Source organism: Scyliorhinus canicula, chromosome 19 (assembly GCF_902713615.1).
Source record: "Scyliorhinus canicula chromosome 19, sScyCan1.1, whole genome shotgun sequence".
Lineage (NCBI taxonomy): Eukaryota > Metazoa > Chordata > Chondrichthyes > Carcharhiniformes > Scyliorhinidae > Scyliorhinus > Scyliorhinus canicula.
The window spans coordinates 21121316-21380686 of record NC_052164.1 but is presented as its reverse complement, the minus strand read 5'-3'; the positions used below and the strand labels follow the sequence as shown (position 1 = coordinate 21380686).

The window sequence follows — 259371 nt, the reverse complement described above, 5'->3', positions numbered from 1 at the left end:
AGGAAGCCCATGCAGACACAGGTAGAATGTGCAGACACCGCACAGACAGTGACCCAAGCCAGGAATCAAACCCGGGACCCTGGAGCTTGTGAAGCAACAGTGCTAACCACTGCGCTGCAGTGCCGTCCTGAAAGTTATCAATGAGTTCCTGTGGCTTGCTGTCCCTTTTCGCCACCTTCACCACTTTTCACATCCATGGTCAATCCCTATTGGTATTACTGCATTCCCATCTTCATTTTTAAAATACAGTCATCTAATCTCCATATATTTAAATTACCCCAACCAAGGAAATCATGTAGGGCCAGGCACTAGGCATGGAGTAGAGGTAAGTACCATCCCTTTAAAGTTCTGACAGCCCCCATTGTACTCAACCCTTATTAAGTTAACTGAACTTCAAAATCAGATGCCAATGCAAATTAATTACTTACTGATAAAACAAGCACTTCCTTTGAGAAGGAGTTTCTATGGGGCATTAGGCCTATTTCCTGTCTGTCACCTTGTGTTCATATCAAGGCCACACATTACTCAGGCTGCAAATTTAATTAGTACTGAATAGCTGGTTTAATAAATAGTGTTTGTCGCATTGATAGTCGTAAACTAAAATGCAGAAAAAAAGCTGAGATAGAGACATCAGAAGTCTTCACTGGGTGAAAAGGCATCTAAGAATTAGAATCAGAATCATAGGATCCTACAGTGCAGAAGGAGGCCATTCGGCCCATTGAGACTGTACCAGCCCTCCAAAAGAGCCCTCTACCCAGGTCCACTCCACTACCCCATCCCCAACTTATCCTCGTTTCCTAACCTGCACATCCCTGGAAACTAAGGGGGAATTTAGCATGACCAATCAACCCAACCTGCATATCGTTGGTCTGTGGGAGGAAACCGGAGGAAACCTATGCAGTCACAGGGAGAAAGTGCAAACTCCACACAGACAGTCACCCAAGGCCGGAATCAAAGCCGGGTCCCTGGCGCTGTGAAGACAGCAGTGTTAATCACTGTGTCACCCATGCATGCAAGAAACTACAAGGAGTTCAGATTAAGAGAAATCATCACAGCAGTTAGACCTGAGAGAATGCTATTCCGACCCTGACAAAAGATATACTCGAAACATCTTCTAGGTATATCCATAAACTACAATTTTATTTGTAAATTGTATTATGAGGAATTGGAAAAAAAACATCCAGATCACCATTCAAGGTCATTGCTTACTACAACTCTGAAGTATCCACAATAAACCCCAATGTGGGAAAATTCTAGGATTCATCCACTCCATTGTCCAATATGGAGAAAGTAAATGTAAATATTATACATAGAAACATACATAGAAAATAAGAGCAGGTGGGCAGCATGTGGCGCAGTGGTTAGCACTGGGACTGCATTGCTGAGGACCCATGTTCGAATCCTGGCCCTGGGTCACTGTCTTTTTGAAGTTTGCACATCCTCCCCATGTCTGCGTGGGTTTCACCCCCACAACCCAAAGATGTGCAAGTTAGGTGGATTTGCCACACTAAATTGCCCCTTAATTGGAAAAAAAAATAATTGGGTACTCTAAAATTTAAGAAAAAGAAAACAGGAGCAGGAGTAGGTCATTTGGCTCTTCGAGCCTGCTCTGCCATTCTATCATGGCTGATCATCAAATTCAATACCCTGATCCCGCCTTCCCCCATATCACTTTAGGCCCAAGAGCTAAATCTAATTCCTTCTTAAAATTACACAATTATGCACAATAATGTCTGAGTGACATTTCCACCCATCACTAGTTAAGACAGTAAATGTGTATAATTGTTTAAAATTGCAAATAACTAATTTCTGTGCATCTATTGCAAAATTACTTTTCAAATGAGACGTAGCAATAATATAAGACAAAGACTTTCATTTTAGCCTAGCAGATGATGGATTGCATCAAATTAATATGCATTATTACACGCAATTCAAAACAAATATAGCTTCAACATTATTAACTTTACTGAAATTACATCCAAGCTTATTCAAGAACTTACCAGTTCTCATCAGGACATTGCTCATCGCTCAATCATCTGTAAAGACACAATATTTTTCCTCAAAAAAAAAACTCTGGAAATATTTTTGAAACATAATTCGAGGTAATAAGAATGCCACATTTCATGATGAGGGTGATTTTTTTTTTGTTAGGTCAAGGATGTAGGATAAAGTTTTGTATAAATTAAGCCAAGGTACAAATCAGCCATGATCTAACAGAATGACAGAACATGCTGAAAGTACCTTGGTCCACAATGCCACGTTTGAAACTTCCTTTTGAAGAATATGGATAACCTAAACAATAAGGAAATCACCTTATTTCGCATTACGATCATGTTTATTATTACCACAGCAGTAATACAGAACATGAAAAGTAAAGTTGCCCTCATCCCAGATGACCACGGGCCTGGTGGTCATCTGGTGGTGATTTAACCTGAGGATCACCACACCTCAGGTGAGGGGAAGGTTGAGAAGGTGGGGCTTTCATGAATAACCTCAGCCAGTACGGGAATTGAATTCGCGCTGTTGGCCTCGCTCTGCATCACGAACCAGCTATCCAGCCAACTGAGTCAAATATATCTTTAAACAAAGTACTTACCCTACTACACCACATGGAAATAATAAATTTGTTGTTATTTACATCATGCAACAGGGAAAATTAGACATATGGGCCGGGATTCTCCCCTACCCGGCAGGGTGGGGGATCCTGGCGTAGCGAAGTGGCGCCAACCACTCCGGCGATGGGCCTCCCCAAAAGTGCGGAATCCTCCGCACCTTTAGGGGCTAGGCCCGTGTCGTTATTTGGCTAGGCCAAAACCGGCACCAATGGCGCACTGCCCGGCGTCAGGGCTGGTTGAAAGGCCTTCGCCGGTCGCGTATGTGCCGCTGCGTCAGCGGTCGCTGCCGTCACCACTGGCGCATACGCGGTAGGGGGTTGTCTCCTCCGCCTCCGCCATGGTGGAGGCCATGGCGGCGGCGGAAGAAAAAGAGTGCCCCCATGGCACTGGCCCGCCCACTGATCGGTGGGCCCCCATCGTGGGCCAGGCCACCGTGGGGGCACCCCCCCGGGGTCTGATCGCCCTGCGCCCCCCCCCCCAGGACCCCGGGGACCCACTCGCGCCACCAATCCCGCCGGCAGCAGAGGTGGTTTAAACCACGTCGGTGGGATTGGCCTGTCAGCGGCAGGACTTCGGCCCATCGCGGGCCGAAGAATCGCCGCGGGGGGCACGCCGATCGGCGGGACGTGATTACCGCTCCCGCCGATTCCGGGGTGACGGAGAATTTCGGCCACGGTGGGGGCGGGATTTACGCCGGCCCCGGGCGATTCCCTGACCCTGCGGGGGTCGGAGAATTCCATCCATGATTTGTGTGTTTTTCTATAAACTCAGATTCTGCCCTCTGTCACTGTAATGACCTCCAATTAGCATTATTGGTTGGCCAATTGGAGTATGAGCTCCCTCAATGATAGCTCATTGAGGGGGCCCATATAAGCACCTGTGTAGGCTTTGTGAGCAGTCATAAGTTGACTGGATTGCTAGCAGCACTGTTTGGAGCTGCTCTTGTATCTAGTGATTGGAAATAAATATTGGTGTGGTGACAGGACTCCTGCCTCCTGTGGATTATTACAGTGGCGACGAGGTAAACAAAGAACTTTGCGGATACCAGCTGCCGCACTCGGAGGGTAAGCCTTGCTATTTCAAAAATGCCGTTATTTGGGAGGTTGGATGCATTCGACCCGACTATTGAGGACTGGTCCCAGTATGTGGAGAGAATGTGTTACTTCTTCCGGGTCAATGATATAATTACGGACGAAAGGAGACGGGTTATCCTGCTGTTGGCGTGCGGACCCTCAGCTTTCGCCATTATACGTAGTCTAACTTATCCCGATGCGCCGGACACGAATTCTTTCCAAGAATTAACGGAATTGGTGAAAGAGCACTACGACCCAAAACCACCCCCCATTTTGTGTAGGTACAGATTCTACACAGCGAAGCGGGAAGACAGGGAGACAGTCACAAATTTCTTGACCCGCCTGAGAAGGCTGGCGGAAAAATGTGAGTTCGGCCCGACGCTAAATGAAATGCTTCGGTACCGGTTAGTGTGTGGCATAAACAACCTCACAATACAGAAGCGCCTGTTGGCGGAAACGCAGCCAGACTGCAGGCAGGTGTTACAGCTCGCACTGGCCCTAGAAAAGGCAGCTAGTGGGGCACAGGAACTACAGGGCACGCCAGTGGAGGTAGATACCTGTGAGAGGGACTACCACAATGGGTCCAGCTACCAGATAGCCGCTCTCAGGAAAAGCCTGAGGAATAGAGGGCCAAAAGAAAACCCCAGAACTGCCCCCAAGTCTGCTAGGACTAACTGGAGACAGAGGGAAGTACCGGCTGAGGCTCCCCCAACAAAGAAGAACCGTTTTTGGCACCAGACAGAGTGGGGTACAGCGACAGAAACCCTAGAAGGAGATGGCAAAAGAGGAATAGCAGGTGGGGACGTAGGGAAGTATACAACCTAGATGCCCCATCCTCCTCTGAAGGGGAACAATTATATAATATTGCGATGAAGAAAGCAGAACCTATTAAGATTACCCCACGGGTGAACGGTCGGCCGACAATAATGGAAATAGACACTGGGGCGGCCGTATCAGTAATGGGAGTGGCAGCATTTTAGAAAATCAAAGATGGACTCCAGCCACTAACCCTAACAAAAACATAGACGAAACTTAAAACTTACACGGGGCAACCCCTGGAAGTTCTAGGCACGACTCATGTACCCGTGGAATATGAGAAACAATTGCTCAGATTACCGTTGACGATAGTAGAGGGCTCCGGACTGAGCTTAATTGGACGGAACTGGCTGAAAGACCTAAAATTAGATTGGATGAAAATTTTCCAGAGTGGAAGCGGTCAGTTGAGTGGAGTACTCCAAAAATACCCGGAGGTCTTCCAAGAAGGTTTGGAGGAAATCATAGGCGCCAAAGCAACTTTGCACGTGGACCCAGAAGCCCTTCCCGAAACTTTGTAAGGCCAGGCCGGTACCTTTCGCGTTAAGGGCTTAATGACCATAAGCCGTTAAGTAGAGGTCAAAATAGAAAGGTTACGGTGCGACGGCATTATCAGACCAGTACAGTTCTCGTAATGGGCAGCGCCGGTGGTACCAATTTTGAAGCTAGACAGCTCGATACGTCTCTGTGGAGATTTCAAACAGACAGTAAACAAATACGCACTACTGGACAAATACCCGATCCTGAAAAGACGACCTATATGCCAATTTGGCAGGTGGGCTTTTGTTCACGAAACTGGACATGAGCCACGCCTACCTGCAGTTAAAACTGGACAAAGACCCCCAGAAGTTCGCTACGATCAACACCCTGAAGAGCCTTTTTCGTTATACTAGGCTACCTTTCGGAGTGTCATCAGCCTGCACTATATTCCAGCGTACGATGGAAAATATTCTGCATGGACTATCGCAGGTGGCAATTTATTTGGACGATGTCTTAATCACGAGTAGGACGAACAGGGAGCACTTAAGGAACCTGGAGGAAGTGCTCAGGCATTTCGCAAAGGCAGGCGTACGGCTTAAAAGAGAAAAATGTGATTTTCTGGCCCCACTCGTGACGTACCTGGGATATAAAGTAGACGAGTTGGGCTTACACCCATTGGAAGACAGAGTAAGGGCAATAAAAGAAGCCCCAGCTCCCGCCACGGTCCAGGAGCTACGATAATTTCTAGGGTTGGTAACCTATTATGGCAAATTTATTGAAAATAGGGCGTCCATCCTAGAACCCCTCCACCAGCTACTAAAAAAGGGGCAAGAATGGAAATAGTCCGCCCACCAAAACCAAGCATTTAGGGACATTAAGGAACAGCTGTCATCCGAAAATGTCCTAGAGCATTATGGCCCAAGGAGGGAGTTGGTGGTCACTTGTGACGCATCCCCTTACGGGGTAGGAGCCATCTTAGCCCATAGAGGAAGGAATGGGGAAGAACGGCCAATAGCCTATGCTTCGAGGACCTTGGCGATGGCTGAGAGGAAGTACGCCCAAGTCGAGAAGGAAGGACTGGCGGTGATATTTGGAGTAAAAAAATGTCACCAGTATCTGTACGGGCAGAAATTCACCATAGTGACGGACCATAAGTCGTTATTAGGGTTGTTAAAAGAAGACAAGTCAATACCCCCGATCGCATCAGCTAGAATCCAACGCTGGGCGTTGCTACTGGAGCACAGACCGGGAACGCGAGTAGCAAATGCAGATGCTTTGAGCAGACCTCCCCTCCCAGACACCCCGCCGCTAATATCTAAAGTAGAGGAGACAGTAATGACTCTAAATATTTTGGACACCCTACCAGTGGACGCACAACATATTCGGTTGTGGACGCAAAAAGATCCAGTTTTAGCCAAGATGAAGCATTTACTGCTAACAGGGGAACTGGAAAGACCAGTGGAGCCCCAGATGCACCCATACTGGAGCAGAAGGGACCAAATAACCGTAGAAGACGGTATCCTATTATGGGGAGCCCGGGTAATCGTCCCAGCTCAGGGCCGTCGGGCAATCTTAACCGAGTTACATCACGGACACCAGGGGTGTCTAAAATTAAGATGCTAGCTCAAAGCTACGTTTGGTGGCCAGGATTGGATACAGACATAGCAGCCTTGGTACGTCGGTGCCAGGAGTGCCAACAGGGGCAAAGAGTGCCACCAGCTGTGCCATTGCACCCGTGGGAATGGCCAGGCAGACCGTGGACTCGCCTGCATATTGACCACGCCAGCCCTTTCATGGGCTCAATGTTTTTGGTGATAGTGGACGCCCACTCCAAATGGTTGGACGTCCACCGGGTAAACACGGCAAGCAGAGCATCGACAATCGAAATGCTCAGTGCCTCGTTTGCAACACATGGACTTCCGGAGGTATTGGTGTCGGACAACGGAACGGCATTCAGAAGTGGGGAATTTGGAAAATTCCTGAAAGAAAACGGAGTCCGCCACATCAGCACGGCCCCTTACCATCCAGCGTCCAACGGCCTGGCAGAGAGAATGGTCCAGACACTAAAAGAGGGACTCAAGAAGCAGCCGGCAGTGTCAATGGACACAAAGCTCTCCCGCTGGCTGTTTGATTACAGGACCACACCGCATTCCACAACGGGCATACCGCCAGCTGAACTCTTAATGGGAAGGCAGCTGTGAACGTGGCTGAGTCTCCTTTTCCCAAATTTAACGGGGAAAATGGAAAAATGACAGGAGGCCCAACGCAGGGGGCATGATAATAGTCGGCAGCAGAGACATTTCCAGGTGGGGGCACCGGTTTGGGTCAAGAATTATGGGAATGGACTAACGTGGGTCAAAGGCACGGTAGAGTCCCAAACAGGGCCCATATCCTACGAAGTTTCGGTAGGAGGTAAGGTGCTGAAGAAACACCTAGACCAAATAAGGGCAGCGGAACCACACCTGGAGGCAGGCGAAGCAGGACCGCCTCAAGCTGGGATAGCCCAGATGGAAAGGATACCCACACCCCAGCCCCGAGCAATTTCTCCAGACTCCGTCATCCAGTCGTCAGAGTCGGAGATGGACACGTTCGACGAGGCCGCTGCGACACCTCTCCCCGAGGAGGGGAAAGAACAACTTCCAAGGAGGTCGTCAAAAAATAGACGGGCACCTATAAGGTACACCCCGCCCACTTCGGAGAACGACCCAGTGGACGACACAGAGGTGACAGACCCGGACATGAGGAGCAGCAAGAAGCTCAGAGGAATGCCAGCTGGCAGGAATTCCTCAGACCTTGGGGGGGGGGGGGGGGAGGGGTGTAATGACCTCCAATTAGAATTATTGGTTGGCCAATTAGAGTATGAGCTCCCTCAATGATAGCTCATTGAGGGGGCCCATGTAAGCACCTGTGTAGGCTTTGTGCCCCGGTCTTAAGTTGACTGGAATGCTCGCAGCACTGTCTGGAGCTGCTCTTGTATCTAGTGATTGGAAATAAATATTGGTGTGGTGACAGGACTCCTGCCTCCTGTGGATTATTACAGTCGCAAACAAAATACTTCTGCTGTTCTCCTCACTAACACCTGCCCACAGGTGTTTTACAGGTTGATCGGCAGATATTTTCACTAATCCAGGGTCATTTCCACCATGGGATCGACAGGATCTGTGAAAAAGCCTCTTAAACTCCCACCCTGAATATCTCAGTGAAGATCCTTCAGCCTGTTTGGTTAAGTCATTCAAACCCACCTTCTTGCACAAAGTTAAAATCATACCCACAGAATACAAACAAGGAGCTATATGCAAGGAATATAAATTATATTTAAATGAAAGCAAAATTTAAAACAAAAATATGAAATAGTGATAGGACTAAGGCGGGAGATAAAAGAGATCAACAGAAAGTTAAAACAACTTTATTTGTTTTCTAATGTCACACTTTAATTTTCTTAAGAGGGAATGAGCTTCCATGCTCCTTAAAAATAAATTCCGTGTCAAAGAGGTCATTATCGTTTATTACTTTGTTAAAAACTCTATATACATAGCAAATCTAATTTTTTTGAGTTGCCTTTAAGTATGAATATAATTGGTAAATACTTCAAGTTCACAGCATTGCAGTAATTTCCCTGCCAAGTCTATCAGTGAGGACTGTAGCAGACTGTGAGGAGGAGCAACAGGAAATTACAGATTCCTGTATTTAACAGTGCTTGTGTGGATGCCAGACAGTGCTATCACATTTACCGTGTAATGTTAGTGCAATCGCTGGTTGCCTCAGCATTATTTTAATACAGTAAAATCCACATTTTAAAATCCAGGTTCCTTGTCTCAAGATTGCCCTTTGAGTTTGTGATGCAATTCAGTTCAGTCAACTGAACACTGTTCAGCGCTCCTATGCATTTTTCTTGTTAGATTCTAACTTGCCGAAGATCTTTCTACCCTGTCACTCTGCCCCGGTTTTAAAATATTTATATAATTCCTATAATTTGTATAATCAGGTGACTAGTTATGCAGCACAGATGGCTGCATATATTCCATGGTTCAACCATCCTGCTACTTCAAGCATATCACGCTTTTTACTCTCAGAGCTCAAACTGCTTGAAGCAATAATTTTCACATACAGCTTGTTAACTGTTCTGATTTTTGAGAGGGGATCCTTTGTGCAAATTTCTCCGCAAATGCGGAGAATCGTAAAGGCTGCCGTGGTTCAGGCCGTGACCCACGGCAGCCTTCACACCAACTTCTGGGGTCGAAGCTCCCCCCCCCCCCCCCCCCCCCCCCCGGGCGGGGCTACGAGCGCGGCCCCATGCGTTACGGCCGCACATCAAGCGTCACGCCGGCTGACGCGGCCGATGACATCGGCCGTGCATGCGAAGTTGGCGTCTTTTCCCTCAGCCATCCCACAAGACGTGGCGGCTTGATCTTGCAGGGCGGCGGAGGGAAAAGAGTGCTTCCGTTATGGACGTACGGCCCGTGATCGGTGCCCTCTATGCCCCACTTGGCACGGCCGTGGTACTGCCATGCCAATCGGGCCCCCAGATGCCCCAAACAGGCATCTGGCTCCCATTTCACGACGGCAGCGAGCAGGTGTGTTTGCTGCCGTGGTGAAACGGGCGTGAAGGCCCAGCCGCTCGGCCCATCGGCCCCGGAGAATCGTGGTGTGGGTTGGGCGTGGGGGGGGGGAGAATAGCGGGAGGGCGTGAAAAATGTCGGGAGGCCTTCCCGCTATTCTCCCACCCGGCGTGGGGGACGGGGAATCGTGCCTTTAAGTCATTTAAAATATGTGAGTAAAATAATTAATACACACAGCCTAACAATGTTTTCAGTGGCACAAGACATTACCTTTTGTGTCACAAGATCAAAGTAGTATCTTCCTGGTTCCTTTGCAATGGTTTGCAGCCGTTTTGCAAAGCCCAAGTTTTCTAATACAATTTCTTTCAGCTTGAAGGCTCTTTCTTTCCTAGTTAAACTGTAAGAAGATATTTCATCAGCTTTGCAGGCTCTGAAGTACAAGCAAAATATGTTTCTGCGTCCTTATTCAAGATATATGTTCACCAACTGATTGTAGATGCTGGTTTGATGGAACCCATCAGCACTCCTCATATTAAGTCCATTGTTTGAATGCCAGTTGAAACAAGTTGGTAAGGTGAAAGTACTTTACCTGTTTGCAAACTCAAGTAAAAGTTATCCACAATTTTCCGTCCATTAAATATAAAACAAAAATTGGCTCTTAAGTACTGCACTGTATTATTCTGTGATTCTGCTTAAATTTACAATAAGTGTTTCTAGCCTGTCAAATGTTCACACTTGGCCACTATGTTCATATTGTTTATTTTACTCATGAGCCAGTATTACATTAGAAATAAACAATCCTGACCTAATTCCATTTAACCCCTTACGGCACGGTAGCACAGTGGTTAGTATTGTTGTTTCATAGCGCCAGGGACCAAGGTTCGATTCCCGGCTTTATTCACTGTCTGTGTGGAGTCTCCCTGTGAGAGTCTGCGTGGGTTTCCTCCGGGTGCTCCGGTTTCCTCCCACAAGTCCCAAAAGACGTGCTGTTAGATGAATTGGACATTCTGAATTCTCCCTCCATGGATGAACAGAAGCCGGAGTGTGGCGACTAGTGGATTTTCACAGTAACTTCATTGCAGTGTTTATGTAAGTCTTGTGACACTAATAAGGAAACTCTTAGAGGATAATTAACTTTATTGATCGAGGTAATGACAAAAAAAAAGTGACCTACCTTCCACGTGTTTTATCATTCCAGCAATCTACATGGGGCGGAGTGTACATTGTTTGGAGCAGTCTGTGTATTAGCTTCAGATTATCTTTTCTAAGTGCTTCTTTCTGTTTTTCTAACTACAACAGGAACAGTTGGTTCAAATTAAAAGCATATCTGATAAATCAACATATCAGTTGTTTTAAAACTTTAATGCAGATCGCAAACAACCAAGTACAATATGTTTCATTCCTCAAATGTAGTTCTCTCTCCATAAGACCATGAGACAGAGCAGAATTAGGCCACTCGGCCCATTGAGTCTGCTCCGCCATTCAATCATGTCTGATAAGTTTCTCATCCTCATTTCCCCTGATTCCCTTATTAATCAAAAACTTATCTATCTCCGTCTTAAAGACACTCAGTGTTTTGGCCTCTACAGCCTTCTGCGGCAGAGTTCCACAGATTCACCACCCTCTGGTTGAAGAAATTCCTCCACATCTCTGTTTTAAAGTATCGTCCCTTTAATCTGAGACTGTGCCCTCTGGTTCTAGTTCTTCCGACAAATGGAAATTGGGACCAAGTTCTGGAAAATGGGATTAGAGTAGACAGGTGCTTATTGGCCGGTGCAGACACAATGGGCGGAAGAGGCCTCTTTCTGTGCTGTAAAACTCTGTGACTCTATCTTCTACCGTTCAGGCACTTATCTCATCCCTCCACTCACTCCCTCACCTAAGGATCCTGGGAGCCGGCCCAGAAGGAAAAAACAATAAAACAGGGAAATAAGAATACTGGTCTTGTATGGACCATCAGTAAATCGGGGAAATAAGAATGCTGTTTTTTTAAATCGGGAGTGGGGGGTGGGGTCGTTTGGGGGGAGTGTTGTGACCACAATGGCTGCTGATAGTAAGGACTACATCCACCTGTGACCACAGATCAAGCAGGTACCCAGGCACAAGTGAACGAAGGTGGGAAGATGCTCATGGGAGAAACAAGGTGGGGAAAGGGATCAGCAACAAGGGCAAGGCAGTGGCTCAATGCCCTCCCCCCATTTAGGACATAGAACATAGAATATACAGTGCAGAAGGAGGCCATTCAGCCCATCGAGTCTGCACCGACCCACTTAAGCCCTCACTTCCACCCTATCCCTGTAACCTGATAACCCCTCCTAACCTTTTTTTAAAACCAAAGCTAGGTCCCCCAATCAGGCACGCAGTACCTTTTAACGATACTTTGTTTGCTCGAAGATAATATGGCTGGCAGTGTGCTCCCATTTGCAAATACGCATGCACTTCCTGACTGCCATTTTGGAAATTTAGGAGACCGACATAGTACCTTGAAAATCGCCATTGCGTGGCTAATTTCTAAGCAATGTGGGCAAAGAATCAAACATTGTATAAAATCAACCTATGAATTTGTAAAAAAACACTTTTATAAAATGCCAGATTGTTTGATAATCTGCCATCAATAACCATCAGTGAAAATAGCGTATATTTATTTGTAATATTGTGATGTCAACTACTGCAGCTGAACAAAAAGAAAGTCACTCCACGAATTATGCTTTTTCAGATATAAACATGAAAAGTTAACCTCCAACATTCGAAGAGATTTTCCATGTCGCTTAACAAATCCTGATGGTTTGTTGTCAATCATTTTATCTGTTGAAGGAATGAACAATATAATCAGTCCAATATTTAAAGCAGCACTGATTCAAATTTTCACAGTGTATGGTCCAGACAAAGTGCTTCAGAAGAGCACTTGGAGTTATAGTTAAATATGTTGACACATGCATTGAAAAAGGTGACCAATATTTATAAGACAAGTTATCTCCAATGAGTTCTTTGTAAAAAATAATTAAATGCATTTGTACAGGAACGTAGTGCAAGTTGTATATCAGCATTTTAAAAAAAATTTTGGTAACATAGGAGGTTTTTTTCTAACATTATGTCACATCAAGTTAAAGGGAATGTGATAGCATGCATGTCAAATGAGATAATGGCAGCAAACAATAGTTAATGGATGCTTTTCAGAGGGGAACTGAGGCCACGGGCGGGATTCTCTGACCCCCCGCTGGCGGGCCTGTGCCGTTGAGGCACTCTTTTTCTTCCGCGGAAGAGACCCCCTCCACCGCGCATACGCCAGTGGTGATGTCAGCGGCCGCTGACACTCCGGCGCATGCGCGGACTCACGCCGACCGGCGAAGGTCTTTCGGCCAGCCCCGACGCCGGTCGGCGGAGCAGGAGCCACCTTTTCGCACCTTTGGGGAGGCCCGACGCCGCAGTGGTTGGCGCCACTCCACTATGCCGGGACCCCCTGCCCCGCCGGGTAGGGGAGAATACCGCCCAAGGTGAGGGACTAGGGGCGGAATTCTCCGACCCCCGCTGGGTCGGAGAATCACCCGGGGCATTCGAAAATCCCGCTCCCGCGAGGGGGGGGGTCGGGGGCGGGGGGGCGTCGGGGCGGGGGGGGGTCGCGTCGGGGGGGCGGGGGGGGGGGTCGGGTCGGGGGCGGGGGGGTCGGGGCGGGGGCGGTCGGGGGGGGGGGGGGACCGGAGTGACCTGGTATATGATCGGGACTCACCGATCGGCGGGCCGGTCTCTCTGTCGGCAGGTCTCTGACGCCGGTCACGCACTCGTTGATGGCGCCCCCTAGCACATGGACCCCGGGCGACTGCCCGAGTTGCCGGTACCTTGAGCCGGCCCTGCGTGGGGGCACTCTTTCTCTTCCGCCTCCACCATGGTGGAGGCGGAAGAGACCCCCACCACCGCGCATGCGGTGGTGGTGATGTCAGCGGGCGCTGACGCTCCGACGCCAGTCGGCGTAGCGCCAAAGGCCGTTGGCTCCAGTCGGCGGAGCGGGAGCCACTCCGGCACGGGCCTAGCCCCTAAAGGTGAGGAGAATTTCGCACCTTTGGGAATCCCGACGCCGGAGTGATTGGCGTCACTCCGCTACGCCGGGACCCCCCGCCCCGCAGGGTAGGGGAGAATACCGCCCTGGGTCAGAAATGGTAAAACTGTAACAGATACAGAGGAGCAGAGACACTATTGGGTTTAGCCCCTTATTGATTCATTTTTTAGTAAATTTAGAGTTCCCAATTCTTTTTATCCTAATCAAGGGGCAATGTAGCGTGGCAAATCCAGCAACCCTGCACATCTTTTTGAGTTGTGGAGGTGAGACCCACGCAGACACGGAAGCAAACCTTTATCAATGGGAGAACAATTTGATAAATGTGGCAAAATGCATTCAATAACATGCCACACAAAAAATAAGGGCTCATGTAGTGGAAGTAATACATTGTTAGCAGCGCCGGCCCTAGGGTTGCTGGCGCCCCGGGCAAGCTGAACTTCGGCGCCCTTCGGGGGTCGGGTCGGGGGGGGGCGGGTCGGGTCGGGGGGGGTCGGGTCGGGTCGGGGGCGGGGCCCCGAGGGGGGGCGGAGCCGGAGTGACCTGGTACATGATCGGGACCCACCGATCGGCGGGCCGGTCTTTCTGTCGGCAGGCCTCCTTTCTTCCACCGGCGAGCCTGGATCCATCCGCCATGTTTGTGCGGGGCGGCCTGGGGGAGGGCGGCCACCGCGCATGCGCTGGTTGGCACCGGCCCAACTGCGCATGCGCGGGACCCGAGTCTTTTACGCGGCGCCGGGTCTCTGACGCCGGTCACGCACTCCTTGATGGCGCCCCCTAGCACATGGCGCCCCGGGCGACTGCCCGAGTTGCCGGTACCTTGAGCCGGCCCTGATTGTCAGTGGGTGGAGGATTGATTAACAGACAGGAAGCAGAGGGTATGGATGAACAAAGTGTTCTCAAGACGGCAGATTCTTAACGATTGAAATGCTGCAAGGATCAGTGCTGGGTCCTTAGAAGTGCTGAACTTGACAAGATAATTATGTTTTAAAAAACACCTTTAATATAAAGTGAAACAGAACATTCTGGAATAGGGTGATGTCTAACTACTAAAGCTCCTCCCAGAGACTGGCCTATGTGATCCAGCTACCACGGGAGAAATAAATCAAAACAAAAACCTATTTAAAAGCAAGTGACAATTTTCATACCTTGACACAGGAAAAAAAGGGCAGCTATTTTTTTGGACCAAGAGACACAGAGGAAGAAAAACAAAAGCAGTTACTGTTATGAGGAGCTTGAAAAGACTGTTTTTGTGTTGGTAAGACCTGGTTCTCTGTTCAAAGTGAAGAGAATGGAACCGACAGAACTTTTGGACAAGAAACTGGAAGTCACTGAGATGCTAGAAGTAGGCACTGGAATACTGAGGTTACGTGGAACAATTTTTCAAAGAACTTGGAATATTCAACCTGGCATGGCAGGCAGACTGCTGGTTGCCTGGCAACCTGATCTTTAATGCTACATATCCGCACAAAACATGGCATAAAGTAAAACATTTTCATAGGGCACATTTAGATTGTATCAGTTAATGAATATTAAAATATCCTTTCTTTAGTTTGGGATATTAGTTCCCTGTCAAATAATGTTTAGTCCATGCTGATTTTAGCTTGTCTTTTTTTAAATATGTAAAGTTCTTAATTTGTGAAATCTTGTCCTTCGGTTATTTCCGTTGGTCACCGAGAAACTCATATTTTTTGAAAAGTCATCACTTTGTTCAGGGATTTTAACATACTCCCTATTAATGAATGGCCTTGATGAAGAGACTGGGAGTAATATACCCAAGCTTTGTGATGACATAAAGTTAGTTGGGTATATGAGCTGGGAGGTGGATGGAAAGAAACTGCAAAGAGATACAGACTACTTCTCCCAATGGTTATTTAATCACAAATCACCATTCATAACTGGATGTGGCAGGATTCCATTGCAAATATTGGCAAAATAAATATTCAAAACTTTATGGAGAAGGGGAAATGAGGCTGTGACGATCTCTTGCAAAAACCAATACTGCATGACAGGCTGAATGGTTGTATTCTTGGCTGTTAAAATTCTACTTTTTATTGTTTCTTGTGATCATGACCTCCCACAGACTACAGGAAGGATGTGAATGCATTAGACAGAGTGCAGAAGAGGTTTACAAGAATGGTTCCAGGAATTATAAACTTCAGTTATGAAGATAGATTGGAGAGGTTGCGACTAGTTTCCTTGGAGAGAAGAAGCCTAAGAGGAGATTTGATATTGATGTTCAAAATCATGAGGGAGCTGAACAGAACAGATGGGGAGAAAGTGCTCGCTCTCATAAAAGGGTCAAGGACGAGAGAGCACAGATTAAAGGTGATTTGCAAAAGAAGCAAACGTGATGTGAGAAAAATCTTTTTCACACAATGGGTGGTTTGGGTCTGGAATGCACCACCTGGAAGTGTGGTGGAGGCAGGTTCAATTGAGGCATTCAAGAGGGAATTAGATCATTACTTGAACTGAAACTATATGTAAGGGGTCCGAGGAAAAGCCAAGGGAATGGCATTAAGTCATAATGATTAGTTGGGAAGCGGGTGCAGACAGGATGGGCCAGATGGCCGCCGATTCTCCGACCCGGATGGGTAGAGCAGCCCATCGACCTCTCGCTTCCCAGGCCTATTTTGTTACACGCCAGCCTCTGAACTCCCCGCGCCATGTTGCGTCGGGGCCAGCACGTTGAAGGAGGCCACCACGCATGCGTGGGTTGGCGCGGCGCACAGTTCGCGCCGGGATGGGAGGCTGGAGTGGCGTAAAACACGCTAGCGCCATGCTGGCCGTACTCCCAGTGGCCCCTTGACGCCATTGTGAAACGCGACGGCGTTTCTTACGGCGTGGACACTCTGCCGCCGAATGGGAGAATCCCGCCCAAGAGGTCAGGATTTTAGCTTTCATTAAAATAATCATGACCACTGCAATATTGCATCAACAAAAATGATCTCTCTGCAATGAAATCAAAATGATGAAGAAATTAATTATGGCCGATATTGTCTGGTCTCCCCCCGGCATGTTTCCCGGCGGTGTGAGACAGTCCACCCGCCATTGGCCGGCAATGGGATCTTCTGGTCCTGCGGCTATCAATGGGATTTCCCATTGAATCCACCTCATGTTGCTGGGAAACCCATGGCGGGGGTACTGCATCAGTGGGACTGGTAGATCCCACTGGCATGATCTCCCCCTATATTCCGAGGGCTAGAGTGTGGTCACTCTAAATTTTGTAACAAAACATCACTTTATGCAATCTATTATCCAAATTCTAAATATGTACTCACCTTACGATTTCCTTGTTTCTGGAATAGCCTTATGGTCGCGGTGATGTAAGACCCCTGTGGAGGGCTGCTGAGCAATTCTGTTAAGGACAACAAAATATATTTTAGGATTTCATAGAATTTGCAGTGCAGAAGGAGGCCATTGGGCCCATCGAGTCTGCACTGGCTCTTGGAAAAAGCACACTACCCAAGCCCACACCCCCACCCTATCCCCATAACCTAGTAACCCCACCCAACACTAAGGGCAATTTTGGACACTAAGGGCAATTTACCATGGCCAATCCACCTAACCTGCACATCTTTGGACTGTGGGAGGAAACCGGAGCACCCGGAGGAAACCCACGCAGACACGGGGAGAACGTGCAGACTCCGCACAGACAGTGACCCAAGCTGGGAGTTGAACCTGGAACCCTGGAGCTGTGAAGCAATTGTGCTAACCACTATGCTACCGTGCTGCCCAGGATGGAATTATTACACACAAAAATTGTTGTGACTGAATATGTGACTGCTTTGAGCTCATTTAAACTACTGCATTGGTTGGGTGGCACGATGGTGATGTAGTTAACATGGTGCTGAGGACCTGCGTTTGATCCTGGCCCCAGATCATTGCCCATGTAGAGTTTGTACATTCTCCAAGTGTTTGCGTGGGTTTCATCCCAACAACCCAAAGATGTGCAGGATTGGTGGATTGACCATGCTAAATTGCCCCTTAATAAGAAAAAAAACTTTTTTAAAAAACTACTGCATTAGTAATAATGTGGCATTGATTTTAGCATCCATCGCCATCCGGTCAATGTTATGGAATCTGGGCAATGCGGATAAGTAATCTGCCTGTACCTGAATAATCATTTGCTTGAAAAGTTTTTTTTTCTTCCACTACTTGCCTGCCAAACGTTGATTCCAATTTCTGCTTCCCATCCACTCCACTCATTGTTGTTTGCTCTGATTGGTTGCCTGCCCCTTTCCACAGCTAACTTAAACCTTCTGATATTCCAATCACTGAATTTTAAATGTCCCCCTACTGACACTTGATCTACCTCCTTCCCCAATCCATGCAGCAATGTTTCCTTCCTCCGTGTGTCAACAAACATGTTCAGGTAGAAAATTCTCCTGAACACACTTCAGAAATTCTTGCCCCTCTCTGCCCTTTACAATATTTCTGTCTTAGGCTACATTAAAATTAACATCATTCAATATAGCTCTAATATTTTCGTAACTCCCACTAATCCTAGAAAACACGTTTGGGTGTGTAATGACACCTCTGTTGTTTTCCAGCTGCAATCAAATAAATGTTGTCCTAAATCTGTAGGACAACACCCTCACTCCAGCCCTTTAATATTGTCAGCACCACCAGCACCCCCATCTGTACTTTCCTTCCTTCCGTCTCTTTCTTGTACAAAACTATTTAGTGCAGAGACCTCCCCCACTTTTTTGAGCCAGGTCTCCTGTTATCATATTCCCGCTTGACTACCTGTGCCTGTAGCTCATTGACTTTACTCATCATTGTCCATGTATACACACAGATATATACTTGTAAACCTAATTCAGACCTTAATGTATTTCCTCTTGCTCGGAGGGTGGTACGGTAGCATAGTGGTTAGCACTATTGCTTCACAGTGCCAGGGACCTGGGTTCAAGCCCTGCATGGGTCACTGTCTGTGCAGATTCTGCACGTTCTAACCGTGTCTGTGTGGGTTTCCTCTGGGTGCTCTGGTTTCCTCCCACAGTCCAAAGATGTGCAGGTTAGGTGGATTGGTCATTCTAAGGTTCGATTCCCGGCTGGGTCACTGTCTGTGTGGAGTCTGCACGTCCTCCCCGTGTGTGCGTGGGTTTCCTCCAGGTGCTCCGGTTTCCTCCCACAGTCCAAAGATGTGCGGGTTAGGTGGATTGGCCATGCTAAATTGCCCGTAGTGTAAGGTTAATGGGGGGATTGTTGGGTTACGTGGGTTTAAGTGGGGTGATCATTGTTCGGCACAACATCGAGGGCCGAAGGGCCTGTTCTGTGCTGTACTGTTCTATGTTCTATGTTCTAAGTTGCCCTTAGTGACCAAAAAAAGGTTAGTTGGGTTGCTGGGTTATGGAATAGGGTGGAGGTGTGGGCTTGTGTAGGGTGCTCTTTCCAAGTGTTGGTGCAGGCTCGATGGGCCAAAAGGCCTCATTCGGCACTGTAAATTCTATGATCTATGATCCCACCTAGTACCTCAGCATTTCTTACTCCAGTGCTATTCTCTTCCCAATTCTTTGTGCACCTTGTTTTCCTCTCTCTCTAATGTCATATCCTGGTTCCCATTCCCATGCCACATTAATTCAAACCTCCCCAAAAGCACATTTATCCTTGCTCTGTTGAGCTGCAACCCATCCAGCCTGTATAGATCCATCTCACCCAGAAATGGTCCCAATGACCCTTGAATATAAAGCCTCCACTTGGCACCATCTCTTCAGCGACACATTCATTTGCTCTGTCCTTCCATTTCTATACTCATTGCTGTGTGGCAATGGGAGTAATCCAGAGATTATTCCCTTCTGCTTACTAGTTTATTTCCTAACTCCCGATTTACTTCTGCTGATGCCATCATTAGGGCAAATGTGGACCATGATCGTTGCCTGTCCATTCTCATCCCTCAGAGTGCACTGAAACTGTTCAGTGACATCCTTTACCCTGGCACCAGAGGGGCAACAAACCATCCTGGATTTATACCTGCAGCCACAGGAAGCCCCGGAAATTCCCCAAACTATAGAAGCCCTTATCACCATTGCTTCCCTGATCTTGTACCATGTACAACTGTGCCAGTCCAATGCTTTGGACTTGGTTCTGGCTACCTAGAGGAACAATCGCCTTCACCACTTTCCCAAACTAAATACTGATCTGAGAATAAAATTACCTCGGGGACCCTAACATTACCTGTCTGAATATCATTGATTTTTCTGGCTCCTCCCTCTCCCCCTTGAACACCCTTAAGCTGCCGGGTGACCCAAATCCAGAAACATGCTATCTGCATAGTTCTCAGTCTCACAGTGGTGCCGGCTGCAGCCTCAAAACCCAGAGCTCAAGCTTTTCTAGCTATACATTCCTGCATATGTAGTTGTCTCAGACAAGCTAGGTTTTCTAGAGTTCCCACGTGGAACAGGATGTGCACTGAGCAGGACGGTATTATCCTCCTATGCCTCTATTTATTAAATTATTAACTGATTTACCAGAAATAAGCTTACATCTTAAATATATAAATGTTCACCAGCTACTCACCATTCAGCTGCTTCCTTTGTGCGCACATCACATTTTTTACAAGGAGGTTAATTTAAATAAAATGTAAGACTTAATTAGATTTTAAGCCGAAATAAACATATTAAATTTAAAACTTATCAAACTCAAAACTCCTATAAGGAATTATTAAATTCCTCAATTGAATCCATGAACTCATGTAGTGAAATAAAGATAGCAACAATATTCACCACCTATTATCCTGCGATGCCACTCTTGATTTTAGTTTTTTTATTGAATATGCACTGCCACATTCAGCATGTTCAGGGCCCTTGACTCCAGCTCTATTTATTACTGCGTTCCCCACACAGATCCACGCTCTGTGCGTCTTTCATGAATAGAGCCATAGGATCATTTCTATCCACTTGTACGAGCAGAAGAGGCCTCAATCTAACATTTTATCTTTAACGAAGATAACATGATGGCGCAACACTCCTTTATACTGGAATGTTGTTCCAGATGTTTGTGTTGAAGCCTCTGAGATTTGTAAGCACAATATTCTGACTGAGTCAACAGTGCAAATAACTGGCTCTCAGTTGACGGAGAGAAGGTCATCGCTGAAGCAGCTGAAGATGGCTGGGTCCAGTACATCACCATGAACAGCTGCTAGTTACATCCTGGGCTGGCTGGGATGATGGGCTTATAACAATCACAATAATTTTCCTCTGTACATCTCCTGCCAATGGAATGATCTCTAGTGCCTTCAATTTTACTAGATCTCCTTGATGCCACGCTTGATCAAACGCTGCCTTGATGTCAAGAGTGATTGCCCGCATCTCCCCTCTACACTTCAGCACTTTAGTCCATGTTAGAACTAAGGCTGTAATGAAGTCAACTGAGTGCTCCTGACAGGACACAAACTGAGCTTTAGTGAGCAGGTTGTTGGCATGTAAGTACCAGATGATAACATTGTCAATGAAACCATCTATCACTATGTTAAAGATTAAGAGTAGTTAGGGTAGTAATTGGTCAGATTGGATTTGTCCTTTACATGGACAGGACATACCGGGCCAGTGTCGTAGCTGCTTGGTTAAGGGTGCAGCTAGTTCTGAAGCCATATACTACTGGGATGTTATCAGGGTCCATAGTCATTTCTGCATCCAAAGCCTTCAGCTTTTTCATGGTATCAAATGGAGTAAATTGAATTGACTAAAGACTGGCATCTGTGATGCTGGGGACCTTAAGAGGAGGTTGAGATTCATTATCTAGTCTGCACTTCTGATTGAAGATGTTTGAAAACCCTTGAGCCTTGCCTTTGGCACTCACTTGTCCCATCATTGAGGCTGAAATTGACTGTGGTGTCTCTTCCTCCTCTTAGCTGTTTAATTGTCCACGACCATTCACAACTGGGTGCTATAGAACTGCAGAGTTTCTGTTTGATCCGTGAGTTGTGGGATTGCTTATCTGTCTAACGCATGCTGTTTAGCATGCATATTGTTCTGTGTTGTAGCATCATCAGGTTGACATCTCATTTTTGGTTATGCCTAGACCCCCTCCTGGAGTGAATATTCATGGTACCCACATCCACTACTAAGTGTATCCCACTGTGCCATCTCCTTGGATGAATCTGTTTTGTCAATGGGAGTTGGCCACTCCAGTGCAAAAGCTTTGGACATTGGTTGAAAGGTATGAAACCTTCAATACCTAGAATAACGTAACTGCCAGGTTTCTCTCCTGCTCAGGCATCCTTGAGCACACACATGCTTGGACTTCCCTCAACCCAAGTGATGATATCTGACAGATGGAGGTCCATTCCCCCATTGAATCTGGATCTGCCTCCATTCGATTTTTCGAATTTCAGGCCCTTAAAGTCGCACACATCTTTGGGTCAGCTACAAGCTTTCAACCAGTTCCCACAATGACTTAACCTAGATCATTGATAAAGATGATAAAATAACAACAGCCCTCAGACTGATCTCTGCAGGATCCCAGTTGTGACCGGATCCCTTTAGCCGTCTTATCCCTTCTTTGCCAGCTGGCACTGAAGCCAATTATAGCACCCATACTGTGAGGGGAATGAAATAAAATCATTGGGATAATAGTAGGAATAGTAACATTTATCCTGAGTTCTACGGAGGAATAAACCAGGCAGGGCTCCTACCTTAGAATGCAAGTCAGTGATTTTCACTGGAACTGCACATGTTAGGTGAGAACGTGGTCTGCTGTTGTGAGAAGATAAATTTTGTGTATCATACATTTTGTTGTCAAATAGTTTTGCTCAACCAGACATGATGATTATCCACTTGGGATGAGGTACTAAAGGATGAAGATGATATACATCTTCTTCTTCAGGTATTCAACACATGGAGAGGAGAACAAGAAAAAAAAAACTGACAGGGAAACAAGAGCTGATCTGAAAATGGGCAACAGACTAGCCAGCTAAGAAAATCACTCCTTAAATATACCCCTGCCAGAAGAATGTTGAGCACATCTGTAACTGATATGGTCTTATTCAAAGATCCAATCTATACAAAGTAAGGAAGTTATGACAAAGTAACTAGACTTGCTTATTTCAAATGGAAAAATACTCACCCTCACTGCTTGCTGTCCAAAGTGTATATCCATTTTACTTGTTAAACCAAATATATATGTTATTGACAGTTGACTTGACTATGAAATTGAGGCATCATAAATATGTTTGTGACACAATTATGACATATTTAGTTAAACTGTTTGCATTTCAGTGCCTAGCTGTGTTGATAACGCACAGCATACAAGTGTCATTATCATTCACTTTTAGCCAAATGAAATCAATTTTGATATTACAATATAGCACAATCATTTTTATCTCAGGAATGTTTCAATCACTCACACTCTGACACAATATTGTGCATCAGGCTTCATTCTAGGATATAAGTAACCGAGGCTGATATAACAGGACAGTCCTGAAGAAACGGCCGCACTATTGGAGGTTATGCCCCTCAATTGCAATGCATGTAGATGTTTCCGCTGGGTATTCAAAGAATGGGTTGTCCAACACCAGCAGAAAAACTTATCAGATCTTTTATGTTATTCACGTTTTTTTTGTGAAATAATAGAGAACAATTAAGTTAGCTGCCAACATTCACTTACCTGAGAGTTACTTCAAAATAATTGCTTGAGAGGTAGTTTGGGATATTCGGAGGGCATAATAAAATGTAAGCCCTTTCTTATTTGGCTTGGTCACTTCATGACACAGATGCGTTGCAAGCTGGACATATTGATAAATGTATATATTTTCAATTTAAAATAGTTGAATTCCCTCCATATTTATATGGTAAAATGGCACAGAATACAAGGTAGCTTATCTGAATTGGAGGGTAGCTCAGAAATTAAATGCTGCACGTCTTATAGAACTGGTACGATCTCGTTCTTATATTTAGAAAGGCTTCCCAATCTCTTGTATGTAGACATGGCTAGCAGCCACATATGTCTTTGCAATAGATGGTAAAGATTGGTAAGTGTCTCCTTCACATTGGTTGTCACTTCAGTATATCAGAAGCTGAATGGTGCCAAGTTGTCTCTTGCCTGCTCCCCTCGCTGCTCAACAGCTGCTGACCGGCTGGCTCACCTTGGCTCCTGCCTTTCATCTGGCACCTCGCTGATGCTGGCTGGCCTGCCCTCCTCTGACCCCTCCCTCGTCTGCCCCCCAGAGCGACATCAGACTTTGATTGGTGCCCCCAGACACCGGCTGGCGCAGGGTCCCACGCCTGGCATGATGTGTTTCTTTGTAATTCCGCCTCAGGCTCCCACCTGCTCCGATTCATAGCACTGGGTGTGAATATTTCTCTACTGTCTCTAATCTTTCTTCCGACCTCCTTTGAGCTGATCCTTTTCAAGAGACTGGCCTCTTGCTCGCTTGTCTCTACTCCCACTGAACTGCTGACCACCCAACTTCCCTTCTTGGTCATGCTAGCTGATATTGAAACTGCCTCAGGCGCAGCGACTTTCCCCATATGCACTGACAATCCCTAACTCTAACGTACCACCGCCTCTCAATCACCAGCCCCCCACTCCCTCCCCTCCATTGCTTATCCAAAATTTCCACCAATTATGCACTGGGAAGGCCAAAGTCATTCCCTTTAGCTACCATCATGCATTCCATTCGCTAGCTAATAATTCCATCATCTCATGCTGAAGTAGACTTTTTACAACCTTTTTGACCATGAGCTGAGCAACTAATAGCATATCGTCTTCGTAATGGAATTGCTTATTCCTGTGGTGACACAAATTCCACATGACATCGGATGCAATATGCCAAGTAACAGGTAGAAATCTGCCGAGCAACAATAGCCAGCCTACAAAAGGCAGGACGGAATGCATCTTTCCCAATAACGAGATTAGCAGATAGGATCAGGTGTGAATCCCCTATTCGTAGAAACAGTTTATCTGGACGATTGGGACATCAATGAGTTATAGATGTCTAGAATCACAGAATTTAACAGCAAAGGTGGTCACGGCCCATCGTGTCTGCACTGGCTCCCGAAAGAGCAACCTAGCTAGCCCCATTCCCCAGCCCCATATCCATAGCCCTCTAAATTCATCACTTTCAAAAATATATCCAGTTCTCTTTTGTCACCTTTTTTATTTTTTAATTTAGGGTACCCAATTATTTTTTCTAATTAAGTGGCAATTTAGAGGGCCAATCTACCTATCCTGCACATCTTTGGGTTGTGGGGGTGAAACCCACGCAGACACGGGGAGAATGTGCAAACTCCACACAGACAGTGACCCAGGGCCGGGATTCGAACCCGGATCCTCAGCGCCGTAGACAGCAATGCTAACCACTATGCCACCGTGCTGCCCCTCTTTTGTCACCTCTTATGGAATCCACCTCCACCACTCTCCCAGGCAGCACATTCCAAATCCCAACAACTCTCTGAGTAAAGCAGTTTCTCCTCATCTCACTCCTCGCTCTCTTGCTGATACCTTGAAATTGTGACCCCCTAGCCACTGACTTATCAACTAGTGGAAACAGAATATCCTTCTTTACCCTGTCAAAATTGTTCATCATTTTGAACACCTCAATAAGGCGACCTCTTAATCTTCTCCGCTCCAAGGAAAACAAGCCACATTTCTCGAATTTTTCCTTGTATCTAAAATTCCTCATTCCTGGCATTGTTCTCATAAATCTTCTCTGCACTTTAAGATCTTTCCTTGAAAGGTGCTCCGAACTGGACACAATACTCCAAATATGGTCTGACCAATGATTTATAGAGGTATAGCATCACTTCCTTATACTCTATGCCTCTACTTTTAACCCAAATATCCCATAAGATCTTCTTAACAACTGTTTCACCTTGCCTGGCCACCTTAAAAGAATTATGCACTTGAACCCCAAGGTCCCTCTGCTCCTGTACTCCCCTCAAAGTTGTACCATTGAGCCTATATTCTCTCCCCATGTTTATTGTACCAAAATGCATTACCTCACATTTCTCTGCATTGAAATTCATCTGCCAGATATCTGCCCATTTGGCAAACTTGTTGGTCTCTCTGACGCCGCTCAGCGTCATCCTCACAATTCACTATTGTCCCAGCTGAGTATCATCTGCAAATTTAGAGATTTTGACCTCAACACCCACCTACCTCTGAATCATTGATATAAATCAAGATGATTTCCAGACTGGAGTATGCTCCCTGTATTGTGTGGTAACTATATGCTGGTTTTTAACTTATAGATTTATTTAATTTGAATGTTGTTTTGGGAAACAAAGAATTCGCAAGGAGTTCAGGGATCATACATATATTTTGGAAGAAGGGGTACATTCTGCATAAATGGCATGTAATCATATACCTAATCTTCTTAGAGTAAGACTAGTCCTGTTCGTGTGCATTTGCCTTTTCTTCACTTTAATAGTATTTAATGATTAATACATGTTGACTGGCCTGCTTATTCTCACTGGGGTTGCACGTGACCCCTCACACTATTCCAAAACCAAAACTATACACCCCCACAAACCTGTGATCCAAGTTGGAATACCCTCACTGATAACATCAGTGTGGTTTGTGACACTCACAAAGTCAAATTACCTTCCTAAACTTCTCTATCTCCCTGCCTCACTTTATTTAGTTTCTCTTTTATCAAGTCACTTGCACTAATAGCTCCTTCTTTGCCCCAGTGTCATACTATATTCATGTGAAATGCCTTGGGATGCTTATTGACACTGAAGGTGCCATATAAATACGTTGTTGAGCTTTTTTGACGTGTTATTCGTGTACTTTATGGGACACCTCCATTCAGGCTGCAAGCATAACTCCGAGTGTCCATTCGCCTGCCATTTTATTTCTCCACCATGCACTCATGCTGACCACTCACCCTCCAGTAGTGTTCCAATTAAGCTGAAAACAAGCTTGAGGAACATCATCTCATCCTCAGTTAGGCACTCTATAGCCTTCCAAATTTGACACCAAATTTAAGGCAGCACGGTAGCATTGTGGATAGCACAATCGCTTCACAGCTCCAGGGTCCCAGGTTTGATTCCAGCTTGGGTCACTGTCTGTGCGGAGTCTGCACATCCTCCCTGTGTCTGCGTGGGTTTCCTCCGGGTGCTCCGGTTTCCTCCCACAGTCCAAAGATGTGCAGGTTAGGTGGATTGGCCATGATAAATTGCCCTTAGCGTCAAAAATTGCACTTAGTGTTGTGTGGGGTTACTGGGTTATGGGGATAGGGTGGAGGTGTTAACCTTGGGTCGGGCGCTCTTTCCAGGAGCCAGTGCAGACTCGATGGGCCAAATGGCCTCCTTCTGCACTGTAAATTCTATGAAATCTTTTATCAAGTCACTTGCACTAATAGCTCCTTCTTTGCCCCAGCGTCATACTATATTCATGTGAAATGCCTTGGGATGCTTATCGACACTGAAGGTGCCGTATAAATACGTTGTTGAGCTTTTTTGACGTGTTATTCGTGTACTTTATGGGACACCTCCATTCAGGTTGCAAGCATAACCCCGAGTGTCCATTTGCCTGCCATTTTATTTCTCCACCATGCACTCATGCTGACCACTCACCCTCCAGTAGTGTTCCAATTAAGCTGAAAACAAGCTTGAGGATCATCATCTCATCTTCAGTTAGGCACTCTATAGCCTTCCAAATTTGACACCAAATTCAGCAATTTCAGATCAGAATATCTGATCCCATTTCTGGTTTCCTTTTCTTTGCTGGTATCGATTGCAGTCTTGTTTTTCCCCTCGTTTCTGCTTTGGGATGGTTGCTGTGCATCATTTTGCCACTCACGCCACCCCTAGACACATCCTTTCTTTATTTATTTGTCCCATTTAGCACTCCCTTTGGCCCTTCACCACCAGCTCTTGTCATTTAATCTCACCGTCTTCCACTCTATCACAGGCCTTCCTTTTTGTTCTTTTTATATTCTCCCCCCCTCCCCCCTTCCCACCACCTCCTCATTCAGTTGCATGACATCTATGTTTCTAACTTTTCACTGTTTCTTTACCCTCAGATGCTGCCTGACATATTGAATATTTCCAGCATCTTCGGGTTTTGTTTCAGATTTCCAGTATTTTGCTTTTGTATAACCGTTAAGTTGGCCCCTCCCCAAATTAAAAGTGGAAAAGAAAAAGTTGTTTTATCGTGTCCAGTGCCATTAATAAAATCAAAGACGGCTTAAATCACAATAGTGAACAGTTTTATTAATTGCAGTTTATTTACCCCGCTTAGAAACAGAGCACAATGACCAACACAGTATGTGAAAAGTGCACTTCAAATAGTAGATGTTACTGTACTATCACTCCAGCTTCTTATCAAATCCTTAATGTTGACCTTTCAATTTTCATTTTTCTTACGGTGTGAGGAGACAGGAGGGAGTTTTTGGTTGATGTCCTGGAAAAGAATATTTGACATGATTAGTACAGGAAGACCAATACCTGGGAATAGCAAGTTCGCTTTGCAGATGGCACCAGAGAAGAACTGAGTTTATGTTTCAAACTAATGTTCAATTGATTATTTAGTTCCTCACCAACATAAAAAACCTTCGACACTCACCATGGCTTTCACTCCCAATTGTTGTTGAACAGTCACTATTATAAACTGTACATTCGGTAAAGACAGGATAAGGCTTAGCTCTAGTATGCTCAGAGTTGTGGTACAGCCATGTTTTAATGGACCGTGACACACAGCACTTAGGCTCACACACAACAGCTAAAGGGTTTCAGCTGCTTAAGGAATTACATCCGGTTACAAGTTCCAGTGAAGAAGAGGGGGGTCAAAATGCATGAACTTCATGCAAGAAGCTGAAAGGTGGATCCTACCTTCCAGTTATCATTCTGGTCACTTGTGCTATATTTCTGTTTCTTCTGTTTCATTCCACCCCTGTCCATTGGAATACTAGGAAATTCCGTTGATCGTTGATTCATTCCATAACTAAAGGAAATGAGTTACGTGGTTAAATAACACAGCTCAGTGACGACGCTATGGAAGTACAGCCCTGTCGGCTGTGCATTCCTGATCAACATGCAGCTTTTTTTAAAAATGAAGACGTTACACCACATGTTTATGAAGAATGCACCATTAAGTGTATAATAAAGGGAAGCTTTGGTTCTGGAAATAGCTTATTTGTGATCATTTTCATGTAATATGTTGCAATAAACATCTTAATACAATTTAAGTCATGACAATCGATTAAAAGTCACTTTTCAACTTTCAAAGCAATATGTATAGCTCTTAAAAGTCTTAACTGCACGTCTTCTAACATTGTGGAATTATATCAATGTAGTTAATCTGATTAATAAATGGCATGAAAAGCATGGGTTGGTGTTTTTGCTGTTTGTGTTCATGCACAAATAGCACAATTGATATCCCTGCCAAAGTGAGTCCGGTGCAACAGTAATGTTGCACAGTAATGTTGCACAATAATGTTGCAGTCCAATGTCTGATGACATGCTTTTGCGCAAATGGGAACATAGAAGCAGAAATGGGGCATTTGTTCCACCGTTCAATAAGATCAAGGCTGATCTGCTCGTGGTTTCAGCTCTACATTCCTGTCTTCCTTTTAACCTTGATTCCTTTGCCTAACAAAAGTCTGTCTAACTATGCCTTGAATAAATGCAATGACCCATTGCCTCTACTTTCTGTGAAGAGAATTCCGCACCCCTACAATTCTTCGCGAGTAAAGCTTTGCCTTCATTGAGCTTTAAAAGGGAGGGCCATTATTTTTACACTATAGCCCTAGTTTTAGTTTCCCCCCCCCACCACCACCACCACGAGGAAACATTCTCCTGTATCCACCCTATCGGATCTTGTACGTTTCAATAAGATGACTTCTCATTCTTCGAAACCCCAATGGGTAAGAACATAGAACATAGAACAGTACAGCACAGAACAGGCCCTTCGGCCCTCGATGTTGTGCCGAGCAATGATCACCCTACTCAAACCCAGGTATCCACCCTATATCCGTAACCCAACAACCCCTCCCTTAACCTTACTTTTTAGGACACTACGGGCAATTTAGTATGGCCAATCCACCTAACCCGCACATCTTTGGACTGTGGGAGGAAACCGGAGCACCCGGAGGAAACCCACACACACACGGGGAGGACGTGCAGACTCCGCACAGACAGTGACCCAGCCGGGAATCGAACCTGGGACCCTGGAGCTGTGAAGCATTTATGCTAACCACCATGCTACCGTGCTGCCCCTAAGGCCTAATCTGTTCAAACCTATCTTCATAAGAAATGAATGGATGTCCCAGAAGGAGTCCAGTGAACCTTCTCTGAACCGCTTGCAAAGCAATTCAATCTTTTTTTAAATAAGGAGACCAGAACTGCACACAGCACCCCAGATGCGGTCTCACCGAGGCCCTACACAGCTGTAATAAAGCTTCCGTACTTTTATATCCCATTCCTCTTGCAATAAATGCCAGCGTTCCATTTGCCTTCCTAATCACTTTGTCTTTTGTCAGTTTCTTTGGTGTATTAAGATAACATTTATGATGCAGGTTTTCACTCAACATTTAAACAAATATGAAATAAAAACAGAAAACACTAGGAACACTCAGCAGGCCGGGCAGCATCTGTGGAGAAAGAAACAGAGTTTTATATGTTTTTGACACAACATCCAAATTTAGGTAGTTTCCATGTGTCTTAACTGGAAGCTTACATTCTAATGTGTGACATGAATGGAAATAACATACGACAAGGCTAACAATTACCCGTCACTTGTTATTCCACACCAGAGATTCGGGCATATGAATACACCGATATTGATAGTCTCAAATATTTAACTGGGGGATATAAAACTCGCAAAGGCTACAATTCCTGAGATAATGTCTTCCGGTGGTGGCATGTAGGAGGAAGTCACACGTTGGGTGGCTCCTGCTCGAGGCTTGGTTTTATGAATTTAATGCCCAGTCCCAGGGGCAATTTTTCGACAAATAAGTGCAGGAAGACCTAAGGAAGGAGGGGGATGTCTAAAATCCAAACGAAAGCCACCGTTAAGAAGGGAGCAATTGAAGGTTCATGAGTGAGCAAAAGGGTCAGCTCAGTGGAGGCTGGGTCGCTGGATGGGGCCGCACTGCTCACGGCACAAAAGATGACCGGGGTGATGGCTTTGGAATTCGAGAAACACTTTGCAGATCACATGGAGGTCATGTGGAAGGATATGATGGCGGCACTGAAGGTGCTGGTGGAGGAGGCAATTGCCCAGGTGAAGGTGGCGGTGTCAAGGACATCGGCTGAGGTGCGGGAGCAGGGTGAGAAATTGAAGGGAGTGGAGGAGGCCTTGTCGCAACACAGTGATGAGCTCACCTCAATGGGTGAGGGGCTGCAGAGGGTGGTCAAGGCCAACAAAGGTCTCTGAGTCAAGTTGGAGGACCCTGCAAAACGCATCTAGGTGGCACAATGTGAGGATCGTGGGCATGCCCAAAGGGGTGGAGGGCCCGAGGCCAACTGAGTATTTTGCCAAGATGTTGGGGGTGGAGGATGATCCCTCCCGGTATGACCTGCATCGGGCTCACTGATCGTTGAGGCCCAAACCAAAGCCATATGAGCCGCCAAGAGCGGTGAATATTTTTTCCACAAATACCATGTGAAGAAGGTCCCGAGTTGGGCAAAGCAGTGCACTGGGCTGGAGCTGGTATGTGTATTTACCAGGTCTTAACCATGGAGTTGGCAAGGAGGCGGGAGACCTTTGGCCGAGTGAAGACAGCACTGTATAACCGCACTGTGCGATTACGCGTAGTGTACCCATCTAAGTTGAAGGTGACCTACAACTCCAAAAACTTTTATTTCAAGACGGTGAAAGCAGCAGAGGCATTTGTGAAGGCAGAAGGACTGTGGGAAATGGGACTGAGGACTGGTCGTGGACAGAGGGTAGGGGGCATAGAAGATTGTATATAGTTTTATTTTTTATTTCATTTTGTTATAGGTGTTAAATGGGGTGAAGTTGCCTATTTGGATAAAGTAGGAGTTGGGATTTTTAAATGACGGTTTTCTGGGGTTTGCGTGTTTGCACTGGGTTTGTTTGTTTGAAGGGGGTTTCTTTGTTTTCCTGGGACTGGGTGGGGGAACGGAATTGGAGGGGAGTGGGGCCTGGGCAGTGGCCTCCACACTAGCAAGGTCAAGTTGGCTAGTGAACAGAGGTGTGGTGGGGGGAGGGGCTGCAGCCATTGGAACCCGGTGAACAGGTTTCTATGGGCCGATGTGTGAAAAGTGGGGGGAGGGGACCGATTCTGGGTGAGGTGTTTTCAAGAGAAAGTGGATGGGGGGATTCTGGGAAAGGGGAGGCAGGGGTTTGCTGGCAACAATGGGACGGGCTGGGAGTTATGATGATGGCAGATAGGAGGGGCGAGAGGGGTGGGGGGGGGGGGGTGAGACAGCCCCGGTCAGGTTAGTTATGTGAAGCATGAGGGTTTGGGGGGAGGCAGTGAAGTGGTCGAGGGTGTTTGCGCACCTAAAAAGCTTAAAGGCCAATGTGGTTATGCTACAGGGGACTCATCTGAGGGTGCGGAAGTATTTATTTTTCTCTTCGGTCCACAAGGTTTATTCGAGGATAGATATTTTTGGAGTAGGGAAGGTGCTGTTGGTTGGGGTTAGGGGATCAGAGTATTCGGCAATAGCAATTTTGGATCACGCGCCTCATTGAGTGGGCATGGTCCTGGGGAAGGGGATAGTGCAGAGAACGGGATGGAGAATGGATGTGGAGTTGCTGGGGGATCAGGAGTGTGATTTTGAAGAGTACATGGGCTTTAACTGTATGGGAGAAGTATCGCAGGTGGTGGTGTTGGAGGCTCTGAAAGTGGTAATGACGGGGAAGGTGATATCGTTTAAGGCCAAGGTGAATAGAGGAGAGGGAAGAGCGTCAAAGGCTGATAGAGTTAGAAGTGGATAGGAGGTGCACAGCGGATGCAGATCCAGCACTTTTGGACAGAAGGAGGGAGCTACAGGTTAGCTTTGATTGGTTGTCCACGGGGAAGGCAGTGTGCCAACTGAGGCGGGTGAGCGGAGCGATTTAGGAGTATGACGAGGGGCACATGTTGGCAAGCCAAGTTCGGAGGGAGGGGGCAGGTAGGAAAATTGTCCAGGTGCGGGATAGGACGTGGAAATTTGTGTTGACCCGGACCAGATTAATAAGGTATTTAAGGAGTTTTATGAAAATTTATATAAGTCAGAACCGCCGGGGGGAGGATCAGAGGATGCGGGGGTCCCTGGACTGATTGGAGTATCCGAGGTTGGAGGAGGAAGATAGGGTCACACTGGAGAGTTTGGTAAGGGAACAGGGGGAACAGGAGGTAAAGGAGGCAATTGAGAGGATGCAATCAGGGATGGTGGCAGGGCCAGATGGGTTCCCAGTGGAGTATTACAAGAAAAGGAAGGATAAATTGGCGCCGCTAATGGGGAGGATGTTTGAGGCGGCGATAGGGAAGGGGGTGCTACCACAAACATTCGGGCAAGCCTAAATATCCTGGTTGTTAAAGAAAGATAAGAACCGATGGAGTGCGGGTCGTACAGGCCTATATCGCTATTGAATGTTGATGCAAAGATATTGGCGAAGGCACTGGCAGCTAGGTTGGAGGGGTGCCTCCCAAAGGTGATAGGGGAGGACCAGACAGGGTTTATGAAGGGGAGGCAGCTATTCTCAAATATTAGGAGGTTATTAAATGTAATCATGATGCCGGCTGAGGGAAAGGAGGCAGAGGTGGTGGTTGCGCTGGACCCAGAAAAGGCATTGATTGTGTACAATGGGGGTATTTGATTGCAGTTCATGGGAGGTTTGGGATCGGGCCGAGATTCATGGAGTGGGTACGGCTATTATATAAGGAACCGAGAGCACGTGTCCGCACTAACAATATAAATTCGGGGTACATTGCTCTGCACTAGGGGACCAGGCAGGGGTGTTGTATGTCCCCTCTGTTATTTGCATTAGTCATTGTTTCAGAAGCTCGGGATTATGGAAGGGAATAGTATGGAGGGGTAGAACATAGGGTGTCTCTTTATGCATCCAGGCCCGATCACTCCAGAAGACACCTGCAACGGGGACCCAGGACACAAAGCGGGAATCACAGTGGTCTGCCTCCACTCCTGACACATTATCTGGGAATCCACATAGAGCCAGCCTGAGGGCCCACAAGACCAGAAAGTTAGGCACCAGTTAAGGTGGCATGGGTGCAGGGCACAGTTTAGTCATAGGCATTACGGCACACATCTTTCAATATTTCTGTACGATAAACACCTGTTAACACTGTTACAACTTGCCTCGGTGCTCTGTCATTTGGGTGTGAGGGGTGGGCTGGTCTGGGCTGGCCAGAGAGGTGGTGCGGGGGATGGTGTGGCAAATGGGCAGACAGTGGGGAGTGACCTGAGCTCCCCACCGTCCGCCCGACCGTCCCCACCACCGTCAGGGATCCGATGGTACAATGTGATGGAATGGCCAGCTTGCATGCAGGTATCACCCAGGTGGACATTGGAAAGTGCTATCGTGGGCAGGAGTCAGATGTTGTCATATCATGTGAAGCAGCAGAGCTCATCGCAGAGTGAGCTGTCATCATCCTCCATCCGATGGGCCAGACCAGGTGTTATTGCAAACCCAGTTCCCGGACCCTGTAGTGCAGCAGGTATGTATCACGTTGGGGGATGCAGGAAGGGGGTGGCCTAGATGAGAGGGGGTTATGGGGGTGGGATGCGGTGTCCGTGCCCCTGGCCAGTCCCCCACACTCTCAGTTGTGAATCTGGAGGTGATCAGAACGTCCCATGCGTGTTGGCCCTGGCTCACATATCGTGCGGCCTCCCGTGCCTGCCCACGCCCCATGTCCTGCCCATCCACCCCCTCCCCTGCATCCTCCTCGTCGGACGAGGCCTGGGGTTTCATCCTCCTCCTCCAGCAAATCGCCCCTCTGCTGCGTGATATTGTGGAGGACACAGCAGACAGCCATGATGCGGGTGACCCTGTCAGCATCATACTGGAGGGCCCCCTCCAGAGCAGTCCAGGCACCTGAACTGCATTTTCAGTAGGCCAAAGCACCGCTTGATCACACCATTGGTTGCTGCATGGGCATCATTGTAGCCACTGATTTCAAGGGAAATTAGGGTTGGGCAATAAGTGCCCACATTCCATGAGAGAATAATAATTGTAATGCCCGCTAGAATTAGAAAGCGGGTGAAGAAACTCAAACATGGGTTAAGCTCCTCCTGGAAGAACTGCTAATGTTGTGAAGATTGCACAGTCAATGGGATAACGAATGGATTTATCCCGTTTGCGACTGCATATTTCATTTCCCAAATTCCATATTCTGCAGCATCCTATTGAATGCCTTTGCTTGATCCAATCATTAACGAATTATATAAAGCTGTATCAGCCACACTAGGGTCTCAAGAGATGCGGTGGGTATTATTACCGTGAGCAGCAATACAAGAAATGCATTTGGTACGTTACCACCTTCCATAAACTGCTCCTAATGTCTGTCTGATTTCTGTTTGATTGTGTCAAATAGTTGGAATTTGAGATTAATCGGATGTCAGTTTATTATTATAAATTGGCGTATTTAGAATCCAAATTTGAGAAAATACCAAGGAATTAAGGTAGAACCTTTTATGAAAATGAGAAAGTTGCTCCCAAAAACCAAAAGGTAACCCCTGAAATAGCCATAGACAAAATTAAGCTGGTCAATATTTTTTTCAAGGAGCCCTCTGGGAAAAACAAATATTTTGACTCCGGTTCATGGCAGGATAATGTCGGAGATGGTTTTCTTCCTTCCTTCCAAAGAAACATAAAAACAGCTTTTTAAAAAAAATTCTAAAACTTCCGGAGGCGGCCATGGAGTGAGTGGTCACACATTTGGTGGCTCCCGCTCAAGGTGGATTTTGTTGGTCCTTCTCCGTTCGTATGTTTTTTTTTGAGGGTGAAAGGTGTGTGAGTGCCCAGGGAAGGTAATGCTCCAGTGGCGAGTCTGGTGCATGGATCAGAGGATGGCAAGCGCCACGAGAAAGAGAGAGCAGCTGGAGCAGGAGGGTTTTTGTGGTGCGTCACAGGAGAAGATGGCGGACGGGCAAGGGGACGGTCGCTGCCCTGAGTGGCTCCACCACCTTTGCCAGCTCTTCCTCCGCAACAAGTTCCAGCAGCAGAGGAAGGAGGCCAAGGAAGACTTGGCTAAGGTGGTGGAGCCACCCAGGGCAGCGATTGAGAAAGTGGAGCAGAGGTTGGAGGCTCAGACGATTCAGAAGGTGGTGAAGGCGCTGGGGGAGCATGAGGAGTGGATGGCCGCACTGGCGGTGGAGTTGGGAATGGTGGTGGATAGCTAGAAGAGGCTGAGAGAGAAGTTGATGACCTGGAGAATCGCTCTAGTATTTGAGGATAGTCAGGATGCCCGAGGGCATTGAGGGAACGGAGGGCGCCAGGTACGTGGCAAGGATGCTGGAGCAGTTGATGGGGGAGGGGGCCTTTGATTGGCCCCTCGAGGTAAATTGGGCGCACAGGGTGCAGAGGAGGGGGCCGTAGATGGGGGAGCTGCCAAGGGCGACGGTGGTGTTTTCATTCTTCTCCCATGTGCACCAGGTGTATTTCCGGATCGACTTTTTCATAATGGACAAAGCGCTGCTGGCGGGGGTGGCTGACTCAGGATATTCAGCAATCGTGGTCTCCGACCATGCACTGCATTGGGTGGATTTGCGGGTGGGTCAGGGGAGGCCCAACAGCCGTGGTGGAGGTTAGATGTGGGGCTTTTGGTGGGTGAGGGGGTGTGTGAGCATGTGATAGCTGCCATTCGCAGTTATATGGAGGTGAATGACATGGGGGAGGTCACAACCGCATTGTGGGTAGCTCTTAAGGCTGCAGTTAGAGGGGAGTTTATTTCAATTCGGGCACGAAGGGAGAGGGTAGAGTGGTAGGAGAGGGCAAAGCTGGTCGATGAGGACTTGAGGGTGGGTAGGAGGTACTCGGCGGTGCATGAAGAGGGGTTATTGAAGGAGGCAGAGGCTGCAGATGGAGTTTGGGTTAGGGCAGCACGGTGGTACAGTGGTTAGCACTGCTGCCTCACAACGCCAGAGACCAGGGTTCAATTCCAGCCTTGGGTCACTGTCTGTGTGGTGTTTGTACGTCCTCCCCAAGTCTGCGTGGGTTTCCTCCGGGTTCTCCGGTTTCCTCCCACAGTTCAAAGATGCGCAGCTTAGGTGGATTGGCCATGCTAAATTGCCAATTAGTATCCAGGGATGGTCATGGGGATAGGGCTGGGTGGATGGGCGAATGAACATGAGTCAGTGCTGACTCAATGGGTCGAATGGCCTCCTTCTGCACTGTAGGGATTCTACAGGATTCTATAAGTGTCTACGGGGAAGGCAGTGGGGCAGTTGCGGAGGGACAGGGGGCAATTTACGAGTATGGGGAGAAGACGAGTAGGATGCTGGCCCATCAGTTAAGGTAGCAGACAGCGGCAAGGGAGATGGGTAGAGTGAGGGATGAGGTGCGTAAGGTGGTGATGCATCCAGAGGGGGTAAATGGGGTATTTGGGGCCTTTGATAGGAGGTTTTATGATTTGGATGATCTGTTATATATTTTGGACCTGCTTTGTTGCATTGCGGGGTTTATGGAGATTTTGGGGGAATTTCGTTGGTTTTCGGGATATAAATTGAACATGGAAAAGAATGAGGTGTTCCTGATCAATGCTGGGGGGCAGGAAAGGTGGGGATGAGCTATAGATACCTTGGTATCCAGGTGGGACCAGCTGAACCGGTTGAACTAGGCCCAATTGGTTGAGGGGATGAAGGCAGATTTCAAGAGGTGCGATGTTTTGCCATTGTCACTGGTGGGACGGGTACAGATACTAAAATGACGGTACTGCCACGGTTTCTGTTTTTGTTTCAGTACCTCCCTATATTTGTCCTGAAGTCGTGTCCCAAATTCGTTTTTCAGGAAAGTCAATGGATTGATCTTGGGGTGTGTGTGTCAGAGTGTGGGTGGGGGGTGGGAGGGGGAGAAAGGCCTCGTGGATGCGGCGAGCCTTTTTGGAACGGGGCGAGGGGGGTATTGCACTGCGGAATTTGATAAATTATTATTGGGCTGCCAACATTGCGATGGTGAGGAAACATTTCGATGGTGAGGAAATGGGCCATGGAGGAGAAGTCGGTTTGTGGCCAGGTGGAAGCGGCGTCGAGTAGAGGAATGAGCTTGAGGGCTTTATTGTTGGCGCCTCGGCCAGATATTCCGTTAGCCCAGTGGTGGTGTTAGCTTTGAGGGTGTGGGGTCAGCGTAGTCAGTACTTGGGGTTAGAGGGTGTGTCATTGTGGCGCCTATTTGTGATAACCAAGGTTTATGCCGGCAAGATTGGATGTAAGGTTTCCGGGGTAGCGGCAGGTGAGGATTGAGTACTTCAGGGACTTTTCACAGGATGCAAATTTGTGGGGCTGGAGGAGTTGGAGTAATTCTATGAGTTGCCCAAAGGGAATGGGTTTAGGTACCTGCCAGTTCGGAATTTCGTGAGGAGGGAGAGGCCGGCCTTCTCGGGGTTGCCGCCTCCGGTGCTGCAAGATAACCTTCTGTCAGGGGACAAAATAAGGGAGGGGAAGCTTTCGGATACCTACAAGGAACTGATGGAGAGGGAGGGCGCACTGGTGGAGGATATGAAGCATAAAGGGGAGGAGGAGCTGGGAGGGGACGTGGGGCTGGGACATGGGCTGAGGCCTTGCAGAGCATGAATGAGACTTCGCCATGTGCAAGGTTCAGCCTCATCCAGTTTAAAGTGGTCCACAGGGCCCACATGACGGTGGGGAGGATGAGCAGGTTTTTTGAGGGGGTGGAGGGATAGGTGTGGGTGGTGCGCGAATCGAGTCCACATGTTCTGGGTGCGTCCAAGGTTGAGAGGATTCTGACAGGGGTTCTCGGACGTTATGTTCAAGGTTCTGGGTGGTGGGAGAGCCCAGAGTCCGGAGGTGGAGATAATTGATGCGTCGTAAGACCCGGTAGTGTAGGGGAGGGAAGAGAGGCTTATATTGGCCTTTGACTCCCTGATAGCCCAATACCGATTTTGTTATTTAGCGGGACTCGGAGCCGCTGAAGGCAGGTATGTGGGTGGGCGACCTGGCAGAATTCCTGCGATTGGAGAAGATCACGTTCACTCTGCGGGGGTCAGTAGAAGGGTTCAATTGGAGGTGGAAACCATTCATTGATTTCTACAATCTAAGGGCAGCATGGTAGCACAAGTGAATAGCACTGTGCTTCACAGCGCCAGGGTCTCAGGTTCGATTCCCTGCTGGGTCACTGTCTGTGTGGAGTCTGCACGTTCTCCCCGTGTCTGCGTGGGATTCCACCGGGTGCTGCGGTTTCCTTCCACAGTCCAAAGACATGCTTGTTAGGTGGATTGGCCATGCTAAATTGCCCTTAGTGTCCAAAAACGTTAGGAGGGATTATTGTGTTATGGGAATAGGGTGGAAGTGATAGCTTAAGTGGGTCGGTGCAGACTCGATGGGTCGAATGGCTTCCTTCTGCACTGTATGTTCTATGTACATGGAGGATTGAGGGTAGGTGGGGGGGAGGGGGCTAAGGGGGTATATTTTTGTTCAAAATCCTTGAGTATAAAGTCTCCACATGAGGACAGTTGTATGATGATGCTATATAGGTTCTTAAAAATGGCAAAAGTTGTCCAGTAAGTTATAAGATGGTGTAATAGAAAGTCAACGGTATAAATTGGCAAATCAACAAATCAGAAAATAAAAAGCTGTAGTTGGATTCTTTTCATTGCTTTGCAAACCTCTAACCACTGCTCCTTCACACCCAATGACTTGAAGGAGATGATCAGCCACAATCTTGGTGAATGGCGTCACTGGCTTGACAGGTTAAATGGCCTAAAACAACACCTATTTCTTACAAGGTCAGGAAAATGGGGATGTATGCTGTTGACAGCAACGCATTCACCAAAATTCACAATTTGTCAGTTCATGCCAACATGTGGCAAGATTTTGAGATTATTCTGGTTTGGGCTGAAATACAGTCTTTATAGCATGGAACGAGGCCCTTCAGCCCATCGTGTCTGGCCATCAAGCACCTACCTGCTCTAATCCCATCTTCCGGCATTTGGTCGGTAGCCTTGTATGCAATGGCATTTCAAGTGCTCATCCAAATACTTATTTAAATTTTGAGAGCGTTCCCATCTCTCCCATCTTTTCAGGCAGCAAGTTCCAGATTCCCAACACCCTCTGGGTGAAATGGCTCTTTCCTCACAGCCTCTCTGAACCTCCTGTCTCTTACCTTAAATCCATGCCCCTGGGATATTGACCACTCGGCTAAGGGGAAACGTTCCTTCCTAAAGGGGCAGCAAGGTAGCATGGTGGTTAGCATAAATGCTTCACAGCTCCAGGGTCCCAGGTTCGATTCCCGGCTGGGTCACTGTCTGTGTGGAGTCTGCACGTCCTCCCCCTGTGTGCGTGGGTTTCCTCCGGGTGCTCCGGTTTCCTCCCACAGTCCAAAGATGTGCGGGTTAGGTGGATTGGCCATGCTAAATTGCCCGTAGTGTCCTAATAAAAGTAAGGTTAAGGGGGGGGGGGTTGTTGGGTTACGGGTATAGGGTGGATACGTGGGTTTGAGTAGGTTGATCATGGCTCGGCACAACATTGAGGGCCGAAGGGCCTGTTCTGTGCTGTACTGTTCTATGTTCTATGTTCTATCCACCCTATCTATGCCCCTCATAAGTTTGCACACCTGTAAATGTGACACAAGTTTCGGACAATGACCAATTTCAACAAAAGGTTTAAGCCATCTCCCCAAGACATTTAATGACATTATCATTGTCCTGTACCCACAATATCAACATCCCAGGGGCCACCAATGACCAGACCTTTAACTGGATCAGCCTCATAAATAGTGCAGAGAGTGACTCACCCTCTGACTCCCCAAATACTTTACACCACTTATGAGACACAAGTCAGGAGTGTGATGGATTGCTCACCATTTGCCTGGATGAGTGCAGCTCCAACAAAGAAGCACAACATCTCCCAGGACAAAGCAGTCCGTTTGATTGTCACTATATCCACCTTCACATTCTACACATTCACTGCCCAGCAGAGGTGTAGTTTGCGCCATCTACAATATCTAGCAATCCGCGAAGGTGTTTTTTGACAGGACCTTCCAAACTTGTGACTTCTACTACCTGGAGGGATTAAGGATTATGCAAGGAGACACCACTACCTCTTGGTTTCCCTGCAAGTCACACACCACCCTGACTTGGAAACAGATTTCGGCCCTTCACCTTTGCAGGGTCAAAGTCCCAGAACTTCCCGACAGCATTTTGGATGCACCTCCACCACACTGATTGCAGTGGTTTAAGAAGGAAGCTGATCACCATCTTCTCAAGGGCAATTAGGAATTGGTGCTAAATACTAGCTTTGCCAGTGATGCCTACACTGTATGAATGAATAAATTTGTAAATAAAATAATTTTTTTCTATTATTTTACATTTTGTTCCAGCCAGCAGCTGATATGGCAATAAATCATGTTTTTTTTTAAAAATCAGCAACCCATTCAACTTCTCAAAGATCTTAAATATTAAAGAATGAACACAATGGTATTTTTCTGCTAATTTAATGCACATTGAGAGAAGCAATGTAAAACAATGTCCTACGTTTTTGATTCATAGTCCTTCCAACTTGGTCCACCTGGAGTAGGAGCCATTACCTTAGCTAGTCTTTCTAGCATGAGAAGATTGGCTGTTTCAATATTGTCCTTTTTTATGGGGACCTCCTGTTAAAATAATAATAGTTAATTCAGCATTTGAGTACTTCTGTGAAATAAACTGAAGACAAGGGAATTAATATTCTCAGTGTATCAGTTACAGATTTTTTCTCATGAATAATTTTTATATTTAACCTCGTGCAGCTTTTATGTACTTATGGCATTACCATCAACAACAGTCTTGGGGTCATCATTGTCCACAAGCGTAACTGGGCCCACCACTTAAACATATCATTACAAGAGCAGGCTAGAGGCTCAGTATTCTGTGGTGTGCGAGTCATCACCTGACACCACAAAACCTTTCCACCATCAGCCAGGTACATGTCAGGAGTATAATGGAATATCCTCCACTTGCCAGGATGAATGCATCCTCAACAACACTCAAGAAATTCAAGGCTACCCAGGACAAAGCAACCCCAATGATTGGCACCCCACCCACGAGAGCTGGTATGTGGCTGCAACATCTAAGATCTCCAAGAGTCACTGCAGCAACTCGCCAGTTTTACTGGCAACTCCTCCCAAACCTGACAATAAACTCTGCCGTTCTCGCGTAAGACTGCTGCCAAACCCCAATTTTCATGGCATGCACCTGGCAAACAGATCTCATTGTGGCTACCAGCTACGGAACGCAAAGCAATGAACTAAACTGACATGCAAAATAACAAGACTTAAGAATGTTCCAATGTCGTATTTCATCCATACACTGAATAAGCTCTAATGGTTTTTAAACTTCAAATCCTGATACCATGAAGATCCAAGTCGAATGGTCAATATGTCACATTAGTCTGCTCTTCCATTTTTTGCATTGACGCATTTTACTGGGAAAAATGATTGACTGTAACACTTACCTCAATTTGTTCCTTGGCCATGACAGAAGTTGATTTTAAATAAACCTTTGATGAAATGAAACTTGAGGCTTCTACCACATAGAAGGCCAAGGGCAGCACCACTTCCAAGTCACACATCATTCTTCCTTGGAAATATATCCTTATTCTTTCGCCATTGCAGACTTAAAATTCTGTTACTTTCTCCCTAACGATACCGTGGGAGTACTTTCAGCATACGGACTGTGGTGATTTAAGAATGGAGCTCACCGCCATCTTCTCCAGGGCAATCAGGGATGGGCAATAAAAACTAGCTTTGCCAGTGACATCAGATTCCATGAAGGATTGACTACTCATATCATGTTTCCTGATTCAAAAAGGTTATGAATGTTTAAACTGATCCCATTCATAAGTCAGATTTAGCTTGTTAGATCCTTGTTCGAAGGCATGACCATCCCTCCAGTGGGAATGTACGCTGATGATTACAGTTTTCAGTACCATTCAAGTCTCGTCAGATGCTGAAGCTATCCGTGCCCTCATGCAGGAAGACCGGGACAACAAACGGACTTGGGCTTGATAACTGGTAAGTAACAGTCTAAGACAACAGCTATCTCCAACAAGAATAATCTTTTTCTTTAGTGTCATAAGTAGGCTTACATTAACACTGCAATGAATGAACTGTGAAAATCCCCTAGTCGCTGCACTCCGGCGCATGTTCGGGTACACTGAGGGAGAATTCAGAATGTCCAATTCATCTAAAAAGCACGTCTTTCTGGTCTTGTGGGAGGAAAACCAGAGCACTCGGAGGAAACCCACGCAGGGAGAACGTGCAGACTCCACACAGACAGTGGCCCAAGCCGGGATTCAAACCTAGGACCTGGCTCTGTGAAGCAACAGTGCTTCTAGCCATCATCCCTTGACATTCAATAGCATGACCATCGTTTAATCCCCCATCAATGGCCAGAAATTGAACTGGACCAGTCACATAAATAATATGACAAGAGCAGGTCTGATGCCGAGAAGTCTGCGGCCAGTAACTCACGTCCCACCTCCCTAATCTCTGGCCACAATCTACAAGGCACAAGTCAGCAATGTGATGGGATAGTCTCCACTTGCCTGGATGAATGCAATTCTGACAATACTCAAGTTCAATACCATCCAGGACAAAGCAGCCCACTTGATCAACATGTGAAGCATTCACTCCAATCACCACTGCACACAGTCGCAGCGATGTACACCATCTACAAATGCACTGCAGCAATTCATCAAGCTTCCTTCGATAGTGTCTTAAACTCATGACTTCTACCACAAAAGAGGACAAGGGCAGCAGACACATTAAAGACTCACCTGCAAGTTCCCCTCAAAGCTACATACCATTTAACTTGGAACTATAACGTTACTTCACTGTCATTAGGTCAAAAACCTGGAGCTCAATTCCTAACAGCACTATTGGTATATCTACACAAGATGAACTTCAATGGTTCAAGAAAGTGGTCAAGGACAATTAAGAATACAAAAAATATTCTGGCTTTGCCAGCAACATTCACATCCCTGAAGAAGAAGAAAGGCTTCCACTTAACCACATTTGCAGAAGTCCAAACCTAAAATTTCCCATGAATCTGTGCGATCACGCAGCATTATCGATTGTTATTCAAGTAATACTATTGGCTGGTGAAATGTCAAGTACAATGCAGTGATATCAACAGAGCATCTCACAAGATTTTGGGGGAGTTCCCATCTTACCCTGTAGAAGCAACATCTCTTATAAGCCCTGCATTATGTTTTCATAAACTTAAAGCGCGGAACACTACTTTTTCTCTTTTCGGCTATCAACAAATATATACAGAAGAGGAAACTGGCGATGAGGATTTGGGCCGTAAACAATGATTGATGGAGATTTGGGCCATAAGAAAATCATCATCGACACTCGGGCTGAAAATCAGACAAGTTTGTGGCAAGTCAGTAAAAATAGTTCAGATCGTAGATAGGCATCAGTGAGTCAATTGATCGATCGCGCCAGCCACTAGTGCAAAGAGGGTATCGAAAATAAATCAGGACACAACTTTTAACTAGATCCTATCTTTAAGCAAGAAAACAAAGTTTTGGTCATACTTACTTACTGCTTGTAATTGATAGAAGCTGTGGTAATCTTACATGTGGCACTGTAAACAGGCTGTGGGAACAGAAATCTAAAAAGCTGCCGACTCTGCATATTACTGCTTAGGAATTGATAGCCCAGGCAAGGGAAGAACTAGTTTGCTTGTGGGCTTGGAGATTGCTTATGAGTTTGGAGATTTCTTGCTTTTGGGAAATAGACAGAAGGGAGAAAGCCTGAAGGAACACAAATCAGGGAACTGGGATCAGAAAGATGGTGGGTAAAAGTGTCGCCATGGACCCATTTGACGAGGATAATGAGACATGGAATTCTGACGAGAAAAGGTTTCAATTGTATCTTGTAGCAAATTCGACACCAAAATCCTGCACACTATGACTTTTCTCAGCTTGGTTGGGCAAAAAGCATTCATATTGTTACAAAGCCTAGCCCACTCAGCTAAATCAGAAGAAAATACCTACAAAGAGTTAATGACAATCTTGCAAGGACATTTCTCTCCCCATCCGCTGTTGATAGCTGAAAGATTCCGCTTCCATTGTTGTGTGCAAGAGGAAGGAGAAAGCATTTTGCAAATCATAGCAACACTATGTAAATTTGTCAAGGACAGTGAATTTGGTCAAACCCTTGATGATACACTTCGAGAGAGACTGATTTCTGGTTTCAGAGAAGAAGCCAGAGAGAGGAGTTGAGTGAATGTGCCTAATTCTAAAAACTGCTGTGGAAGTAGCTACATGGAATGTGCAGCAAAAGAGGATTCGCTGATTGGAGTCTGTACAAAAGTTCATAAGATGGATAGAGACTGCTTGCAGCAGGCCTATGAAAAATCCACATTGTCATCACTGTACTCAAGTAGAACAATAAGCAGGAGAATGTTGGAGAATAAAAGCAAAAATAGTGGTAAGGTAGACCACATCGCCAAATCATGTTGGTCACACCAACCTTCATCAGCACCAAAGTGTACAAAGGAAAACAGCTAAATCTACCGGTTGTGTTTACCAGTTAAGCGATGGAACTAAAGACTCACCACACTAAGGGACAAGCTGTCCCTCAAAGAATTCAAGCTTGGGGGCTAATTAGTTAAAGAAGTTCAGCAATGCTTTTGTGTTTATCCAAAACTTAATGGAAACATTATCAAGATGGAAGTGGATATAGCCTCTGCAGTGTCACTCACATCTGAGACAATGTAGTCAGAACCCAAAACATCTACTTGTACAACCATCAAACGCTGACCTGAGGACATACATCCAAGAGGTTGTGCCGCTGAAGAGATACATCCAGATGCATGTGGAAGTTAATGGTCAAAAAGCAGAGTTGCCTCTCCACGTTGCCCAAGGTAATTTTCTAACATTGATTGTTGGTGGTGGTTAAGGAAAATAAAACTCAACTGGGCCATCGTAAACCAACTGGTACATTCTACAAATGATCTGCTGCTGAATACGTATGCTAAGGTATTTGAGGAGTTACTTGGATCCGTGGCTAAAGGTCAAGGTAAAGTTGCCATAGTCCCACATGCCCATAGGCTGCTTTCCCCTTTGAGGAGGAGAACTGACTGGTGGTGATTTAACCTGATGATCACCACACCTCAGGCAAGCAACAAGGTTGAGAAGGCGGGCCTTCATGAATAACTGGAGTAGAAGCGAAACTCAAGATCAAGGCAGGCAGTGTGCCCAAGTGTCTTAAAGCACGTACTGTGGTAGTATGACTAGGGGTATTACGTACCTGGGAGTGTGAGCTGCCATTGATGCAGAGGGCTCGCTGCCCATTGGCCCAAGTATCATGTTCTCCGTATTCCTATTGGCTAAGAGGAAGGAAGCTCTGCCTACGAGGCAGGGTATAAGAACCCGTGTCCCCGGCAGCCAGGCCATTTCTGTACGTCTGCTGCCGGGCTCACTTCTTGCTGATTAAAGCCTTTCGTTGCGAACTTCACCTACGTTTCGTGTCCATTGACTGTGCATCATGTATCATACCCGATACCACCTGGCTAAAAGTGGAAGGACTTGAGAGGTTATTGGAGACACGCGTGATTCAGCCTGTTAGCACCAGTCACTGGACAACACCAATCGTTCCAGTGTTAAAGAGGATTGATTCAAGAAGAATCTCTCTGTCCAACAGCTTTTACAGTCGTCAGAGGCATCCACCCCAATCACAGACTGCTGACCCGTACTTCACGCCGTGGGAGTGCAAACGGATGCTGTGCTAACCGTTGAGCAGTTTGACCACGGACCCACAGATCACATACTGCCGATCGGTGATGAGGGACAAACTGAGCAACGTGCAAGCCCAAGCTGAGGTCACCACCATTAGCATTGCACACCCACCAGGTTTCCCACTAGTCCCTGCACCCCACCCCCCAGCGCGGTAACCAGCACACAGCCCAACGTTGCACGCCGCAGCCAATTAGCATTCTTAAAAGCTGATCGCGGCTGTTGGGCACTTGTTCCCGCAATCGGAAATGACAGAACCGATCGCTCCGCAACACTCCCGACACCCACCCACAGGTTGCAACCCTGATCTAGACTGACACTGCAAGTCAAACAATACAGGAAGTCAAAACAAAAATCTGATGAAAATTTCATAATTATCATATATCTCGCTCATGTTGAGAACACACCGGTAATTTAATTTCAAGTGCAAGGGATACAAGAACTGATCCAATGATGGGGAGGGTCATGGATTTACTCCAAAAAGGCATTTCAACAAATGTGCACCGAAATAATCCCGATCTCACGCTCTCCATCATTAAGCGTCTTGAGTTGACAGTTCAGAGTGGAGTTCTGCAGTGGCGAATCCGAGTGATAATTTCGCTGTGTCTACAAAACAGAATCCTGAAAAGCTGCATGAAGGACATCCTGGTGTGGATGAAAGAGTTGGCACGCAACTACTTCTAGTGGTCAGGATCAGCTGGCCAAATTGTAGAGAAGGTGGGGCTATGCCAATCCTGCGTTACATTAAGGAATACTCAACTCCTACAACCTTGCTTCCATGGGAATGGCCTGCACAGACATGACAGAGAATTTGTATTGACTACGCTGGGCCAATCGAAGGGCACATGTTCTTGGTGATGGCTGAAGTCGCCACCATGATGTTCACTACAACAGAATAGATAATTGAGAGACTAGATGAGGTATTTGCAAGGTTTGGAAAGCCGGGACAGCTCGTGAGTGATGAGACTCAATTTGCATCAATAGAGTTTGAAGATTGTATGAAGGGAATTGGTATCCGTCATATTAAATCTGCTCCATATCATCCAGCAACCAACAGGTTGGCCAAACGCTTTGTGCAATCACTGAAACACATGGCAAAGGCATCAAGAGATCAAGGTTCTTTACTTTGTTAACAGTGTTAACAGCCTCTAATGTCACATAGAAATTCCGCACATTGCTACTAAAGAGGAAATTGAGACTGCAATTTGACTTCTTGACGCCATCTACAACTTTGGAAACTGTCAGGCGACAGCATCAAACACAAATGACTAGAAAAGAGCAAAACTCGAAGAATACAATCTAACTATGGAGAACATATTCCAGCTAGAAATTATATAATGAAAAATGGACTCCAGCCATCATTCTGGCCAAGACACGTCCGATATCTTACACAGTTCAAACTGACAATGAACAAGTTTGGCGTCAGCACTCTTACCAGTTCTTAGCTTCATGAAGTGAATGTACAGAGTGTTCACCAGAAACATTCACGTTGGAATGTATTGACATTGAAACGCCAGGGCTGGTCTACAACTGCAGAAATTACTGATTCTGTTAGTACCAACAGAGACAGATACTGAGTTAGTTTCACAAGTACCATCTAAACGTGAACAGGAAGCCACTTCTCTGATCTCAATGAGCCAAATTCCTGAATATCAGATATTACCAAAACGAGATAGATGTCCGCCACATAGGCTGTCTTACTAACGCATTTATGCATAAATAACACGTGTTGTAATGGAATGAATACTGTGTTGGTTCTGTTGTTTAAAGTGTTAAAGGTCTTTGGCATTAAAGGAGTAAAGAGGGAGGAGTGTTATGTATTCAAGTAACACAATTGGCTGGTGAAATGTCATGTGTTAAACAGTGATGTAAGTGGAGCGTTTCGTGGGATTTTCGGAGAGATCACCGTCTTACCCTGTTGAAGCAACATCTCAATAATCCCTGCACTATGTTTTTACGAGCTTAAAATATGGCACCTCTGCTTCTTTCTCTCTTTGCAGTTAACAACAAATATATAACATCGATCATAATCTATTATTAACTATAACATACAAGGGGGGCCCCAAGATTACGGAACAAAACTAACTTACTGAAATTTTTTTCAAATAATTGATTACAATTAACAAACTGATCAATTTGTGTTTCAACCGATTGCTCATCACAGGGCATATGTGCCAAGGACAGATTAGGTGGTTGAATTTGAACTCGTTTAAATGGTTGACAACAGATTTGGGAACTGACTTTAAGTTACTAGCATAAATTAAGCTTCAATTGACTGCTAGTCACTGCATCTGCAGGTCATTAACCATGCAGTAATGTGATCACAGAAACCCGTGTGCTCAAAATTCTAGGAATATTGTGGTGGACACCCAGGACATGCGCAATCAGTGTGAAACAAGGTATCCTTACCTAGATCAGTTTTGTGGCTGGGGCTGACTTTTCCAAAAGGTTGTCAAATTCAAACATAAATGGCTATGGGCGCGGTAAATTTGGCGTTGAATATGCTATCTCCGTCAATTCATCCCAGACAGGGATGACACCTGAAAACCATGTGGCAACTCCTGGGTTTTATGTTTAAATTTGCTGGCCTCACATAATGTGGCAGAGTTAGCTGCTATTTCGTTAGCATGGTCAACACTAGATTCACAACAATTCCAGCTTCAGTGTACCAGGACACCCTTATCAGTCATCGTAACCAACCTGCCTTTTAATCAGGAACAGTCATTGTACATGGAATCAGGTGCTCACTCAGCCTACTGCATGACCAGTATGACTAACAAAACACAATTTTACGACCATTCATAGAAAATACTAAATGAGGTATTTCATTTCATTTTATGAATTGCTTTATTTTATCAAAAGCATAATTTTTTTGATTTGTCATCCATTCTTCTTGAGGATCATGAAGCTACATCTATGCTCAGTATGCAAAATGCCCAAGGCCTTAAAAAACGTTTTACAGTCTGGTTTGAGGTTTTTAGATGCATCGTGGTTGTAGGTGATGGACAAAATTAGAGAAGAGTTGTTTCCACTAATACAAGCACTGATTCATACAAGTGGAACTAATAGTGTACTCATCTTACATTTCTTCTCACTGGGGAGTGTGGAAGGGAGGGACAGCGCTAAATCCTGAAAAACAAATGGCATCAGGAACTAAAGAGGCCAGGAAACAACACTGTCCTGTAGAAGCAAGCAAAATGGCAGCTGAAGGGAGGTTGTGAAGAGCTGGAAACAATCTATTGACAGAAATTACAGGAAGCGCACAAGGTTATGACTATGTTTTCTTCCATTCACTGATGCTAGCAAAAAATGTTCCCATTAAATATTTGCTGTGAGACCTAGAACGCAATGAGTAGATAAATAGTGGCCTGCATTTTGCAGTCAGAGGCAAAGCAATGCTCTTGTTGCTCACCTTGAAGAAAGTCATACACAAAGACCTTCCGATCTCTGCCAATTGGAGTTTAAAGCTGGCACCAAGTCAAGGGGATGTCTCTGTGTGCAGCAACATTGATAGCAGCAAACAGATAAGCAGCCGATCACATTGATGTATTTGCATACAGCAAACAAGGACGTTAAGTGCACTTAATGTTCTTCAATTTTAATTTAGTTGCCAGATATTAGGATTGTATTAAGTTAGAAGGTAAAATAAAGATAAACTGTTTGTTTTGAATTAAATTTGAATTTTTGTGACAGAGAAATTTGACATTCCATAAAATTAGCTTCTTGGGGAAAGTGAGAATGTTTAGCAATAATTAAGAAGTTAGTACAGTACACAGTTTAAACTCAGTTACGTTGCATTCAACGAAGCGCAACTTGCTTCTTACAGCAATGTAAGAGTGGAAGCTCTCGTCAATTCAATAGATTTCTTATTGATTGCAGCATTGGCAGTGGGGTGGGGTGGGGGTGGGATGGAGTGGTGCCTTAACAGCGTACCCTCTGGGCCAGTGTAGAATCACTGACACCAACTACTGGATTTCCATGTTGTTCTTGGCATGTGCGGACTCCAGTGCTGCCGTCAGTTTCAGTGGAGTAACGATGGCAATGCCGGCAACTTCACCTTCACTACCACTTTAGAAGCTGGCCCATCAGGTAGGAGCTATATCTTTGCACCACTCCAAAATGATGTTTCAATTTACAATGGGGCAGGCCTTACCTTCAGTTTCAAGTCCTTTGAGCGGTTGCTATTCTGATTTATTACATTCCTAGTCGGTGGAATCTTTGGCATTCTGGTACCGTATTTAGGTGCACTGAGGCTAGAAGAAATCAGTCCTTCAGTTAACAAATAAAACAGTGAAATAATTAGTTCCATTTAAGTTTATAGCTGCTGGGTATTTCAATTATACACTAAAACGAGGAATATTTAAAAGGGACAGGCGATCAGGAGTTTTATTCTCTAAAGTCAAAAGACACTTCCGAGTAACACAGAAATTCCTGGAATTCTTTTCCATCAACTAGATAGTGCTCGGTTTCCATCTCACACTTGCTAATCACCACATAGCAATGTGATTTGGCATTATAACTTGTAAACCATCATGAAAATGAAAATGAAAAATGAAATGAAATGAAAATCGCTTATTGTAACAAGTAGGCTTCAAATGAAGTTACTGTGATAAGCCCCTAGTCACCACATTCCAGCGCCTGTTCGGGGAGGCTGGTACGGGAATCACTTCCATCCACTTGTGAAAAACATTTTCTCAAAAGCACAATCATAAAGTACATTTTCCAACCATTACAACAATATTTGGCCATCAGCTGGCAGCTCTTAAACTACAAAGAGGAATCTCAATATGAAGGCAACTGCATCCATCTACCATCGTACTATAGTGAAAAATGAAATATTTTATTCAAAGTACCAATCAATGAATGACATTTTTTCCAACGAATGAACATTGCTCGGATCCAATTGAAATGTTTCACTTATGACTTTTTTTTTAAAAAAAACAATGATCATAACTCTTTTTCACTTAACTGAGCAAAAATTAAACTGCTGGCTCATGGAGAACAGCTACAACAGCCTGCAACAAATAAAGGGTTCCTGCACGTAGGCCGTCTCAAAATCAATCTATCATTTCACAAATTGACTTGTAAATGGGATCTTTTCATCTACCTTTGCTGTCCCAAGTGCTAGGTTAGGCATTTCAAGTGAATAGACCAAAAGTATATATGTTTTGCTCTATGCTTTAGTTAAAATAAACAGTTTCACATTCCTCAATGCATGTGTATCAAAATCCACTGTTGGATAGATTACTCAGGATTTAGCGTAACCATATTTATCGTGAAGATTTGCGTACAGGGGAAGATAAAACATAAAAGTTGGTTGACAGGGCTGTAGAAACACATCTTTATGACAAATTCATTGGTCACAATTCAACTTTGAACTCCACTCAGAAACAACCTGCATTCATATGGAGTCTTTAAATAATAAAATATGGCCCTGGGTGCTCACGGGTTTGACCAACCAAAAATGGACACAAAGGCAAAGGCTCATGATCAGCAAGCAAAAAGCAATCTCCACTAGCCAACAGTTTAATTTGTGTTCCGATTAGGACAAGTGACTAAAGGTTTGCTTGAGAAGGTAGGTTTTGAGCAGCACCTTAAAGGAGAAAAAAGATGGGAGAAGCAGAGCTCTTTGGAGATGGGATCTCAGTGAGAGTCGGGATACGAAAAGCGTAATTTTAGATGAGATCAAGTTTATGGAGGCTACAAGATGGAAGCAGCTCTTTCCAACCTGTATTGGAGCCCTTTCAAATCAGTCCTTGTGCCCTGATTTTCCATCATTTTTGCCACAGAGTCTGGCGCAGGCCCAAACATTTTAGCCTGGAGTAGATAAGACTTCAATCTTATAGGAGGACTGATTCTTAAAGCACTACCCTGCAAAAGCCTTAATAGGCGTTGTTGCTGTATGATGGTTAGCAGCAGAGAAAGCGCGAAATCAAATGACGAAGAACCTGTCTACATAAATGATTGGCTCATTTAGGCAACCTTTACAGTTCATTCCAAATCCTCGCTAGCTTCCGCTTAAATCTCAGCCTCTTCCTTCAGATATCATTTTGAAAGCTGATATAATTTCTCCATTACATTTTGATTTTCCGTCAAGAAGTTCAAACTTTGCCTTCCAACATTAAAATCCCTTTGTGTACTATCCGGTGTTTGAAGGAGAGGCTTTAATTGTGACATCACTTCCTTGGAACACAAGAATGCACCACAATTGTCCTCAATACTTTACCCTGGGGACTAGGTAAACTCAAAAGAGTTTCCACTCTGGCTACTATTCAGCGGCACACAGTTAATAACGTACCAAGAATGTGCATCTGATAAACTGGACTCAGCTGACCAAGGTTTGCACACGAATAATGACACTTATCTTCAAGAGAGAAAAGGAGAAATTGATATTTTAAGAAATACTGTCAAGACCACGGATTGGAAAACACATGCGCAGATCCAACATGAGTTCTCTGGTGTTTCCTCGTCTTAAAAGAAGACCACATGATTTCGAACTCATATCTGCTTTATCAGCTCGACAACACTGCAAAAATATTAACCAAAAGTTTTAAATGCATTCCTACTGTGTTCACAAGAGGCCCAACATGAAATCCAAAGGTTTAGAGGAAATGCTCCCCTGGGAGTAAACATTAAGGTAGGTGTATAGAAAATTGACGAAAGATGTACCTGTTTTAGTAAGCTGATTTTATTTGTTTTCATTTTTATTTTCAGAAAATAACAGTGCGAAATCATTGTTCAGATCTGTCAAACTACAGGCATTTACAGGAGAACATTGGTCCATCAAGATTATTGATACAATAGTGCACATGCTGGGGACAGAAACACTATTCATAGCCCAAGGTTATTTGACAATTGCCAGTGGGATTTCAAGAATCCTGCCCATGTGGATAAAACTTTCACCAAATCAAGAGAGGAGATTGTAGCTAATGGTTTCAGTTCAAGTCGCAAGCTCCATTCCCTTGCCACCAACCCCATCCCCCTGTTGACATGCAGCAGTCTGATCCAGACTGTTTGTAATTGGGTCACTCTATTTTACCCTGAGCTGAGCCTCTGGCTCAACATGTTCGCCGTCACAGCATCTGCCTACTTTACACATCTGTAAAGTTACGAGTGGTCACCCCCTTTCTCGGGTCAGCTGTTGCTGGAACCTTCATTCACGCCTTGTAATTTGACCAATCCAATGCTCTGCTGACTAACCTTCCACCTCTGCCCTCTGTAAACCTCATCCAAAACTGTGTATTCTGACACGCAGCAGCCTGTTCAATCATCATCCTCATACTTGATGCACTATCAATTATGACGAGACGAGAGTAGAGTGTAATCGAGGCTTTATTAAGCAGAGATATAGATATAGATATAGATATAGAACAGTACAGCACAGAACAGGCCCTTCGGCCCTCGATGTTGTGCCGAGCAATGATCTCCCTACTCAAACCCACGTATCCACCCTACACCCGTAAACCAACAACCCCCCCTTCCCTTAGCCTTACTTTTTAGGACACTACGGGCAATTTAGCATGGCCAATCCACCTAACCCGCACATCTTTGGACCGTGGGAGGAAACCGGAGCACCCGGAAGAAACCCACGCACACAGGGGGAGGACGTGCAGACTCCGCACAGACAGTGACCCAGCGGGGAATCGAACCTGGGACCCTGGAGCTGTGAAGCATTTATGCTAACCACCATGCTATCGTGCTGCCCCAATGGCCGAAATGGCTGCAGCTCGGAGAGCCCACACATTTATACTCTGCCTACTCAGTGGAGCCAGCAGGCAGGGATCCACTCCCTTACCTGTAGTACAGGAGCCTTACCGTAATGCACCTCATATGCAATATATATACAACAGTGGTGACTACCACATTCACCCCCTGTTAAAAATAAGAGTCCAGCTGGGGTGGTGGAAGACTAGTTACACGGATAGGTTAACATTTTAGGAATAATTAACAAATTCAGACGATTGGGCACCTTGATCCTCCGTTGTGAGCGCCGCAGTCCCAGTGGTGATGCAGGCATCGGTTCGGTCGCCGGTGACTCCGGGAGTGTGTTGACCTCATCTTGATCCCCGGGTGGGACCAAGGGGAGGACGGATCGTCCTGGAGCGGGGGCTATTGTGCGGTGCACTGGGGGGAGGAAGGGTGACGCCGGGGCAGAGGCGAGGGGGGGGTGTGGGGACCCAGCTGGCGCCAGGTTCCCGAGGGAGACTGCGTCTTGGTGGCCGTTGGGGTACGCCACGTAGGCGTACTGCGGGTTTGCATGGAGTAGCTGTACCCTCTCACCCCCTTGTGGAGCCGCCCATGCTTGCGGAGGAGAACGGGTCCTGGAGCTGCCAGCCACGTTGGGAGCGAAACCCCAGAGGTGGACTTCCTGGGGAAGGCAAAGAGACGCTCATGGGGGGTTTCATTAGTCGCAGTGCAAAGTAGCGACCGAATGAAGTGAAGGGCGCCAGGGAGGACCTCTTGCCAGCGGGAGGCCGGGAGATTCCTGGACCATAGGGCTAGCTGGACGGCCTGCCAGACCATCCCATTCTCCCGCTTCACCTGCCCGTTTCCCCGGGGGTTGTAGCTGGTCGTTCTGCTCGACGCGATGCCCTTGCTGAGCAGGTACTGGTGCAGCTCATAAATGAGGATCCCCGGTCGCTGTGGAAGTAGGTGGGGAAACCGAACACAGCGAAGATGGTGTTGAGGGCTTTGATGATGGTGGCCGACGTCATATCGGGGCATGGGACAACGAAGTGGAATCTGGAATATTCGTCGACCACGTTAAGAAAGTACGTATTCCGGTCAGTGGAGGAGAGGGGCCCTTTGAAGTCCACGCTGAGGCGTTCAAAGGGGCGGGAGGCCTTCACTAGGTGCGCTCGGTCTGGCCAGTAGAAGTGCGGTTTACACTCCGCGCAGACCTGGCAGTCTCTGGTGATAGCGCTGACCTCCTCAATGGAGTAGGGCCGATTGCGGGCCTTTATGAAGTGAAAAAAACGGGTGACCCCGGATGACAGAGATCGTCGTGCAGGGTCCAGAGTCAGTCCACTTGTGCGCTGGCACATGAATCTCGGGATAGGGCATCGGGGGGCTCATTGAGCTTACCGGGGCGATACAAAATCTCGTAACTGTAGGTGGAGAGCTCGATCCTCCACCGCAAGATGTTATCATTTTTGATCTTGCCCTGCTGTGTGTTGTTGAACATGAAGGCAACCGACCGTTGGTCAGTGAGGAGAGTGAACCTCCTGCCGGCCAGGTAATGCCTCCAGTGCCGCACAGCTTCTACTATGGCTTGGGCCTCCTTTTCGGCGGAGGAGTGCCAAATTTCGGAGGCATGGACGGTGCGTGAAAATAATGCCACGGGCCTACCTGCCTGGCTGAGAGTGGCGGCCAGAGCGACGTCTTATGCATCACTCTCGACTTGGAAGGAGAGCGTCTTGTCGACCGCATGCATCGCGGCCTTGGCGATGTCGGCCTTGATACAATTGAAGGCCTGGTGAGCCTCGGCCGTCAGTGGGAAAACGGTGGAGTGGATGAGTGGGTGGGCCTTATCCGCATAGTTAGGGACCCACTGGGCGTAGTACAAGAAGAACCCCAGGCATCATTTGAGGGCCTTGGGGCAGTGAGGACGGGGGAGTTCCATGAGGGGGCGCATGTGATCAGGGTCGGGCCCTAGAACTCTATCTTGAACCACATAGCCGAGGATGGCTAATCGGTTAGCGCTGAACACACACTTCTCCTTGTTGTACTTTAGGTTGAGTAGTTTGGCGGTGTGGAGGAATTTGCAAAGGTTAGCGTCATGGTCTTGCTGGTCATGGCCGCAGATGGTGATGTTATCCAGGTATGGAAAGGTGGCTTGCAGTCCGTACCGGTCAACCATTTGGTCCATCTCCCGTTGGAAGAACGAGACCATATTAGTGACGCCGAAGGGAACCCTAAGGAAGTGGTAAAGGCGGCTGTCCGCTTCAAACGCGGTGTACGGGCAGTCTGCCTTGCAAATGGGGAGCTGGTGGTAGGCAGATTTCAGGTCCACTGTCGAGAAGACCCGGTACTGTGCAGTCTGATTGACCATATCAGATATGCGTGGGAGGGGGTACAGGTCGAGCTGCGTGTACTGATTGATGGTCTGACTGCAGTCAACGACCAACCTGTTTTCCCCCCCAGTTTTTACAACTACCACTTGGACTCTCCAGGGGCTGTTGCTGGCCTCGATGATGCCTTCCCGTAGCAGCCGCATGGACCACAGACCTGATGAAGGTCCTGTCCTGGGTACTATACCGTCTGCTCCTGGTGGCGACGGGTTTGCAATCCGGGGTGAGGTTTGCAAACAGAGAAGGTGTGTCAATCTTAAGGGTCGTGCGACTGCAGACAGTAAGCGGTGGTAGGGGCCCACCGAATTTCAGGGTTAGACTCTGGAGGTTGCACTGGAAGTCCAGGCCGAGTAGCAAGGCAGCGCAGTGGTTGGGGAGGACGTAGAGCCGGAAGCCGCTGAATTCTATGCCCTGAATGGTGAGGGTGGCGGTGTAGTACCCCCGGATCGCCACGGAGTGGGATCCGGAGGCCAGGGAGATCTTCTGGTTAATGGGGTGTACCGTGAGGGAGCAGCGCCTTACTGTATCGGGGTGGATGAAGCTCTCAGTGCTCTGGGAGTCCAGAAGGCATGATGTCTTATGCCCATCGACCTTCACTGTCGTTGACGCGGTCGCGAGGTTGTGCGGTCGGGACTGGTTGATCGTGATGGAGGCGAGACGCGAGTGGTGTTGGTAGGCCCCTGGCTGGTCGGCGGCGGTTGCAGGCCATGAGCGGCCCGATGAGGTGCCCGACAACCAGGGGTCCTGAGGCGGGGAAGATGGTCGCACCCACGGGGCGCACATGGCGGGTGGCGTTAAAGATGGCATTATCCACGAGTCACACGAGACTTGATGGGGAAGATGGCGATGCCCATGGGCCGCACGTGTCCTGAGGCGAGCAAGATGGCGGCGCCCACGGGCTGCACATGGTTTGAGGCGAGCAAGATGGCGGCGCCCACGGGCTGCACATGGTCTGAGGCGAGGAAGATGCCGGTGCCCACGGGCCGCACAAGGTCTGAGGCGAGGAAGATGGCGGCGCCCATGGGTCGCAAGTGGGGGGTGCAGGGACAATGGGTCTGGTTACAGTGGCGATTGAGCGGGCCTGGCACACAGCAGCGAAATGTCCTTTCTTCCTGCAGGCCTTGCAGAGCGTGCTCCGTGCCGGGCAGCGCTGCCAGGGGTGTTTTGCCTGTCCGCAGGAGTAGCACTTGGGTCCCCCGGGGTTGGTTGGCTGCCGCGCGGCGCAGGCTTGGGGTTGGCTGGGGGCGGTCGCTGGTAGGGTTCTCGATGGGGTGTTCGCTGGCGGGGTCCATGATGTCCAGGAGGGGGGTGCCGTGCGGTCGGGGGCTTACGCCTGTACATTGCAGGAGGTGACTGTGAGTGAGATCGCGAGTTTCTTGGTCACCGCGAGGTCGAAGGTAGCCCCTTCTAATAGGTGCTGGCAGATGTACTACAACCCTATGCCGATAACGAAAGCGTCCCTAATTAGGCGTTCAGAATGTTCAACGGCCGAAACGGCCGAAACGGCCTGGCAATCGCAGTCCCTCGCCAGGGCGTGCTGGCACGCCAGAAATCTTCCACAGACTCACCGGAGAGTTGATGCCGCGTGGACAGGAGGTGCCTGGCGTAGATTTTGTTGGTCTGCTGAGTGTAGTTCTCCTTCAGTAGCGCCATGGCCTCAGCGTAGGTAGGCGCGTCCCGGATGAGGGGAAGGATGTCGGAGTCCAGCCGCATGTAAAGAATCTGGAGGTTTTATGCTTCTGATGGTGGTTCTGTCAAAGACCCGATGTCTGCTTCAAAGCAAGCTAGCCAATATGTGAAGGCCGACTTGGCGTTGTCTGCTTGAGGGTGCAGCTGCAAGCGATCAGGCTTGATGTGGAGATCCATTGTTGTAAATTCTCTGTGTAATAAATGATGCACTATCAATTACGACGAGATGAGAGTAGAGTGTAATCGAGGCTTTATTAAGCAGAGATGTGGAGCCTCCCGCAGCTGCTGCCGAAATAGCTGCAGCTCGGAGAGCCCACACATTTATACTCCGCCTACTGGGCGGAGCCAGCAGGCAGGGATCTACCCCCATACCTGTAGTACAGGAGCCTTACCGTAATACACTTCATATGCGATATATATACAACAGTGGTGACTACCACAATACTCTTTTTTAAAATGTTTTTATTGAGATCTTTGTGGCATTCAAAACAAGGATAAGCGTGGACAAACATTAGGAGACAGAGGATAAAGAAAAATATTTACTCATTGGTCTGTTTCTATAATTAACATCGTTCTTTTTACAGTAGTCGTTACAATTTCCTGTTTTTTGTCCTCCGGTAGTTATTCAATTCTGGCTGTTTCCCCTGTTCCCCTCCTGTTTTCCATCCCCCGGGTCATTTAACATGCCTTCTTTCCTCCTCCACTCTTGCACCCTGCTCCAGTTATGTTGCTGTGATGTTGTGTCTCATGTTTTCTGTTGGGCATGGTTGGGTTGTTCCATGTCTCCCTTCCCTCCTGCCCCTCTGCACCACCACCCCTCCCTCCCCCACCGCTCTCCTATTCTTTGTCTTCTCGATGTTGGATACGAACAGGTCTTGGAACAACCAAGTGAATGACCCTCGGATGGCGCATTTAATTTTCTCCATTTGGAGAAATTCCGATAGGTCGGACAGCCAGTCTGCAGCTTTAGGTAGAACTGCTGACCGCCAGCCGAGCTGGAATCTCCAGCGGGCGATTAGGGAGGCAAAGGCAAGGGCGTCTGTGTGTGCTACTTTTAGCTGCATTAGGCTTAGCCTTGAGCATGTGGAAGTAGAGTTGACCCTGTGCAGTGCTTCGTTCCAGAGTCCCCACCCTATTCAAAACCTCAACACAGTATCACAGTGGTTAGTACTGTTGCTTCACAGCTCGAGTCCCAGGTTCAATTCCCGGCTTGGGTCACTGTCTGTGTGGAGTCTGCACATTCTCCACATCTGTGTGTGTTTCCTCCGGGTGCTCCGGTTTTCTCCCACACGTCCCGAACGTCTGTTGTTAGGCAATCTGGATTTTCTGAATTCTCCCTCTGTGTACCCAAACAGACGACAGAATATGGCGACGAGGGGCTTTTCACAGTAACTTCATTGCAGTGTTAATGTAAGCCTACTTGTGGCAATAAAGATTATTATTAAGTCCTCCTCCCATTTCTCTCTCGTCTCATCTAGTTGGGTGTTAGCCCCCCTTAGTAATCGCTCATACATGTCGCCACACTCCCCTTTCCCTCAGATGTCTGTGTCCAGTAGGTCCTCTAGCAGTGACTGCCATGGTGGTCATGGGTATGTCTTAGTTTCCCTTTGTAGGATGTTTTTGATCTGTCAGTGCCTTAGTTCATTCTCTCTTCCACTGCCCCCCTCCCCTCTGCCGTCAGCTGAAATGTTTCTGTTCGTTCATCGAGCATTGTCAATCTGCTGTTGGTGTAGAAGTCCCTAACTGTCAGTGCCCCCCCCCACCACCCTCCCCCCCACCCCCCCCACAGCCCCCCCCCCCCCCTCCCCCACCGTCCTGTTTTCAACTTCTGAAGGTGACGTCCATTGTCACTGGCGTGAATCTGTGATTGTTGCAGATGGGGCATTATCCTCATACTTGATGATCCCAGTTTGGCAATATCTTACTTTTACCATTCTCATCCTTGTGTTCAAAACAGTCCTTGGCCTCACCTTTCCCAAACCTGTAGCTTCCTCCAGTCCAACACCCTGATATATCTGTGCTCTTTCAAGTGTGCTACTTGAAAGTTGTAGATACATACTCTACAACTTTATTCACTTCATCATTAGCGGCCACTGTAATGTTCTTGTTGGATGGCATCATTTATATTACAAGAACACTTGTAGCTGAAGCTACAAACAATTTATTAACATTAACTGTGCGTCAAATATATACAAGAAAACAGATAAATAACAGTATGAACATGCACAAACCACTATCTCCCTCCTAGCTTCCTAGTCAGTCTGAGGTCATCTGACTCCAACATTCACTTATGTACTGATGAGACTCCTAGTGGTCCAGTGGGTGAATTACAACACAACCCTGTTATCACTACATCTTCTTTCCTTTGAAGGAATAAATTTTCCTTCAAAGGAAAGGGGATATAGTGATATCATCAGCATATTTACATGTGATATGATTAGCCTGTGAGTCTCACAGTATTCATTTTTTTCTTTAAAATTTTGTAATCAATAAATATATCACACACATACAAGAACAGCAAGCATAGTTTGTACAAATAGTCCAAATCTACAAATTGAGTCAATCATGTTTTCTTCTGACTCTGGTTGATCGTCTCAAAGTTTGACCTTGCTGCTCAGAACTTGTAGATTCTATGTTCTCCATGACAGTCTTTGTCATCCATCACGTTGTTGTGAAAGTCCTCTCTTGTTTTCAAGAGCACGCAGCGATTTATTCTTAAAACCAACCCATCCTCTGTCTGTACTTTGTAGGAACGAGAGCTACTTCTTCAAGTACAATGGCTTTTCTCGACCAATTGCTTGAGTCTTCGATTCTCACAATGTCATCAATACTCAATGGTGGTAAAGTTCTAGACACTCTATCATAGAACTGCTTTTGTTTTGCTTTAACATTTTGCATTTCCTGCAGTACCATTGCATTATTTATCTCAAGAGGGTTTATTTATCTCAAGAGGGTTGGAATATAAAAGCAGCGATGTGCTACTGAGCCTTTATAAGGCTCTGGTTAGGCCCCATTTGGAGTACTGTGTCCAGTTTTGGGCCCCACATCTCAGGAAGGACATACTGGCACTGGAGCGTGTCCAGCGGAGATTCACACGGATGATCCCTGGAATGGCGGGTCTAGCATATGAGGAACGGCTGGCGTTCCTGGGATTGTATTCATTGGAGTTCAGAAGGTTAAGGGGAGATCTAATAGAAACTTACAAGATAATACATGGCTTAGAAAGGATGGACGCAAAGAAACTGTTTCCGTTAGGCGAGGAGTCGAGGACCCGTGGGCACAGCCTTAGAATTAGAGGGGGTAAATTCAAAACAGAAATGCGGAGACATTTCTTCAGCCAGAGAGTGGTGGGCCTGTGGAATTCATTGCCGCAGAGTGCAGTGGAGGCCGGGACGCTAAATGGCTTCAAGGCAGAGATAGATAAATTCTTGATGTCGCGAGGAATTAAGGGCTATGGGGAGAATGCTGGGAGGTGGAGTTGAAATGCCCATCAGCCATGATTGAATGGCGGAGTGGACTCGATGGGCCGAATGGCCTTACTTCCACTCCTATGTCTTATGGTCTTATGGTCTTATTCTCCTCCTCCTTTTCCAAGTATGGAAGTGCGGTAAGCAACCTTCTATTCTTGAGTAACTGTGCTGACGATCTACCATGTGACAATGGCAACACTTTGTAACGTGATTTTGGGAGATATGGATCAGATTGGCTGTCCATTGCTTTCTGTAATGATTGTTTTACAATTAAAATTTTTTCATTAAAATCTTTGGAATCCATGCCTACACGAGCATCACCATTTTTTTGTTTCACACAGACCATGGAATTTACCCCATTGGTAGGTTCTTCTATCTTCTTGATAACTTGTGATTTTATATCTGATACGGATGGTTGGGTACAAATGAGATTGACAGCAGATCTCCGTCTTCAGTAATTTCACGTCTAATAGTCTGTATCGGTGCTTTAGATAATGTATCTTCTTTAAATTGTATCTCGATGGCGAATGGCAGTGCACTAAAATCAGTGAACATATCGTTGAGTTTTCTGATATTGTTCTCAGAATTGTTGGTGTTGATCTAATCCTTTGTGGATGCCATGCACCAACTGCACTCGACCTAATTCTTCACAGGGGTAATTGCCTAATAATGAATCCAAGCCCTCGGATACAATACAGAATGGGACGGAATAAACTGTGTTCTTCACCCCAACACTCTGGTCACAAGCACCATAACATTTAAAGCTTGAACTATTATAATCTCAGAGATATTTTGGGATTTCTTCTAATCGGTTGAATTTTTAGATTTTTTAAATCGTCATACTGATTAAATTGGCTTTCATAGAATTTACAGTGCAGAAGGAGGCCATTTGGCCCATCGAGTCTGCACCAGCTCTTGGAAAGAGCACCCTACCCAAGCCCATACCTCCACCCTATCCCCATAACCCAGTAACCCCACCTAACACTAAGGGCAATTTGGACCCTGAGGGCAATTTAGTCTGGCCAATTCACCTAACCTGCACATCTTTGGATTGTGGGAGGAAACCGGAGCACCCGTAGGAAACTCACGCACACACGGGGAGAACGTGCAGACTCCACACAGACAGTGACCCAAGCCGGGATTGGAACCTGGGACCCTGGAGCTGTGAAGCATTTGTGCTAACCACTATGCTATCGTGCTTTGCACCAGTGTCTAACTTCAAGTGGACCACTGAACTGTTCACTTCAAGTGGTAGCAGCTATTTGTCCTCATCAACCACATTTATTTTCAATGGAGCATCAGTTTGCATTTTTCTTAAGTCTGGAGAATTTTTTGACGTCTCCAAAAAAGTATTCTTCTGTTATTACTCCAACAAACAATGATGTTTCATCACTGGAGTCTGTGATTTCTACTGTGCTGACTGATCTGGGGATCAGCTTCAAGGAACAATTCTGAACAAAGTTTATATCTGGAACAAAACTTGACAAACGCTGGACACTGCCTTAACTTATGCCTTTGACCACATATTTTACACAGTAATACTTTGTCCTGATCTTTAACCTATTTATTGGTATGCGAAAAGCTGCAGGAACTTCCAATCTTTTTTAGGATGTTTCCTGCCTTTTTGGAAAAAGGGCGGCAACAGGAGTGATTTCCTCCAAGAAAACGCTGCCATTACTGAGAAACATTTTAGAATGCTCTGCTGCTAGCTAGTGAGCCTGAAAAATCTTAACAACAGCCTTTCCCTCAGCATATTTTCATTCACACCAATCACAATCTGATCCTGAATCATGGAAGATTCCAGAGCAGAAAATTTACAGGTTTTAGCTTTTAACTTTAAATCAGTGATAAAATGGTCAATGGACTTCTGTAAATGTGGTCTAAACACATAGCGTTCAAAAATTTCATTCTTTCTGGGAGTGCAAGTTTCATCAAATCTTCGAATTACTTTGTTAAAATTTTTACTATCTTCATCGTCTGCAAGTTTAAATGCATTAAACACAGCAATTGCTTTGGGCCCTGCCGCTGTTCGGAGCATCGCTACCTTATGCAAATCTGATTGATTTGCTAAATTTAATCAGTAAGAAACAGATTAAATTGTTGTTTAAACACATGCCAGTTGCTGTCCACATTACCATGAAATCTGAGACTCATAGGTGGCTTCAACGACCCCATGATGTTAATTCTTGCAGTCTGCAAAATCTTCAAATCTCTGTGGACTCACTCGATGATGTGACCTTTTTTCAGTGTTTAGTACCATTCAACCCTGGTACCATGTAATGTTCTTGCTGGATGGCCTGATTTGTTTTTACAAGAACACTTGTAGCTAAAGTTATAAGCTATCTATTAACATTAACTGTGGGTCAAATATGTACAAAACAACAGATGAATAACAGTATGAACATGCACAAATCACTATCTCTCTCCCAGCTCCCTAGTCAGTCTGAGGGTACCTGACTAACATTCTCTTATATACTAATGAGTCCTAATGGTCAGTTGGTGAATTGCAACACAACCATGATATCACTACAGCCACCTTTCCATTGCTGCATTCTTCTTTCAAGTTGCTGCATAAAGCCTATCTCCTTAGGCAAGTTTTTGGTTACCTAACCCAATATCTCTTTTATGTGGCCTGGAGTCAAATTTTGTCTGATAATGCTCCTATAAAGCATTTTGGAATTGTTATTATTACATTAAAGGTGTTATATGAATGCAATTGTTGTTGATCATCCTGGATGAACTATAGTCATTTAGTTTTTGGGGCAGGGATTTGCCAAGTTGACATCTTTTTCCATTTTGGCACAATTTTGGCTTTGTTAGTGATAGGCAGACTACTAGAAGAGTTACGATAAGGTTATATTGATCAGAGCCTGCATATCATCACTTCAACCACTAATATGCCATCTACATTTTAGTCACAATGAGAATTTTAGTAAACAAATCAGGAACGTGTAACTTCTTATAGCTAACAGCAAAGATTTTAAGAGACAGCTTCCCAATGTACAAGCCCGTTCGGTATTGGCTTGGGAGTACAGGGAATACAAGGCAAAACAAGGTCTTTGTAACCATAAAACAATAGGGAGGGGTAGTCAGAACATTTGTAGAGATATGCAATATAGAGGATATGTTGCGTAAATTGGATAAAATATGTTACATTATATAGAGTCACAGAGTTTTCCCAGCACGGAAAGAGGCCCTTCAGTCCATCGTGTTCAAGCATCTAACGTTCTAATCCCATTTTCTAGCCTTGCATGCTATGACATTACAAGTATTCATCTAAATGTGTCTTAAGTATTGTGAGCATTCCCACCTCTACCATCCTTTCAGACAGTGAGTTCCATATTCCAACCAGCCTCTGGGTGAATATATCTTTCCTCAAATCCCTCTAAACCTCCTGGCCCTAACCTTAAATCTATGCCCCATGGTTATTGGCCCCTCCACTAAGGGGAAAAGTTCCATTCTATCCACTCTATCTATGCCCCTCATAATTCTATACACCTCATTCAGGTCCCCCTCTCAATCTTCTCTGCTTCAAGGAAAACAACCCCAGCTGATCCAGTCTCTCTTCATAACTGAAACACTCCAGCCCCGGCAACATCCTGGTGAATCTCCTCTGCACCATTTCTAGTGCAATCAGTTCCTTCCTATAGTGTGCTGACCAGAACTGTATACAATACTCCAACGGTGGCTTAAACAGAGTTTTATACAGCTCCATCAGAACCGCCTTCCTTAAACTCTCTGCCTCAGCTAATAAATCCCATATGCCTTCTTAACCACCTTATCTATCTGTCCTTCTGTCTTCAGGGATCTATGGACATAGACCCTAAGGTCCCTCTGATCCTTTGTACTTACTGGAGTCCTACCATTCATTACATAGCAACATTGAGGAAGTTAAATTTGTTTCAAATGCGGAGCTGAAATAGCTGACTTTTTATATTCTTTCATGGGATGTGGGCATTGTTGAGTATGCCAGCATTTAGCCTATCCCTAATTGCCCCTCAAAAGATGTTGCTGAGATGCCTTTTGAACCACTGCAGTCCATCTAGCGTTACTGGGAAGGGAGTGCCAGGATTTTGATCCCACAACAGCGAAAGGATGGGGAAATAGTTCCAAGTCAGGTTGAAGGGAAACTTGCAGGTGGTGGTATTCTCATGCATCTGCTGCCCATGTGCTTCCAGGTGGTAGAGGTCGCAAGTTTGCAAGCTGCTGGCAAAGAAGCCTTGGAGCATTGTTATAGTGCATCTTGAACATTTAAATACTGCTGCCACTGTGTCAGTGGTGGATAGAGTGAATGTTTAATTTGGTAGATGGTATGTTGATCAAGCAGGCTGCTTTGTCCTGAATGTTGCTGAGTCTCTTTGAGTGTTGTTGCAACCGCATTCAACCAGGCAAGTGGAGAGTATTCCATCGTACTCCTGATATGCCTTGTAGATGGTGGATAGGCTTTGGTGAGTCAGGAGGTAGGGTACTCGCCCCAAAATGTCAAGCCTCTGACCTGCTCTTGTAGCCACAGCATTTAATTCACTGGTCCAGTTATGTTTCTAGTCAATGATAGCCCTCAGGACGTTGATAGTGGTAATGTTGTTAAATATCAAGGGTTGAAGATGATATTCTCCCTTGCTGGAGATGATCAGTGCCTGGCACGTGTGTGATACAAGGGTTACTTGCCAATTATCAGCCCCCCAAGCCCGAATGTTATTTTGGTCTTGCTGCATTTGAACAGATTATTTCCGTATCTAGAGTCTCAACATTATGCAATAGTCAGCGATCATCCCCACTTTTGATCTTGTAATGGAGGGAAAGTCATTGGTGAGGCTGCTACAAGATATTTGGGCCTAGGACGCTACCCTGAGGAACTACTGCAGTGATGTCCTACGGCTATGATGAATGACCTCCAACAATCACAACCATCTCTCTTTGAGCTAGGTATGAATCCAGCTGATTGAGAGTTTTGCCGCTTATTCCCATTCACTTCAATTTTGCTGCAGTGTCTCGATACCACACTCGGTCAAAAGCTGTCATGATGTCACTCTCACTCTTGCATTCAGCTCTTTTGTCCATGTTTGGATCAAGACTGTAACGTGGTCAGGAGCCAATTGGCTCTTGTGGGACCCAAACAGAGCATCGATGAAGCAGGTTGTTGCTTTTAAGTTGCTTTTGATCGCAACACCTTCCATCACTTTGCTGATGATTATGCATAGCCTGATGAGGCAGTAATTGGTCAGATTAGATTTGTCTTATTTTTTTGTGTGGACAGGATGCAGTTGGGCATTTTTCTACATTGCCAGGTTAAGGGGCGCGGCTAGTTCTGGAGGACAACTCTTCATTTTTACTAGGGCAGCACGGTGCCCCAGTGGTTAGCACTGCTGCCTCACAGTGCCAGGGACCCAGGTTCGATTCCGGCCTTGGGTGACTGCGTGGGTTTCCTCCAGGTGCTCCAAAGATTGCAGGTTAGGTGGACTGGCCATGCTAATTTGCTCTTTAGTGTCCAAAGTTGCATAGGTTAGGTTAATGGGTTATTGGGATACTGCAAGTGAGTGGGCATGGGTAGAGTGCTCTTTTGGAGGGTTGGTGCAGACTTGATGGGCCGAATGGCTTCCTTCTGCACTGTAGGGATTCTATGATTCTGCTGCGATGTTGTCAGGGGCCCAGAGCCCTGGCAGAATCCAGTGCCGTCAGCCATTTCTTGATATCACTGGAGAGATACAAATTGGTTGAAAACTGATATCTGTGATGCTGGGGACCGCAGAAGGTGGCCTGGATAAATCATACTCTCAGCACTTCTGGCTAAAGACAGATGTAAATGTGTCTTTCTTTTCTTTTGCAATGATGTGCTGGGCCACACCTTCACAGAGGGCAGGAATATTTGTGGAAACTCCTCCTCCAGTTAGTTATTTAATTATGCACCACAAACAACTAACTGGAGGAGGTTCCACAAGTTGTGGCAGGATTGCAATGCTTCAATATAATTCACTGGCTGTGGGATCACTTAGCTCTGTGCACAGAATGCTGCCTCCATTGATATTGTTTGTCCTGTGTTGTAGCTTCACCAAGTTGGCACCTAATCTCTATGCTTCCCTGGTGCTTCCAGGGTTGATACCCTGGCTTGATAGCAATTATAGAATGAGAGAAATGTAGGGCCATGTTGTTAAAATTATAGTTGAATACAATTCTGCAGTTACTGATGGTCCACAGCACCTCACGAATGCCCAGTTTTGAGATGCTTGATCTGTTCTCAATCTATCCTGTTTAGCACAGTGGCAGTGACACACAACACGGTGGCTGTTGAAGATGGAACTTTGTCTCTGCATGGACTGTCCGTGTGACAGTAACTCTTACCAATAGTCATCGATAGATTCTTCTGTGGCAGGTAGATTAGAGCAAAGAGTCAACTGCACTATGTGGGTTGGAGTCAAATGTAGGCCAGACCAGTTAAGGACTTCAGTGAACAGCATGAGCTTTTACAACAATTCAACAGTTCCAATCACAGATTTATTTATTGAATTTAAATTCCAGGTGCCCTCAGAGCATTAGTCTGGGCCTCTGGATGACAAATCCAGCAACCACTGGGCCAACATCCCGATATTAAAATAAAGTAAACTGCTTTTAGCAAGCAATACAAAACAGAGCTGGGACTTATTCCAAGATATTTGCTTGAAAACTGACATTGATCCATTTCATTTTAAAGATTTAAAATGACTCGAGGGCAAACACTGTAACGACTACTGGGGACAATGTAAAAACGAAATCTCCCTACCTCTTGAAATCATAGTTGCTCCAGGACGCACCACCCGAGCGTGGGGCCATTATTGAAGCCAGTTTCTCTAGGATGGCGATATTTCCTGCCTCAATTTTGGCCATGTCCCTCTCTGACTGTAAAAACCCCAAAACAAAAACAGATTTATTAAGTGAAACCTCAGTATTTCAAACATCAAGAGCGAAAAAAGTTGCTCTTCTGATCAGGAATTTGCTTTCTCATAGTTTCACCTCTACATCTACTTTGGCTGCAACTACTTTAGCTTCGGACAAGACTTGGCCATCATAAAGTTGCACTGCTCAGACTGTTTTTACTACGCTGTATAATAAACATTAATTTGTCCCAATTTATGATACTCACATTAACCATGTACAGCTCAGCATAAAATGTCCTACGGTTAGGCTGAGGAATTGAATCTTTGGAGTCAGCCATGGATCAAAGAACAAAGAACAATACAGCACAGTAACAGATCCTTCGGCCATCCAAGCCTGTACTCGTCATAATACCAACCTTTGCAAAAACCCTCAGTACTTCCTTGTGCCATATCCCTCTATACCCATCCTATCTATGTGTTTACCAAGATGCGTTTTGAACGCCGTTAATATATCTGCTTCCACAACCTCCCCTCGCAATGCGTTCCAGGCATTCACCACCCTCTGTGTAAAAAACCTGCCTCGCACATCTCCTCTAAACTTTGCCCCACAGACCTTAAACCTATGCCCCCCTGATGACTGACCCCCTCCACCCTGAGAAAGAGTGCCCGCCCATCCATTCTATCCATGCCCCTCATAATCTCGATCAGGTCACCCCTCAATCTCCGTCTTTCTAATGAAAACAGTTGGTAGTACTCTCACCTCTAAGACCAAGTCCCATTCCAGGACAATGTAATCATCCAGGCGGGTAAATATCAAGCAATTATGGAGTGCATTTTTAGGATGTTGCAATAAGTGCTGGAAGTGTGTGGACAGTGGTAATAGTTATTTTACATAGTAATTTAGACTATTATGATTATGGAACAGATCCCAACAGTTGCTAGAATACGGGACAGAAACTCCAACATTTTATTTAATTTGTAAGACTATGAGGAAAGGATACTTTGCTCCAGGAGTGATTCTGTGCGCAAATAGGGATATCATATATTAAAACAAACTTTATTACTAACACGGTATTAAAATAACTGTAACTTCATACAAGACAATAGCTTACAATTACCCGTTAAACAGAGAGAGAGAGAGGGGGAGAGAGAGAGAGAGATAGATAGAGATAGAGAGAGACAGAGAGAGATAGAGAGAGATAGTGAGAGATAGAGAGATAGAGAGAGATAGAGATAGAGAGAGAGAAATCTGACCACGAAACAGTCTGCAGGTCCTTGTCTGTTTTAGACTACTGTTTAACCTGCCAGTCTTTGAGAAACTGCTCCTGTGCTGTTCACAGTCAAATCTTTAACTGAACTCGAACACAACATCTAACTTCTTCTACCCCCGCCTACTATTTACTACATCATCTTAATTAACTACATCATCTTAATAAAGCTAAACACAACTTCTCTTATATCTACTCCCAGGGAACCTTCTTTATAGAACAACATTTCGTTAGCCCAACTTTTAGAATGCTTTAATTGCACCTCTATAGCCCAAGTGTCTTGTCTTTTTAAATCAGGACTTTAAAAAAAATTACCTCAACAGGTGTATCCACACGCTGACCTAGGCTTTTAACCCTTACTCACCAAACGCATATCATACAATATATATCCTTCATTCATCACAAGACAAAGAAAATCTTTGCTCTCAGCTGTTCATTTGTAAGGGTCCTTCCTGCGGATTCCCTTAACCCTAACCCTTTCTTTATTTTTGTTGTGACCATTTTTGCTCCATGGATGCTTAGTGGGCATATATCATTAAGTCAAACAGCAGAGAGAACCAATTCAATATGTTGCAGTGTAATATATAATACTGCTAGCTTTAGACAGCACCCAAGAGTGGAGATCGGATTTGGTTCGATTGATTGGTTGGTGACCAATGAATTGGCCACAAGGCCGTATACTGCCAGGTAACAGGTGGTGATTGAGTGCTAAATGAGTGGAATCATTTTCAGAGATCTAAGGATCTCCGTTTCAATCGTGGACACTCAGAGGAAAGGATCTTCTCTCAATTCTCTCTCTCCAGAAAGGCTATGAGTGGCTGCATTTCTGAAACTGAAGAGACCTCAATAAATCTACAGTTAAACCAAAAAGGCTGTAAACAGAGGTCTACATCAGAAGGCTTACTTTGAAGGAAGGTCAGCTTCAAGAAAAAAATCTGAAACAAAGAATTTTCCCTTCCATTATTATTATTTTCTCCCCTCTGTTTTTGTCTGTCATGTATCTATGTATCTGGGGCATCACGGTGGCGCAGTGGGTTAGCCCTGCTGCCTTACGGCGCCGAGGTCCCAGGCTCGATCCCGGCTCTGGGACACTGTCTGTGTGGAGTTTGCACATTCTCCCCGTGTTTGCGTGGGTTTCGCCCCCACAACCCAAAGATGTGCAGGGTAGGTGGATTGGCCATGCTAAATTGCCCCTTAATTGGAAAAAACGAATTGGATACTCTAAAAAAATTTTTAATGTATCTATGTATCCGTGTGTGTGTGTGTGTGTGTGTGTGTGTAGATAGCGGGTGAGGCACATTAGAGTGGGAATTCAGAATGAGTTGATAGTTATCCAGTTGTAATTGCTGCATATTTCATTGTAGTTCTTGTTATAAATAAAAATATTTGTGTTTAAATGGACAAACCTGGTGACTGAATTATTGGGCAGCCAAGGGCCAAAAACTTTGGGTATTTATCTAATTGTTAATTCAACCTTGTTGTAACTCCGGGTCAAGTAGAGCTGGAATTGACTGCGCAATAGACCAGAGGTTATAACAATTGTACAATTTCAATAAGGAATTAGATATAGCTCTTGGGGCTAACATAGTCAAGAGATATAGGGGGAAGGCGGGATCAGGGTGTTGAACTTGATGATCAGCGATGATCATGATAAATGATGGAGCAGGCTCAAAGGGCCGAATGTCCTCCTCCTATTTGCTATGAATGTTTCTGTGTACACCTCTTCCCCCATCTTCACTCCCACAATATGGAGGAATTGTCAACTTTCCATTGAAGAGCAACAAAATTGTGCAATGCCAGCTCTACAATCTTGATGTGAAAATGCCAATTTGATAGATAATCAAGTGACTACTTATCACTTCAGACATTTGTTAAAAAGCAACAGATTTGGTCCAATTATTGATGAACCTTTTTTAATATAGTTGATATGTGAGGCTTTATATGCTTAGTAAGTATGATTTATATTTACTCCAATTTATTTGGAATAACCAAATTGTATATTCATATAACAAGCATACTTTGAATGATATAAGCTGGTGGCCTACAATATTGCAAAGTGGTGAATACTGTGGGAGTGAAGATGGGGGAAGAGGTGTACACAGAAACATACATAGTAAATAGGAGGAGGCCATTCGGCCCTTCGAGCCTGCTCCATCATTTATTAAGATCATAGCTGATCAGCAAGTTCAATACCCTGATCCCGTCTTCCTTCCATATCCCTTGATCCCTTCAGCCCCAAGATCTATATCTAATTCCTTCTCAAAATTAAACAACGGTTTGACCTCAACGACTTTCTGTAGTAGTGAATTCCACAGATTCACCACTCTCTGGGTGAAGAAATTTCTCCTCACCTTAGTCCTAATACGTTTACCCCTTTCCTCAAACAATGACCCCTAGTTGTGGAAATCCCCCCCCCCATGGGAATAATTCTTTCTGAATCCACCCTGTACAATCCTGTTAGAATTTTATAAGTTTCTATGAGACCCCTCTCACTCTTCTAAACTCCGATGAATATAATCCGAACCGACTTAGTCTCTCCTTAGACAGTCCCACCATTCCAGGAATCTGTCTGGAAACCTCCTCTGCACTACCTCCACAGCAAGGACGTCCTTCCTCAGATAAGGGCACAAAAACTGCACACAATACACCAAGTGTGGCTCACCAATGCCCTATACAATTGCAGTAAAGACAGTACAGGCACTGAAAAGATTTGATGACAAAATGAGTGCGGGCAGAATAATTTTTCAGTTGGCTCCTAAACAGCAAATAATTGGGTACTTCCCATGGTTGAGGGAAGCGGGTTGGAACAACGGTACAAAGGGTCATGGTCACAGAATATGGAGTCGGCCATTTAGGACTGAGATGAGGAGAAATGTCTTCACTCACGAGGATGGTAAACTGTGGAATTCTCCACCACATAAGGCTGTGGATACCATGGGCGGGATTCTCCCCTATCCGGCGGGGCGGGGGGTCCCGGCGGGATGGAGTGGCATGAACCACTCCGGCGTCGGGCCGCCCCAAAGGTGCGGAATCTCCGCACCTTTAGGGGCCAAGCCCGAACCTTGAGGGGCTAGGCCCGTGCCAGAGTGGTTGGCGCCCCGCCGGTCGGCGGGAACGGCCTTTGGCGCCACGCCAGGCGGGGCCGAAGGGACTTCGCAGCTGGCGGAAGTCCGCACATGCGCCGGAACGTCAGCGGCGGCTGACATCATCCCCGCGCATGCGCAGGGGAGGGGTCACTTCCGCCTCCGTCATTGTGAAGACTATGGCAAAGGTGTAAGGAAAAGAGTGCTCCCACGGCACAGGCCTGCCCGCCGATTGGTGGGCTCCGTTCATGGGCTAGGCAAGCGTGGGGGCACCCCCCGAGGCCCGATCGCCCCCCCCCCCCGAGGACCCCGGAGCCCGCCCGCGCCGTCTGGTCACGCCGGTAAGGTTTGATTCACGCCGGCAGGACCGGCATGAGAGCGGTGAGACTTCGGCCCATCGCAGGCCGGAGAATCGCCGGGGGGTGGGGGGGGGGTTGGTGCCACCGACAGGCACGGAACGATTCCCGCCGCTGCCGAATCTCTGGTGCCGGAGACGTCGGGAGACGGTGGGGGCGGGATCCCCGGCGGCCCCCAGCGATTCTCCGACCCGGCGGGGTGGGGAGTCGGAGAATCCCGCCCGATGTTACTGAACGTATTTAAGAAAGAAATAGATTTCCAGACAAGAAAGGCATGAAGGGGTATGGGGAGAGAGCAAGAATGATCACACTGAAAGGCGGAGCAGACTCGATGGACAAATGGCCTGTTCCTGTTCCTATTTCTATGTGTCAATTGCTGGTAGGTAAATTCATTTTTGATTTTTCAAAAATAAGCATTGTCCTCAGGAAGCAAAAAGTCATTATGCAGCAACATTTATTTAACTAGTGTGCAATATATAAACCAGAGCACATGAATTATACTACAATTCACCGCTTCTAAAGTTTTATAAGGACAATTTTGTACATTAATATTTTGCTAACTATAGACTTAAAGTGTGCACTATTATTATTGCTTGTAAATAATTTCTGTCATTGTTCGTGCTGTGATGCTTCTCTATCATTGGATAAGGATTCATGGAATGCACTTAAAGTCTTCAACTACTCTGAAAATATCCAATCTTGCTTGCCATCATTAAAAAAACATCAGAGTTGTAGGGATTTGTGTATTTTGGAAAGACTTTTAAATAAAGCTAACAGTGATAGCTTTGGCAAATGTAGCTCCGGGTCTCTCATGGAAATCAATAATTCTAATAGAACACATTGTTAGTTAAACCCACTGTACATGCAGAAAATGCTACCATATGTTTGAAAAATATTTGAAGCTGTTTCGTTAGTTCCCCTTTATTCTTACTGGTAGCATTTCTGATGATATATTGTTGATAGGCTGTTTTTTATTCCTTTGGTAGCTTTTCCATTTGATGTCTGTGTAATGACATTAGACCGGGATACTCCCGGTGCCTCCAGTTGTACTTTTTTTTGCTCTTTTTGAATAGACAATTGAATGCGCAAACATAAATGTGACCGAAATCTGCAACACAAAACTATATGTAAATTGGAAAGGGGGGTGCTGAGATGAGAGTGGCATATGTGGTGCCCACCTGAAGGAGTTAATGTGGGTTCCAAGCCATTTTCATGGTCAAATTTAAATTAATTGAGTGCCCTGTCAATGCAAAGCATGCCCACAGTAAGTTGTTGATTACGATGTGGGAAAAACAGGGCTAAAGGGCCAATCTGCTGCCTTTGTGGCTCAGACGGTTGACACCACATAGCTGACTACCAATCTGCTAAGAGACTTATTGGTTACCTCCAGGTATCTATTCTTCAATGGGTTACAAGGATTGCTGAGGCTCTGGCCCAGGAGAGCGGCAGTGGCTCCATGCTGTGTAATCCTGCTGTCCTCGCTCAGCATTACTACTCCCACCGTTGCCACTTGCATGCTATCGCCCGAGACAGCTAGCCTAAACTGTTGCAGCCCAGACCGAGGTGGTGCAATCTGCAGCTGGGCCTTATAGCTCCAGGGCTGTATGGCATTGCCATCTATGGCAATATTCTCTCTGCTACAGTCCAAGATACTATTTTGAATGATTAAACATACTATGATTAGGACTTCCGGTTGCGGCTATGACTAGCTAAGTCGCACGTTTGGCTGCTCCTGTGAGGAAGGTGTTTTCGGGCCGATTGGAGGGCCCCTAACGGCGCTGGAACGGCAATTCCCGGTGGGGGAAGGTTCCCAGAGGAGAACCCGGAAAAATTTATGGTCGTTACCCGAAGTGGGGCAGGAAAAAAAGCGGCAGCAGCTCCCCGAAAAAAGCGGGGGAAGAAATCCAAAATGGCGGCCGGCGGCGCACCCGAGGACTGGAGGAAATGGGCGGAGGAGCAGCAGGCCGTTCTCCTGCGCTTCTTCACGGAGCTGAAAGTGGAGCTGCTGGAGTCGATGAACGCGACGACCACCAGGCTGATGGGGGCACAGGCGACCCAAGAGGCGTCAATTTGGGAGCTGCAGCAGGAGATGGCTGTGAGGGAGGAGGAGGCCACGGTCCTCGTGGGAAAGGTGGAGGTGCACGAGGCACTCCACCTGAGATGGCAAACCCGGCTGGAGGAGATGGATATCCGCATGAGGCGGAAAAACCTGAGGATCCTGGGCCTGGCAGAAGGGCTGGAGGGGTCGGACCTCCCGGGGTATGTGGCAGAAATGCTGGGCTCACTGATGGGGGCAGGGGCCGTCCCTTCGCCCCTGGAACTGGAGGAGGCCTACAGAGTAATGGCCAGGAAGCCAAGAGTAAACGAACCCCCGAGGGCGGTGCTGGTTCGGTTCCAGCGATTCAGTGACCGGGAGAGGGTGCTGAGGTGGGCCAAGAGAGAGAGGAGCAGCAAATGGGAGAACTCGACGGTGAGGATCTTTCAGGACTGGAGTGCGGAGGTGGCAAAGCTGCGGGCCCGGTTCAACCGGACGAAGGCGGTGCTGCATGCCAAGAGAATCAGATTCGGGATGCTGCAGCCAGCGCGCTTGTGGGTGACCTATAAAGACCAGCACCACTATTTCGAGTCCCCGGAGGAGGCGTGGGCCTTTGTTCAGGAAGAAAAGCTGGACTCAAACTAGAACCAGGGGATACTTGGCGGTCGTTGCCGCTCTGGTACTTTAAGCTGGGCACGTGGCTTCCTTTTGGTTGGATTTTCACTTGGCCGTATTTTTGGACCCATTTTTTTTCTCTCTACCAGTTTTTTCTCTCTTTTTTCTGTTATTTATAATGTTATGTTGGGAGGGCGGGGTGGGGGGGGGAGTGCCGGGGGTATGTGTTTCTTGTGGGGTTTTTGGTTGTTTTGTATTTATCGGTGTGAGATCGGGGACGGGGGTGGAACTGAAGATGGAGGGGCGGGGAGGGGCAGGGCGAAAGCGCGGGCTTTCCTCGGGTTTCCCGCGCACGGGGCAGAGAAGGGAGGGGGGGGGGGAGTAAGGGGCGTGGTCAGCAATGGCTCCCTTTCCCGCGCTGGAGCGGGGTCAAGGAGGGGTGGTAAGGGGGGGGACGTCCCCCATGCCGGGAGGAGTCGGAGTGTGGCAGGGGCAGCCGGGTCAGCGTAAACCAGCTGACTTACGGAAGTACTATGGAGGGTGCATCGCGGCTAGGAAGGGTCCTAGCCTGGGGGGGGAGGGGGGTGGGGGGGGGAGGGGGAGGGGGGAAGGGGGGGGCTACCGGGTTGCTGCTGAAAAGGCCAGGGAGGAGAAGTTGAGGATCGGAGGGGTGGGGGGGGGGGGGGTGCCATCGCCATGGGGAGCGGGTCAGAAAGGGAGGGCTGACTCGGGGCGAGCAGGTGACAGGATATGGCTAGTCGGCGGGGAAAGGGGCGGGTTGCCCTTCGACCCGGCTGATCACTTGGAATGTGAGGGGGCTGAATGGGCCGGTCAAGAGAACGAGAGTAATCTCGCATTTGAAGGGACTGAAGGCGGATGTAGCAATGCTACAAGAGACCCATTTGAAGGTGGCGGACCAGGTCCGCCTGAGAAGGGGGTGGGTGGGACAGGTGTTCCACTCAGGACTGGACGTAAAGAACCGGGGGGTGGCGATCCTGGTAGGGAAGAGGGTGTCGTTCGTGGCGGCGGAGGTGGTGGCGGATAAAGAGGGTAGATATGTCATCGTGAAGGGTAGGCTGCAGGGGGAGAAAGTGGTGATGGTTAACGTGTATGCCCCGAATTGGGACGACGCTGGCTTCATGAGGCGCCTACTGGGCCTCATTCCGGACCTGGAGGCAGGGGGCCTGATCATGGGGGGGGACTTCAACACAGTGCTGGACCCCGTGCTGGACAGATCGAGTTCAAGGACGAGTAGGAGGCCGGCAGCGGCAGAAGTGCTAAAGGGGTTTATGGAGCAGATGGGAGGGGTGGACCCCTGGAGGTTTGGGAGGCCGAGGGCGAGGGAGTATTCCTTTTTCTCCCATGTCCACAGAGTCTATTCTAGAATTGACTTTTTTGTATTGAGCAGGGGACTGATCCCAAAAGTACGGGAAGTGGAGTACTCGGCCATAGCGGTCTCAGACCACGCGCCACACTGGGTAGATTTGGAAATGGGGGAGGTGCGAGACCAGCGTCCGCTGTGGCGCCTGGATGTGGGGTTGCTGGCGGATGAGGAGGTGGGTAAGAGGGTCCGGAAGAGCATTGAAAGATATCTGGACATTAATGACACGGGGGAGGTGCAGGTGGGGATGGTATGGGAGGCCCTGAAGGCGGTGATCCGGGGGGAGCTGATCTCCATACGGGCACACAGGGAAAGGAGGGAGAGACAGGAGAGGGAGAGGCTGGTGGGGGAGCTTCTGGACGTGGATAGGAAATATGCGGAGGCACCAGAGGAGGGGCTGTTGGGGGAACGGCGCAGTTTGCAGGCTAAGTTTGACCTGTTGACCACCAGAAAGGCGGAGACACAGTGGAGAAGGGCGCAGGGCGCGATTTATGAGTATGGGGAGAAGGCGAGTAGGATGTTGGCACATCAGCTCCGCAAGCGGGATGGGGCTAGAGAAATTGGGGGAGTGAGGGAGAGGGGTGGGAACGTAGTGCAGAAGGGGCCAGAAGTAAATGGGGTTTTCAGAGACTTCTATAAGGAGCTGTATCGGTCAGAGCCGCCGACGAGGGGAGGGGGGATGGAGGGCTTCTTGAACAAACTGAGGTTCCCCAAGGTCCAAGAGGAGCTGGTAGAGGGGCTGGGGGCGCAGATAGGGTTAGAGGAGCTAGTCAAGGGGATTGGGCATATGCAGTCGGGGAAGGCGCCGGGGCCAGACGGGTTCCCGGTGGAATTTTACAAAAAATATGCGGATCTGGTGGGCCCTGTGCTGGTGCGAGCCTTCAACGAGGCATGGGAGGGGGGGGCTCTGCCCCCGACAATGTCGCAGGCACTGATCTCCCTGATCTTGAAGCGGGACAAGGACCCCGTGCAGTGTGGGTCATATAGGCCTATCTCGCTCCTGAATGTGGACGCCAAGCTGCTGGCAAAGATCCTGGCAACCAGGATAGAGGATTGTGTGCCAGGGGTGATACACGAGGACCAGACGGGTTTTGTGAAAGGGCGGCAGCTTAATACGAACGTGCGGAGACTGCTAAATGTCATCATGATGCCGGCAGTGGAGGGGGAGGCGGAGATAGTGGTGGCATTGGACGCGGAGAAAGCATTTGATAGGGTTGAGTGGAAGTACCTGTGGGAGACGCTGGAACGGTTTGGATTTGGGGAGGGATTTATTAAATGGGTGAAGCTGCTCTATTCGGCCCCGACGGCAAGTGTAGTGACGAATGGTAGGGGATCGGAGTATTTTGGGCTCCACCGGGGGACCAGACAGGGGTGCCCCTTGTCCCCCCTGCTCTTCGCACTGGCAATTGAACCGTTGGCGATGGCACTGAGGGGCTCAGGGGGGTGGAGAGGGCTGACAAGGGGCGGGGAGGAGCACCGGGTATCGCTATACGCGGACGACCTGCTGCTATACGTGGCAGACCCAGAAGGGGGAATGCCGGAGGTGATGGAACTGCTAGCAGAATTCGGGGACTTTTCGGGGTACAAGCTAAACTTGGGTAAGAGTGAGGTATTTGTGATACACCCAGGGGACCAGGAAGAGGAAATCGGGAGACTCCCGTTGAAGAGAGCAGGAAAGAGTTTTAGATATTTAGGGGTGCAGGTGGCAGGGAACTGGGGGACTCTCCACAAGTTGAACTTCTCCAGGCTGGTGGAACAGATGGAGGAGGAATTTAAAAGGTGGGACATGGTGCCGCTGTCGCTGGCGGGCAGAGTGCAGTCCGTTAAAATGACGGTCCTCCCGAGGTTTTTGTTTTTATTTCAGTGCTTGCCCATCTTCCTCCCTAGGGCCTTCTTCAAAAAGGTGACGAGCAGCATCATGAGCTACGTGTGGGCGCACGGCACCCCAAGGGTGAGGAGGGTCTTCTTGGAGCGGAGTAGGGAGAGTGGAGGGCTGGCATTACCCAACCTTTCGGGGTATTACTGGGCGGCTAATGTATCGATGGTGCGCAAGTGGATGATGGAAGGGGAGGGGGCAGCTTGGAAACGAATGGAGAGGGCGTCCTGTGGCAACATAAGCCTGGGGGCCCTAGTAACGGCGCCATGGCCGCTCCCTCCCACGAGGTACACCACGAGCCCGGTGGTGGCGGCTACCCTCAAGATCTGGGGGCAGTGGAGGCGACACAGGGGGGAAGTGGGAGGTCTGATGGAGGCACTGTTAAGAGGGAACCATAGATTCATCCCGGGGACCATGGACGGGGGATTCCAGAGCTGGCACAGGGTGGGTATCAGGCAGCTGAAGGATCTGTTTGTAGATGGGAGGTTTGCGAGCCTGAGAGAGCTGGAGGAGAAATTCGGGCTCCCCCCGGGAAACATGTTTAGACATTTGCAGGTGAAGGCATTTGCTAGACGCCAGGTGGAAGGGTTTCCCTTGCTCCCCAGTAGGGGGGCGAGCGATAGGGTGCTCTCGGGGGTCTGGGTCGGAGGGGGGGAAGATATCGGACATATACAAAGTAATGCAGGAGGCGGAGGAGGCATCAGTAGAGGAGCTGAAAGCCAAGTGGGAGGGGGAGCTGGGAGAACAGATAGAGGATGGGACATGGGCTGATGCCCTGGAGAGGGTTAATTCTTCCTCCTCGTGTGCGAGGCTTAGCCTCATTCAATTTAAGGTGCTACATAGAGCCCATATGACGGGGACAAGGATGAGTCGGTTCTTTGGGGGTGAGGACAGATGTGTCAGGTGTTCAGGAAGTCCAGCGAACCATGTCCATATGTTTTGGGCATGTCCGGCACTGGAGGAGTTCTGGAAGGGGGTGGCAAGGACGGTGTCGAGGGTGGTGGGATCCAGGGTCAAACCAGGATGGGGACTTGCGATCTTTGGGGTTGGGGTGGAGCCGGGGGTACAGGAGGCGAGAGAGGCCGGAGTACTGGCCTTTGCGTCCCTAGTTGCTCGAAGAAGGATACTAATACAGTGGAAGGACGCGAGGCCTCCAAGCGTGGAAACTTGGATTAATGACATGGCAAGCTTTATTCAGTTGGAAAGGGTCAAATTCGCCCTGAGAGGGTCGGTACAAGGGTTCTTCAGGCGGTGGCAGCCTTTCCTCGACTTTTTGGCTCAAAGATAGGGTACAGAGGTCGCAGCAGCAGCAACCCGGGGGGGGGGGGGGGGTGGCAACAACGGGTGTGGTGGGTTATTTACGGTTGTAATGCGGGCAAATTTGTTCGCAGTTCATGTTTGATGTTGATTGTTGCTTTGTTTGTTTTTGGGGAGGGGGGAGGGACAACGCGCGCGCGAGTTCGGGTGGGGGGGGAAATTTGTTAAGAGGGAATATTTTGTAATATTCTATAGTTAGTTGGGGTAAATACTTTTATGTAAAAAAAAATTTTTCAATAAAAATTATTTTAAAAAAAACATACTATGATTAAACTGGGAGGACTGGTGTTGCACAGAAAATGTTTCTGACCAAAAAATATTTAATGGGCAGGCTATTTTGATATCAGGCAAGTATGACTACAGCTTTCATAGTTACAATAAATTCAACCCTTAGGGCATGGCAAAGGCATGTGAATAAAATGCTGAATACTGAAAGCTAAATAAATCGCAACTACAGAAATATAACTTCCGTGACAGAGATGTGCCAATTACATTAGTATGTTTGAGTTATACGTGATTGCAGCTTACCTTCTGCTCCTTCGGCAATGGTTTTCTGGACATCACACTCCTCGTTTCTTGTGAAATTTGTGGCAGTTTATCATGTACTGTTGATGTGGTGCTCCATCTGTAAATAATCAGTTGCTGGGTCAAACAATGCCAACAGTGAAATAACATCATAGTAATAGTCTATGGTTATTGATAAAATAATTTTGATCTATTTTAAACACAGAGTAAAAACCACAATCGATATACTTTTAATGGGCTATCTTATTATAGCACAGAGGAAATCATACCCAGATTCTGCTTCACACTTTGTCAGTAAATAATAGACCAGAAGAGGCAGGGCTGGGTTGCCCCACTATTAGAATGACTTATTAATTCCGCACACCATTAATCCAGGAATTTATGCATTAAAAGAGACACAGTGCAAGTTCTGATTTTCTGTTCTTTAGATTGGCCTTGTTAGCCTTTTGTGCTTGTCTTATCATCCATACTCGCGTTTGTGCATGAAGGTGAGATCATTCAGAATCCAAAGTTGTTTCACCACTTTGAAATGCAAATTAGATTGACTTATTTCAGACAACAACATCTTGGAGACAGCAGATGAGTAGTTGAGGAGGAAAATAATTGACTCCTGAGCCTAAAGTTCCCAATCTTTCCGGGTATCTTTATGCCATTTTTAGGCATATTGTAAACTAGTGGATGGAAATTGATTAACAACTCCATTAAGTAATGTCCTATGTTCTATGTTCTATTAACAGCATGGTGGAAGGGAAGCAAGATGGACCGTGACCATTTTTCATCTAGAAATTACAAATACGTTCTAATGAAAACAGTACACTAGCAAACCTACTGGGTGTTTCATTATTCCTGATCATGATGAATGGAGCCACTGGTATTATACTTCATGGCTCAAGAATGTTTGTAAATTTTCTACACCTTCTTCCCATTCATTGACTTCTGACATTCATTGATACAACTTCTAAAAAAAACCAGTTTACAATACCCTGTTTTACCTGTTACAAATTGTTGACATTTAAATGAGAACTCCAAACACCCAGAAATCAACCGACTGAACTATGCCACAATATTTCCCATTTTTAAACAAAAACTAACTTTACTATATATAAGAATTAAACAAAGCAATCATTATTAATACCATAGTTTATTATTACTTATTCTATGAGTTCTTTACTTCCATTCACTTTTCCTCAAAGAATTCCCTTCTACACTTCAACAATCTTCAAAATTCATTAATTTCTTTAGAACCAACCCACAATGTATGCCACAGCCCCATAGAATTTACTTTATTTCCCTTCCAGCTATTCTCTGGGGTAATATTTTGTGGCGATCCTTCCATTAGCTTTTGGGCTAAGCAAGCCTTCAGCTTTTATTGCATACTGTGGATGCCTCAGATCTTTGATCTGGTTGCCGGCAGATATCCAACATTCTCACAGCTTCCAAGCCAACTCTGCTGACTGTTCTCTGACACAAGGCTTTGTGAGGACCACTGCAGATTTATTCCTCTAACCTCAATCTACAGCAAATCCTCCAGCTGCTTTCCCCCACAATAAATCCAACCTGAGCGTGGGCTCTACATGCATTCTGTACAGTCAACGATAAATGTAGTATATTTTCCATTTAAAGCATGGGCCTGACTAATAATCATCTCCTATTGTCGCTCTCTCTATCCAATGAGATGCAGTTTACGCCAAACCAAAAGTGCACCTGCTGCTTTCTGAGCAAACACCCAAATAACTGAAACAAAGGAACCTTCTAATCTCCACAACTGATCTCCGTGACAACGTGGCATACTCTCAGATCGTCTCAAACCAAAACAGTAATTAATTATTTTACCTTCAACGCACTATTTGATTCTGCAACCTGCTGTTTAAGAACTCCACTGCAGGTCACACTGGAATTGAAACTCACCCCAGATGCACTGCAGGTTTTCAAAAGCCTATTCTATGGGATTTGCCAAATAGGTATAGCAGTAGTATTGCTGTAAATTATTCAGCATTCCATTGAACGCAAAGATGATCAGGGAAAACTGCAGTTTATCAATTAGTTAAGTTCAGTAAGCAATTCCTGTATGGATTTCTGGACAATAGCTGCTGTACATTTGTCTCCAGCTTTTCCTTCCTCTTATCAATGCTGGGTTGGCATCACCTCATTTTCCCATCAGCACCACATACTGCATCTTCCTACACTGTATTCTTCTCCACCACCATATCCAGACTTTTGTCGCCAAAAGCAGTAGCCCTCATTGTGGGTTCACTGCGTTGAAGCAGGAAAGGCTAAGCAAGAGAACTTTTTTACCTTCAAGAACTGTGGCACTGTAGATTCTCCACTCACCATCTATGCTTGTGAACTGTGAGTAGGTGACACATGTTAAGTATTTCAATTACCTAACCTTGTAAAGGGTGCATAGAAGCCAGTCCAGTTGTATGAAAGTGCACAGGAATACCAGGGACATGAGACAGGCTCCATAACAATCATAAACTCAACCCTTTGTTTTCACCATAGGTTAGGCAAGAGGAGAAGCACACACCTGAATGTATTTGAAAATGAAAATGAAATGAAAATCGCTTGTCACAAGTAAGCTTCAATGAAGTTACTGTGAAAAGCCCCTAGTCGCCACATTCTGGCGCCTGTCCGGGGAGGCTGGTACGGGAATCGAACCGTGCTGCTGGCCTGCTTGGTCTTTTAAAAGCCAGCAATTTAGCCGAGTGAGCTAAACCAGCCCCTGGAAGAAAGAAAGGAAAGTTCAGAGCATCACTATCATAGAAGAATTTATATAATTGAAACTTAAAGTTACCACAGGGGGTTAGAGGCTTGCATGATTCTTACGGGCAATCTTAAAACGCACAACAGCGTGCAAGAAAGTTATGAGAACTAATTGATGAAGGGAAAATATTTTCCACAAGAGAAGAAACAGAGTTTCATGTAGGCAGCTTCTGCAATGGAACTGATGTGGAGGATGCACTTGAAATACGAGGATGTGATTAGACCAATAATATCGATAACTGAAGATCTAAGGATAGAATCGGCAACGGTGTAGGAAACTCAATATTGGACGTGCAGAATATATGAAGAAGGCACACCTTTGAAAAACTGAAATTATTTCAGGTCAATTACATAAATTATCCACGTTAATTACGCAAGCTTGGGTTTCCTGAAGAAGTAGAAGTAGGTGCTTCTTGTATACACAATCCGTATGGGTTACATCACAGACAGAAATTTCCACAGTTCTACCTCTGTTGTCCAGCGTGCATTCTGTCTGCATGTAGTGAGCATAGGGAATTGCCAGCATTACATCCTGCTGAAATGGTGGCCACAATATGTGAAAAGACCAGTTTCCTTACAGCAACGGACTTTTTGAGGATATATCCCCTATTGGGAAAAAGGACCTTTCTCTTTTCTTAAAAAAATCTCTTCACCCATCATTCCTCCCAAGCGGCTTCCTGCTACCAAATATACCATCCTCTAATACAGTTAAGTGGCTGCCCCAACTGCACTATTGACAGATACTTCAGGAAATGTTCCTGACCCTCAGGAATTCAGGTAGGCTCAGAGTCTCCCACAGCTAAAGAATTAACAATTCATTCCACTGTTACAATAATGTGAAGATGCCGGCGTTGGACTGGGGTGATCACAGTAAGAAGTCTTACAACACCAGGTTAAAGTCCAACGGGTTTAGGGGCAGCATGGTGGCCTAGTGGTTAACACAACCGCCTCACGGCGCTGAGGTCCCAGGTTCAATCCCGGCTCTGGGTCACGGTCCGTGTGGAGTTTGCACATTCTCCCCGTGTCTGCGTGGGTTTCGCCCCCACAACCCAAAAATGTGCAGAGTAGGTGGATTGGCCACGCTAAATTGCCCCTTAATTGGAAAAAATAATTGGGTAATCTAAATTTTTTTTTTTTTAAAGTCCAACGGGTTTGTTTCAAACACTAGCTTTCGGAGCAGTGCTCCTTCCTCAGGTGAATGAAGAGGTATGTTCCAGAACGAACGACAACGAATGAACGGGCATCGCGCGACAATCACCAGGCAGGAATGTTCCCTTCCAGTCGGGGAACACTTCAGCAGTCAAGGGCATTCAGCCTCTGATCTCCAGCTAAGCGTTCTCCAAGCTGGCTTTCAGGATGCGCAACAGCGTAGAATTGCCGAGCAGGGACTTATAGCCAAGTTCCGCACACATGAGTGGGGCCTCAACCAGGACCTGGGATTCATGTCGCATTACATTCAACCCCACCATCTGGCCTGGGCTTGCAAAATCCTACGAACTGTCCTGGTTTGAGACAATTCACACCTCTTTAACCTGGGGTTACCCCTATCTATGGATCTGTATAGACTTGATTCTCTGCAAATGCTCGCATTCTAAGCATTGTCTGGCATCTTTGAATTTATATATATGTTTCTGAAACATACCTCTTCATTCACCTGAGGAAGGAGCAGTGCTCCGAAAGCTAGTGTTTGAAACAAACCTGTTGGACTTTAACCTGGTGTTATAAGACTTCTTACTGTTACAATAGCACAGCTGAACCAACAGCCCTAGAACATTCTTGCACTGTTGAGATCAAATGTAATCCTTCACGAAAGAGAAAATGCTGGGAAATCTCAGCAAGTCTGGCAGCATCTGTAGGGAGAGAAAAGAGCTAATGTTTTGAGTCTGATGACTCTTTATCAAAGCTAACAGACAGAGAAAGTGGGAAATATTTATACTGTGGAGTGAGAATGAAAGATGAGTCATAGCCACAGAAACCCAGGGAAACCGGGTTCTAATGGCCACAGCATCCAAGGGGAAAGAGTGTTAATGGCAGTCCTCAGAGAGGACAAAAGATGTGAAAGGTCAAACAGCAGGGAAACTAACATCAGAGGATGAACTGTAGGTGTGGGGGGAGGGGAAGGGGGAAGCAAAGAGGAGAAAGGTGCAGGAAAGGTGGATAAGATTGAGGGGGGAAATATTAAATGTATATTAAGAAAGAAAAAATGGTAAAAGACAGTTAAAATTAAATGAAAACAAATGGGTCGAGGTGGGGCTGATCATCTGAAGTTGTTGAATTGGATGTTCAGGCTGGAAGGCTGTAGTGTGCCTAACTGGAAAACTAGATGTTGTTCCTCCAGTTTGCGTTGCGCTTCACTGGAACATTGCAGCAGGTCAAGACCAGGCATGTGGGCATGGGAGCAGGGTCATTTATTAAAATGGCAAGAACAGGAAGGTCAGGGTCCTGAATGTGCACAGACCGAAGATGCTCAGCAAAGCGATCACCCGTCTGTGTTTGGTCTCTCCAATATAGAGGAGACCACATTGGGAGCAGCGAATGCAGTCTTTCCGGCACCTTTCTCCTCTTTGCTAACGCCTTCCCTTCCCCCCACACCTACAGTTCATCCTCTGATGTTAGTTTCCCTGCTCTTTGACCTTTCACATCTTTTGTCCTCTCTGGGGACTGCCATTAACACTCTTTCCCCTTGGTATCTGTGGCCATTAGCACCCGGTTTCCCTGGGGTTTTGTGGCTATGACTCCTCTTTCATTCTCACTCCACAGTATAAATATTTCCCACTTTCTCTGTCTGTTAGCTTTGACAAAGAGTCATCGGACTCGAACGTTAGCTCTTTTCTCTCCCTACAGATGCTGCCAGACTTGTTGAGATTTTCCAGCATTTTCTCTTTTGTTTCAGATTCCAGCATCCGCAGTAATTTGCTTTTATCCAGTGTAATGTATCACTGCACTAAACAAAGGTGAAAGGGCATAAAATCGGAACAAATTGTGTGACTTTAGAATGGAATTGTATTTGAAATTGTGGACGGAACTGTAGCAGAAATATAAAAAAAAGAGAACACAAAGTCTTCCATTATCCCTGAATTAGTAACAGCAAGTGAACGGTTAAACAAAGCACTGGTAGAAAGGTAAATACCCCTCAAAATAGTTTTAATTAAGCTTTATAATGGCAACTTGCTTACAAAATGCACCAGTGAAGATTTTGAAGATATTCAAAGATGACATAATTTCAAGCACAGAAGTCCATAAATGGGAAATATGCCACATTGAGAGCCAAACTGGCAATCATAAAGTAAGACAGAATGTCGAAGATGATGGTTAATTCAAGAGTCAAACAAAAGTTAAGAGCAAGAAGTAAGTAGTTTGAAGGGGAATGTAGGCAATCCAGCAGAAATAGAAATAGTCTAAAAACAATGACCTACTTTCCTTTCTTGTAGTCATTCCAGCTGGGACCTCCTGGGCGCGGAGCCATTATGTCAGCCAACCTGTCCAGCATTAAAATATTTTCATTTTCAATCTGTGCTCGTTGGAAATCAAGCTTCTGCAAGAACAAGTGGAGTCAATTGTATAATTGTAGATTTGAACAATCCTCTTAAATTAGATATTGACAAACTAAACTAATTTTCTATCAATAGCCTTTTTTATGTTATCCAACTCACCTGGCCATGGCATTGAACACCTCAAAGTGCCCAAAAGTTTTGACTCCTTAGATTGGCATGCGTGTTACATTGCCTCGTTCGAACTTTGCAAAGCATCAATTTTCCTTTTCAATAATTTGCTCAGGTCCACAATGGAATAATAATTTGTTCAAATCCCGGATGTATTTCATACGTTTTTAGCAACCCACAAAGCAATAGAAACTGAAGAATGTAAGCTTGTTCCCAAAAGATTGTCTACTGTGGTCCACGTAACCTTGAACTTTGGTTTGCCTCGTTTACATTCTTGCTCTGACACACGAGTGTTATGAGTAAATAACAGAACCTGACACTTTAATACAATAATGAGAGAGTGCTACATTGTCAGTGATATTCCCTATGAGACATTAACTGAAACTTTAATTTCAGCATTTCAGTGCATTCAGGCAGACAAGACTGTACAGAACTATTCAAATGTATCCTTGTATCTTGGCCACCATCCCTTGCGCGTTGCCAAAACCCTTGTGGCATTTTACTGTTCACTTACATAATCACTGTAACTGCATTTCCAAGTAATTTATTGTTGCTCCCAAAACTCCGTAAAGCTTTAGCCATTATAGGGGAAGCAGCTTAAGGTGTTTTCATTTATTGATTATATTAATAAGGAAGTGTACTGGTTCAGAAGGAGAATGCATCCTATGTGTCAGATGCATTTTCTCCCTCTCAACCACTGGGCATAGTAATTAGCGCATTGCTACAGATATTAACTTGTTTCACAGAATCACAGAAAAATATACTGCAGAAAAGGTCCTTTGGCCCATCGAGTCTGCACTGCCGCATGAAAGGGCCCATCGAGTCTGCACTGCCGCGTCTGATCTGCCAATCCTAATCCCATTTGCCAGCAATTGGCCCATAGCCTCGAATGTCAAAACGTGCCAAATGCTCATCCAGTACTTTTTAACGGATGTGAGGCAACTCGCCTCTACCACCCTCCCAGGCAGTGGGTTCCAGACCGTCATCACCCTCTGGGTAAAACGTTTTTCCTCAAATCACCCCTAAACCTCCCGCCCCTCACCTTGAACTTGTGTCCCCTTCAACTAAAGGGAAAAGCTGTTCCCTATCCACCCTTCCCATGCCCGTCATAATCGTGTACACCTCGATCAGGTCGCCTCTCAGTCTTCTCTGCTCCAGTGAAAACAACCCAAGCCTATCCAACCTCTTTTCACAACTAAAATATTCCATCTCAGGTAACATCCTGGTGAAATGCTCCAGTGCAATCACATCCTTTCTATAAATGTGGCGACCAGAAATGAACACAGTACTCCAGCTGTGGCCTCACCAACGTTCTATATAATTCCAACATGACTTCCTTGCTTTTGTAATCTATATGACAATTGATAAAGGCAAGTGTACCGTTTGCCTTTTTCACCAACCTATTAACCTGCCCTTCTGCCTTCAGAGATCTATTTACAAACACACCAAAGTCTCTTTGTTCCTCAGGACTTCCCAGTGTTATGCCATACGTTAAATATTTCCTTGTCAAATTGCTCGTAACACCTCACACTTTTCAGGATTAAATTCCATCTGCCATTTTTCTGCCCATTTCACCATCCCGTCTATATCTTCCTGTCACCCCGGACTCTCAGCCTCACTGTTAACCACCCGGCCTATCTTTGTGTCATTGGCAAACTTACTGATCCTACCCCCACAGTCATCTAAGTAATTTATATAAATGACGAATAATAGGGGACCCAGCACAAATCCCCGTGGTATGCCATGGGACACTGGCTTCCAGTCACTAAAGCAGTGTCTGTCATCACCCTCTGTTTCCTCTAGCTCAGCCAGCTTCCTTCAGTGACTGGAACTGACTGCATCTTTGGGACCTTACATGTTTTTGGGGAATGGGCCTTTTTGATCTTTGATTATTAAGGCAACACCCGAGCTGAACAGATTGAACAGTTATGGCGAGGTCAAATCCTTTTCTGAAGCTTGGGCCCCAGCTATTCATAATTTATATCAATGATTTGGATGAGGGAATCAAATGTAATAAATATGTCCAAGTTTGCTAATGACACAAAACTAGGTGGAGTTGTGAGTGGTGAGGTGGAAGTAAAGAGGCTTCAAAACTATTAAGTTGGATGAGTGGGCAAATACATGGTAGATGAAGTATAATGTGGATAATTGTGAAGTTATCCACTTCAGTAGGAAAAACAGAATGGCAGAGCATTATTTAGATGATAGATTGGGAAACATTGATGTACATAGGGACCTGGGTGTCCTCGTACACCAGTCATTGAAAGCAAATGCAGATACAGCAAGTAGTTAAGAAGGTAAATGATATGTTGGCCTTCATTGCAAGAGGGCTTGAGTACAGGAGCAAGGATCTCTTACTGCAGCCATACAAGGCATTGGTGAGACCACACCAGAAGTATTGCATGTAGTTTTGATCTCCTTATCTTTAGAAAATATATACTTGCCATAGTGGGAATGCAACAAAGGTTTACCAGACTGACTCCTGGGATGGCAGGATTGTCATATGAGGAGAGATTGGGTTGACTAAAGAATGAGGGGGGATTTCATTGAAATGTACACAATTCTGGAAAGGCTGGACAGACTTGGATGTAGGAATGTTGTTTCCCCTAGCTGAGGGAGGAGTTAGAGCAAAGGATCTTGGTCTCAGGATAGGGGTAGGCCATTTAGGTATGGAGAGAGAACGGGCATATGGCGTTGAGAAAGAGGATCAGCTATGATCACATTGAATTGCAGAGCTGGCTCAATGGGCCGAATGGCCTACTCCTGATTCTATTTCTATGCCTCTATGCTCGAGTTATTTGTATCCTACCCGTTGTCTGAGCCTGGCTTCTTCTCGATCATGTTTTGGTGGCCTGTAAAAAAAAAAGTTAAATGATCAAAGAACTGACGCACTGAACTGTGACTGCAATATCCATTATTTTGAAATTAGTTTGGTTCTCATGCTTCCAGGAAACTTTAAAGAAAATTATCGGCACTTCCTTCATGTTCAATCATCTTTTGGCACAAAGAAGTAGAGTTGGGCAGCACGGTGGCCTAGTGGTTAGCACAACCGCCTCACGGCGCTGAGGTCCCAGGTTCGATCCTGGCTCTGGGTCACTGTCCGTGTGGAGTTTGCACATTCTCCCCGTGTTTGCGTGGGTTTCACCCCCACAACCCAAAAATGTGCAGGGTAGGCGGATTGGCCACGCTAAATTGCCCCTTAATTGGAAAAAATAATTGGATAATCTAAATTTTAAAAAAAAAGAAGTAGAGTTGGCCACTCGATTCACAGGTTACCCTTCCAGGGAAATAGACGATTATTTTTTTTAGAATATTCTGCCCCAAAGAATGTTTCTCAACTTTCTTAATTTAAGTTGCCTGAATAATCTCCAACCATTACTTAACATGGGATAACAATACAATGAATCAAATCTGTAAACTGCTATAGGAAAGAATCCCTATCGGAATGGATCTCTATATTTTCAACGTTATCAAAGTATTGCAACGTGAATCTCTGTGGCTATGGGAAATGTACAATATTGTATATTTCTCTCTATAGTACGTGTGTTTCAGGTAATCTTGGTAATGCAAAGGTAAAATAAAGAAGGAATTGAATAGTAAGAAAGAATAAGGATAAGGAAATGGAGACCTCAAAAGCAAATCTGATTAAATAAATAAGAAGTCTTACAACACCAGGTTAAAGTCCAACAGGTTTGTTTCAAATCACTAGCTTTCGGAGCACTGTTCCTTCCTCAGGTGAATGAAGAGGTATGTTCCAGAAACATATATAGAGACAAAGTCAAAGATGCAAGACAATGCTTTGAATGTGAGCATTTGCAGGTAATTAAGTCTTTACAGATCCAGAGATAGGGGTAACCCCAGGTTAAAGAGGTGTGAATTGTCTCAAGCAAGGACAGTTGGTCGGATTTCGCAAGCCCAGGCCAAATGGTGGGGGATGAATGTAAAACGACATGAATCCAAGGTCCTAGTTGAGGCCGTACTCATGTGTGCGGATCTTGGCTATAAGTTTCTGCTCGCCGATTTTGCGTTGTCACACGTCCTGAACACCACCTTGGAGAATGCTTAGCCGGAGATCAGAGGCTGAATGCCCTTGACTGCTGAAGTGTTCCCCGACTGGAAGGGAACATTCCTGCCTGGCGAGTGTCGCGCAATGTTCGTTCATCTGTTGTCGCAGCGTCTTGCCATTGTAGCACGCTTCAGGACATCCTTTCCTGCAGTGTATGAGGTAGAGAACGTTGGCCGAGTCGCACGAGTATGTACCGCGTACCTGGTGGATGGTGTTCTCATGTGTAATGGTGGTACCCATGTCAATGATCTGGCACGTCTTGCAGAGATTGTCACGGCAGGGTTGCGTGGTGTTGTGGTCGCTGTTCTGAAGGCTTGGTAGTTTGCTGAAAACAATGGTTTGTTTGAGATTGCGTATTTGTTTGAAGGCATGTAGCGGGGGTGTGGGGATGACCTTGGCAAGATGTTCATCTTCATCGATGACGTGTTGAAGGCTGCGAAGAAGGAGTCGTAGTTTCTCCGCTCCGGAGAAGTACTGGACTAGATAAGTTCTATCCACCATCAGATTCACCATGGACTACTCTCCAAAATCGGTTGCATTCTTGGACACATTCATCTCCATCAAGGACGGTCACCTCAGCACCTTTACCGCAAGCCCACGATAACCTCACGATGCTCCACTTCTCCAGCTGCCACCCTAAACACATTAAAGAAGCCATACCTTATGGACAAGCCCTCCGTATACACAGGATCTGCTCAGACGAGGAGGAGCTTAATAGACATCTACAGACGCTGAAAGATGACCTCGTACGAACAGGATATGGCGCTCGACTCATCGATGGACAGTTCCAACGCGCCACAGCAAAAAACCGCACCCACCTCCTCAGAAGACAAACATGGGACACAACCGACAGAGTACCCTTCATCATCCAATACATCCCCGGAGCGGAGAGATACGACATCTTCTTCGCAGGCTTCAACACGTCATCGATGAAGGTGAACATCTTGCCCAGGTGAAACTGGTGAAAAAGATCTGTGGTACAGCAAAATTTGATGAAGGAGATTGTTCAAGAATTCAAATTAGCATCAGGAAACAAAAGCTACCTTATTTACCTGTTTTATTCTTCCACTCGATAGGTAACCCCCAAAGGCATCAGGGTACCTGAGGTGATGCTTCTTTAAGGTACCGTGATCTCCTCTATGTGAGTTTTCTCACTTCCACACCGTACATAAGTATAAGCTGCCCTACTCATACAATTCAATTAAACCACTAGGTTTTAAACTAAGGAGAAACCTTTAACGTTCATTACTTCAGGAGGTAGGGTGTGATGCATGGAGCATTCCAAAAATGGAGACTGCCAATGACTCAAAGAGTTAGACATATTTTTTTAAATCATGGCAGCCAGTACTAACATCTGGACACTGACCAGATATCAATTCCAGGTGAAGTGAAAATTTGCATGATTACAAATAGCTGCTTAACAATTTGAGCTGTTAGTGGAGTTGTTTCTCTCTGAATGGGCTCCAAGTAGGCGTCTTAAACAAGCCTTGTCTCCTACAATCCAGGAGCTGTAATTTTTCAGAAATCAACTTTGCAGGGTGAATGAATGAATATATCCACGTGCTTCACCATTGCAGCCCCCTCAGAAATGGCGGATTTTCGCTATGTTTGAAAAATTATTGAAAATAATAGCGCCAAAATTTTGAAAATATGAACAATACCGGAGATAAACTGCACATAAGGTGAAGCCTTATCCAGATCTCACGGGAAGTCAGTTAGCCTTAGTCACACTGGATAAAAGCAAATGACTGCGGATGCTGGAATCTGCAACGAAAGAGAAAACGCTGGAAAATCTCAGCAGGTCTGGCAGCATCTGGAGGGAGAGAAAAGAGCTGATGTTTCGAGTCCAATGACTCTTTGTCAAAGCTAACAGACAGAGAAAAGTGGGAAATATTTATACTGTGGTGTGAGAATGAAAGATGAGCCGTAGCCACAGAAACCCAGGGAAATCGGGTGCTAATGGCCACAGATACCAAGGGAAAAGAGTGCTAATGGCAGCCCCTAGAGAGAACAAAAGATGTGAAAGGTCAAACAGCAGGGAAACTAACATCAGATGATGAACTGTAGATGTGGGGGGAGGGGAAGGGGGAATTACAGAATATCCTTCCTGTAATTGGGTGACCAGAACGGAACATAGTATTCCATGTGTGATCTTACCAATGTCTTGTACAACTTCAACAAGACATCCCAGCTCCTGTATTTAATATTCTGACCAATAAAAAGTGTCATGCTGAATGCCTTCTTCACCACCCTGTCCACCTGTGACTCCACCTTTAAGGAGCTATGACCCTAAATTTAAATTTCTGGCAATGTCCATGATTAAGATCATAATCTTTTCCTTTTAGTCCTCTCCATTCCCACTATTTTTAAAATTCATTGATGGAATGCGGGTGTTGCTGGCTAGACCAGCATTTATTGTCCACTCCTAATTGCCCTCAAGAAGGTGGTGGTGAGCCAGCTTCCCCAGCCATTGCAGTCCATATTGTGTAGACACACCCACAGTGCTGTTAGGGAGTTCCAGGATTTTGACCCAGTGACATTGAAGGAACGGTGATATATTTCCAAGTCTGGATGATGAGTGAATTGGAGGGGAACTTCCAGTGTTGTTCCCATGTGTCTGCTACCCTTCAGTTATCTGTAAATTATCAGACACTTCGACCAGTTTATTAGTAAAGCGTTTTATCCACGTGACCCTATTTTTGAGATGAACAGAGGACAAACGTAGGTTCCCGATTCAACCCAAATTTATTCACAAGTTTAATAAACACTTACTGGCCCAAATTATTCTCATTTGCCCCAGATTCTAATACTACCAGTGCCGATTGAGTTGTGGGTCCAATTCTCTGAGTCTCATAGCCCTCGTCTGCAAAGGTGGTTCTCACACGCCTCTTCCATCCGTCTCTGATTCGCCGCCGAATCTTGTCTGTGGTTCACCACCGAGTCTTGTCCATAGTCTCTTTGTCAAGTCATCACTGGGGAGAGTCTTTCTATGTCCATTCTTCTTATCCTCTTCTTCACACCCTTCTAGAAAATTCTCTGGCCTTTAGGCAATAAGGTTTTTGGGAGGGGGTCGCAACACCCAATAGAGTTGGTGATTCCAACTCTGCAGGACACCAAGAATACCCCCCCCCCCCTCCCCCGGGGCACATTCTCAGGTGGATTATCCTCACCTAACCTCATCCCATGTGTGGTAACGGCAGGAAATCGAGGCGCCAGAAAGTCTGGCCTCATCTGGGCAATACGGAACAATCAATCTGTATGAATAGAGCTGATTATCCCTGATCTCCTATTTGCAGAACAATTCCAGACTTGCCCTGGCTTGCTGGTCTCTGACCAGTGTACTCAAACTTGACTGTTTGAATTCCCATGAGGCCACTGGTTGTGGCTTAATTTAAAGTGTCCAATTCTGTGTCGGGCTTAGGATTCAGGCTGTTGTTCCATCTGAAAGACACTTGACCTTTTAAATGTAGTGGCTGTGGATTTGGAAGTTACTAAGAAGCCTTTAAGAATTCCTGCAGTGCACCTTTTTGATAGTACACACTGATACCAATGTGAGTTGGTGATGAAGGGCATGAAAATTTGTAGATGGGTTGCCAACCAAGTGGGTTGCTGTCTTTTAACGGTGTCAAACGTCTTTCAGTGTTGTTGGAGAGTATTCCATCATATTATTGACTTGAGCCTTGGAAATGGTGGACAGGCTTTGGGGAATCAGGTGGTGAGTTATTTGCTGCCGGATTCCTAGCCTCTGCCCTATTCTTGTAGCCCAGTATTGATATGGCTAGTTTGGTTTATTGTCTGATCAATGGCAACTTCCAGGAAGTTGATAGTGGGGGGATTCAGCAATGGTAATGCTTTGGAACATCAATGGTTAAATTCTCTCTTGGAGATGGTCATTGCCTGCCACTTGTGTGGTACGAACGTTACCTGCCACTTAGCCAAAGCCTGGATATTGTTCACATTTTGCGACATTTGGACACAGAGTGCTTCTGCATCTAAGGAGTCACGAATGACATTGATCATTGTCCAATCACCAGTGAACATCCTCACTTCTGACCTTATGAAGGGAATTGATGAAGCAGCTGAACATAGTCGGGTCTAGGACAATGAGGCAATCCTGCAGTAATGTCGTGGAACTGAGATGATTGAATTTCACCAACCATAGCCAGGTTTTGTTGTGCTAGATATGACTTCAACCAGTGGAGAATTTTGCTTACGATTCCCATTGACTCCAGTTTTGCTGGCGTCCCTTGATGCCACACTCGGTCATGACAAATTCCGACACTTAGCCACCTATTGCACCACAATTATTTCAATTAACATCTCACAAACTAGTAAGATATCACAAACCTTAGAACCACTTCCGATCTATTGCTGACTTCTCACTAGCTAGCTCCTTTACAATTCTGAGACTTGAAATGAATAGTACCCTATTCTGCTCCCAGTTCCGCTTTGTTCCTTTCACTTCAGGCTCCTTAGAAACTCTTCTTCATTTCTCTAGTTTTCTTAAATAGCTGTCCTTTAGATTTCTGTCATTGGCTTACTTAACCATTACTTTATTGTATGGCTTTTTTTCTAGCAAAGCTGAGAGATTTGCTCCGTCGCTCGCCTCCTACCACCAACTACCAAGAACAAAGGCAAGTTTGATTTTCCATACAAGGGCCTCTAGTTGCTAGCAACTATATTTATTCCTCACACCGTAGTTTTCTTTATCACAGTAGAATCCAAGATGGAACTGAAACCAACCCGCATACACACACACAAACATTTTTGTCCAGCATGAATCTAACTCTAGGTCCGTTGCAGGCAAAGACGTTGCACAACGTTAAATTAACGCCACCCAAAACTATACCTTATTTCTAATATTTACCAAACAAATATAAATCCCTTAAAATTATCTTTTCTTTCCTAACAGCCCAGGTTGTGAGTAAGGAAGACATTGTAAAGTCAACGAGGCTTTGGTTGTTTATGGTGCCGAGGTACATGCCGGGTGATCTGTCCAGTTTCATTCTTTGTCAATCCACGTTGTAGTCACATGTAGACCAGACAAGATGAGAATGGCAGATATCCTTCTCTAAAGGACACGGTGTCACAGAGGTTAGCACTGCTGCCTCACAGCTCCAGGGTCCTGGGTTCAATTCTGGCCTCGGGTGACTGCCTGTGTGGAGTTTATACTTTCGCCCCGTGCCTGCGCGGGTTTCCTCCGGGTGCTCCGGTTTCCTCCCAAATTCCAAAGATGTGCAGTTCAGGTGGATTGGCCAAGCTAAATGGCCCCTTCATGTCCAAAAGGTTAGGTGGGATTGCTGGGTTACGGGGATAGGGTGGAGGCGTGGGCTTAAGTAGGGTGCTCTTTCCAAGGACTAGTGCAGACTCGATGGGTTAAATAACCTCTTTCTGCGCTGTAAGTTCTATGAAATCTATGGTTCTAGTGAACTGGATGGGTTTTAATTCCAGACTTCTATTGATCAAATTCAAATTCCACCATCTGTCATGGTGAGATCAAACCTTGGACCCCAGAGCAATATCCTGCCCAGTGAAAATACCATTACGCCACCCTCGTCCCATACAACAGGAGGGATTCTCCATCCATTTAAGCCGTTGGGATTTTCCAGCCCCTCTGCAGTGAATGGGAGATTTGGTTGAGTTCCAAACTCTCCGTCCTTGCTAGCAGTGGTGTAGCGGGGCGCACTGGGATCTGAGAAACCTTTGCCAGCATGTATTACCTATATTGCAATCATTACATTCAAGCATATGCACAGTGTGTGTGTCGAGTTTGTGATTTTGGTCAATGTGCGGGATCTGACGTTGGTGACATGTATTTTCATGACATAGGAGGTTCACTTAACTTAAATGATTGGCAGTCACTTTTTGGATGCTGGTAGCCACGTTAAGACAAAATGTTTTATTGCTATTTTGTGGATTTAGCAAAGTATTCAACAACTTTGGGCTCAACTTATAGGTAATGTGAGAAGACCACCTGACTCTTCATGTAAAATGCAACATGTTGCTGTGAACTGGCTATACTCACTCAATATGGCTTTGTTGATTTTCTGATAAGCTCAGAATGTTGCTGCCATTTTAAATATATATCAGCAATTGGAAGCTTGTCCTTAACGATGACATACTCATTGCATCTGGCACTGATGCTTTTGCATCTTATTAGTCCATTGACAAAATTGCAGCAATAGGAAAAACCTGCCACTCATGATCATATAGCTGCTCGAGGCAAGCAGTACTTGTGGCCATATCTTTTTATTAAAACAGTAAAAAATATATACAAGTCCAAACGGTACAAACACTAATTTTGTGTTGGAGAAACAGGGTACCCTCCCCCTCAGTACCAATGTACCAGGAGCGGTAGGTGGATACTTTGATTATTAAAAAAGTTCACAACACGTTTCTACAAAAAACAAATGGTACAAGCACTAAACTTTGCGCTGGAGAGACCAGATACCCTCACCTCTGTACCAACAGAAGGGAAAGGAAGGGGGTGGTGGGGAGAGAATGGAAAGGAGGGTGGTGGGGAGGGAGGGAGTCGGGATGTTGGTGGAGGGGTGGGCCCAATATGGCACTGCCTAAACTATCTACGGAGGCGACACGGGCCCACCAACCAACCCAGGAGCTGCTTTAATTCCGCTACCGGGATCGTTCGACAGGCGGGATCTCCTCAGGCTCCTCCAGCGACCCCGTGCCAGCGGGAGGCGGTGGTGCCGATGCCTGCTCCTCCCCTGTCGCCTGGTCACTGGAAGGCCCCGCAAATAACTCCGGAAACAGGTCCGGGATGGTGGCAGAGGTGCCTGAAGACAGCGGTTGAGACAGAGGGTAGTACCCAGCAATAAAAAAAACCTGCTTCTGTCCATCAAACAGCAACTTGTATCTTCTAACTGAAAATACTGGAAAAAGATGTAATCAGAACAAATATTCTACCTTTTCAAATTATAAGTACTTGAAATAATTCCACTTCTTGGAGGGTTCATTATCTTAGCAATCCTTTCCAGGAGGCAGATATTGTCTCTTTCGATGTCTTGTCGTACCCTTGCATCTTCCTGTTTAAAATTAATCCACAAGAGTTGAAATGAGATTAGTCAAAATGAAAAAGTTTCTTGAATTTCCTGAACAGTTTTTATTGTTTTCATCAGTTATGAAGGAATTCAAATGTCACAAAGTGAATATTCTTCTGTATGCTGCATCTTTTACCATACTTTTAGCACAAGTTGCACACCTTCTGCATAATGTGTGTTACAACACATCAACTGTACAATCATACCGCTGTTGCACACTAAAGAAATTGCAGTCTGTCCTGATGCATCAAATTATTCCAAAAAGCCTTTGATTTCACAGAACATGTCGAGTGAGTGAAAGGAATTGCGCGAGAAGTGGATTGGCTATCAAAGAGGGGCTGAATGCAAATGCATGGAGATTTAAAGAATTACTGCAGATTTCATAAACTTATACATTATTATTAAATCAGTAGGTCACAAAAACATTTATCGTAAACAATTAAATGTTACACCTGCTGATATCCGTTTGTCATGGTGTAATAGGACTTTAACAATGATTAATTTAACGGAGCCAAGGATCCTTTTAAATATCACTTCTGAACGTTGCTTCCTATTTGGGCTTGCCATGATTTTCTGGGCAGGCAAATTAAGTGATGCTTCAGGCAAGCACAAATACCCTGTCTCTGAAGCTAAGTCATCAATCAGTTGGGTTTATTGATTTATTGAGCATAATGCTATTTAGGGTTATTTTTCTGGTGCTGCAATATATACTAGACTGTTTAAATTCAATTGCACAAATTGTCACGTTGGGATCCAAACTCATGACCCTTGCGACGCAAGCCCAGTGTCACCTTTTTTTTTCCACCTAACCTGTGGTAGAATTAATATAGTATTTTTTTTAAAAATCAATACAACATAGCAAGATATACCGATAATAATCAAGGCCATTGGCTTAAGGTTTTCATGGATGAACAGACAAAGCTTAAATGTGAACACTCGCCAGCAACCAACACTTCCAACAAGTGAGGAAACTAACTTTATTCATAAGTCAAAATTTTCTTCGCAGTTGAAGTGAATCCTACCTGTTTCTTAATACTCGGAATTGTTTTATTCCTGTTGATGGATCCTTTCTGGGGTACAATTTGATTAGCTTCAGAACGTTTGGGTGATATGTTCTGTTGTCTGCTCTTTTTCGAACTATAAGAAATGAGTTACCTGGTCAAACAATTCAAGAAATAACAGTACAGTACTGTGGCAGTCTACTCAGTGAATTTTATACCATTAAGTGCATAAACATAGATGGGACAAAATATGCAATAAAAGTCTGAGCTCGAAAAACACACCTGAGAGAAAATGTCTTTGGTGCGCTGTATGGACGAAAGCGGTAAAGACATTTGCACGAATCACATGATTTTCCTACAGCACAAAGAGGACACTGCCTCACTACAAAATATTGTAAGTGGCAGGCAGGTTAATGGAAGCCATAGTTCAGAGCCTGAAGGGGGAATCTATCAATGAGATTTTAAAAAGGGTCACCCCTAAAACTATACACAAGCCGCATGCTTGAAGAGACTGGAGACCGGACTTTTAATATTAAGTCATGATCGGATTGTTATTCGTGGCGTTTGGTTAACCGAGTAAGATTTGGATTCGCATCAATTTTGAACACCCGGACATTAAAAGATTTAAGGCGTTTCACAGGTCTTGCAATGGGAAATCGGCAAGGTGACCAATGTGTGTTATCAGAGAGAGCTTTACCTGCCAGTCAAACATATCAGAAAATCAAAACTTTCCATCCATTGATGGCGAGATAGGTGTCCTAAGCAGTTAGGAAAGATGGAAAGAGTTTTCTTATTTATATGATAATCCTAGAAAGTTGAATTTTGTAAAGGCTTCTGAAAGATGATGTGTAATGCTCAAATGCTTCAAAGGTAATGCTAGTTATAACATAAGACAATGAGCTGTGACATTATTTTCAGCATTCAGTTTTACAAAGACCTGCTCTAGTCGCCTTTTCCTGCCCCTTCTCCCAACTGGGCGGCATGGTAGCACAGTGGTTAGTACTGTTGTTTCACACAGCCAGGGTCTCCAGTTCGATTCCGGGCTTGGGTCACTGTCTGTGCGGAGTCTGCACGTTCTCGCCATGTCTGCGTGGGTTTCCTCCCACAAGTCCCGTAGGATGTGCTGTTAAGTAATTTGGACATTCTGAGTTCTTCCTCGTGTTCCTGGGCACATGCTGGAGTGTGGCGACTGGGGGCTTTTCACAGTGGCTTCATTGCGGTGTTGATGTAAGCCTACTTGTGACAATAAAGATTCTTAAAACTGCAGAGAGCAATGCACCAAAGGCCATTCTCCTTTACTAATGAAATTGCTCTGAATTATTTAATCAGATTTTCAGCATTGATGTGGCTGAAGTATATCAATACTGATATCGCCAGGCTGAACTGATAGAATTTATTTGGAGGTTTAGTTATTACAGTAAGAGTTTAAATTCAAAGCATGCCAATACCAAAATTCTGATATACAGCATCCTGTGGCCTTCTATAGAAATATTAACAGTAATAATGCAATATTAACATTTAGCCTGCAAAGGAGAACAATTATAAAAAGCTTCCGCAGGATTTCAAGTTATTCCATCTAAAATCAATAAACTTTATTTCTTCCAAGGTATTTCTGAAGGAAAGCAAAGAGAGGGAAAGACAACCATTTTGGCAAGTAAAATCAAGGAAAATACAACCATGATTTCTGAATTCATAAAAAGCAAGATAATTCAGGAAAGAGTACCTGACAGACAAGGGATCAAAAAGGTAATGTGGAGATTACATGGGCCATGGTTTTTAATTAATATTTTGCATTAGTCTTCACAAAAGAAGACAATGCAGTCACCGTAGTTGACGAGGAGGAACATGATATCGCACTAAAAATGTAAGGGAAGAAAAATTAAAGTTTAGCATTTTTGAAAGTTGATAAATCATCCAGTGCTGGATTAAATCAGAGAAACAAGGGAAGAATTGGTGGAAGCACTAGCCAACATTTTCCAATCTTCTCTTACACAGGAGTTGTGCTGTAAGATTGCGACAGTGAAGTGAAATCAAATCAAATTCGCCATAGTCCAGAGGACCCTCTCCCCTTCTAGAGAGAGCTGACTGGTGGTGATTTGACCTGAGGGTCACCACACCTCAGACGAGGGGCATAGTTGAGAAGGCAGGACCATGGTGGATAACCTCAGCTGGAATGGGAATTGAGCCCACGCTGCTGGCATTGCTCCGCATCACAAACCAGCCGTCCAGCCAACTGAGCTAACTGATACGTGGCTTGGAGAGGAAATCCAGGTGGTGGTGCTCCCATGTGTCTGCTGCCCTTGTGCTTAACGATGGCAGCTGTAATGGGTTTAGAAATTACTCTCCAACGATCTTTTGCGAGTTCATGCAGTGTATTTTGGGAGTGAATGTTTGTGGATGGGTGCCAATCAATTGAGCTGCTTTGTCCTGGATGCTGTCAAGCTTTCCAAGTGCTGTTGGATCTGCACTCATCAAGTGATGAGTATTCCGTCACACTCCTGATGGTGGGCTGCCTTAAAGGAGTCAGGCATGAATTACTTTCTGCACGATTCCTAGCCTCTGATCTATTCTTCTAGCCACAGTATTTATATGGCTAATCCAGTTCAGTTACTGGTCAATGGCAAACCTCTGGGTGTGGATAGTGGGGGATTCAGCGGTGATATTCCAGTCATTTTCAACCACACGGGCAAGCGTCGGAAAGGTCGTGGAGCCATGCATCCGGCGTTCCCGATCGCGGCGAATCAGGCTTATAAAAATGCTGGCCACAACCGTCTTTCAGAATGCTGGCCATTCCACGCCTGCGTGTCCCGTCTGCAGTGCGCAGGTCCAGAGCCCAGTGAGACAGAATGCCTCCTCCTTACGGCAGCGCGCTGACCCAGGTACAGATTTATTTATTTATTTATTTAAATCGCTGGAGTCTTCTTTCCAGAACCGGCAGCAGAGAGCAGATCACGTACGCTGACATCATGTCGTCTGGGCGCGAGAGAGATTCCTCCATCTTGCAGCTACCAGCCATGCTGATGTGATCTCCAGGGTCTCTGGTGAACAACCCATGAAGAAGCTGAAAACAGGAACAAAGCAGCATAAAGATGATTCTTGAGGTATGAGTTCATTAATTGTGCCACTGCAAATTAGGATTCACAGTTCATGTGTGTTAAATGCAGGGAAGCACTGGCAAATGAAAGTTTAAAACCCTCAAAACCTCAAAGACATTTGAAGACTAAGCATGACGAGTTGGAGGACAAACCTCTTGATTTTCTTCAACAGGGCAGTGATATTATAAGTACCAAGCAGGCTCACCTGTAACATTAAAGGTAAATGGTAATGGTGGTTGGCAGAGGTTGGCCGGCGTGGGTGGCAACGGTCAGCCTGCGTAGCCAGCAATGGTCGGCCGACATGGGCTGCAACAGTCAGCCAGTTGGTAAAAATGGGTCCCCGGCAAAAAAAGTTTGAAACACACTGTGCTATTCAATGTCAAAGGACGATGGGTAGAATCTCTCTTGTTGGAAATGATCATTGTCTGGCACTTGTTATGCGTTAATGTTACTTGCCACTTTTCAGCCCAAGCCTGGATATTGTCCAGGTCTTGCTGAATTTGGACATGAACGGTGTCAAGAAGTTGGGGTAACATGAAAATTAAGAAATCTAATAATTGGGAATGTGTTCTGGTGTGTACATGATTAAAAGAGAGCAAACAATTTTTAAATAGTAATTGGTTAGAAAGGCAATTTGAGGTTTTTGATGTGCAGATTAGCCCAGCAATATAGATGTTTACCCAAGGGAAGTGGATAATAGGGCATGGAATTTCAGAGATTAAAGCAAAGAGAGAGCATTCCAAAGAGAACAAGAAGACAAGCAAGAGAGAGGAAGAAGACAAGAAGGTATTTGGAGAAGTTAGCAAAAGAAAGGGACAGAGATAGAGAATTTAAACTTTAAAATCCGGCAGTTTAAAAAAAAACACCAGAAGGTGAGGAGGGTCTTGGTGGGGGGGATTTTAAAATTTGCCACAGGATCTTCCAAAATTTGTTGAAAAGGACGTGGAGACATTTTTCAATTAATTTGAGAAAATAGCTAAACAAAAGAAACAGCCGCAAGGAATTTGGACATTACTTTTACAGAGTAGATGAGTACGTAGGGCTGTAAAGTGTCTACATCCCTGTCAGAAGAGATATCTGGGGAGTATGATGCAGTGAAGAAAACTGTACTCTGTGCTTATGAGTTGTACCAGAGCCATTGGACAGAAATTTCAAAATATAAGGAAACAGTCTGGACAAACTTGGGTTGAATTTGAAGGGATTAAACAGAGTCATTTTGATACGTGGATAAGAGCATTAACATCAGCTGGATTCTTAACAACTGCCTCAGTATCTGAGGAGTCGCAAGTGGTGCTGAACATTGTACAATTCTACGTGAACATACCTACTTCTGACCTTATGATGGATGGTAGGTCGTTGATGAAGCAGCTGAAGTTAGTTGGGCCGATGTTACCACCTTTAGGGACTCCTGTAGTGATGTCGTGGAACTGGAATGATTGACCTCCAACAATCACAACCATCTTCCTTTATGCTGGGTGTGACTCCAACCAGCAGAGAATTTTCCCCATAATTCCAATTGAATCCAGTTTTGCTAGGGCTCCTTGATGCCATACGTGGTCAAGTGCAGTCATTCTCACCTCACCTTTGGCGTTTTGCCCATGTTTGAACTGGGGCTGTAATGAGGCTAAGACCTGCTGCCTGGCAGAGCCCAAATATGCATCAGTGAGCAGGTTATTGCTGAGCAAGTGCTGCTTGATAGCAGTGTTAATGATTCCTTCCATTACTTTACTGATAATCAATTATAGGCATGATGGCACGTAATTGGCCAGGTTGGATTTGTCCTGATATTTGTGCACAGGACATCCCTGAACAATTTTCCACTTTGCCGGGTAGATGTTAGTGTTTGAGCTGTAATGGAACAGTTTAGCTAGGAGCATGGCAAGTTATGGAGCACAATTCAAAATATTGTCAGGGCCCATAGCCTTTGCAATATCGTAGGTAATTTGGATATTTTGAATTCTTCATCTGTGTACCGAACAGGCATAGGAATGTGGCGAGTAGGGGCTTTCCACAGTAACTTCACGTTAATGTAAGCCTTCTTGTGACAATAAGATTATTATTATTATTATTATATCCAGTGCCTTCAGCCATTTCTTGATATCATGTGGAGTGAATCAAGTTGACTGAAGACTGGCACCTGTGACGCTGGCGACTCCGGAGGAGGCCAAGATGGATCATTCACTCAGCATCTCTGGCTTAGTGTTGCAAATGCTTCAGCCTTATTTTTTGCACTGATGTGCTAGGCTCCCCCATCATTGATGATGGGGATACTTCAGGAGCTTCCTCCTCCAGTGAGTTGTTTAATTGTCCACAGCTGGATGTGGCAGGACAGCAGAGCTTATATTGGTTGTGGACTTGCTTACCTCTGTCTATCACCTGATGCTTATGTTGTTTGTGTGTTGTAGCTTCATCAGACGTTGACATTTCATTTTGAAGTATGCCTGGTGCTGTGCATGGCACGCCCTCCTGCACTCTTCATTAAACCTGTGTTGATTGCATTGGCTTTTGGTAATGGTAGAGTGGGAAATATGCCAGGCCATGAGATTACAGATTGTAGTCGAGTACAATTCTGCTGCTGGTCTTCCACAACGCCTCATGGTTGTCCAGTAGAGTTCCCCCATTTAGCATGGTGGTACTGCCACACAGCACAACAGAGGGTATTCTCAATGTAAAGATGGGACATGGTCTCCACAAGGACTATGCAGTGGCCACTCCGACTAATACTGTCACGAAGGATGGGGTCAAGTATGTTTTCCCTCTTGCTGGTTCCCTGACCACCTGCTGCAGACACAGTCCAGTCACTATGTCCCTTTGAGCACGGTCACCTCAGTCAGTGGTGGTGCTACCAAACACCCTTGATGGACATTGAAGACCCTCACCCAGAGTACATGCTACGCCCTTGCTTCTTTCAAATGGTGTTCAACATGGAGAAGTACCAGTTCATCAGCTGAGGTGGTTTGGGGGGTGGGGGAATACGAGGTAACCATCAGGTTTCCTTGCCCCTTCTGATGTCATGAGATATCATGTGGTCCAGGGTCAATGTTGAGGACTCCCCAGTGCAACTCCCTCCTGACTAGTTCCCCACTGTGCTGTCACCTCTACTGGAGCTGGACACACTCAGGGATGGTGTGGTGGTGTCTGAGGCATTGTCTACAAGACATGATTCCATGAGTATAACTATGTCAGGCTATAGCTCGACTAGTCTGTGAGACATCTCCCTCAATTTGGGGGGCTTTGCAGGGTTGACGGGCTGAGTTTGCTATTGTCATTTTCAGGTCCTAGCTCAATACCGGTGGTGTGCGCAGTCTCATTCTTTATTTACTTTTTTAGTGGTTTTATACAATGGAGTGTCTGTCTTCCATTTTACAACATAATTCAAACCTGCATCAAAACAGCATTATTTTTCTTTGCAAATACGTAGGCTGTGTATGCACGGACCCATTTTCATTCCTTGATGGGGTTTGGGCGTAACTGGAAAGGCCAGTATTTATTTACCATTCTTAATTGCCCTTTAACGGAGAGCTTTACTAGGCCATTTCAGAGGGCGTTTAAGAGTCTCGTGCAAGACAGACCAGGTAAAGACTGCAGATTTCCTTCCCTAAAGTACACGAGTGAATCAGATACGGTTTTTACAACAACCAACCACCATTTCAAGATCTTCATGAGACTTTTAACTCCAGATTTTTATTGAATGCAAATTCCACCATCTGACGAAGTGGGATTTGAATCCAAGTTCCCAAAACATTACCATGTATCTCTCGAACACCAGTCCAGTGACAAGACCACTATGCCACTATCTCCTCTATGTTAAGATATTTCTGTTGGGTTAGGCAGACTGGACAATCCAGCAAGGTATTTTCCTGGCTTTCAATGTTTGTACTTTATAATTTTTGCTAAATGCATCCATTGAAAGGAAAAAATAATACAAAACAAATATCCTACTTTCTTGCCACATTGCTATTCCTGTTGGGTACTCCTCCGTGTGACATTGTTATTGAAGTTGATCTTTCTACCATGGCCGTATTGGCGTCTTCAGATTCATACGATCCCCTCTGATTTTTAAAAAGAAATACATAGTCATTTCAAGAAACAAGAGCAAATAGTGTGATGTTGGAGACTTTTCCAAATGCTGGAAAAACTCAGCAGTCCAGCAGTATCTGTAGAGAGAGAAAATAGAGTGAATATTTCAAGTCCAATGTGACTCTTCAGGGCTCCTGGGCTCTGAAGATCATACAGACTCAAAACGTTAACTCAGTTTTCTCGCTCCACAGATGCTGCCAGGTTTTTCCAGCATTTGCTGTCATAAAATAAGATGATATTTTCGCTTTACTAAGGGAGTACCAGAAATTAGCGATGTCACAGCTGAAATATCTAAGCTTTTTGATTACTTTTTATTGCATCCAATGTCAATAAGCACTGAGGTAGTTGAGATGCAGTATACTGTTCTGTCCAGTTTAACACAATTAAATCTTAAAAGGGACTTGGGACATTTTGCTATGTTAAAGGTGCTATCTAAATACAAATTGAGGTCGTTATGCCTTAATCCAAAATTCAGGAGAACATCATCTATTAGATAATAGGGGACAGAATGGTAGCACAGTGGTTGGCACAGTTGCTTCACAGCTCCAGGGTCCCAGGTTTGATTCTCGGCTTGGGTCACAGTCTGTGTGGAGTCTGCATGTTCTCCCCGTGTGTGCGTGGGTTTCCTCCGGGTGCTCCGGTTTCCTCCCACAGTCCAAAGATGTGCAGGTTAGGTGGATTGACCATGTTAATTGCCCTTCCAAGGGCCAGTGCAGACTTGATGGGCCGAATGGCCTCCTTCTGCACTGTAAATTCTATGAAATAACATTTCTCACCATCGCAGTGCAGGAGTGAAATATTGTGTCAAATTATAGGCAGTTTCTGCTATGACAGAGCTTATGTGTACTAGAAAGTGCTCTGAGGCTCTCAACCATATTTTTCTTTAGACTTTTATGATATTCATAAAGAAAAAGACATTGGTATGTGTTAGATCTGGGCCCTGTTCTCAAAGAGCAATGTTTTGAGATATCCAATTCTTGACCCTCCTATAAAAGGTTTTTAAATTAGAAATTGAAAACCCAAACAGAAATCAACAGAACAGAAAGAGTCCATAAAACATCCTAGACTATCACTGGAAAATGGCACTCTCCACCAAGCTCCATAGTAATGAAAACATAATGGCTTCACTAAATTCCTGTATGCACAAAGTTTTGAAGACTGTGTAATTGATTCAACTATTAATTGACACATAACAGAAATAACAATTTACCACTGGAGGAAATATTCATTTTGGTGTAGGTTGCTATAACTGGATTCAGTCAACGATTTGGCTTCAGGGCCATGGGGAGTTCTATAAGGTAGTGCAGCTTGGTTTCCAAAAGGCATTTAACAAAAGCTTATATGAGGTTGTGAGCATTCAATGTAAAGCATAAGAACAGGGAAGAACTTGGCAGAAAGGTAAGGTGGGCTAAAAGGGCAAGGTTCCCTGGGTGAGGTTAAGGAGCTGTACTGTAATAATGGTTAAGGCTTGCAGAGAGAGGAGCATCAAGTGGGATGCCTCAGGAATTAGATTTGCAACAGAAGCTTCAAGATTTTTTTCTGGTGCAAGTGAATGCAGATACAGGAGTTAACTTACACATTGAGGACTGTGAAAGCTTGTGAGTGAAGATGACAACTTGGGCAATAGATTAACTTTTCCTATCCTTCACTGTTGACTTTTGAATAAATGAAAGATTTTTGATCTAACTTCAGCTTCTTCAATTTCAAAATGCCAACATTGAGACTTTAAGGGCATGTTTTTATGCAATCTTTCTTGAAAGCATCAAATTGTCAATTGCCCAACGCAAAATTATAGTTTGACGTCAGGTAACATATGTGCGCAGAGATAGAGGTTACCTACCCATAATTGACTGGGAGAATTTGAAACTAGAGCTGAGCATAAATAGAACTTAAGTAGCACAAAGTTTTTTGTTTTTTTTAAAATAAATTTAGATTACCCAATTATTTTTTCCAATTAAGGGGCAATTTAGCGTGGCCAATCCACCTACTCTGCACATTTTTGGGTTGTGGGGGCGAAACCCACGCAGACATGCAATGCAATGCAATGCAAATCGCTTATTGTCACGGGTAGGCTTCAATGAAGTTACTGTGAAAAGCCCCTAGTCGCCACATTCCGGCGCCTTTCCGGGGAGGCTGGTACGGGAATCGAACCGTGCTGCTGGCCTGCTTGGTCTGCTTTAAAAGCCAGCGATTTAGCTCAGTGAGCTAAACCAGCCCCTGGGGAGGATGGGGAGAATGTGCAAACTCCACACGGACAGTGACCCAGAGCCGGGATCGAACCTGGGACCTCAGCGCCGTGAGGCGGTTGTGCTAACCACTAGGCCACCGTGCTGCCTAAGTAGCACAGAGTTAAAGTCAATTTAAAACGTTCACTCAGTTCAAAATCAAAGATCGCTTGTTTGCAAATAAACCTGTATTCAAAGCTAATTATTGACAGATGAAGAAATTATTTATATTCAAAAGGGGACAAGTGTACCTTCATCTGAGTTACATGGTTTACATTTCCAATGGTATGTGCGATGTAACAAAAGTGAAAGAAAAATATATCTTAACATTTGGCTGTAATTTTACCTCACCAGCTTGATCATGGATGCTGTCACCTGAAGAAGTAAAAATAATTTTTGTAACATTGTACAAAGCAAAAAGTGAAGCAACTTTTCGAATAATTAACTTCCAAATAAGGTGTACTGAACGTGCCATGAATAAGGTGCCAAGCCTTACTCAGAAATCACAGATAGTAGTTGTAAGACATTCAGAGTAGAACTGTAGGATATTCTACTTCTATTATTAAATATAGGCAACTATCTTGAGCTTTGAACACTGTACAGATAATAGTCTCTCAAAACCGGCAATCACGGGGCCGGGTCCACATTGAATTTTCAATCTCACTGGTTTTCCAGTCAAGCAGTTCAGTCTGGGCAGGTTGGATTGGGTAGGGTCCAGCGTCCTCGAACCACAGGGAAAGACAGGCACGTGAAGCCAAAAATAGTCGGTGCAACACCATGCCAATGGAGCACCCCGTCAAACAAGCCAACAAGTTATTTTACACATCTAGGAATAATTAAAATCATGCATGGCAGCTTAAAAAGTGTGTCCAGCTTTTGAGCATTGCTGGTTTCCGATTTTGAGACACTACCTGTACTCATTAAAGTGAAGCTAAAACAGAGAAGAATGAAATACTTTTATACTTGAAGAGGGAATAACCTACTGACAGATATACAGCGGTCTGTACAAGATTGTATTTGCACACAGAATTGGCAAAGCAGCCAAATTAACCACCATAGACAAGTCTGAATTGATGGGAAGTGGTTGCAGAGCTGGGAATCTGGAATATATATTCAAATAATTACAAGAAATACACTTGGTGATTTAAGTATAGGTAAAGGATTCAGCTTTGATGAAGCAATCTTCAAATTAAAACATGAGCTTCGAAACTGAAGTTGACTAAAACTTAACATTTTTTAATTTGTTGTTCTAGTTGAGGTATTAATCTACTTTAAATAAATTCTCAGATGATACCAGCCTATCTTTTGACATCATCTCTACCTCCTTCAAAACAGCCCATCACCCTCTTTGAAAAAAATCACCTTAATACCTATCAACTCTCCAGCCAATGCCATCAAAATGTCTTCTTCCTCTTTCAAATCCTAGTGCATTGGTGCCCAAAGATGTGCACCTTTCTTTCACTCCAAAGATTTGGTTTCTATCCCACACAGCAGAATATTCTTGACATCAGTTACATCTGTGACTATACTCACTGATCCTCCTCATGCTCCTTGACTTTCCCTCTGCCTTTAAACCCTGTTGATCATTCTATTCTCCACAATGTATCTCCTTTGCAGGCCACCTTCAGGAACTGTTCTCTCCTGGTTTGGCTTTTAACAATGGCACTACTCAAAAGGTTTCTTCTCCCCGGTCCTCTCTTCTATCCACATGCTACCCCTTGACAGTATCTGAAAGTACAAATTCCATATGCAAGATAAGACGTTTCACATTTTAACTTCCTGCTTAGATTCCGATATTGTTACTCCACTCTCTAATCTCCTGTTTAACATTAAGTCTCAGTTAAGTCAAAGTTTTGACAGGTTTGAAGTAGACGAAACAAGAAAGCTAATTTAGCTTGATCTAACTCCTGACTGCCAATTCTGGCCAAGCCTGGTAATGTGGAACCTGCTACAACCAAAATGAGTTTCTTTTAGCATTTCAGCCCGCCTCGTTCCACTCGCTGATCTTCCCGTTTCTCGCACCACCAACCACATCTGTTACTGAATACTATTGCCCATGTCCTTAGATCCCTGCACAATTTTTAACCTCAGTCCTTCGGCCCCTTCAGCTCTGGCCCAGTAAATAAACAATGTCAAACTCCTCTGAACCTTCAAATACTGCCACAGCATTATATTCCCTACCTCAGTGACCCCCTCGAGGTCTACATCCTTCCTTGCACCTGTTAACTCCATCCAAGGTGGCTATGTCATCGGTTACTGTGCTCCATCCTTTGAACCTTCTTCCCTAACTTTTCCCCTTTACCTATTCCTGCCATAATTTGAAATATCTATTAAATACTTCCCTTAACCACATTCCACACGTTCTATTTCCTCATGCTCAGTACTCATTTCATCCCAATATAAACAGCACACTGGTTAGCATGCTCTTATAAAATAGGTATTAAGGATTACTCTATAGTCTTGTTCTCCACAGTTTTCTTTACAAAATAGGAGCCCATCATCAGTACTTGCCAGCATTTTAAAACAGTAGAACAGGCCCAAGACTACCACTCCTAGGAGGATATCAAATGTGAAGATCAATGGACATTGCTCCAGCACTAGCTCTATTTCCAGATTCCAGTTAATTGCTGACACAAAGACAACTGGGCCAACTGTGCAGCCTACTTCCTAATATGGTAGCACATCCAATGCAAACAGTCATGTACAACATACCAGTCCCCAACAAGAGAAATAACCGTATTTTCCAATCTCGTCTGAGGGTATATGTTAAGCAAAAAATTGAGATCATGTACACACTTAGAACTCAAAAATTACATTTATAGTACAGTGCATGCTCTTTCCAAGCGAGTCATGCCACACACCATATTGGTGAGGCAAGGGTCATGTTCACAGTGAACAGCTACTGGAAGTATGCAGAATAGGCAGATCATGATGTCAATCATGCTGCAATGTCTATTTGAAAACAGAGGTGCCATTTTGGAGTTTAATGCTCCAGCTAATTCCCTTTCAAGCTTACAACGCTGAACACACATGCAGCAGCCAAAACGACCACTCAACAGTACTATTTGAAAAGATCAACTACTTGTCGGTTAGTTGCTGCTTGATTTCTTCTGACTGTTCCTTCAATTCTACAACTGTTTGGTGCTTTCTATAGTGGTTAAAACGCTACCAGATTCTACAAGAGTGGTGTGACAGGTACAGAAGGCCTTTTTTGCTGACATCAAGGCTTCAGCATAAACCACATGCTGCCAGACATGAGTGCACTAATAGCCATTCACCTTGGAATACAGTATGCCTTAAAGCCACACAGAGAAGGACAAGATTCTGGAACAGGGAGAAGTGGAAGAACAGCTCCCAGCAAGTAGCTACATCTCCCCGAAGTGCATTCAGGGAGCGATTCAGCTACTTAAACTCAAGCGAGGAATAACATGTTTGATTTCTATGCTTCAATAAAGATATCCTCATTGAAATGTCACCTGTTGCTGTCATAAGTTCAATCTCCGAGTTGGGCAAGGATCGCCACTGGTTGTTAAGGTTATTGTGGCCAATCAACAGTGCAGCTAGAGCTGCCTGGACACTGAAATCACTGAAATGAGCAGGCAGCCCGAAGTTGCTGTGCCACATGCATCACAATCAAAGGGCATGGGTTAATCATACATCCCTATACCTGTTTTCAGGGACTATTAAATCTAGCTTCTGCTATCTTCAGATCAGTCATTGCCTATTTCCAAAAAGGTTTTCCTGTTTAAAAGAGTCCCAAAAGAAGTTGAGCAACCCTGGAGACAGTTGTTCCAATAACTCAGTGCATTTAACCTCAAGAGCATCAAAATATTTTTAGCCAATTTAACACAGCAGGAAATATGCAATCTTGGAACCAATCTGAGACCATGGTCATCTTGAAATAAGACAAAATCCAAAACTTTTAATTTAAGTTCTATCTAACGCAACAGATGTACAGCCATTTTTTATTTATCAAGTGGATTATACACTTCTTCACAAAAAAAATCTAATTTCTCAACTTTTCTCAAAGGATATAAGCTTTTATAACTTGCTCTAATATCTTGCGGAAATAAATAACAGAATGCAAAAACAATTTCCTGATGGTAATTGAGATTCTCATTTGATTATCTTGCTCTGGTTTGCAAATTTGACCACGGCTTTCAAATCTATCAATGGCAAGCTATAGAGATGGATGGAAACCCAAACAAGCATAAATCTAGAGAAATCAGTTTGGTTTCTCTGATATATCCAAATCATGAGCTCATTTTAAGGATAGGCACCAGAGTGGTACTAAGTATTCTTGCATTGCTTTCTTCTTTTGAACCAACATCTTATAACCATCTCCAATTATGTTCACCGGCACCAAAGGCTACAGAATGGCAACCACTGAAGCAGTGTCATTGATCTTCCAAACAGGGTACTTCTGGCATTAAAACGTCAGAAAGTGAACCTCACGTTGTCCTGACGGTTAACTCTTGCTGAATGAACGTGCATTTGATGAAGCCATTCCATTTCTTTATCCCAAATAGTGTGTAAAAGAATTGAAATTTGGGGAGCCAGATACTAAACTCTTAATTTCAGAAAAGGTAATGTTACTATATGCATTATAAAAGAAGGAAGTATACAATAGTGAAAATATGTAACACTTTGTCCAATGTTTATCAGCATTGAATATACAGCCTCAAAGGTTTGTCATCTTCTAACATCCATATGGCCTGTTTTCAACTAAATTAGACTGAACCCCTATCCTTTCTTTCAACCTTTCTGAGTTGCATTAAAAAATAAACTAAAAGGGCTCCAGGAAAAGAATGCCAAATTCTAAAAGGAAAATAAATGACTTTGCACACAACTTGTTAAAATTTTACAAAACAAGTCTACAATGCTTTGCAGCAAATGTGTATATGGTAGAGCAGAAATGGCTCATTTAACTGAACAGAGACATTTCCCAAGTAAGTGGAGTAAATGAGGGAAAAGGAGAATCAAATAATAGCCCATTAAAATATGAATATTGGTAGGTCTCATACATGCACACAAGCATGCACCTTCTAGTGAGGTTTGCATATTTTGTGTCTATCGTGAGTTTACACAGTATTTTATATATGCAGTTTTGCATGCAAACACAATTTTGTCATTGAAAAGGCCAAGATATAACTTCCGGTGGTGGCGATGACGTAGGAAGCCGCACATTTGGGAGCTCCAGGTTTAAACGGACTTTTCGGCTCTTTTTAGAGCCCTAAACGGAAATTTTTCGACGTCTCCCGGTGGCAGAAGGTGTATTGATCGACTTTCCCCGCAGTCCATTACTCGAACTCGGAGTGAAAGAGGGTAAAAGACGGCAGCAACTCCCCAGAAATAAACGGGGGAAGGAATCCAAGATGGCGGCCGGTGGAGCACCAGAGGAGTGGAAGCAGTGGGCCCTGGAGCAACAAGCTGCTCTCCTGCGCTGTTTTGCAGATTTCAAGGCTGAGGTACTGAGCTCTCTGCAGGAAACAAACAGAAGGCTCTCGGAGATTCAGACGACCCAGGGTGCTGCCATCAAGGAGTTGCAGACGCAGGCCACTGAACGAGAGGAGAAGGCCGGGATCCTCGTGAGTAAGGTGGAGGGACACGTGGCACTCCACAAGAAGTGGCAGGAACGCTTCGAGGAGCTTGATCACCGCATGAGGTGGAAAAATCTGCAGATCTTGGGCCTTGCAGAGGGGCTGGAGGGGTCGGACCTGACAACCTACGTGACAACGATGCTGAACTCATTAGTGGGGGCCGGGTCTTTCCATCTGCCCTTGGGGCTGGAGGGAGCACACAGAGTACTGGCCAGGAGGCCTAAGGACAATGAACCCCCGCGTGCGGTGCTGGTGAGGTTCCGCCGGTTCAGTGATCGGGAGTGTGTGCTGCGCTGGGCCAAGAAGGTGAAGAGCAGCAATTGGGAGAATGGGGTAGTACGGATCTACCAGGATTGGAGTGCGGAGGTGGCTAAGTGGCGGTCCAGGTTTAATCAGATGAAAGAGGTGCTTTACAAGAAAAAGATAAAGTTCAGAATGTTGCAGCCTGCGCGCCTGTGGGTAACTTATTCGGACCGGCATTATTATTTCGATTCCCCGGAGGAGGCGTGGGCCTTCGTGCGGACGGAGAAACTGGACTTGAACTAGGGGTTGGGGGTTGCGGGGTCGGTTGTACTACTTTATGAAAATGAAATGAAATGAATGAAAATCGCTTATTGTCACGAGTAGGCTTCAATGAAGTTACTGTGAAAAGCCCCTAGTCGCCACATTCCGGCGCCTGTCCGGAATTATTGCTGGATTCTGCTGTTGCTGTGTTCTCTTTTTCTGTACTTTTGCAATTTTGATATAGTTATTTATGGGGGTGTTGTTCTGTTATTTTTTTTTGCTGTGGGGCATGGTTTGAGTTTTGTATCTTGCGGGGAGGGTTGGGGGGTTTGTTGTATTCTATGTCGGGTTGGGGGTATGGAGTGGGGCTGGTATTTGGGAGCTGCGTCAGAAGGGTGTGGTGGGGCAGTGCGAAAGTGCGGGCTTTCCTCTGGTTTCCCGCGCTGCGGGGCTGGGGGTGGAGACGATGACGGGGGGAGGCGGGGCCTTAACTGGTTCTTCCCCGCGATGGAGCGGTGCCTGGAGGAGGGATAGATTGGGGGATGATCCCACTTTGGGAGGGGTCGGGTTATTGGCGGGAGTTTCCGGGGTCAGCAGAAGTTAGCTGACCCACGGAAGTACAATGGAGGAGGGTTCGTGGCTAGGAGGGTTCCTAGCCTGGGGAGGGAAGGGAGGGGGGGAAGGGGTTGCTGCTGGTAGGGTCAGGAAGGAGCTGGTGGGGGCCGGGGGGACAGAGGTGAGGTGCTGTCGCTGTGGGGATTGGGTCGGGCAGGGGGTGCTGGCCTGGGGCGGGCAGTCGACGGGCTATGGCTAGTCGACGGGGGAGGGGGGCGGGATGCCCTCTGATTCGGTTGGTCACCTGGAATGCGAGAGGATTGAATGGGCCGGTGAAGCGGTCGAGGGTACTTGCTCATCTGAAGGAGCTAAAGGCAGATGTGGCAATGCTTCAGGAGACCAACCTGAAGGTGGCGGACCAGGTCCGTCTGAGGAAGGGATGGGTGGGGCAGGTTTTCCACTCAGGGTTGGATGTGAAGAACCGGGGAGTGGCGATTCTGGTGGGGGAAAATGTGTTGTTTGAGGCATCGGAAGTGGTGGCGGATAAGTGGGGTAGGTATGTTATGGTTAGGGGCAGGCTACAAGGAGAGAAGGTGGTACTTGCTAGTGTGTATGCCCCAAATTGGGATGATGCGGGCTTTATGAGGCTTATGTTGGGACGGGTCCCGGATCTGGAGGCGGGAGGTCTGATCATAGGGGGGGGGACTTTAATACGGTGTTGGATCCTTCACTGGATCGGTCCAGCTCTAGGACGGGTAGGAGGCCGGCGGCGGCCAAGGTACTGAGAGGGTTTATGGACCAGATGGGTGGGGTGAATCCATGGAGGTTTGTGAGGCCGAGGACACGGGAGTACTCTTTTTTCTCCCACGTACATAGGGTCTACTCTCGGATAGACTTCTTCGTGGTGAGTAGGGGACTGATTCCGAGAGTGGAGGAGGTCGAATATTCGGCCATTGCAATCTCCGACCACGCTCCGCATTGGATAGAGTTGGAGATGGGGGAGGTGCGGGACCAGCGCCCATTGTGGTGGTTGGATGTGGGGTTGTTGGCGGAGGAGGAGGTGTGTAGGAGGGTCCGGGCAAGTATTGAGGGGTACCTCGAGGTGAGTGATATGGGGGAGGTTCAGGTGGGGGTGGTCTGGAAAGCCCTGAAGACAGTGATTCGTTGGGAGCTGATATCCATCCGGGCACATAGGGAGAGGAGCGAGAGGAGTGAGAGGGATAGACTGGTGGGAAAGATGCTGGAGGTAGACAGGAGGTACGCAGAGGCACCAGAGGAGGGACTGTTGGGGGAGAGGCGCAGCCTGCAGGCTAAATTTGATTTGGTGACCACTAGAAAGGCGGAGGCACAGTGGAGGAAGGCACAAGGGGCAGTGTACGAACATGGTGAAAAGGCGAGTTGGATGCTGGCTCATCAGCTCCGCAAGCGGGATGCGGCTAAGGAAATTGCTGGAGTGAGAGACAAGAGTGGGAATGTGGTGCGGAAGGGGGTAGAGGTGAATGAGGTCTTCAATGACTTTTACGGGGAACTGTATCGGTCGGAGTCAACGGGGGAGAGGAGGGGAATGGAGAGGTTCCTCAACGGGCTTTCTTTCCCGAAGGTGCAGGAGGAGAAGGTGGAGGGGCTGGGTGCGCCAATTGAGCTGGAGGAGCTAGTTAAGGGGATCTGGCAGATACAGTCAAGGAAGGCACCGGGGCCGGATGGGTTCCCGGTGGAATTTTATAAAAAGTTTGTGGACCTAGTGGGGACCTTGCTGGTGCGGACACTTAATGAAGCGTGGGAAGGGGGGGACTTTGCCCCCGACGATGTCGCGGGCGCTGATCTCGTTAATTTTAAAGAGGGACAAGGACCCCCAGCAGTGTGGTTCATACAGGCTCATATCTCTCCTCAACGTAGATGCCAAGGTGCTGGCAAAAATCCTGGCCACCAGGATAGAGGACTGTGTGCCAGGGGTTGTGCACGAGGACCAGACAGGTTTTGTGAAGGGACGGCAGCTGAACACGAATGTGCGGAGATTGTTGAATGTCATCATGATGCCGGCGATTGAGGGGGAGGCTGAGATAGTGGTCGCGCTGGATGCGGAGAAGGCCTTCAATAGAGTGGAGTGGGGGTACTTATGGGAGGTGTTGGGGAGGTTTGGATTTGGTGAAGGGTTTATTAGATGGGTGAGGCTGCTATATGAGGCCCCGATGGCGTGCGTGGCCACGAATGGGAGGAGGTCGGAGTACTTCCGGCTTTACCGAGGGACCAGGCAGGGTTGCCCCCTGTCCCCCTTGTTGTTTGCACTGGCAATGGAGCCGCTGGAGATGGCGTTGAGGGATTCAGAGAGGTGGAGAGGTTTGGTACGGGGTGGGGAGGAACATAGGGGTCGTTGTATGCCGATGACCTGTTACTGTGTGTGGCGGACCCGGTGGGAGGGATGTCGGGGGTGATGGAGCTGCTAGCTGAGTTTGGGACCTTTTCAGGTTATACACTAAATTTAGGCAAGAGTGAGGTGTTTGTGGTGCACCCTGGAGACCAGGAGGAAGGAATTGGTAGGCTCCCGCTTAGGCGGGCAGGGGAGAGCTTTAGGTACCTGGGGGTGCAGGTGGCCAGAGACTGGGGGACTCTTCACAAACATAATTTCACCAGATTTGTACATCAGATGGAGGAGGAGTTCAAGAGGTGGGACATGCTACCATTGTCGTTGGCGGGGAGGGTGCAGTCCGTCAAAATGACGGTGCTTCCGAGGTTCTTGTTCCTCTTTCAGTGCCTGCCGATCTTTATCCCCAGGGCCTTCTTTAGGAGAGTGACTAGCAGTATTTTGAGCTTTGTGTGGGCACATGGGACTCCGAGAGTGAAGAGGGTGTTCCTGGAGCGAGAGAGGGATAGAGGCGGGCTGGCGCTGCCCAACCTTTTGGGGTACTATTGGGCGGCCAATGTGTCAATGGTGCGTAAATGGGTGATGGAGGGAGGAGGGGTGGCGTGGAAAAGAATGGAGATGGCGGCATGTAGAGGTACGAGCCTGGGTGCCATGGTAACGGCGCCGTTGCCGCTCTCCCCTAAGAGGTTTACCACGAGCCCGGTGGTGGCGGCGACCCTAAGAATGTGGGGACAGTGGAGACGGCATAGGGGGGAAACAGGGGGCTCGATGGAGGCTCCATTGGGTGGCAATCATCGGTTCATCCCAGGGAACAGGGATGGGAGATTTAGGGGGTGGCAAACGGTGGGCATCAGTATATTGAGGGACCTGTTTATTGGCGGGAGGTTTGCGGGCCTGGGGGAACTGGAAGATAAATTTGGGCTTCCCCAAGGGAACATGTTCAGATACTTGCAGGTAAAGGCGTTTGCTAGGCGACAGGTAGAGGGATTCCCTTTGCTGCCCTCGTGGGGGATGATGGACAGAGTGCTTTCGGGGGTGTAGGTTGGAGAGGGAAAGGTGTCTGACATCTATAAGGTAATGCAGGAGGTGGCGGAGTCGTCAGTGGAAGAGCTGAAGGCTAAATGGGAGGAGGAACTCGGGGAGCAGATAGAGGACGGGACTTGGGCGGATGCCTTGGAGAGAGTCAACTCTTCCTCCTCATGTGCGAGGCTTAGTCTCATCCAATTTAAGGTGTTGCACCGGGCCCACATGTCCGGGACTAGGATGAGTAGGTTCTTTGGGGGTGAGGACAGGTGCACCAGATGTTCGGGGAGTCCAGCGAACCACGCCCATATGTTCTGGGCATGCCCAGCACTGGAAGAATTCTGGAAGGGGGTGGCGGGGACGGTGTCGAGGGTGGTTGGATCCAGGGTCAAACCAGGGTGGGGACTCGCGATTTTTGGAGTTGCGGTAGAGCCGGGAGTGCAGGAGGGAAAGAGGCCGCTGTCCTGGCCTTTGCGTCCCTAGTAGCCCGACGAAGGATCTTGCTGCAGTGGAAGGATGCGAGGCCCCCAAGTGTGGAGACCTGGATCAGTGACATGGCGGGATTTATAAAATTGGAAAGAGTCAAGTTTGCCCTGAGAGGATCAATACAAGGGTTCTATAAACGATGGCAGCCATTTCTGGACTTCCTGGCTCAAAGATTGGTATCTTGGTCAATCGCAGCAGCAACCCGGGGAGGGGGGGTGGGGGGTGGGGGGGAGGGTAAGGGGGGGGGGGGTGTTCCTTATTGTAGTTTCTATTATGTAACTTAATATTGTGTTAATCTGCGCTGTTGTTAATATGCTGTGTTGTTCATGGAGGTGGGGCGAATGTTTATGATTGCTATTATTATTGTTATTTTTGGTATTTCATTATGGTTCGTTGTTGTTGTATAAATTCAAATTTTTTCAATAGAAATTATTGTTAAAAAAAAGAAAAGGCCAAGATATATCAGAATGGTTTAAGCCTGACCTTCAGCAGCACCTTCTCCCAGAGTTAGAGACTCAAGTGGTACACAATGAAGGACCAATATCAATATCAATGGAATACCAATAAAGAAAGACAAAGGACTAGAGCTGGCTTAGCTTAGTGGGTTAGACAACTGGTTTGTGACGCAGACCAAAGTCAGCAGCATGGGTTCAATGCCCGTCCTGGCTGAGGTTATTCGTGAAGGACCGCCTTCTCAACCTTGCCCATCTGAGGTATGGTGATCTCCAGATTAAACCACCATCAGTCAGCTCTCCCCATTAAAGGGGAAAGCAGCCCATAGTCATCTGGAATTATGACAACTTTATCTTACTAAAGTTAAATGTGTAAAAAGTGTCAGATGAATTCAATATAAGTATAAGAAAATACATTTACAGGTGGCATGGTAGCACAGTGGTTGGCATTGGTGTTTCACAATGCCAGGGACCCGGGCTCAATTCAATTCCCAACTTGGGTCACTATCTGTGCGGAGTCTGCACGTTCTCCCCATGTTCTGTGTAGATTTCTTCCAGGTGCTTCCGTTTCCTCTCAGTCCAAAGATGTGCAGGTTAGGTGGATTGGCTATGCTAAATTGCCCTCAGCATCCAAAAAGGTTAGGTGGGGTTGCTGGGTTACGGGAATAGGTTGGAGGTGGGGGCTTAATTAGAGTGCTCTTTCCAAGGGCCGGTGCAGACTCGATGGAGCGAATGGCCGCCTTCTGTACTGTAAATTCTATGATTTTATGATATAACTATTCAGAAAATGCAAGGAAAGTTTTTTAAAACAGTAAATGCATTGATTAAGCACCAAATCCCAGCGGTTTGGTTGCTAGCACCATGATGTAATTACGCACCAGACTCCAGTGATGAATGGTGCAAACTTAGAATAGAACACCCAAGTTTACATAGTCTCTAGATAATCTGAATTTTAATAGCTTTAAGGATATGGGTAATTTGAATAGCATGCACTTAGGTAGAGGAAATTGCACCAGCAGATGCATGCACTGTTATTAAAGCAAACAAGGACGTACCAGTAGTTGATGCAACTGATCCTAGCAGTAACTCCTATTATTCAACAGATACAACATACATTATTTCACTGATGCCACTCGACATTCAGTGACTTATAGCTTTTTCTAAGTTTACTGACCGGTTCCTGATTTTGTAGATTTCAGATTTGAGGGAACCTGGCCTGTACCAGCCATGGCGGCTCTGCTTATCTGATCTTCCCGTATAAAAGGTGACTGATGACTGATAGACGTCACAAAACCCCATCATAAGCATCGATTTAAACTTGCCCGAAGTAGTTGCTGTGGACACTGCCATTATTACATCATACAGTTGCTTCATTTACCAATGGACCTACTGTGCTGCAATGTAATAATCCATTACCTGACCCTTTGTGACCTATGACATCACAAAAGGTGACCACAGCCAGCATTAGTGGAATAAGTAGCCATGTGAAAATTCAACAATGGTCCACCATTTAAATATAAGCTTAGAATAAAGTATAAGTTTTGATTCAGAGACAGTTAAGACAAGGCAACAGAAATACATGGTGTGTGGTCAATAAATATTGTTAGTAAACAATTAAGTATTACTCTTAGAAAAAACGCTCAGATAAGGTGTCAGGTCTGCCTTTACTCAGCAGATTTCAAAGACAGCGGAAGGCTTCAGCTCCCCTAGATGAGGGAAAAGGAAGAGAATAAACAGGCTTCCCTTTGGCTCAATGGCTGTGCATAATCCTGTGTTGGCACTGCAAGTGTATGGACACCAGGTGACAACTAAGCTCCACTGTGATAGTCCTGTGGTTAAATCTTCCACAACTCACTGCTTTTGAGAGTGAAGAGTTGCTCCTGCTAAGAAGTATTCTCTGATTATCAGTGCCACAGAAGAATACCAAAAAGAAGATTCACCACCTTTGGAAGATTTTTTTTTAAAAAGGCAATCCTTCATTTAGTTGTGATAGAACATAGAACATAGAACAGTACAGCACAGAACAGGCCCTTCGGCCCTCGATGTTGTGCCGAGCAATGATCACCCTACTTAAACCCACGTAACCCGTATACCCGTAACCCAACAATCCCCCCATTAACCTTACACTACAGGCAATTTAGCATGGCCAATCCACCTAACCCGCACATCTTTGGACTGTGGGAGGAAACCGGAGCACCCGGAGGAAACCCACGCACACACGGGGAGGACGTGCAGACTCCACACAGACAGTGACCCAGCCGGGAATCGAACCTGGGACCCTGGAGCTGTGAAGCATTGATGCTAACCACCATGCTACCGTGAGGTAGCCTGGATGTGCCTGGAAATGCCCTTCTTTCCATCAATTTTGATAAACATCAAGAATATTTTATCTGCTAAAGGGAGAGATACTCTGTCATAGACTCATAGATGTTTACAGCATGAAATCAGACCCTTCGGTTCACTTGTCCATGCCATCCAGTTTTTAACCACTAAGCTAGTCCCAATTGCAAATCGTCAAGTTGTGTCATTTGCCCCTGCATTTTAGTTCTCTATTTCTCCCATTAATTGTTAGTGACAGATTTCCACTCTCTCATATCAATCTTAATTAACCCTTCCGTCTTTGTAACTGATCACCAATTGGTCACTTCCTCCATGATTCCTGCCCTGTGCTGTCTGCACTATTTTGCTCAATTTTACTCTTCAATTATCTGTCTTACATTTTCTCTCTTTTAGTGAGTGACAAACTAGTGTTGCTCGTTGTGTTCTCTCTTTAATTGGCTCTGTTTATGGCGGTTAATATGGTCGCCTTCCTTAATTCTAATTACGTTTGCTCAAGAGTTGCCAGGTATCTTTCGATACCGCCACAAGGTTCAAAACCGAATACTGAACAAAGACTCGATACACCAGTTAGTAAGTTTGAAATCAATGCTCATTTATTTACACACACAGTCAATTATATTCATGCACAAACTCTACCAACTAAACTATCACTACTACTAAAGCCTATACTTAGCTTCGGGCGCCCACCTCAGTCAGAGGAACAATGGCCATTGTCCGGTTCTCAGGCTGCTGGGGTTGAGCTGGTACGGAATAGTAGTTAGACTTTGGACTTACTTGTTCTGGTGCAGCTGCTAGGCAGGTCTCTCGTCGCTGAGAGCCAAGGCCAAGAGAACGATTCTCTCTTGGGGGCTTCTTCTTATACCCGAAGGGGGCTTTGCGCGCTTTTGGGTGGGCCTTGAACTTGGTCCCAATTAATTGGACCGTATCTTGATCATTGGTAGCGATTTCCTCCAATAAAGGGGTGGCTGCCCTGATTGCTGGGCGGGTCCTAGGTGGCCATTGGCCTGCTTTGTTCTAGTCTCCTCTGGCGCCGGGGTGTCTGCTTTCGTATCATTTACCTAAATGTTACTCTTTTGTCCACGGAAATGGCTCATTAGTATGGTAATGGCTTTGCAGTATCGGTCTTGTCTGGGAGCTACAAACCTTGCACCTGCTTGGGGTTGTATAGGGAAAGCATCACTTGCTGCCCTACTGTAAACTGTGGCGTGAACTGTTTTGTCAAAACATGCCATGCTTTGTTTCCTCCGTGTCCCAAGTCTCACAGCTGCTGCGAGTTGGGCTGCCTTTATGTTCTCAATTAGCTGCTGTACAGCGTTTTCATATGTGAGGGCTGTCACTGTGGGGCTGGACAAATCCAGTCCTAATAAATATTTTGTTCCTTTCATGGGGCGTCCGGTCATGAGAGTGGTGGTGTATCCTGTGGACGTGGATACCGTGTTACGTAAAAACATTAAAGCAAATGGGAGAACTGAATCCCAGGTGCTGTTATTCGGCTGCACCATTTTCCTGAGGGTGGCTTTTAATGTCCTGTTCATCCTCTCTACAATACCACTTGACTGGGGGCGGTACACTATATGAAACTTTACACTATATGAATCCCGAAAATTGTGAGGACGTTTTTCATTACGCGTCCTGTAAAATGGGAGCCTTGTTCGTACTCTATACTACGGGGGAGTCCCCATCTTGTGAAGATGTGTTGTGCCAGGATTTTAGCTGCTGTTTTTGCCGTATTCGTTCTTGATGGAAAAGGTTCCACCCATTTTGTGAAGGCGTCGATGACCACCAACACATACTTATAACCATTTCTGCAAGGGGGTAGGGGTAGGGGGTCCTATGTAATCTATATGCAGATTCGTCCAGGGGCCATTAACGGGTCGGGTATGACTAAGTTGAGCCTTTTTTGCATATCTGTCCGGATTGTTCTGGGCACAGATCAAGCAATTCTCAATATAGTGGGTAACATCGGCTTTTAAATCAGGCTACCAACAGAGCGGTCTGAGGTGGGCTAAGGTGGGTTCAATGCCTTGGTGTCCATGATTGTCATGGAACTGACAAATGATCTGGCTCCTGTCCTGCCTGGGAACTACACTTTTCTTTTGCGTACACTTGTTTAGGCCTTCTACCGGGTCTCATCTGTTATAGCCGATCACATCTAGGATCGCTGTGTGCATGTCTTTGAGGGTGTCTCCTCCTACATTCTGTGGTCGGGAAGGGCTGCCCCGACTGAAGGATCGAGGCTTAAAACCGTGAGCTTCACCTGCTCTCTCTCGTCCAGGCTGTACATGGTGGCCTGCTGTTTAACTTTAGCGAAAAACTTGTGGGGGTCTGATGTGGGAAGGAACGGTGTAATTTTTCCACACGCGCCCCGTAATTAGGTTATGGTTAACGGGGTTGTATAAAGGAAATCTGCGTCTCCTTCTGCTGCGGCCCTGCGGTGTGTGGTTACAGGGTTCATGGGGGTATGTTCTGCCTGTTCAGTCGGGGGTTGGGGTGCTTTCCTTTTCTGGGGTTTTTCCTGCGTACATGTCCCATGTACGTATCTATGGGCAGTTTCATTCAATTCCTGCCAATCGGGGACATTTTCTTGATCTAACTGGGGTCCGAATGTACTCTGAAACCCATTTTGAACGGAAAGCAGAGATTGCAGTTCTGCAATTTGCTTCCGGTACTTTGTGTGGTCTACAGAGCTCTGCCTTTGTTCCGTCGTGGAAGTATGGAGTGCTCGTAGGGCTGCTTTCAAATCATTGCACTGTTTCTGCAATTTCTCTACCTGTTGCTCGGTTTCTTGTCTTACCAAGACCACACGTTGTGTGTCCTGGTAGGCCTTATCATACTGGGTTTGGAAACTACTCAAATGCGCGAGACAAGACTGGTGTGCCCTCTTGGCATCATCCACCTCTTTGTCCCTCGCTGCTAACTTCTCTCTTAAATCTTTATTCTCCTTCTCAACTTCACTCACATCTACCTCACTATTTCTGTCTCTCTCCTCAATCTCTCTACGGAGCGTCCTAATGACCTTCTCTGTGCCTCGCAATTGTGCCAAGCAGGACACGATTGCCATCGGCTTGCGAGCTTTCCCTAAGCTCTTCTTGTAGATCTCTGACAGGTTCTCCCACCAAATATGTCCTATACTCCCAGGACCTGTTTCATCATTGGCGCAGAATTCACTCCAAAGGGGCCATCCTTTCCCTTTGAGATATGTTCTGATCTCATCTTCCCACACGGGACACTGTCCTACTCTACTGGTCGCTGCGACCTCAAATTCCTGGGGGTGCATAAAGCGTTCCATTGCCTTCATTGCCATCTTCTCTATCTAGGTTCTCTACTGAATTTGGAACAGGGAGTGATAAAGTGTAAACACGGGTACGGCTTACGCTATTTTCCGGCTGACAAAACTCCCGACAGTTTTACGCAACAAAATCTCTCAGGTTTACCTTAAATCCCTGTTAGTACGCATGCATTAACACACTTCCAAATCTCGGAGGCTTGATCAGTGTTGTTCTAACGCTTGTGGTTTTTCTGTTTCAAATTGGATTCTCAATTCAAAATTGGGTTCTCTCGGAGTGGTTAGGCCACTTCTTTTTTTTTAACAGACAATTTTATTGAGGTATTTTTGGCATTGTAAACAGTAACAATATATATTAGTGTGCAAATACCAATTACAAAAAACATAGTGTAAATAACAGTACCACTCTCGCAAATAGACCCGCCTATTCTTCCCCCCCACTCTACCCTATTCTAACCCCCCCCCCCCCCCCCCCCCCCTGCTGACGATTAGTTCCCCGCAAAGAAGTCGATGAATGGTTGCCGCCTCTGGGCGAACCCTGATAGTGATCCTTGTAAGGCGAACTTCATTTTTTCCAAGCCGAGAAAACTTGCCATGTCCGACAGTCATACTTCGGTCTTTGGGGGCTTCGGGTCCCTCCAGGCCAACAGTATTCGTCGCCGGGCTATCAGGGAGGCAAAGGCCACAACGTTGGCCTCTATCCCATCCTGGACTCCCGGGTCTTCCAACACCCCAAAAATTGCCACCTCTGGACTCATAGCCACCCTTGTTTTCAGTACCCAGGATATGACGTCCACAAATCCCTGCCAATATCCCCTACGTTTTGGACACGCCGAGAACATGTGGACATGGCTCGCTGGTCCTCTAGCCCAAAGAATTTTCTCATCCGTGCAACCGTCATGTGGGCCCGGTGAACAACCTTGAACTGAATCAGGCCGAGCCTGGCACATGTTGCGGTTGCATTTACCCTCCTCGGAGCGTCTGCTCTTACGCCTTCCTCCAACTCCCCACCAAGCTCCTCCTCCCACTTGAGTTTCAGTTCCTCGGTCCCTGTGTCCTCCGCTCCCATAAGCTCCTTACAAATATCCGAGACTCTGCCCGCTCCTACCTCCCCCCTGGAAACTACCCTGTCCTGCATCCACCTTGGTGGAAGGCGGGGAAAGGATGGGACCTGTCAACATACGAAATCCCGCACCTGGAAGTACCGAAAGTCGTTCCCCCTCGCCAGCCCGAGCTTCTCCTCCAGCGCCCTCATGTTCGTGAAGCTCCCTTCCAGGAACAAGTCGCCCATCCTTCCCACCCCCGCCCTCCGCCAAGCTCGAAACCCGCCATCCATCTTCCCCGGGACAAATCGGTGGTTGTCTCATATTGGGGACCAGACTGACGCTCCCACTTCCCCCGCATGCTTCCTCCATTGGCCCCAAATCCGCAGAGCCGCCACCACTACAGGGCTGGTGGAGTACCTGGCCAGCGGGAGCAGCAGGGGAGCCGTGACCAGGGCTGCCAAGCTGGTGCCCCTACACGAAGCAGCCTCCATCTGCTCCCAAACCGACCCCGTACCCACCATCCATTTCCTTATCATGGCTATGTTAGCCACCCAGTAGAAGTTGCTGAGGTTCAACAACGCCAGTCCCCCCTCACTACGGTTCCGTTACAGCATCCCCTCTTCACCCGCGGGGACTTCCCCGCCCAAACAAATCCCAGGATGATTTTATTGATTCTTTTAAAGAAGGACCGCGGAATGAAAATAGGGACACTGAAAAATAAGCAGGTATCGCGGGAGGATCGTCATCTTCACCGTCTGTACTCTCCCCACTAGTGACAACGGGAGCGCATCCCACCTCCGAAACTCACTCCTCATTTGCTCCACCAGCCTCGACAAGTTCAACTTATACATCTTACCCCAGTCATGCGCCACTTGTATCCCTAAATACCTAAAACTTTCCCAACCGCCCTAAATGGTAGCTCCCTCAGCCTATTCTCCTGACCCCTCGCCTGCACTACAAACATCTCGCTTTTTGCCATGTTCAACTTGTAGCCCAAAAACCGGCCAAATTCCCCTAGGATTTCCATAATCCCATCCATCCCTGCCGCTGGATCTGACACATACAAAAGCAGGTGATCAGCGTATAGCGAGACCTTGTGTTCTATCCCCCCCCCCCCCCCCCCCCCGGACCATTCCCTTCCATCCCTTGCCGCTCTCAGAGCAATTGCCAGCGGCTCTATGGCCAATGCAAACTACCCCCCCCCCCCCCGTTTGTTCCATGAACCCTCTCAGTTCTCTTGCCATTGCCGGGACCCTGCCCATTCTGGAGCACGACCGGTCGAGGTCGGGGTCGAGGACTGTATTAAAGTCGCCACCCATAATCAACTTGTGCAAATCCAAGTCGGGGATTTTCCCCAGCAGCCTTTTGATGAAATCTACATCATCCCAGTTTGGAGCGTAAACATTCACTAGGACCACCTTCACCCCCTCAAGCTTGCCCCTGACCATGAGAAATCTACCACCCCCATCCGCAACTGTGCTGTCCGTCTCAAATTTAAACCTTTTGTTAATCACGATCCCTCTGGTCTTAGCGTCAAGCCCCAAATGGAAGACCTGGCTAACCCAACCCTTCCGTAATCTAATCTGGTCCGCCACTTTCAAATGTGTCTCCTGCAGCAACATTACATCTGCCTTCAGAGCCTGTGCGCGAACATACGTGCCCTCTTGAGCGGCCCGTTTAATCCGCTAACATTCCAGGTGATCAGCCTGGTTGGAGGGCACCCTGCCCCCACCATGCCGATCAGCCATCCCCCTTCTTGGACCCATCCCCTGCCCATGTGCCACGTCTCCCCTGGTCCGCCTCTTGGCAGCTCCCACCCCCGACCCCTTCCGTTACCTGGCTCAGTTCCCTCTCTCGTCAGCAGATCATCTTCCCTTCCTGCCCCCCCCCCCCCCCCAGCAATAACCCCTTGTAACCTAACCCCTGCCATACACTGAATGCATACACCCCCCCCCCCCCACCTCTCTCCTGTTGACTAGCTCAAAGCAGCTGGCCTAGTGGCTCTCAATTCCAGCGCCACCATGTCTCCCACGTATTGTCCCCCTCGCCCCCTTCCCTCCCCTCCCTAGCCCTCCCATCATCCCCTCCCCCCCAATCCAGTAAATGTTGCTCGTTGTGTTCTCTCTTTAATTGGCTGTTTATGGCAGTTAGTATGGTCGCCTCCCTTATTTCTAATTACGTTTGCTCAAGAGTCACCATGTATCTTTCGATACCGCCACAAGGTTCAAAACCAAATACTGATCAAAGACTCGATACACCAGTTAGTAAGTTCGATATCAATTCTCATTTATTTACACACGCAGTCAATTATACTCATGCACAAACTCTACCAACTAAACTATCACTACTACTAAAGCCTATACTTAGCTTTGGGCGCCCACTCAGTCAGAGGAACAATGGCCATTGTCCGGTTCTGAAGCTGCTGGGGTCTAGCTGGTACGGAATGGTAGTTAGGAGCGTCTATCTCGTAGCGTGCGTTGACTTTGGACTTACTTGTTCTGCTGCAGCTGCTAGGCAGGTCTCTCGTCGCTGAGAGCCAAGAGAGCGATTCTCTCTTGGGGGGGCTTCTTCTTATGCCCGAAGGGGGCTCGGCATGCTTTTGGGCGGACCTTGAACTTGGTCCCAATTAATTGGACCGTATCGTGATCATCGGTATCAATTTCCTCCAATAAAGGGGTGGGTGCCCTGATTGCTGGGCAGGTCCTAGGTGGTCGTTGGCCTGCTTTATTCTAGTCTCCTCTGGCGCGCGGGGGTGTCTGCTTTAGTATCGTTTATCTAAATGTTACTCTTTTGTCCCCGGAGATGGCTCATTAGTATGGTAATGGCTTTGTCTGGGAGCTACAAACCTTGTACCTACTTGCTTTCTCAGCAGTCCATTTTCCCTGCATTCTTTGCAAAGTGTCCATTTTGTAATCGGGACGTGGCCACCCCAGGTGGCTACACTAGCAACATGATAAACTGAGAGCAATGCCTAATTGAGTTCCAGTCTATCCTAGCTCATCTGCTGTTCACATCATTTGTAATTTTGAAAGATTGCGCTGTTATATTTATTCAAAACAAACGACACATATGTGAAAATACTTTAAAATTGAAAAATACTCACTTATTTTGTAGATTGTAAACATAAATTGAAGAAAGCATACATACTAAGGAGATTATTTCTGGTTCTTCAAATATAAATAATTATATTTGTGTCATTAGCACTTAAGGCAATCGGATTGAACATATTCCTCAGATGCTGTGCACACAAGTCAAATATGGAAAGATTACAGAAATGTAAAACATCAGTCTACAAGCGATGTAAAAAGGGCAAGATTCATACGGTATAAAGTTCATCAGTGTTCTATTTTTGCACGCTTTTAATTTTGGTCAGTTGCACAGAAAATACAAGTTCAATGGAGAATGTGGACAACTCATCTTGCACATTTGAAATGTGAATGTCATTTTTGTATTTATACTTTCATGGGATGTGGGCATTGCTGGCAAGGTCAGTATGCCCATCACTAATTGCTTTGAACTAAGTGGTTTGCTAGGTTATTTCAGAGGGCAGTTAAGAATGAACCACATTGCTGTGGGTCTGGAGTTACATGGAGGCCAGACCGGGGAAGGATGGCAGATTTCCTTCCCTAAAGAAGATTAATGAATCAGATGGGTTTTTGCAACAATCAACTATCAATGGGTTTCACACCTGTACCACAGTCACTATTACTGAGACGAGCTTTATATGCCAGATTTATTAATTGAATTTAAATTCCACCAGATGCTGTGGTGTCCATATAGTCTGAGCCTGGGTCTCTGGATTACTGGTCCAATGGCATTACCACTATGCCACCATCTTCCCAATTTATTCAATAGAATGGCAGCACAGTGATTAGCACTGTTGCTGCACCTCACCAGGGACCCGGCTTCGATTCGCAGCTTGGGTCACTGTCTGTGCAGAGTCTGCATGTTCTCTCAGTGTCTGCGTGGGTTTCCTCCGAGCGCTCCGGTTTCTTCCCACTAAGTCCCAAAAGACATGCTTGTTAGGTGAATTGGATATTCTGAATTCTCCCTCAGTGTACCGGACCAGGCGCCGGAGTGTGGCGACTCGGGGATTTTCACAGTATCTTCATTGCAGTGCCTACTTGTGACAGTAATAAAAATTATTATAAGCTGTTTTCAGGAAGATGGAAAACAGCAAAACTTCAGAAGTCACAAGTCATTTGGGAGAGCGTGTAAACCAATCATTAACCCAATAAAGGTTTCTGTAAAAAAAAAACATGTTCCACTGAAATAAGCATAGATGTTATATTCCACCAGTTAAGAAAATCTTATTTAACATCCATAAGAGTGAATAAGATGTTACCAGCAACTTTTGGCAAAATCAATGTACTGTGCAATAAATCAACATTCCAGTCCAGAATTTTAGTTTATTTTCAAAGAATAAATGAGAAGTGCTTTGCAGGTATCAACATTGAAGAAACACACTATGGACATACAGAACTACAATTTCACTATACATGGACTCCGAAAGACTGCTAGAAAGTCTGCGTATTTCTTCTTCATCTCTGTAACTCGTACCGCTGAAGAAAAATAAAAATGAATAATCAGATTCTTTGACAAATGCATGTGCTTAATATTCAACGTTAATGCATATTGATAATTTAGAAAACGTGTGTTGGAGTTGGCCGTTTGATTTGTCTCAACGTCACAATCTTTTTTAAAAACCCAGTTGTTTGTATTACATGTAACCTGGCCACCAACAAACTCTGTTTAATATAATTATTACTATTGTATGCAGTTGACTGTAGCAATGTTCATTTTTGGTCAAATGGCAAAGTAAGACCAGATAAAGCAACGTAATGAGCATAAATTGGATGAGCATCTCATTGCAATCAAACACAATGCAAGTAAAACATTTACGTTTGGTGACTTGGTGAAAAGCGTGTTTGAAAATCAAAAATGTCCAAAGGTCATCGGGCACTTCTAACCAGATAATTATGGAGGTCAGATTAGAGTAAAACTGATGCTGCAACATTCTTTTAGCTTCTTCTAAAAGAAGAATTTGAGAATATACCTAATACACCTGTTGCAATATTTTCATTTCACAAACTAGGTCACCCTTAAAAAGATTTTTTTGGACAATTTTAACCTGTATTTACAACAACAGCAGAATATATTTATCTCCACTATGTGTACCTTCACCAATGAATCTCTGATTCAGTGCCTTCACTGAGACCCATGCAAAATATGAGAGAATAGATACACTGCAACTGCTAGAATTACAGGGACAGCAATAAGATGTACATCATGACACTCACTGAAAATGTCCTCAACCACCACTGGATCATAGATTTGCATTGGCTGGAAAGCACTTTTGAGTTGTCCACTGGTTGTGAAAGAAACTATATAAATGCAAATCTTTCGTTGTATTTATTTTTAATTATAGTGACAATAAGATCACATTTCTTATCACATGGGGCCTCACGGTAGCATGGTGGTTAGCATCAATGCTTCACAGCTTCAGGGTCCCAGGTTCGATTACCGGCTGGGTCACTGTCTGTGTGGAGTCTGCACGTCCTCCCCGTGTGTGCGTGGGTTTCCTCCGGGTGCTCCGGTTTCCTCCCACAGTCCAAAGATGTGCGGGTTAGGTGGATTGGCCATGCTAAATTGCCCGTAGTGTAAGGTTAATGGGGGGATTGTTGGGTTACGGGTATACGGGTTACGTGGGTTTAAGTAGGGTTATCATTGCTCGGCACAACATCGAGGGCTGAAGGGCCTGTTCTGTGCTGTACTGTTCTATGTTCTATTTATCCTCCGGGATACAATACAAAAGCATTACATACAACCCAATAAAATTACATCTTATCCCATCCAATTTTTACACTGGTGCATTTCAGGTGCAGTTACATAAACATGTTCTTGTGAATATTTCTGTTCCCAATTATTTGCATCCTATTCATCTTAACCATATTTTCTGACCTCCATATTTTTTTCATTACAAAGTGCCTCTGTAACATAATTTGCCATCAATTCTCACCCCATCTACTAAGACTCATTCATGCTCGATGCCTCCAGACTCCGTAATTCTAATGCACTCCGAGTCAACCCTCCACTGTCCCTAAACAGCAGCTCACCGCAAATTACTGCCCTAATCCTGTTCTATACAATGTCTCTAACACCATCACCCGTGCCTCACTGCCTCTGATTGTAGTCTTTTGTGCAAACCCTTCCCCCCATGCATTGCCAGTTATGCTTAAGCAGGGTGCTTTTTCCAAGGGCCGATGCAGACTCAATGGGTCGAATAGCCTCCTTCTGCACAGCTAATATTATGATTCTGTGCCTTAAAGTACCTGGGCCGCAATTGCCTGGTTTACCTCCTAAAACTGCTCCAACTTCCCTTGCCTCTCCTACTTTTAAGGATTTTACTTAAAACCAGTCTTTTAGAACAAACTTTTGATCACCCCAATATTTCCTTTGTTGAGTTGATGTTCAATTAATCCATACATCTCTGAGGCAGCTTAAGTAATTTCCTTTCTATATTAAAGGCACCACATAAATACACCTTATTACCATGAAGAATAGTCACGTTATATTACAGTGAGTTTATGAAAGGGACTTTTCATAAACGTAACACTCAAGACAGCTAAAAGAATCCTCAGTCTGCCAGCTCGGTAGTTCAACAAATTCAGGCAGCAACGAACAGTCATGAGAAAGGTCTCAAGTTTCATGTTGTCTGTTGGCATGCAACAGGTACTGTAATTTATCCAACTCTTCCAAGTCACATCAGAGACAAGGCAAAGAAAAGAACAAATAGTGAGTTAATGCTCAACATTAGTGACCTCTGCAGGAAATGGTGCATGAATATCAGACTAAACTCCACTGAGCTCATACTGAGCCCCCAGTGATCAAATGGTCTAATGTTCCACTAAGCTGTGCACATGCATGGTCACAGAGCAGTCCGGCAGGTACCATGCTTCATGTTAAATGCTGCACTAGGGTAAGAAAGTTGACAAGAACGCAACAACAGCATGTGAGGAACATGCTGATGGATACTCATCATCATAGGTGACATGAAAAATTATCCAAAAAGCAATTACTCCAGGATGCTTGGGGCAATGGAACCAAGGCTACATGAATAATGATCCAAAAAGCAATTAGTCCAGGATGCTTGGGGCAATTGAACCACACTCTGGGAGGAGCACACTCCTGGTAAATAAGATTAGGGAAGGAATGTTTAAAAGCCAGCTGTGCATCAATACCTAAATACATAGAACAAATGAATTTATGGGGAATATTAGGTATAAGTATAACTTAAGTCATCTGATAAGAATGTGTGCAGAGATGTATTTTTATGTAACCTTACTGACAACTAAATTTATATCCCAAAGTCAAAGAAAATGAGACATACTTCCTCAATGTTTATGAATAATTTTGTGCTGGAAAAATCATGCAACATTAAAAGTGGTTTCCAGATTACTTTTACTTACGCAATGTTGCAACTTCACCACCTTCCCAGTTAATCACATCTTGTTGCAGTCCATTCACAATTGTCTCCAACTTTCTGCATGTGTCACTTATCTCCGCTAACGCAGCAAGCTCCTTTGTAAAGGGATGTATGAATACAGCAAATTACTAGCACTTCAGTATTCTGATATTGTTGAGACACTAAATTTTGTATCTTCAGCCATGTCAGTCACAATAAGAGCAGTGCCAACTATTGCATGCATAAACTAGAACTGTGCTAGTTTTGGAAACAAAATGCAAGACTTTGCGGCACCCGAGAGATCAATGACACTCGGTTCGCTTGGTTGGATAGTGGTCAATGAATTGGTAAAAAGGCCGTATTATGCCTGGTAACAGATGGTGACTGAGTCCTGCCTGAGTAGAATGATTTTGAGAGCCAGGGAGAAAACAGTTGCTAGATCTGGGCACTCAAGGGGAAGGAACTGCTCTCTCTCTCCCTCGTGTTTCCTCGAGAAAAGCTGTTGTATTTCTGAAACTGCAGAGGCCTGAATGAATCTACAGTGAAAACCATTACAGACTGGAATCAGAAATCTCGAACTGAAAGCCTCAAATGAAAGTGTGCCAGCAACAACCATTTGAAACAAAGACTCTTATCTTTTTACTTTACTTATTATTTAACATCCCTCTTCTCCCCTCAGTGTTTGTCTGTCTTGTGTGTAAGACAGAGGGGGAAGCAAGTTTAAGTGGGGGGTTAGGAATTTAAAAATAGCTAACCTGTTATATTTTCTGCATATTTAATTATCATTGCTGTTATCAAATTTATGTAATCAAACCATAAGTCTGCCTTCAATACATTCAGAGATAGATTGGGCGATTTTTCTCATGTAAAACCAGAACATTTCCATAGAAATTCAAAAGCTAGTATCTGCCATTACTATCATAAGCGATCCTGCCTCCTGGGACAGATGAGAATGGATATATTCGATGAGACGGTATTTCAAACAAATAATTCTGTTTAAAAAGTTTTTAAAAACACCCAAATGTTGTAAAGAACATAAGCAATGCACTTTATCAATTGTTCAAGTAGTTATCAGATGCATTCTTCCTCAAGTAAATAATTTCTCTAAAGGGCGGCATGTGGCGCAGTGTTAGTACTGGGATTGCAGCGCTGAGGACCCGGGTTCGAATCCCGGCCCTGGGTCACTGTACGTGTGGAGTTTGCACATTCTCCCCATGTCTGGTGGGTTTCACCCCCGCAACCCAAAGATGTGCAGGTTAGGTGGATTGGCCACGCTAAATTGCCCCTTAATTGGAGAAAAAATAATTGGGTACTCTTAAATTTGAGGAAAAAAATAAATAATAATTTCTCTTGCCAAAATAAGCAATTATACTATAGTTTTCAAAAACTGATACGCAATTATTTGGGCTACCTTTTTTAAAAAAAAATTTAGATTACCCAATTATTTTTTCTATTAAGGGGCAATTTAGTGTGGCCAATCCACCTACCCTGCACATTTTTTGGGTTGTGGGGGCGAAACCCACGCAGACACGGGGAGAATGTGCAAACTCCACACGGACAGTGACCCAGAGCCGGGACCGAACCTGGGACCTCAGCGCCGTGAGGCGGTTATGCTAACCACTAGGCCACCGTGCTGCCCTTATTTGGGCTACCTTGACAGTACAATACCTATTAAACAATCAATAATTAGAGGACAATAATTATGTTTAAATAATCTCAGGACTGCACTCTAAACTCATAAATAAGTAAAATACTTACATCAATACAAGCTGTCAAGAGTTTATGTACAGTTTTGCAGAGTGATCCAAAGTTGCAAAGTTGAGGTGGTGCCTTATTACAATGAGCACCAAATTCATGCTCAAATGCTAGGGAAAATACTGTCATCAGCTGATGGAAGTCAGAAAGGGTGAGTTTCAAGGTTTGAAAAGTGGTATCACTACTCTCTACGGGGCCCAGGAAAGCAACCTAAATAAAAACAAGGTTAAAATAAAAGTTACCAGCTGATGAATACCAAAAAGTATGAACAGAAATTAATACAAAATTAAATACTACTGAAGCTGGAAATTTTAAACAAAGATAGAAAATACTGCAACTACTCAGATCAGGCAATATCTGTGACCCTTCATCAGATCTTTTAATCACTGACCTGAAATGTTAATATTGTTTATTTCCACAGATTCTGCTGGACCTGCAACTCTCATTGACAAATCATTGACAGGTTCTTTCCTGCTATGCACAAACGCTAGTTTTTCAGGATGGATCAGCTATAAGAAACTTGAAATAAGCTGCAAATCTTACTGTTTTCTTCATCTCTTCGAGGTGTTGATTTGTTTCCTTTAATTCCTCAGAAAGTTTCATCAACAATTTCTCCATGGAGTCAATAGGAGGTGGGGAAAATTTCCTGAAATTATTTTTAGATAAAGAAAATAAATAGCAGCACACAGAATAGTTTGTCTCTATCATAGTTTGAATTTAATGCAAGACTTGACTACATTTTGCGTGCATCTACCTCAAAAAAATCCAAAGAACTAAAGCTAGGTTTCAGCTTTACATCAATGGTAGGACGCTATCCTTTGAATGAGAAGGTCATTGGTGCAAGCCCCTCTCAGAATCTTGAACATCTCATCTAAGCTTACACGCCAATGTACTACTGTTGGGAGTGCTGCAATTGTAGACACCATCTTTTGGATAAAAGGTAAGCAGAAGAACTCATCAAGCTTTCTAGGTGGACTTTAAAAACCACATGTTAAAAATTATAGAAAGGTTTTCATCCTCGTTCTCATATACATCGATTATATATTTTTGCATTGTAATTTGATCTGAATCAATGTGGATGAATGCAATGAAAACAAACTAAAAATCGAGATCCATGTTTTCCATTTCTAACATTATCTATTTTAGTTTATTTTTTGGCAATTTCAGTTGGCTATATTTCAAGTTTTCTTATATCAAACTTGTAGATTCAAAGTAACTTTTTGCACAGGTTCATCCCATCAATATATAAGCTATATGCTTTCTTCTAAGCTTTAGGAACAACTTCATGCACATTTGAGTGTCATAACAATAATTTGTAGGCAATAAATGTCAGATCAAAATCTGTAAAGAGGTTAAGATTGGTAAAGCAAAATTCTACCAAAGATCACTTGCTTTCTTCCTCGTGATTCAAAGTTGGCCTCAGTTCTTTTAAGAAGCCTGTGTGCATCAAGAGAGAGGTTGAACTCCAGATTTGCTGGCGAACGAAGATGGGGGTCATTTTGAACTTCAATCAGCAACTGGGAATTCCATGCATGAACAGAACTTAAAAGAAAATAAAAATTCATCAGCATGTTTTCAACTCATTGGCCCTGGATCCACTGGATATTCTCAGCCCATAATTTTAAGGGTCCATTTTAAACTTTTAACAGACAACTATTTAAAATGGAAAAAAGTATGTTAGCACCAAGCTTATGTTTAAATATGCATCTTGTACGATACTTCTCATTAATTTCAAATAGCTTTCACCAGTATTTAATCATTTGGTTTTAAGTGCTCTCTCTGCACTTTAACCAAGTCTTTGTATAAAAACAATTGATCAAAAGTACAGGTTGAGCATCCTTTATCCAAAATTCCCAAAACTGAAAAATTCAGAAATGCACACTTTTGTTCAAGTGCTGATATGATGTCAAGAGTCCCCGGGCGGTGCGCAGGTGCCAACGTGCTGCAGATGCACATTATAATCCAAAATCGAAAATATTCCAAAATCCCATATACACTCAGCCCCAAACATTTTGAATAAGGGGTGCTCAACCTGTCTAAAACTAGAATTGTATCATTGGGTGTTCTTCATAATTCAAATAGATTTGTACAAAAGTTTCATATCACCATCTGACTTCATTGAAATCTCAGCTGAAGGAGGCTATAATGCAGGTGTATTAATATTTCATACTACTACCATTATACTTTATTAAAATCCTACAAACAGTGAAGAAGGAACTTTAAAAAAAAATTAAAGTAACTGATAGAAATCAGCTTTTCTGGTTAGCTATAGATGAGGTAGATAAAAGGTTTAATTCAAAAATCATCAAGAGTAATTAACTAAATCATATTAACCATGAGAGTGAGGAAAGCCAAAAAGCTGGGAACTAATCAGATAAGACTCTCAATTTTCACATTCTGCAAGTTGCTTGGGACTTGCTAGAGAATCCAAGGCCAGTGACGTCAACTGGCCCAAAAGACTCCATTGTATGCAGGTGCAGACTCCATTGTATGCAAGCCTGGACAGTTCCGTTTCCATGATAACAGTCAGTCAGGGTCATAATAACTTTCCGAAAACTGTGTTAATCTAATTAATGTTAGAGGCATAATTGGCAAGCCAGGGTATGGAGAATTACACCAAAACATTTATCTCATAAATTGACAGACAGATAGTTTGGCCGAATTGAGAGAATTATAAATTAGTTAAAGCCAATCACAGCTGTGAAGAAGGCGAAACTTTAAGATACTGATCTCCTTAAAAATCAATGGTCGGGAGGGGAAAATCCATTCCGGAATCAATCTATCACTTCCTAAAACCTATTTCTTTGCTGCTTGCTTTTGCTAAATTGACATTTTTCTTTTGTTTAAATCAATCAGTAATTTTGATTTGTATCATGATTTGAAGAATTACGACGATTTGTATTTTAAACTCAACCACTGTATTCGCTAAAGACAATCAATCTGACCTCAGTTTGTATTGTAACCAAACGTTTATCAGTAGACACTAAAGCTGACAAATAAAGTTCAACAAAACTTTGCCAAAAAGCACGGCCGGATTTCTGTTATTTGGGAACTTATTTGAAGTTTGCACATTCTCCCCATGTTTGCTTGGGTTTGTCCCCCACAACCCGAAGATGCGCAGGGTAGGTGGATTGGCCATGCTAAATAGCCCCTTAATTAGAAAAAATGAATTGAGTACTCTAAATTTATTTTTTAAAATTACAAAATTAGAAGATTTCTTCTGGCCCTGCACATAATCAAAACCAATTAAGACCACAAAGGTGCTGGGTTAAAGAGCACTGGATAATTGGAGAACAATGCACATGCATTTAGACCTTATTTCAATAGATTCTTATTTTATACTTTTTAATAATCTAATAGCAACGTTTGCAGCCATTTTTTAAGCAGAGCAGAGTTGGTTAGAGTAAAGCAATTTCTCTAAAGTACAAGCTGAGGAGTTGGAAGACACAAAAGTGAAGTAACTGGTGTGAGACTAGTTACAATGTGACACTTGGCATTATAAATGTGGACAAAGAAATTTACAATGGGGGAAGAATTGACACAAGATTCTAAGTACTTTTTATCTTCCAATATACTTTATAACATAAACACTTCACTCTGTACTTTAAGGAAAACAAAGTTCAGCTTCAGTATGTTACTTGATCCAGACAGTGGGTAACACAGCAATGCAGGTCATGAATTTGATACCCAATGTCCAGATAGCTGACTTCAGTTAGGATAGCTGGAGAAATACTCTAAAAGGCAACAGGTCCCCATGTTGGAGTGGCAGAAATCCTTCAGGGCTCCTAATCACTCCACTGGGATCCCTCGAGGTGTATGTACATGTCAGTTATCAACAGGATAATCCATCACTTTCTTCACCATACCCCAGTCAGTCTACTGACACTTGCGGAAGGCTCACAATGAAATAGGCAGTCCTGAGATTAAATGTAGTCCAGTTTGGACTCAATGCCTTCAGGAGAGGATGATATGAGAGAAAGGACAAATAAGTACTTGCTGTAATCGGGGAAGGGAAGTAGGCGTGGACAACTGGAGTGTTAGAAATAAATGCAAATATTTATGATATATTAATTTTTGAACTAGCCTGCAGAATTGTAATCTACATCAATCCATGACTGATTTATACAGGTCTTGAAAGGTAAACAGGGAATAGACATTTTTTTTTAAAGAAACAAAAATGATAGAAATATGAAACAGAATGGCAAAACAACATAAATGCACTTACACAATACTGTTCTGCTTACCTAATACCTTTTAAATCTGTGGGTGTAGCTTGAGTAATTTTTTCATATTGTTGGAGGCCACTCAGCATTTCATCCATCATCACTAATTGTCTATAATGACTTGCTTGACCCTAATATCCAAACAAAAATATCACAACTTGTAATTCTTAGTCAAAGCGGCATTTAAGCCACATAAAAGTAACAATAATATTCACTACCTTTTAATCAACCTACTTCTGCAAACAATGTTGTGTGCACCCATCTAAACTGCCACAACTAAGCAATGGCATGCAGAACAAACTGGGTGGCAGGTTAGCTAAGCATCATGGAACTTAGAGAGTCCACATAGATACAGTGCCAACACAAGCATGTTTAGGTCAGTGGTACTTCATGATACCAATACAAAATCCATGACATGCAGGACACAGAGGGTGCCTGACAATATCTTAGTAATGGGGTTATTAGCCCATGCTCTTAATGCCCATCAGAAATATGGAGAGATGGCCTTTGAGCAGATCTAGCAAATCAAACTGGGCACCCATGAGCCACTCTGGGCCATCAGCTGCAACAGAACAGTATTTAACAATCTATTACCTGTGGGTCTGGTATATCCCCAAATCTACCATTACCATCAAGTCAGGGGACCAATCCTGGTTTAATGAAGAGTGCAAGAGAGCATGCCAGGTGCAGCACCAAGCATACCTATAAATGAGATGCCAACCAAGTAAAACTACAAGAGAAATACATAATAAACAGTGGAAGCAGCATGTCACAGACGTAACCAATCCCACAACCGACAGATCAGATCAAGCTTTACAGTCCTACTGCATCCAGTTGTGAATGGTGATGGACAATTAAATAACTACCTGGATGAGGAGGCTTCACAAATAATGTCATCCTCAATGACAGGGGAGACCAGCACACCAGTGTGAAAGACGAAGCTGATGTGTTTGCATTCATCTTCAGCCAATAGCGCCAAATAGATTATATATCTTGGCCGCTTCCTGAAGTCCTTAGCATCGTAGCTAACAGTCATAGTAAATTTAATTGGTTATTTTATCTATGGCATCCCATCCATCACAACATGGGATGTGAGAATAATGGTTCAATGTAATAATAATAATAATAATAATAATAATAATCGCTTATTGTCGCAAGTAGGCTTCAATGAAGTTACTGTGAATAGCCCCTAGTCGCCACATTCCGGCGCCTGTTCGGGGAGGCTGGTACGGGAACCATACCATTCACAGTAATTCACAACTCCTCAGGTACTGAAGCAATCAGTGCTCACATGAAGGCCTGGACAACATACAGACTTGGGTTGACAAGTGCCAAGTAACATCTACGCCAGGTAATGACCATTTCAACAAGACAGTATCTAACCATCTCGCTATGACGTTCAATGGCATGACCATCATCAATGCATAGGCCCACTTCTGATCTTGAGGTGGAAGGAAAGTCACTGATGAAACAGCTAAAGGAAGAATGGATCATGGCTGTAATGACATAATCAAAACTGAGCATCAGTGAGCAAGCTATTGCTGTAGTGCTGCTTGATCGCATCCTGACTTGGCTATTCCTTCAGTGTCGCTGTGTCAAAAGCATGGAACTCCTTTCCTAACTGCAGTGGGTGTACCTACAGTAGATGGAGTGCGACAATTCACAATGGCAGCTCACCACCACCTTCTCAAGGGCAATTAAGGTTGAGTCAGTGGCATTCACATTCCATGAAGAATTAAACAGAAACTTGTGCTCATCACAGCCCAGTAAACTAGACTTCAAATGGACACATTGTGCTTCTTTTCATAATACTAAAAACTAGTGAAATTGCAAAGGAAGTCAAATTCAATCCTTCGACTACTGTGAAAGCGCCATAGTCCCAGAGAACAATAAGCTGCTTTCCCCTTTGAGGAAAGAGCTGACTGGTGGTGATTTAACCGGAGGGTCACCACACCTCAGGAGAGGGGGAAAGGTTGAGAAGGTGCGGTCTTCATGGATAACTTCAGCCTGTATGGGAATTGAACCTGCGCTGTTGACATCACCCCTCATCATGAACAAGTCCCCCAGCCAACTAAGCTAACCGACCCCCTCAGGACTACTACACAGTAGTTTCAGCTGAGTACTGGAGAAATTCCCAAATCAAGATGCTAACGAAGAATACAAGGGGATAACTTAAGCAACTGACTGTTAAATTATCCATACATCCAAGGAGCTCAGCTGTACTACCCTAGTACATGACCTCTGGGGAATGTGAAATCTAATTTTAGTATAGCCTAAACATTAAGGTAAAAGGTACCTTCTTTAAAAAAAAGCAAGAAGATACATTACCAAAAAGAGATCAACGTCTTCAATATTGCAGACTCCCAACATATACCCAAGCCAGGCCATTTCTGTGAAACAGAGTAAGTATGTTAGTATTTCTCAGAATAAAGCAATTTATATCAATTTAATGAGAAACATTATTCATTGTATTAAAGAATTAGCAGTCATTCTTGCAAACGTGATTGCAGTAGGTTCAGGAAATATATTTTGCTATGTATTCCTTTGAGTATAGAAAACCAAGCAGATAATTGATGTATTTAAAATGTTAAAAGCATTTAATAAGGGAGATACAGAGAAACTATCTCCCTGATGGGGTAATCTTAAAACTAGCACTATATCTTCAGTGAAATCAGGACACACTTCCTCCCCACATATCTAAATATAAAAATATCCACTGGTTCTCTCTTATCTACTCTGCTAGTTACATCCTCAAAAAACTTCAACAGGTTTGTCAAACATTTCCCTTTCATGAATTCATGTTGACTCTACCAAACCCAATCGTTATTTTCTAACCACCACATCCTTTACAATAGATTTGAGCATTTTCCATTCTACTGATGTCAGCAGTAGGTCTGTAGTTCCGTTTCCTCTCTTCCTCCTTTCCTAAATAGTGGGTTTACTTTGCTCCCTTCCAATCTGCAGAAACTGTTCCAGAATCTATAGCATTTTGGAAGATGACCACCAAAGCATTCACATATCTTTACAACCACCTCTTTCAACACTCTGGGATGTAGACAATGAGCTCCAGGGGATTTATCAACATTCAGACCCATTAGTTTCTCCAAAACTTTTTCATCAACAAATTTCTTTCAGTTCCCCACCATAAGAATTTCATAATTTTTGCATGTTTTATTGTCACAAGTAGGCTTACATTAATAGTGCAATGAAGTTACTGTGAAAATCCCCGAGTCGCCACATTCCTGCGCCTGTTCGGGTACACGGAGGGAGAATTCAGAATGTCCAAATTACCTAACAGCACGTCTTTTGGGACTTGTGGGAGGAAACCGGAGCACCCGGGGAAAACGTGCAGACTCCACACAGACAGTGATCCAAGCCAGGAATCGAACATGGGACCCTGGTGCTATGAAGCAACAGTGCTAACTACTGTGCCACTCCATTTGTGCCTGTCTGCCGATTCTCTTGTATCCCTGGAAGATTTTTTGTATCTTCCTCTGAAAAGACAGCACAAAGTATTTTGTTGCCCTGTAAATTTCTTATTCTTCTTTATAAATTCTCCTGTCTCTGCCTGTAATGGCCCCGCATTTGTCTTTACTAATCTTAACCTTTTTACAAACCTATAGAAGCTTTAACAGTCTTTCTTATGTTTCTTGGTAGTTTACTTTCATATTCTATTTTCTCTTGCCTTCTCAGTTTCTTAGTCCCCCTTTGCTGAATTCTAAAATGCTCCTAGTCCTCAGGACTTGTTGCTTTACTTTTAAGCAACTTTACAAAGCCCATTCTTTTGGTCTAATGCAATCTTTAACCTCTATTTTTAGCCATGGTTGGGTCATCTTTCCTGCTGGGGTTCTGTGTCTCAAAGGAATGTATATTTGTTGGAAACAAGGTGTTAATTGGTAAACCACAGAGAAAATGCTGGAAAATCTCAGCTCCCTGACCCTTTGTCAAAGCCATCTGGACTCGAAAAGTTAATAATATAATAATAGCTTATTGTCACAAGTAGGCTTCAGTGAAGTTACTGTGAAAAGCCCCTAGTCGCCACCATTCCGGCGCCTGCTCGGAGAGGCCGGTACGGGAATTGAACTCGCACTGCTGGCATTGTTCTGGCATTACAAGTCAGCTCTATAGCCCACTGTGCTAAACCAGCCCCTGGAAGTTAGCTCTTTTCTCTCTCTACAGATGCTGCCAGACCTGCTGAGATTTTCCAGCATTTTCTCTTTGGTTTCAGATTCCAGCATCCTCAAAATTCTCTCATATTATGGTCACTCTTTCCTTCAGACTCCTTTACAAGATGACTAATTAGCTCCTTCTCATTGCACAATACTGGATCTAAAATAGCCTGTTCACAAGTTGGTTCCTCAACATATTGTCGAGAAAACCATCTTGTATTGGTACCAATTGGATATGCATAATCTATGCATAGATTGAGGTCCCCCATGATTACTGTAATACCCTTACCTTTATTTCCCTGACTTATAACATGCCCTACATTACCACTATCTGTCTTGTAGCTCTTAAACAATTACGATCAATGTTTTACACCCCATTCTGTTTCTTAGCTCTAGCTATTCTGATACTACATCTTGATTATCTGATCTACGATCCTCTCTCACCAAGGTACTCATCTCATCTTTTTTAATTGATCTACCCCACCTCCATTTCCTTCTGCCTATCCTTCCTAAATGTCGAATAACTTTCAACATTCAGTTCCTAACCTTCATCATCCTGCAAACATAATAGCAATTAGATTGCACCTTTTACCTCCATTTGTGCACATTCAGAAAGGGTTCCTTTAATTCTGTCTTATTATTTTCACAATTCTAGCCTTATCTGCTGGTGCACTCTCACGCTTGCACTGCCACATTCAGATTACTGAATCGCTTATTGCTTTCTTCCTCTCTTGACTTGTCCTCTCTCTTTATCACATCTTCCCTGACTTGATACCTTTCCCCCAATATTTAATTTAAAGCCCTCTCCACCACCGTAGCTTCATAATTCACCAGTACGCTGGACTCAGCTTGGTTCAGGTGAAGACTGTCCCAATGATACAGCTCCTGCTGCCCCAATACAGGTGCTAGTGCCCATGAATCAAAACCCATTTCACCCACACCAATCTTTGAACCCTGTATTTAATCTTGTAGTATTACCACCTTTTGAGGTTCTGCTTCTTAATCAACCCCCAGCCATTCTTACTTTATAAGCAGAACGTCTTTCCTAGTACTTACGTCATTGGTGTGAAAATAGACCATAACTGGATCCTCTCCCTCCCTGCACCCTCCTTTCCAGCCCAGAATAGATGTCCCAAACACTGGCACAGGCAGGCAAAACAGCCTTCTGGACTCTCGCACTCAACTGCAGAGAACTGCGTCAATCTCCCTGACTATACTATCCCCTACTAGCACTACATTCCTATTAATTCCCCCTACTTGAATGGCTTCCTGTACTACGGTGACACAGCGAGTTCGCTCATCCACCCTACCATCCCCATTTTCATCCATACAGATGCAAGAACCTCAAACTGTTGGACAACTGTAAGGACGGAGGCTCCCCCACTTCTACTTTCTTGATTCCCATACCTTGCAGACACACCCTCTTATCCCTGACCATGGATCAAATCGGGCGACCTCATCCTAATGGGTGTGTTTGGCTCCTGGAACAAAATGCTCAGGTACCTCTCCCCCTTCCTGATGTGCTGAGGAATTTGCGACTTGGCCTCCAGCTATGGGTCGAAGTTCCTCCAGCTGCAAACACTTACTTCAGATGTGTATGCCTGAGCTACACTGGTGTCCACCAGCTCCCGCTTTCTACAGCTAACACATAGCACCTGCACTGCCATATTTAAATATGAAATAAACACCATAATCAGTAAAGTATAAATGTCTCCAATTCTGCCTGTGCTTATATTATTTCAATAAATTTTCTACTTACTCTGCTTGAAATTCCCCAAGATAAATAGGTAATACTAACCAACCAATCTAATAAGTGCAATTACAAATAGTGAACCTTATTAGTACTAATCAAACCTAAAAATTGTCCGAGTTTTGAAAGACAAGTGAGACAAATATTCACCAATCAACTACCTGTTTTCCTGTGATGCTAGAGTTAGATTTTTCTCAGAATGCAATCAATACATTCTGGAACCACAGATGGAATAGCTCTTTTGGGTGCTCCGGTCTGTCTCTAGGTCCTCCTCTCGCCTGCTTTTCCAAGTGCTGCTGTACGTCTACAAGTCCTCATCTCTCTGTTTGTCTTCTACCGACTCATTTAACGGCACTCGCGATTAAACAATTATTCTTTCACGGCCCATTCTATTGCTCCATCAAATGTATTAATCACATTACTGTTCATGTTATTACACCTGACTTAAAAAGGTGCAACTTTTATGGGATTTCAAATGGCGATGTGGGGGCTAGAAATTAGAAATTCCCACTGATTTCATGACCACCCACTCTATGTTAACAGGTGAAGGGGACTCAACAACACAGCCTGCGTCAAACCCTAAGTCATAGAAAGCAATTTCAGGATCTTATGCTATTTCCACATGCCTGGCATTCTGAAGTTACAACCTGTTTTAGAGGGGCAATTAGGCAAAGGTTGGCAGTTCACAGTATCCCCTCACCCACCCACCCTTCACAAAATCTGGTCCATGAACATTGCAAAGTGTAAAGTTCTGATGTATGATTGTCAAAAAATAAAGAAAATATCCTACTTTTTATTACAAGATCTGTTCCATAGTCTTGCATGGAGTGAAAACGAAGTTCTGCGAATTTTCTTTCGAGTGGTGGATAGCAGCTATAAAATGTGAAAGAAATGATTTAACCTTTAATTCCATCAATATTATGACACATTAGTATGTTTATGCCAAGCACTTAAATTGTAGTAATCCTACATAAATGAATAGCAAAACCAAATCAATGCCTTATTAAGAGTTAAAACTCAGTACACCAAGGTCAAACATTTGGTCTCTGTGGGCCTTTTGGCACATGACATGAAGTGTCTCAGGCAATAAATTGAGTTTCAAATCATGTTGCCATCAATCTGCTTATATCACAAATGAAAATACCAACAGATTTGGATGGACTAGTTAGGATTTATGCATCAATCAGAGGGCAGCTGTAAGAACATCCCTGTTGCATATCTTCAGGCACACAGTATTGAAAAAAAAGTGAAAAATCATAGAATCCAGACAGTGCAGAAGGAAGCTATTCAGCCCATCGAGTCTGCATCGAACCTCTGAAAGAGTGCCCTACCTAGGCTGCAAGCCCTATCCCTGTATCCCCACCTAGCCTGCAAATGAAAACAAAGCAAAAACCATTTGGGCTTTAGAAATGCACATGATCTATGGGAATAGTTTGTGCACCCTTGCCGAACACTTAGTTTTCAAATGAATGTTGCTTTCCTTCTCTCAGGTCAGGTACATCATGGGTTAGAGTAAAATGCCTCCACATGGCTCCAACAATGTAGTTTAGCTTCAGAATAGCAGCTCCCCTTATTGTGTCAAATTACATCTTCACTTCCCACATCAGTCATTCATGAGGCTGTAGTGATAATATTTCCTGAATTTTGAAAAGATTTTGTTGGATCTTAATATAAGAACAGAACTGTTACGGCCTAGATTCTGTTCACTGGGGATCCTTACAACTTTCAGGTGGCACAGATGAAAAGTCAGTCCTTATAAATATTTCCCTGTAAAGAATTCAAGACAAGCACACCAGATTAGCATCCTGGCCAACAACTAGCTAATATCTTCCGTGGCCCAGCATAAAATATAACATTAGTTTGGGGGCTCACCAACTATTAGAGGCTACAACATGGTAACTTAGAGGCACAGATGTGGCTTTCAACTAATCCATGGTCACATGTTTTATAACAAAGACTTCCCAATATTTAACAGCTAGGTTATAAAGGTGACTACTTATTTCAAGGCTATAACAAGCACAATAACAACAAATAACATTGTACTGTCGAGTTCTTCCGTTTTCATTATCAATTACTAACTGCAACAAAAAAAATGGAATACTGTTGGGATCATCAAGCAAAACTAAGAAAGTCCTATCGTTTAGGTCAAATTATAGGCTCCACATAAGACGCTATCCCACATTGCTCTATTCTTTAAAGATAAAATATTCACATTTTATAAACATCGAAGACCATTAAAATACACATTGGAGACCATTGAATACCTGATGCATAACCATTCTAAGATTTGTAGTCTGTCCACTCCTGGTGTGCACAGCAACTGAATAGCTGCATCTGAATCATTCACACGAATTCCTTCCAGAAATGGACATTTCAGATTCTGAAAGATCAATAACTAACATTAGGATAAAGCAAGGGGGAACCATTCTAATGCAATGGAATGTCATATTATTTTTGCACAGATGCTGCATCATGCCAAAGCATAAATGGAACTTGCACTCGTCAAGATAGTAAGAGGAAGATTCATGAATTGAGTAAGATCAAGACTAAAAATAAAATGGGGGAAAAATAAAGTAAATTAGATAAAAGGGGAATTGATGTAAGTGCATCTGTTTGAAGGTGTTTTGATATGCTAATTTGCTGAGCAGCAGGAAAGCAAGTGTTTACCTAAGTGACTAGGGTTTGAACAATGGCGTACAGAGATAGGTGTTAGAACTGTAGAAGAGGCAGGTTCAAAGTGGTTGCACCTATGTGATAAAAGCCTTCTCCAAGGGGTCATCTGGATAGGAGGGAAACACTATATCCATACCAGGATAACGCAAGGGAGGAGCAGCTACTACCATAGCCACACCCAGATGAAAGTCTTACAACACCAGGTGAAAGATGGCTCTCCTAAAAACAAGCTGTTGCTGAAAGCTGATGGTTTTAAAACTCAAAGAGAAGAAACACTATGCTGAATTGAAAAAAGGTTTTCTCAAACTGAAAGAAACTTACAGGTAGTAACTATGTGTGGAATTTAGCTGAGTTATATAATATTGGATGTTGTTTGGGAAAGGTGCATTTCTCAGAGTTCAGGATCGTAGCTAGCTGGGAACAGGGGTTAACTTCCATAGAACCATATAATTCCTGCAGTGAAGGAGGCCATTCGGCCCAGAGAGACAGCACCAACCCTCTGAAAGAGCATCCTATCTAGGCCCACACCCCAGTCCTATCCCCATAACCCCTCCTATCTTGCACATCTCGACACCAAGGGACAATTAGCATGGCCAATCCACCTAACCTGCACATCTTTGGACTGTGACGGGGAAACCGGAGCACCCGGCGGAAACCCACGCAGACACAGGGAGAAAGTGCAAACTCCACAGTCACCCAAAGCCAGAATTAAACCCGGTTTACCCCCTTTACCTGGCACAGTAAGGCAGCAGTGCTAACCACTGTTCCGCCCCATTTCATGAGATACTGTGTGTATTATCACGTTTAACCATACTGTTGTATGTTGTAGTCTTTGTTGCGTGTTTCTTTTAAGTTAATAAATATTCTTTAATAATTGATTACAACAAAACTGGACTGTTTCTCACTGGTTTTCCCTATCTTTACTCACATTGCACCAAATTAAAAATATACACCACTAAGAACCAGTGTTCCAAGTTATGTTTCTGAGTTTTGGTATACCTTCACATTTAACATCAACAGGGTTCTTAACACACTAAAGATATAAATATAAATTCCATCTTAATTTCATTTGTAACTCCAGCCCAACTAAAACACAGGCGGTGGAAGAGGTTGAACAGCTTTTCTCTACTTTTTGTGTAATAGTTTCAATTTATTTACAGAATATAAAATGCTATGGATTTCACTATTTTAATTATCAGCTTAGCTTAAGGACCCTAAATCAATCTCGGCATATATTCCAAGCACATGCATGTGAGACATAAATAACTAAAAACCATAACAATCCTTTCCTCCCCGGGATACACCCCAGGAGTACAAAATTCAAAACAAGCGAATTGCAGTACCACAAAAATCCCTTTCAACCCGCTATAATTCCACCAATGTGCATCTTGCTCATAAGACATCGGAGCAGAATTAGGCCACTCGGCCCATCGAATCTGCTCCGCCATTCAATCATGGCTGATATTTTCTCATCCCTATTTTCCTGCCTTCTCCCCGTAACCCCTGATCCCCTTATTAATCAAGAACCTATCTATCTCTGTCTTAAAGACACTCAGTGATTTGGCCTCCACAGCTTTCTGTGGCAAAGAGTTCCACAGATTCACCACCCTCTGGCTGAAGAAATTCCTCCTCATCCATGTTTTAAAGGATCGCCCCTTTAGTCTGAGATGCTATCCTCTGGTTCTAGTTTCTCCTACAAGTGGAAACATTCTCTCCATGTCCACTCTATCCAAGCCTCGCAGTATCCTGTAAGTTTCAATAAGATCCCCCCTCATCCTTCTAAACTCCAACGAGTACAGATCTACAGACCCAGAGTCCTCAACTGTTCGTCATACGACAAGTTCTTCATTCCAGGTATCATTCTTGTGAACCTCCTCTGCACCCTTTCCAAGGCCAGCACATCCTTCCTTAGATACGGTGCTCAAAACAGCTCACAATACTCCAAATGGCGTCTGACCAGAGCCTTATACAGCCTCAGAAGTACATTCCTGGTCTTGTATTCTAGCCTCTTGATATGAATGCTAACATTGCATTTGCCTTCATAACTGCCGACGAAACCTGCATATTAAACTTAAGAGAATCGTGAACAAGGATTCCCAAGTCCCTTTGTGCTTCTGATTTCCAAAGCATTTCCCCATTTAGAAAATAGTCTATGCCTAAATTCCTCCTTCCAAAATGCATAACCTCACACTTTTCCATATTGTATTTCATTTGCCACTTCACTGTCCCCTCACCCAGCTTGTGCAAATCCTTCTGCAGCCCTCTTGCTTCCTCAATACTACCTGTCCCTCTACAGATCTTTGTATCATCTGCAAACTTAGCAACAGTACCTTCAGTTCCTTCTTCCAGATCATTAATCCCCGTGTGTGCGTGGGTTTCCTCCCACAGTCCAAAGATGTACGGGTTAGGTGGATTGGCCATGCTAAATTGCCCGTAGTGTCCTAAAAAGTAAGGTTAAGGGGGGGGGTGGGGTTGTTGGGTTACGGGTATAGGGTGGATACGTGGGTTTGAGTAGGGCGTTCATTGCTCGGCACAACATCGAGGGCCGAAGGGCCTGTACAGCAGTACAGTGCTGTACTGTTCTATGTTCTAATGTATATTGTGAAAAGGTGTGGTCCAGGCACCGACCCTTGAGGCACACCACTGGTCACCGGCTGCCATCCGGAAAAAGACCCAGGATCTTACCCTTAACACCATAGGCTTTTAACTTATTTAACAGTCTCCTATGCAGCACCTTGTTGAAGACATGTTTGATTTGTGAGGGAATTTATATCTTTTAATTTGATTTGTATGTTTTGAGTAAAAAGCTGAACTGAAATTGAAACTAGGGCACGGTTTTAGTAAAAGGAAACAACGGCCCAAAATGAGCACGTTTAGCCACATGTTCTCCAGCGCTCACAGCGTCAAGAAACTATAAAATGGATATAAAATGCCACTCGCGTTAGACACGAGGCTTCAGCAGGGAATCGTTTTCTAAACAGAGGAGCTCCACTCGCCAGAACTCCTCAGTATAACAAAAGATCGGGACACCATTTTTAAATGTCATCCCGAACCTCCAAGGCCCCCGCGCATGCACCGAACCCCCCCCAAGCCGCAACACACTCTGGGAAGGTTCATTCCTGCACTCCCCCCAACACCCACGCAGGTCACATCTGGCCCAATCACAAGCGCACAAAAAATGCCAGCTTGGTACCTTTGCAGTGCCACCTGGGCACCTTGGCAGTTCCAGGCAGCACTTCCGGGGTGCCAGGCTAGCAATACTAGGGCGCCACCCTGATCAAAGGGCATGTAGTTGGGGGCCTCCAATTCCCTGGGAGACCCCCACAAGTGCCATTCCATCCAGTCCCCATTTCTGGAGACCAGTACTGAACAGCACTCGCCCGAGGTGAAGGAGATTGATCACATGCCTCGGTTAACTCGGGAATCGGCACATTAAAAGTGAGACTAGCTGTCATGTTTCAATATGTAGATTTGCTAAAAGGTGATCCCACCCACAATGAACCGGATTTACATTGCAAAATCTCACGAGATCGCATTAGATTTCACAAGGCGTTGCAAGCTGGGTAGATCCCGAGAGCGGAGTCTCCCGGCTTCAATCAGCCACATTGTGCCACAGCAAGATGCTTTTCGGGTGCAGTGTGGCCTTAAAATCATGCCCTGAAAGAGAAGCAGGAAAATTAAATATAAATGAAACTGAACTTCCCATTTTTAAAGAAAATCAAAACTAAACCTTGGTGAAAGATATAAAAGGACACAAATCAGTACAAGCGAGGAAGTACCAGTTGATGAGTCTGCTCGAGAACAGGCAAACTGAAGACGACGTTAAGAAGCGATCAGATCCAGAAACTGACAATAAACAAAGAGGAAATTGCTGCAGCTTTTTCTGTTACTTGAAGATAACAGTGGTGCATCGGCATCATCCATACCAGGAGCTGAGCAGGTTCTGCAATTTGTGGTGAAGACCGTGTCCATGGCACTCAGGTCGACTGGAGATCAGTTTAGCTCATGGAGGGGAGCTGAAACTCGTTGTGAGCAAGGCAGAGTTTGATGGACTCGTGATTCAGTGATCACGAAAATCTGAGTGGACTGCTAAAACAATTCAAAAGATGTGTCTTAATTGCATCTGCCTTTGAAGGTGCCATTTATAGTTTATGTTCAATCACAATTTGCCTGTTAATTCATATCTGACTCGTGAATTATAGAGATATAGGATTGACGATATTTCGTGTTTGTTTTGTCAACGGTTGTACAGTGAACATTCTTCTGTTTTATATCATGCAATTGAGGCTTTATTCTTTCAGCAAATAGCCAGGATTTTAAATTAACTACTTTATAAAAGGTTAATAGACTGTAACAGCATTTAAGAAATAAACAACGTGATGAAGAATATACTCACATTGGTATACTTTAATGAGAATTCTCCATGTGACAAGTCCACATTATAATCATAAATATTTACAACAGGAGTGTTTTATTTATTTTTGAAACCACACGCTTGAACTGGGGGAGAAGGGAAAGTAACTCGTATTCTTAACTGATACAACTTCAGGCATTACAGTGCTCATCTCCAGCCAATCTATACCCTTTACAAGGTTCAGGATTATGTTCAGGATTGATGTTTAAATGACTAATCATATAACTTTTGATACTTCATGCTCAATTTGTCCTTCTGCATTTTATTTAAACTAGACTTGGATCGCTTCCCTTCCCAAATACAGGTTCAGGAACAGCCACCTAATCTTCTCCACAATTGCTGGACCTTTGCGGGGAAATCCTACTAAAGATGTCTTGTTTAATGTGTGTGATGATATGATCTGCATACTCGTCTGCCATTGGGCCAGAACGTCGGCTTACCATTGGCCCTGGTCGGTCATGTGCCTCTCGACCGATTGGCCGAGAGGCTGAGTTAACCACGCCTCTATTAACGAGGTATAAATGCTCAAACGCCTGACGATCATCCCTTTCCACTGTAGACGATCACAGAGCTGTGTTCTAGTTAATTAAAGCCAGACTTTGGTAAATCACTCGCCTCGCGTGCAATCGATGGTACATCAATGTGGGCAACATGTTGAGAGTTTTCACCCTACCTGAACAAAATAATCATCTCAACAGCAGCCAAAAAATCATTTTAACCGTTGGATTTTGTATAAGCATAATTCACAAGTCAGTTTTTGGGCAACATGGTACTCAGAAATTCTGCAAATTAACACTAGACTGTCATACACCTGACTTGGAAACGGAAAATAGGAGCAGGAGTCAGCTATTCGACCCTGCTCCATCCATCAGGGCTGATCATCTTCTCTCAACATCATACAGGGTGACAGTGCTTAGCACTGCTACCTCAGCACCAGGGACGGGTCAACTGAACTGACGGATCTCCCCACATATCTTCTCTATGGAGTAGTATAACACTCCGTAAGCTTCACCCGATGACTGTGTCTATGTATTTACATGAAAATGAAATGAAAATCACTTATTGTCACGAGTAGGCTTCAAATGAAGTTAGTGAAAAGCCCCTAGTTGCCACATTCCAGCACCTGTTTGGGGAGGCTGTAACAGGAATTGAACCTTGCTGCTGGCCTGCCTTGGTCTGCATTCAAAGCCAGCGATTTAGCCCTGTGCTAAACAGCCTCTACATTGTGTATCTATTGTATGTCCCATGTTTTTTTTCATCTATGGAACGATTTGTCGGGACCGTACTCAGAGCAACACTTTTCACTGTACCTCGGTACACGTGACAAAATAAACACAAATCAATTCAGGCCTTGGTGTCTGTGCAGAGTCTGCACGTTCTCATGTCTGTGTGGGTTTCCTCCGGGTGATCCAGTTTCCTCCCACAGTGGTAAAACGCGCAGGTTAGGTGGATCGGCTATGCTAAAATTGCCCCTTTGGCGTTCCCAGGTGTGGTGGGGTTGCCGGGGGAAGGCCACAGGTTGACCACCCTCTTGAATGAAGAGGTTTCCCATCAAGGGTGCAGTCAATTCAATTCAGGGGGTTCAGCTACATTGTAATAACAGCCTGAATCTGAGAGCTCAAAACCCAGACGTGGCAAAGGAGGAGACAGTCCCAATTCACCTGATCATCATTCAAAGGGCAACCAGGGAGAAGGCTCTGGCTCCGTCCAGTTCACTTTGAATCCTGAGTTTATGTGTTGTTTATTTTTTTAATCGAGAGGAATCGCCCTAAACCCTCATGTCAAAGCTCTCCAAACTCTCCTCGAGCCGCCCACGTAAAAGTACCTCTCCCCCACCCTCTTACCAAGAGTTTTTGCATCACCCGAATCCCCAGCTGCGCCTCGCTCAAACCTGCCGCCATTACAAACGGTCACCCTGACAGGCGCCGCCGTTCTGGGCCGGGGAAGACGGCATCCTCGCCACCTATTGGTTCAGCAGCCGGTCAATCACAGAACCCCCTACTGATTGGTTAGGTCCGCCGTCAATCAACTATGTCCCGCCTCCACTGCAGCATTGGTTCAACAATCTGTCAATCAAGCCACTCTCCCTATTGATTGGTTAGACTGGCAATCAACGTAATCCCACTTTGCTAGACCATTAGCTTAATAGTCTGTCAATCACTTGCCCCCTATTGATTGGTTAGGTCAACCGTCAATCAACGATGTCCCGCCCTCCCTAGACCATTGGCTCAAAGATCTGTCAATCAATAGGTCCGCAGTCAATCAACTATGTCCCGCCCCTACTGGACTATTGGTTCAACAATCTGTCAATCAAGCCACTCTCTTTATTGATTGGTTAGTCTGTAAATCCAAGCCAGCCCGCCCTGCTAGACCGTTGGCTCAATCGTCTGTCAATCACGTGTCCCCATATTGATTGGTTAGGGTAGCTGCCATTCTATGCCACGCCACCCTACTAGTCCATTGGCTCATGCCAGGGGCGCTGTTCCTGCCACCCCAATGTTCAGTGGGGAGTGGAAGACCCTGAGCTGGGGGAAGGGGGGTATAACCCCGGCTGGGGTGCGGGCCCCTCTACAGGGGTGGGCCGCCATGGCAGGGTCGGGAGGAAGGTGCTGGGGGGGAAACCACCCGGGCACCAGCATGCCAGACCACCCGGGCATCACACCGACGACCGAGGCCGCTGGCCATGCGGCTGAAGGCTATTGCTAATCGGGAATTAGCAGTCACGCTTAAATGAGGATTTCAGACAACCCAAGTGGATTCCCCGGGTGAGTGGGTCATGTAGCATGTGGGTGTCATTGTCACACCTGATGCCTGAACACTGCAGAAGGCAACACCACCGACACAGCAACCAACATCCAAGCATGCAGAGTCTGTGTCACACCACTGCTGGGACTGTGTCATAGAATCATAGATTTTACAGTGCAGAAGGAGGCCATTCCGCCCATCGAGTCTGCACCGGCCCTTGGAAAGAGCACCCTACCTAAGCCCACACCTCCACCCTATCCCCACACCTTCACCCTATCCCCACACCTCCGCCCTATCCCCACACCTCCACCCTATCTAACCTAACCTTTTTCGATATTAAGGGAAATTTAGCGTAGCCAATCCACCTAACCTGCTCATCATTGGACTGTGGGAGGAAATTGGAGCATCTGGAGGAAACCCACGCACACATAGGGAGAACGTGCAGACTCCACACAGACAATGACCCAAGCCGGGAATCGAACCTGGGACCCTGGAGCTGCGAAGCGACTGTGCTAACCACTATGCTACCATGCTGTCGCTGATATGTCCCTCTGAATGTCCTGACGGCACCCTAACGTCGACCATCAGATGCATGTAACCCTGTACCAGAGGCTCAGCATCAGACTTGGACAGCTGGGTCCTGGGATCCAGCAGACCTCCAACTACTGAGTCGCCTGGGGATTCCTGCCTCCATCTGATATACATCAGCAGCTGTGTGGTGCTCCAGAAGCCTGACCACTCGCATTTCCCACCAGTGTGTATATCTGCGCTGGTGGAGGATGGTAATGACAGCTGTGACGCTTCGATCATGTCTTCCTCGGAGCTCCTCTTTGAGGTGGTCTCCTGGGAGACTGGAGAGGGTGCCACCTGGGATGGGCCGGTGTCGTCAGCTGGAAGACCTGTGGGAGAATGGATTGTGGTCAGTGGGAAGGGTGGGTCCGTCAGTAAGGCAATAACAACTCACATTTGACAAGTCCTACAGGTGAAGCCCAGTGATTCCTCACCTTTGCGGCTTCCACCAACCTCCTCGTGGGTGACCACCCTGTTCTCGACCACCCCAGTCACACTCAAGGGCCCGCTTCTCGAAGGAGGTGAGGATTCTTAAGGTTGGCACACCTCCGCCAGTCTGGGCCATCTCCCAACGGTTGTGCAAGAGCTTTTCCTGCAGGTCGAGTTCCGAGCTGGGCAATGCTGCCAGGAGTGCTGGTTCTGACCGCAGAAATAGCAAGACGGCCCCCCCGGGTTGGGCAGGCAGCTGTGCGGCACAGGCCTCAGACACCCTCGGGTCGGGTGATGGCCGCACCTCCGGCGCCCACGAGGAAATTGCGTGGTCGGAGGGGAAAGCATTTAGGCTCTGGAAGGCTACCTCTAATGAGGTGGATAGTTTTACCGTCTCTTCCAGGTCAAGGCCACCCTTTTCGAGCAGGCGCTGTCTGACATAGCTGGACCAAACTCCAGCCACATAGGTGTCCCGGATGACGAGTTCCATGTGCTGCGAGGCCGTGACGTCCTTGTAGTTACAGTTCCGAGCGAGTACCCTCAGGCCGCGTAGATATTTCCCAGGGCGTTGACGACATGTGGTGAGGAGATGCCGCGCGAACACTTCGTTCACTGGCCTCTCGTAATGTCTTTTCAGGATCGCGACCGTGTCTGCGTACGTGGTCGCATCCTCGATTAGTAAAAAGATTCTGTGGCTCACCCGGGTGTTGAGGAGACTCAGCTTCTGTGCCTCGGTGATGGCGGGCGAGGAGGAGGAGGCGAGGTGGGCCTCAAAGCAGCAGAGCCAATGTGAGAAGATTCCTTTGGCTTCAGCTGCCTGTGGGTCGAGTTCCAGTCGATCAGGCTTGAGGGCGGCTTCCATTGCGATATGTTAGCTTATTAAATTGATGCGACCATCAACTCACACGAGACGATTAGTAGAAGTGAACAGTAGTTTTAATAAGCTAGATCTGTGCCTGCCTGCGACTGCTCTGTACTGAGTGCCGCCTACAGGCTGCAGGTTTATATACCACCCCCGAGGGGGTGGAGCCAACAGGGGCATCAATGTAGTACAGTACAATACAGTGGTGAATTGCAGTAGCAATATGTTCACCACAGAGCCTTCATTTGCTGCGAGAGCCCGTGGGGCCTTGTTAAGTGGATCAATTAACATTAAATAGCATTTCCGGCCTCGCTGCGATGAGCGCCGGGGAGCACGTGACAGTTCCTGCTCGCTACCACAGTTAGAAACCTTCCAGAGAATTGAGCCCACCGTTTCTTATTCTGGCTGAACATACTCCTGGAGTTTCATCAAGTGGCTTTCAACCATCCCAGCAAATCAGCAGTTAATTTCCCCATTTTCATAAAAGATATGTTTACAACTAATACTCAAAAATAGCAGGTTTCGTAACAAGTTGGCTGCAAAACATAAAACAAGGAACAGCTGTTAAATGTATTTACTCAGACTTTCCTGAGGATAAGAAGTGTTCTTTCTCAAGGGATCAGTGCTGTTACTTCTGTTGTTCACATTCACATAAATGATTTTCAACTGGGTATTAGAAGTGTGGCTAAATGATAGAACTTCACATTGTGCTAAAATTATTGAAAAAAGATCGTCATCATCCCATCTTCCAAAAAGTGCATGAGCTATTAATATGTCAAAACTGACCTGTGCAATTTATCATTGAGTCTCATTCAAAATGTCATGGTTTTAAATTAAAAAGTACACATGCCATGAAAAGTTAAACTGAGGATAATAAACTATCAGAGATTATTTTTAAATGCTATGCTATTATTTTTAAACTGCCATGTACTTTACCCAGTTATGTAAATCTATGTATGCAATTAGTCAGGCAAATGTTCTTCTTTTTCCTGAAAAGCCTATATAGTTCACGAGGCTGCACAAGAACTTGTTTTTTTGATAATAATTCCAATATTCATTAATTTATATGTTGATTGTTCAGAAAGAAGTTTTAGAAGAAATAAATAGGTAAATTACATTATTTTAAATGAAATGCAACGAGGAGACATTCTTGCTATGGAGGGAGTGCAGCAAATGTTTACCAGGCTGATTCCTGGGATGGCAGGACTGTCATATAGGAGAGACTAAATCGGTTAGGATTATATTCGCTGGAGTTTAGAAGAGTGAGGCAAATCACACAGAAACTTAGAAAATTCTTACAGGATGAGACAGGGTAGATTCAGAAAGAACGTTCCCGATGGTGGGGGGGGGGGGGGGGGGGGGGGGGGGGCTAGAGCAAGGGATCATTCTCTGCACTGACATGAGGAGAAATTTCTACACCCAGAGAGTGGTCAATCAGTGGAATTCACTACCGCAAAAAGTAGTTGAGGAGAAAATGTTGTGTAATTTCAAGAAGGAATTAGATATAGCTCTTGGGGCTGAAGGGATCAAGGGATATGGGAGGAAGGCGGGACCAGGGTATTGAACTTGATGATCAGCTATGATCTTAATAAATGGCGGAGCAGGCTCGAAGGGCCGAATGGCCTCCTCCTGCTTCCATTTTCTATGCTTGGTTCTGTGTATTTACACAACACAGTTATATTGTTTTCAAAAAAGCATATCATAGAATTTACAGTGCAGAAGAGCATCCTACCCAAGCCCACACTTCCACCCTATCCCCATAACCCAGTTACCCCACCCAAAATTAAGGGACATTTTGGACACTAAGGACAATTTAGCATGGCCAATCCACCTAACCTGCACATCTTTGGACTGTGGGAGGAAACCTGAGACTCCACACAGACAGTGACCCAAACCGGGAATCGAACCTAGGACCCTAGAGCTGTGAAGCAATTGTGCGACCACTATGCTATCGTGCTGCCCTCAGGAAGAATATCTCAGTAAGAATATGAGAAAATTCAAAGATGAAGACATGTTTTAAAGTGGGACAGAATCTTTTGCAGACCTGCCAAAGTGTTCAAGATTTTCACAAGGACTTTTTGGAAGAGACTGTTGGACCAGTATAGACCTAATAATGCTGAGAAAAAGTAGTTTTGGTGAAATAAATTTAGTAAATTCTTCCTTTACAGGGCAGCACGGTAGCACAAGTGGATAGCATTGTGGCTTCACAGCACCAGGGTCCCAGGTTCGATTCCCTGCTGGGTCACTGTCTGTGCAGAGACTGCACGTTCTCCCCGTGTCTGTGTGGGTTTCCTCGGGTTTCCTCCTACAGTATAAAGACGTGCAGGTTAGGTGGATTGGCCATGATAAATTGCCCTTAGTGACCAAAATGATTAGGAGGGGTTATTGGGTTACGGGGATGGGGTGGAAGTGAGGGCTTAAGTGGGTCAGTGCAGACTCAATGAGCCGAATGGCCTCCTTCTGCACTGTATGTTCTATGTTCTATTCCTTCAGAGGATCCCTGAAGCAACCTGACACCACTGCCTACTGGGCATTGAGCGCCATGACTCAGTGACTGCGTGAAAAAACAGCAATGATTCTTTTTTTTAAATATAAATTTTAAGAACCCAATTTTTTTTTCCCAATTTCGGGCCAATTTAGTGTGGCCAATCCACCTAACCTGCACATCTTTGGATTGTGGGGGTGAAACCCACGCAGATACAGGGAGAATGGACAAACTCCATGCAGACAGTGAGCCGGGCCAGAACCGAACCCTCAGCGGCATAGGCAGCAGTGCTAACCACTGCACCACCGTGCCGCCCCGAACAGTAATGATTCTAGTGCAAGCCATCACTGATCACATTTTTTTTAAACGAAAGCAAAACGCTGCAGAATTTTGAAATCAAAAATAAAACAGGAAATGCTGAAAATACTCATCAGGTCTGGCACCATCCATGAAGAGAGAAACATACATTTCAGAGAATGGTTTAATTTGCTGTGTGTTCCCAGAATTTTCTGCTTTTATTTTTATTAGTTGCAGAAGGGATAATCAACAAGAGGAACTCAACGTGGTTAATTTCTATGTGGAGGTAACAGGTGCAATATAACGTAAAGGGCCCTTATTATCAGCAAAGCATTTAAAGATATGTACTTTCCCAGGAAATGTCTCCCAATCCCTTCTTACATGCACACAACTGCTCATTTGCACAGCATGGTGTAATTCTGAAAGCAGGTGTCTTTAAACAGATTTTCCCATGTCCAGAGGTAATAAACCAATAATGCTTATCAAGCCACAATGTATATTAATACCCAAAGAAAATAAACCAAATGTAGTCTCACTGTGAGACTATTGCATTGAAGAGTGTTTTGTTCACAGGTACGGTACATCTAAGTTCTATATTATAATTTTGGGAATTTTTTTCGATTACCTTGATCTTCAAATATGGAAATGCTGATATTGTTAATGTACATATTTGTAAATTCTGCAGTTCAATATATTTTCAAACAGTATAATTGGCTATTATTGAGTGTCATGAATTTTTAATGAAAGGAAGCAATAGCATTTGATTAAGTATTATCAGTAATTAGCGGTTTTGTGACTTTTATTGTAAAATATTAAATGCGTTAAGAGTTTCCGCATTCGCTGACACACAGGCTATAGAATCCTAGGATATAAGGCTACAGTAGGATGATGTAACTCAGGGGAATCACTTTGCACTGTGCCTGCTTAAAATTATTGCAAACCATGTTTCTAAAAGGAAAATATCTGGGGGGAAATGTGCATTTATTTTGTGCTGTATTGAGGTTAAAAAAAACCCTCTCCCATGGATGCACACCATTATTCTGGAAACAACCTTAACACCAGAGCAAAGAACATCCCTGATGCTATGTTAATCGACGTGTTCCATCCTGTGTGATGTTGAGCCATTCAGCACAAGAAGATCCTTGGTTGACTATTCTGAAATAACAATGCAGCATTCACATCCCTAGATCAGACAGAGATCTCACTTCCGTCCACAACCCATTGGTCCTTGCTGGAATGGACGCCTGGCTGAATGTGTGAAGGCCCCGCCATGGTCAAACAGCCTGTCAGTGCTTACTATCCAAATTCACTTCTGAAGAATGACCATTTAGGTCACATGGCAGAACGATACCAATTCATTCAAGTGACCGCATTGAAGTGAAGTTTATTGTCTCAGTAAAAGGAGGGAAAAATGTGAGGAAAATTTTTTTGGATTTAAGCAATCTTTTTGTTCAAAGAGGCTAAGGCCCATGGCTTATGGTGCAAAGACATTGAAATAATAGGAGAGAATATAAGGTAAATCAAAGAATTGTGGAGTGTGGTGTAATGTCTGAATTATAAAGTTTGCAAGAGGAAAGCAGTGAATCAGAGAATCCCTACAATGCAGAAGGAGGTTATTCAGCCCATTGAGTCTTCACCGACCCTCTGAAAGAGCACCCTATCCAGGCCCCACCTTCCCCCCTGCCACCCCGTAACCCATCCCCGGACACTAAGGGACAACTTAGCATGGCCAATCCACCTAACCTGCATGTCTTCAGACTGTGGGAGGAAACCTACGTAGACGCAGGAAACTCCACACGGTGTTATCCAAGGCCGGATGTGAACCTGAGTCCATGGTGCTGTAATGCAGCAGTGCTAACCACTGTGCCACCATATTCCAATAGAAGTCTTGGAATGAATAAATTTGAGTAAGCAACAATTGAATGTGTCTTAATGATACAAGCGCACAGTGGTTTGTATTGTTGCTTCACAGCGCCAGAGTCCTAAGTTCGATTCCCGCTTGGGTCACTGTCTGTGCAGCATCTGCACGTTCTCCCCGTGTCTGCGCGGGTTTCCTCCGGGCACTCCGGTTTCCTCCCACATGTCCCAAAAGATGTGCTTTTAGGTAATTTGCCTGTTCGGTGAATTGGACATTCTGAATTCTCCCTCAGTGTACCCGAACAGGTGTCAGTGTGTGGCGGCTCAGGGTTTTCACAGTAACCTCATTGCAGTGTTAATGTAAGCCTACTTGTGACTCTAATAAAGATTATTATTATGAGCTGTTGTCAGGAAAATGGAAAACAGCAAAACTTCAGGGATCTCAAATCATTTGGGAGAGTGTGTAAACCACCAATCATTAACCCAATAAAGGTTTCTGTAAAAAATAAACATATTCCACTGGAAAAAGCAAACATGCTGTATTCCACCAGTTAGGGAAATCTTATTTAACACCATTTTCACAGTAACTTAATTGCAATTTAATGTAAGCATGCTTGTGACAATAATAAAGATTATTATTATTAATGGCATGATAATTCAGGGAGGAGGAAGAATCTGCAACATCTGCATTCCTGCTTTACTTCGCACCAGGTTCTATACTTATCTGAGAAGAGGGTGTTACTTTGAGAGATTTGTACCTGCAGTGCCTCTTCTATAATCTTCACCAGTATAACAAAGAGGTTTAAAATTTCAATGCATTAGTCATCAGAAAATTGTATATCAAAAAAATCCAGCAAAGCAGTTAGCATATCTCCACAACAGCTGAAGCTATCAAATTGGTGATTAGATTAATATATTGTTATGTTATCATGTACCTTGACTGATACATGTCTAATAAAATTTCAACTCGAGTCTTAAAATCTTTACTTCAACTAATTGTTCCTTTCTCTTTTTGTTCAAGATTCACAACAATGGCGTTTCTTCTGTTGATGGTTCTGATTGGCTGCTTTATGCAGGGAAGTCAAGGGCTTAAGATTTCTGCATTTAACATTCAGAGATTTGATCAGACGAAAGTCAATGATCCTGTGACTCTTGATATTCTCATCCAGGTCAGCATAATCAAAGCAAACATTTTGTGGGATAGAAGTAGAATGAGCAGGGCAGCATGGTGGCACAGTGGTTAGCACTGCTGCTTCATGGCGCCGAGGACCTGGATTCAATCCCGGCCCCAGGTTACTGTCATGTGGAGTTTGCAGGGGTAGGTGAATTGGCCACGCTAAATTGCCGCTTAATTGGAAAAAAAGATTTGGGTACTCTAAATTAATTTTTTAAAAGTAGATGGAGCACACACTTATTTCAATTTTCTCTTAGATTTTACAAAGGTATGACCTTATTACCATTGAAGAAGTCATGGACTCTGATAATTCAGCAATGACAGAATTGGTGAAAGAACTGAATCGGTAAGTAAGTAGAAGCTTTTGCCTTGATTTTAACTTGGGCGGGAGTTTTTATTTATTCTTTCATGGGATGTGGGCATCACTGGCAAAGCAGCATTGTTGCCCATCCTTAATTGCAATTGATTTATTCGGCCATTTAAGAGTCAACCTCTTAAATGTGGGTCTGGAGTCACATGCAGGCCAGACTGGATAAAGGTGACAGATTTCCTTCCCTAAAGGACGTAGTGAACCAGATGAGTTTTTATGACATTGATAGCTTCACAAACATCATTACTGAGACTAGTTTTAATTCCACATTTTTTTCTGAAATGGAATTTGAAGTCTGCACAGGCTGCATCAACCTCCTGTCCAAAACCAGTGGATGGGCGAGGAATGTTGGGAGGCAGGACTGAAGAAACAGTCTTGAAAACCGAGGTAAATAGTTGGATGGGGAAGGGGCATCCTTTAATGAAAACATGGGGAAGCATATCAATAAATCACACCAATAGTGTGTTATGCCAAACCTTATCATTATTCATATTAACAATAAGTTTCCTCTTTCGCGTGTATGGCATAAAATGCTTATATTACTCTTGTTAAGACTTTTTGACTAATGGTTGCATTTTAGTGGAAGTGGATAACAGAAAATGCAAACAGAACTCACTCTCTCTTCGTGACGGAGACCAATATTTGAATTAATATCATATTTACGATAGCTTAATTCTTCATATTGGATCACAACTTAAAGATTTTATACATCTGTTTGAATTATCTCAAATAAGCAAAAAAAAATTATTTGTTTTTCAGCTCAACCAAGCTGCATTACAATTACATCATCTCCGATCACCTTGGCCGCAGTTCATACAGAGAAAAATACGCATTTGTCTATAAGTAAGTCTCCTACTTCAATACAGGTTGTTCATCAGTTGACCACCCATCATTGCAATGGTGGACAGTTGGATAAAGTTGGCTAGATTCATTTATTTGCTCTGCTTTCTCAAATTGTTAGATGCCCCACCTCATAACTACATGATGTCCTTGCTTTGTAAAATAAAAGACAGTCTATGGAATTTACACAAATAACATTTCTTGACTGCCCAGTGGAAAATACATTTGAGTAACATGGGGAAGTGCCTTTCTGGCAGGTATCCACGTCAGTACAAACTAGCTGAATGGCAAATTTCCCCTTCGCTATTCCACACCTTCTCCAAGATCTGAATGTATTAAAGTTCAGAGTTGTGGCATATTTTTATGCCCAGCCTCAAGGTGAGCTTGGGGGCTGAGAGTAGGCATTGAATCAAGCTGGAGGGTGTGGTGTTGGGACCCCACCATCTTTCCGCTGCTGCCCTACTTAATTTTGGGGAAGAATGGTTTGAGGACCGCCTTCCTATCCCAACCGCAATTGAGGCCCCTAAGTGAATAATTAGGGCCCACTTAAGCACCTCATCCTACTGTCACTGATATTCAACTCGTGGCAGGCACGGCAGTCAACATGAAGGAAGCCCCAAAAGCAAACCCTGTCAAGTCTTCGGGTGCCAAGGTGGGGCTTCCCACAGCCATAAACACTCAGCCCTGCTCAGGATACCCACAATCAGGAAGTGGTTGGGGGGGGGGGGGGGGGGGGACAGGGTGGGAGGGTGGTTGGGGGTGCTAAGTGCCCTCACGTTGTCCAATTACTGCTTCTAAAGGACATCCCTAGATCATAGAACAGTACAGGCCCTTGATGTTGTGCCGAGCAATGATCACCCTACTTAAACCCACGTAACCCGTATACCCGTAACCCAACAATCCCCCCATTAACCTTACACTACGGGCAATTTAGCATAGCCAATCCACCTAACCCACACATCTTTGGACTGTGGGAGGAAACCGGAGCACCCGGAGGAAACCCACGCACACACGGGGAGGACGTGCAGACTCCACACAGACAGTGACCCAGCCGGGAATTGAACCTGGGACCCTGGAGCTGTGAAGCATTGATGCTAACCACCATGCTACCGTGAGACTAATTGATATCACTGAAGAAATATTGAAGGTTGTTGAGTACTTCAAAATTTCACGGTTAACAGAAGTTGGTTGGAAACAATAACCCTTTTATCTTGTTCTTATCCTTTTTACAGTTCATGTGGACTGCGCTTCATGGATTGATTTTTTTTTTAAAAGCACAACTTTTTCAATTAACAATTCCAAAGCCAAAAGCACAATTTATTGCAAAAGTGCATATCCTACCCAGAATATGTTTCATCCGCTAAGATTTGATTATCATTTTTGGTTATGGCTTTTCTAGTTGTGATCATTTTTGGGCACTGCGCTTTCACTATTAAATCTATTTAGGTAATGATAACCAAAAGCTGGTGTTTAATTGATGCAAATTTAGTAAACACAGACTGCTTGAACTTCTTGATATACCCATTTGCTTTTGATATTATTTTATGGTACAATTTAAAGTGCCAGATCTTATTTTGAAATGTGTATGTGATCTGTCCGTCATTAATTCTGCTACTATCTGTAGAAGATCCAGGCATCTATTAAATTTACTGGATTTTGCTCCTGAAATTTCTAACAGTCTGTCTATGACATTTCACACTGAACAAGACTGATGACTAATTATTTTCAAGGCAGAGCCAATTGGTGCAGTATTCTAGTCTAAGTTTTAATTTATCTATTCAAAAGATAAGGCTTTAAAAATGAAGACTTGAAATAAGCCAACAAAACGCGCGATCCAAGGGTCAATCTTCTACATCAAGTCAGCGGATTCTCGCTGTCAGAGTCATTAAGGTATTACGGTTAGCCCCAGTATTGCAGGTTAGGAAAGGGGAAACTTTCTAATCCTATTCAATAGGCAGTGACACCTGCTGGAAAATGTGCCAATGTGTTTGGCAGGTAATAAGGAGGATCTCACAGAGTCAGTTTGCTGACCATTGTTGCCTATAGACTTACAAAGTGAAGAAGGGCATATGGCTGAGGTACCAGAGAGTAAGCAGCACTCAGGGTGTACTGATTCACAATATACCCAGAGCTCAATGGCTATTAATTTCTGAGTCAAACTTCGTAAAACATGCAAATCAAGGCAATACATCAATAGAATAATTTAATCTAATTTGGGGGACTTGACAAAGCTTGGCTTTGGCAGTTTAATTCTACTTTTGAGAAGTATATATACAATACCGCTATAATATGGAAATACCCAAAAGCAAAGATTTTAGGAGAAACAGTGAGAAAAATGGGCAGAAATGTAGATTTTTTTCTGTTTGAGCTGCTATAGATATGGATACAAAGAAGCATTCCCAGTTTGACCATGAAGGGGATTTTCTGGCTCCATGAGCTAGCAGCGGGATTTGCGATGGCCCGATGCATCAGGCGTCAGGCAAAAAAACGAGTTTCACACCTGGTGTCAAACCTGTTGTGAATCTCCCGCCCTGCCTCACCAGACCTGATGGGTTTCCGATCCAGACCTGGCAGGACATTGCAATGTCTTTATCTGCATTCATTTGAATGAACTTATTGGGTTGGAAGCCCGATTCAACAGCCTCCTATAATGGTCAGCCACCCCCCCCCCCCCCCTCCCAACCAGGGGTTCCACTGGCTCAATTGGTGCAAGTCTTGAGAAACGGGGTCCTGGTGGCCTGCACTCCCAGGGGGTGAGTACTCTCCCTACACTTTGCGTCCAGGGTGCCAAGGGGGGTCCTTCATGGGATATGGGGATCGGGGGAGTTTTTGCGGGGCTGGAAGGGATCAGGTTGTTTTTTTTCCTGGGATGGGGATCACGGCTGAAATTCCTATCTGCAACCTGTAAATCCTTTAAAGTGTCTGTCAGCACGTCAGGATCTCGGAACTCTGAGAGAAGAGTGAAAGTCTTTCCATCTGTAGCCTTAAGCACCTTAAAATGTCTCCCAGCACGCAAACATTAAAGATGTGTGAGTACAAGGTGTAAGTCTGACCATCTGGAGCCTTAAAAACATTAAGCTGTTTCAGTATGATAAAATGGAAGATCCGTGAGATAAAGGTAAAAGTCTTCCCTTTAATGTGGTGGAAATATTTGAAGTTGTTTTCTCAACGTCAATTTCATTGCCCTTTAACTTTTTCAAGCCTGTGTGCATGCCTAGAAACCTAAAAGCTTTGAACTGGATTGTTTCCATTCGTTTCCATAGACCATTGCCTTTTAAAATTCTCTTGATTGACAGGTACAGGGAATTTCAAAGGAAGGCTTATGGTTGTTTATTTATATGGCTCCACGGGGATCTAGTAACTCTGAAATACTTCCTCTTTTGAGCAGCTGTTCTTTCTAAATGCAGTTTTTTTTTTAAGAGGCCGTTGTTCTGAAGAACTTCCTCGAAAGACCAGGTGCTGTGTTGCATGCGATTGGAGGGGGGAAGGGCCTTGCCAATGATTCTGAGGGGGGGGGGCGAAAGGGTAGCAACAGTATTCTGAGATTGAAGTTCCCATTAAAAAATGCGCCTGGATCTCTGAGGCGTGGGACCTGCCAGCGGGTTTAGGTCCCGCCCCTCTCAGGGCAACGTAAATCCTAATCATCTGGGAAAAACATTTCGAAGTGCCATGGATTGGCATGTCAGCGTTGCACCTAGCACCGATGGGAATCACCCCAGTTTTCCCACTGGTGGAAGCACTGAATCTGCAAACGGGAGAATCGCAGCCCATATTTAAACTTCAATGCACTTGGAAAATTGTTGCATAAATCTTTGGTAGCAGCCGAATACAATTATTCCTGGCAGTCAATCATGGCTACTGACTTTGCTTCATTCTCCACGGTTTGTTTTATTTCTGATAGTGAGAATATTCTGAAGCCTATGGCGTGGTATCACTTCGACGATGGCTGTGAAAAGTGCGGGACCGACACTTTCATTCGTGAGCCTTTTATAGTGCACTTCCACTCCCTCACTACAAGTAAGGTTTTAAATATTTATTTCTGAGGAAATCTTTGGCAGCACTAAAGCTGGTAAATTACGGTGTGCCTGCTGACAAATGAAAAAGATAAGGTTCAAGATCTGAGTGGAAGGAGACCTGCTTTAATCCTGATGAAATATGTTGTTAGTAGCCAGTTGGAAGAGCAAATAATTTACTGCCACATTACACTGGTTTGTGCTTTGACAAAGAAAAATGGGACTCAAGAAAATTGGTTTGTGCTGCGGATTTTTTATGTCAGCACTAAGCAGTACCAGGACCCTGTAAGTATCATGCCTGCCCTTTACAAAGTCACTGTTATGGATAAATTAAACTGGTTCAAGTGAGCTTAGTCTCCAAGTCTGGTTTTACTTAAATTATGAACCATGTGACAGAGAGTAAAGGATGATTTATTATTATTAAGATTGCATCATACCGGAAGAATTTATACTTTATTTTTTCCTCCTTCCAATCAAAGCCAGAAAGGAAAGGCAAAATGCTCTTGGAGTTTTTCCCATTATTTCTCCATATCACGAGGATGTGGGTAATTCAGTAATTCACTATCCAATGCTCTTTCCCTCTTAATGATAGACTATGGGCGGGATTCTCCGACACCACCCCCCCCCCTCCCCAGTGCAGAAGGAGGCCATTCGGCCCATCGAGTCTGCACCGACTCTTGGAAAGAGCACCCTACCCAAGGTCAACACCTCCACCCTACCCATAACCCAGTAACCCCACCCAACACTAAGGGCAATTTTGGACACTAAGGGCAATTTATCATGGCCAATCCACCTAACCTGCACATCTTTGTGACTGTGGGAGGAAACCGGAGCACCCGGAGGAAACCCACGCACACACGGGGAGGATGTGCAGACTCCGCACAGACAGTGACCCAAGCCGGAATCGAACCTGGGACTGCCGTGGGCAGAGTGAATCCAGCTCCGGCGCCGGCTGCCGAATTCTCCGGCACTATTTTTTGGGCAGGGGTGGGGATCGCGCCGCGCTGGTTGGGGGCCGTTGGCAGTGGCCCCCCGGTGATTCTCCAGGCCCCGATGGACCGAGCGATGGTCCCGCCGGCGTGGATTAGACAAGGTCCGTACCGGCGGGACTTGGTGGCCTGCAGAGTCCTCGGGGGGTGGGGGGGGGGGGGGAGCAGGGGGGTCTTGCCCTGGAGAGGGCCCCCACGGTGGCCTGGCCCGCGTTCGGGGCCCACCATTCTGCGGGCTGGCCTGTGCCGTGGGGGCACTCTTCCCCTCCGCGCCGGCCTGTGTAAGGCTCCGCGATGGCTGGCGCGGAGAAGAAACCCCCTGCGCATGCGCAGGAATCACGGCAGCGGTTCTGCGCATGCGCCAGAACACGCTGGCGCTCCTGCGCTGGCGCCAACTCGCGCCGGCAGGCGGAGGCCCTTCGGCGCCGGTTGGCGCAGCGCCAACCACTCCAGTGCCGGTCTAGTCCCCGGAAGTGTGGAGGATTCCGCACCTTCCGGGCGGCCCGCGCCAGAGTGGTTCACGCCACTCTTTGGCGCCAGTACGGCCCACCCCGCCGGTTGCGGGAGAATCCCGCCCTATGTGGGCCCGATTTTAACTCACTCAAAACTCATTAATTAAACAGAGATAAAATCAGCCCTTGTACTCTGGTGCTTCCCTTTAACAGGCTGACATCAGGAACTTGCAAGAAGGAAAATTATTGTCACAAATGCAGGAGAATGTGAAGTTATGCACTTTGGTAGGAAGAATAAATGAGCTGAATATTATTTAAATGGAGAAAGCCCGCAGAAACCTGTATCACAGAGAGATTGAGGGTGCTCGTGCATAAATTACACAAAGCTAGCATTCAAGCAGATTTATATTTAAATTCAAGCTAGCAGATTCAAGCTAGCAGATAATAGGGAAGGCAAATGGAAAGTTGGCCTTTATTTCAAAAGGAATGGCATATAAAAGTAAGTAAGTCTTGTTGAAACTGTACAAGATACCAATTAGACCACACCTGCAATATTATGAATAGTTTTGGTCCCCTTATTTAAAGAAAGATACACTAGCATTGGAGACAGTTCAGAGAAGGTTGACTTGTTTTATCCCAGGTATGGAGAAATTTTCTTATGAGGAGAGGTTGAGTAGATTGGATCTGTACTCATTGGAGTTTAGAAGAATGAGAGATGACCTTATTGAGACATATAGGATTCTCAGGGGGCTTGACAGTGTAGATGCTGAGAGGTTGTTTCCCCTTGTGGGAGAGTCAAGTGGGCATAATCACAGACAGAGATGAGGAGGACTTTCTCCCCTCAGAGGGTAGTGAATCTATGGAATTCTTTTGCCACAGAGGGCTGTAGGGACTGGGTCATTAGGTATGTTCAAAGCTGAGATTTTTAATCAGCAATGGAATCAAAGTTATGGGGATACGGCAAGAAATTAGATTTGAGGATTATCATATCAGTCATGGTGTCATTGAATGGTGATGCAGATTCTATGGGCTGAATGACAAACTTGTGCTCCCACATCTTATTGTCTTATAACTTACCAACCCATGCTACAGCTTCAGGGGCTAGACCGGCCCTGGAGTGGTTTGCGCCACGCCGGCCGACGGGGAAGGGGCTTGGCGCCATGCCAACCGGCGCCGAAGGGACTCCGCTGGGCGGCGTGAGTTGGCACATGCGCGGGTCACCAGCGTGTGCTGCCGTCATCCCAGCGCATGCGCAGGAGGGTTTCATCTTCGCGTCGGCCATCGCGGAGGAATAGCAGCCAACGCGGAGGAATAGAGTGCCCTCAGGGCGCAGGCCTGTTCGCGGATCGGTGGGCCCCGTTCGTGGCCAGGCCACCGTGGGGGCACCTCCTGGGGCCAGATCCCCCCGCGCCCCCCCGAGAACCCCGGAGGCTGCCTGCACCACCAGGTCCCGCCGGTAAGGACCTATTCTAATTTACGCCGGCGGGACCGGCAAGAAACAGGCGGCCACTCGGCCCATCGCGGGCCAGGGAATTGCCGGGGAGGCGCTGCTAACAGCCGTCGACCGGCACGGTGCAATTCCCGCCGCCACCAAAACCCCGGCGCCGGAGAATTCGGCAGCCGGCAGGGTCGGGGTTCACGCCCCCCCCCCCCCCCCCCCCCCCCCCCCCCCGGCGATTCTCCGACCCAGCCAGGGGATCGGAGAATTCCGCCCAGGGTGAGAGTGAGTGCCCTTGACATCAAGGCCACATTTGACTGAGTGTGGCATCAAGGAGTCTTAGAAAAACTGGAGCCAATGGGAAACAGGGGGAATCTCTCCATTGGTTGGAGTCATACCTAACACAAACAAAGATGGTTGTGATTGTTGGAAATCAATCACCTCAGTTCCAGAACAACATTGCAGGAGTTCCTCAGGCCCAACCACTTTCAGCTACTTCATCAATGACCTTCCCTACATCCTAAAGTCAGGAGTAGGGATGTTCCCTGATGTTTGCACAATGATCAGCACCATTCACTACTCCTCAGATACTGAAGCTGTCCATGTCTATATCCAGGCTAGGGCTGCTGAGTGACATGTAACATTTGCAACACACAAGTGCCAGGCAATGACCATCTCCAACAAGAGAGAATCTAACCATCACCCTTTGACTTTTTATGGCATTACCATTGTTGTGTCCACCACTATCAACTACCTGAGAGGTATAATTGACCAGAATCCCGAACTGGACTAACCATATAAGTGCTGTGCCTCGGAGTCCAAAGACATGCAGGTTAGGTGGATTGGCCATGATAAATTGCCCTTAGTGACCAAAAAGGTTAAGAGGCATTATTGGGTTACGGGGATAGGGTGGAAGTGAGGGCTTAAGTGGGTCGGTGCAGACTCAATGGGCCGAATGGCCTCCTTCTGCACTGTATGTTCTATCTTCTATGAATCCAATGGCAACTCACCTTTTGATTCCCCATAGCCTGTCCACCATCTACAAGGAACAAGCCAGGAGGGTGATGGAATACTCTCCACTTGCCTGGATGAGTGCAGTTCCAACAACACTCAAGAAATTTGATACTATTGAGGACAAAGCAGCCCGCTTGATTGGCACCCTATCCATAAACATTGACTCCCTCTACCGCTGAGGCTGAATAGCAGCAGTGTGTGTCATCTACAAGATGCACTGCAATAACTGAAACACATGGGAACACCACCACCTGGAGGTTCCCCTCCAAGCCACTCACCATCCTGACTTGGAACTACATCGCTGTTCCTTCACTGTCACTGAGTCAAAATCCTGGAAATCCCTGTCTAACAGCATTGTGGGTATACCTACACCACATGGACTGGAGTGGTTCAAGAAGGCAGCTCACCACCGCCTTCTCAAAGGAAATTAGGGATGGGCAATAAATGCTGGCCTAGCCAGCAACATCCACATCCCTGGAATTATTGTTCATTATATAGTGTCCAAAGCACGTTTTACCTTATAATGAGAATTATTTTATTAATATATATATATATATATTTTAGAATGCATAAACCAACACAATTTTGAGTCATTTTTTAAGTCAAAACAGAAACCCTTGCCGATTGTATTCCTTGATATTTTATCTTTATTTCTATGGCTCTTGAAGGAAATTATATAAAATGGATGTTTATATCCCCTCAATAGAAATTTAAATATATCTCTCGCCCTCAACATAACCTTCAATGAGTGAGACCTAAGAAGTAATAGCCATCATAAACTAAATGATAATAACATTTATTACAATATGTTTTGACAGTTGTCAAGGATTTTGTTCTCGTAGCGATCCACACCAGTCCAAGCTATGCAGTCAGAGAGGTTGATGCATTGTATGATGTTTGGGCTGATGCAAGGAATCACTTCAATACAGAGGTATGCTTGATTAAGCAAAGTAGCAAATGCATTACACTCTGTAAAAGTCAAGATTTTTAGACTATTTCTTTAGGTAATAAGTAGGAATTTGGCGTATACATGAATAACATTTTTGAGGGTTTGAAATCTGTGCTAGTGAAGGGATAACTGTTATCCACAGAAACCATAGAATTCCTACAGTGCAGAAGGAGGCTATTCGGCCCATCGAGTCTGCACCCACCCTCTGAAAGAGCCACTCTACCTAGGCCCATTGCCCCACCATATCCCTGTAATCCCACCTGGCCTTCGGGACACTAAGGGGCTATTTATCATGGCCAATCCACCTTACCTGCACATCTTTGGACTGTGGGAAGAAACCTGAGCACCCAGAGGAAACCCACATGGACACGGGGAGAACATGCAAACACCGCACGGCCAGTCACCCGAAGTCGGAATTGGACCTGTGCTAACCACTGTGCCGCCCTTACCTTAAAACATATTTACCAATTACCGGTAATCTATGCCATGCGTTCAGGAGGATAAGCAACAGTTGCCATAGCCTAGATTTTTTCTTGGTACAACGAGGGCAAAACAACTCACAATTGCCATATTCCACTTTTAATCTTAGAATAGTTTGATCTCACACTTTAATTGACGTGAATTGTAGTACCATCCTCTTCCATCATCCTAGTATCTGACTACTTATGTCAATACGTCAGCTATTTTATTCCCCTTTTAAACAGTTAAACATGTAAATCGTGGTAGCAGAGATTGGTGGGAAAAAAGTATTTTTATTCTTCAATATTTATTTATAAATTAATGACTTCCATGGAGGCAGGCATTAATTGGTGTACACTAAATTTATTGAAACAAAAGTCACATACAAATTCAAACAATCTCATTCTGTTTTCATCGCAGTGCATAATAGAATACTTCTTTGCCATAAATCTGTATTATAATCCTTAAAAATCACCCTCTTCCTTGTTTCAACATTAAATAACTCATCCAAATCTATGTCTTGAATTGCATTATCATATGCATCATCAACATTATCAACATACGAACATACGTATTAGGAGCAAAAGTGGGCCATTCGGCCCCGATAATCTTTGATTCCCTTACCTGACAAGAATCTATCTACCGCCGCCTTAAAAGTATCCATTGACCCCGCTCCCAACTGCCTTCTGAGGCAGAGAGTACCAAAGTAGTACAACCCACTGTAAGAAACAAATTCTCCTCATCCCTATTCTCTATAAGGCAGTGCCCTAATTTTAAAACAGTGCCCCCCTAGTTCTGGACTCACTCACCAGAGGAAACATCCTTTCAATATCCACCTTGTCAAGACCGCTCATGACCGTATCTTCTTCAATCAAGTCACCCCTCGCTATTTTAAACACCGGTGGAAACAAGCCCGGCCTGTCCAATCTTTCCTCAAAAGTCAACCAGTTCATTCAAGGTATCAATCGAGTAAATCTCCTCTGAAACACCTCCATCTTTCCTTAAATAAGGAGACCAAATCTGCACACAATATATTCGAGACGTAGTGAGAAGGCCAAAAGGGGTGGCCGGATGTGGGGGGAAAGGGGAAGTGGGGGGGGGAAGAAGGGGAAGGGGGAAAGCCGGGGGGGGGGGGCAGATTATGCGACACGGCAGGGGGTGAGAGATGACATGGTCAAGGGCGAAGAAAAGAGCCATCTGGGATGGGCTAGGGACAGAGTGGAATTAAAGGGGCAGGAGTTAAGTGGGGAAGATGAGGCATGGGTGTGGTTGCTGTATGTGGCGCCAAGAGCGAGGGTGAGGACGAATGATATGAGCTCACGAAGCTTTGACTTACACAGGGGTTCGCTGCTGTTTGCGCTGGACATAGAGCCATTGGCGATGGCTCTCAGGGGGTCGGCAGAGTGGTAGGAGATAATGAAGGGACAGAGGGAGCATCGGGTGTCGCTCTGTGCGTTTGGCCTTTTGCTGTATGTTCTGGATCCTTCTGGGAAGGATTATGGGCCTGTTGGGGAGGTTTGGAGGGTTCTCGGGATACAAGCTGAATGTAGGGAAAAGCGTGGTATTCCCGGTGAATGAGCTGGCACAGCGGGCTAATTTAGGGGAGATGCCATTTACGGTAGCAAGGGATAGGTTTAGGTACTTAGGGATTCAGGTAGCGAGGGAATGGATGGGGCTCCTAAGTGGAACTTAACGAAGATGGCGGAGGAGGCCAGGGAGGATCTTAAGATACACTGCACTTAACATTGGCGGGGAGGGTCCAAGTGGTGAAAATGAATATTCTGCCGAGGTTCTTGTTTATCTTTCAGGCTCTCCCGATCTTGATACAAAAGGCCTTTTATCAGAAAGTGTACACCATTATCTCTGACTTTGTATGGGCGGGGAAGGTGCCGAGGGTGGGGAGAACCCTGCTATATAGGCAGAGGCAGCAGTGGGCGTTAGCGTTGCCAAACTTCATTATTATTGGGCGGTCAATGTGGACAAGGTGCGGTGGTGGTGGGAAGGAGAAGGGGTAAAGTGGGTTAGGATGGAGGAGGAATTTTGTAAGGGGTCTAGTTTGAGGGATATGGTGACGGCAGCATTGCCAATGGCTTCGGATAGGTATTCAGGGAGCCCAGTGGTGCAGTCCACGGTGAAGATATGGAATCAGCTGAGGAGGCATTTTAGGTGGAAGGGATGTCGGTGCTAACGCCGCTGTGCGAGAATCATGGGTTTGAGCTGGGGGGATGGATAGTGTATACAGGAGGTGGAGGGAAGTGGCGCTGGTCAAGGTGAGAGATTTGTATTTGGAGGAAGGGTTCGCCAGTCTGGAGGAGCTAAGGGAGAGGGTAGAGCTGCCGAGGGGTAGTGAGTTCAGGTATCTACAGGTTAGGGACTTTCCACGAAAGGCTTCGAAGGGGTTCCCTAGATTGCTGAGATATATCCTGCTGGAGCGACTGCTGCTTCCGGATGTGGAAGGGGAGGGAAGAATTGGGGATATATATAAGTGGCTGGGGGAGCAGGGAGGCGAGCGGGTGGTGAAGATCAAGGAGAAATGGGAAGAGGAGTTGGGAATGGAGATCAATTGGGAAGTATGGAGTGAGGCACTGCTGAGGGTAAACGGGACCTCCTCTTGTGCAAGGATGAGCCTAATACAGTTTAAGGCGGTGCACAGGGTGCATATTACTCAGGCGAGAATGAGTGGGTTCTTTAAGGGGGGTAGCAGATGAGTGTGAGAGGAGAGGGTGGGGCCCAGCAAATCATGCACACATGTTTTGGGGTTGTGAAAACTTGGGAACATTCTGGGCAGAAGTGTTCGTGGTCTTAGCCAGGATAGTGGAGGAGGGAGTGGACTCGGATCCTTTGGTGGGGATATTTGGGGTTTTCTGAGAAGCCGGAGCTCATGGAGAGGAGGAAGGCCGATGTCTTGGCCTTCGCCTCTCTGATTGCACGGCGAAAAATTTTGCTGGAGTAGCAGTCGGCATCGCCACCGGGGGTAGCAGGATGGTTGGGTGACCTGTATGACTTCCTGCAGTTAGAGAAGATAAAGTATGAGTTAAGGGGCTCAGCAGGGGAATTTGAGAAAAGGTGGGGGATGTTTGTGACCGTGTTTGAGGTTTGGGGCCGGGGGGGGGGGGGGGGGGGGGGGGGAGAGGGGAGGGTGAAAAAGGAGAAACATTTGTACAAACTGTATAGTTGATTGTTGGGAAGTATTTATTTGTTGTAACCTACTTTGATACAAGTTTGACTAAAATGCGTTAAAAAAATAAAATAAATAATATATATATATTCGAGATGTGGCTTCACCAATACCCTGTATGACTGCAGCATAACATCCTTACTTTTATGTTCAACATCGGCAATCACATCATCATTGGCCATATCATTCCTCAAATGATCATCTTCAGTCCCACCAAGTCCATTGGAGACGCCATATTACTTACTGATTTGATGACAATAGGTTATTTATGATAGTGGTGGCCGGTTTAGAGGGTGAGATCGTCAGAAATGCAGTTTCTGATCTAGCAACACTGTCGGTAGCATCTGGTGTCATTTTTCCACTGTCACACCTCTGAATTCATTCATAATTCATCTCAAATAGCTTCATAATATCAAATGTGGAGCATGGTACCAGAGAATATTGTGATTAAACTGTAGGTAATCTAATAGTATTGGTAGTATGACCATGGAAGTCTTCTAGTGCGTGCTAACATCTCTACCTCTGGACTAGACATTACGGGTTCAAGTCTCACATCAGGACTTGATGGCTATGAAAGGTACATTTGTAATGTGCCCATACAGATTAATTGATGTGCCATCAATTGGACGCGAGGCACAATGAAGGTCCAAACTTAGGCTTTAATCAGCTAGTTGTTAGCCCGGTGGTCGACTGCAGAGAAAGGCCGACCGCCGGGAACTCTGGGTACTTATACCCCGCCTCGGAGGTGGGGTCTACTTGCCTCTCGACCAATTGGTGAGCAGTCAAATGACTAGTCCCAGCCAATCAGACGAGAGGCACATGACCAGCCAGAGCCAATAGGAAACCAATGCTCTGCACCAATGGCAGTGCTCCCATTCATACCACCACATTAATAAAACCTTCCAATATGCCTGAAAGACACGCAGTAAAGTGCTGGAGAGTTTATACTGCAGAAAGCACCAGCCACTGCAGCATTTTGTCGAGCATAGTCATGGACAAATTTAATGTGTGAAGTTGCCATAGCCCCAGATGACCATAGGCTGCTTTCCCCTTTGAGGGGGAGAGCTGACTGATCGTGATTTAACCTGAGGATTACCACACCTCATGCGAGAGACAAGATTGAGAAGGTGGGGCCTTCATGAATAACCTCCCATCATGTAAAGCCTGGGAGCCAGATTTCTGTGCTTCTGCTACTGGGTGCCTAATCTGGCACAGACACCTGCCAAAGCCAGGTTAATGAACAAGCCCTGAGCATGGCTACTCAAGCGGAGTAAGGAGCAGAGATCAGCAGCATTTAATCATGGGGCAAGCCACAGGATTTTTGGATCCTTTTATCACGGATCTTCACCTAAATGCTTAATTACCTTCGGGGTAATATTAACCTTGCCCACCCAGCAAGGTTTGGGCTTTGTATCCATTTTATGCCCAATGATGTCAATGAAGAGTCAAATTTGGCTGACAGTAAAACCAATCAAATCCCATCTCAACCTGGGCAGGCTACATTAAAATTATCCACTTAGTTTCATCCTCATGGTACCTGAGCAAGCATTACCCTACTTAAAACAGTCAAGCTGAGCTGAGCACTGGGTACATTCATTTCATTGACCGAGATCTCTGAATTCACATCCACCACAGCACCTTGGTTTCTAATGGTCCCCACATCCCTCTCTGGCCTGAACTATTGACGACTTACCTTCTGGCCTATTTGGTCACACCATCTATGCTGTTGTATATGATGCCAATGTCAGGTACTACCAGGTGAATTAAATCATAACTAGATGCAGAGTGAAGCCCCCTTTGATAATTTTTTTTATTTCGAAAAGCCTACCCTGAAATAATTTCATTCAATTTTGTAAGTTGTATTATGTCATACGAAAGGGTGTGTTTTGTACTTTGGAACCTGCAGTGGATGTTCAGTACACTCGGCCTTTTGATGTTCCCACTTAATCTTTGGTCAAGTCTTCGGCTATATCTGTCCTAATGGTGCCTTTGGTGGCTTGGCGTTGAATTTTCCTTCACAACATTACTATGGAGTGCCTTGGGCTGTTTTATCATATTACAGGTGCCACAGTATTGCCAGTAGCAGTTGTTTTTGTTGATCATGGCTTGATCATTCAGAGAAATAGAACATTTCCTGTCTAACTCCATTTGTTGCCTCTTGCTTTGTAATGCAGAACATCCTAATACTTGGAGATTACAACGCAGCTTGTAGATATGTCACAGATAATGATTGGCCCCATATCCGACTACGTCAACATAAGAATTTTCATTGGCTCATTGATGATGCGATAGATACAACTGTCAGCAAATACACGCACTGTGCCTATGACAGGTAATATTTAGTGGACATGGATGAAAGTATTTTTATTGCATGTATTTCATATTTCAAAAATATGTTCACTGATTCAGCCCAGTCACATTTTAAATTTTGACAGTGCTGTGTAATGGTAGCAGTCATGACTCAGTTGATAGCTCTTGCTTTTTGATATAGAAGGTTGTCATTCTATATCAAAAGGAAGTCTCATTCCAGTGGTACACTGACAAATCTGCTGTGTTTTGGATGAGACAGTAAAGTGAGGCGCTATCTTGTGCAGGTATAAAATATCCTGTGGTGCTATTTTGAAGACAGCAGGGAAGTTATCCGGTCAGTTCCTATCTTTCAATCAACGTCACGAAAGAAAAGTTGATCCTTGTCACATTGTGTTTGTGTGACCTTGCTGTGCACAAATTGGCTGCCACAGTTCCTGCATTACAACAGCGACTACACTTCAAAAGTGCTTAATTGGTTGTAAAGTGTTTTGGGACACTGTGAAAGCCGTTATATAAGTACAAGTCTTTTTTTCCTTAGGTTTGTTGTGACCACAAAAGGATTGCTTAAGACCATAGTTCCTGGCTCAGTCAAGACCTTCAACTTCCAGGAAGCTTATGGCCTCCCTTATTATACAGTAAGAATGAAAACATTGCATGTCTTTGCTAAGTTGTAAGAGAAATTCCTCACAGAGTCAGTAGGTTGAAACTATTTACTAATATAAAACTAGAGAGACACATTGCAGACGTCAAATTATATTTGGCATGATCTACCTGCTGTTCACACCGGCGGGATATTCCAGTCCCACGCCGACGCACGGGTTTCCCAGCCACGAGGGACGTAGTTACCGGGAAAGGCGGGGTCTGTAAAGTCCACTGATGGGTCACCTCCGCAAAACACACAGCGGGTTAGTCAGTAAACCCACCCATAGGGCTGGATTCTCTGCAGCTCCACGGCGAAATCGCGTTTGGCGTGGGGGTGGAGAAACCATTTTCACGCCGAAACCGGGCCTTCCGCCGGTTCGGCGATTCTGTGGGACTCGGGAATCGGCGTGTTCGCGGAGTATTCCGTGCAGCTGGGGTCCATTGCCAGAGGCCCGCCCAGCGATCCTCCACTCCCAACCGGCCAGGTTCCCGACGGCATGGTTTTAACCGGGGTGTGTGCCTTATGGGTGGCTGGGGGACAGATCGGGCCGGTCGGATCTTCGGGCGCGCGGCTGATCGGGGGGCGGGGGGGGGCTACATTTTCCAGCTGACTCCGCGGTCCGGGTACGCCATGGCGCATGCGCAGACTCAAAACCGGACGTGCGGATGCCCGTATCCGCAGCTAAAGCTGCGTGAATCACTCTGGGTCCCTGCTAGCCCCCTGAAGGTGAGTGAATTTGTTGATCTTTTTTATCGGAAACTCGAGAGTGAAACACCAGCGTTTTACGCCGGCGTGGGGACGTAGTCCCATTTTGGGAGAATCCAGCCTTATAGTCCTTGATTAAAGGGGAGAATTAGAATTCTTTTTCACATTTTTAAACAACGTACTTACATCTTAGATTTAATTCTCAGGTAAAAGAAGTCTCAGATCATTACCCCATTGAACTTGAACTGGAGAAGGATCGTAAGTAAATAAGCATTACCTCTTATTGAGGTGATTAGAACTTCCATATGTGATTGTGCAACAAAATAATACAGTGAAGCTTAAGCTGTGATAGCCTTGCTAAAAATAAGGAATCATCAGCTTAAAAACTATTTGCAGCGCATACATTTTTATATAATGTTGTTCGGGTACTTTTTCAACAAGTTTTAAAAAGATTTTTGTTCTTTATTCATAGGTGAGGTCTATTATGTTTTCTGCCCAGCACAAAACAATGGCATAATTCCTTCAGGTCCTAATAGTCAAACTCATCCCATGAGAAGCAAAATGCATGACTGGTGTTTCCATTTCACGTTTCATTTTTATCTTGAAAAAGATTTTGACTTGACAAGTTTAACAAACCGTAAAATGAAGGAAAGACAATATTCTGCCATCTGTCTTTGTTGATGGCCCACATACAGAAACGGCAATACGGGTTGATTTCCACTATTCTCTAACACTGAAATTGGCTCTTAGAATTGTTGAGAAACCAATATTGTTTTAAATATTCATTCATATAATATTGCATCACGAGCCAGGTCAGCATCCATTATCCATCCTTAATCACCTTCTGGGCCATTTCAGAGAGCAGTTAAGAGTCAATCGCATTGCAACGTGTCTGGAGTCACATATTGGGTGGAATTTTCCAATAATTTGTCAGAGAGAGAGAGGTTTTCTGGCCTCCCCACACCCTGTCATTGGCTAGCAGAGGGATCTTCTGGTCCCATCAATGTCATTGGAATTTCCTATTGAATCCACCCCTCGCCAGGCAGCATGGTGGCGCAGTGCTTAGCACTGCAGCATCATGGCGCTGAAGACCCGGGCTCGATCCCTGCCCCGGGTCACTGTCCGTGCTGAGTTTGCACATTCTCCCCGTGCCTGTGTGGGTCTCACCCCCACAATCCAAAAAGATGTGCAGGGTAGGTGGATTGGCCACGCTAAACTGTTCCTTAATTGAAAAAAAAAAAGAATTGGATACTCTAAATTTAAAAATAGAATCCACCCCATGCCAATGGGAACCCCACGGTGGGGGCGCATCTTTTGGACCTACCATGTAAACAGCCGGAGGATCTCGGCCTGAGAGTCAGGCTCTGACTGAAAACCGGTGTGCATTTTTCCAGATGCACAGCCTAGTTTTCAGACCAGGTTTTCGGCATTCTGAGGAAAGAAAATCTGGGGACATGGTTTACGCCATCATTCTGGCGGAACTAGGCCTACAGAGCCGGTAAGATCCGCTTCACAGAGTTCGGGCGCCATCTGTAACGGGCACCCCAATCATTTTTGAAATAAATTTAGAGGATACAATTCTGTTTTTCCAATTAAGGGGCAATTTAATGTGGCCTTTTCACCTACCCTACATATCTTTGGGTTGCGGGGGTGAGACACGGTGAGAATGTGCAAACTCCACATGGATAGTGACCCGGGTCCAGGATAAAACCTGGGTCCTCAGTGCCGTAAGGCAGCAGTGCTAACCACTGCACCACCGTACCACCCTCCTTCACAGGTAAGTTCGCCACCTTCAAAAGCATCTGTCCTCCCTCCCCGCCTTACATCAGGGGAACCCTGAAATGGGCCCCGCCCCTTCCACATGGGTCTATCCCTGGCACTGCCCGGTAGCACAGGTTGGCATTTCCAGGTCAGCACTGCCAGGCTGGCACTGCAATGGGGTCAGTGCCAACCTGTGCCAAAGGCAATACCTTGGCACCCCTGGCAGGATCCCCTTGACTGAATCCCATTTTAAAATAACTATGATGCCATGTTCCGAATATTCGGTGAGGGGAAGATTATGTGAAGGGGCCTCCCTAGCCATTAATAATATTAAAATGTAGTCAAATATATTTACATGAGATCCCATCCTTTGTGGGCAGGAACCTCGTTGCATCACCGTCAAAGTGTGGGTGAAATCAGGATCTCGCCGGCGAGAATCTCGTTTCCCGACTCTCGCGGGATTTTGTGTCCACGGTGCCTTTTCCACTCACTGCAGATACGGGCAGAGAATTAGCCCCATAAACTCAATCTGGTAATGATGGCAAATTTCCTTCTTTAAAGGTTATCAGTGGTCAACTGGAATTTTCTAACAATTCGGTTGTTTCATGGTCACCATTACTATTACTAGCTTTTCTTTCCAGATTTCTTGAATTACGTGAATTGATGTCCGTGGATCATTTGTCCAGTTCTCTGGATTACTAATTCCAATAACATAGCCACTATGCTACCAGTTTGAATATCAATGATATTCTCAATTGTTCCAGGTGTATAATAGAGTAGTTCAACTGTTTAAGAAATTAGCTTACAGGTGGTTCCAATCAATAGAAACTTGTGCTGCTTTACAAACTGATATGATTACAACTAGGTGCAACAGGCATCAAGACATTAAAGTATCATCAGCCTTTACTGGGTGAACACCAAAGGCCAGAGGGTAGTCAAACTTTTGGCAATTGGGACTGATGACAGCGGGCTGCACAAATATTCAGTTCCAGCCCGATAGTATCTACTATACAGTAGGACTCTTGAAACTTAATTAAGCTGATTAAAAGACAGAGACCTGGGGGAGATCTTAACCCCCAAAATTGAGGAATTTGGATTGGGTTGGAGTTTAAATGGATAAAAATCTGAACAGGAACCCACAAATGCAACCACTTCCAGTTTTAATGGAGATAGGAGAGAGGAAAGCTAAGCCAATCTGCTCTCTGGAGATTGCTGAAACCTCTTAAGGAGGCTGCAGACTTCTATTTTTGCAGGGTTTACATTTTTGACCCATATCAATCAGGTTTCCCAAACCTCAGGAAACCAACAGGTGAGAAAGGATGCATTCATCAGATAAGTGCTTTTACAGCACTGCTTGCAGGCCAGGAGCAGCAGAGGTGTATGCTCCAAACTCACAAGACTACCTATAAAGTTCACCCCAACTCAACAATCTCTCCTGACACCATTTTTCATCACCTGATCTCTTCCCGAAACCCCTCCCCTCACTGACACCCCCAACCGCACTCTATCCGTTTCTGTCGCAGTTCCCTCCCTGCCCCTGATCTCTACCTCCAACAACTATGAAATTTACCTGATCCTTGAAATGAAATGAATGAAATGAAAATCGCTTATTGTCACGAGTAGGCTTCAATAAAGTTACTGTGAAAAGCCCCTAGTCGCCACATTCCGGCGCCTGTTCGGGGAGGCTGGTACGGGAATTGAACCGTGCTACTGTAAATATGTTTAAGACACACGTGAATTAAAACAGTTGGTTGATAATTTCTGCGCGTAATTTGCACTGGGAAGTGTGGCGCAGTCATTTTAAGGCAACATGAGCAGTAAATTAGAAGGCAACTTGAGAAAAGTATATATGTGTATTCATTTTTTTGAACCATGTTGTTTGAAAATTAGTTTGCAATTAATGAGAATGTAGGTGTGCTGAAAACTAGTCCTTGCAATTATCACAGAGTGGAGATTTCTCTTGTCTTATCTTGTTTTCTCTTCTTGTGTAGCTAACACCATTGGTGCAAAATATGGGACTGAGTCAAGTATTGGCATCAATGGTGGGATCAGCGGTGGTCCATGTAGCTGCGAAGGTGTAGATTTCACTTCCTGCGCTGGACGATGTGGTGCATATTCACCTACTATGCCATGCACCTGCACTGCAAGCTGTTCCAAATATAATGATTGCTGCGCTGACTATGGAAATTATTGTTAAGGTTTGTGATGGCCCGGCCTGTTTGCGAATCCATCCAGAAGTTGTTCTAATAGAAGCTTCCAATAGAAGCTGGGCATAAATCTATGTTTTTTTGAGTAATTTGGCTGTTTGGGAAGCAAGCAGGTGGCAAAGGGTCAATTAAAATATGAACATACACTAGATACCATCTGCTTCATGTGCATTCTGCAGGAGAATCCCATTCTAAACAAGATTGATTGATACCAAACCATTGTTTTCAGTTGGTACAAGCCCCATTTTTCGGAGCAGCAAGGTGGCAGAGTGGTGCGCACTGCTGCCTTGCAGCACCAGGGACCCGAGTTCAATTCCAGCCTGGGTGACTGTGGAGTTTGCACTTCCTCCCTGTGTCTGCATTGGTTTCCTCAGGATGCTCCGGTTTCCTCCCACAATTCAAAGAGGTGCAGGTTAGGTGGATTGGCCATGCTAAATTGCCCCTTAGTGTCCAAACATGTGCAGGTTATTTGGGGTTATGGGGATAGGGCAGAGGAATGGGCCCAGGGAGGGCACTCTTTCAGAGCATCGGTGCAGACTCGATGGACCAAATGGCCTCCTTCTGCACTGTAGGAATTCTATAGTTCTAAGGCTGGACAATTAAATCATAGGCACATCTTCAACTAGCTAATGAGGAAGTTAAAATAGTGGAAGAAGCACTTCACTCTCAAAATGTTAATCCACTGTAGAAGTAAGCAAGCAACAAGTCTACAAAATCTTAAATTTGGTGTGACAGTTTGCTAGCCTGGTCCTGCCTTTGAACCATATTTTGAAGAGCCTGGATCTGAAGGGAACAACTACCCAGTCACTAGTGGTGGGAATTTTCCAGTCAGAAGTTGGGTCCTCTGCTACGGCCGAGTTCCAGTTGCTGAATAAAGATGGCCTCCAGGTGGCAGACCAGGGAACCAGCAATCCATTAAAAATATTCACCACCTTCACCATGCCCTGGCCACAAGTGCAAAGATGGCCACGTCTGTGGCCACAGGCCATCCTGCGGAGGGATTTCCCCTTGCATATGCGGTGACTTTTTACTGTTCAAGCTTTTAAAACGTCTTTAAAGTCACCTCCTCTTCAGGTGTCCTTTCTTTCTCCAACCTGTATCTGCACTCCCAAATCTGACTGTGGGACTCCCCATGTGCCAGTGCTGGAGGACCTCCTGTTGGCCTCCAACCTTGGGAGACCACCTTCTGCCTTTGATTTTACAGGGCTCCCATAGGTAGCCGCCTATTTAGATGTCTTCTCAAAATCACCCTTGATTCCTGATTCCCGCATGTGTGGGTTCCCAAAGCTCCTGACAGTGGAATCAGGACCTACAAACAAAAATTCAGACCTTGATGTTTTTTGCCATATATGTTTTTAATTTTTACAATTGAGGGGCAATTTAGCACGGCCAATCCACCTAACCTGCACCTCTTTGGGTTGTGGAGGTGAGACCCATGCAGACACAGGGAGAATGTGCAAACTCCACACGGACAGTGACCAGGGGCCGGGATTGAACACGGGTCCTTAGTGCCGTGAGGCAGCGGTGCTCACCACTGCGCCACCTTGCCATCCTGACCTTGATGTTAAAGGTTTGAGTTATGAGGAAGCCCTGGACATAAAATCAGTTGGTCTCCCACTATTGTCATTCACTTAACCCCACCAGATTATCCTGCATTTGCAGAGCTGCACCAATATATTGGCCAGGAATTTCCTGGAACGGTGAACTTCGTGCCAAATGCCTGACACTAGGCCTTTCTGTTCCCAATCCCCCAGTGGAAAATTGACCCCACATTTTGCTGGAGGAATTATTAGAACGTGCCACAGTGAAGATAATGGTAATTTGGAAGTGGTGCAATAATGACCAATGTATTGACCTCATATCATTAATGGGTAAGAAGATGTGGTAAATCTCCAGCGAGGTGAAATACTGATACCATACTGTATTACATGAATGATTTGGTGTTTCTCCAAAGTTAAATGTGAAATCATATCTGAATAAAGGGAGCCGGATGAAAAGATCATCCTCTGAGTCAAAGTAGGAGGATCGTTGATCCTTCTGTGCTTCAAGGGTCCAATTGAAAAGAACAACTGGAAAAAATGAGGAGACCTACTACCAATTCATTTCCAGATAGGGTGAATCGGCCATTAAGATAAAACAACTACATGAAAGGATGAAGTTATATTGATGCAAGTGGTTTAATAACTCTGTTTTGCGTCAGACACTGTCTTCAGCCACAGGTTGTCTGGCCAGATCTGCAACCTGCACATGCACGTCTCAATAATTTAAATATATTAATCATTAATCTAACTAAGCCAGAACCTCTTCAAGTCTATTGAGGTTCCCCAATGAAGTTATTTTCCTTTCTTATGTTATACCAGTGACTACTCTTCAAAAGTATATCATTGGCTGCAAGGCACTTTAGGGTGCCCTGAGGTGATGAAAGGCTATGTAGAAATCCAGGTATTTACTTTAATATTAACCACACTGCTGAACAATTCCCAGCGCCATTTTGATTCAGTGTCATGACAGCATGACCAAAGAATCCAACATGGCATTGGCCTGATAGAGTGGAGCTATGATAATGGGACCCTGCCTGATTAGCAAGGACCAGGGAGGGGTGGTGTGGAAGGTGCAGGAAATTCTGGTATGGCATAAGTAATTGCATGAATCACTTTGAAGGAAGTTTTATGGTAAACCTGTGCCGTATTAATGGAATACACTGGAGATGCACCATTGCTACCGTGCAAGTGTTCAGGAAAGGCTGGGCCAATTATTTTACCGTTTGGATTATTAATGATTTATTTTCCTCCAGGTCCCATGTGATGGCAGTGAGAAAGTTGCCAGAAGCCATGAAAGCCTAACAAAAAACATTGAATGAATTCCAGAAACAGAGAATAAAACTGATAATTGCAACTTGGGTGTATGTCAGCTTTATTAAACAAATAGGCTTATCACCAGGATACTTGGAATCAGAAAATTCACATTAGTACAGTGTACTAGAGAACAGAAGGGTAAAATTCAACATTATACACAACATTAGCAGGCAGTTTTAGTTCTTGAATACCTGAAAATTACCTTGATCCAAAATTTTCCAGGTGAGCAACAATTTCAAAGTGCCTGCCAATCGGACTCCCACTGCATTCTGAAAGGGGCTGCTACATGATTCAGATATATTTTATAGATACCGACCCCCAACAGTATCATTCTCCATTTGCCAGTCTAAAAAAATGAGTGTCTGAAAGCATGACCCCAACCTTCCTGTTGTGTGCCATTTTAACTCAGCACCTTGCTCTAAGGCCTACATATCTGCCCTTGACCTGCTGTAAAGCTCCAGTGAAGCCGACACAAGCCAAGGTCAGCTTTAGATTTTGACCTTTCTCCTCCATCTTAAACCTTCCCTTTCTTCTCTCTGCTTTTTAACATTCCGTACATGTGTTGAATCCACAGAATGCCAGAATGCTATTCGGCCCTCCAAGGCTGCACTGACCTTCCGAAAGAGTACTCTACCCAGGCCCACTCCCCCACCCTAACCCTGTAACTCCGTTCATTGATCATGGCTAATCCACCTAACCCGCACATCTTTGGACTCAATGACAAAACACCCCCTCCCCCTCTCACACCAGGCCATCAGTCATTGGTTCTTAAAGTTGCTACTTTTAGTTGCAGCTTCTATAACTCTGATACATTCTCCCTCCTTTCAGTTCAAGCGCAGAGTCTATGACTCGAAATGTTGGCAGGGATTCTCCGTAGCTAGTCCGCCCCGCTACCGCTGCTAGTGAGGATGGAGAATTTGGCGCCATGTTCTCTGGTGGCAGGATCTTCTGCTCCCGCCACTGTCAATGCGAATTCCCATTGAAGCCACCCCACGCCGCCGGGAAACCCGCAGGAGGAGGTGCGCTGCCAGCAAGACCAGAGAATCACACCTCCAGCCAACGGTCAGAGAATTCCGTTAACCCTTCCTCTCCACATAGATGCTGGCAGACATGCTGAGATTTTCCAGTGTCCTCTGTCCTTCAGTTTCCAACATCCGCAGGATTTTTCTTATTTTAATTGAATGTCAACAGCTACTTTGTTCTTTACATGGCACTAGGAAGTGCTGAAGGTTTTGGCCAAGAGCGGTGTTATGACCAGTACAGGCTTGGAGGGCCGAAGGGCCTGTTCCTGTGCTGTATTGTTCTTCATTTCTTGTACTTGCCAAGTCCCAGACAGATTTCCCGGTATGTGCTTTCCAGCAGGAATTGTTGGGTAAGAAGCAGAAATTCTTGGTGCTTTGCTCTCTCCTTCCCTGGGGATGCTGAAACCAATTACTGCACTCCCGGCATCTGTCAGGCTGAGGTAAGTTAACAACAAAAGGTGTTTCACTTATTTCTGTACCCATTTAATCAAAGCCATTCATTATAACAAAGGCAGATTAATCCTTTCAAATTTGAACTTGACTCATGAGTGAACTGCAGTTTTTAGAATTAAACCGAGTCGAGCTAAAATTACGTGGTACATTATACTGGCCATGAATTCTAACAACCAAGCAAAAAACATTAAATCATTCATCGCTGAAAGACATTAGCTCATGGCATCTATTTCTGAATTCCATCATCTCACCTCAGTGAATTATTACCCCTGCTCCCATTTTACAGACACAAATGTCCCCTCCTTGTGGCTAAATATAATTTATAGCTGAATGAGCCACGAATCTGTTTCTTGGAGGCTGATTAACATCTGGGCACCAAACAACCAAAAGTGTCCTGGGTACACTTTACTATTGAGATCATTTCTGCAACAATAAATCCAGTTGACAGCTTACTCAAGTACACCAACTCCTGGGAGAATAACTGTTTCAGGTTGGCTGGCTGATGGACAAACAGCAATAAAACGAGGCAAAAAAGAGAATTTACATAAACAAAGGGCGGGATTCTCTGAAAATGGGGCTATGTCCCCGTGCCGGCGGGAAAATCGGCACCAACCACTACGGCATCAACAGCCCCCAAAAGTGAGGGATTCTCCAATTCGCGCATGCGTGGAACGACCGGCGTGATGTCGCACATGTGCGGACCAGCTGACGTACTTCTGCGCATGCGCAGACCGGCCGGCGAATTTCCACGCATTCGCGGGGGTTCCCTTCTCCGCCACGGCCCTCGGGCAATATGGCGGAGCCCTACAGGGGCCCAGCGCGGAGGAAAGAAGGCCCCCCATGGAACCAGCCCGCCCGCAGATCGGTAGGCCCAGATCGTGGGCCATGGCACTCCCCCCCCCCCGGGGATCGGATCCCCCCTCGCTCCCTCACAGGACCACCCCCGCACACTTACCTTCCAGATTCCGCCGTGCGTGAGGTGAGTAATTCACGCCGGCGGGACTGGCCAAAACTTTATGGCCACTCAGCCCATCATGGCCTGGAGAATCAATGGGGCGGCCGCTGTCAATGGCCCCCGACCGACATGTGGGAATCACCGCCAGCCCCCGAAAAATGGCGCCGGAGAATAGGGCAGCCAGTGTCGGGGTGGCAGGGTGGGGTTCACGCCTCCCCCCCCCGGGGATTCTCCAACCTGGCGCAGGGTTGAAGAATTCCAGCCAAAGTCTTGGCTGAACCTAAATCTGTACACATGGTCCTGTGAAGATTTCACCCTGCATTGCTGCGAGGTATTCATGGAGAAAATGTGCCGCTCCATCATTTTATGAGCAGTCATTTTGTTATGAACCAGGGTTTAGAAAACTCCAAAGAGTATCATGGAGTTCACCCGACCGACAACTAAATAGATTTTGGTTATGAGGAGCACAAGGGCCTGCCTTTCAGGTGTTATTCAACAGAGGCCTTAAGCACTTTTAATCAAAAACAAAGTTTATTCTATGAATTCAGTTAACATTTATATGAACACACACAGTAAGCATTTTTATCAACTACAAACATCAATACCCACACAGTTACAGAACTCTGTACATAACCCTTAATAACTACCCTTAACTGTTTCAATTTAATAACAAGATCCCATAAACCAGAAAATCCTTTTACCAAAACAGTAGGTTTGAATTCCTTCCAGAAAACAGTTATCACTTTTAAATTATCAAGTGATCTGGAGACACCTTTTAACATGCAGAGAGAGACAAGACATTTTCTGTCTGAATCCAGCTTCCAAATGTGAAAACCAAAGCAGAAAAACCCAGAGCCACAAAACAGTACAAACCAAAACGAAAGTAAAACCCAGAGCCACAGCCCAGCTCCACCCACACAACGACATCACTGAAGCCATTTGATAAAACAAAACATTTCTTAAAAGGACACTCCCATGACAACTTATAGGTGATGGTAGCCCAAACTGTCTAAATTGCAGATGGAAAGGAACGATGGGGACGATATCGGGAAAATGGAGTGTAGAGGAGGATTTGGCAAACGCTAGTTATGATGTCATCAAGTTAAGAAAAAAGATCAGTGATGACGAGAAAAATTACTAAACTGGAAGAGGGGAATTTCAGTGTGTGCAAAAGGCACTTGGCCCAGCTGGAGTGGATTCAAACATTGGTAGGCAACATAGTAGTTGAACAATAGAAGATTTCCTTTGAGGGAATGGTTTAGGAACAGGAGACACACATTCTTGCAAGGGAGAGAAAATGGCATCCAATGTTAGAGTTCCCCAAATGGCAACAGAGATTAAACTGGAACAGAAATAGGAAGGATTAAGGGCTTTGAAGCAGCATGTTGCTGTGATCTGGAATGCACCACCAGAAAGAGTGACAGAAGCAGACTTAGTAGTAACTATCGCAAGAGAAGTGGATAAATACGTGAAATAAGTTCTTTTTAAAATAGGGGTACGGGGGGAGAGCAATAGAGCAGAACCAATCGAAATTTATTTCAAAGGACTGGCATGATAACTAGGTATCCTCCTTCTAGAGCATAGAACATTACATCGCAGTACGGGCCCTTCGGCCCTCAATGTTGCGCCGACCCGTGAAACCATCTGAAGCCTACCTGACCTACACTATTCCATTTTCATCCATATGTCTATCCAGTGACCACTTAAATGCCCTTAAATTTGGCGAGTCTACTACTGTTGCAGGCAGGGCGTTCCACACTCCTACTACTCTCTGAGTAAAGAAACTGCCTCTGACATCTGTCCTATATCTACCACCCCTCAATTTAAAGCTATGTCCCCTCGTGTTGGTCATCACTATCCAAGGAAAAAGACTCTCACTGTCCACCCTATCTAACCCTCTGACTATCTTATATGTCTCTATTAAGTCACCTCTCAGCCTTCTCCTCTCTAACAAAAACAACCTCAAGTCCCTGAGCCTTTCCTCGTAAGACCTTCCCTCCATACCAGGCAACATCCTAGTAAATCTCCTCTGAACCCTTTCCAAAACTTCCACATCCTTCCTATAATATGGTGACCAGAACTGCACGCAGTACTCCAGGTCCGGCCGCACCAGAGTTTTGTACAGCTGCAGCATGACCTCGTGGCTCTGAAACTCAATCCCACTACTGATAAAGGCTAGCACAACATATGCCTTCTTAACAGCCCTATTAACCTGGGTGGCAACCTTCAGGGATTTATGTACCTGGATGTCGAGATCTCTCTGTTCATCTACACTACCACGAATCTTGCCATTAGCCCAGTACTTTGCATTCCTGTTACTCCTTCCAAAGTGAACCACCTCACACTTTTCCGCATTAAACTCCATCTGCCACCTCTCAGCCCAGCTCTGCAGCTTATCTATGTCCCTCTGTAACCTATAACATCCTTCAGCACTATCCACAACTCCACCGACCTTCGTGTCATCTGCAAATTTACTAACCCATCCTTCTACACCCTCTACCAGGTCATTTATAAAAATGACAAACAGCAGTGGCCCCAAAACAGATCCTTGCGGTACACCACTAGTAACTGAACTCCAGGATGAACATTTGCCATCAACCACCACCCTCTGTCTTCTTTCAGTAGCCAATTACTGATCCAAACCGCTAAATCACCTTCAATCCCATACTTCCGTATTTTCTGCAATAGCCTACCGTGGGGAATCTTATCAAACGCCTTACTGAAATCCATATACACCACATCAACCACTTTACCCTCATCCACCTGTTTGGTCACCTTCTCAAAAAACTCAATAAGGTTTGTGAGGCATGACCTACTCTTCACAAAACCGCGTTGAGTATCGCTAATCAACTTGTTCTTTTCAAGATGATTATAAACCCTATCTCTTATAACCTTTTCCACCATTTTACCCACAACCGAAGTAAGGCTCACAGGTCTATAATTACCAGGGTTGTCTCTACTCCCCTTCTTGAACAAGGGGACAACATTTGCTATCCTCCAGCCTTCCGGCACTATTCCTGTCGACAAATATGACATAAAGATCAAGGACAAAGGCTCTGCAATCTCCTCCCTGGCTTCCCAGAGAATCCTTGGATAAATCCCATCTGCCCCAGGGGACTTATCTATTTTTACACTTTCCAAAATTGCTAACAACTCCTCCTTGTGAACCTCAATTCCATCTAGCCTGGTCGACTGCACCTGAGTATTTTCCTTGACAACATTGTCTTTCTCCAGTGTAAACACTGATGAAAAATATCCATTTAACGCTTCCCCTATCTCCTCTGATTCCACACACAACTTTCCACTACTATCCTTGATTGGCCCTAATCTTACTCTAGTCATTCTTTTGTTCCTGATATACCTATAGAAAGCCTTAGGTTTTTCCTTGATCCTATCCGCCGTATTATTCTGTGGTATAACACTCCATGATTCCTCTCAGGATTTTCATCTTTCGATATTATCTCAATGTGAATCAGATCTAGGGCGCGATGTAATGGAAAAAATTTGAAGTGTCATTTTGGGCATGATTGGAGGAGTGTTTCTCGACAGCCGCAGTGGCGAGATCGTGGCCCAGATTCAATGCCACTTGAATATGGGCCCTGGAAATAAGCCCCCAACAAACTTCTCGCTGTTACAGGCAGTCTTGCCACCTGAGTCGCCGTGACTCAGCATCTCGCTGCTAACAAGGGGGAGCTGTTTTTAAATGCTCGCTCACCACTCACTCCCAGTCAACACACAAGGGTGGCAGCGTGCAAGCCTGCTCCTCGCTTTGAAAATGCCGACCTGGACAGGCTTCTCCACACTGTGAATGAGAGACCGGGTACCCTGTTCCCCTGAGGGGGTTGGAGGGCCAGCAGCAGGGCCACCAATACCGCCTGGGAGCTAGTGGCAGCGGTTGTCAGTGCTGGCAGCATGACCAGCGTCCAATGTCGGAAGAAGACCAAAAAGCTCCATCGAGCTGCAAGGGTAAGTTACCACCTTTCCACTGGCATCAGTATCCACCTGCCATCCCTCAAATTCCCGCACCCTGCCCCAAATTATCACTAGCTGACACCTTGCACCCTCCCCACATCCAGTCTTTGTGCTTGTTCCTCAGCATCCCCTGGCACCCACCACCACAAACCCTTCATGTCCAGTTGTGGTGTCCAGACGTGCCACCTGCTAAAGATCCCGCCGATCCATCAAGCGCATGGCTCGCAAAGCCCTCTCTTAGTCTCCACAGTAGAAGATAGCCATAATAAGCAGGGAAGGGCCAAGATGGGGTGAGTGGTGTACCAGAGATCTGAGTCCTCACCCTCGATGAGGAACAGGCCCTGGAAATCGCGAGGTGTCCGGGGAGAGAGCAGTCACTGACAGTGAGGTTGGCATGCACCACAGAGGTGAGGATTCATGGCCCCTTCATAGATATCATAGAATTTACAGTGCAAAAGGAGGCCATTCGGCCCATCGAGTCTGCACCGGCTCTTTGAAAGAGCACCCTATCCAAGGTCAACAGCTCCACCTTATCCCCATAACCCAGTAACCCCACCCATAGCAAATCAATACCTACCTGCCTCCCCCCCCCCCCCCCCCCCCCCACCTTATGCAGAGGCAAAATACGACTATTGCCATTGAGCTGCATGCCTGAAAATGGAAATGGCTACTCACCTCTTCAGTTCCCCTCAGCAGCTATTGCACCAGCTTCACATTTTTAAAAAAGGGTTAAAAAAAACAGCGGCCACGTGATTTTCCACTGGGAGCCGGTTAATTCCTGGGAGGCCATTACATTTGACTTCATTCTCATGAATAAGATGGAAATTAATGCAAATTGGGGTCAATGATATACTCGCCATATTTGGGTGAGATCCGGAACTCACCACCAGGAGTGGACAGGTTAGATGGCAAACTGATTCACACCCACTATGAAACTTGATTCTGGCCTTTCCTGATATTTATCTGACCCGCCCGGATCCATGACGGGCGCAACGCGATAGTTAAATCGTGCCCATAATGTTCATTTTCTAATGTCCCATAGAATCCCTGCAGTACAGAAAGAGGTTATTTGGCCTATCGAGTCTGCACTAACCCTCTGAAAGAGCATTCTACCTAGGCCCATGCCCCGACCCTGTCTCTGAAACCCCATCTAACCTTTGGGCACTAAGGTGCAATTTAGCACAGCCAATCGACCTAACTTACACATCTTTGGACTGTGGGAGGAAACCCGGAGGAAACCCACGCAGACACGGGGAGAAAAGTGCAAATTCCACACAGACGGTAACCCAAGGCTGGAATCAAACCTGGGTCCCCGGTGCTGTGAGGCAGCAGTGCTAACCACTGTACCACCATGCCATTCCTTCGTTAGGCCCTTAACCTGTATTAAAAAAATCACAGTAATTTCAAATCGATATGATAATAGTATCATGAATTCAGCAATGCAAATTAAATATTTGAAATATTGAATGTTGCTACCGTTCATGATTCCACCCACCCACCCCCTCCGCACCACCAATATTTTTCCTCTGTTCTATGTTCTGCACAAGCAGGCAGCGTCTCTTAAACACAGCAGACTAATTTGCACTCTTCTGGTATGGATTGGCAGAGCTCAGAATTACTAATGAGCCCATAGTCATGTTGAATAATTTACTGGGATACACATCACATTGTCCATTACCTTGAAAGGGATACAAATACCATGCCATCAGATCACTGTGTCCGGGCTAAACTATATGTTCAGATTTGGATTGGATTGGATTGGATTTGTTTATTGTCACGTGTACCAAGGTACAGTGAAAAGTATTTTTCTGCGAGCAGCTCAACAGATCATTGAGTACATGGGTAGAAAAGGGAAGAAAAGAAAATATATAATAGGGCAACACAAGGTAATACTAATAAACTACAAGGATTTACCAATGGATGAAAGAGTATTATGAAATGCTAAGACAATGCAAGATGCACACAATGTAAAATAAAACTGCAATTAATCCTGCAAAGAACAATTAGATCCTTTATGGAAGTAGCTTTTCAAAATAAAAATGAATTATTAGCATAATTCTGGTAATGCCGTCTCCAAAAGTGATTTGTTCCTCATGTCGACTCGTGGCGCCCCTACTAAGTAACCTCAAAAAGATGTGGCAAATAGAAGAGTGAAGACAATTAGAGGACACGTGAAATACATAGGCTTGTTTTTTTTGGAAGATCAACAATTTATTTGCAGAAGCCAAGGAATCAAATTGTTCCTGGCTGTTATGTGTTTAAATGCCAGGTGGCTGTAGCTTGAAATTTCCCTGAAGATGTGTTTGGCATCAAATCACAATTAAAATATAACACCATCTGCCAAAATGCATCAATCGATAACAAGACTTAGCACCTAAAGTTTGTAAACACATGGCAATGTTCTTTTACCATACTATAACTTGTTTTTGATTGTGATGTTTAGTAGAGAATGGTTTCAAGTTGACCTTAGCTACTTTTCATAGATAAACTACAAAATAAAGACACAGCAAACTGTGTGCCCCAGATCTGGCCCCACTTTGCACAAACACAGAAACCAGATGTCCCCTGGCACTGCTTGAATTTGTGTGCTTGTCATCAGCAGTCCTTTTGCACCTCTCCCAGTTTTTATTTCTATTGAAGCCAACTGGAAGACAAATTGAGAGATTGTTGAACCTCTGTCGCCTGTGGTATTATCATAAATAAGAATTGCAAGGGTTAATAAATGTCCAGATTAGCCACGAGAGGGAGCTAGAGTTACAATTATATAAGACATTGATGCTAAGCCTTGTGGGGGAGGGGTGTGAAGGAGTTAGCTAGAGTACAGACTGAAGGAAAGATAGTGTGAGTGAGAGCAGAACATAGTTTATAATAGTGTAGAGATTAGTTGTAGTTGAGGGTAGATTATATGTTAATTATCAACTGTGTATTATTTAGGAGTACGTATCAAATCCAAATTAGTAGTGTTAATAAATTTATAGCTTTGTTCAAGTTAAAGCTATTTTGTGGTCTTTGTGAACACTACGCCAACCATCCTGAATTTAGCAACACAGAGAACACCATATCACCCACTTTATCTTATCGCACATTGTAAAGATTTATGCCAGTCATTTCTTTATTTTCTGAACTTCTGAACATTTGTTTCTGAAAACAAGAGTAAGAGACCCCCGCTGGCTACGGCAAATGGAGTACTCAGACATGAATTGTGCCTAAGCAGAATAAAACAGATGCCAAGTCAATGCAGCTCCTCATGCATTAACAGCAGCATTAGCAGTGACAAGGTGACATGGTCAATCAGGTTAACTGTTCAGCCAGGAAATCACATACAGAGTGGGTCAGAAAAATAGAAAGAAAAAGTACATTACATTTTTCAACATCCATATTTTATAACGTCTCTGTGGATAATCCTTCAGTTTAAACTCAACCATAATCAATCCTTTATTTGACACCCGCCTCGATGCCAATTTGAGTGCCAATTGATCTATCTTTAAACTTCCCTGGAAACTGCAAAATGTGTGAATCGCTTCAATGCTGAACAGCTGCTGTTGCAATATTTTGAATCAAAATACGTGGTTAATAATTTTACTGCTCTTTTAGGATATTATGATTAAATGCTTTCAATAAAGTCATTGGTGTTTATTTCTCCTGTTTTTAAAAACTTATTCCCAGCCAAAACAGTTTAAGTAAAAATCGCATAATTAATTGTCCAACTCAATAATGGGATATCAATAGGCTTGCTTAAAGAATATTGGAAAATAAAGGTTGATTCGTTACATTCAACCCTACTTGTTTAAACTGAAACATTTTGATAATGTCAACACATTTTCTTTTTTAAAAAATATTTTTTTTAAGGTATTTGAAACTTTTTATAAGAATAAGATTAACAATGACATCAACATGGACATTAACAATAAACATTTCCCCCCATCCCAATCTTCACACACCCCAACCATAAGACAACAATCCGCCCCCCCCCCCCCCCCCCCCCCCACCCTTTGGAATACTGCATCTGCTGACATTTTAATTTTCCCCGAGAAAGTCGACGAACAGCTGCCACCTCTGCGGGAACCCGACCATTGACCCTCTAAAAGCGATCTTTATCTTCTCGAGACTGAAAAACCCAGCCATCTCACTAACCCAGGTCTCTACACTTGGGATCATCGAGCCCCTCCACATTAACAAGATCCGTCTCCGGGCTACCAGGGAGGCAAAGGGCAAGACGTCAGCCTCTTTTCCTCCCTGAACTCCTGGCTCTTCTGACACTCCAAAGATCACTACTGGTGAGACCATCAATTCACGCGACACGTGATTAGAAGTGAACAGTGGTTTTAATCATCTTACAACAGAGCCTGCCTGTAACAAAATGAACTCTAGATGAACTGGCAGGCAGGCTCTGACTGACAAGCTTTATACAACCAGTGGGGGGGGGGGGGGGGAGGACTCATGGGCGGTGCCAAGAGTGGAGCTCAGTACAAACTTCCGTACATTCCCAGTACACCTCCCCCTAGGGGCAGAGCCGCACAACTGCTCGTGTGCTGAGCGTACCGAGGCATGGTACAACATGTGTGATAACAGTGTGAATTATGCTATTATGATTCACCACATTCACTCCCTGTAAAAAAATCAAGTCCGGCGGAGGTGATGGTTTACAGATTGAGCCTGTCCGGTGGTCGAGTTGTCCGTTGTGATCGGCGGAGCACCGGGGTTGCAGTCTCTTCTGGTGGCTGGATGATCACGGTCGGTTGGGGTACGATGGCGGACTCTGGGGGTGATTCTGTCCGAGCTTCGTACCCGTCTGGTTCGACTGGGGAGTGGGGGCACTGGAATCTTGCGGGTGCGGGCGTGCGGGACATGTGTAGCGAACTGGTAGGCGCGGGGGCATGGGGCGCGGCGAGTTGGGTGGGATGTAGTGTGAGGGGTACCTCGGCGGTGGTAGTGATGGGGTTTGATCCTGCAGGCGCTAGGTCCCGGAGGGATACGGTGTCCTGACGGCCGTCAGGGAACTCTATGAAGGCGTATTGGAGGTTCGAGTGTAGGAGGAGCACTTTTTCCACAAGCGGGTCAGTTTTGTGTGCCATGACGTGCTTCCTGAGGAGCACTGGGCCCGGTGTCTTCAACCATGCCGGGAGTGAAACCCCCGTGGTAGTGCCCCTGGAAAAGATAAAGAGCTGCTCGTGAGGGGTCTGATTGGTGGCGGTACACAAGAGGGACCTAATAGCGTGGAGCGCGTCTGGGAGAACTTCTTGCCAATGGGAGATCGGGAGATTCCTGGACCGGAGGGTCAGTAGGACGGCCTTCCAGACCGTCGCATTCTCCCTCTCCACCTGCCCATTCTCCCTGGGGTTATAGCTGGTAGTCTTGCTCGAGGCGATGCCCTTGTCGAGCAGGTACTGACACAGCTCGTCACTCATGAAGGACGAACCCCGATCGCTGTGTACATAGCCGGGGAAACCAAACAGGGTGAAGATACTATGCAGGGCCCTGCTGACTGTGTGGGAGGTCATGTCAGGGCACAGGATAGCAAAAGGGAATCGGGAGAACTCGTCGATGACATTTAGGAAGTACACATTCCGGTTAGTCGAGGGGAGTGGCCCTTTGAAATCGACAGCGAGGCGTTCAAAGGGCCGAGAAACCTTGATCAGGTGGGCCCTGTCTGGTCTGTAGAAGTGCGGTTTGCACTCCGCGCAGATCGGGCAATCCCTGGTGACGGCTTTTACCTCCTCGGTTGAGAAAGGCAGTTTACGGGCTTTAATGTCGTGGGCGAGCCGGGTGACCTCCGGGTGGCAGAGGTCATTGTGGATGGCTGTTAAGCGGTCGCTCTGCGTTCTAGCGCACGTGCCGCGGGACAGGGCATCTGGGGGCTCGTTGAGCTTCCCCGGTCGATACATAATATCGTATTTGTAGGTGGAGAGCTCGATCCTCCACCTCAGAATTTTATCATTTTTAATTTTGCCCCTTTGCGAGTTGTCAAACATGAAGGCAACCGATCTTTGGTCGGTGATGAGGGTGAACCTTCTACCTGCGAGGTAGTGCCTCCAGTGACGGATAGCCTCCACAATGGCTTGTGCTTCCTTTTCGACCGAGGAATGTCGAAGTTCCGAAGCGGAGAGGGTTTGGGAGAAAAATGCGACTGGTCTCCCTGCCTGATTTAATGTGGCTGCAAGAACTACCTCTGAGGCATCGCTCTCAACCTGGAAAGGGACGGATTCATCCACCGCCCGCATGGCCGCTTTGGCGATGTCCTCCTTGATGCAGTTGAAAGCCGGACGGGCCTCAGCTGACAGGGGAAAAAGTGTGGCCTTAAAGAGTGGGCGGTCTTTGTCCGCATATTGAGGGATTTTATGCCCATGCCCACTGGGCATAATATGAAAAGAACCCCAGGCACCGTTTGAGGGCCCTGGGACAATGAGGGAGAAGGAGTTCTAAGAGGGGGTGCATACGGTCCGGGTCGGGGCCCAGGACTCCGTTTTCCATGACATAGTCGAGGATGGCTAGTCTGGTTGTGCGGAAAACGCAGTTCTCCTTGTTATACATGAGATTAAGCTTCTGGGCCATCTGGAGAAATCGATTGAGGTTGGCATCGTGGTCCTGCTGGTCATAGCCACAGATGGTAACGTTATCCAAGTGGCCCGCAGTCCGTACTGGTCCACCATTCGGTCCATTGCTCGTTGGAACACCGAGACCCCATTTGTGACGCCAAAGGGAACCCGGAGGAAGTGGAAGAGGCGGCCATCGGCCTCGAACGCCGTGAAGTGGCGGTCCTCCGGGCGGATTGGGAGCTGGTGGTATGCAGACTTCAGATCCACCGTGGAGAAAATCCAAAACTGGGCTATCTGATTCACCATGTCTGCAATCCTGGGGAGGGGGTACGTGTTGAGGAGCGTAAACCGATTAATAGTCTGACTATAGTCTACGACCATGCGGAATTTTCCCCCGGTCTTGACGACCACCACCTGAGCTCTCCAGGGACTGTTACTGGCCTCTATGATCGCCTCACGTAGGAGCCTCCGGATCTCGGTTCGAATGAACACCCTGTCCTGTAGGCTGTACCGCCTGCTGCGAGTGGCTACGGGTTTACAGTCCGGAGTGAGATTGGCAAAGAGAGGATGGGGGAGGGGGGGGGGGGGTTCGCAGCGTGGCTAGGCTGCAGATGGTGAGTGGGGGTAGAGGTCTGCCGAAGCTGAGGATGAGACTCTTGAGATTGCACTAAAAATCGAGTCCCAGTAAGAGTGGGGCGCAGAGTTCGGGCAGGACGTATAGTTGAAAATTAAAGTAACTAGCGCCTTGGATCGTTAGAGTCGCGACGGTGCGTCCTTGGATGTAGACAGAGTGGGAACCCGCAGCGAGGGAGATAGTTTGACGTGCAGGAAAAACAGGGAGCGAACAGCGTCTTACCAGATCTGGGTGTACAAAGCTCTCGGTGCTCCCAGAGTCGGAAAGGCACGGTGTACTGTACCCGTTGATTTGGATCATTGTCATAGAGTTGTGGAGATGTTTAGGGCGCGATTGGTCCAGTGTGACTGCGTTGAATTGCGGGTCAGCGGCAGCTCGGTCAGCTGCGCTGGGGTGGCCCCGCGATGAGTGCCCACTGAGGTCGCAGTCTTCAATCAAATTTTCCGAGTTTGGAGAGGATGGAGCCCAAGATGGCCGCCCCGTGGATCGCACGTGGCGGGCGGCGAGGAAGATGGCATCCAAGATGGCGGCCCCCATGGATCATACGTGGCGGGCGGGGGCGGAGTCGGGGTATAGGCCGCAGCAGTCCGTTGCCTGAGGGCCTGCAAGTGCGGAGAGTGGTTGTTTTGTGCCGCGGGAGGGTTAGGGGCTGGGGCCTTCCTCGCCAAACACACTCTGGCGTAGTGACCTTTTCGCCCGCAACTGCTGCAGGTCGCGTTTTGGGCCGGGTGCTGGGACTGGCCACAAAAGTGGCAAGCTGGGGCAGCATGGTGGCTGGGCGGCCGTGTGGCGCAGGCCTGGGGTAGTCGCTGGTTGGGGGTCCATGACGGGGCCGCGGAGTCTGCAGGAAACAAGGTGAGGCTACGAAACGAGACCTCCATAGTTGTAGCGAGTTCAACAGTTTCTTCTAAATTTTGAGCCCCTTTTTCCAGCAGTCGCTGGCGCACGTAATTGGATCTAAGGCCTGCAAGAAAGACATTGCAGACAGCAAGTTCTATATGTTCAGCAGCATTTACAGCCTGGTAATTACAGTCCCGGGATAAGGCTTTTAAGTCTTTTAGAAATTCTTCTAGCAATTCTGTGGGGCGCTGGCGGCGAGTTGTAAAAACGTGGCGCACGTAGACCTCATTGACGGGCCTCACCTACATTTTGTCGAGTAGGGCCAGGGCCTCTGTATATGAGCCGGTACAATTTAACTGAGTAGATATACGATGGCTCACCCTTGCGTGCAGTATGCTGAGTTTCTGCTCCTCTGTCATTTCTGGGGTGCTTGCTTCAGCCAGGTAGGCCTTAAAACATCGGAGCCAATGTGAAAAGATTTCTTTCGCCTCTACATCCTGTGGGTCGAGTTCCAGTCGATCAGTCTTGAGGGCTGATTCCATAGTCGTTCCTTACTGTTTCTTAAGACGATTAAATTGATGAGACCATCAATTCACGCAACACGTGGTTAGAAAGAACAGTGGTTTTAACCTCCCCCTAGGGGCAGAGCCGCGCAACTGCTCGTGTGCCGAGCTTAGAGAGGCATGGTACAACATGTGTGATAACAGTGTGAATTATGCTATTATGATTCACCACAGCTACCTCCGGACTTGGCACCACGCGTGTTTTTAGCACCGTGGTCTTTGCCTCTGCAAAACTCTGCCAAAACCCTCTAAGCTTCGGGCATGCCCAATACATGTGGACATAATTTGCTGGGCTTCCTGCGCACCTCACACACCTATCCTCTACCCCCAAAAATGTACGCATCCTAGCCACTGTCATGTGTATCCGGCTAAGCCTGACACATGATGAAGATGTATTAACCCTGCTTAGGGCATCCGCCCATAGACCCGCCTCTATCTCTTCTCTTAGCTCGTCCTCCCACATGCCCTTAAGCTCCTCCACTGGAGTTTCCTCTGCCTCCGAAAGCTCCTGCTAAATATCTGAAACCTTCCCCTCTCCCACCCAGGTACTGGGGACCACTCTATCCTGTATCCTACATGGCGGCAGCAGCAGAAAGGCCGGCACCTGTTTTCTCAGGAAGTCGCACACCTGCAATACCTAAACTCGTTTCCTGCTGGCAATTCAAACTTATCCTCCAAAGCTTTCAAGCTAGGAAAGCTCCCACCTATAAATAAATCCCCAATCCTTCTAATTCCTGCCCTTTGCCATCTCTGGAACCCGCCATACAGCCTATCGGGTACAAACCGATGATTATTATAAATTGGGGTCCAAACCGATACTCCCTACATTCTCTTATATCTCCTCCATTGCCCCCAGATTCTCAGAACAGCCACCACCAGCGGACTTGTGGAGTATCGGGCTGGCGAGAACGGAAGAGGTGTCATTATCAGTGCTCCCAAACTGGTGTCTTTGCATGACGCCGCCTCCATCCGCTCCCATGCCGACCCCTCCCCCACTACCCACCCTAATCATGGCTATATTAGCCGCCCAGTAGTAATTGCAGAAGTTCGGCAGCGCCAACCCACCCTCCCCCCGACTGCGCTCCAGCAACACTTGCTTCACTCGTGGGGTTTTACTCGCCCACACAAAGCCCAAAATAATCTTATTCACCCGCTTGAAAAAGGCCTTTGGGATGAAGATGGGGAGGCACTGACAGACAAACAGAAATCTGGGGAGGACCGTCATTTTCACGGTCTGTATCCTCCCCGCCAATGTTAGCGGGAGCATGTCCCATCTCTTAAAGTCCCCTTCCATTTGTTCTACCAGCCGGGATAGGTTTAACTTGTACAGTGCCTCCCATTCCCAGGCCACCTGGATTCCCAGATGTCGAAAGCTCTTCCCTATCACTCTAAGCAGCAGCTCTCCCAGTCTCTTCTCCTGTCCTCTTGCCTGGATCGCAAACATCTCGCTTTTCCCCATGTTCAATTTATACCCCGGAAAATTGCCAAATTCCCCCAGGTTTCGCGTTACTTCCCGAACCCCTCCAACGGGTCTGAAATATACATGAGCAGGTCATCTGCATAAAGTGAGACCCTAAACTCGTTTGGGGCCTTTGAACATTGCCCCAAAGCCAAAGGCTTTGAACAAAAAGCCTTTGAACATTGGCCTTGAGTTGCCTGCCCTTAACAAATCCTGTCTGGTCTTCCCCATCACCCCCGGGACACAGTCCTCTATCCTTGTGGCCAGTATCTTAGCCAGCAGTTTGGTGTCCACATTCAGTACAGAAATTGGCTTGTATGGCCCGCATTGCTCTGGATCCTTCTCCCATTTCAGGATCAATGAAATTGAGGCCTGCGACATTGTTGGGGAGGAGGACTCCCTTCTCTCTTACTTCATTAAATGTCCTCACCAGCAATGGGCTCAATATCCCTAAAAGCTTCTTATAGAATTCCACCGGGTAGCTGTCCGGTCCTGGGGCCTTGCCTGACTGCATACCCTCGAGCCCCTTGATTATTTCCTCAATCTCAATTGGGGCTCCCAGCCCCTCCACCAGGTCCTCCTCCACCCTCGGGAACCTCAACTGATCCAGAAATTGCCTCATCCCCTCCATCCCAGCCGGGGGTTCCGACTCATAATTTACCATAAAAGTCCTTAAACACCTCGCTCACCCCCGTTGGGTCCAGGACAGTATTCCTGCCTCTACTCTTTACTTTACCTATCTTCCTGGCCGCCTCCCTTTTCCTGAGCTGGTGCACCAACATTCTGCTTGCCTTTTCTCCATACTCATAAATCACCTCCCTTGCCTTCAACTGTTCCATCGCTTTCCCTGTGGTCAACAGCCCAAACTCCGCCTGTAACCTCCGCCACTGCCTCATTAGCCCCGCGTCCAGGCCCTCCGAGTATCTCTTGTCCATCTGGAGTATCTCCTCCACTAACCTATCCCTCTTAGCCCGTTCCACCTTTTCTCTGTGGGCCCTTATCAAGATTAATTCCCCTCTGACTACTGCCTTCAGAGCTTCCCAAACCATCACTGCGGAGACCTCTCCCGTATCATTTGTTTCCAGGTAGTTCTAAATGGACCTGTTAACTCGCCCACAGATCGCTTTGTCCGCTAGCAACCCCACATCCAGTCTCCACAGTGGGCGTTGCCCTCTCTCCACACTAACTCATAGATCCACCCAATGCGGGCCATGATCCGAAACTGCGATTGCCGAATACTCAGTATCCACAACCTGCGGTATTAGCGCCCTGCTCAGAACAAAAAAGTCCATGCGAGAGTATACCTTGTGGACATGTGAGAAAAAGGAAAACTCCTTCGCCCTTGGCCATGCAAACCTCCACAGGTCTACTCCCACCATCTGTTCCATAAACCCCTTCAATTCCTTTGCCACAGCCGGCCTCCTCCCTGTCCTGGATTTTGACCGGTCCAATTCCGGATCAATGACTGTGATAAAGTCTCCTCCCATGATCAGGTTATATAACTCTAAGTCTGGGATCTTACCTAAAACCCGTCTCATAAATTCCACATCGTCCCAATTCGGAGCAGATATGTTCACGAGTACCACCCGCACCCCTTGCTGCTTCCCACTCACCATTATGTACCTATCCCCCTTGTCTGACACGATTCTCCCTGCCTCGAATGCCACTCATTTGTTGATCAAGATCGCTACGCCTCTGATCTTTGAGTCCAGCCCTGAGTGGAATACTTGGCTAACCTACCCCTTTCTCAATCTGGTCTGGTCTGTAACCTTTACGTGTGTCTCTTGTAGCATTGCCACGTCCACCTTCAGCCCCCTCAAATGCGCAAACACGCGAGCCCCCTTGACCGGCCCATTCAGCCCTCTGACTTTCCATGTAATCATCCTGGTCGGGGGCTTCCAGCCACCCCAACCCCCGCCTCCCCTCCCCGCCGACTAGCCATCACCCTTTTTAGGCCAGCCTCTAGCTCGAGCCCTCCGCCTCCTCAAGCCCCCCCCTTGGGCATTCGGCATTCCCGACCTCCCATTTGTTTTTGCCAATTTGCACCGGAGACACCAATAATGTTGCTTTCTAATGAGTGGAATACTATCCCACCAGCGTCACAAATAATGTTGCCAAATTAACTAGCAGTTATTAATGATAATATTGCTTTTCAGAGTCGCCAGGAATCAAATGATATCACCACAAGGCTTTACCGGATATCGATCAAAGACCAAACAAGGATTACTTCGACATGCAACATAAAACACTACAAGTTAAACTACACCTAACAACTACAATAACCTATACTTAACTTCAGGGCAACCAGCTCTTTGCAGATGAACAAGGTCTTTGTTCGGATCTTGCATGGCTGGGTAGAAGAAGTGGCTTAGTTTCTCCTGGGCTCATCCATCTGGTAGCGATCGTTGGTCTTGAACTTGTCTTCTGGTCGTAATGCTACACTTGGTTTTAAGCGTAGACCGGGGCCAAGAGAGACCGGGCACATGGCTGTGTCTCTTTTTATCCCTCTGGGATTTTGCGCTCTTTGGGGCGGTCCTTAGATTTCGACCCAATAATTCGACAGGCTTCGATCACTGCCTTCGATTTTGGCCAATAAAGGGGCGGGTGCCTTGATGGCTGGGCTTGTCCTGAACGGTCATTGACCCTGGCTGTTTGGGTTTTCTTAGCAAAGGGACTGCCGCCGGTTAGTCTGCATCTGTATCGGTTACCTGAGTACAGTCCTTTTGTTCTGGGGAAATGGGCCATTTGAATACAAACGAGCGGGGGTTTCGATTGCATCTAGCTATCTGGGTTGCAAATACACACAGGGCCGGCCCAAGGTACTGGCAACTCGGGCAGTCGCCCGGGGCGCCATGTGCTAGGGGGCGCCAGACTCGGGTCCCGCGCATGCGCAGTTGGGCTGATGCCAACCAGCGCATGCGCGGTGGCCGCCCTCCGCCCCCCCTCCGGCCGCCCCCCCCCTCCGTCCTCCCCTCCGTCCGCCCCGCCTCGGCCCCGGCCCCCCTCCCCCCCGCCTCGGCCCCCCTCCCCCCCCCCGCCTCGGCCCCCCGCGGCCCCTCGCCCCCCCCCGCGCCTCGCCCCCCCCCCCGCGCCTCGGCCCCCCCCCCCGTGCCTCGGCCCCGCCCCCCTCCGCGCCTCAGCCCCACCCCCCCGCCTCGGACCCCCCCCACCTTGGCCCCGCCCCCCCCGCCCCACACACAAGCTCTGAGTGTGTCTGAGTCCTGGGATGGCCATAATGCCCATGGTCCTTTGCAGGTGGCCATCTGAGATGGCTACATTGTCCCCTAATAACAGTTCCTCCCCTGTCAGCAAAGCGTCAAAACATTTTCAATTTACATTAAGACGTTATTCCTTACAATGGGAGTGGATAATAGCTGAATGCTTATTTCAATATTTTTGTCCTATTCTGAACAAAAAAATTCGAAGGAATATAACAAAAGTATAGGAGTAAACACAAGATAAAAGTTGATAATATCAGTTTGGATAGGAACCCATCTTAAAAGTGATGACAGTCTATGCAAGTAGCTGATTTTGCAATTTTAAGGATGATGCAAATAAAGTTCACTTGAATCTTCAAAAGATGTTTGACAAAGTACCTCCTGTGAGGCGAGGAAGTTGGCTCATGAAATAGTTGACAGATTCCCTGGGTGGATTGAACACAAGGGAGAGTGGCAATAAATCCTCAGCTTGTGAAAACGTAACCAATGATGTTCCACAGATGGTGGTGGCAATTTCTGTGGGCTGGCGTCAACGTAACCAATGATGTTCCACACATGGTGGTGGCAATTTCTGTGGGCTGGCATCAAAGACATTTGACCAATTACGTGGATAAGCTTCAATAAGGCAGATGGATTCTGATGAAGGATCGAACATATAGGAAAGATGAAACAGTAAACTGGTGCAAAATGTCAAACCATCTCCATTAGCACAGAGCTTAGAGTGATTATTGATCACACCCTAAAAACATCTGTTAGGTTTGAAGCACTTATATGAGACAAAAAGACAAATCCACTACTTATGTGCATCTGGAGGACAAGCCAGAACAAGCTATAAAAGTGAACAAGTATGGGATTAGGTAGGACACCAGTATAAAAATCCTTGTATCTTGTAGATGGTACACAGTGCTGCCACTGTTTGTCAATGGTGGAGAAATTGAATGTTTGTGGTGTAGTGATCTCTGTATGTAGGAATGAATGATCAGACTATGTTAAGCCAGTACAGGCAATTGAACACTAGATGGCCACACTGTCAGGACCTATATAAATGTTTTCCCGCTCTTTCTTAGAGGAGAGTGTGTCAGGAGCGCAGAGAGTACAGAAGGGAGACAGCTAGAGAAAAGAAGTTAATAGATAGCAGTATACAGCATTATCTTAATTAATAGTTTAAACTAGTTATTTGTTTGTTTACTAGTTCAGTATTAAATAAAAAGAGCTCACAAGATTATTTTCTATTACTTATTAAATTACTTTATCATCACTGGAAGACCACGTCTATATTTCAACAACTCGGCCAGACATAAGAGTGTACTATATATTACAATATCGTAATATAACATGTGGAAGGGGTAGCGATCAAGTGGGCTGCTTTGTTCTTGATGCTTTCAAGTTTCTTGAGTGTTGTTTGAGCTGCACTCATCCAGGCAAGTGGAGAGTATTCCATTACATTCCTGGCTTGTGCCTTGTAGATGATGAACAGGCTATGGGGAATCAGAAGGAGAGTTACTTACCACAGAATCCCTAGCCTCTCACCTGCTCTTGTAGCCACAGTATTAATATGGCTAGTCCAGTTCAGTTTCTGATCAATGTTATCCCCCAGGATGTTGATAGTGGGAGATTCAGTGATGGTAATGCCAATGAATGTCAAGTGTCAGTCGTTAGATCCTCTCTTGTTGGAGATGGTCGATGCCTGGCACTTGTGTGGTGCAAATGCTACTTGCCACTTGTCAGCCCAAGCCTAGATATTATGCAGGTGTTGCCATATTTGGACATGAACCGCTTCAGTATCTGAGGAGGTGCTGGAAATTGTACGATCATCAGAAAACACCCATGTTTCTGACCTAATAATGGAAGGAAGGGCACTGATAAAGCAGCTGAAGATGTTTTGGCCTAGAAATAGATGTGATCCAATTGAAGCAAGTACAATTCTTAAAGGGCTTAACCGGGTAGATGTTGGGAGGATGTTTCCCCTTGCCTGGTGAGTTTAAAACTAGGAGTCCCGGTCTCAGAATAAGAGATTGGCCATTTAGGATGAGGATGAGAAGAAATTGCTTTGCTTGGGGTTGTGAACTTTTGGAATTAAAACAGAAAATGCTGGAAATACTCCGCAGTGCTGGCTGCACCTGTGGTGATGGGAGTAGAGTTCACGTTTCTGGTCAATAGTATTTTGTCAGAAGTGGAAAAGTTAGAAATGGAATATGGTTTGAGCCAGTGACAGGAGGAAAGGTGGAAAGAAGCACAAAAGGGAAGGTTTGTGACTGGACGGACATCTAAACTCAAAATCTGATCCTCTACCGTTGCACTACACGTACCACTAGAAAGCTCATGGCCGGGGTTCTCTGATCCGGCGCAGGATCGGAGAATTAACGGGAGGGGTGCGAGAATCGCGCTGCTCCGACGCCGGCCCCCTGATTCTCGGTGCCCGCGGGGTCGCCTCTGCGCCGGTTGAGGGCCGTTGAAAGCGGTACCCCACGGCGATTCTCCGCGCCTCAACGGGCAAAGTGCCCGCCAAGTTCGGCTGAGTCCCGCCGGCGTAGGTTATGTATGGTCCTACCCGGCGGGACCTCGGAGTTCTGGCTGCGGGGGCCGTCCTGGTGGGGGGGGGTGGGGCGATCCAACTCCGGGGGGGCCTCCACAGTGGCCCAGCCTGTGATAGGGGCCCATCGATTGGCAGGTAGGCTAATTCCATGGGGGGCCTATGTTCCTTTGCGCCGGGCCCCTGCAGGGCTCCGCCATATTGCCCGGAGGCCAGGCGTAGATGGGAACCCACGCGCTTGCGCGGACACGCGCCGGCCGTAGCGCGCCGGCTTTCGAGCGCCAGTGCAGCGGACCAACTCCGGCGCCGTACTAGCCCCCTGGGAAGGGGTGAATACCTGGTCCTGGAGGCCCGTTGATGCCGGAGTGGCTCGTGCCGCTTTTGACACCGGCGTCAGAACTTGGCTGCGGGATCGGAGAATCCCTGCCCATGTGTTATATTTGATTTAAAAGGCAGCACGGTGGTGCAAGTGGTTAGCATGGTTGCCTCACGGCGCTGAGGTCCCAGGTTCATTCCCGGCTCTGGGTCATTGTCCGTGTGGTTTTGCCCCCACAACCCAAAAGGATGTGCAGGATAGGTGGATTGGCCAAGCTAAATTGCCCCTAAATTGGAAAAAATGATTTTGATATTCTAAATTTAAATTTGATTTACAAAGCTTTTCCTTCCGGCTTGCCATCTGTCTTTAAACGATCCACCAGTGCTCCGCATAGGAATATTTCCTTCCCTTCTGTAGATTATGGTGAAGACTGAAGAGATGTCAAAGAGGAAAGTCAACTGCAATTATCATCACGCTTAGGATCCAATCTTTTAACTGAAGCCACTAATGGCAAAATGAAAAGTTCCTTCGGATTTTAAAAAATCTGCAAACGTAGGATTGAATGAAGAAAGTTGTATTGTTGACGCACTAACAAGGGGATACCCCTCTCTTAAAGATAAAAGCAAATTACTGCGGACGCTGGAATCTGGAACAAAAGGTGAAAACACAGGACAATCTCAGCAGGTCTGACTGCACTTTTGGCGAGAGAAGAGAGCGAACGTTTCGAGCCTGGGTGACTCTTTGTCAAAGCTCTTCTTGAACACTGCTTTGCAGGAACATTTGATTTTAATTGAAGGAGTACACAGACACTCATCATGATTTAGCATTATGGATTATTGAATGTAAAAGAGAAATCGAGCAGCTTTCCAATTCAGTCAGTCGTAAATCAACAAAATCATGAAAGAGTCATATTGGCTTCTTAACTCTGTTTCTGTCTCCACAGAAGCTGAGCTTTTCCAGTACCTTCTGCTTTTATATTAGGAACTCTTGAGTGGTCAGGTGCATCTGTGAAGTGAGCTGGTGACCATTAGATTGAATGAAAATACAGTAGTAAATACACTAGAGGGAGACATAGCACTAAAATAGTTACAGAATTGACAAACAACATTTGTGAAGGTGGTTAGCATTTTTACATGCACGTCGAAGCGTTAGGGCATCAATGTTAATTTTGTAAAGATTCTAGCAATGTTGCGCACCAAGCAAAAAAAGGTTTAGCGGATAAATGACTGAGGTTAAGATCAAGATTCAATGGTCCTGTGGGAGCACGCAAAGTCATGTTTCATCTGCTGGGTAAAATAGCTTCTGCCTCTATCCTTTATTCAAAAAGTAATGACAGCCGAGATCACAGGACGATGGCAAGCCACAGTACACAACAGGCATCCATATAGAAAGACACAGACAGTGCATGCACAATCATTTGCTTCATTTTCAGGTCATCGCCTTGAGCAGATTCACAAGGATCGGCAAAAGCTCATGATGTTACAGGTGGCAATGGTGCATAACTGAAACTTCACATAAACGTGCTGCTGTACTCCTGCAGTTACAATTTCCGTAGTCACAAACCATTATTAACCTTGAGACCTGATGGTGCTGACCTGTTCCAGGGTGAAGCAACATCCCTCCAGCAATAGGCTTGCATTGCTTCTTCCCAGCAAAACGCTTCCTTGCACACTGACTCAGCTTCCTGCTTTCCTCAGGGGCATGCTTCCTTTCCTTTTGCGTGCTGTCCTACACAATATTTACATCCAGTTCTCCAGCCTTGATCTTTCTCCAGGCCCTTCTGTAAACATTTCTTCTTTTTCTCCATTGTCTTGTGAAGGTTTGAAATGCCTCTCCACATGGTGCAAAGCCTCGCCAGTTCTTCCATCAATATTCTTCAGCTGGTGATTTACCACTGCATATATAAATAACTTGCTTGAGAACAAGCTTCTCTTCTCCCATCAGACATGCTTTCACTGCAGGAATCTCTTATTCCTCAGCCAATCCTGTCTCTGGTCAGATCGTCCTTCAGCTGATCAACCTGACAAGGTTCAGCTAGACGTCTCAGTGCAGTCAATTACTCATCAATATTCTCCCCATCTTGCTGCGCTCTGGTATTGAACAAGTAGCGTTCGTAAATAACATTAGTAGAGTGTTCCAATTTGATCTTCAAGGACGGCAGGGTGGCACAGTGGTTAGCAATGCTGCCTCACGCCGCTGAGGACCCAGGTTTGATTTCGGCCCCACAACCCAAAAAGATGTGCAGTGTAGGTGGATTGGCTACGCTAAATTGCCCCTTAATTGAAAAAAAAATTGGGCACTCTAAATTTTATTTTTTTTAAAGTTGATTTTCAAGGTCTCCAAAGTTTCTCAAGACTGGCTTTTCTGTTCCTTAGTGAGGTCTCCGGTGCAATACAGCTTTTAGCACTCTTTCCCCAGAATTTGTAACAGAGTTGTTACCCTTATTCATTCAGATTTCTTATTTAAATCTGTGGCGATTTCATAATTTCTGCCATTGAGACTGGAAGAATTTCTAATTCATTTTCACATCTTCTTTCATCTCCGAAGGAGCTGGTTCTGGAATATTCAAAGTCATACTGACTTACCAAGCGGTCAATGTCCTGTAAAAGCTGCAGACTGAAGTTTAAAATATTCTCTGTTGTTTCTTACAGCGGCTACCTCCCTTACACCCATCTAAATTCACTCAAATTCAGCTGCAGGATCCTGATAACATGGTCCATATAGTGGGTAAAACTATAGAACCATGGAAAAGTTGTGGTGCACAAAGAGGTCATCAAACCCATCATGTCTACGCCAGCAAAAAAAGGAAAACAATAAACCAGCTGCCTATTTTAATCCCGTTTTCCAGAACTTGGTCCGAAACCTTGCAGGTTACGGTACTTCGGATGCAGATCCAGGTACCTTTTAAATGAATACAGGTTTCTGACCTATCCCTCGTATTTAAAAATGACATTCCGATCACTTCCTGCACTTTGGAGTTCTGGCGTGATGAGCTCCTCAGAGCAGGAAACAGAACTAACCGCGGCCTCGGCGTGGCGTTCCCCGCTGAAACCCCAGATTGCACCAAAGGCCTGTTAGATAATGTAGTGTTTCTCAGCGCTGTGAGCGCCAGAAACTCCTGGCAACAAATTCTCAACAAGGGCCTCTGTTGTAATTCAGTTAGATCGGTCCCCAGCGTGGAATCCTGGGTCAACGATATGGCTGGGTTCATCAAATTGGAGAGGGTCAAGTTTGTCTTAAGGGGGTCGGTGCAAGGGTTCTTCCGGCGGTGGCAACCGTTTCTAGACTTCCTGGCAGAGCGTTAGGTGATGGTCAGCATCAGCAGCAACCTGGGGGGTGGGGGGGGGGGGGGGGGGGGGGGGGGGGGTGGTGTTTGGGGTGGGCGGGCGAGTATATTTGCTTTCATGTTAATTATTTCTGTTAACTTATTATTTGTGTATACGTGGAGGGAGGGTTATTGTTCTTATTTCTTTCTGTTCTTGTTGGTGAAAATTTGTGAAAACTTGAATAAAAATTATTTTAAAAATAAAAAATAAATTGTCCCTTATCCAAATGTTGGGTCGAGTTACAAGGAAAGGGTGGGGGAGTGGGCCTACGCAGGGTGCTCTCTCAGAGGGTCAGTTTAGAGTGGTCTCCTTCTGCACTGTAGGAATCTATGATTCATCTGGCAGAAATCGCACTTCGTTTCCCGCTGGAGACCACACTTAAGAAATTCTTTGGGAGAATTCCGCCCCATGACTATAAGTGGGACGACAGGATTGTAAAAACATTCTGGGACTTTCTGGAGGAATGGATGATCCAATTCACCTTATTGCTGCCTACTCAAATCTCAAACAGAGTTAGAAATCAGGGATGTAGTGTTTTTATAAAACCAGTAGCCAATAATAGCTACTTAGAAAATATTTAGATTATCTCAAGCACGCTGCAGTCAGTCTCCAGTTCATACCAAGTCTGGTGCTTTAGCAAAAAAAAACCCAGCTTGTATATCACTAAGTTCAGTAATAGGTCAATATAAGATTTCAAATAATCATCAAGACTTTAGCAGTTTTGTTAATGCGCTTGTACTGTGCTCAAAGTTTAATGCTTCCCTTATTAGTCAACCATTTGTTTGCAACACTAGTCTACAAAGATCCACTTGTTTAATTGAGACATCACCATATAAGAGGGTGTACAATCTACGGGCTAAAAGTTTATTTGCCACTCATTTTTGGGCACAGGGGTTGCAATTCGAGATCTATTAGCGACCATTCACATTGAGGTAGAAAGCTTGGGAACTTGGTGCTGTCTCCTTACTTCAGAGATTAAACATTGTGTTGAATGGGGTTTACAATGGCGGCTGCCTGAGCCTCTTTTAAAGGGAGGGGGGTGTTGCACTCAGTAAAAGGAAGCAGGTACAGGCTGCCTGTACTGAAAATGGCTACAAGTAGGAGCTGCGGAAATGGAACAGCACGAAGGAAAGCAGACTCCGAGTCACTGGATTTGGCTCTGGAGGTGTTATTCGTGGAGGGCCACAGGAGGATGGATGTCAGGTTTCCAGCAGCGAATGGGGGGGGGGGGGGGGGGGGGGGGTGTCTGGTGTGCAGGGGGGAACAGGAGTAATTGACCAGCGAGATCAATGCCCTGAAGCTGGCCCCAAGGACCTGGCAGCAATGCTGTAAGAATTTTAATGACCTCATACAAGTGGTGAAATGACAAAAAAAAAGAGAATTTTAAAGTCAATTTTAAAATTGATTGGAAAAAAATAAATAAATAAACATACAAGTACAAAGCGGGTTATTTTCTCTGGGTCCCAAAGCTGGATTTCCAGGGCTCAGCAGAATATAAGAAATGGGAACAGTAGGCCATTCAGCCCTTCACACTCACTTTGCCATTCAATGAAATCATGGCTGATCTTCTACATCAACATCATTCTCCTGCACTATCCATTTATCTCTTTATATTTTTAATATGTAGAGATCTATCAATCTCAGTCTTGAACATTCTCGATGACTGAGTCACCACAGCCCTCTGCGACAGGTAGTTTCAAAGGTTCATCATCCTCTGAGTGAAGAAGTTCATCCTTTTTTCAATACTAAATGGCCTGCCCCTTACTCTGAGACTGTGTCCCCCTGATTTTAGACAACTGCGGTAAGGGGAAATATTTTTCCTGCATCTACCCTCTCGAGTCCTCTAAGAATCATGGAATCCCTACTGTGCAGAAGGAGGCCACTTGGCCTATCGAGTCTGCACATACTCTCTGAAAGTACACTGCACCCAAGCCTACTTCCCCACCTATCCCCGTAACTTACACATCCCTGGATACTAAGGGGCAATTTAGGTCCCATCATAATGGCCAATACACCTAACCTGCACATCTTTGGACTGTGGGAGGAAACCCGGAGCACGCTGAGGAAACCCACGCAGACACAGGAAGAATGTGCAAAATCCACTCAGACAGCCAAGGCCAGAATTGAAGCCGGGTCCCTGGTGCAGAGAGGCAGAGGTGCTAACCACGGTGCCACCATGCTGCTCAGTATGCTGTATATTTGATTAAGATCATCTCTCATTCTTCTAAACTCCAGTGAATAAAGGCTCGGTCTATTTAACAATTCCTCAGAAGAGAATCCCTCCATCCCAGTAATTGGTTTGATGAACTTTCGTTGCTCTCCGTCTATGGCAAGTATATATTTCCTTAAAACTGCACACAATACTCCAGGGTGTGATCTCACCAAGGCTATACATAATTGCAATAAGATATCTTTACACCTGTACACTCAAATAGCCTTGTGATAAAGGCCAACATACCATTTGCCTTGTTAGTTTTTGCTGTACCTGCGTGCTAGCTTTCAGGGACTCATGAACAGTCACCCAAGTCACTTTGAAGTTCAACACTTATCGGTCTTTAAGAAATACTCTCATTTCGCCACATTGCCTTCCATCTGCCAAATTTTTGCTCACTCAGTGAGCTTCGCCAAATCCCCTTGAAGCACCTTTGCATCCTCTTTGCTCAGAAGTCGAAAGCGAACCCAAACATCCACCAGCTCACAGTTCATTTCTCTCTATTAAAATGTCATTGAGATACAGTCCCCAATTCTACATAAGCAGCATTCTATGAGCACTTGTGCTAAATAATAATAATAATGATAATAATAATCGTTTATTGTCACAAGTAGGTTTCAATGAAGTTACTCTGAAAAGCCCTAATCGCCACATTCCGGCCCCTGTTCAAGATATGTGGATCATTAATAAATAACATTGATGATCAATTTCCAACCATACATGAGTGAGATAACAAAGCAGCTTCAAGGACCTCTCTTGGGCTACGAAAACATCCACACAGATTGCAACTGCTACAAATGTAATGCAACAACCAATCACATCAAGGTAAATCTTTCTACTCAAGTTACGAAAACTGTCTTACCAAGATTTTTAATGAATCTTGACTCTCACAGCCACTGAATTATTCCAGGCAAGAGACCAAGTTCCATTTGTTACTTTATTGGAATGAAGGATGGGACAGTTTCTGTATATGAGGAATCCTGATCCAGGATTGAGGCTCATTTTGTTCTTCCATTTACAACTCTTGTTCCAGCTTAAGGCAGTGCTGGATCGTAAAGGAACCAGGGCCGGGATTCTCCCCTACCCGGCGGGGCGGGTGGGTCCCGGCGTAGCGGAGTGACGCCAACCACTCTGGCGTCGGGCCTCCCCAAAGGTGCGGAATTCTCCGCACCTTTGGGGGCTAGGCCCGCGCCGGAGTGGTTGGCGCAACACTGACTGGCGCCAAAACCGGCACCAACGGCCTTTGACGCCGGCCGGCCGGCGTCGGGGCTGGCCGAAAGACCTTCGCCGGTTCGCGCATGCGCCGGTGCGTCAGCTGCTGCGGATGTCACCATTGGCACATGCGCGGTAGGGGGTTCTCTTCCGCCTCTGCCATAGTGGAGGCCGTGGCGGCGGCGGAAGAAAAAGAGTGCCCGCACGGCACTGGCCCGCCTGCCGATCGGTGGGCCTCGATCGCGGGCCTGGCCACCGTGGCCCCCCCCGGGTCCGATCGCCCCGTGACCACCCCAGGACCCCGGGGGCCCGCTCGCGCCGCCAATCCCGCCGCCACCAGAGGTGGTTGAAACCACGGCGGTGGGAGAGGCCTCTCAGCGGCGGGACTTCGGCTCGCCGATCGGCGCGGAGGAAATGGAGCGGGCAACTGTGTGTGGCTCCACCATTCCGGGGGGCAACACTTGTCCCTGCTCATCTGCTCCACCGACCACCCATAACCCCCACCGACTGCGAGGCCTCTGGCCAGTAGGCTGAAGGACTATTGCTAATAGGGAATTGGCTACCATTGTTAATTGTGCACTTCACCAAACCCAAGTGGATTCCCATGGGTGGGTGGGCCATGCAGCATGTGGGAGTCATTGCCTTGCATCCCAATCTCATCTTGATGTATGGACACTGTCCCTGAACACTGCAGGAGGCAACACCACACACCACAGCCAAAATCTGAACATTCAGGGGATGTGACACAGCTCCGGGGGCATATCCACGGGCTGGAGGGTGGGTGAGTGCCACCGGGGGTGGGGGGGGGGGGGGGGGGGCGAGGAGGACTCCCCGCGGTCTGCACCATGGTATTGACGTAAGAGCAGGACATGTCCCACAGAACCTCATCAAGGTCAGCCTGGTACTGGGTGACATCCCCCAGTGAGTCAGACATTCTGCCGAGACTCTCAGCCATGGCCGTCACCGACTGTGCATCAGCAGCTGTGAGATATTCACCCGATTGTGCCCCAGAAGCCTGGCCACTAATGTTTCCCACCGAGGTGTGCATATCTGCACTGGTGAAGGGTCGGGATTACAGTTGTGACGCGACTATTGTGGTGGCATCCTCGGAGCTCCCCTCCGAGGTGGTCTCCTGGGAGGCTGGAGAGGGTGCCGCCCGGGATGGGCCAGTGGCATCGGCTGGAAGACCTGCAGGAGAATGGACTTGTGGTCAGTGGGAGGGATGGCTCAGTCAGTAAGACAATAGCAACTCAGGTTGGATAAGCCCTCCAGGTGGCCCAGTGGTTCCTCACCTCTGTGTCCGCAAGCTGCCGTGTTGGTGACAGCTCTGTCCTCAGCCACACATGTCACCTCCAGGCACACTCCCCGAAGGTGGTATGTCTGGCACACCACCGCCAGCCTGAGCCCTCTACTGGCGATTGTGGGGGAGCTTTCCTGAGGAGACACAGAGAGGCATTGCTAGCCACACATTATGGTGGTACACTGGAGGCTAGTCCTCCTCGTCACACACCCGGCGCTCATAGCCACCACCACCTTCGTCCCAGACAGCACTGGCTGCCCTATTACTGACCCCCCCCCCGGGACCCTCAGGGGAACAGGACATGTCTCCTGACCTCCACTGGGTCTAGCCTTCCCAGATCTGCATCCCCGAATCTTGGGGCTGGACTCCCTGGTACATTGTTGCAAGCTGGCTAGGGTTGGCTGAGCAAGTGCAGCTAAAATGCTGTTCGACCTTGTTAGCGGGGGGCTGGCGAACGCGGTGTCAGCGAATCCGCTGGCAAGCCTTCATCTGCGGCGAGAAGCCCATTGGGCTTCGTTAAGTGGACCAATTAACATGGATTAGCGTTGTTGGCCTCGCTGGACCGAGCGCTGGGAAGCTCACGGCAGTCCCCGCTCGCTACAACGCTTAGTAATCTCTCCAGAGAATCGTGCCCATACATATTAGATCATCCTGATTTCATCTTATCGCCCCTTCCTCAGCATTAGAAAGAAAGCTTGTGTCACCTCGTTATAATTCTGGCTGATTCTTCCTACTTGTGGACTACACAAACCCGGGTTTTCTAGTTGTGTCTGTACTATCTAGATCAGAATGATTGTGAGCAAGATAAGGTGACCCTTCGCGGAGAGGAGTCGTAACTTTGCGAATTAAAATAAAGAAAGATAAAGTCAGAAGTCGGTCAATTTAACAGCAACACACTTGGATGATTTGATTTCTCTGTTGTACATTTTATTTATATACAGTTCCAAAATAAGCAGTAACATCCCTCAATCTCTAACCATATTTAGTAACTTCCATAATGCGCACCATGTTACTTGATGGAAATCTGTGGTGAGAAAGATACGTTGCAGAGCTGCTGAAAGTCACCCAGCTGCAAGTGAGATACAAACTGGAGTGTGTGGACTCCAGCCCAACTCTGTACCTCAGCTTTCTCTTCAAATCAACCTGAAAATAAACAATATCTTCACAAACATCCCAAAATTGGTACAAATTGCACTCTCCAAGAGTCTTGACTTGTGCAGCTTCCAGACGCAGAAAGCTGTGTAACTTTTGCTCAGAGGGCCTCCAGACATGACAACTTGCAAGAACAAAAAAAGTTTCATCCTATTTTAATACTTCCCAGTCATTTCCATTATGACTGGGAGCAAACGATGCAGCTGTGTTTCCCTGAAGGCAGTGAGGAAACATGGCGGGGTGCGTGCAGACCTTTACTATCCTCCACTCACTGCATTTTACTGGAGAAACCACCTGGCTTTTTCTAAAAAGTTGCTGCAGTTTCATTCATGCAGTTTCACTGAGGAAAAAAAAAATGTTTTTTCCCCTTCAGTTGTTCAGGAGTTTCCTGAAAAAAATAGTTACGTTAGTCGTGCCATTAAATCTCATCCTGCCTTATACCTTGGATCACTCAAATTATATAACAACCGTACTCCCCGCAAGGGGATCAATACTGGTCAGCGACAACTGGAATATAGGGGCAGGAGTGGGCCATTCAGATTCCAACATCTGCAATAATTTGCTTTTATTCAGCCCTTTAATACAATCACGGCGGATCATCCACTTTGATGCCTTTGCTCCCTACACTATCCTCATATATCTGTCAATCTCGGTTTTAAACGTACACAACGGGCGGAATTTTCCACGCATCCCGCCATGATTTCCGTGACGGCGGAGGTGATCCACCATTATCCGGCAGTGGGATTCCTGGTCCCACCGTTGTCAATGGGGTTTCCAGTTGAACGCACCCCTCACTGCTGGGAATCCCTTGGAGAAAGTGTGCCATTGCCGGGCCAGGAAGATCCTGCCAGCTTGAACAGTCAGACAATTTTGGCCAATAACCGAGCTCCCACAGCCCTGTGAAATCCTCCAGCCCAAAGATCCAAATAGATCACATCCCCAGTTCTCCTTTGTCTAATTTCCTCGTTATCTCTTCAAAGAACTCGAACAGATTTGTCAGGCATGACCTCCCCTTGATGAAGCCGTGCTGACTCAGCCCTATTTTACTATGCACTTCCAAGTGCCCTGCAGTCTCACCCTTAACAATGGACTCTCTAATCTTACCAACAACCGAAGTCAGGCTAACAATAATTTCCTGGCTTTTGCCTCCCTTCTTAAATAGAGCTGTTACATTAGCCATTTCCCATTCCCTGGGACCCCCATTGACTCCACTAATTCCTGCAAAATCACCACCAGTGCTTCCACGGTTTCCTCAGATGTCTCCTTCAGATCCCTGGGGTGTAGTCCATGGTGATTTATCCACCTTCAGACCTTTCAGTTTCCCCAGCATCTTCTCCTTAGTGATGGCTACTACACTCACCTCTTGCCCCTGACTCTCTTGAAGTTCTGGTATGCCACTGGTGTCTTCCACCATGAAGAGTGATGCAAATACCTATTCCGTTCCTCTGCCATTTTTGTTCCCCATTACTTCTCCAGCCTCATTTTCCAGTAGTCTAATGTCCATTCCTGCCTTTTATATATGGAAAAAAACTATTTTATATTACTAGCTAGCTTACACTCACATTTCATCTTCTCCTCCCTTATTGCTTTTTTTGTTGTCCTCTACCCGCTTTTAAAGATTCCCGATCCTCTGGCTTCCCACTAATCCTCACCACATTGTAGGCCTTTTCTTTTGCTTTTATGTTGTCCCTTGTCAGCCAAGATTGTGTTGTCCTCCCCTTAGCATGTTTCCTCATCCTTGGGATGAAGTACTGTTGCGCCTCCTTACAAACCCCCAAAACCCTTGCCACTGCTATTCTACCGTCTTCCCTACCATGCTCCCCTTCCACTCAACTCTGGCCAGCTCCTCCCTCAAGTCTTTGCAGTTATCTTTATTCAATCATAAAACCGTTCATCTGATTCCAGCTTCTCCCTCTCAAACTGCAGGGTGAATTCTACCATATTATGGTCACTGCCCCCTGACGGTTCCTTCACCTGAAGTTCCCCAATCAGGTCTGCCTCATTACACATCACCAAATCCAGAATTGCCTGTTCCCAAGCGGGCTCTTCTTGTGCATAAGTGGCTTCCCTGTATTTTGAAATAATATCCTCTGGTTCTAGTTCCCAAGCAGAGGAAACAACTTACCTGCATTTACCTTGCCTTGGTATTTTGTAGGCTTCAATGAGACGACCTTTCATTCCTCAAAACAAGGAAATACAGACCCCATCATCTCTTCATAAAAGAAAATAAACAAAAGGAGAGAGCTTAAGATCTGAAGCAAGACGGACTCAGATCCATCACACCAGAAATATGTCTTTTTTGCGATGCCAATCAATATAATGTACAAACTATCACACACGAATGATAAAACTTTGCTTTGGAAAGCAATGTGTTCAAACCGCATTCTTGTACTCTACATGGTGATCAAATCCCCTAAAAAATGACATATCTCTGAACTCATTCCTCTGCCAGAAACGTTCAAAGTGCCAGACTGATGGCCTTTTGGAAATACGAACAAAAGAATTTCAAGATTTCCTACCACGTTGGAAGCCTGCAAGAAAATTTCAATCCACAACTGGGTAGTGAGCACCTTCTTAAACGGCAAAAATAACCGCTGAATAATCTTCTTGCTGCTTAGGAAAGGTGTTGATGGAGCCATCGGTTTAGAACGTCTCACAAGTTCAGCTCATGAGGAGGTCACGTGAAGAGAACAGGAGGCCGACACAAATTAATATCATGTGGAGGAATGGGTGGAATTGATTAGCAGTGTTATTTTTTTTTAAAGATTTTTTTAAAAAAGCATTTGACAAAGGCAGAATTCTTTGTCATCTGTAATGAAGCCTGTAGATTTCCAATAGCCGGCTCAGCTAGTTAGGACAGTGATTCAGTGAGTCATATTAGACCAAAATCGATTCCAGGTGCAATTCCAGCTTCTGCCGTGTTAGTTGATACCAGCTGGGACAATGGCAAAAGTATTAAAAAGGGCCTTCAGTGTCGCTGAGTTCGTCATCCTGTGCACATGCCCATATCAGCGAAGCTTTCTTTGCTTGATTAGCGCCAGCCTGCTTGGCATGTTTGCCCTGGAAAGGATTGCTTCACTGGTGACTGCCTGTGTGGTTCCATTGCTGCATTTGTAATTGAGAAACCCATCTTTCGAACAATAAAAGCCACAGGAGAAAGTGCTCAAAAGAAAATTACATTTTGTTTCTAAGTCACTGTTTATTTAGTCTGATTCATACAAGTAAGCGTGGAACCTTAAGAGAACCAATCTTACAACAGTTTCTTTACCATACCAGAAAATAGTCTGCAAATACGGTTGATGCCCCACTTAAATCTGAACTCGCTTTATTTGTATAGCATAGACATTAATAAATAGGTTACACTGGAAATTGTGCAAACTGTTTAGAAACACAAAAGAATAGTGGTGAAAGGACTTGGTCATACTGAAGTGCTCTGCATATTGGGGCTTTCATGGTAGAGTTGCCACTTTGTAGAAGTGGGAGATCATGCTGCAACAGTTTATGATAGCACTCCCTTCATCCACCTTATCCAAGGAGGTGATTTAGATTAAAATAAACTTAATACTGCAAAAAAAACAATGCAAGATCAGTATTATCATGCATCCAATGAAGGCCATTACACACCATATTCACAATAAGTCTTCAACATAGCCCTTTAAGAGTAACGTTTATAGACACACAATGATAACGATTAGTCTTGGCGAGATATTATTGCACAAGGTACAATTAACAAGTCATGGCACAGAAAGAAGATTTTGCATCAGACAGCTATTATAGATTGGAGGTACCTTTGTATATAAGGCAATACAGAACAATGCAAAAGGTCCCACGGTTGGATTCAACCCATGGCACGATCAACTCAGCCACACCCAAACCATCAGAACCCTAATTTATCCTTTCACTTCATGTTAAAGAGAAAAAGACAAGGGAAGTTCAGAGTTCAGCGGAAATCAGGAATAAAAGGCAGTAGACACAGATGACGCTTAACAAGATCAATTCTTCTGGTCCCAACTGAAACTTGATTTTTTTTTTGAAATTACAAATTTGTTAAACCTCAGGAACAATGAGCCATTTACAATGTTGGTCCCCACAACTTGTGCTGTATCACAGCCTTCCATTTTTCATTTGTTACAGTAATGCTTGCAAATCAATATGAATTCTAAATCGGAACCTTCCACAGATTAGTTAAGATAACACTGCATTTATAAGACGCGGAAACAGAATTAAAATGGGAAAAATGTGTTGGTCTGTCGGAAGAAGATTACAATTCTAATGAAAAATGTATGCAGGAGGCTTTGTTAAGGCAAAGAGCTCTTATCTCATATAACTTTAGTTGTGCGAGATTCTAGCCTACAGCAGCTTCCTGTCCCTTCAGGCCAAGTGACACTGCTGTTCACACAGTAACAGCATTTAAAACGTCGGTCAGTCCCAGTTGGTTTACCAGAGGGAACAACATGATTCTCCGGCCTGGCTGGACGCGGAGTCAGATAATTTCACAGCTTTATCGTGTCCCTCAGCCTCCCATAATCCTGGCGTTTGGAGAATTTTTTCCACCACTTCTTCAAATGCACACTCCACTCCGTCGCAGGTTTTAGCACTGGCCTCTGGGATGGAAGGAAACATAAATGAGGAGTCGCTCAATAGAGAAAGATAAATCTATTAAGACTGTGTTTATTGCATACGCACAGAAATAAACACAAGCAAAAGACCAATGGATCAAGTCTTTCCTAAGCAGTCTACAGAGCATGCTACTCATCTATTCCCTAGCAATGGGAAAAGTAGGAAAAAGTCTGCAGTTAATTCCGAAAAATGAGGCTCCTCACAGACTCCCCAAAGAGAATCACGTAATGTTCAGCTCTCCGTTGCCCATGAATCACCATTACCTCAACTAATTTTGCCTCCTGTCTATTCTCATGCTCGAAATTGGGAGTGGCAGTGAGGAGACAGAGCAAATAACAGATTAACGCATGAAGAAACACTTACTTGCCCAAACATCACTGCTCACGCGGCTCCCTGTGATGTGAATCAAGCTTATCCAATGTACACTCTGAGGCAGAATGCGGCCCTCAAAGCCCGAGATCGAGTTTGCAAAGTGCCATTCAAACAGGTGACTGGAAGAATCTTTCACCACGTTCACAAACGAGTGTGGGGAACAAACAATCTTGCGATTGGAGAGAACAGCAAACACCAGAGGTGGAGAGTTCAGGACCTGGGGAGCCGATGGTCAGGGAGCAAGGTCCAGGGAGCGGAGATGCAGGGTGTAGGTGCCAGGTGGGCTAGAGGTGGAGCATGAGATGGCAGGAGTGGGTCCAACTGACATCTGCATGACTGGATATTGTGTCATTGTGCTGCGGGGGGGGGGGGGGGGGGGGGGGGGGGAAGCCCAGCAGAGAGAGAGAAGGTGGGTAGAAAGCGAGCGAGCGGGAGCGGAGGGAGCCGCAGACAGAGAGAGAGAGAGAGAGAGAGAGAGGAGAGAGAGAGAGAGAGAGTGGGTAGAGAGTGAACGGGGGGGGGGGGGGGGGGGGGGGGGGGGGGGGGAGCTACCGTTGCCCTCCCACCCCTCGCCTCATCGCAACAGCTCCCCCCCCCCCCATCCTGGTTCCGACACGACACACATACACTTTCCAACCCCCCCAGACCTTCTTGCACCCTCCTGAAGTCATCACCCCCCCCCCCCCCCCCCCCGTTTTGATCACCTGCTGCCCACTGAGGGCAGCACCTCCTCCCAGATGTCTCGCTATGTGCCAATTAATTCGCCTCCGAGCAAAAATGGCCATGGGGCAGCCAGTCTTTGGGATGGCAGGGCTCCACACAGACTTCTTAATTAAGGGGCACAGGGAACACAAAATCTAGCCCCAACGCAACCTTGTAGCGCCTTCGATTCAGTCATTCTTCCTTGGTAAGACAGGTAGTGCAGGCGTGCAAGCCAGGAGAATCATTTATCCACCATGCAAAAAGCAGGGTTTGAGTTTTAATGTCATGAGCACAGGTCGCAAGAAGTAAATTGGCGGCAAATATAAAATTGGAATGGGAATAGAGAAAGAAACACAACACAAAAGACTTACCTATAAACAGCATTGAATGTTTTCTGGCATATCTCAGTCCATCATTGCGGTCAATTTCACGGTTAGTCTAAAAAAGTTTTCGACAACGTTTAGAGTTATTGATGTATTTCTACATAGATCACATGGTAATATAGCCATATTAAATTTAATACAGGAGATTTATTACAAATATTACAGAGTACGAGGTCTACATTCAGAATAGGAAAATCAAGTACACAAGTTATTTTGCCGCTATTATTTTTTGATCTTAGTACGAGTGAAGTAACCAACATTATTCTGGCTGGCATGGAAGGATTCATGCCGAACTCTTATTTCATCAGTTCTGGTACAAGATCATGATTAAAACTAAGCTTTTTATTTCAGCTATCTTTCTCAAGTATGCTCCCTTCCCTGGATGGGGCGCCGGTAGTCCTAGTCAACGTGTACGCGCCCAACCGGGACGACACGAGCTTCATCAAAAAGACCATGGCAGAAATCCCGGACATAGCGACGCATCGACCAATCATGGGGGGGGGGGGGGGGGGGGGGGGGGGGGGGGGGACTTCAACTGTGTACAGGATCCAAAGACGGACAGATCAAACCCCAAAACGGGGAAAACCTCAAGCATGGCAAGGGAACTCGGTCACTTTATGGAGCAGATGGGAGCTGTGGACCCCTGGAGGTTTGCCCACCCGGGGGAGAAAGAATTCTCCTTCTTCTCCCCAGTACACAACGTGTTCACAAGAATGGACTTCTTTGTGGTGGGGAAAACGGTGCTTCCAGGGATAGACAAAGTGGAATACTCCGCAATTGTGATATCAGACCACGCCCCACACTACATGGACGTGCGGCTGGAGACGGGAAGGGCCCAGCGCCCCACATGGAGGTTGGACGGTGCCTTACTAGCTGACAAGGCCTTCAGCGAAAGGATAGTGCGGGCCATAGCGGAGTACACAAAGAACAACCAAAACGGGGAGGTATCATCCTCCAAGTTCTGGGAAGCGCTTAAGGCCGTACTAAGAGGGGAAATCATTGCCTTCAAAGCACAAAGAGATAGGGAGGAAAGGGTGGCTAGGGAGAAGCTGGTCGACTCCATACTGGAGGTAGACCGTAAATACTCCAAGGCCCCGACCGTAGAGCTCCTGGCGGAGAGAAAAGAACTACAAAGGAACTTTGACCTGCTCTCCACCAGGAAAGCAGTGCACCAACTCCGCCAGGCGCGCGGGACCCTGTACGAACACGGAGACAAAGCCAGCCGCCTGTTGGCACACCAGCTGAGAAAGCAGGCAGCCACCAGAGAGATTGCGCAAATCAGGGGTACCAGAGGCACGTTGGAAACAGAACCAGAGAGGATTAACAAAACCTTCAAGGCCTTCTACCAAGAGCTGTACACCTCAGAGCCCCCAACGGGGAAGGCTGGGATGAACCGGTTCCTTGATGGACTGGACATACCAGTCGTGGGAGAGGGCAGAAAACGGGATCTGGAAGCACCACTAGCACTGGGAGAGATAATGGACAGCATTAGCTCCATGCAGACGGGGAAGGCGCCGGGACTGGACGGATTCCCGGCGGACTTCTACAAAACATTTGCGACAGCGCTGGCCCCGCACCTGCGGGAGATGTTCACAGACTCCCTAGCTCGGGGCACACTGCCACCCACGTTAGCACAGGCCTCAATCTCGCTGATATCTAAGAAAGACAAAGACCCAACGGAATGTGGGTCATACAGACCCATATCTCTGCTGAACGCAGACGCCAAAATACTGGCCAAAATCCTAGTCAAAAGGCTAGAAGACTGTGTACCTGAGGTGGTCACAGAGGACAAGACGGGCTTCGTCAAAGGTAGACAGCTCATCTCGAACATCAGGCGCCTGCTGAACGTAATAATGACCCCCTCCGGGGAGAGAACACAAGAGGTGATCGTCTCCCTGGACGCAGAAAAGGCCTTCGACAGAGTCGAATGGAAATACCTCAGAGGTACTGGAGCGGTTCGGGCTTGGAACAGGGTTCACCGCTTGGGTAAAGCTCCTATACAACGCTCCCATGGCGAGTGTACGGACCAACAATACAACTCCCAATACTTCCAGCTGCACAGGGGCACCAGACAAGGATGCCCACTGTCCCCGCTGCTGTTCGCACTAGCAATTGAACCGCTAGCAATCGCGCTCAGAGCAGCAAAAAATTGGAGGGGGATCCGAAGGGGAGGCAGAGAGCACAGAGTCTCACTCTATGCAGATGATCTGCTCCTCTACATCTCGGACCCACAAAGCAGCATGGACGGAATCATCGCGCTCCTGAAAGAGTTTGGGGCCTTCTCGGGCTACAAACTCAACATGAGCAAAAGCGAGATCTTCCCAGTACACCAGCGCAGCACTAAAGGGGCTGCCGTTCAAACAAGCCCGGTATAAATTCCGCTACCTGGGGATCCAAATAGCCCATGACTGGAAAGGGATCCACAAATGGAACCTCACCAGCCTGACGGAGGAAGTAAAAAAAGGACCTGCAAAGATGGAACACACTCCCGCTCTCCCTCGCGGGGAGAGTCCAGACGATCAAAATGAACGTACTGCCCAGGTTCCTCTTCCTGTTTAGATCCATTCCGATCTACATCCCCAAGGCCTTCTTCAAAGTGCTGGACAAACTTATCATGGCGTTCGTATGGGGGGGGTAAAAATGCTAGGATCCCAAAGAAGGTCCTACAAAAAACAAAATCCAGGGGGGGGCTAGCTCTCCCGAATCTACAATTCTACCACTGGGCGGCAACAGCCGAGCGAGTAAGGGGATGGATCCAGGAGCCAGAAGCCGAGTGGGTGCGTGCGGAGGAGGCCTCCTGCATGGGGACCTTCCTCCGGGCCCTCGCCACGGCAGCACTCCCATCCCCACCCAAAAAACACTCCAGCAGCCCAGTGGTGACAGCCACCCTCCAATCCTGGAACCAACTGCAGCAGCAATTTGGCCTGAACAAAATGTCGGACAAGGCTCCCATCTGCAACAACCATAGGTTCACACCAGCACTGACTGACGCCACCTTCAAAAGGTGGAGGCAGGACGGGGGGACACTGACAGTCAGGGACCTATACACAGACGACAGGATCGCAACACTGGACGAACTGACAGAGAAATTTTGGCTAGCTGGGGGGAACGAGCTGCTGTACCTCCAGCTCAAAAACTTCCTATGAAAGGAGACAAGGACGTACCCACAACCGCCACGACAGACACTACTGGAAGACCTACTGGACGCAAGTGTCCTAGAGAAAGGGAACTGTAGCGACTTGTATGACCGACTGGTAGAAAGGGACGACACCGTACTGGACGCAACAAGAAGGAAATGGGAGGATGACCTGGGGATGGAGATAGGGTGGGGACTCTGGAGCGAAGCACTACATAGGGTCAACTCCACCTCCACGTGCGCAAGGCTCAGCCTGACGCAACTAAAAGTGGTACATAGAGCCCACTTAACAAAAAACCGTATGAGCAGGTTCTTCCCGGAGGTGGACGACAGATGCGAATGGTGCCAAAGAGGCCCGGCCAACCACGCCCACATGTTCTGGTCTTGCCCCAGACTTGTGGAGTACTGGACAGCCTTCTTCGAGGCTAGGTCCAAAGTGGTGGGGGTAAGGGTGGAGCCATGCCCGATAGTGGCGGTCTTCGGTGTTTCAGACCAGCCAGATCTATTCCTGGGGAGGAGGGCGGACACCCTTGCCTTTGCCTCCCTGATCGCCCGCCGTAGAATCCTGTTTTCTGGCGGTCAGCAGCACCGCCCAGAGCTGCAGACTAGCTGTCCGACCTCTCGGAATCTCTCCAAATGGAGAAAATCAAATTCGCCATCTGAGGGTCGGACGACGGCTTCCACAGAACGTGGGAGCCATTCATGCAATTGTTCCGGGACCTGTTTGTGGCCAACGAACAAGAGGAAGAATAGTCGGGTGGCCAAGAATCAGGGGAAAATGGATGGGAATCGGGGGAAGGTTGCCCGGGGGGGGGGGGGGGGGGGGGGGGGGGGGGCTACGGGTTTGTTATGGGGGTTTGATGGCTAGCTAAGGCCCAAAACCAAACTGTAAATAAATGCCAATAAACATGTGCCTCGGCCATATTGGGGAATGCAAAATATGTATGCCGGCTAAAGGGGGGCGGCCACAGTTATTATTACGAAGGTGCTTACCTGTAAATATATATGTTAATTTTTGCGTGTTCTTTTTTTTTCTCTCTCTCTAACAATTTGTAATTTGTTCAATATAAAACATGAAAACTAAATAAAAAACTTTTATAAAAAAGTATGCTCCCTTGTCACAAAAAAGGCTTTCAAACCATCTTTGCATAATTCTAAATCCACTATCCATTGGAGTTATTTGGATATTAAATGAAAGTTGAGCGGATGATCTCCAATCCTTCCAGCAGCCCAATGTCAAGATTATCTTGACTTTGCCTTTCCACCTTTTGTTTTCCAATTTTAGATACAACTGCCAGCTCTCCAAACACAAAACAGACTATTTCTTCAAAAATAAAACTCACTTCCCATTTGTTTCTGGTTCTTCCAAGGCTTCAACAATGCCACCCTACAGACACCCTGCCCTGCTCATTAAACCACTTCCTTAGCCTTTGATCCCAACCACATTCACAATGCGGCTATGCAAGAAACAAAACAATCAAACTTTTTTCTTTAAATTCATCTACGGAGACGTGGGCTTCACTGGCTCGGCCAGCATTTATTGTCCATCCCTAATTGCCCTTGGAAAGGTGGAGGTGAGCCACCTTCTTGAACCGCTACTGAAGCGTAGGTACACCCACGGTGCTGTTAGGGAGGGTGTCCTAGGATTTAGACCTAGTGGCAGTGAAGGAAAGCTGATATATTTCCAAGTCAGGATGGCGAGTGGCTTGAAGAGGATTTCCAGGTGGTGGTGTCCCAGGTGTATGCTGCCCTTGTCCTTAGAGATGGCAGTGGTTGCCGCCCACCATCTCGATATACCCCAAAACGCCAGGTGGGAGATCACCGGGACATAGAGCGGGTCTCGCCACGCCGCCCTGGCACCCACACGCAATTCTCCCACCCCCCCCCCCCAAACTGGCGCAGCAAGAATCACGGCGAGCGCTGATTCTCCGGCCCGGATGGGCCGAGCAGCCTGCCCAACACGACAAGTTCCCGCCGCCGCCGTCCACACCTGGTCGCTGCCGGCGGGAACAGCGCAGGAACGCTGGTGGGGTGGCCTGTGGGGTGGGGGGAGAGGGGTGTTCTTGCACCGGGAGGGACCTCAAAAGGGGTCTGGCCCTCGACTGAAGGAGGACCTCCTTCCCTCCGCTGCCCCAGAAGATCCATCCGACATCTTCTTGCGGGGCAGCCGCGGGGAGGGCAGCAACCGCGCATGTGTAGGTTGGCGCCAGCCAACCTGCACATGCGCGGGTGATGCCATTCACGTGCCGCCGGCCAAGGCCCGGCGCGAGTAAATGACGCGGTGCCGCTCCTAGCCCCCCGGGGGCGGGTAGCGGCCTCCGACACCGGAGGGCCACAGCGGCTGACGCGCACGATGACGTCAGCCGCGCATGCGCGGATTGGACGGCTCCAACCCGCGCATGCGCAGATGACATCATCACGCATATGCGTCAAACCCACGCATGCGCGGGCTGTCATGCCCCTCAGCCGCCCAGTGGACTGATCCTGCGGGGTGGCGGAGGAACAAAGAGTGCGCAGTTTCGGACCTGCTGCCCGCGATCGGTGCCCACCGATTGCGGGCCCATGCCACGGCCGTGCCAATCGGCGCCATGGTTGTCGGGAACGGAACTTTGCCGTCTTCACGAACGGTGAGAGCAGGTGTGTTTGCGTTCGTGAAAATGGCCGTAAAGGCCTGGGAACTCGGCCCATCGGCTAGGGGAGAATCGCTGTTCGCCGTAAAAAAACGGCGAGCAGCGATTCGTGTCGTGGGGCGGCCGTGGGTGGGGGGAGAATAGCGGGAGGTCGGGAAAAATGTCGGGAAGGCCCTCCCGCTATTCTCCGACCCGTCGTGGGCAGCGGAGAATCGCGCCCAGTGTTTCTTCTATTTTGTTGACAACAATATCAAGGTCATTTCCCCCCCCCCCCAACTCAACATTTTCTTAAAGCTGAAGTCCAATGGTCACAAAATATCATATAAATTTAAAATTCAGACTTTTGCCAATTAATGTGACACAAAGAAAAGGACATTAATGCTCGACAGTCCAGCAATTTTCTTTTTGCTTGTGTTGCAATTCTAAAATATTTTCCAAACGTACCTTATCAATCTTGTTTCCAACCAGCATCTTTACTATTCCATGCTTCGTGCTGAAAGTTTCCAATTCATTCTGCCAGTTGTCGAGCTTTGCAAAGGTTTCTCTCCTCGTGACATCGTACACTATAACAAAATTCTAAATTAAACCTTCAGGAGGAGCAGAAAGGTTACCATAAGCCAAGGACATCATTGTAATGTCTGAACAGCTTCCCTTTAAAATTGCTGAGCTCTAAAGTAATTACGGCCAGGGCAGCACTTGGCTCAGTGGTTCGTACTGGGACTACGGTGTTGAGGACCTGGGTTCGATCCCGGCTCTGGGGCACAGTCCGTGTGGAGTTTGCACATTCTCCCCATGTCTGCGTGGGTTTCACCCCTGCTGTGTTGGGTACTCTGGATCTGTGGAGACTGCATTTAACTCAGCAGTAACACATACAGGCTACCAACACTTGAAATGGTACAACACTATTTTATTAAGCTAGGAACTGTTGAACATACTTTCACTGTGGGTCGACACTATGTTAGATTAAACTGAAGACCTATGCCTATCCTAACCAGTCTATACTATCAGCACATGGTAAAGATCTGTGCTACAAGCTGTGAGCTCTGTCCTTCTTAGAGGCTGCATCCCGAATGAGCGGGAAAACTAGTGCCCTCTGGCTTTATAGTGGGTGTGCTCTACCTGGTGATTGGCTGCTGTGTTGTGTGTGCTGATTGGTCTTGCAGTGTGTCAATCAGTGTGTGTCTGCACCATTATATACTGATGTGTATATTATGACAACCCCCACAACCCAAAGATGTGCTGGTTAGTTGGATTAGCCATGCTAAACTGCCCCTTAATTGGAAAATAAAATAATTGGGTACCCTAAATTTATTTAAAGAAAGTAATTGTGGCCTACTTTCAAAAATATTGCACAGAAATTATGCAAATGTGCCTGAATTTGCATTGTCCAATGAGTGTGATGGGGAATGCAAAATAGAAATAGTTTTACTTTAAATCGATAGCAACTGGGATTTTCACAGTAACTTCATTTCAGTGCAAGCCTACTTGTGATACTACTAAAAGATTTTTATCCAAAATTTAACATAATCTTAAAAATCTTACACCAGCAAATATGGGGGGGGGGGAAGGGGGGCACAGCCTCAGGATAAGGGGCCGGTCATTTTAGGATGGAGGTGAGGAAAAAGGGTTGCGGATGCTTCATTGTTGCATACATTCGAGGCTGAAATAGACACATTTTAGGATTCTCAGGGAATCAAGGGAAAGGGACAGCAAATGGAAAGTGGAATTGAAACCCCAGCTCAGCCACAATCAAACTGGAATGCAGAGCAGACTCGATGGGCAAAATGTTCACCTCCAGCTCTCACTTCCTGTGTTGCAGCCAAAACTACCCGTTTGCTTTCGGTTGATTAAAACTAATTACATCACAAATGCATAATTTTTAAAAAAAACTATTTCACAGGATGTGGGCTTCGCTGGCTAGGCCTGCTTTTATTGCCCATCCCTAATTTCCCTCAAGAATCTGGTGAGCTGCCTGCTTGAACTGCTGCAGTCTCTGAGCTGTAGGTACACCCACAGTGCTGTTAGGAAAGGAGTTCCAGAATTTTTTGCACAGTGAAAGAACAGAGATGCAGTCCCAAGTCAGGATGATTGGGTTCCTGTGCATTTGCTGCTCCTATATTTCTGGAAGGTGCTCTCGAAGGAGCCATGGGGAGTTGATGGGCAGCAGGGTAACACAGGGGTTATCACTGTTGCTTCACAGCTCCAGGGTCCCCAGGTTCGATTCCCGGCTTGGGTCACTGTCTGTGCGGAGTCTGCACGTTCTCCCTGTGTCTGCGTGGGTTTCCTCCGGGTGCTCCGGTTTCCTCCCACAGTCCAAAGATGTGCAGGTTCGGTGGATTGGCCACACTAAATTGCCCTTAGTGTCCAAAAAGGTTGGGTGGGGTTGCTGGGATGGAGTGGAGGCGTGGGTTCGGGTGGGGTGCTCTTTCCAAGGGCCGGTGCAGATCGATGGGCCAAATGGCCTCCTTCTACACTGTAAATTCTATGATTCTGTGATCTTGCAGGTGGTAAACACTGCTGCGACTGTGCGTCGGTGGAGGAAGTGAATGGTGAAAATGGTGGATGGACGCAAATCAAGCGGGCTGCTTTGTCCTGGATGACGTTGAGCTTCTTGCGCATTGTTGGAGCTGCACACATCCAGGCAAGCGGAGAGTATTCCATTACACTCCTGACTTGTGCACAGTAGATGGTAGACAGAGCGTCAAGAGTCGAGTTACTCACTGCAGAATTCCCAGTCTCTGACCTGCTCTTAATAATAATATTAATTTTTATTGTCACAAGCAGGTTTACATTAACACTGCAGTGAAGTTACTGTGAAAAGCCCCAGTCGCCACATTCCGGCGTCTGTTCATGTACACAGAGGAGAATTCAGAATGTCTAAATTACCTAACAGACCGTCTTTTGGGACTCGTGGGAGGAAACCGGAGCACCCGGAGGAAACTCAAGCAGACACAGGGAGAACGTGCAGACTCTGCATAGCCAGTGACCCAAGCCGGGAATCGGACTTGGGACTTTGGAGCTGGGAAGCACAGTACTAACCACTGTGCGAATGTGCCGCCCATAATACTAGAGGTCATCAATAAAAAGGTAGTTGAGGAGGAATCAATTCGGGAATTTATTTGGATAGAGCGTGGGCAGAATGTGGAACTCTTTGCGCTGGGCAGTGGTTGAATAGCATAGATGCATCAGGGACAGAGGGGGTGGGGGTGTCAAATTAAACTGCCCCAATTCCTCTGCTCTCTACCCATCTGTAAATAGAATAGTGTTTTTGTATTCGGATTCTCACACTCTATAAACAGTGGCATATTTTCCCCAACTCTCTAAACTAGCAGAGTGGGCCCAGTAACAAGGGCTGGGTTATCTCAGGATAACATGCAGTATTAAAAAAAAGTTTTGTACACACAAGAATGTTCTATCCGAGGAGGGGTTGACTGATTGTAGAGTGATCCGTCTAGAGCGAGACTCCCATGACTGGAGTAGGCACACAGAGTAAGTTTGTTTAGTGGCACGAGTTCCAAGGTTCCAGCAGTTAGCAGGTTTGATGAGGACCAGAATTCTTGATGGTAGACAGTGCAGGCTGTTGCCTGGAGTTACGTTCATGTTGGAGATCGAACAGTAACCTCTAGAGTTCAGTTCCACTGTACAGTATTACCGTGCAGTTTGATGGGGTGGGTGTAGGGCATGTGACACTCCTCCCACCACCACTCCTCGATGTGGGACAAAAGGAGGTATATATTCCAATGGCTGGAATCCTGGGGTATTGAATTGGAGTCAGGATTCCTTTTGTTCTAGGAGGGACTGATTTTGGGTTGCTAAACCTTGCTCTCTTGTTGAAACCATTGTGTCAGAACAGAACAGTTAATGCTTAAACCATGAGCACCATTATGGGAGATTAAGACCTGCAGAGGCCCGCCTTTGTTCGAAGGTGGCTGGAGCAGGCCCATTGTCAGTGGGGCCATTGTGTTGGCTGGGTTTGAATGTTTATGCTGGGCCAGGAGTGTTACATTACAGACTTTGTTAACATTGAAATTACTGGACCCCAGATGTGACCAGCTGGAGACATCACGTCAGCTCAGCAATTGTCCATTTTGAAAAGGACGCAAACAAAAGAAAATTGACCAGCTAGTGAACAGGTTTATAATTTTCGTTCACGCTTCAACCATGGCACTAGGTAAGCATTTGAGGGAGAAGGGACTAGAGGAGCATGCTGATGGAATAAAGCTGCGATGAAGAAGGATGAAGGAGACTTATGCTGTCATTGATAGTTGGGCCCAGTGGCCTGTTTTTGTGCTGTATATTCTACGCAGTGTTACAAACAGTTTTGCACAACCAGCACCAACCGCAATAGAAACCTCGGAACAGGGACATTTCAGTCGTCAGTTTCAATACATGCGGCACATTTACTCAGTTTGCTACTGGCTAGGAGGGATCTATGCATCAGAAGCAGGAAGTCCAAACACCCAGGAGCACCATGAATCACTGGTAGATAAAATGAAATGAAATGAAAATCGCTTATTGTCACGAGTAGGCTTCAATGAAGTTACTGTGAAAAGCCCCTAGTCGCCACATTCCGGCGCCTGCCCGGGAGGCTGGTACGGGGTAATGTATATGTATGGATTACACTGCACAAGAGTCTTCCCCCTAAACCGAAATCACAGATTGCACTAACAGACAGATGCGGCAAATATGAGCCCACTGCATCAAACACGACCCAAAGGTACAGTTTACCCAAAATTTCACGGAGTGCTGGATAAGGGGAGAAAATCTGTTAAACTCGCCGGCTCAACAGACGCCATTCCTCGCCTGATTTAACAGCACTCCGAAGTATTGGCAAGAATCACACAGCCAGCTGGAGGTGGAGGCCTAAACACACTGGGATTCTGAGTCCGAGGCGCCATCTTTAGCTTACGGACTAGGGGAACACCCCCAACCTCCACACGCAGAAGGGAAACCCTAGCCCAATGGAGGGCAACTCCCCCTGCATGCATCCCCTTGCAGCATCCCCTTAGTACTGCCATGGGGCACTGCCCATCCATGTCCCTTAACCCAGAGGCCTGCAGACCCCCAGTGCCCCCGGCGTGGTCATCACAGATGGTTTTCTTTTTTGATACGTTATGGTCGCAAGCTACAGCATCAAGCCCGTGAGTAATATGTTAATACGTAATGATGTATGGAAACCAAAGGGTATGAACTTGCTCACATTGGTGGGGGAGATCGGAAACTGAGAACTTGCTGCCGTAAATCCCGTTTTCCGCTGCTCGCGAGATTTAGCGCCCATTACGGGATTTGTGCCCGTGGTTAACTGAGCCACTACGTCGCGGTCAAGGACTTTGCAAATGGGTGTGCTTACTTACAAAGCACGCTCTGGGATTCAGACAACTTTATTCAGATTAACCTGATTCAGCATCGAGAAGCACAGCACGAATGATCTGGCCAAACAATCTTCCCTCGCTAAATGGTGCAAGCAAGAATTGTTGATGGCCTGGAACCTCCAACAGCAAGCGGAGAACAGCGACTTCTTACCTAAAATAACACCTTGAGCACCTCTGTAATAACTTGGTGTTAATGTCCGGAATCGTTCCTGCCCAGCCGTATCCTGTCAAAGCAATACAATATCTAAAAACCAAAGCTGAAGAAACTTCCAATTGCAACGTACAATAATCAAAATTTAAAAGTCCAAACATGCGCAGGTTAGATGGACTGGCCATGATCGATGCATGGGGTTACGGGGATAGGGCGAAGGAGTGGGTCTAGTTAGATTGCGCTTTTGGAGGGGCGGTACAGACTTGATGAGCCGAATGGCCTCCTTCTACACCGTAGGGGGATCCTATGGATTCTATGAAAATTAAGCGAAGGTGTGGCGAGATCATTTTAGCATGTGTAAATAATAAATCAAACACGCACATGCCACTCAAACAGGGATCCAACTCATCAAGACCATCCTCTTTAAAGCTTTCAGGTAACTAACTTAATTAAGCACCATTTAGAGCACCACAGAATCTAAGATACCCTATGCAATTTTCAACATTTCGAAATCTTGAAGCCAAATTCCATAGCTTCCTTGGATTGGCAATCAGCAGCGGACGGACACTCTGTTCACTGCGCTTAAATTGTAAAGCGCCTGTCTCGCACGACCGTCCTGATTCAGGCAGCGAGCCGGGTCCCTGGTTCGAGCGGTGAAGTGCAAAAGGAGCAGAGCGAAGGAGGACATGTCCTTTTTAACGGTACTGGCTGCCATAAAGCAGGTGAGTTTAAGGATCCCATTGAAAGAGACAAGGTTAAGTTTCTAAGGTAAGTGAATGGGATGTGGCTAAGGGGATTTGGACACCAGTGGGCTAGAGAGCGGCACAGGGGTGGGGAGGGGGTGTGTGGTAAAATCCCCTGCGGGGGGGGGGGTTGTCAGGCTGGGTGTTTAAAATTGTTACTCTGAAATTAGAAGTGCTTATTTTCTTTCGAATTCCTTCAGAATAATTGAAGTAAAACTGGCAGAAGTATCCGAATGTAGCGATCTTTTAAAAATATTAATTTAGAGGACCCAATTTTTTTCCAATTAAGGGGCATTTTAGCGTGGCCAATCGACCTAACCTGCACATCTTTGGGTCGTGGGGGTGAGACCCACACAGACATGGGGACAAACTCCACACAGAGAGTGACCCGGAGCCGGGATCAAACCCGGGTCCCTAGAGCCGTGAGGCAGCAGTGCTAACCACTGCGCCACCGTGCTGCCCTCGAAAGTAGCAATTTAAATCGCTTTGTCAGATGGTTCCCAGCACAGCGCAATTGTCCATGGGAGTTTAGTGCTTCTGGACGTGGGGACTACCCAGGGGGATACCCCAGCGCATCTTTGGGATACCCCCCAAATCGGACGCTGGGCAGCCAGGATGTTATGGCCGATTATATATTTTGGTCTGAAGTCATTCAAGTTTTAAGATGCCGCCTGGGATTTTCAACATATGCCGTTTTCGCTAAATAATGTTCAGAACGGCATTGGTAAGATTGGAAAGCATGAAGGAAAGGGGGGGGGGGGGAGGGGGGGAAGAAAGATCAAGAAATTATGCTCAAGGAGATAAACCTGGAATGTCAATGCTCGAAGGATGAAGGAAAAACAAAATGGCATTAAGAAGTTTCACATTTTTGAGTAAACTGCCAGAAGTGTTTTATTACATCACTTAAACGGCACAAATGTTGGGGTCTGGTCCGGGATTGTAACAAATAGCACAAACAACCACATCAATTTTCACCATTATAAGTTTTTTGCAGAGGGTGGAGATAAGGATTGGTGTAAGTCAGCCATCATGAGCTACAGTGGCTGTATAGCTACTGTAATTCTGGCCCTGACTCACTTTATGGAGACGTTTACCCAGATGTGGCAGACACATAAAAGTGAACCAAAGGTAAATGCACATTTTAATTCACAAAGAAGGGCCTTTTCTCTTCTAAAGTTTCTCCCCCATTCAATTATCTTAAATCAACCTGAAAACGATGACACGATAGCAACAACGCTCAAAGGCGTTGGAAAGGGAAAAGAATTTGAAATCCCAGCATCACAACATTAATTCACACATCTGGCAGGGACAAATAGCCGGAACGTCAATAAAAAGGAGGAAAAACACATAACACAGACAGCTAAAATGTTATGAAACAGACCATTGCATTTTAAAAATCACGCTGCTGACTTACCCAGATTGCAAGTTTGACATTGTTTCCATCAGTTTTCATGGTTTTCACTTTAAAGTCAACCCCTAAAAGAAAAGATTGCATTTAGATAGAACATTGATCTTCACACAACATTGGTTTTCATACATCTTCCAAGGGGATGCAGTATATTAAAAAAAATTTAATCTCACCAATTGTTGAACCAATTTCAGAGTCAAACGTGCCATCCGTGAACCTCAGTAGAAGGCTAAAATACAAAAAAAAAGTATTTTTTTAAAGCATTTTTAAAAATCATTTTGTTTTTGCCCGCTGTATATCGAAAGCACCAATTTAGATTTTTTTTCTAAATGAAGCTACATCCACACTCCATACAGAAAGAGGACATACTGGGCTGGATTCTCCGCACCCAGACGCCAAAATCGCAGCCAGCGCCGGGCGGAGAATCCATTTTCCCCGCATGCAATCGGGACCGGCGGCGTTCCCCGATTCTCCAGGCTCCGAAAAGCGGCGTACTCAGAGAGCACACCGTGCCGCATATTCCCTACCTGCGGCCATTGCTGGAGGCCCGCTCTGTCCCGCTATACTCCGCCCCCCAACCGGCCAAAGCCCCGGCTGCGTGGATCTAATGTGGTCCTGCCGGTTGGGACCCTAGTGTGTCGGCCGCGGCAGCCCTGGTCGGGGTAGGCTGATCAGAAGGCGGGTGGGGGGGGGGGGGGGGGGGGGGGCCTTATAGGCGGCCGGGCAGTTTTTGGGCGGGTGGTCTGGGGCGGGACACATGGCCGATCAGGGGCACTATGTTTAGGGTCCAGCTCCGCGGTCTGGAGCACTGCACGGCCGCTGGAGGCCGCCGCCATGTGCATGCATGGCCTCTGACCCAGATGTGCAAGGGCCCGCATCTGCAGCAAAAGCTGCTAGTTTCACGCTGGTTCACTGCTCGCCCCCTGCACGGCTGGGAATATGTGACCCTTTCAGACCAGTTTTTCTGGCGTGAAAGTCCGTAGTTTTTACGACGGCGTGGGGAATTAGTCGCAAAAACAGAGAATCCAACCCACTGTCTCTGTAGGGACATATCCCAATTACTCAAATTCAGAACGTCAAGGCTTAGAGACCAGCCCCACCCTTCACGTGTTAATCGGGGGGTAGAGATGGAACTTAATCAGTTACAAATTGCATTGGTTCTTAGATCTACTTTGACTAATTAGGATCACTACAAATTGGAGCAATAGCTCACAGAATTATCCACAGCAGAAACCGGAGTCGCTAATGGAACGTGGTGGTGCAGGGCGAAGGGGTAGGTCAAGCGAGTAGGCTACCTTGTCAATTATTAGCTGTGGCCTGGAGTATTGCAGAAATATGACAGAATCAGACATTAAAATTAGAGCCTTGATTGTGAGTGTACATTACCAAGCACGTCACCTTCAGACCATCTCTCCACAATGGGACAGTCCTCAGTTGGTGGTCAGGCAACGGACAAGCAAATATCTGAACTCTCACCAAGTGGACATTGGGAATCAGGCCCTCCTCCTAAGGTGCACATCAACATTTGGATGACTGATGCCGGAATTGGAAAGCCGGCGTCTTTTAGTCATTCAAGCCCCTCATACAGTGATGGTCAACCTGCGGCCCGAAGGCCACAAGCAACCCATCTGGGTTCTGAGTGCAGCCCACAAAGACATTATGTTGACCGTTGCCCACTTGTAGAGTTGCCACGTTCCACTGGTATGGTCTACATAGGAAAAACTGAGATGATACATAAAGTGAGGGCACATGAGGGGAGAGGTGTCTGCTGTTTGCACATAACATTGACTGTGAGAGCACCGCGACCCCTGTGCCCAAAGTGTAAATATTTGTTTTTCTTACTTGAAGTTGATGATAGTTCTATTAATACATAAACGATTAATCATTTTCTGTAACTCATTATGAAATATTGAGTGTGTATTAAATGTATTTAATTTTATTCCCGGGGTCATGGTTAGTGAGCTTGCCCGATTTCAATCTTGCGGCCCATGGAGATGAAGGAGGCCCACTCACTAGCCTAGGTTTCCCATCACTCTCCAAATATCACATTTGAGGGCACTCACTCCCTTTGCAAATGGCCGAGCCCTTTTTTTTTTCTTTCAATAATGAATACTAATCGAACATCGCTTGCAAAAAAGTACTTCATATCTTTTTCACGAGAGCCACATGGGGTCCTGCATCTTTAACACTAATGGACAAAACTCAAGTGAGGTTTTCTTCAGCTTTACAATGTTCTGCAGATATCATTCCTGTCCTGCATGTTGACCAAAAGCAGAGTGTAAACTGGGAACTTTGGACCTTATACAGTTCCAACTGGAAACCTTCGGAATGCTCTAATGTCCTTGGTTTGGTTTGTCCATCATTAGATTCCTGTGCTTTTTAGTTTACTTCATTAGTTCAGTTGCTGTAAAATAAAATAGTTTCTGCAATCATAGGATTTACAGTGCAGAAAGAGGGCATTCGGCCCATCGTGACTACACCGGCCGCCGAAAGAGCACCCTAACTAAGCCTACACCTCCACCCCATCCATGCAACCCAGCAACCCCACCTAACCTTTGGACACTACGGGCTAATTTAATGTGACAAATCCACCTAACCTGTACATCTTTGGACTGTGGGAGGAAACCCACGCAGACACGGGGAGAACTTGCAGACTCCGCACAGACAGTGACCCAAGCCGGGAATCGAACCCGGGTCCCTGGTGCTATGAAGCAACAGTGCTAACAACTGTGCTACCGTGCCGCTCAAATTGTACAATTTAGCAGAGAAAACTTTCAGAACTTAGGACAGAATGCTGGGGAGTCCCCAGGAGTATGTTAATACTAATCAGAAACACCAGACAAAGGAAGATTTGAAAACTAATTTGCACAAAGGTGAACTTAAGTATCTTATCAGGTTAAATGAAAATCAACACACCCCCACCATCCCATTTCAATAACATTCAAGAATCCCCACGTAAAGGCACTAAATATTGATGTACAGTTCCACAGCTACTCAAATATTTGGCCTTGAGATCTTTCCATGGAAGCCTGGAAGGTATGTATTATTCAACAGCTTGGGTGCATCACAGCATCACATTCCCCAAACAGAGACAATGGGCACGATTCTCCCAAAAGGGAACAAGGTCCCCTAGCAAGCAGGTTTAGCCACATGTGTCCCGGCCCTCATGGTGCCGCGAAACACATGGCTATTCAATGCGATTTGCATTGTATAAGGAGCCCGAATGGGGAGCGCGCAGCCGAGGCCGCACGTAGCCCCGTTTTGTACAGTGGGGAGCTCTGCTCGCGAGAACTCCCCAGTGTGGCAAGAGATCCCCCGAAGCGATCCCAGACCTCCCACTTCTAGCCTGAACGCACTATGGGAGGATTCCGTCCCTGAACCCCCCCCCACCCCCACAAGCAACCGCTCAGGGCAGCCTCATCCCAATCACGCATGCAAAGAAATGCCAGCTTGGCACTGCCATCCTGGCAATGCCCATGCCAGCTGGCAATGCAACTTGGGCACCTTGGCAGTGCCAGGTTGGCACCCAGGTGGCACTGCCAAGATGCCAGGTTGATACTGTCAGGGTGCCCGGGTGGCACCAGTATTGCCGGGCACCACCCTGCCCAAAGGGCATGCAGCCAGGGGGCTTTGGATCTCCTGGGAGACCCCCCGCAAGTGCCATTCCGTCTGGTCCCCATTTGTGGGGATCAATGCGGATTGTCTCTGAGGCAAAGGGGATGAATCCCAAAGCCTTGGGGAGCTCAGGAATCTGCACAGCGGTCTCGCTCTAATATGCAGATTTGCCAAAAATGTGATCCCGCCCACAATGGGCGGGATTTACATCACAACGTCTGGCGAGGTGGCGATTGGTCTCGCGAGGCGTTGCGAGCCGGGTACATCCTAGGAACGAAGTTTCCCGGCTTTCATCGGTAACACTGCGCCCCGTGGCGAGCTGCCCAATGCGACAGAACCTGGCTGTTTTCCTTTCATCCAACTCAAAGGGTGACAAGTCCAATTGGGTGCGAAGTCCAATTGAAACAACCAATGCAGTCACCCAGCTGGCATCAAACTGAATTGGCAGGGTGTAACTACTTACTGCTTTCAGATTTGTGGGAGCTGATTGTGAAGCATCATCTGGAACTCCCTTCCTTTGTAAATAAATGTTTTACAGCCAACAAAATACTTTTGAAGTGAAGTCACTCATTACATGGAGAAACGTGCCAACCAATTTGCACATATAATCGTGAAGAATTACCGGATAACTAGTTGAACATTAATTATTGGGCAGAACGGGGCGGCATGTGGCACAGTGGTTAGCACTGGGACTGCGGCACTGAGGACCCGGGTTTGAATCCCGGCCCTGGGTCACTGTCCGTGTGGAGTTTGCACATTCTCCCCATGTCTGCGTGGGTTTCGCCCCCCCACAACCCAAAGATGTGCAGGTTAGGTGGATTCGCTGCGCTAAATTGCCCCTTAATTGGAAAAAAATAATTGGTTGCTCTAAACTATAAAAAAAAATTATTGGCCAGAAGACTGCAGAAGTTTCCAGCGTGCCTCTGAAGTGAAGAATCACAAGATCATTTATATGCACTTAAGCTGACAGACAGGAGCTCTGTTAACATTCTCAATCAGAATGATTGCACCAAAGTGAAGCACTGCTGGTTTAACTCAGTTGGCTGGACAGCTGGTTTGTGCTGCAGAGCGAGGCCCGCAGCGCAGGTTCAATTAATAATAATAATCTTTATTAGTGTCGCAAGTAGGCTGCAATGAAATTAATGTAAAAATCCCCTAGTCGCCACACATCGGCGCCTGTTCGTGTACACTGAAGGAGAATTCACCTAACAAGCACGTCTTTCAGCACCTGTGGGAGGAAACTCGGAGCACCCGGAGGAAACCCACGCAGACACAGGGAGAATGTGCAGACTCCGCACAGACAGTGACCCAAACCGGGAATCGAACATGGGTCCCGTGTGCTGTGAAGCAACAGTGCTAACCAACGGGGCTGCCGTGCCACCCATGCGTATCGGCTGAGGTTATTCATGAAGGCTCTGCCTTCTCAACCGTGCCCCTCGCGCAAAGTGTGGTGATCCTCAGGTTAAGTCACCACCAGTCAGCTCTACCCCTAAAAGGAAAAGCAGACTTTGGTCATCTGGGACTATGTCGACTTTACTTAATTTGGTAATCAGTCAACCGGAAATAGGTGCTCAGCTCTGGAATGGAGCATGAACCCACACTTTCTGACTTCGAGCTGAAAATGCTACGGTACTGAAGATATTGCCTTGGAAAATACGTCAGAAATGCAGTTCGTACTATTGATCAAAGAACCAACAGAACAATGGAAGATGCTAGTCTCCCAAGTACAGATTATCCAAGCCATTCATGCTCTGGGCATTTATAGGATCAATTGCAGGAGACCTGTTCTCTTTTTTTTAATAATCTTCAACGTTCAATGCATGTCACAAGAGTTTATTCAATTCTTCTTTCAACTTGGATGAAAAGATAAATTAGCGCAATATCCAAGTTGACCAGATTTAACTTCTAATCAGAGTGTTTAACACTGAGTAATTGCAGGTGTTCATTAATGCACTGAATTTAGACTTGGAGCGAAAAATGTAGTTTGTCAGTTACGTTGCGACCAATGTTAAATCTGGGACAACACATCCTGTCCCTGTTTAGATACAAAAAGTGCCAATACAGTGTGCGAGTGTCAACTTGAGAACATTTCATATGGAACTCTGGTCTGATGCAAGGCAAAAATGCTAAAAAATAGCTACATGTGAATAAGATGTTACAACCTAAACAAATGCTTTCCTGTCACTTGGGGTGTGTGAGCAATTGGGCAATTTCAATGCTGCACAACACTGGATTATTTGAAGAGACCCAAGTTTCATTGTCTCAGTTTAAAACTGAATTGTCTCCTGCATTTCCTGATGACTTGATTTTGTTCTATTTGACCTTGAAATGTGGATAGAACTGAGAAAACAGAATGTGTTGCTGTTCCCTCTTCTAACGTGGAGACCTGTGTAGGCCAGACTAGGCAGGGGTGTGCCATGACCTACCTCCACCAGTTATAGCGACACTGCCAGTCTACCTCCTGGATCGAACTGAGCAAAAGCCCAGCGATGCCCGCTCTCTAATTACCAATACAATACCTTCAGAAGATCGACCCACCCCCCCACAAAGGGACAGCTACACCACAAGAATGAAAGTCAACTTATACAGTTTTCCAATAATTTACAAGTAAATTTTTAAAAATTTAAATCAGTCCATCAAAAACTCAGTCTTTCTGGTGACTTCTGCTTCCTCGTGGAGCGATACAACTCCGACTACTTTTGGACGGGTACATCCTGTAGACACCGTCACAGTCGATCTCTCTTCTGGAACAGAGGTTTCAAACTCTTCCGTTTCAGTCGAAATAATAATCTCACCTGCTACAGGCCGATTTCATTTCTTTGTCAGCCAACAACATCTCCAGCTAGCAACAACGAATCAGGCTGTCACACTGGCTCCCGGGATGCCTCTCGCCCACGCAGATGGTCCACGTTCCCTCAAAATCCTGCCTTTCCCACAATTCCTGCAACCCCGAGCGCCCCGCCCCCCAGTGATTCCTTACATAAACTTGGTCACCTATTTCAAAAGTCTCCTGCATCTTTAGTTGCATCATGATTCCTCTTTTGTTTGCACTGTTTTGCCTCTACCTTCTCCGCCAAATTTAGGAATACCAGGCTTAACCTGGTCCTTAACCGTGGACCCATCAATAGCTCTTCTGGAGATATACCGGTGGTCGAATGGGGGGGGGGGGGGGGGGGGGGGGTGGTCCATGCTCCCTCTGTTTCCAAAAACACAGCCCGCTCAGCGAGTCCATTTGACGAGGAATGATACGGTGCAGTTCTGATGGGTTTTATCCCATTGGAAGTCATGAAGTTTTAAAACTCGGTGCCTGTAAAAACGATTCTGGGCATCTACCAACAATAGAAACATCTTTTTTTGTTTTAAAAAAGTGTGCTACCTAATCTGTGTGAACTAGCACCCATGGCTGACCTGGCCATTCCCAAGGGTGCAAAGAGGCTGCAGCCGGCAACGTCTGCTGTAACTGGCACTGATCGCAGTGTTTCTTTCCCTAATCTCCCAACCGGTCAATACCTGGCCACCAAACACAGCTTCTGGAAAGCATCTTCATTGTTGACGTGCCCAGCACTACGCAACTCTGCAAGGAGCGATTCCTGCTCCTGCGGGACAATTACTCTTGTCCCCTTGAATGATGCCATCCTCAAAGCTTAGCTCATCTTTCCTAACGTGGTCTGGCTTCATATCTTCACAAATCCGAGTAATATCTTGGGCTGGATTCTCTGCAGCCCGATGCCGAAATCGTGTTGGACGATAGGGCGGAGAATGGATTTTCTCACCGGAATTGGGACCGCCGCTGGTTTGATGCTAGTCTGCCATGCTCTGTGCCCTCCAAACTGGCATCATCGTGGCGCGCCGCACGCCATTTCAACAGCATTGGTGGAGCATTGGCCTGCCCACCCACGATGCTCCGCCCCCGATGGGCCGGGTTCCTGACGGTGCAGGACACGTGTGGTCCCAATTGTGCGGGAGTGCAGACTGTGTCCAGCGCCTCCGCACTCGGCCAGGATTCGTGCTGCTGGCCTGGGGGGGGGGGGTCTTCTGCAAGGGCTGGGGGGAGCTGGTGGGGGGAGGCCAGGGGTCGCAATTTGCGGGTTACGTTACGCGCACGGCCGGCATCATGTTGTACGGCATGACCGATGCAAGTCATCAGCCAAGCGCATGCGTAACCCGGGACCCTGCCGTTTTCTGCACGATCCACGGCCGTTTCATTTGGCGCCGGTGCTAGCCCCTTAGCGGTACCGGAATCGGTGAGGGGTTTGCACCGATTGGCCGGTCGTGGAACACCACGGGTCCCACACCAGCGTCAGCACTTGTCGCAGGAATGGAGAACTCAGCCCCTTGTGTCTCATCTTTGATAACAGGTCTGTGAAGTTGATGATAATTCTATTAACATATAAATAAAAAAATGCTTATACATTATGAAATATTTGGCATGTATTAAATCTTATTCAATTCAGGAGGTCATGGTTAGTGAGCAAGCCTGATTTCAAACTTGCGGCCCGCTGTGATAAAGGAGGCTCACACATATGATCCACTCACGAGCCTAGGTTTCTCGTCACTGTGTACATTACCTAGATTCCCTCGTCCCTATTGGTGTCGTTGTGGTGGACGTCTTCCAACTAACCACTGGAGACCGAGGGACAGAGTCAGTACACAGAACATGGTTTTTGAATTCCGATTCCGATCTGCCTTCGTAGGTTTATTGTTAAAACTTCACCAAAAAGCTGGTCAGTAGGTCCAAATTGTGTTATTCCTAAAAGTAAACAACCTTGCTGGCAAATTCTGTTGATATTAGGGCCTTGAGGTACAGCATTTGGCTAGCATGGGATTTTACTCTAATGCAGGGGTGATAGATCTAATCTCCCTTTTACTAAACCTCTTCTTTCCCTCTTATGTCTTCCCTCGTAAATTGTTGTAATAAACCATACTCATTATTTCATTTCCTCAATATAGTTCCCTCAATTGTATTTTCTTCCATGTAAATTGGACTATTGATTTTTCAAACAGGGGCTAGTATTGTAGAATAATGAGGCAAGATATAAAAACAATAAAGAAAGATGTAGCGGAGAGTCACAAAGGTATCAGGTTGCTATGAAGAAACAGTTGAGAAGATAGGAGCAGAAGTAGCCCATTTAAGTCAACAATCCTGCTCCACCACTCAGAGAGATCACAGTTGATCTGCATCTCATACTCCATCCTCAAGCAAATATCTATTTTCAAATTTAAAATTAGTAATTGAGCCGGCATTTACTGCTTGCTGTCGGAGAACGTTCTACCACCCATTGGACGAAGACATATTTCCTAACTCTTCTCCTGGATGGTCTGGCTTTCGTTTTGAGATCTTGTACCCTGGTCTTAATCTGCCCACCAACAAAGAAAAAAAATTCTCAACAGTTCGATCCTATCAACTCCTCTAAAATTCAAGAAACAATCAAATTACCCTTAATTATTCCAGGAAATGCACATCCACTTCAAACAATTTCTCCGCAATTCGTGGTAACATCCTCTGGTGAATCCAGGTTGTGTTCTTTCTAAGGCCATTAGAATACTAAAATGCACACAGTATTCCAGATGTGGTCTAACCAGGGCTTTGCACAGCTGCAGCAAAACCTCTGTCCCTTTATATTGTACACTCTAATTATAAAGGCGAACATTCCATCAGCCTTTTTGACCAGTTGTTGTACCTGACATTTTAGAGAGGTTAGGGAAATTGTCCACTTGGGCTATGGCTGAAGGTTGGATAATTGCCTTTAGATTATGACTATAATGGATGGATGAATTACAAAGTGCTGTTTTTGGTTGTAAATAATTTTGTTGCCCCACCCCACGCATACCCCAGGATGGGCGCATTGACATTTATTGGCGTATTGGGTAGATGTGTCGCTTCCCCCTAGACCCGATTATCACCCCCCACACCTAACAGATAGTTTCTCATTATCTGTCATGCCAATGTGTGGAAAAGAGAAACAAAAGTGATTTAGAACTTGAGCAATTTAAAGATGATATTCCCGATGTTCCAGGGGCTTCAAAACTAAAGTTATTCAGAATCTATGTTCTTAAATTACCCAAGTTCGCCTCAACAATTGCCAATTGGGACTTTGGAACTAGCTTAGTGGTTAAAAACTGGGAGGCATGGACAAGTGGGCCGAAGGGCCTGATTTCATGCTGTAAACTTCTATGTCTCTATGTCTCCCCGCTAATACTTTAAAATCTATGCTCCCTAGCGATTGCCCTCTCAAACAAAACTAGGTCCATACTGTCTTAATCATAGCCCCTCATAATTGTATCCACCTTAATTGAATCTCATTCAGCCTCCTCTGTTTCAAATAAAACAATTCCAGCCCACTCTACCTTTCCTCTTTCGTAAAATTCATCAGACCCTTGTAAATCTCCTCTGTACTCTCCCTAGTGCATGCGGTGACCAGAAATGTATGCAGTACTCTAGCTGGAGCTGAATTAGTGTTTTATACATTTGTAACATAGCCTCCCTGCTCTTAAGATTCTTACCTTGGCCAATAAAGAAAAGTATCCTCTTGTACCTGTCCTGTTATCTTCAGGGATAGTGAATATGCACATCAAGCTCCCTCGGTTTCTCGACACTGGTGGCACAGGGCTTGGCATTGCTGTCTCACAGCGCCAGGGACCAGGGTTCGATTTCAACCTTGGGCCGTTTGCACATTCTCCCCGTGTCTGTGTGGTTTTCCTCCAGGTGCTCCAGTTTCCTGCCACAGTCCAAAGGTGTGCAGTTTAGGTGGATTGGCTAAGATTAATGCGTGGGTTCTCAGGGATGGGCCGGGGGAGCGTGCCTGGGTAGACTGCTCTTTCGGAGGGGCAGTTCAGAATCACTAGGCCAAATGGCTTCTTTCTGCACTGTGGAGATTCTATGGATACACTTCTCAGTATTCTCCCATTTATTGTGTATTCCCTCACCTTGTTTGTGCTCCACAAACACATTACCTCACATTTTTGCAGATGGAATTCTATTTGACACTTTTCTGCCCACCTAATCAGTCTATTGAAATCTGCCTACTGTCTATAGATTTCTTCCTCATTACCAACTGCATAAGAATGTTTTGTATCATCTGTAAACGTCTTAATCATTTCCACTACTTACATAGAATCTTAGAATCCCTACATTCGGCCCATCGGGACTCTACTGGTCCTCCAAAAAAGCACCCTACCTAGGCCCAATCCCCATAACCACACTTTACCTTTGTGACACTAAGGGGTGATTTAGCGTGGCCAATCCACCTCATCTGCACATCTTTGGACTGTGGGAGAACACGGAGCACCCGGAGGAAACCCGCGCAGACATGGAGAGAACGTGCAGACTCCACACAGTCACCTGAGGCCGGAATTTAACCGGCGTCTCTGGCGCTGTGAGGCAGCAGTGCTAACCACCATGCCACCTTAGACAATTCTAGGCAGTTGAAGACATACATCAATCTACAAAATTCCACCCACTCAACAATTTCCAAATAACACATAACTTTTGCTTTTGCTCTGGACTTAGAAAGAACAAGTGTAATAAACAACTGGATTAATATTCTACTCAAGACTTAAGGGGAAGAAACCACTCTGGTAGAAGCCTTTCATCAGAATTGGAAATTGGTGAAGTCAGGCCCTCTTTACCTGATCAAGCATCCAGCAACTCAGTCATTCCTGTAAATTGCTCTCTACTTAGGTGGCACGGTGGTGCAGTGGTTAGCACTGCTGTCTCAGGGCACCGAGGACCGGGTTTGATCCTGGCCCTGGGTCACTGTCCGTGTGGAGTTTGTACATTCTCCCCATGTCTGCATGGGTCTCACCCCCACCACCCAAAGATGTGCAGGGTAGGTGGATTTGTCACACTAAATTGCACCTTAATAAAAAAGTTAATTACTCTCTACCAATATTCCCTATCACTGGAGAGCTCTAATTTTATTTGAATGAGTCTGCCAGGCCCTGTGGAGAAGTTTCTTAAGCACGTATTATTCCCCAAAAAGACAACAGTCTGTACAAATGGAAATGCAATAGGGCTATATTTATAGTGCTTCTTCCTCTCAAAAATTGTGATAATTTAGGATTCCAGTAGGCTCTATGGCATGTTGGGCTCAGTCAGTAGCATTTTTGTCTTCAGATCAGGTGGTTGCAGGTTCAAGGCCTGGCCCAGCTTTTGAGTTTAAGTCATCGATCGGTACCACAAAAAGCAAGATACCCAATACTAGCCTTGCTGAACCCTGTTGAGAACAGCCTTCAGGTTACAAAAATCACCTTCACTCGCTATCTCCTGCAACTGAACCAACATTGGATCCTCTTAGACATTTAGACATACATAGAATTTACAGTGCGGAAGGAGGCCATTCGGCCCATCGAGTCTGCACCGGCTCTTGGAAAGAGCATCCTACCCAAGGTCAACACCTCCACCCTATCCCCATAACCCAGTAGCCCCACCCAACACGAAGGGCAATTTTGGACACTAAGGGCAATTTAGCATGGCCAATCAAGCTAACCTGCACATCTTTGGACTGTGGGAGGAAACCGGAATACCCGGAGGAAACCCACGCACACACGGGGAGGATGTGCGGACTCCGTACAGACAGTGACCCAAGCCGGAATCGAAACTGGGACCCTGGAGCTGTGAAGCGATTGCGCTATCCACAATGCTACCGTGCTTCCCTTTTCTGTTCAGTTTTCCATCTATCAAAAGCCTTGCTAAAATCCACGTAGACGGCATCAAACATGTTACCCTCATCAATACCCGTTATTACCTCCTTGCTCACAATCTTTATCCCATCCCATATTTCACACTCCTGTTCAACTACAATGTTTATATTGTTCCCGTGTTTACCTTAACCCTCTTTTAAGAAGACAGATGTCAAGCATCTATTAAGAATCACTTCCAAGTATTCTGTACTTATTTATTAAGAATCACATCTATTAATAACAGCTCCCAACCCTCCAGGATTGGCCTTGGGTTTCCAAGATCAATCTCCAGAACGTGGCGCTGTGCGACTCTGGTGAAAAATCATGGGGGGGGGGGGGGGGGTAGCAGCATTCAAAAAGGATAGCTTGTCATTTTCTTTGACCATTTCTCTTTACCAGATATAAAAATATTGAAAATGGGTTTCCAAAAAAAGGCTCTTTGGCCAGCAATAAAGCATCCTCCAATTGGATAATGATTATTTTTGCTGTCCAATTCACAAAGGAAGGCAGCACATCACGAAGATGGACTATTTGAGCAACTAATGGCTGGAGCAAGTCTTGAGAGGAAACCTACAGGAATGGATTTAATCACAATTGGCAGTCTACCCTTCCACTCATAGGTGGCCTATTTGGCCTCCATTAGATCCTACTGTTTACAATTTTAAAAAACATTTAGATTTTCCTAGGCAACAATAAGACAGGAAGGGATATGGGGAGAGAGTGGGATTATGATGTTGTAATCAGCCATGTCAGAGTAGGATCGATGGGAGAATGGCCTGCTCCCATATTCTTTGTTTCTGTATTTCTGCATTCCATATCTTTGCTTTCCTACTTTCCTTTAATCTCACTCTTACATTTACTTCTCTCAGCTTTCAGCAGTATCAAGTCCTCGGTATCTGACAGAACCTCCTCCTTTCCCTTAGCCCTCCCTGTAACTGTACATACTCCTTGACATCCAGGGGGCTGTCGATCTGAGAATCCCACCCTTTCTTTCTTGATTTGGGAACGTTAGTTCTGATCCCCCCTCCCCTCCAGACACTTATGTCATTGATTCATTTGACTTCAACAACCGCATGTAAAATTCGGCAAACACGTTTCATGCTCAGAATAACCCTGCGCCAAAACAGGCAGCCATTACCCGAGACGAAACCAAGATGTTTGTGGAGTGATCACATCGCAAGCAGTGACACCTCCCTGGTCTGCTGGAACCACCAGCTTTCTTATAAAACGCATATAATGGATGGGGTGGGGTTGTTGATTTTAAATGCATTGAGCGCTTGAGGTGGATTGACCTCTTCCACCCGTCCCAGGTCGAGTCTGGTGAACCCAAGCTGCCAGTTGATTTCAGGGAGTCAGAAACTGACAAGGTTGTGTGTTGCCCCCCCCTTACCTGGACTTGCCCACTCCGCTCTCCCCGATTATTAGAATCTTCAGTGTCGCGTGGATCTCCTCTTCCATTGTCTCAATGTATCAAGATTCCAAACAGGACAAAGGCGACGCGTCAGCTGCTCAACCAATTGTTACTTTCACTTCTTACTGGAATGTTGCAGCGGGGGGAATGACGCAGACACGCAACTTCTTCACACGTGTCTTTAACCTTTTCCTGCCACTCAGCTGCCGGGGCAGTGGTTCTTCAAGAGAGCGTTGATGTGTCAGACACACCGATAAACCAGTGAAATTGCTGGCTGTGAAAGTGGGAAGGTCGCCTTTCAGCAGATGCAACTTTTTGTTAAAAATGTTTTAACCACAACCCACAATTATCGAAGGCTCGCATTATACATTTTTTCTTTACAAACAAAAATAAATGTTTTTAATTGCAATCCATAAGACAGCAGGCAACTTATTTTATAATTGTTTATTTTAGCATATTTGTAATCCAAATCCAATCATTGCCGAAGACAAATTTTAAAAAGTATCAATTGCAGCCCATAATTGTTAAAGGCTCGCTTTCCCTCCACACTGAAGGGCAGTAAAATGAGTGCAATAAGTTAATTCTGAAGGGCAACTAGGGATGGGCAATAAATGCGGGCCTAATCAGCGACGCCCACATCCAGTAATTTTAAAAAAAATTCAACTTCGTGCAGTAAACGATATTACAGAGAACGGCACAAGAGCTGGCAGTTGGAAAGGCTACTCAGGCAACTTAAAAATCCCTGAAATATCTCCAGTTGCGTGAATCCAAAGGTTTTTTTTTGTCATCATCCGAATTTATTTTGTGCTTTAGAATTTAAGTTTTCAACGCCACCCTCAGCACGTTGTGATTCATCAGAGACAGTGAGACTTTCTGATGTAAAGAGCTGCTGGATCAAAAGTATCAGTTACAAGTAAAGAGATAGCTTAGAGGAAAATATATTTTACTCGACTAGAATGGTCGCGTGTGTATTATTCGGGGTATTAGAATGCTGTCAAAATTTCCAGAAATGTGTGCCTGCTGAATGCACATCATAAGTTAACTATCACAGGTGCTTTGCACAATAAGCAACTGGAATGAACTATTTCTGGTCTCAGCCTTCAATTTAAATAGAATGTGGTGCAGTTCGTAGCATGTTTGCCTCTGAGTCAGAATCTTCTGGGGTTCAAGCCCTACTCCGAGATTGAGCACGTGTCTTCATTGAAGCATAATAGGTGTAAATGACCGTTTAGCACTGATTGAATAAAGACAGGATCAATATTCCTCCCACAACCAATGCGCCAGCAACAGATTAACAGATAATTTATTGTTTCTGAGTATTTGCTGTGTAGAAATTGTTGCTGACATAGCAAAAGTGACTGAACGTCAACAATAATTCACGTTAATGTCAAATGCTTTGGGATATACTGAAGGTCCTGACTGTTTTGTTAAGGGAAGTGGCAATACCTGGGGGCAAACATTTCTTCAGATCTCTGTCATAGAATTTACAGTGCAGAAGGAGGCCATTTGGCCCATCGAGTCTGCACCGAACCTTGGAAAGACCACACCACTTAAATCCACACTTCCACCCTATCCCTGTAACCCAGTAATCCCTCACCTTTTTGGACACTGGAGGCAATTTAGCATAGCCAATCCACCTGTCCAAAAGGGATTCCAGGCCAGAATGCTACATTCTTCATCAGGCAGGGCAAGGAGGCAGACCCTGAATCCACCCCAGCCAGAATGGGGATTGAGCTATGTTGCCGGCATCAATTTGATCCAAACTGGCTGTACAGCCAACTGAGCTGGTCAACTGCACCCACCCTCCCATCCCTCCAGGAGTCTGAGTTGCTGTGGGAACATACTTTTACATGCATCTTGTAACCTGTAGCTGTGGATAGTGGTGGTTCTTTCCAACAAATGGCTGACCTGGGATTTCTTCCACTCTTACTGCCGTCCATTGGTGTGTTGGAAGGATTTACAGGTTGGCTGCATTATGAACCTCCTTAGCCATCAAATCCTGGAATGAACTTGAACCTCAGACACAGGGGTGCCACCTACTGTGCAACAAGGGGCCGAGGAGGATGGATATGGAGCTGGGAGAAGAAAGACCCTGGGTGCGATTCTCCCAAAGGGAGACAAAGTGCCGACGTCGGAGTGAAAACCGGAGTGTTTCACTCCAGCATCGGAGGCCGCTCCTCGCCCCCTATTCTCCCACTCCCAGGGGGCTTGGAGCGGCGGCGCGTCAATCTCGCGCACCGGGCCTTGGTGCCCGTGTCAAAGTGGCGGCGCCTGAATGACGCGGCCGGCGGCGCCTAAATGACGTCACCCACGCATGCGTAGGTTGGCCGGCGCCAACCCACACATGCGTGGTTGCCGTCCTCCCCTCCGCCGCCCTTGAAGACATGGAGGATTGATCTTCTGAAAGACACACTCTTTTCCCTCCGCCGCCCCGCAAGATCAATCCTCCATGTCTTCTGGGGCGGCGGAGGGAAAAGAGTGCTTCTGTCAGTGACGCCGGCCTGACGATCGGTGGGAACCGATCGCGGGCCAGACCCCTCCTGAGCACCCCCCTGGTGCTCGATCCTCCCTCTGCCCCCCACAGGCCCCACACGCAGCGGTCGCGCGCTGTTCACGCCGGCAGCGACCAGGTGTTGTTGGCGCCAGCGTGAACCGGTCGTATTAGGCAGGCCGCTCGGCCCATCCGGGCCGGAGAATTGCCGCTCAACCGGAGCGGCGATTCTCCGAGCGGCCTGTCGCAAAATGCGACACACCATTTTGCGGGGTTGGGAGAATCTCGTGCGAGTGCCAAGGCGGCGTGGGGTGAATCTCCCGGCACTCCCGCGATTCTCCCACCCGGTGTGGGGGTCGGATAATCACGCCCCCTATCACGCGGGCATAAAATATAACCTGAGAATAAATGCTGGGGCAGAACAGCAGCCAAACTGTTATCTGGCGAAATGACATGCTGTGCATGATGGGGATGCAAGGAGTATTGAATTGTGTGGAGTTTCCTGGAATGTGAGTGTCATTGTCAGGGCCAACATTTGATGCTCATCATTAATTGCCCTTGAAAAAGTAGCGGTGAGCCTCATTCCTGAATTGTTGAAGTCCAAGTGGTGTAGATACACCCACAGCATTATTAGGAAGGGAATTGTAGGATTTTGACTGAACAACAATGAAGGAACTGCAATATATTTCCATGTCAGAATGGTGTGTATCTCAGAGAGGAATGTTCAGGTGGTGGTGTCCCCATGTGTCTGCTGCCCTTCTCCTTCTGAGTGGTAGGTGCTTGGGTGCTTTGGAAGGAACCATGATGAGTTGCTGCAGGGCATCTTATAGAAGGTGCACACCGCTGCCACTGTGGTGGAGGGAGTGAACGTTTAAGGTGGTGGATTGGGTGCAAATCAAGCAAGATTCTTTGTCCTGGATTGTGTTGAGCTTCTTGATTGTTGTTGGAGCTTCACTCATTTGAGAAAGTGTTCCATCAGACCTGTGCCTTTTAGATTGTGGATAGACTTTGAGGAGTCAGGAGGTGAGTTACTCGTCTCAAGGTTCCTTGATCCAAAACGTTGCCTCACACCACCTTTCAGTATTATCTTTGCAACTCATGTAAACCTGTATCTAAAGCACATAGATAGGATGCAGTGTAAAAAACAAAATCTTGCTCCACTGACCTGTTACCTCATTTTATGCATCAAAGCATCAAAATGTTAACATAGCCAAGCCATGATTCATGGTCATTTATTGTCACATATGTCGGGCATATCTGTCATTAGTCTTTTTTGTTTCACTTGCGGCAGCCAAAGACGACTTTTCAACACAACATAGTGTTGATGAAATTTAAGGGATAAAATTTGGATTGGAGAAAAAAATCATAAATCACAGTCCCTTAACTCCCTTAGAGGAGCCTACTCTCTATATCCTGACATGTCAGAGCAAAGAGAAAGATTACACAGCAGATCTTTTACAAACTACTGAGAACAGCTTACCCTGTTCTTGTATACTGCCCCTCATAGGAATAGGAGTAGGCTATTTAGCACCTCAAGCCTGTTCCGTAGCATTCAATAAGTTTTGCCCCATATTCATAAATACATTTGGTTGACACAAAATCTCAGTTTAAAAAAATAATAACCTAGCGAAAAAAGAATTCCAAACTTCTCCACCCTCTGTATGTAAAACTCTTTCCTGATCGGATTCTTGAAAGTCTAGTTTTAATTTTTAGACGCTATCCCATTGTCCCAGATGTCTAAACCAGCATTACTAGTTTCCCTCAACAAACCTAATGCCTTAAAAGCTTCAATCCAACCTCATCTTTATCCTTCTAACGTCCAATGAATGCAAGCCTGGTTTGTTCAATCTCTTCTTGCCATTTAATCCTTGAAGTCCGAGTCTCATCATTTATTTTTATTCTTTCCAAGGATGTGGGTGTCACTGACTAGGCCAGAATTTATTGTTAATTAATTAATGCCCTTGAGAAGGTGGTGGTAAGCTGCCTTCTTGAACCACTGCAGGCAGTCCCTGTATATAGAAACCCATAATATGGAAGGGAGTTCCAGGTTTTTAACCTCTGTCAAATCATGAGCTTTGTTCATGCAACCTACTACCATGTATTTGCATGGGATTTTAAAGTACATAAAGGTCCTTCCTGGATCTCAATGAAGGCACCAAAGCCTTTGCTTTTTCTCGAAAATTTCTTCAGGACATTCAGAGCAAACAATCGAGCATGCTGAGGTCTGTGCCAGACTCAGCAATCTGCATGATTGATTCCATGCTAAGAGCCTGTCCTTGTGGTGTATTATTGATTAGACTTTTATTAACTTTAGGTCAAACACTCGTCATTGCTGTAGCTTACTGACTAGGTTACAAGCAACATGTGAACTGTCATATTCAATGAATGTTGATGATTCACAGAGCTGGCGTTACAGCCGAAGGGCGGCACGCTGGCACAGTGGTTAGCACTGCTGCCCTACAGCAGCAGGGTCCCGGGTTCAATTCTGGCCTTGGGTGACAGAGTGGAGTTTGCACTTTCTCCCTGTATCTGTGTGGGTTTCCTCTGTGTGCTCCGGTTTCCTCCCACAGTCCAAAGATGTGCAAGTTAAGTGGATTGGCCATACTAAATTGTCTCTTAGTGTCCAAAAGGTTAGGTGGGGGTACTGGGTTATGGGTATAGGGTCAGGGCATGGGCCTAGGTAGGGTACTCTTTCCAAGGGCCAGTGCAGACATGATGGGTGAATGGCCTCCTTCTGCACTGTAGAGATTCTATGATTTTATAAATAAATAGCTTACATTTTTCAGCACATAAAGAGGGAGACTTGGCAGACCCAAGACTGATTATTGGCAAGACACTGAAGCATCCATTTCAAGAATATTGACAAGCTAAACAATCCACATTAGATATTAGTATTACATGGCTTTCACATTATCTCACAAGTGACAGTGAATTATTCATGTCGTTTGCAAATAAGGTGCATTACTCACAAGTGAATTAGGGGTGTCTTCTCGGAAATGAAAAAAAACACTTGCCCTTTCACTTACATTGCAGGGATGGCCCATGTGGATAAAAGGTGTCATGTTAATTGCACTGTTCTAGAATACTAATACATCTATCTAACTGGATGTGAGAAGAAATTCAGGGAGAAAGATTTATGTAACCATATGCGATTTGGAGGGGTTGGTTAACTCAGTTGGCTGGATGACTGATTCGTGATGCGGAGCAAAGTCAACAGCATGGGTTCAATTCCCGTACTGACTGAGGTTTATCATGAAGGCCCCACCCCCTTCTCAACCTTGTCCCTCGCCTGAGGTGTGGTGACGCTCAGATTAAAGGACTACCAGTCAGCTCTCTCTCAAAAGGGAGGGCAGCCTATAGTCCTCTGGGATTGTGGCGATATTTACATCATCATACATAGAAACATATGTAGAAAATAGAAGCAAGAAGAGGCCATTCAACCCTTCAATCCTGCTTTGCCCTTCATTACGATCATGGCTGATCATCGAGTTCAATATCCTGATTCCGCCTTCCCCCATATCCCTTGATCCCTTTAGCCCTAAGATCTAATTCAACATGAGAAACATACACCGAATTGTGAGGATGCAATTTTGATATCTTAAATTGTCTTGGTAATGAGTGTTGTTTTTCCTGTAAACTTTAGACCAATTAGCACAAACATTTCAAAACTTTATTCACAAACAAGACCTATTAAATAATCTAACGGAAGTCTGAAAAATAACTGTCTTTGATACTGCATATTCCTTACTCATCAAATAATGAATCAAAGTATTGCCGAAAAAAAACATTTTTTGTCAAAGCTTTTTACCTTGCACTCATCAGATATCACAAGAATAAAATGTAAGGGAAATTAACAAATTTATACTGCATGAGAAAAGAGTGCTGATTGGTTTACAAGTGGACACTGATTTGTAGAGGCGTTGTCATGTAGATGCACCAGTTGATGGTGACTGACTGTTCACTGCTAAACATTGTTTGAAATTTTAACCAGGCAGCTTGACCCTGATTGGTTAAGGCATTGACTTGAAGAATGAGTCTGCAAATGCCTTAATTTTCTTAGTTGAAACAGGTGCAATGTGTGTACACGTTCCTTCTGTTTGCAAAGGACAGGGTCCTATTTTAATATATGTGACTTCCAGTACATTCAAATGCAGCACACTGCAAGCCTGACTAACAATGTTAAATCAGTTGTCTCAGCATGTTGAGGATTATTTATCAAATGTTGTCCAATTGCAGAATCACATCTAATGTCAGACACGGTGGGCGGGATTCTCTCAGACTGCGCCGGGTCAGAGAATCGGCGATCTCGCCGATTTTTCACATGACGCCGGTCCGACACCGTTCCTCCATT

General features: G+C 45.9%; 4 protein-coding genes and 1 long non-coding RNA gene across 12 annotated transcripts; 2 read left to right on the top strand and 3 right to left on the bottom strand.

Moving 5' to 3' along the window:
• Window positions 1–27727: 27727 nt before the first annotated feature.
• On the bottom strand, window positions 27728–121183 carry LOC119954127. Of its 6 annotated transcripts, none has more exons than XM_038779050.1 (14): window positions 121053–121152; window positions 110430–110624; window positions 109243–109271; window positions 106534–106643; window positions 99518–99632; window positions 98362–98480; window positions 90181–90223; window positions 87126–87244; window positions 80950–81046; window positions 68397–68512; window positions 50564–50663; window positions 41160–41278; window positions 28372–28483; window positions 27728–27943 (listed from the first exon to the last, which is right to left on the bottom strand). In XM_038779050.1, exons 2-14 carry the CDS (start codon window positions 110440–110442, stop codon window positions 27887–27889), a joined length of 1149 nt encoding a protein of 382 aa, XP_038634978.1. In that variant the 5' UTR covers window positions 110443–110624; window positions 121053–121152; the 3' UTR covers window positions 27728–27886. The 6 variants fall into 6 exon arrangements, 5 of the variants coding, with proteins under 5 accessions (XP_038634978.1, XP_038634979.1, XP_038634976.1 ...); XM_038779051.1 differs by lacking the exon at window positions 121053–121152 and adding an exon at window positions 112373–112461; XR_005458173.1 differs by lacking the exon at window positions 110430–110624 and having other exon boundaries at window positions 41213–41278; window positions 121053–121183.
• LOC119954130 lies at window positions 52966–102589 on the top strand. The gene is made up of 3 exons (XR_005458174.1): window positions 52966–53047; window positions 101103–101242; window positions 102426–102589. It is a non-coding gene; the product is annotated as an uncharacterized LOC119954130 (long non-coding RNA).
• A 9756-nt stretch (window positions 121184–130939) lies between the features above and the next one.
• Window positions 130940–154973, bottom strand: haus7 (HAUS augmin-like complex, subunit 7). Of its 2 annotated transcripts, XM_038779057.1 has the most exons (10): window positions 154844–154973; window positions 148177–148292; window positions 146703–146785; window positions 142322–142383; window positions 140015–140124; window positions 137163–137312; window positions 136314–136416; window positions 135774–135980; window positions 134020–134131; window positions 130940–131112 (listed from the first exon to the last, which is right to left on the bottom strand). In XM_038779057.1, exons 1-10 carry the CDS (start codon window positions 154898–154900, stop codon window positions 131033–131035), a joined length of 1080 nt encoding a protein of 359 aa, XP_038634985.1. In that variant the 5' UTR covers window positions 154901–154973; the 3' UTR covers window positions 130940–131032. The 2 variants fall into 2 exon arrangements, with proteins under 2 accessions (XP_038634985.1, XP_038634986.1); XM_038779058.1 differs by lacking the exon at window positions 134020–134131 and having other exon boundaries at window positions 130945–131112.
• Window positions 154974–155579: 606 nt separating this feature from the next.
• On the top strand, window positions 155580–187641 carry LOC119954128 (deoxyribonuclease-1-like). Of its 2 annotated transcripts, none has more exons than XM_038779055.1 (11): window positions 155580–155764; window positions 163266–163413; window positions 163676–163764; window positions 164548–164631; window positions 168530–168645; window positions 173353–173465; window positions 179295–179452; window positions 179969–180065; window positions 180985–181036; window positions 184531–184737; window positions 187541–187641. In XM_038779055.1, exons 1-10 carry the CDS (start codon window positions 155730–155732, stop codon window positions 184734–184736), a joined length of 1098 nt encoding a protein of 365 aa, XP_038634983.1. In that variant the 5' UTR covers window positions 155580–155729; the 3' UTR covers window position 184737; window positions 187541–187641. The 2 variants fall into 2 exon arrangements, with proteins under 2 accessions (XP_038634983.1, XP_038634984.1); XM_038779056.1 differs by lacking the exon at window positions 155580–155764 and adding an exon at window positions 161626–161800.
• Window positions 187642–222483: 34842 nt separating this feature from the next.
• Window positions 222484–252705, bottom strand: LOC119954160 (ras-related protein Rab-18-like). Its single transcript, XM_038779120.1, has 7 exons — window positions 252509–252705; window positions 238995–239050; window positions 238828–238889; window positions 236671–236743; window positions 231592–231710; window positions 225370–225436; window positions 222484–223908 (listed from the first exon to the last, which is right to left on the bottom strand). Exons 1-7 carry the CDS (start codon window positions 252574–252576, stop codon window positions 223742–223744), a joined length of 612 nt encoding a protein of 203 aa, XP_038635048.1. The 5' UTR covers window positions 252577–252705; the 3' UTR covers window positions 222484–223741.
• Between the last annotated feature and the right edge of the window lie 6666 nt (window positions 252706–259371).

Bases quoted from the DNA above. Each gene is read 5' to 3' on its own strand.
- LOC119954127 (XM_038779048.1), bottom strand. From the start codon at position 121,107: ATGGCTGGTACAGGCCAGGTTCCCTCAAATCTGAAATCTACAAAATCA. The intron at 99,633-106,533 runs GTAGGATATTTG...CATTTCTTATAG, and splicing joins AATAGCAATGTGGCAAGAAA to TTCGAAAAAGAGCAGACAAC. The intron at 28,484-41,159 runs GTAGGACATTGT...CATTTCCTTTAG, and splicing joins AAGGACTATGAATCAAAAAC to TTATGGAATGAATCAACGAT.
- haus7 (XM_038779057.1), bottom strand. From the start codon at position 154,900: ATGGCGGCAGGTTTGAGCGAGGCGCAGCTGGGGATTCGGGTGATGCAA. The intron at 142,384-146,702 runs GTAGGATATTTT...TCTGTTTCACAG, and splicing joins AACAGATCTTGTAATAAAAA to AAATGGCCTGGCTTGGGTAT. The intron at 131,113-134,019 runs GTAAGTAAAAGT...ATTTTTCTTCAG, and splicing joins TGGTGAAGTTGCAACATTGC to CGGTACGAGTTACAGAGATG.
- LOC119954128 (XM_038779055.1), top strand. From the start codon at position 155,730: ATGAGGATTTCAGACAACCCAAGTGGATTCCCCGG. The intron at 155,765-163,265 runs GTGAGTGGGTCA...TTTTTGTTCAAG, and splicing joins AACCCAAGTGGATTCCCCGG to ATTCACAACAATGGCGTTTC. The intron at 163,414-163,675 runs GTCAGCATAATC...ATTTTCTCTTAG, and splicing joins CTCTTGATATTCTCATCCAG to ATTTTACAAAGGTATGACCT.
- LOC119954160 (XM_038779120.1), bottom strand. From the start codon at position 252,576: ATGGAAGAGGAGATCCACGCGACACTGAAGATTCTAATAATCGGGGAG. The intron at 239,051-252,508 runs GTAAGGGGGGGG...TTTGTATTTTAG, and splicing joins AGCGGAGTGGGCAAGTCCAG to CCTTCTACTGAGGTTCACGG. The intron at 238,890-238,994 runs GTGAGATTAAAT...CTTTTCTTTTAG, and splicing joins TGAAATTGGTTCAACAATTG to GGGTTGACTTTAAAGTGAAA.